Consider the following 265,311-nt stretch of genomic DNA (forward strand, 5'->3'; position numbering starts at 1 on the left):
GATTTACCATGGGAAATAGAGGTCTGAGGGCATATCGGACACATTAAGCAAATGCTTATGTTATGACCATAAAATGACAATACTTTTCAATTATTCTTGTTTAGTTTTCCTGTTTGATGTTAGCAGGATGTGCTGCATTCATTCTGGATAACAAAAATCATATCAAATGTTCGAAAAACGAGATAAAATTTGGGTCAAGACTGATCGAATGGTATCTGACAAAATGAACACTTACGTGAAATTTAGTTAATACAATATTATTAATAAGTGTCAATCGTTCTGATATGTAAAAGGATCTCTCCCCAATCAAACCAACAAAAAAACAATTTGATTGATTCGTTACTTTGCTTAAAAATATTTTTTATCCATTGCTATACTTATATACTAATCTTTAAATCAAATGTTAAAGGACAATTGAAGCAAAAAATAATGTTTTTCGCCATCAAACTAATCATATTCAGTACATATTTCATACTGTGTAACGGGTGTTCAATAAAAATGTGTTTTTTTTTCAGTAATATAGTTGGAATTTTTTTCACCAATTCAGTATTTTTTTTATTAAAAACATAATGTTTATTTTTCAAGAAAAAAAAGTCAATTAATATTGGAGAAAGGGGCAGTGATCAGCCGTATGACGCAACTTAGTCGCGATGCTCTCACAGAGCGCTGGACGTCACTGAAGCCCATCTTCCGCAAATAATTCCAGATCCTCGTGGTCAACTGCTTCGTATCCTTGGCCTGCCAATTATTTTTGTACAGTAGGGCACTGAGGAAGCCTAAAAAATCCTCAATCTGGACAAATATTTGAAAAGGGCCCAAGAGGTCTTGAGCCTTTTTTAAGAAACGTTGTTGTTGAGCCCTTTTTAGCCCGCCCACGCAAACAAACACCACTAGCAGAAAGATTGATGTTAGCTCTTTCTGATAGTGGTGTTGGTGAGCGTGATCGAGTTGAATTGGGCTCAACAGCAGCTTGCAAAGCCAATGTTTACCAATGTCGATGTGCCCTTTTGAAATGTTTGTCCAGAAATGGGACGGCACTGGGGCAAGTTATTCGAGTTCGACGAATTCCATCCAGAATGAGTCGAAAAAAAAGAAATCGAGCTCGATAGTCTTCGATTTGGATTTAATTTTGCACATGTTTTTGGTATGGTAGAATAGTTTTCCATAGAAAAATTGATAATTTTGACTCAAGTGTAACTTTTGAAAATGGCCTATAAATTATTGCATGCAACTTATTTAAAAAATTCTAACTCCGAAACTGTTGATTTTAGAGAAAAATGTTCTATGAAGAAGTTGTAGTGAACTGTTTGGACTATAAGAAGAAAATATACACTGAAAAAATATTTAATTTATTTTCATAGAAAAATCAAATACTAAACTTAAATTTTAAATTACACAAAAACCCCATTTTTAATTTTTATAAATTTTGACCATAAAATCTTGACAGTTAAAAGATATTTAGGACAAAGTTTCATGATGGAGAAATTTTTAATAAAAAAGTTTTTCTAAGAACAACTTTTGGTCGATTTTCAAAATTATGATTTTTTGGCAAAATAAATACGTTCCGATAATGCAGTAAGCATTTTCAAATGATTCTAAGCCATAATGATTATATGGATAATTTCTCTAGAAGTAATTATTTTCGAATTATATCGAGTTTAATGCAAAAAATATTGTTTAAATATTAAAATAAGCCATTTTCATAAGTTATTCGCGTTTCTCCATTAATAATAATACGTTTTCGAGAGTAAAGACCACATTTCTTTCCACTTACTTGTTTTCCTTTATGGAGAATCACGAATCACCAATGAAAATGGCCTATTTTAATATTTAAACAATATTTTTTTTTTTGCATTAAACTCGATATAATTCGAAAATGGCTACTTCTAGAGAAATTATCCATATAATCATTATGGCATAGAATCATTTCAAGATGCTTACTGTATCATCAGAACGTACTTATTTTGCCAAAAAATCAAAATTTCGAAAATCGACCAAAAGTTGTTCTTAGAAAAACTTTTTAATTAAACATTTCTCCATCATGAAACTTTTTCCGAAACATCTTTTTACTATCAAGATTCTTTGGTGAAAATATATAAATATTAAAAATGTGTTTTTTGTTTAATTTAAAATTTACTTTTATGTCTGATTTTTTACGAAAATAAATAAAATATTTTTTCAGTGTATATTTTCTTCTTATTGTCCAAACGGTTCACTACAATTTCTCCATAGAACATTTTTCTCTAAAATCAACAGTTTCGGAGTTAGAATTTTTCAAATAAGTTGCATGCAATCATTTATAGGCCATTTTCAAAAGTTACACTTGAGTTAAAATGATCAATTTTTCTATGAAAAATACTTAATCTATCATGCCAAAAATATATGCAAAATTTAATCCAAATCGAAGATGGTCGAGTTCTGTGACTGACCGATTTGACATGGAATCCGTCGTTCGTTTCTTCCGGCATATATGTACGGCGTTTCGTAAAACCGTACAACACGCTCACGGAGTGCTTGCTGTTTCGACGCTGTCTTCGATTGAACTGACAGCACTCGAGCGAAAAGAAACATGCCACCCATTTTGAGGAAGTCCAGAGAGCAATTCTCTTGAAGAGAAAAACATTTACGATCTTTACTCAAATTATCATTCATTCTCATTTTTTTACTTCTCATTTTTTTACTTTTTTACACCCGTTATACAATTTTGACGAAAAATGCATATTCTGAGAGAATAAGGGGGTGTCTTCTTACTTGGCTTAGGGACAAAAAGTCGAAAGATAAAACTTCCAATGTAAAAACGCCGAACGCCAAAACGTTGAATCTAAAAACGTCGAAAAGGACAAACCTTGGAAAGCAGTAAAATTTCAATAGCGATTCGGAATTGTTTTCTTTTACATCGTGCATGATAAAATGTACGTTTGGCGCATAGTGAATTTTGTAATCTTTTCGAAGAAAATCACTTTTTCAAGAATTTTTCGTTTTCTTCTTATTATTTTCTCTTTTCGACGTTTTGTCCCGTCGACGCACAGTGCTGCGTCCCTTGGACAAAAGTGAAAAAATCAACTATTTTGTTTCACAAAATCAAGTATGCTACTTTGTTTGCATATATTTGATATGTGTTGAATGAGTAGCAAAACATCGTGAACACAATTATTTATGAGACCAGATCAACCCATGTTGTTAAACAGTTTGATTGAATGGCGTAGATTCTGTAAATTTGTGCGAATTACAATTTATCTCTTGTAGCGATTTATGTTGTTCTATGATATTTTTTAAGTGATAATCGAAATGGTAAGCATCAAACTAAATAAGTTCTAAACATAACACAGTAAATAATTGTGATTTTTTTCATACAGGAATTTTGTGAGACCTAAAGCTTTCATATAATTTCTTTTTAATAAAAAACAAAATAACTAACAAAACTTCAAACAGCTAAAACAAAAAATCACCTCAAAACACCTCTCTGATTTTTGCACCAGTTTTTATTTAGGATGCCTTTTAAACACTGAAAATGATTCCAGCTGCTCCCGTCTGCTCTTTCGATTGCAATCTTCGATTTTGTTGTTGATGGTCTTGGGATAAATAACCAGAAGTTTTGAACGCATGTGCAATAGACTGATGCAAATTTTGAAGTTTTTGCTCCCCTATGCTTAACCGATGACAATTATGATGAAAATGATCCTCCCGAAATTTGAAGTGATTCGGAAGAAATTTGGTTGTGCACACGCTATTTGAAGTTTATATGGAAATTACTATGGAAAAGGCAAACCTTTTGTGTTCAGTCCTCTAACGGCTCGTCATAAAAATATATGGGAAAGTGAACACACTCATCTCATGTGAAAACTTCCTAGCTACAACTTTGCCGAAGACCACATTTCGATGGGACGTAAGGATAATTTGTTATTATTGATAACAAAGTCTAAATTATGCTGAGATGATCATTCAATTATTTTCAGAGCAACACTGCTTTTTTGCAGTAGAACATAGTAGCCTGGATTACTTTGATCTATTCCTCCCGCCAGGAGCACCACTGTTGCCTGCCGAACAGTTGGTGAAGCATGCTACATGGTCTTCGGCAAAGTTGTAGCTGGAAGGATTTCACATTAGAAGAATTTGTTCACTTTTCCATAAAATAATATGACGAAGAGATAGAGGGTCGAACACAAAAGATTGGCGTTTTCCATAGTAATCTCCATATAAACTTCAAATTGCGTGTGCACAGTCAAATTTCTTCCGAATCACTTCAAACTTTGGGAGGATGCTATTTACCATAATTGAAATCGTTTAAGCATAGGGGAGCAAACATTTCAAAATTTGCATCACTCTAATGTGCAATGCTGATTTATTGAAACACAATAAAAATCTGCTTAGGAAGCTAATCCAATCTAATCCAATTTGATCAAGGAAGAAAGCACTTTTTATTATAGATGCAGAGAACGTCTTCTTTTTGGCGTTACGTTCCAACTGGAACAGAGCCTGCATTTCATGGGATCAATAAATTGCGAGTAATTTTTGCTAATATAAAATTTAGCCATCTCCAACAATTTTTAGAAGAGATCACATCTTAATGAAACCAAATATACAAAATTGGCGCTTATGTCACTTATGCGATTAGGGGACGGACCTGGTGTAGGGGTTAGAACACACGCCTCTCACGCCGAGGACCTGGGATCGAATCCCATCCCCGAGATAGTCACTAAAAATTTCAGTAGTGACGACTTCCTTCGGAAGGGAAGTAAAGCCGTTGGTCCCGAGATGAACTAGCCCAGGGCTAAAAATCTCGTTAATAAAGATAGAAAAAAAAAAAAAAAACTTATGCGATTATGTTTATCACACAGGTCAATCATGTAAAATATAGCCCGAATGATTCCCGACAACATTCCTATAAACACCATTGATCTAAAACGCCTATAACGGAAGTTATGATTTTTGTCCCGACGTCCTATACATACATGTCATGTCATTTCGACATATCGGCATTCAACGTTTTGGAATTAGACATTTTGTTATCCAACTCCCATACGCATACCTATATGTTTTCGACATTACTAAAAATAACCTAATAGTTCGACATTGTTAATGCTGACGTAGGGCGAAAAATAGTTAAGACCACATTTCTTTCCACTTACTCATTTTCCTTTATGGAGAATCACGAATAACTAATGAAAATGGCCTATTTTAATATTTAAACAATATTTTTTTGCATTAAACTCGATATAATTCGAAAATGGCTACTTCTAGAGAAATTATCCATATAATCATTATGACATAGAATCATTTCAAGATGCTTACTGTATCATCAGAACGTACTTATTTTGCCAAAAAATCAAAATTTCGAAAATCGACCAAAAGTTGTTCTTAGAAAAACTTTTTTATTAAACATTTCTCCATCATGAAACTTTTTCCGAAACATCTTTTTACTATCAAGATTCTATGGTAAAAATATGAAAATATTTAAAATGGGTGTTTTGTTTAATTTAAAATTTATTTTTATGTTTGATTTTTTTATGAAAATAAATAAAATATTTTTTCAGTGTATATTTTCTTCTTATAGTCCAAACGGTTCACTACAACTTCTCCATAGAACATTTTTCTCTAAAATCAACAGTTTCGGAGTTAGAATTTTTCAAATAAGTTGCATGCAATCATTTATAGGCCATTTTCAAAAGTTACACTTGAGTCAAAATGATCAATTTTTCTATGGAAAATACTTAATCTACCATGCCAAAAATATATGCAAAATTTAATCCAAATCGAAGATGGTCGAGTTCTGTGACTGACCGATTTGACATGGAATCCGTCGTTCGTTTCTTCCGGCATATATGTACGGCGTTTCGTAAAACCGTACAACACGCTCACGGAGTGCTTGCTGTATCGACGCTGTCTTCGATTGAACTAACAGCACTCGAGCGAAAAGAAACATGCCACCCATTTTGAGGATGTCCAGAGAGCAATTCTCTTGAAGAGAAAAAAATACAGAAACGACGTTTTGTCCCGTCGACGTTATGTCATTTCGACATATCGGCATTCAACGTTTTGGAATTAGACATTTTGCTATCCAACTCCCATACGCATACCTATATGTTTTCGTCATTACTAAAAATAACCTAATAGTTCGACATTGTGAATGCTGACGTAGGGCGAAAAATAGTTGAAAAACTAACTTTCACTATTTTGTCCTTAAATATTGTTGTATTTTTACACGATAATTGAATAGTTTTTTTTTCAAAATTGATTGAATTTTTAGAGTAATTTAAACCGACGTTGAAACCGACGCAATTGCATTTTTTGCTCCTTTGTAAAATATGAGGGCAAAACCAAATGAAATTTAACATAGTTTTTAAAAGCGAGCACACACTCGCACATATATCACACTAGTCTTAATTTGTTACACTAAAGAATTCCATTTTCGAACCATTCACTAGTGGGCTCAAGAACCGTATAGTTCAAAATACATAAAAAGACGATACGACAATACGTACGATACATAAAAAGTCACCTAAAAATGGAGTAACCATTTGATGATTATAAATAGTTCCAAAAATGCACAATCTGACCTATCAGATTAAAGAAACTTCTTTATAATATGAGAAATCTAGATCAAGAGTTTTTATTCCAACTTGGAGATGAAACACTGTGCACCGACCGAAGCTGGTTACACAGCGTATCAAAAATTACATTTTTGCGTGTCTCAAGAATCAAATTATGTGTCTCTTGTAGATTTGGGATTGCTGAATCTGATGCCATTCTCAGAAATGTTCCAGCACGTCACAAATTTTAGCAACTGGTCGCCAAAGTTGTATAAAAATTAGTTTCATTGATGTTTACAAAATATTTTAAGTGTGATTTATCATACTTTTAAGTGATCTCATCCACCAAGCATGTAAAATAGGACTTAAACTTTCATTTCAGAGATAATCCGGTTGAAATTGTCGTCTTCGTCTCTCTTGTATGGCAAAACACAATACTTTTCTAAACCAACAAAAAACAATTTTTCAGCAACGAAAGTATTATGAACTTTGTTGATAAGTATTGCTATACACATGAAGTTTGAATTAGGTACAAGTTAGCACACTTGCATGCAAGTTGGCTGAAATAGTCACATGTTGCATTTTCATCAGCCAATATCGCAAAAACTAGACCTGCTATGATATTTATGAAAACGGCAATGTATTAAGCAACCCAGAATTAAGTAAATAGAGGTATTTTGGAGCTTGAGACGAAAACGTGTTTCGCAGTGTTATCTTTTCTGACTAATCCACACCCTTCCCTTTGTGGTTGTGGAGATCTAAAGGTATTCAGGGCCTTTAGAAACAACACTCATTACACACAGACATTATTTTCCCATTCCAACTAACTGTAAGGACTTGACCGACGCCGCACAATGGGGCAGATCGACGGCCAAAACCTTTAGTGCAATGCCAAAACCTTTAGAGGTTTGGTGTCTTTGACAAAGTATTTTAGAATAATTTGTACTATGTTTATATTCTTTCGGCTTTTACATAGATGAGTTGTAACTGATCTAGATAGTTATATATTTGTAGAAGCGTCCTAGCGAAAGCAAATTTGTTCGATGAAACATTTTTGACTTATGCTCTATCTCTGACGTAGATGGCGCTGTATGGCACTTTATTAATAATATTCAAAATTATTTAAATTTACATGACTCATCACATTTATGTCAAAATATTGAGGTATTACGGTACTTTTATTGGAAATACGGGTCAGACTCGATTATCCGGAGTTTGTTTTTTGATAATCTTGTTTTTCAGTTTTTATGCATAAATTTGAGATAATTTGGTATTGCAATATAAAATATGAATAATTTTGTATTTTTGGACGTAGGCATGAAAAGAGGGTGTTTGAAAAAGGAGTTTTTTGTGTATGCTGGTCAAAGAAAAATGTTTCTTCTCAAGACTTCTTATGTTCCTAGAAATAATTTCTGGCTACGCCACTGCATCATCTAAATAAAACAACAAAAAAAGATAATATTTAAATATTTGATTCTTTTATCGCAGATTTTAATTTTTCTTTTGGTAATTCGATTATCCAGAGGACTCAATTATCCGGAGTGAAAAAAAAAAACAATCGATACTCCGGATAATCGAGTCCGACCTGTAGTCCAAAAACAGTGTTTTTCAAAATCCTTCATAACTTGTGAAGTGGTAGACGGTGACAGCTAAATATATGGCTACGACATATAAGCTTCATTGCTTATAAGCTTCATTGTCGTGAAGAAAGAAAAGTGGGGCCACGTGGGGCTTTTTTCATAACAGTTATAAGGTCTGAAAAAAAAATTTAGTACGAGAATAAAAATGGGTATTTTATCATTTTATCTATACTTGGATCTAGGAAATAATCAGTTTTATGAAAATAAACATGAGTGTAAGATAAAAATAAGACACATTTTGTTTATTTGCAATGCTTAAAATTATTTCTATTACAATTATACATTTATTAATAAAAATTGAATGGTATAGATCAGTGCTTCCCAAAATGTTTACACTTTCGCCCCCTTGAGGCCAATATATATCTAGAATCGCCCCCTAATATGTGATTCAAATATTTGTCTTCGCGAAAAAAACGTCTTCGACTCGCATATCAATAGAGTCATAATACAATAATTATTATGTATATTTAAAAATATTCGAAGAGAATATTGATAACCCACAATTATTAGTAATGATTTTTTGGACTGTATAATTTATAAGAGCAATAAGTTTTCGTTACAAGTTCGAACCAGTTTCAACTATTTAAATGTATTAAATGCAATGTATGCACAGGCGCCAACTTGTGATTTCAGATTTGTGAAAAATAAATGCTTGACGTTTCTTGGTATGCTTTTTTATCCAATCCAAAAACTCTGAAAAAATGTATGAAAATCCAGAATGTATTTCAACTCATTCTTCAATGCAATATATCAAAAGGGCATTTTTTCAGATTTCTTCGGACGTTCTGAAGGTTCAAGTCTGACGCATCTTTGATATTTATTCAAATATATTTTTAAATAGAGTGTTCTTCGTCTTCAAAATCAAGCGGTTTTATCATTGGATCCCGATTTTCGTTTGTTGAATTTTACAAATTTTGATTTAAATCATAAGAAATTATAAGAATAAGTGCAACCGAAACTTAAAAATAGGTTCTGTAAAAGCCAATAAAAGAAGTATTAGCTTCCTGAACTCAAAGTACCGATATAAAAAAATCTTTACATAAATTAATGAGATTTTGCAAAAAATTCTAAAAAATTTTAGATACATGGTTTGTACTTCCAAAACATGTTATGTGTTTTTACTGTTCTTCATTTTCTTGGCATTAACGACCCCACCGGGGCAGAGCCGCCTACTCAGCGTAGTGTTCTAAGAGCTCTTCCACAGTTGCCTAAACTTCCATTTTTCGCATTCGTATATCGTGTGGCATTAGCTACGATGATACTCTATGCCCAGGGAAGTCAAGCAAATTTTCATTACCGAAAGATCCTGGACCGACCGACAATCGAATCCAGACACCTTCAGCATGGCTTTGCTTTGTAGCCGCGGATGCTAACCACACGGCTAAGGAAGGTCGTTAATTGTTATCTGTGACTAATCAGTCCGATCTTGTGAAAATCTAAAATACCGACTATCATTTTGTGTTTGCAAATCATCAAGTGTGGTCTTTCACAATTATAAAATTACCATAATAAGAGATACAACGATCTAAGGTAAAATAGTCCAGGAATTAGTTGAGTTTAGAATTGATTATCCTTCAGAAGTGTGCCCTCTAAAGGTTATAAATAATTATTTCCAAATGCTCTCGTATTAGCTTTTTCACCCCCCAAATTCCGTTTTACACATTTTCGTCTCTTTGAGCCGTATTCGCCCACTTTGGATATCACTGGTAATGATATACATATGAAAGATATTAGTTGATAATTTGTCAAATTCTAAATGTTTTTGAATATGTCATTAATACAAATTCATAAGACTCCAACCGAATATAAGTATTTTTAAAATATTTTCTTCAAAACTTTTAACTGTACAATAAGAAAGCCCCACTTTGTTTTTTTTTTCACGACAATGAAGCTCATGTTTTTGAAAAGTCGAAGCCAAATATTTGGCTACCAAATATTTAGCTTCATTAGTTTTAAAGGATTTTATTAAGCACTTTTTTTGGACTGTTTTAGCTTAGAGTACCATGCAACCTGCAAATTTTCGAGTAAATCTTCCTAATATACTTTGCTATTGTTGAGCTTTTTTGTACAAAAAAAAATAAGTAGAATCATTTTTTGAGTATTGTAATAAAGTGCCACAAAGCGCCATCTACGTCAGTGATGAAGCATAAGTTCCTTTGGAAGAAATGTTGAATGTTTTCAAAAAAATCATAACTTTTTTGTCCATGATTTCTCCATCTTGACCCACTGTGCAAAAGACTTCATTTTTTGTCTACTTTAACATATAAAACAAAAACAAAAATACAATTTTTGAGAAAATTGATTTGTAAGCTTTATTTTCGATATATAAAAAATTACAACATTTTTTTTACAGTGTATATTTTTTTTCCAGATAGTCCCAACAATAGCCTAAAACTTTGCGGAAGACACCAAACTGATAGGACAAACCGTTTCTAAGTTACATTATAATGACCGAAAATTGAAAATTATATCATAATTTTGTATTAAAATCGCTGTATCTTTAAAACGGTAAAAGTTAGCCTGATTTTTCCGTATACCTTTTTTGTTGTAAATTTTGCGTACTTTCATAAAATCGAGTTGAAAAATATTTAAAAAGTTTATTATGACCATATTCAAAAATTCACCTATTTTCAAAAAAATCATAACTTTTTTGTCCATGATTTCTCCATCTTGACCCACTGTGCAAAAGACTTCATTTTTTGTCTACTTTAACGTATAAAAAAAAAATAAAATCAAAAATACGATTTTTGAGAAAATTGATTTTTAAGCTTCATTTTCGATATATAAAAAATTACAACATTTTTTTTACAGTGTATATTTTTTTTCCAGATAGTCCTAACAATAACCTAAAACTTTGCGGATGGCACCAAACTGATCGGACAAACCGTTTCTAACTTATAATTTTTTGAAAATTATTAAGGGTTTTTTCTTAGGCCCTTCTTAAAAGTAAGGCTAGAGTCAAAATGGCGAGCCGATGATGCAAAAAGGCATTTTTGGGCATAAAGAAAGCATGTGCAAAATTTCATCCAAATCAAAATATACAGAAGTAAACCGACTTTCGAATTCAAATGGAACCGCTCAATTTCATTATAATTTTGTTCCATGAAAACCAAAAAATGGCGAATATGCCCAAAACAGGGTGGCGGCCAAAGGATACAAACTCTAGTGGAATTAAATCGTATAATACTAAATTCGGTTTTTCATTTATTTATAGGTGTTCCACTAATCAGCTCGACGTATTATTGTAGCTATGGGAATTATATTAAAATAAAAATTGGCGTGTAAAAATATATTGCTTTTAGTTAATCGCACAAGAATGAAAAAAAAAATGTTCAGCGGTAAAGCAGAATGGATTAAGTACAAAACTGGATTATTCTGTCATTAGATGCAAAATTACCTTACCACTATTATAATGTGATCAGATTTGATGAATGTCGTAAACTGCGAGTCACATGCAACAAATTTGCTTTGGATGACCAATAAAAATCGATAAAAGTGAAGCTTTTTACCATAACAACGAAAATGATCAGCGCGCTGGAAAATTGAAAGGCATTTCAAGTGATTTCTCAGATTTTTATACATGGAATGATTCTTCTTCTCATTCATTAATATAAATTCACAAATATTACATAACTCGCTACATCAGATTTAGATTTCTGACTATTTACCATATTTAAGGTTGATACAGAGTCCGATAGAAGTTTCTGGTAGCTATATAGTGTCTGTATGGAATATCCTAGAACCCGAGTATTGGACCTGTTAATTTTGGTTGGTACTCAAGATTTTCATTTAATTTTTAATATTTCTGGTATTAAATGCTTTGACCTAACAAAACTTTAGTTTTCAAGCTATCGTAATGTCGCTGATTTCAGAATTGAAGACATGCATTCTTAAAGAGTTTACTATACTGATATCGAAAGATGTTGGTATTCTGTTTATCTTAAAGATATGAACCCAGGTTGCCGGGCATACATTAAATGATTGTTATTTTCCAAGAAATTGTTCCTCATGAGTGAACCAAATCACTGACGGTGTGCTTTGGTTCAGTCAGAGTGGGTCAAGTGCACTTAGTTCATTAAAACTGTTCTGTTAGAGGTTTGGATTATGTTTTTGCATGATTATCACTTCACATTATATTGTTTGTAGGTAACACAAAGATGTGTGAAAATATTGAACCAATATTTTCACAAATAAAATTATTGCAAAGTGCTCGGTTTTAAGCCCATTTTTCTCAAAATATGAAAAATTTCACTTGGTCCACTCTGACTTAATGCCGACCAATTTAAATTCAACTCATACCACAAACAATCAGTGATTCCAATAGACTATTCGCAATGACCCTAAGAAGCGTAACGTTTATCTGATGGAATTTTTTGGCTCATAATTCGCAAAGTGCCTTTTTTTACGCCAAAGTTGCAACAAGGCAGGTGGTAGCTAAACAAGCCACTCAAATGTCTACCTATTCATATCTTAAGAGCACCATCACCTCAGCTCTCGTTTGGTTGGAGGAGGCCACCGCGCTCACGATCCTCTGTTTTATAATACATACTGCGCATATTTGTGGCGCTTACGGTTGCGACGACGATCAGCGAAACGAAAGAGATACATTTACCTACAAACACACTAATCGCTTATGGGTTTGCCAAGACTCCAACTCTGCTGCCACCGGGCCGGGAGCGACTCGAAGAAAACCCAAACAAAAACAAACTGCTCACACGCGGTGAGTACGGAAATGAGACAGAAAGCACGCTTCTTCTATATTTGCCTATATGGGGGTTTAAGTCTGCCAGGCCTCCCTCTACAGCAAGCCACATGACGATCGACTGAGAGCAGCACCGTAAAAAGCGCGGTAGCAACGTTTGAGGCAGAGGTTCGTCGCTTACAAACCACCCACCCAAGTCACCCGCTTCGGACGATGATTGCTGCCGCAGAATGACTCCCAAATAGATATCGCATGTCCGCACGTTTAGCTCCAAGGCATTCCCCTACCAGCAAAAACAAATTTGTTATTTCTTTACGTTAGTTTTCAGTGGTTTGTCACTTAGCTGTTCAAATCTTCCTATGAATAGATTTTATGCACTTCGAACTTTTTTTACGAGCACTTTTTTACGACTGAAATTAAGATAATCAATCAACACAAAGTATTGTTAGATGGTTCTGATGTTGCACAAAGTTGTAGCGAAACTTGAAGACCTTCAAAAGCTGCCATGAGTGATATAATTATTTTCGTTAGAAGACAACACTACATCCATATTCATAATTTAATTAAACCTACTTATATAACACATTAAGATTGCAACCATTTTTGGCTTGAATGCCCTCAAAGTGATTTTTGAAAGTTAAATTTTTATCTAGCATGAGCCCTAGATACTTCATCTGATCATTTGTTTGGAATTTATTGGAACCCTGTCATCGTAACAACATGTCTACTCGAAGATTTCTAATAAAGAACTTGTGTTCTATGTGGAATGTTATTAGTTGAGTTTTGGAAGCATTAGAAGAAATCTTCCATTATTGGAAGTATGAAGAAAACATATCCAAACTTTTTTGCAATCGACTACAGATGACACGCAGGTTTCGTCCTTTGGCGGAGAGGCCTGTGTCATCCGCAAACAAAGATTTTTGACATCCCTGGACAAAGACACCAGCTCTTATAAGAAGTCTTTCAGAACTGGAGTTCTGATAATTAACATGAAGTGTACGATTTGACAGATAACATTGGATTATTCTAACAATGTATGTAGGAAAATTAAAGTTTTTTTTTTAATTTTACAAGCATTCATGCCAAACACTGTTTAATGCTTTTTCTATGTCTAGAAGAGCAAGACCAGTAGAATAGCCATCAGATTTGTTGGAACGAATCAAATTTGTTACACGTAAAGGTTGATGAGTGGTCGAATGTCAATGGCGGAATCCGAACTGTTCATTGGCAAAAATTGAATTGAATGTGGACCATCATTCTGTTTAAAATGACCTTTTCAAAAAGTTTACTGTTGGAGGAAAGCAAATTGATTGGACGATAGCTAAAAGCTTCTGCAGGATTTTTGTCTGGTTTTAAAATTGGAACAACCTTAGCATTTTTCCATTTGTCAGGAAAATATGCTAATAGAAAACATTTGTTAAATATATCAACTTAAAAAGGATGTAGAAAATTCCATCATCGTCAGGAGCTTTCATATTTTTGATTTTTTCAATAATAGTTCTCTTGATTGAGAATATTTTCGAAGTCCTAGGTAACTTGATTTTCAATTGGACTAGGAAGTCCTATATTAAAATTGTGCGCGCTTTCAAACTACATAGCAAATTTTTGAGCTTGTTCGCAATTAGTTGGTAACAATTTTGTTTTCCTTTACCAAAAGCAATCACAAGACTGACTGGTTGCTCTCACTTATACTATTTTCTCTCCCTTCCCTTTTACAGTCACGCGGAAGGGTAAGTCGATTTAATCGATTCTTAACCCTCTCGGAACCATCATGAGCCTTTTCTTTATTAACCCTCTCAAACCCTTAATTCCTTTCACTAATATCCCTTTATTCCCTACATCCTTCCCCACCTCTACTCTTCATAGCAAAACTTCAAAGGTTTTTTTTTTGGGATTTTGCTTATCTTAAAACTAAGAGACTAATCGAACGGCATATGTAGTACACATTTATTTTTGTATGATACATTTTTAATAGTCCGCTTTAGAGTTTTGTGGCCAGCTTTTAAAAATTTTAATTTATTGGAAAATGTTGAACAAGTACATATCGTTTAGTTTTGCAGGTTTACGAATAACTCTTCTTGGTCGGTTTGATTCTGCGGAGGATTTATCTGATGATGTGAAGGCGCATGGTGGATATTCAGTAGTATCTGCAAAGCTATAATTGTTACCAGGATGTGTTACAGCTGACGTTGACTGATTGGAATCACCATTCACAGTTATTTGCTTTTCTTCTTCGTATGTTTCCAAATCAGTTATCACCGGAACTCTTTTCACATCTTGCACATTGCGAGACATCTCAAGTCCATCTTCTCCTCGAATTACCACCTTAGCTCCTTCCCTTGTTAGGACTGTGAACCTCTCTATGGAAAACTTAGGGTCTGTCTTTGTTCGTTGTGTGACAGAAACTACAACCTTATCACCTACCGAAATGTCGCTATCCTTCGCACCTCTATGCCTATCAGCAAATTGTTTGCTCACAAGCTTTGAATTGGCATCGCTCTCTGCGACATCATTCCTAGCTAGCATTTCTGTTTGTTCCCATAAACTGGGAAAAGTTCCTCGATGACGCCAACCAACTAACAACTCGAACGGTGTGATCCCTAAGCGTGAATGATGTTTGCGTGTATTATGAATATATGTGTACTGCTCCAGAGCTTCTCTCCAACTTCTCTGTTCTAATTTCGCTGCCGCCAAAGCCTTAATAACGCCTTGGTTCTGTCGTTCGATGGCGCCGTTCGATTGTGCACTTAAAGGAATCGATTTCTGGACTCGCACTCCTTTTGCCTCCCAATGGTCAACAAATTCAACACTTCTGAATGGCGGACCATTGTCACTTTGTAGGACTAATGGAAGACCCCAAACCGAAAAAAATTTGCAAAGTGCAGCATTCGTATGTCGGGCATCCGTTTTTTTTATTTCGACTGCATGTAAGTACCGTGAATATGTGTCCACACACATCAAGAAATGCCCACAACCGCAGCCTTGGACTGATAGAAAATCAATTTGTAGGATTTCCCAAGGTCCATTAGGAAGTGTACGACTGCATAGCGGAACTGGTGGGTTTTTTTTGAGTAATCACGATACACGTCTCACATTTGGCAACGAAGGCTTCTGCTTCCTTTGCCATGTTAGGCCACCAGAAGAATTCACGCAGTATGTGTTTAGTGGCGCCACATCCTACATGCCCCTGATGAGCAGCTTCTATAGCACGTCTCCTGAGGCTCGACGGTAACACGATTAGATGATTTTTGAACACCAAAGGATCCAAAACCCTTAAGTACTTGGATTGACATTCATAACGTCGAAGTCCACGAGGCCACTTTCCTGATAAAATTCCCAGTCTAACTTCACATAGTTCGTCGTCATTCTCTGAGGCTGACTTTATCTCCGCCCATGAAATACTCATGCTTCCAGCATCGAGAGCATACAACATTTGTTTTTTATTGTCTTCATCGAATGTATCATCAACCTGTGATCTGTCGATAAGGCGCGATAAAGCATCTGCGACATTCTGATGACCCGAAATCCTTTCAATCTGGAAGCTGTATGGAAGAAGTCGCAACGCCCAGACTTCAGCACGTGTAATAGCTCGCCGGCTCGTTCTGTGTTCACCTCCGAATATGAACTCGTTGGCCTCTGAATCCGTTCTTATGGTAAAGTTCTTACTAGTCAGGTAATATCTGAAACGCTCAACACCCCAAACGATCGCTAGAGCTTCCCGTTGCGTTTGCGGGTACCTTTGTTCGGCTATGGTTAGAGCTTTAGACGCACACGCTTTTATTCGTGGATCTCCTGAACAACTAAACTGCACGAGAACGGATCCTATTCCGACCGGTGAGGCATCAACATACAGTTCTGTTTTGTCACGATGATCATAATAACCTAATTTAATGATGGAATTCAACGCTTCAGTTTTCAAAAACATAAACTCCTTCTCTTTCTCGTGGGTCCAATAGAACTTATCTGGTTTAGTTAGAGAACGAAGCTTTTCGGTTTTCTCCGCTCTGTTCACAATGAAGCGCTCAGTAAAATTCATTAGGCCTAGGAAGCTCTTAACTTCCGAAAGTGATTCTGGTCTACGAAAATTTTCGATCGCCTTCCGTTTGTCGTCATCTACACTCCAACCGTCCTGAGATAGGCGGAATCCAATGAACGTTGATTGTTTGGAAAACACGCTTTTTGCAGCGTTTAAGAGGACGTTGTGCTCGCGCAGTCGACGAAGAACTTTTTCCAGGTTTCTGTCGTGCTCCTCTTTAGTGCCACCAAAGACAAGAATGTCATCTAAATAGTTTACTGTACCAGGACAATCTTCAAGCACCACAGTCTGCAATATCTCTTGAAAAATGTCTGGCGAGTTGCACAGACCGAATGGGAGCCGCTTAAACCTGTACGTTGCATCTCCCGCGAAGAAGTTCGTTAAATGCCTACAGTCTTCGTGCAACACCACATGATAGAAAGCACTTGATAAATCTATCGTGGAAAACCACTTCGCTCCATGTAGATCCGAAACGATAGACTCTAGTGAAGGCATTTTAAACGGAGTTCGTACAATAAATTTGTTTGGACCCCGCAGGTCGACAACCAACCGAATATCGCATTTCCCTTTCGGGACAACCAACAGTGAGGAGCAGAAAGACTTATCCATATCGGAAGTAACTTTCTCGATAATATCGGAAGATAGCAATTCTTCCAGTCATCGGCTTGTTTCCTCTTTGAATGCTGGTGGTATGCTAGTGAAAACGTGTCTTGAAGGTGGTAGGCCTTTGTCATAATGCAGCTGCACTGGAGGTATATTAAATTTGGGGAATTCATTTGTCGATGAGACCATATGTATCTCCCCCGGTAGTAATTGTGCTTCGTTTGCAACGATGTCTCGAATCGGAACGTTTAATCCCATCCGTAACAGGCTGTACCTCATTGAAGTACTTCTACCCAACAAGGGTTTCGCATCATGCACAACATACATTTTTTCCAACAAACGTGGTCGATCAGAAGTGATGAATAACTCCGCAACAAAAGTGGCAACTACGGGAATAGCCGTTGGAGTTGCGTAGGCTTTGAGTGGCCTATCCGTCCCATTCTTTAGACTGAATAAGGAACTTTTGAGAGGATCGCTATCCATCAACGCAGTACCTCCATACCGACCGTGTTTACGTCTGCCCCTGAATCTATCATAAATGTGACGTTTATGCCTGCGATCTGGCCTACAACCAAGCTTTCGTCACCTAATTTGTTTGATTGATACAAATGATTAGTTTCGAAATGAACATTTGACACGATTTGATTTCCGATTACTGCGCTGGGATCACATCCCGCATCATCGGAAGAGATCGCGTTTTGAGCTGAGCTATGCTGTCCACATCCACCGTTCTGCGGAATGAAAAATTATATTGGCAGCATGTTACTATAGCTAATTAGAGAAAAAATGATCAATATTGTCTACGAACCATTTCGGGTGACTGATTTTCATTAAACTGTACTGCATTTGATTTTCCGATTCTGTGTCCACCGGTAGATGAGACATGTTCAGAAATAGTCTTGATGGACGGTAGATGGTGCACTTGATTTTCGTGAAGTATCGGATCGACGGCCACTTTTGGTCGAACATCGCAGGTAGGATCAATTACTGTATCCTCAAACGTACTCATATAGGCGTTGCATGATAAGGTCGCAGTCTGTGAATAACAAACATAAATGTTCACTTAGAGGCATACAGTAAATCTCACATTAACGAAGTTCAGGTAACGACCAAATCATTATGAATCCCAAAATAAATGTGTTATTCTAGTCAAACAATATGTATGTGTTATCAAAATCCCGGATGATTAAAGACCAGATCAAAAAACACGCAATCCAGTACACCAGCAACCGCTTATGTCCATATTTCTTATGATTTCAGCCTTATTCTGTAAAATCATCATTTTCAAAACTTTTTTTTTCAGTTATGAGATTTGAATGGATTAATTGTAAATGTTTTTGTTTTTTTGAATGAAAACTGATTGTTCAATGCATATTTTCAGATTTATTTGCTTATTGGTTTGATGGATAGGAAAGGTATAGTAAGAATAATTTGAATTATTCAAATCGAATGTCAGAAAAAAAATGTTCTTGATGCGTTCTATTCAGTTATGCTCACTTACTGGCTTTTTATCGTTATTGTCCGCCTGCTCGATCACGGCTTCGGTAACGTTAGCAATCTTCCGGATTTTCGAATCGGGGAACGATTCGGAGTTTTCAGCTGCATTCCGTTTTGTTGGTGTTGAGGATTCGCTGTGACACACGCGTTCAATGTGGCCTTTAATTTGACATCGTCGACAAACTTTGTCGATTGCGTGGCAGTTGTACGGGCGATGGAAAGTACTGCCACATCTCCAACATGGAATGCGTTGGCTATCGTGTCCTCTGTCGAAACGGTTCAGACCACTTCTCGCACCCTGTGCTCCTCGTAAGCGGGGTATATCCGCTCTTCCTCGATAGTTAGGTGAGTGCCCGGTGTTATGAAGAGGACGTGCACGAAACGGCGTTGTATACGAAACGACGGCTACATCTGCTGGCGCTAGATGATGACTCTTGGCATACAATTCTTCGCTCTGCCGTTCAATCTCCGCGGAGCGCACTTTATCCAACAACTCTGCAATTGTTCCACCTTTCCGCATTACCTTTCTTGCTGCTTCTCGCACTTTCACGTGTCGAGCTTGGGACTGCACGACGTCTGCAACGCTCTCCATCAATTGCTCGGTGCCATAGTCGCATAGCTTGGCTACGGAAGTAATTCGCTTTACAAACATCACATCTCCCTCGGCCAGATCCTGGCGCATTGAACGTAATTTTTGACGTTGTAGAAGAGTGTAGTCTCGTGATCCGTAGAACTCCTTCAGCCGATACATGACGTTAGAATAAGGCAGTGTTTCTTCGTCCGGAGCTTTCGTGCCTGACACCGTAGCTTCCAGCACGTCCATCAGCTTGGACCCTGCTTTCATACGGAACACGCTCATTTTGGTCGACTCTTCAGTGATACCGGAAAACTTCATTGAAGCCTCCAGAATGTCACGCCACTGCTCGAAGGACCGTCTGTCTATTTCGTGTTCACCTTCTGCAGGTTTACATTCTGGGATTTGGAGCGACGCGAATGACATAGATGTGAGTATCGATAATTCGTCCCCAATACCTCTCATGGTCGAGTTTCTCCTTTGGAAAAAACTTCGGTCGTCAATATCCACTGGTTCTACTATCCATCTGTTAGCCGAAGCAGTTCTACTGCGACTTTTCCGTAGTTTGTTCGCATTGTTACTCATACCGAGTTTTCCAATACGGGGGAATCTGTAAAAATAACAAGACATAACACTTAAATAAAGGATTCCAGACAAAACTAATTAGAAAAACAAACGGTACCACGAATGATTTCGAATCACGTTCACTTATTGTAAATACATTTTTTAATGGAGCTAATTGTAGAAAATTTCTTGGCTATTTCTTCCGAAGAATGTGTTTTTTTACTCTTGAGCGAAACAGCATACCTAGCTCAAAAGTTCAGTGTTAGATCAGAGTTAGAAGTAGAAGATTTACCTCTGCAATTTATGACTTCTCAAGACTAGAATCCAAACTCGCTTGCTTTATACGGTAATTTTCTGTATTAAATCGTCGAAAAACGGTAATTATCAGCACTATCACTTCTGCGGGGATGAAATAAACTTCAACTTCCTTTTTTCTGATTGATTATTGCAGATGCTTGCGAACACAACCTATAGGAATTTATAAGTACTGGAACAGGATCCACGTTTTTTTTTTTGCTTCTCTCCCACTCACACACATCCCATGCGTAAAGTCAGCAACACTTGAGAACATACACGCACACATGCGAACTAACGTTCTTCAAATAAAATCGATTAAGTACACTGAAAAACTGGTTGAGCAAAAATGTTAATATTTTCCTGCCCATAAATAATTCTATAGTTGGCCTTAATGGCATGCATCTTGTTAATCGAATATTTGTATTAAGCAATATATTTTAGCATAACTTTGACGCCTCCGCCGAAATATTTTACATGATTCTATTTCAAACAGCTCAATATCGTTATCGGGTATTTTGCAGCTACAGGTTTTTTTTCCGTGTTGAGAAATGGATCGATCAAACTGTGATGTGTGAAAGATTTCTGTTTTTTTTTTATTTCGTACTGGTATTAATGTCATCTTTGAAAACGCTTTGAGTAATACGGTATTCGTGATACCATTCCAAAATCGCCTTTCACGTCTATAAACGTACAAATTTCATAGTATCTTTGTGTTGGTCAATGCACGATATTGAGATTATATCTGAACTAGAATGTTGAAATACGTTTTCGTCGAACGTAAACGAACATCAAACAAGCGGAATCATCATTGGCAAAAATATGCTGGATAATAATATAAAGTATCGATCCCTGAGAAGGAAATTTCTCGATTTTATGTGTAATCAACTATTCAATTACTGCTAAACAAGACTACTTTAAAATTGAGTGTTTTTTTGAACTATCTCGGTAACATTGTGCGTCTCATACATGGTTCAACGTGGACTAGTTTGGAACAAATTGAGCCACCTATTGATCGTGAACGAATTCAAAATTACCCATCGTAATTTGAGTATTATTTACCCACTCTGAATTACTGCATTACCCACTCGGAGGAATTGCCTGAAAATTAACCATTGTAATTTGAGTATTATTTACCCTCTCTGAATTACTGCATTACCCTCTCGAGGGAATTATGGCTTTACCCACTCGAAGGAATTGCCTGTTTTACCCTCTCAGGGGAATTACGGAACGAATTCAAAATTAACCATCGTAATTTGAGTATTATTTACCCTCTCTGAATTACTGCATTACCCTCTCGGTGAAATTATGGCTTTACCCACTCGGAGGAATTGCCTGTTTTACCCTCTCAGGGGAATTACTGCATTACCCTCTCGGGGGAATAACTGCGTTACCCTCTCAGGGGAATTACTACATTACCCTCTCAAGGGAATTAAGGCTCTACCCACTCGGAGGAATTGCCTGTTTTACCCTCTCAGGTGAATTACTACTTAATCGGGAATCGCTTGAATACTGTTTTCAGGTTCTGAATAACCGTACTGCGCCATTGTAGTGTTTTTCGGTTTATATTACTTAAGTACTGTTAAGCATTTTGTCAAGAAAGTTATGTTTGGTGCACGTCCGAACTCACCAACATTTTTCGAAAGCGAGGACCGATCTTAATCTACCAAAAGCAATCACAAGACTGACTGGTTGCTCTCACTTATACTATTTTCTCTCCCTTCCCTTTTACAGTCACGCGGAAGGGTAAGTCGATTTAATCGATTCTTAACCCTCTCGGAACCATCTTGAGCCTTTTCTTTATTAACCCTCTCAAACCCTTAATTCCTTTCACTAATATCCCTTTATTCCCTACAGAGTCAATATATGTTTCATATATATTCAAGTCTGCTCGAAAATAATTGAAAGTGGAGCTGATAGGATTGAGAATCGCTTCATTGGATATGATCAGAATCAAAATCAGCATGAGTAACTAATTGGCTACAAAGATGAGTAGAGTCGGTTAAGACCAAATCAATCGTAGATGGATTTCTAGGAGAGGAAAAACATGTAAAGCTATCAGAGTACCTATTGTATTGAGAAATATCCTGAAGAGCACTCATCAAATAAAATTCTGCCGTTGGAATTACTTTGAGAATTATTCCATGACCGATGTTTGGCATTAAAGTCACCAATGACAAAAAAATTTTACTTATTGCGAGTCGATTTTCGCAAGTCAGTTTATAGCAAATTAACTTGCTGTCCAGAGCATTGAAAAGGCAAATAGGCAGCTATGAAAGTATATTTACCAAGCTGTGTTTCAACAGAAACACCTAAAGTTTCAAAAACTTTAGTTTCAAATGACGAAAACAGTTGATGTTTCATACGCCTATGAATGATGATTGCAACTCCCCCACATGCCCCATCAAGTCGATCATTTCGATAAATAAAAAAGTTAGGATGTTCTTTTAGTTTGGATCCAGGCTTTAAATAGGTTTCAGTAATAACTGCACGTTATTAGCAGTAAGAAACGAGCATTCCAATTTAAAATATTTAAATTATTATTTGGATCCATTAGAAAAACGTAATCCAATAACAGTTTGATTAGTAAATTTTACACCAACTTGGACTGCTTCAGTCATAGTGGTGGCTAAGAACATTGCATCAATCATTAGATTCAAATGTTCAGTTAGAAAAACAAGAGGAGACATATCACTTGAAGTGGGTACATTATCTGATGATTTTCCGTTAGAATTTTCGGTAGACAAAGAGGCGGAGTAGAAGTTGCCTCTAGCGGCAGGGGGTTTTCCATTTGATTTGGAACAATTAGAACGGGTACTCATAGTATGTAAAAGGGAGGAATTCAAATTATCTGTTACGATATCGGCAATGGATTTTCTTTGGGTACATACATTCGAAATTAAAAGATTCGAACGGCTACCCGATGGAATAAAATTAGTTTGTGAATGAGCATGATATGATCTTCATGATGGGTATAATTCCTAATCAAGCGATCGTTCACTGAAAAATGAGCATTGTTCGATACTCTACCAGGGGAATTCCGGAAACGACCGTTATCGTAACGGACATTACCGTTCATCTGCCTGGCACGAGCCTCGACGACTCGCCTACGCAAAGGACAAGCCCAAAGGTTATACTCATGATTGCCCCCGCAATTTGCGCATATGAACTTATCAGTATCTTCTCTCGTTTCGTTTTGTCGTCACAAGTAAAACAATTGTGCTTCTTCTCTTCAAAATGTTTGAGAAGAAGTTCGCGATCTTTAAGAGTTTCCGGCAATACGCGACAGTCTCCTTTCATTGCGATTTGGAAGGAAACCTTGATTCCCCTAATGGAGTTCAAGATCTCCTGCCTAAATCCCCCGAATTCGGAACAACAGATCACGATAGGCGGCACTCTTTGCTTCCTCACTTGAATCAAAGAGCCTGGGCTAGATACTGCTTAGATTTGGTGTTCGAAAAATTTGTCTAGAGCATCAAACTGATTGCTCATTTCGATACAATTATTCATTTCACCCTTGGAAGAAAGTTCGCATTCCGGCGAAACGTCCTTTCTTCAATTCTTGTCATGTTTAGTGACAGTTTTAAATCCCACTTTAGAGATTGAGAGATGCGCAAATATTTAAATTTAGCGTGACATAATTTGTGTACCATCCATAGATAGTCTCAAACACTTCCGAGAGTACAAAGTATTTGTGTACGCATAGCATGAAGGTACAATGCGCACTATGAGTCCGAATAGTTTGAGAGCCACTGCAACGCAGCTCCGCTTCTACCCGAACGGTAAGACCCAGAAGGAGTTTATCTTTTACTCGCTCTTTGCCTTTGCTCTCAACTAAACTACCAGATGGGGTGGTAACGAAGCGCTTAGTTTCCATAGCAGGCGGTGGAATCTTATGAATCGCTCGTCAGAGTACTTATCAGTTTTCAATTTGCGCTTCGCGACGCCGCACATACTTTCGGTACGCGCACACACGACACGGTTTGCTGCGAGATTTGTTCCTTCGCGCCTGTTTCTGATTCAGTGAAAATTAGGCGGAAAATCGTGACACGTGATTAGTGAGCATCAAAGTTGGCCGAGGGTCTCTCCACTGCTGGTTGCCGTTAAAATAGTGATTCTGTGCATTCACGTAAAATGTAAGTAGTGACCGGGGGAGGAAACTTAAGTGATATGTGATTAAAAGTGACGATGCGTAAATCGATCAACTGCCAGTCGACTGGTCTAATTAGCGATCAATTTGTGCGAACTAGCTGCCGGAATGCCGCCGACTATTAGTGGTGAGATTGATACCTGTGATGAAGGCGAAAGAAAGCAAAAAAACTTAATAGTGCATGCATAGTTTAGAGCGAAGCAGAAGTCATACATAACTGCAGCATGCAACGCAATTGTGAAGTAGTGAAGACTGGTGTTGGATGTTGGATGATGATGGTATAACCACTCTTGGGCAGCGGCAAAAATGAAAGGAGGAAAGAAAGAAACAAATTCGCATGGCATTTGTGCAATCTCAGTGCAGTTGTTAGGTAGTAAGTAAGTTGGTGATTAGGGTGTCCTGGAAGCCATCAATGTTCGAAATTCATGGTGCTCAACCCTAGAGTGAAAGATATGTTTATTTATGGCAAATTTTGTAGAACAACTTTCCCAAAAATCGTTCAGAGCTTCCACCAGATCAATTCATGAAAATGAACATTTTTGACGAAACTTCTCGTATTTTGATGTTATGTTCACAAGTTTTCAAAGCCCAATATGTTTTATATATTTTATATGTATTTCTTTGAATACGCGTATCTGTCAAAGGACGCAAACTCTAGTGGAATTAAATGGTATAGTACTGAATTTGGTTTTTATTTCCTTGAAGGTATTGTCGGTATCTCAATATAGAGTTAGAGAACCATAGTAAAAATTGCCTCGAAATGCATTTATACTGGTCTTGTGCTCTATAGTTTGATAGCGCTTGACACATAAATTACAGCTTAAACGTCATTTTTTTTTATCAAAATTTGCCTTTTTTCTTAATCGATCTGGCGGAATCTACAAACATTTCTTTTTAAGAAAGTTGATTTGTTCTACAAAACTTTTATAAATTATCGCTAGAGCACCATGACTTAACAAGCATTGATTTTTTTGGAACACTCTTTTGTTCATACGACTGGGAATTGCTGGATGCGACTCAGCAACGCCGCCAGTAGCTGTAGCTCACGAGTAGAGGCTGTGACGTGAGATTCTGTTTTTTTCTTCCTTCTCTAAATCCGAGCTAAAAAAGATCTTCGTAATAATAAACAATCCGTTTGCCATGATTATCTGACATTAATGAAGTGGTTGTGTTTCATTTCTTCGGCGGTTCCACATTGTTGGCTCCGGCTTCATTTTGCGGAATTGGCTTTTGATTGATCTATGACTGTTGGGGTTGGATGGAAAAAATGAGCTTCATTGGATTGACTATTTTTTCCTTTATCTCGATAACTCACAATCAGTGGCACTAGAGCTCTGATTTCACGGATTACATGTATTTTCATCTAAGTGGTTTAACGGAATTGTTATTGATTTGACTGAGGAACGCTTCATAGCATTGAAAGTGAAATGTATAATATTTGTTGGCATATGTTTAATCACTTTATACCACACACGGTACTTAATGTACAGGATATCCACAGTTCGTTCAACCTCCAGTAAACAGAGAACAGGTTGCTAGTCCTGTAGTGACTCTTTCAGGTGAAAACTGGGGAAGTGGTTTTACAAAACTAATGGAAATTGAAAAGCAGGTTCTATTTTTGAGAATCATAGGAAAGGGCTGGCTTCTAACCTAGACTTGATCCTACCCTATTCCTCGGAATGTAAAACAGGAATCTAACAGTTATTTATAGACGATGTCAGAGTAGGAAATTCAAAATATGATATATCAAATAATACTTCAGAAGCAATACGTTTAAAACAACTCAATTCGGTAAATCTTGATTGAATGGATAGCAGTATTTTTGTGATTTTGTGAAAACATTCTAAGGATTACACAGCGCAACAAAAATTACATTTTTGCGTGTCTCAAGGTTCAAATTATGTGTCTCTAGTAGATTTGGGGTAGCTGAATCTGATGCCGTTCTCAGAAATTTCCCAGCACGTCACAATTTTTAGCTACAGGTCGCCAAAGTTGTATAAAACATTGATTTTATTGATGTTCACCTAAAATTTGAAGTATATTTTATCAAACTTTTTTGTGATCTTTTCCACCTAGCATGCAAAAGAGGACTTTAACTTTCATTTCAGATGTATTTTGATTGAAATTTCACGATTAAATTTAGATTAAACTGATTTTTTTCAATATGCTTGCAGTCTCCATACAAAATTCTTCGTTTCTCTTATATGGCAAAATACAATACTTTTCGAAACCATCAAAAAATAACTTTTCCGCGTCAAAGTATTACAAACTTTCATGATAAGTGTTGTTATACACATAAAGTTTGAATTCTGTGGCAAATTAAGCAAATAAATTGCCTTACAAGCTGGCAAACTTGCATGCAAGTTGGCTGAAATAGTCAATTTTCGCATTTTCAACAACCAATACCTCAAAAACTAGACGTGCTATGACATTTCTGTAAACGGCAATGGATTTAGCAACCCTTAATTAAGTAAATAGAGGTATTTTGATGCTGGAGACAAAAACGTGTTCCGCAGTGTTATATAAGGTGAAGATGCATCGAAGCCAAACCTCGAATTTTCAAGAGCATAAATTTAGAGAACCTGACAACCATTCACGCTGAAAATTTGATCGATTGGTCATCACCTGAGAGAGACTCGCGAAGAGGAAAATATCAACATCATATGTAGCCCAGATTCCGCTGTCAAGAAACGTCAAATGCAGTCGTTTTTATGACTGAAAAACTAAAAAGTATTATATTCAAAATCAACTGTTCTTAAAATTTTCAGTCAGTGGAGCAGTTTTTCTTCAGCGGCTGATAAATCTAAACACAAGACTATTTATTTCTAATGTCTGCTACGATTACTGGCATGAAATTTCACTCAAAAGGGTTTATGCTTCGGTGTGATGAAAATGCGATAATTTTTCGCTGAGATGTTTAAGTAAGGGTTTGAACGGCTTGTGCTCGATTGATGTAAACACAGATTGGTTTAAGAATTTTACCAAATGCAAGTAATTGAATGTGAGAAAAGAATCTGATCTCCCATACTCTACACGGAAAAAATGAAGTACTCAAAAGTGAACTCATTCCACTCAATTCCGGGGGATCGTGCGTTAACCTAATTTTTAGTTGATGGGATAGAAGTTGTTTTCATTTGCAACCATGGGAAAAAAAATACCTACTGGCTAAGTTCTTTTCACTCAACCGGCAGATCAAATAATTCAACTTGCAGTACTATGCCACTTACTCAAATTTGAGGCAACGCACAAAGGTTCGGTTTTTGGGTTGTTTTGCTCTTCGCTCTCTGACAACAATAGAAGGAGCAAATGAAATGGGGGGAGAAAAATAACTCAAAAATAAGTTCAAAAATACTCAAATATGGATTTTCCGTTTTGTCCATGTATATATTGTATCTCGATATCGAGTTAGGTGTCGGTAAGGGTAGACGCGTCACGCGAAGGAAAGCGAAAATCCTTTGGAGTTCAACATTTCATTAAAGGTAAGTGATAGCTTCGGAACCCTGAGGGTATTTTCGGCAACACTAGCTTATCGTCCTTGTTAAAATTTATCTACGGAACAAGAGTTACCTTCAATGTACTCAATATATTCCTTGAACAATAATCTTCCATGTAAACCTCATCTTTCACAAGAATATTATATAACATGGGTTTTATCATGGAATGAAATAAATGCTTTCGAAATTATCGTCATTCGTGAACTGCCGAATAAAACAACACAAGAACAGCATGAGAAAAACTCACCATTTTGAAAGGTCCTATTCTCCGCTCAAATGTCACAAAAGCTACGCACCGAGCACTATTAAACTTTTGATTTGTCTATAAAGCACTCCAAAATACTGAATTTTTATGCTTAAAATCACAAATTGAAATTAATGCACTTTGCTTTCCTCGGCAATCACTTTTTATTACGGGAATAGGTTGCCAGAAAACCATATCCAATTGCGGTGTATTTTTTAATCACAATGTAAATTCATTGAAAAAATCGAACACAACTAATTAATTCATCGGAATTAGGCAACAAAGCATGCATTGGTAATAATTGAGCCTTTCAATACTTTCCTTATCTGAAGATTGTAGCGCATAAACTTCAATATTTACGTCTTTCAATAGGTTACCTATTTTGGCAACACTCCTGTTGGTCTACAGGCGATTAGAGGATGATGCTTTTGTGGCAAGTCATAAGTGCATTGATTTGTAAAGGGCCTATTCTGGTTTTCTCATACATTGAGAACAATACGAACGTAAAAAAATATGTAAATATAGCCTGTAGAATTTTCAATTTCGCGTTATTATACCTTTTGGGGATTTTTTGCGCATAGACACTAGGGTGCGGTTTATTTTCCAAAAGTTCTCAAAACCAAAAATTCGTGTGCTCTTATGAATTCAAATCATATAAGAAGAGAAACCTCAAAGTTTGAGCCAAAAATATTAAGACTTAGGGGTGGCGCAAGAGTCATTAAGGTGAATTTTCAAGTTATAAAAAATGGCCTTCAGCGAAGTCACCATAACTTCGGTTATTTCTAACCAATTTTGAAACTTTTAGCATCATTATTTTTAGAACTAAATTTATGAAAACTTTGTAGAACATCAAATTTGTCTAAAATCGAAATTTAGTCTTTGTTAAAAGTAGTTTTCTCGAAATTTTTCTTCATTTTACTGAAAAATTCATATTTGTTGGGCCATAACTTCATAAATACTCAACCTATTTCATATATTTGTACAGTCGAAGCTTGTTATAATTTCTTCTTCTTCTTCTTTCTGGCGTTACGTCCCCACTGGGACAGAGCCTGCTTCTCAGCTTAGTGTTCTTATGAGCACTTCCACAGTTATTAACCGAGAGCTTACTATGCCAATGACCATTTTTGCATGCGTATATCGTGTGGCAGATACGATGATACTTTATGCCCTGGGAAGTCGAGAAAATTTCCAACCCGAAAAGATCCTCAGCTTGGTCTTGCTGAATAGCTGCGCGTTTACCGTTACGGCTATCTGGGCCCCCATAAGCTTGTTATAACCTGGGTGCTGAAAACTAAACCCCTTTATATTTTCAAGCAAATCTTGAAACATGTTTCTTATGAAGAATTGGGTTTGTCGTATTTGTCCCTCAAACGTCACTTTAAATTCTCTGTTTACTAAATTTCGCTCTCTGATCTCTCTCTCTGGAGAGCTTGTATGCGTTCTAGCTCACATGACTTTCTCAAAGTGTGTTTATAAATATCTCGAAATTGGCTAATAGCCGGTCTGCGAGAAGTGCGTGGATATATACCATTTTTTTGTTATTGTATCTGTGAATTACAATGCGGTGTTCGTTCGTGATGTATGAACTCGATTCCTAACATCATACCGAATAACATCGAAACCAAAGATTCTGGTGGCATCAGCATCTCGAACGCTCTTACTTAATTCTTTGCTCACATTTTTTGATAACATACGCAGATTTTAAAGATAAAGCCTCTGATGTGGAAGATCATATATTGAAAACAAATATATTTTTTATCACTGAGATAACAATACCTTCTCGTGAGATTACAATACATTCTCAAGAGAAACCTAACCACAATCTCTAATGTTTGGCTCCGGCAATCACACTCCCGCTTGACAAGCATTTTGAGTTAGTTCGCAGCACCCAGGTTATAACGACAGGGCAAGGGACCGTTTAATAACGAGTTGAATAGTGCATTTATTTTTTTAACATGAGCAAAAATATTATTGTTTCAAAATTATTTAAAAATTGTTGACAAGACCTTTTCAAAGGTTTAACAAATATGGAAAACCAGTTCCAGCTTTAAAAATATTGTTTAACTAACAAAAAATATAAAAAAACTGGCGTTTTTCGTTAAAAAATCATGGTTTTGTGCAGTTTTTGTTGAATAATTTGGTAAAATCATTTTTTTAGTGAAATGTGGCGTGTGAAAAGTATGAAAACAATTAAGTAAACTTCTAAACCATGCACGGTTGAGTATTCATGAAGTTATGGTCAAACAAAGATATTATTTTAGTAAAATGATGAAACATTTGGAGTAAACTACTTTTTATTGAAACTAGTTTTGATTTTACACAAATTTGACCTTCTACAAAGTTTTCATAAATTTAGTTTTTAAGATAATGGTGCTGAAAGTTTCAAAATGGGTTAGAAATTACCGAAGTTATGGTGACTTCACTGAAAGCCATTTTTAAAAACTTGAAAATTTACTTTCAAGACGCTTGCGCTCCCTCTAAGGGCCCATTCACAAATTTCATAACGCTGAAGGGGATGGGTGGGCATCCTTGAGATGCTACAGCTCATACATAATTTGAAAAATATTCATACAAAATGCATTACGAGAGGGTGGGTGGGTGTCGAAAATGGTAACTTTTGGCGTTATGAAATTTGTGAACAAACCCTAAATCTTGATATTTTTGTCTCAAACTTTGAGGTTTCTCTTCTAATATGTTTGGAATTCCTAAGAGTACAAGATTTTTTGGTTTTGAGAACTTTTGAAAAATAAGCCGCACTTTAATAAACAGTAGTGTAAGTAGCGAATAGCCCAAGTAACCATAAGCACTAATAATTAGCCCTAAATCAGCATCATAGATGCTGCATTATAATAGCAACACAAATGCTTAAACACCTTATAACAGCACTTCCGCTGCATAGAAACCCTATTACAGCATCATTAATGCTTCTAAGCCTGATGCATACAGGCATTAAATAAGCACTATATTGGCTTTATATTCGAATACAGGGCATGTTTAAATGCCATCCAGTGTTTTGACAGATATACCACGTGCTTTGTGTTTGGTAAGAGGGAGTCAAACATAAATCATCTCACAACTACAATTGCAGGTTTTATGACGGGGAAAAGTAATGGTTTAAATTGGTCACTTTTCTTTCCAATACTATTCATCTTATGTGGAGCAAAGGAGCAAAGGAGCAGGACAACAACTCAACAATACGGGTGTAGCAGGTTCGAAACGCAAAATAAGGAATTTCATCATCATAAAAGGAGGATCAAAATGTGGCAATTGCAAGTCCTCAAAAGGATGGAAACTACCAAAACAAATGTGTCTGATACGGAGAAGTACTATCTGTATGATTTTATTACATTTTTTTGCATACTATTGGAGGTTTCCGATTTCATTCATTCATTTATTTACCTCGTGTACCAGTTGCTTGGCCGCATACGCGAAAGCTCTCTGGCTGCGTACGCGAAAGCACAAAATATTCGCCCTAAAAACCTGGCGAAAACAACTGACCTTTCTCACGTGGTCTTATATCAGCATTAGTGGTGCAGAGAAGCACGGTTATATCTTGGCACTATAATGGCACGCTATTTCGCCTTTTCTGGCATTATAACAGCATTATATGCGTATATAAAACTGACATACATCAAATGATTACTCTATATGCGCATATAATGCTGTTACCGTGCCGCATTATCGTGCTTACTGGTTACTTGGGAGGGGCATGCATATAACCCATCCAAACGCAACTCTGAAATTCAAGTTATCCGATAATCGTGTTCCGTGGATTTTTCTTGCAGAGCACAATATTATGAATCAATTAACCATGACGTCACGCTGCAACTTCTAGGCTGAATTCGCACTTGCTGCAAGACCATGACATGGCAAATTTTACAGCCGAAATAGTGAGATTGAATACAAAAAATATTCGATAAAATAAATGAAAACGAAATTAGGCAGCGTCCTTTTACGACATAACGTTGAATGTACAATTTTTGACCATTCCCCCCTCCGCAACGGTCTTTGCATGAAAAAAAAAAAAATTTTGTGTTTGAGCCGCAGCTTTAGAATGAAACATTAGACAAAAACGGTCTTCTACAAAGTTGTTTGTATTAGTTAAGCCCTTTGTTTGGTGTTATTGAAAATTAGGGTGGACCACATTTTCATAGAAATTGTGTAACTAACTTTCTTATTTATAGAAATTATATTATACATGCTTCAGCAAAGTTGTAGACCATTCAATTTCAAGCAACTTTGCCAAAAAAAAGTTTTTTTTGTATCTCTTAAATTGACCGATTTAGAGCTTTTTTCCTGCAGTGACATAGGGTGGTCCGAACAAAACTGGTTTTCTGGCTCTAGAGTTTTCAATTCAAATTTCTCATCAAAGTAGTCAATGAAACACTTTTAGAGCTATGAAAAATGCGCAATTTGGTGAGTGACGAAACTCGCTATCTCCTTTCGTTTATGAGTTATTGTTGTTTTTTCTCAAAAACATTCCTACTTTGATTGTGAATATCTCTGATTGGGGCAAACATAAAAAATATCTTTTGACGGCGTTCAAAAGACAAAATGAAATTGTATATTATATCAAAAAAATTCAAATGTGTTATTTTTGTAACTCTAATAAAACGTCTTGAAATTCAAATATTTTTTATCACAAAAACTTTAATAGCTTTTGAATTAAAATAGATATCAACAATCTTTTTGTATGAAAATTTGCGTTTTGTTAAGTTCTAAAAGTCGTTCATAGACGAATTTGACGAGAAAATAATATTAAAAAAACTAGAGTTGAAAAACTTATTTTTGTTGGACCACCCTGCTATGATTAGGAAAAAATGCTCTAGATTGGTCAAATTTTGAGCTACAGAAAAACTTTTTTTGGCAAAGTTGATCAAAATTTCAAGTTCTACCGCTTTGCCTAAGAGCATATACCAGTATTTTTGCAAAAAAAAAAGAAATTGATTATATGATATGTGTGATATTGTGGACCACCCTAGTTTCAAATGACACAGTATAAAAGCTTACATTTTTAGAAATACTTTTGTAGAATATCATTTTTGTCTAAAATTTCATTTTCAGGCTCAAAATGCAAAATAATAATAAAATACATACTATGAAAATCTTCAAAATAGTTTTAGAGCCCTATCTTTCTTATTTCAGATTACTCGTCAAAACGGTCTATGAACGACTTTAAGAACTTGACAAAACGCAAATTTTCATGCAAAAATATTGATGATATCTATTTTAGTTCAAAAATTATTAAAGTTTTTCGGCTTAAAATCCTTTGTTTTCCAAGGCATTTTATTACAACACATCTGATTTTTTTTATATAATATACAATTTCATTTTGTCTTTCGAATGCCGTCAAAAGATATTTTTTATGTTTGCCCCAATCAGAGATATTCACAATCAAAGTAGGCATGTTTTGAGAGAAAAACAACAATAACTCCTAAACGGAAGGAGATAGCGAGTTTCTTCACTCACCAAATTACGCATTTTTTATAGCTCTAAAAGTGTCTCATAGACTACTTTGATGAGAAATTTGAATTGAAAACTCTAGAGCCAGAAAACCAGTTTTGTTCGGACTACCCTATGTTACTGCAGGAATAAAGCTCTAAATCGGTCAATTTAAGAGATACAAAAAAACTTTTTTTGGCAAAGTAGCTTGAAATTGAATGGTTTAAAACTTTGCTCAAGCATGTATAATATAATTTCTACAAATAAGAAAGTTAGTTACACAATTTCTATGAAAATGTGGTCCACCCTAAATTTCAATAACACCAAACGAAGGGCTTAACTAATACAAACAACTTTGTAGAAGACCGTTTTTGTCTAATGTTTCATTCTAAAGCTCAAAATGCATCTTTCCGCGTAAAACTGATTCCTGGACCACTGTGCACTGCACGCTGACATGAAATTCAAAATTACAAAGGGATCATTCAAATATTACGTAACGCAACAGGGGGAGGGAGAAGGTATTCCGTAGTGTTACTGTCCATACAAAAATTTGCAATTTTTCATACAAAAGCTGTTACGTGGGGGAGGGAGGGGGTCTAAAATAGGCAAATTTTGCGTTATGTAATATTCGAATCATCCCAAAGAAAAAAAATCCTATGTTGATTATCAACGCGCGCAGGACAATAATTTGTTACTGGTGGCTTTTCGTACCCATGCTGCGTGCACTAGAGCAGCGAGCTCGATTTTGCGCACGGGATCATATACGCCTAATACCTTCAGGGCCGTTGGAGTACCACTTAGCGTCCACGTATGGACTTCATATTGTTACCTGAGTCTTGGTAAGAAGACGAGCACTTTACAATAACAAACTTATATCATTTCGCATTTTCGAAAAATAAGGGACGGCCTAGTGAACATCTTTTAAACTTCGGGGAATCAAACAGAGCATCAGTTTGCGCTGTTTTCTATAAAGAGTTGAAACTGTTGGTTTCAATTCTTTTGAACACATTAACATGCATCAGAATATTGTATCCTAAGCGCAATTTCTTAATCTTATAAGTTTTTGGCTTCAACGTATAAAAAAAAGACAATTTACACCGTCTCCAGCCATAGGCAGTGCACAGACTGAACATAACTAACATTATAGACAACGTACACACGGAACAACCAGTGAACCAGTGAAGAATTTTTCGTTTGACGAAAAGTTTTCTACGACTGGGGCGGGAATCGAACCCACACTCCGTAGCACAATACGCCTAAACGACTAACGCCGCTAACCGCACGGCTACGAAGCCCACCATAGCTCTCATCTTTATGAGCCCCGTTTGGCATAAGGTCGTTTGGCATAAATCCGTTTTGCATAAAGTAATTTGGTATAATGGTCGTTTGGCATAATGGTCGTTTGGCATAATGGCCGTTTGGCATGATGGTCATTTGGCATAATGGCCGTTTGGCATAATAATTGACTTAGAATGAATATCGGCATTTTTGAATCTTTTACCAAGATCAACACCACCGAGCCCATAGCAAAATGTTTTGGAAGGTTCTCAACAAACGTGGTGTACATTAAGAGATTTTCCAAGCAATGAATGTCAAAAATTGTTGTGACACTAGAGAGCATAATTAAATACAACTCGTGACGGGCCTGGTGGAAGATCTTTTTGGAATAATAATTTTTTCTACATCCCATAACATAGAGTTTCCTTGAACTTGTTGCGATATACATATTTGAAAATAACAAACTGGCGAAAAACAGTTCACAGTTATTAATTAAGGGAACGCTCATAGAATATTTCGCTGCAGATCAAGCTCTGTTCCAGTTTGGACGTTACACTTGATAAAAGAAGTAAAGCATATTAGCCAAATATTAAAAGCTCAAATTTAAAGATCTATTATTGCAGCATAATGCAAAAATAGCCTATATACGAGAATAGACTATTTTTCGTTTAAATGCCTAAGGCTCTAACGTAAAAAAATCTTCTCCCAGCATAACTTATATGAACAACACATTTAAAAAAATATATAAATTTGTGGCAAAACTTTTGAACGATTTAACGTAAATTTTAATTATGGAAGTGTACATGAAAACCACCGACTGTTATCAAAAAAAAGGGAAAATTTGTGATTGAAATAATATTTTTCCAGCATATCTCTAAAGAATATGTTGAATATTGGCAGGTTCAAAAGTAATTATCATTCTAAGAGCATATCCTGCAAGAATTGATAAAATAGTAAAATATAAAAATGGTTAACATTTCTTCTTCTTCTTCTTGGCATTAACGTCCTCACTGGGACAGAGCCTGCTTCTCAGCTTAGTGTTCTCATGAGCACTTCCACAGTTATTAGCTGAGAGCTTTCATTGCCAAAATTGCCATTTCCGCATTCGTGTATCGTGTGGCGGGTACGATTATACTCTATGCCCAGGGAAGTCAAGGAAATTTCCATTACGAAAAGAACCTGGACCGACCGGGAATCGAACCCAGACACCTTCAGCATGGCTTTGCTATGTAGCCGCGGACTCTAACCACTCGGCTAAGGAAGGCCCCAACATTTAGGTTAACATTTAGGTTTACTAAATAATAAAATTTAAAACAATATAAATATAAAGAACAGCCTATTTTTAAAAGAAGGCAAAATTTATGATTGATCCAATAGAAGATTGAACGCCAAAAAATATTGCATAATAATAATACGAAAAGACATAAAAAATTGTGTTCAGAATCATCGAACTGATTGTGCTACTTTTCCCCGAATTTCGTTTCTCCGAATGTCGATTCCCCGAATGCCAGTTCTCTGAATGACCCTTTTCCTCGAATGCAAATTCCCCGAATGACCGGTTTCCCCGAAAAGTCGTGCAGTTTCAATAGGTGCTATAATACTCTTCAGTGGCTGTATAGTGAACGAGAAAGAACGAAAAGCAATCAAAAGAAGGAGATATTCTGTCATTCTCGGCTATACATATATTGACAAAAAATCTGAGGACGGTAAAACTCAAAAGAACCGCCAACTAAATAAAGAAGGGTGCATATTAGAGGGCCAGTTCGTTAACCACCCTGAAATGTATAAAGTTACGACAATTATGAGTACCAAAAAGTTTTCGCGAAAGTGGGCTAATCAGGGAACGATATATTCGGGGAACTGACATTTGGGGAATCAACATTCGGGGAACCCATCGAAGTAACTGCAGTAATCGTTTTCTCTTTTCGCTGATAACTTGAGCAGATCAATGTTTTCGATTGCCGCCCTTTTGTCAGTTGGAAACAATAAATATCTAAAGAATAAAGCTCCAAAGAACAGCCTATGTATGAAGAAAGGTAAAATTTATTTAAATTTTTAGTCAACACTTCTCATAGCTGTAATTAAGGTAACATCATATTTAGAAAAATATATAGAATGTTTGAAAAAAGGGTTAATTTGTGCTAAGTATATCAAACTCTTCAGTGCAAAAATTTATTCCAATAGTGAAACTAAAAAAAATATTTGAAAGAAATGTTATTTCTGGATAAATAATGGCAGTGTTGTAAGCAATCACGGTAGTCGACACGTTTTCGCTGATATTCGGCAGCGCTTCGCTTAAACATTCACAACACGAGCGATCAAACGAATGTCGAAAAGAAAAATGTCAATTGAATGCCACTGACCACGATAGCTATGTTAGGAAGCGTTATGGTGTTGTTTGTTTCTGTTCTGCTTTCACTGTATGTGTGTCACATTCGACATAACAGACAAAATCAAATTATCCATGTTTTTTATGTTCCGATGTCTGAATTCTATGCAAAACTTATGATTTATAAAATTTTCTCATATCAGACGACACTCAATTGACACTTTTTTGTGTTTGTCGACGTTCATTCTACCGCTCTTGCTGTGATTGCTGACCATGGCAACGAAACGAACGTCGCTCAAAGTGTCGAATGTTTACAGCACTGAATAATGGTTTTCATGGCTCACTTGATGGTCCCTTGGATCGCAGTTGCATTGGTTTTGTGTTCTGTAACTCGATACCTCCCTAACTCGATGGTCCCTTCAATGTCGAGTAAGGAAGAGTTAACTGTAGTTGATATTTTCACGAATTTTAGTTGTAGAGAACTCAAATCGTTGATGAATTTATCATCCTGTGAAGAAAATTGAGCGGTTTTCGAAACAAAAACTCTATAAAACTCGCAATTTGAGACAAAACGGTATATTCCTTCTAAAGCCTGGTTTATTGTTGAAAAGAAAAATAATCGCCTAGCTCGATGTGTCAGACACCACTTGCCAGAAATGCTCACGAAACTCAGTTTTCTTTGATCGCAGTACGCATTTAAAAAGAAATGTTATTTGAAATGGACAATTGGGTCAAGAAACTTTCTACTTTTCTTGAGCGAAAAAGCATATTTAGCTTAAATTTAGTTTTATTTAACAAATTTGACAAAAACAGACCAAGCTACTAGCCTTTTGATGAAGTTGTTCTAATCAGGGTTGTAAAAGTTAATCAACGATAAACGCCGTTAACGTTGATTGTGCTCTAGATCAACGTCAACGTCGTTGCGTTAATTTTCATGGTTGTTAGCGTCAACGTTAAAGCGAAGTAGGCCGTCATTGAAATTTGTATGCATCGCTGATGATTGTTGCTAATTCATCTCACGATTTCGAATCAAAGAAAATCAGTTGGTTTGGCACTGACACAGCTCAAAAAGTATCAGCATACTTTATGCATGTTAGCGCGTACAGTGATACTTCTTCAAGTCTATATAATCTATCAAGACTGAGTGTTATCACTTTGAAATGCAAACTGAAAAGTAATCATTGTTGCCAAAACGAATGACAGGCTACTTAGCCTTAACGTGTTTGCGTTGAATCAACGACAACGATCATCGCTAACTCAAGCGTTGATTTTATGTTTCGAAAAGGTTCTCCGAGAATGTTTCGAATCATCAATAAACAACACGTTTCTATGCTGATACCCCGTATCCATGGAAAATTGGTTGAAAAAAATCTAAGTTCACAGTGCAGACACCCAAAAGTCAGCTTCTTTGAACGTCAGTTTGTGATTGCTTGGGAGACCTCTTACAAATTGTAAAGATGTTCCTAGTAATATTGCATCCGTCCTATGACCTCGCTGTTCCAGCAACCCACAACAATGGGCTGAAACCGTTACCAGAGAGCGGCTTCCTTTGCCTCCAGCCAGCACACGACGTCCTGTTTTACCCATCCAACAACCAAATGTTTCTGAGTGACCGCCCCCAGGATGACCCGACTTCTCATTGCCATACATACAAGTTGCCATAAAACCCTAACATACCATAGCAGACAAAAGTATTCATTGCAATCGAAAGTGGCAATAATCGTAGAGCAGATTTTCCCACTTCCGATATTATTGAGCTCTCATATAACCAGCATTCCCACCAAATCCGAAGAAGAAATATTCAGTTAACATTGCATAAAACCTGCAATGAGATCAAGCTTTTTTTCTTTTAAATAATCGTTTCTGAACATGGTATGTTTCAGTGTCCAAGTTGAAACCATTGAAACTGTCCACACAATTCGTAATTATCTGGTTCTTTTTTTGCCATGGCATTCATGTCTGCCATCTGGTTCTGGTTCTAATGTCAGTAACATTTAAAATGTTCACTCGTCATTTATTATTTTGTAAACTGAATTATTTTCTGGGCTTCTGCATTTACTTATTTATAAATCAATCGAATATGACCATCAGTAATATTTTTATGAAAGCGTTAACGCTAGAAACAACGAAGTCGTTGACGTTGAATCAACGCTGTACGTTAACGTTATCGTTAATTTGTTTTTCAACGCAATCAACGCTTGCTTCGTTAACCGTTACAGGTTAACGTCAACGGATTAACGAAACGGCGTTAATCGTTGATTAACGTTAACAACCCTGGTTCTTATTGCCTCATATATTTGTAGATAACTAATGGATGACCAGGAAAATTTATGTGAATTTGGGGAGTTTTGTACCGAAATGACCAAGTACCGAATTGACCAAAAGTTTCATCGCGCAGAAACACTTTCAAATATTTTGCAGGATTTTCTTCAACAATTCAGCAACAAAATTCTTCAACAGCTCTGCAAGAAAATCTTCTTTATTCGCTGTATGATTGATTCCATAAAATATCAGTTGGAATTTGATCAATTCATTTTTTGGGAACTGATTTAGGTTGTTCCAGAAATTCCTACGGCAATTCCGAAACAGTCAAGAACCTCTAGAAAGTGTGCTGTGGGAGTTCTTCAGGAGTTGCTCTGAAAATCTCAAGAGATTCAGTAATACCTCGATAGGTTCGACTAATTACTTAGAAAGTGAGCTGCATGGTATGCTCTTCATGATTTTTCGATGGGCTGTTAAAGTCCATACATGCTATTTTGTCAGTATTATCAATTGTTTGGGACTATTGAGTAGCATTTTAGGGCTAATACTCGAAAAGATTTTTATTATGTTCGCAATGTAGCTTCACTTTAAATTTTTTCCCTGTGGTCTGCTCTCCATATCGGTTTGTATGGTAAACGTACCGTCAGTATTTTTTTTATTGTAGACAAATTTACTACCGCTCCTCAAAGGTCAGCCGAAGACCCAGCGGTTAAACGGGTGATAATTAAAAGAAAGGAAATAAACCTGCCCCGAGAAGTTACAACGATCGCGACTAGAATTATGTAAATTGTTAATTACTCCTTTCATTCCCACACTCCACAGACGACGAAGGCGTTTTCAACGCCATTTGAACACCGCCACGCCACGGTCCAGTAACAAGCGCGCTATTACTTTGGTTAGCAATGATTTTCGACCCGCTAAGTAAGTTCGCTTGTTGGAAACGCTTGGATGACGCATTAATATGTACGGGCATTCAGCAGACCTGTCTCTACGAGAGATCACTGAGTGTGACCACGACAGGGCAAACACAAGTAGCTAAAATTTGCGGTTCGCTATATTTTATGCGACATGCTCGGTTATGGATTTCTGCTACTTGCATCGTTACAGACTCACTTTAGATATGTACACTTCCGTGTAAAAATATGGGGTTATTTCGTAGTTACTGCGATTATGTTTTTTTTTTGTTAACATAATTATTACTAAAACTTTTGACATTTTACAAAATTTACAAAAGCATGACTTATTTCTCAGCATTGGATCGACCAAAATGTTTGATCAATGTGGATCCTTTAATCCTAAAAGTATGGCGGAGTAAGTAAGTCAACAAAACAAATATTCAATGACAATAAATCTTCGAGTTTTTAGTCGAATAAAACCGAGTTTAGTAATATACCATTAAATTACACTGAAGTTTGTATCCTTCGACAGATACGCGTATTTCGATCTCAACTGTAAGGCCGTTTTCAATATCGAGTACTAGACTGCAAACTTTTGCTCAGAAATGTAGGTTATCTTAAGTGCTTCACCCGATGACGTCGCCCGTCAGTCATCCTCAATCAGTGACATGAGGAAAACTGCAACACCATGACAATTTCGCTCATGACGATGGCTCAAAGCGCGCCTCGCCGATCGGAAGCGACAGAAAGGGAAGTCGAAAGCGCCGCAAGCGACCGCAAGAGCCAGACAAACTTATTTACATTTCGCGCCTCGTCATTAGTGCCATAAAGGTGTAAAACTGCCATCGTTTAAAGGTTCAGGCCGTTGAGGACATAATAATAACTACCGGGGAAGGTCGGGGGCAACAAAGAAAAAGTTCAAACTCGCTATCATGAGTGATTTATGAACAAGAATGGTGCTCGGACAGGTCTTTTTTTGGATTCTCCGGAGCTTTCCGCAAAACAATTTCTGGTGCGTGGCCCAAGTAACATTTTATGTTTTCTTTTGTTTACTGCAAGGTCTTGTTACCACCATATCGTTGAAACTCATTTTAAAACTTATTAGTCTTAACAACTTTATTAAACCTTTGATAAAACATCGATCAACCCAAAAAGTCCACACTACTGGAGTTTGTTAAGACGATACCTTAAGTATTCTCTGCGTTAAGGGGGCAGGATCCGTCATTGATTTCGGAATTTTCAAAAGCAGTTTTTTCGTTCAAAATCAAGAAAATTAACAGGAAAATGTGTTCAATGTATTCTAATCTCCAACCGAAACACAGTGAACACATTTTCATCGAATAATGTTTAGTTTTGAATAGAAAAACTGCTTTTGAAGTTTCGATGATGACGATGATTACGATGACGGAGCGTTGAACGTTAAAGCATGGCGATAGGATTGATCACAGCAATCGATTTTCCGACCTGTAGGAGAAGATTGTGCGGTAAAAACTACCATTTTAGGGGGTTAACTTAAGCGCTCACACCGGCAATTTTCAGCAGACCAGAAATGCGCTTGATTTTACCATGTCTGTAGTTGGAATCAGATTGTTGTAAATTATTTCTGTCAAATGTACCAGTAATGCGGTGGGGTGTACCGTAAACATAGTAATTTGGTCTGAATTTCCATGGTAGTTTTAAGAATGGGCGTAGTCAGCTAAAATAGTAATTCTTACCACAGAATTTTTTCATGTGTACAGAGATATAACAAAGTTTTACTAGAAACTTGTAATGTAGCACAGCAGTATACACCAAATTTTATGACCGAATCAAATATTGTTTCAGAAAGGCAGTGTATTCGAAGTAAAATACAAATTTTTAAGAAATATTCAATTCTAAAAACATTTTAAAGTAAGTAGATGAAAAAAACGAATTTAGTACTATACCATTTAATTCCACTAGAACTCTAGTGGAATTAAATGGTATACAGTTAACTCTCCCTTACTCGATATTCTGTATCTCGATATCGAGTTAGAGAACCATAGTAAAAGTTGGTTCTCATGGCTAACTCGATGGTCCCTTGGATCGCAGTTGCACTGGTTTTGTGTTCTGTAACTCGATACCTTCCTAATGCACCCCACAGACGCTCAGACGGTTTGACCAACATTGACTCCGCCCCCCAGGTTGATGCTCATGTTGGTGCTATGTTTGACCGTGTGTGATGCTGTTTGACGAACCAATTTGACAGTTTGTGAAACCAATTTGACGGTTGACGAATCGGTCGGCCAAAATCAAACGAGTTTGATTTTGCTCAAACCACCGGTGGGCGGAGCCAAATGTTCGACGAACCGATCGTACCGTCTGTAGGGATGTTGCACGAACACCGACGTCATCATGTAAAATTGAAGCTTCGACGTATCAGGAACTGCCGATGCAGATGGGTGGAAAGTTAAAATGCGTGAATTTACGCAGCGTCGGTGCCATAGTGATCTATCAAATGCACGTTCTTGAGTAGTTTCTATATATAACCGTTTTCTTTAGCAAATTCACCAAGGATTAATTATTCCTCAACCAATTTCTCCAGAAATATCTTCAATTAATCCATCGGCAGTTTCACCTGTGATTCAAAAAATCAAACCATGAATTGTACCTGGATTTGAACTACAGGGATTCCATCAGGAATTTTACCAGGAATTTCTCCAGGTAATCCTCTTGTAATATCTTTAGGAGTTCTTCCAAAACTGCTTCATGATTCCACAAGGTGTTCTTCCAGAAATTTAATCAACATTTTGTCCAGTGCAGTGATTTAACAACAAATTCCTGTAAGAATTACCTTATAAATTCCTTCCGAAAGTTCACCTGGAATTCCTCATGGGATTCTATCAGGAGTTCCTACAGGGATTCCATCAGTGATTCCTCTGAGAATCAGGAGTTCTTCTTCTTCTTGGCGTTACGTCCTCACTGGGACAGAGCCTTCTTTTCAGCTTAGAGTTCAATGTGCATTTCCACAGTTTTTAACTGAGAGCTTTCTTTGCCAAAGGTGCCATTTTCGCATTCAGGTGGCAGGTACGATGATACTCTATGCCCAGGGAAGTCAAGGAAATTTCCATTACGAGAAGAACCTGGACCGAAAATTTAAACCAGAAACCTTCAGCAAGGTTTTGCTTTGTAGCCGCGGACTCTGATCACTCGGCTAAGGAAGGCCTCTAGAATCAGGAGTTATTCTAGGGAATTAAACACGATTTCATCCAGACATTCCATCAGGAGAACTTCTAAAGATTCAGTCATAAATTTCACGAAGGTTTCATTCAGCAGTTCCTTCAGGGTTTTTATCAGGACTAGCTCTAGGGATTCCATCGGAAGTTCCTTTAGGAATTCCATCAAGAATCCTTCTGTGGGTTTCATCAGATGTTCGTCTAGGGATTCCATCAGGAATTCTTCAGGGATTCCATCTAAAATTCCTCCAGAGATTCAATCAGGTGTTCTTCCAGGGATTGCACCTGGAACTCAACTAGGGATTTCATCAGAAGTTTCTCCTGGGATTCTATCAGGAGATATTTCAGAGATTCCACCTGGAATTCCTCTATGGACTCTGTCCGTCGTTGCTCTAGGGATTCCATCAGGAGTTCTTCTCGGGATTTTAACAGAAATTCCTTCAATGATTCCATCCAGAGTTCCTTCAAGAATATCTCTACAAATTCTTCCAAGGATTCCTTCAGGAGTTTCCCCAGGGATTTCATCAGGAGCTCCTGTAGTGATTCTGTCGGGAGTACCTTTAGGGCTTCTGGAGATTTCATTAGGAGTGGAAAGTCAAAATGCGTTTTGATCCTCCAGGGATTCCATCAAAAGTTCCTTCTGAAATTTCAATCGGAATTCTTCAAGAGATTAAATCAGATATTCCTCGACGAATCCCATCAATGTTTTTTTCTAGAAATATCAGGAGTTCCTCTAGGGATTCTATCAGGAGTTCTATCCGGAAACTTATCAGGAATTCTTCCAGGGATTTTATCAGGAGTCCCTTCAATGATTAGGAGTTCCTTCAAGAATATCTATAGATAGAAGTTCTTCCAAGGATTCCATCAGGAGTTCATATAGGGATACTATCTGGAATACCTTAGGGCTTCCATTAGAGTTCTTCTGGGGATTGCATCAGGAGTTCCTCCAGAGTTCTTTCAGATATTCCACCTGGATTGCCTCCAAAGATTCAATCAGCAATTCCTCCAGAGATCTTAACAGGAATTCCTTGAGGAATTTTATCAGGACTCCTTCTAGGGATATCATAAGGAATTATTTTAGGGATTCTTACAGGAGTTCCATCAAAAATTCTTCCAGGGATTCTGGACTGGAACTTCTCCAGAGATTCCATCAGGAATACCTCTAGCAATTCCATTAGAAGTTTCTCCAGCGATTCCACCAGCAGTTCCTTCAGAGTTTCTACCTGGAATTCCTTCCAGAGATTCTATCAAGGGTTTCTCTAGAGATTCCATCACTTGTTATTGTATGAATTTCTTTAGAAAGTCCTCCATTGATTCCATCAGGAACTCCTTCAACAATATATTTAGGATTTCCTCCAAGGATTTCATCAGGATTTCCTATAGTGATTCCATAGGGAATTCTTCAAGGGATTTCATCAGGAGTTCCTCCAATGATTTCATCTGGAGTTCCTGCAAGAATATCTTTAGGAATTCGTACAAGGGTTTCATCAGAAATTCCTCCGGATTCCGTCAGAAATTCTTTCAGGAATCATCATTAAATTCTTCAGAAATTTTAACAAGAGTTCCCTTAGAGATTCCATCAAGAGTTCCTCTAGAGATTGTATCAGAAGTTTCTTCAGAAATTTCACCTGGATCCTCGAGGAATTACATCAGAAGTTTCTTCTAGGGATAACATCAGGATCACTTCTGGGAATTGCATCAAGAGTTCTTCTGGAGATTTCAAGAAGAGTTCCTTTAGGGGTTTCATAAGCATTTTCTTTAGACATTCCACCTGGGATTCCTTCTGGGATTCTATCAAGAGTTTCTGGGATTCTATTCAGGAGTTCCCCTGAGACTTTGAATAGGAGTTCCCAAGGATTTCCATCAGGAGTTCTTCTAAGGATTTTATCAGTTCCAATAGGGATTCAATTAGGAATTCCTACAGGGCAAAACAACAGAAGTCGTTTTTGGCATTTCATCACGAGTTCCCAAGGGATTCCATAAGGAGTTTTTCTAAGGACTTTATCAGGAGTTCCTCTAGGGTTTTCATTAGGAGTTCGTTCAGAGATTTCACCTGGAATTTCTACAGGAATTCTATCAAGAGTTTCTCTAATGATTCTATCTAGAACTACGACAGGGATTACATCACAAGTTTTTTCAAGGATTCCATCTGAAGGAGTTCTTCAATAGATTTTATTGGAAATTTCTGCAGGGACTTCTAAGACTTTATTATAAATCCTTCTGGGATTCCATCAGAAGTTCTGTCATGGAATCAATCGGGAATTCTTCTAAAGGTTCCTTCAGGAATCCCTCTAGGGTTATTCTGGGTTAATTTATTATGAATTCTTTTCGAAATTTATTAGGAGATACTGCCCGAACTTCTAGAGAATAAGAATAGAATAATTCCTTCAGCAAAATCTCCAACGATTTTCGAAGATTATCAGGATTTCCTCCAGAGATTTTATCAGAAATTTCTTATAAGTTTTCTTTTACCGGCATTACTCAAGAGATTCCTTCCGGAATTTCTCAAAGGATTCCTCACAGAATTCATCATGGGGCTCCTCCCGGATTTCCTTAAAGAATCAATCCTGGAAATCCTCAAGGGATTTCTCCGGATTTTTTAAGGAACTTCTCGTGGAATAACTCCAGGGATTCTTGGGGGTTTTCAGGAACCCTCCAGCGATATTACCAGAAATTTATTATAATAGTTTTACCTTTAATTTGGGAATCTACCAATATATCATCCAGTGACTCCATCAGGAATTCCTCCTGGGATTCAAATTTCTTCAGGAATTCCTCTGGGAGGTTCCTTCGTGGATGCCACCAAGATAAACTCCAACTATCCAATATCGAATTTCCTATGCGATTTGATCACAATTTCATATAAAGATTCCACTAGTAATTCCCTCAGGTACTTCAACAGTATTTTCCCTAATTATATCACCTGTAATTTTTCACGAGAGAAGTTTTTTAAGGAATTTCACAAGGAGATCTTCTAGCGTTAACACTGGGAATATCCCAGAGTTTCGCTAGAATTACCACCAGAAAAATCTACCAGAGTTTCACCAGAAGTTCAACCATAAAATACTTCAAAGGTGTTATTAGGATTGTGCTTCAGGATTATCATAAATTCCTCCAGGGAGTTAACTGATATATACTCAGAGTTTCAAACAACACATTTCTCTAAATGCCTCAGGATGAATCCCTAAAGTAGTTCTAAAAGTTTTTTTTTCATTTCTGAAAAAAAAATCCATGGAGATATATCTCTAGAAATTCTTGGTATCACCAAAGAAATCTATAGATCAATTCCTAGAGAGTTTCCTGGAGAGATTCCTTAGTATATTTCTGGAAGAACTTTTAAAGCAATCCCTGAAGGAGTTTCTGAAGAATTCTCTCAGGTAATTCTTGGAAGATTCCTTGGAAAAAAATCCTTCAAGAAATACTGGATATGGATAAATTCCTTTAGGAATCCTCGGAGAAATTTATATTATATTATTGAAGTAATTCCTGCAGAAATCCCAGGACGAATGTCTCGTAGGGTCCCTTCAAAGATACAAGGAAGAATCTCTGGAGGAAACACTGGAGGAGTTTATTAAAGGAATTTATTGAAGATTCTCTCTAGAGGAATACCGAAAGATAACCTGGGGGATCCTCTCAAAAAAATACAAGTGGAATCTCTAAAGGAATTCCTGCTGATCAAGTTTTGATGATTTTTTTTTTGCAGTATTTCTCTTGAAATCTTTGAAGGCTTTCTGATGGAATTCTTGGAGGAATTGTTGGTGGAATCCCTGGAGGAACTTGATGAATCCTTGGATAAATTGTGGGTGGTATCTATATAGAAATCCTCGACGTTTCGCTGGAAGAATTCTTAAATGAATCTTTGGAGAATTTTTTGGTGGAATTCTTCAAGGAAGCATTGGATGAACCACTGGAGAAATCCCTTGGGAAGTATTTGTATAGATCCCTGGAGAAATCTGTTGAAAAATTGCTAGAAAGAATCGCTGAAGAAATTCCTGGTGGATTTTCTGATGTAACTCCTTGAGGAATTTGAGGAGATGCCCTGGTGAAATCCTCGGGAGAATTTCTGGTGATGAATTTTATTTTTTTTTAGAAATCCCATGAGAAGTATCTGATAGAATTCGTGATGCGATTCCTGGGTTACGCGTGATAGAATCCTTGGAACTAACTTTTAGAGAAATTTCTGAAAAAATCTTTGAAAACATTGTTATAATAATCTGGAGGAATTCTAGGAGGCAGCCTTGAAGTAAGCCCTGAAGAAATTCCTTGGGAATTTTTTGGACATATCTTTGAAGGAATCAGTGATTGAAATCCACAATAATTTGTAGAGGAACCTCTAAGGGAATCCTTGAAAAAATTCCACCTGAAGGTATGCCTGAAGAATGTTCCCCGGAGAAATTTCTGGTTGAATCTGTGGATAAATTTCTAAAGGAATTATTGATAAAATTCGTGGTAGAATCCCAGGAAGAGCTTTTGGTGGAATCCTTAGTATAGCTTATTTATTCCTGGGAAAACTTCAAAGCAGAATAACTAGAGGGAACGACTTAAAAATTCTGGATAGAATGTTTTAAAAAAAAATCCTTCGGCCATTCCATAGCAATGACTGCTCAGAATACTTCCCGAAAGAGACCCGTCATGATTTCTGAATTTTGCTGGAATATTTCGTACGAATTATAACTGGAATTCCTCTTAAATATTTATTTCTTCCGGTACTTAAATGTTGAATATTCTTCTCTTCCTTTCTGCGATTGTTGCCAGAAAATCTCGAAAAGATTCTCCCTCACAGCCACAGCATTCGAAAAAAATATAATTACATATTGACAAGTCTAAAAACATGCGAAGAAATATCGTGTTGCTGCAACCAACCTTGACAGTCAGTTGTATCAACATAAGTCGGTTTGACCAACTTGGGGGCGGAGTCAATGTTGGTCAAACCGTCTGAGCGTCTGTGGGCTGCATAACTCGATGGTCCCTTCAATATCGAGTTAGGGAGAGTTGACTGTAGTACTAAATTCGGTTTTTTCATCTACTTATAGGTATTCTACTAAACAGCTCGAAGATTTATTAACATTTTGAAGTGTTTTTTTTTTGCTTAAAATACTGTTTAATTCTATATTAAATCTGTTAAGATTTAATGCATCTCTAATAAAATCTCAACAAATAACATCTAAGAACAGTAAGCAGTGAAATTGTAGCCTGCTGAAGATGTTATCTAATCATTTTGATTATGTGATTGATGAACATTACAATATTAAGGACATTCTTGAAGCAATCAGCCTACGTTCTGTCGAAATTCACAAGATCATTTAAATTTTTCATATGATCTAAAAATCCTTCCATCGACCAACCACACACGGCTACGTGATGCCATTCAAAGTCTCCATCCACTCAATGTCGCTCTAATGATGACGATACACCACATTCAAAAATCATTAACTAAACCCTCGTTCACGTCAGAAGTACCCCTGAAATCGGCAGAATCCGTCTTCGTTTCGATTTCCTCGCGACGATTGACCAAACGCATGATGCGTACACAATAGCCGCGACTAATCGCAATTCGACGCGGTGGCTCTTCATTCGACATTCCTACTACGTGCTTCAGATGACCAATAATCCTCAAAACAAACTACGGTGTCGCATGCAGTTCGGGCAACGACCGGCGCCACGCTGCACGCCCATGACGGTATAGATGACCCATCCATGGGGAAGGCCACGGCTGATGTGTGTCGAACGATCTGCATTTTGTCACACAATGCCAAACGTCGCCTACTATGGAGCAACGCTACTTTTGACAACAGATACCGAATGCGATTTATGTAGGGTTGTTCAAAATATCGTTTTTTGCTCTACACCACTCAATCGATTCAAGGTCAGATTCTCAGTATCATCCCGAAAAAAGCTCAGTTGGATGAAAACTGCACAAGTCCTTCAATTTTTCGTTCAGATAGAAGTGAAGAACTAATTACGGAAATGTACGATTAGAAAACGATCTATGACAAAATTATAGTTGATAAATGTATCTAACGGTATCAGCATAGTACTAACTAGGAAAGATTTATGCATTATTTTGGGAGACCACTCAGAATTTACCCTTGAATCAAATGAGCGGATTGGAGCGCAAACTGTTATTTTAAACCACACTAGTAGAAGGTATTAGTCTTCTTCATCGTGGCGTGCGGTAGCATATCGTCATGAAATATTATTATTTCATTCAATCACGGAACTGCGCTAAGCCGCATTCGCGAGCGGGCGCACCAAATTATGCAATCGCGTCTCATGGCTCCAGCAACCAACGGCTGACGACTGCTCGATCAATGCTGATGATGACGCTCACCCGGTTCTTTGACTTAGGCAAATCTTCGAACTACGTGCAGTAGATATATTATACAAAGTGCCGCACAGCGTACGTCGCAATGCAGGGTGGTAGGCAAATACAAAAGCCTTCTAGTTGAATAGTGTTTCTCAAAGCATGGATAGTGTCTTCTATGGCCCATGGAAAATAAGGACTGTTCATTTTATAAAGTGGACACTTTGTTTATGCTATATCTTTTTTTTATTGATAAAATCGAAATCGGTTTTCTATACATCGTTCAACTATTATTCTACAGTGCAATGAATATTTAAGATCTTAGAAAATGATTTTGGTTGAAAAGCTAAATAGTTTTTCCAAAAGCTCCTAAGAAAAGCTGTTCTTCAAAGTTTAACATTATTTTTCGCAGAACAAAAACCCTATTTTTTATGAACAAATTGTATGTTTGTATTCTTTACTATTCTACTAGAGATATAGCTTTAAAAAAATTAATTACATTCCACCATTATCTGACATTAGGTAACTTTAGTGATTTACCCATTTATGGCCAAATTTGCTGATACACCATCCTTTCACTCCCAGCAAAAGAGAAAAGTTAAAAGCATGTCAGTTTGGCTTACTAAAGAAACTATATTTGTACAAACGAGAGCTAAATCGTGCGTTTAAACCATAGTCTTAAGTACAAATTTTACTGTTTATGGTAGTTTTACTAAAAACTCTCATACTTTTAAAATCGTGTACGCATATTTATCGATCTACAGCATATTGTAAATGGTTTTCTTCAAATATTTCAATTGGTAATCTTAGAATAACATATTATGAAAATAATATGTGGGAAATTAAATCGATTTTTTTACAGCAGTGTTGCCAATTTTGATGATTGCCAATGTTCTTTGAAAGGTCTTCTAAGAATAAAGCAATTGTGTTTCTATTGTGCTTAAATATGACGTGGGGACTAAATAAGCAACTTTATGAAGGCGTAAGTTATTTTTCATATCAATACTATATTAGGACTTCCGTCAGGACATACTTTTAACCAAAACAAAATCTACTCATATCAGTTCCCTTCAAATTTTAAATAGTTTTCTCTGAAAAAAAATGTTGTTGAGCTTAATTTTTTTCCATCAGGCTTTTTTGAAAATAAAAAATATAAATTGTCGAATTTTCCAGCCAATTTCTAACAATCATTGATTTTGATAACCTCCAAAAATCGACCGTTCTAATCATTGTTCCATATTCATGTGAAATTTTATTATTTTGGAGAATTTTTATTATCACAACGAACGACGTGCAGAAAACCGATTGAAATTTCATTGATAAATTAAAAAGATACAGCATGCACAAGGTGTCCACTTTATAAAAAAAACAGTCCTTACTGCTGTTCTGTAGCAGGGGAAGCTTCTTTATCATCACTAACTTCTCGGCTTATTTGATTTTGTACAGCATCTAAACTATTAGAAATAGGAATTATTTCGGTTCCTGATTTTGCTAGGGAGTGTTTTGGGAAGGCCCAAGCCTAAAAGCCGTTTTTCCGCGTTATCGGAGTGTTTTTTGTATCCCTGCTTTTGCCGACATTGTAACTTCAGTCGAGGATGGATTAACAACTGGTGTGCTCGTTTCAAGCATGTGATAACACAAATTTATATTGTAGCAATGTTACATTTATTAAATCGTTTGGGAAGTTTACCTTCTTTAAATTATTGACAGTTCCTTGTAGTAACATTTATAATATGATTATTTGCATTACACTTGCTTAAATTTTTATAAAAGATTTTTGCTTCTTTTGCGCATAGGCTGTTCTTTCAGGAGTGAAGTGTTTTTCATAGTTATTGGAATTGAGGCTTTTAGTACGTTCATAATGTGTCCTATTAGAAATAATAATTTAGCACGGGTGTTAAATTAGGTGAGATGTCATTCTCGTCCAAGATTAAGATAGCAACGTGTGAACTGAACTCTGCACTATTGCTTGCACATAGCAACTCGGAGAACACTTACGTAAAAAAGCTCACTCTTTCTCCGTTGTGAAAAGAAGAAGCCAAAACTTGTGGTCGCTAGAACTATGAAATAATTCATTTAGTATGATTCGAAGGAACTAAACAACCTGATCCAGAAAAAGTACGAAAAAGTCATAATCGGTTTTAGTTACTGTCAAAAGTTGACTACAAATGCGATGCAAAAACCTCTGCTGGCAGAGATGTTAATAATTGCTTACAATTAAGATGTTCTTCTTTCAGCAGTAAGCGTTTCACTAAAGAGCTAATTATTTGAATATCAACAATCATTTATCCATATTTAAAAATAAGATGAACCAGTGCTTTGAAATTTATCACAAATGCATGCTGACTGTAGTTCACTATTGTTTTCAATTTCGGCCAAACGGGATTCGGCAGATTTAGCTTCAAAATTGGGGCTTCTCCTAAATTTATAACAGTAACTAATAACAATTGGAAAAAATCCTATTTCTATGGAAATTCTAAGGAGAGTTCATAATTATGAAAAATCTGAGGGGATCATCAAATGATCATGATTCAATTCATAGACATTCGGAGTTGTTACCGGTATAAATTTTGAACAGGTCCCAAAACGTGTACCGTTTTGATTCATATTCCAAACACTTAGGGCCAACAGTGACTTCAAATGCATCTGATTGGTATAAATTGGCTGATATTTGTGTAAATTTTTATTTCTTCGCAAAGTCTAACTGTTAGCTGTTGGGTGTACCGATAAAAAAGGTGATTTAATTAGTTTTAGTTGGGGACGGACCTGGTGTAGTGGTTAGAACACACGCCTCTCACGCCGAGGACCTGGGATCGAATCCCATCCCCGAGATAGTCACTGACAAAAAAGTTGTAGTGACGACTTCCTTCGGAAGGGAAGTAAAGCCGTTGGTCCCGAGATGAACTAGCCTAGGGCTAAAAATCTCGTTAATAAAGACAGAAATTAGTTTTAGTATTGTTTTTACGAAAAAGTATGGAACAACATTTCGATTCAAATGCCGAACACTGTGTTTATTCTGTCTCATATTCGGAACACCTTGATTCAAATTCTGAACAGCACGAATAAATCGTATTCAAATGAATAATTTCGCAAATAAATTAAATTGAGCTTATTTTACTAATCTCAAACAAGAGAATTATCACTAGTCCCGCGGTATGTATTATATTGGAGGCGTTAAAACTGAATTGCAATTGACTGCCATTTTCTTGTTTTTCGGTGACATATTTCAGCGAAACATTTCAACCAAATCGCCATACAAAAATCGAGTGTTCGGAATATGAGTCTGTTCGGCATTTGAGACAAAACGGTACTATGAAGAATGGACAGTCGTCATGAAAGAAAATGAAATTAGGAGTTCCAGTTTAGTGGATTGCCGTCTGAAAGAAATACGTTTCAACGCTGCTGTTGCTTTCAAAGAAGCAACACAAGATGGTTCATTTTGTGGGCTTTAACTTCAAGAAATGTTTGAAGTACAATAAAAATTCTAGAGGGATTAAACCAGACACAAAGGCAGCACTGGTGAAAGTTATTTCACCCGTAATATCGAACGAGAAGAAACCGTGCTGGGAGCAGTTGCCAGTAAAAGCAGTTGAAATTAATAAATTTTCATTTTCTTCAAATAAACAGTGAACTTATGGAAATCAAACATTTGTTTAAAAAACTTTTCACCCAAGACTCACTTCCGTATGCTCTAATCTACATAATAAACCAAAACATCGTAAAATATGAGCTATTTTGTATATTGAAACTTGTAGTGCTACTTCTGTCTTTCAATCACCTAACATTCATCCGTCCAGATGACTCCATCTTTATCCAAACACATGAAATACCATGAAAAATATTTGACTCATTCTTACCCGCAATGACTTTAGAAAGTTTGAATGTAGGTAATGAAGGGGTAGATGAAAAGTACTAATGTATGCCAGTGGATATAGCACATTAGAATTTTTACAAATGTTGTCGAATTTTGTATCCACGTAGAAGCTTAACGTTTTCTGAGCAGAACAGTGTTTTTTCTCAGATATTTTGCACATCTGAATCTAAAATTGAAATAATCTCAAAACTCCTAAAAATAACAATTGGGTTCAAGATTGCGGCAATCGACAAATATAAACATTAGGGAAAACTAGAAAAATCCTCTACAGTTGCAATTGAATAAAGTGGAAATCGTGGAAAAGTTCTTAGACAAATTTTTAGACGAGTTTTTGGAAAACCCCTAGAGGAATCAATAGAAAACTATGGAAAGAAGGCTTATTTGTACTAGTCAGAAACGGCCTATACTGCATTGGAATAACAAATACTTACTATTCGAAGACATCGTGATAAGCAGCGGGCTCAAAAAATTATGAATTTTACTGTTAATCTGTTGAAAACTATATCCACTTATGTTAACAAATCGCTAAGAAGGCAAACAAACCACACAGCACAATGCAAGCGATCACGTTTTAATTTTTATAATTTTCAAATCATGGCCTACTTATATTCAGTTGGCATTACCAGCAACTCATAGCTTATTGTGATTAGATGTGCCCATTTCATACTGAGTATGAAATAAATGCCAAAATAATGTCCCTCACGGTATTCGTAATACAGTTAAACTACCATGAGTCGATGTTCGATGACTCGATATCGACTCATGGAACCGTACTAGAAACCAAATTTCATGGTTGCTATGATGGTCCCTTGAAACAGCTTTCCAAAGGATTTCTGTTCTATGACTCGATAAAGCTGAGCATTTTGTATTAAAATCGGCTTTTACTACTATTATTCTGAACACAACTGTAAGTAATTTTTGCAAGGCGAGGCAAGACGAGCACTTTTGAAGCATATAACAAACTTATAAAGAAATAATTTAAATACGCTTAACACGCACAATGTCCATTCAAAATCTGTTTTCCTATTCCGGGATTTTTCCCGGATGATTAAAAATTTGAAAACGGTCAAAAATGGACCTGTATGTAGAATGTTTTTCAAAATATTTGGTTCCTTTTTCCAATAGGGTCAGACGGGGCAAGATGAGCACAATTATAGCATATTTAAACATTTTTATTTTGGTAAAATTTGTTATCATCCTTATATTTGAAACTATCTGTTTAATTTACAACCATCGAAAGTTTTGATAAATGAAAAGTAGTTTAAAAAAGTAGCTGTTTTATTTTCGGTCAAAACTACAGAAATTTGTAATACGACGACATTATCTTGAACTTCTGATGGTATACATATTCAACAAATTTAACTATTATTAGAAGGTTTGTTGTCTGTATGAAAAAAAAATATTTACATGAGTCGATGGTCCCTTCAATATCGACTCATGGAGGTTTCACTGTACATTTTAAAAAATGACCATCAGTTGGTCCTTTACAGTGGACAGACAGTATTTAATTCCATCTTGAACTTTGCCGAACAATCAACAGTTTACAAATGTGTAGAGATATTGAGTTTTGTTTGAACGTATGAAGGCAGTGCTGCCAGCTTACAAAACAGTTTTGTATCCAAGATAAACCCAGATACTATTGGTACTTTTTCCAAAATTTCTTCGCAATGATGAAAGTTGCTTTCTTGATGTAGATTTGTGATGTTTGGCTCATATTTTTCCAATGATTAATTTCTGTTTTTTTTTTATAAAAAAAGGTACCAACATGTTAAATGCTTCCTGTTAACGATTTGTTCCTCTAAGGAAGCACCACATTAGAACCTGGGAGGGAGAAACCGATACGAAATTTATGTACGTCAAGGTGAGCCGAGATTCTGCTGTCACGAACTGTCACTGTGAGCCCAGATCTAAAACAATGGACAAACATGATAAAAGCGCGTAATCGATTAAAATATATTTTCGCATTTTATCAAATGTGACAAAAAATCGATTGAAAAGCTAGTCATGCATATTCAAAAGTAATGTCACAATAGCACCTTTCATTATGATTGAATATAAAGTATTCAAATACGCATCATTTTACTTTTTCCAATAAAAACTAAAATGAAATGCGTAGAAAACTTAAGCCCTTTTTCCATGTTTGTCCAGAACGATCAAAGGAACACAATAAAAGAAAACTAGCGATTTTCATCAAGTCTGCCTTGGTTGTCGTTGGCAAGCTGGAGTTTTCTTGCAGTTCGAAATAACTTTGTGTCATATTTCGTGTGTAGTATCGCTGCCTCCCTCCCAGATTAGAACCATGCAACCCCCAGCGGCACATTCGGATAACGCTCCACATGAAAAGTTTTCTGGACTTATCACGATGCGCCTAAATGCCTGACGACACTAATCACACGGCCACGAAGGTCACATTTTATAAGGCAGTGTTGCCAGCTTTTTCTTCTTCTTCATGGCTTTATGTTTCAACTGGGACAGAACCTGCTTCTCAGCTTAGCGATCTTATGAGCACTACCACAGTTATCATCTGAGAACTTTCTTTGCCGATTGATCATTTCTGGATGTGTATATCGTGTGGCAGATACAAAGATACTCTATGCTCTGTGAATCACTGGGATTCGAACCCACGGCTCGCTTTCCGCTACTGCTATCTGGGCTCCAGCTACCGTAATTCGGGGTGTAGTTGATCAGTGAGGAGAAGTTGATCATTCACGTACCCACATCTGTAAACTGTCAAGAGAGCTATGATTCGATTTCAATTAGCACGATTTATGTGGCGTCTTATTACCTGATGGTTGCTCTTGATGATCCTAAATTCTGTTTGACAATCAAGATAATTATACCATGGAAAAACAGACATTTTAGGAAATGTTTGATGAACTGTTGAAGGGTTCTTCTCTAAACAATCGATTATTGACAAGGCTATACAAAGACGCCATTTAAATAAACTATTTCATACATTCCAGATATGAGCTGTGCATCCAGTTTTGAATTTGCATTGTGGATAAACAATAATTTTCTGAGTAAAAAATGTATTTTTTGTGCGTGAATTGCTAATTTCAAAGAAAATTGCATACCTTTAGGCGTTTAATTTGGTGTATTCTGTAAATTACAACATAAAAATTTAAAATTGACCGTTATATCATTAAGCTGTAAAATTTTTGAGACTTGATCCAGATTCAGTGATCTCAAATTTAGTGAATAGCATATCTCTTTATCTCAGGAAACTTATCGCAATAATTGATCAACTTCCCCCCGGAATCAAAATCTCCACTTTTTGATTTTTTAAAAATGTTTTTGTTATGAAGAGAACATTTCGTCTAAACTAGTTTTGTAGAATTCGATAGATATCCAACCAGTACGTGTTTTAAAAATATTTGGATGATAACACGTGCATTCTATTAGGAGTTACAGAACAGAATCGCTCTAAAGTGATCAAATTCACCCCATTTCACGGTATTTGACAAATTTTATACTGTTAACTTAACGTCTATTCGAAATAACATGAAGATTCGAAGGGGTAATCTGAATCATAATCGAGATATTCAACTTTACCTGTTTGGTTTTTCAGTCAACTCCCCATAACACGATATTGGAAGGTCCGTCGAGTAAGAGAGGTATCGAGTTATAGAGCACATAATCAGTGCAACTGCGATCCAAGGGACCATCGAGGCAGCTATGAACGCATAGTAAAGGTTCTCTAACTCGATATCGAGATACGGAATATCGAGTTTGTGAGAGTTGACTGTATTTCAACAGTAGATGGCAACACTGATATGCATCACTTTCCGGTAAATACAGTTTTGAATCTCCCTCACCATGAAAACAATGAAAAACATGGAATTATTAAGAATAGACCACCAATTAACCTATACATGAGATGGATGGATATGGGTTATAAAATGGATCTGCGTGATCTGTGGGGATTTAAATTCGAAATTTGTAACCATCTAAGTTATTGGATCACCAAGTGGTAGCTTAGTTGGTAAAGCGATCGTCGAATCCCAGCCAAGCACGTGGATTTTTTCATAATTCCACCCATGATTTGTCCATCTTTACCATTACGAATTAATTTATTCAATAACCATGCGGATTGGATTACTGAAAAGCTCAATATATGTGTTAATAAAAATTAACCTGATATTCATCATCCAGCAACAGGGTTGAGAACCACTGCCAGAAGGAAAAGGCCACGATCGAAACACCGTCAGGGTGTGTTATGCTTCGCGGGTGATTAAGCGGTGGTCGTCGCCCGTCAATTGCACCAGGCAACAATGCAACCATCGCGGCAAGGTCCACAGTAGTCGTCTGTCGCAAGAATGCTTTTGTTTGAAAAATGACAGTAGCATTACTGCTTGATCGAGCTCCTACAATACCCGAAGCGATTTTCAAGCTGGCCAAGACGGGTGTAATGCTCTCTATCCTAAAACCGATGATGAGTGGAGTTGTCTTATTTTTTTTCTGCTGTTCAAAGGATGGCAATAGAAGTCAGACGCGGGTGAATAGGAGTCTTTAGCTGTACGACATTTCTCATGGTTTGCCGCAGAAGCCCTACCATTTCATTAAAACCTCACTCTAAGCTATCGCATTTTTATTTCAACTTTTATTCGAGACATTACCCAAAGCGAAATCATTTCCCGTTGCATTGCGCGCAGTCGTAAGAGCTGGAGTCTTACGACGATGCACAGTGACGACAGTGCGGATAAAAGTCGAGAACTATTTTTTTCACAAATATATTTTGTATTTTTATAGGTATTCGAATAGCCTTTTTGTATTCGGGTGTTAAAACAGAGGCGTATTTATTTTTATATTATTTCATAAGGCACTAACAGTTTACTAGCTGGGCTCAAGGGCCATGTAGCTTGACAAAGCCACTATCACAGAAAGTTATCATACAACTCTGATATATTAAGAAGTTACCAAAAGTGCGTCATCCATGCAATGATGATTCCAAGTACCAAAAGAGCCTTTATCTAGTCAATCAGAGCGAGCAAACTTCATAGGAATATGAGAAATTTATTTCAAGACTGTTTTTGTATGTAGATGAATCACTGTGCCATGGGACCCTTTGGGGCAAGTGAGGCTTTGCCGCGGTTGTGAGAAATAGAAGAACTGGTCTGATATGTGCGCCTTACCATTGCTCAGCCGGTAAGGTGCAGTTTAGGCTTATCGCCAATTTCGACGAATAAAAATGAATGAGATATTGAAACGGCTCCTCCTTCGGCGTTGTGCTTCAATGGTTTCTGGTATAGCAGAAAGCGAAGCAAGGTATGAGCAGCGCTTATGGGCTAAACATGTAAATCGAATCCAATTAATTGATCTATCCGAAGAGTGTTTTCTTGGTTTGAGTTTGTTTTCACAATGTGATTCAAGGGTGCTTGAGAGCTAAGATGCATCTGAATGTTTTTCTGTTGAGGCGATGTTAATGTCTTTGCAGGGGAATGGAAAAACACTTTGATAAGTTTGGTTGCTTTGGACATTTGTGAAATTAACAAAACGGGTATCGGTACTGCTTCAAACATTAAATTTTTGCATTGCAATGAGCTTCTTTTTCGAAAAATTTGGTTCAAAAATTGTCTTTGGAATGTTTTAGAATCCGAAGAGGAATCTGCCAAGAATTTCGTTATTAAAATATAAAATGTATTTTAACACATTTATATCATTTACATTTTGATTGCACTGCACCAGAAAGATATCCTATTGTCTCACAATACTTCCTACAGCCATTCTTTCGGGAATTTGATCATGAATTCATCCACGCATTACTAATGAGAAAAATCCAAAAGTTCCTCCAAAGACTCTTCCAGATATTGTTCAAGGAACTGCTCCGATGGGATCTTAAAGTTCTCTTAGGATGCTGGCTCATATTCTTGTCACTTTTAATTTACTTCGACAGTGTTTTTTATTTCTTATTCGGCCAAAATTTGCGTCGTACTGAAGGACAATTTATTGCATCATTCCAAACAGTACGGCCGAAAAAAATAGCCATGCCAAAGTTAATCATGAAGGTTCTCAACTAATTATTTACTCTATGAATTCCTTCAATAAGAGAGACTGATATGAAATCTCCCAAAATATTTTCAAAAATACTTTAAGTATTTTACTAAGTAGACTTGAGTGATAGCTATAGTAAATACGCCCTCCCCAGCAACACACATGTTATAATTGTGTATTATCAACTGATATATGACCAAAATTAGTCATATATTAGTTGATAATACACAATTATAACATGTGTGTTGCTCGGGCTGTAAAGGATTTCCCGGAAGAATTACTAGTAGAATAACTAAATATTACCCTGAAAAATATCCTACAGGAATTCCTGGATAAATTACAGTAGTAATTGTTGGAAAAAAATCTACAAACGTCTGGAATGAAATGATGGAGATCTGGATGTGTACTAGATGAATAGTTTAAATACCTTCGAAAGTGTCGTCTTATTAGGGATTACCCATTAATTACGTAAGACAGTTTTCGGAGGTTTTCAACCCCCCTTCTCCCATGGTAAGATTTTTTGTATGAACATTTAAAATAAACCTTACGTAATCAATGAACACCCCCTATAGGTTCACGTTATCATTAGAGACTTATAGATGACTTTTTGAACTAAAGTTGAACGAAAAGTATCAGAGTTGTGTTTGACCCTTCGACCTTGACGCTTGCTCCTGTGGGGCGGGTTATGAGGACAGGATCAAACATGTCGCGCGTCGATCGAGTAGTGAATTGAAAAAAACAATACGATTATTGAATTATATGGCGAATTCGATTAGGCGTGATTATATATGTACGGTTGTGGCCCGGATTTGTTTGTCCTTTTGGTTGATGCTGGTTCCGATGACCTTGTCCTTAGGCCAGCAGTTGCGAGGTAGCTTCGGATCGACGATCACAACGACGTCGCCAATGGTGATTGGCTTCGTATCGGTGTACCATTTTGTTCTTCGCGTGATCTCCGGCAAGTACTCAGTAAGCCAACGTTTCCAGAACAGGTTGGCTAGTTGTTGAGACATCTTCCAGGACCGCCGTAGAGTCATTCCGGTGTCATCTAGGGTACATAATGGTTTCGTACCGTCGGATGTTCCCAGGAGAAAATGATTAGGTGTGAGAGCGGGTGCGGATTCGTCGTCGACCGGGACGTGAGTTAGGGGCCTTGAATTAACGGTTCTTTCGATCTCCATTAGAAGGTTTCGTAGTACCTCATCGTTAGGCTTATGCGGAGGTCGAATTGCCATTAAGTTACGCTTCACGATACCGATCAAGCGTTCCCAACTGCCACCCATGTGTGGTGACGCTGGAGGGTTGAACTTCCATGTAGTCTCAGTACCGAATTCTCTCATTATATGCTCCTGGTTAATCGTTGTTGCCGCATCTCTCAATTCACGACTCGTTCCGATGAAGCAAGTGCCGCGATCACTGTAGATCGTTTTGGGTGTGCCTCGACGTGCTGCAAAGTTGCGAAGACCCATGATGCACGAATCAGTACTCAAAGTGTACACCACTTCGATATGGATTGCACGCGTAGTCAGGCATGTAACCAGCATGCCCCATCGTTTCTGAACGCGGCGTCCTACAACAACTTCGAGGGGGCCGAAATAGTCGACGCCAATATGGGTGAAGGGACGGGCGAATGCGTCGAGTCGCTCTGAAGGAAGGTCGGCCATTATAGGTGGCTGCGGTGCGGCGCGGTGGTTTTTGCAGTGTTGGCAATTGTACCGTACCTTGGCGTAGGCCACTCGTAGTCGCGGTATGCAGTATCTTTGGCGGAGCTCATTTATAGCGGTTTGGTGGTATGGTGGTCTCGTGGAAGGATAATTGGGTTCTTAGCGTCTTCGGTGGCTTGACAACAGGCGTCGATTCTTCCTCGCATCCGCATCAATCCGTCGTTATCCATCCAAGGAGATAGTTCAAAAAAAGAAATTGGTTTTGGGAATGGGTTTCGACGGCTTCTGCAGAATTGCTATTTCGTCTGGGTAGGCTTCTCGTTGAGCTTGACGAATCACGTAGCGTTCGGCGATCTGCTTTTCTTCCGTGGAAGGAGGCCCATGAATGGTGGACTTCTTCTGGACCTTCAGATGACAGTTCGTAACGAAACGGTGTACGAGTGCGGCTACCTTTATCATCTGCTTCCAGCTGGAGACGTTGATTGGTGGATCTGGTGCGGAGAAGTGAGTTAGCAGTGAAGGACAGAGTTCTGTTGATGTCTTGCTACCTTTCGTTGATTGGCACGGCCATAATTCTTCCGAATGCTGTAAAAACTCTGGCCCGATGAACCACCTGGACTCTGGTGTCATGTCCGGAAATTTCTACCACTTCGTGCCTTCGTCAGCTACGTTAAGCTAAGTCGGGACCCACCGCCATTGTTTCTGGTCCGTAGCTTCCAGAATCTCGCCAACACGGCTAGCAACGAAAGGTGTATAACGACGATGGTCCGAGTTTATCCAGCAGATCACATCCCTGGAGTCCGAGTGAAAGAACTGCTTACTTGGAGTGATTGACAGATGGTGATCGTTTGAGAGAGTCGTGTACCGATGGCAGCTGCCATTAGCTCAAGCCGCGGGATAGAGTGGTATCTCAAGGGTGCAACTCTTGTTTTGGCGGCAACTCAATGAATCCATTCCGCTCGAATCGTAGGTAGCATGTGGCAGCCATGGCGTTCTCGCTAGCATCTACGAATGTGTGTAGCTGCACGTCGTCCTACTCCGGGGAGGCTTGAGAGCAGAAGCATCGAGTTATCTGGACATGTTCGACTTGAGGCAGCACTCGCAGCTGTAGTAGGCTGTTATTATGAGAATTCACCAAGTAGGCCAAGCTAGGATTGAGTATAATAAACGTCACTCTTGTGAAAGTATAAATCTGAATCAGAACTGTTTTATTCGCTACGCTACATTGGCGACGAGTTTTGAAATGAACCCACGGCTGTTTAAACGTAAAGGAAGAGTTGAGACAGTGTTGTGTTTGGATGAAGTGAGCAATCGGCTTAATGGACGGTTGCCAGTGGACAATTTAGTGCTAGAAAAATGTCAAGAAACGGAAATGGAAAGAAGTAAAATTTGCAAATCTTCTGAAGAAATTTAATTTGTGGAAGTCAGGTGGTATTCTAAATGATGCTTTTTCTGTGATTATATACAACTGATTGTGCTGTAAAAATGAATAATCTGCTCATATGAAAAAAGCACCAGAGATGGCTTGCAAAGAACCTCAACGAAAATAGTGTGCTTTATTGGAACTGAAAAAACAGCAACGCTTAATATGCATATGGCATATTAAATTTTGATTTATAGGGAGCCTTGCTAACCCGAGTTAGAGTCCACGGCTATAAAGCTTAGCCATGCTGAAGGTGTCTAGATTAGATTTCCGGGTGGTCCAGGATCTTTTCGTAATGGAAATTTCCTTGACTTCCCTGTGCAAAGAGTATCGTCGTTCTTGCCACACGATATACGTATGCGTAAATGGTAAGTTTGGCAAAGAAAGCTCTCAGTTAATAACTGTGGAAGTGCTCATAAGAACACTAAGCTGAGATGCAGGCTCTGTCCCAGTGAGGACGTAATGCTAAGAAGAAAAAAATTCGGTCTATAGAAATGTAGATCACTGAAAATTTTAATGGTAGTTAAAAAAAATGGTTTTACAATTCCTTTGGCATTTATGTCTTGAAACATATAGACATATTTCTTGTATTAAAAGCTGCGTATTGAGAAAAATGTGGATTTGGCTATTAAGTTTTGAGTTGAATGATGAGTAAAACAAATCTAAGTAATGCATTTGAAACCACCTAGATAAGTTATTTTAATTTGTTATGGAGACACAAATCTTGTTTTATCAATAAAGTCAAACGAGGGATTTAATCAGTTTGACTTATTAAATATTAAAAAAAAAAACATATAGTCTAGAATTCAGTTCTTTGTATTCTCAAAATTGAAACAAATGAGAAAAACAGTCAGCTCTCTTCTACTCGATATTGAAGGGACCATCGAGTGAGAGAAATTAACTAAAACAGATCATATTGAGTTTTAGAGATATCGATTCATAGAAAATTCTAAGCATACTAGATTGAAAATACCACGCATTCCATCGAGTTAGGGAAATATCGAGCAAGGAAGAGTTGGCTATACGAACAATTTTGACTTGTTCAATTATACTTGTTACAAATGATTAAACTTACAGCTAAATAATTTTATTCAAAAACAATGGATGTTGCCATCTCTTGGTTTCTCGTGGATTTTAACCGCTTGCATGTTATTTCATTAGAGTAGAATATTAAAGTTCATAAGGTCTATACATTATTATTCTTATTATTAGTTTGTTTGTGACATTTTACCACTAGCGTGGCATTCGTGCAAGAAGTTCTATACAGAATCCAGCAAGTGTGACAAGTATTCAATGCAATAATTTGTCATAACTAAACTGGAGCTTGCTGAAATATTGAATTCAAACAAATTAATTGGTACGAATGTTAGAGTTTATTGCAAATGCTCAATACAAAATCAAGTAAGGAACTCAAATTAAACAAATAAAAAAAAAGATCAATCAATCTTTTCAAGGTATATTACATGTTTAACTCAATTTTCCTTTTTTTTAGTTAGCCAATACTTGATCCGTCAGATTTCTACAAATTTGATTACTTCAATTCTAAAATTTGAAATCGATATAAGAGTGTCATGTCATCGAAGCGAGTAAAAAAAAAAAAAAAAAAAAAAAAAAAAAAAAAAAAAAAAAAAAAAAAAAAAAAAAAAAAATGCAATTTTTTGTGACATTCAATGCGTACAATTTGAGCGTGGCATAAACTTCAATTACACAGCGTAACAAAAATGACATGTTTGCGTGTCTCAAGAACCAAATTATGTGTCTCTAGTAGATTTGGGGCTGCTGAATCTGATGCCGTTCTCAGAAATGTTCCAGCACGTCACAATTTTTAGCTACAGGTCGCCAAAGTTGTACAAAATACTGCTTTTATTAATGTTTACATGAAATTTAAAGTACAATTTATCATACTTTTTTGTAATCTAATCCACCAAACATGCAAAATAGAACTTGAACTTTCATTTCATACATAATTTGATTGAAATTGCGCGATTAAATTTCGATTAAACCGATTTTTTCAACATGCTTGCAGTCTCCATACAAAATTCTTCGTTTCTTCTATATGGCAAAATACAACAATTCTCTAAACCATCAAAAAAATAACTTTTCCGTATCGAAAATAATACAAACTTTGATGATAAGTATTGTTATACACATAAAATTTGAATTCAGTGGCAAATTAAGCCAATATATTACCTTACAAGCTGGGAAACTTGCATGCAAGTTGGATGAAATAGTCATTTTTTGCATTTTCAACACTCAATATCTCAAAAACTGGACGTGCTATGATATTTCTGAAAACGGCAATGGATTCAGCAACCCTTAATTGAGTGAATAGCGGTATTTTGGTGCTGGAGACAAAAACGTGTTCCGCAGTGTTATATCTCAGGATATATAGCAGGATTCTGTGAGATTACGTAACATATAATACATTTTTACATGATTTCAGATTTAACTTTTCACGACTTCATGTTCACACCACATAGATTAAGTTTACATGACGTGATGAAAATTATTTTTAACAGAGTATGGTTCTTACAAACATTAATTGAAACATTGAGCTAATATTCAATAATGGGTACTATATCTGCGGATGTTTGATAAGACTGATTTAGAGTAAAGAGAATACGTCGAGTTATTCCGGTTTACATCTTAATAAGAAACGAAGAGGATTGAGTATCCTGGTCCGATTCTGTATAAATAAGTTCAGAGATCGAGAAAGTTCGATTTATTTAGAGAATTAAGCGACAGAAATGCAAAACCGTCGCTGGAATAAAATATGCAGAATGAAAAGCAATCATCAAGTTACATCAGTCTACAAAGATACTGGGATCCTGACCCGTTTTAACAAACGGAAGGCAGGCAGATATAAAATTCGGTCCACTTCTAAAGTGAAGTGTAGGAATTTTAGTTCATTTATGATCAGTAGAGAGTAAAGGGGATACTTTAAGTAATTCCGGTCTACTTCTCCATAAGAAACGAAGAGGTTAGACAACCTGGTCCGTTTCTGTAGAAAGAACGTAGGGAGATTGTGAAAATTCGGCCCATTTCTAAGAAGAAATGAAGGAATAACACAAATCGTCCGGTCCGCTCTTAGTCAAAGATAGAGAGTAAAGAGAACATCATGAATGATTCTGGTCTACTTCTCCATAAGAAATGAAGAGGATGAAACAATCCTGGTCCATTTCTGGAAAAAGAACGAAGGGAGATTGTGGAAATTCGGTCATGTTAAAAAGAGAGCATTAGGAATAACACATATCATCCAGTCCGCTTCTTGGAAAAAAAGTGTTGGAAACTTATCCATATGAAACGAAGAGAATAAAGCGTCCAAGTCGATTCTCAGAAACGTAGGGTATCTGCGAGATACCAGTCCGTTGAAAGACCAAATGAAGAAGTGTAATCTTAGTCCATTTGGCATAATGTCCAGTCTACCAAGAGATGAAGGAAGCTTAGAAAGTTTCGGCCCATCTTAGTTAATGGTAAAGGGATAAGCAAACGGCAAACTCATTGTTTCAGCTGAAAAAAATAAATAATGAAGAATTTTCTTAGTCCATTTGACAATCCAGTCTACCATTAGATGTAGGAAGTACACCTTCAGACCATCTAGCTTAATGGTAAAGGGATATGTATGGTTGTTGCAATCTAAAAGTCTAGTCTACCATGACAAAAATGTTTACGGTGAAGGGACAGCAATAATAATATTACATTTAATTTCAGACAATCAATATTGAAAAATAAAAATGTGATGAGGAAGAACAATTTATACAATCGAGTAAAAAAAAAAAGGGTTTTAACAGAAGTATACAATAAAGGAGCTTTAGATTACACTATTCATATTTCTGTACACTTCGAATTAAAAGGAAAGGTAAGAATATCAATTTAATGATGACAAGGACAGGAAATCTCTGATTGAAGGCTAAGTTGAATAAAATAATATATACACTCTTATAAAAATTCATGTAAATTTAAGTCATATAGGATGCACATAAAAGAAGCGAACCGTTTGACATAAACTTACATCCGTTCTTAAAATTACACGAATATCACAAGCCAAAAAAAAATACACGCCATGACGTAAAAGTAAGTCATAAGATTTACTTTTACGCCATGACGTGTATTAAATTTGTATCAAGCACATTCACTGTTGGATCTGATAATATTAGAAAGCGATGATCATGGCGATAATCTTTACGCAATTGAACAAACTGATTTGAAGCTCTTTACGAAGAAAACACTTACCATCTAATAGTGGAACTGCTCATCCTCATGTTGCTTGTGTTCTGAATACTAAGGCAATTGTGTACCTTCTTGCAAAACAAACTCCAGATTTAACATAAATTCAACATTTCAGATCATATCAATTATTTATCCGGCACAATTTCACTGGCACAATAAGCATATTTCAGTAAAAATTCACTAGGAACACAGCACACGCACTTTAATCCACTTTCCGTCAACATTTTGTGCTTTTAAAATTGGCTTGGTCGACGACCGCGTACCAGCTGAGTTAGAATAAATTTATCTGTCTTCAGAGTCCTCTCGGTAATTTGGATTGCAGGAACGGCACTTGCAAAATATTCGCGCACTTCTAGAACAAATCATCGCTCGACACAAGAAAGATCACGTACCGGTTTATTTTGTAATGAAGGAAAGTTAACGAGAGCAAATTGCATTTAATTACAAACAGTATTTTGCCAAAATTTTTCATCTGCACTCGCTTTGATTGACACGATGCACACGATTGAAAACAGACTCAAACGTTTGCCATGGCGTTGTCGTGGGCATCAAAGATCATGTAAATTTACACTTTGAAAAACTTAAAAGTAAGTTATGTGTTGAACTTTCATAGCTTAAGATATCTAAATTTAAAGTCGCCCAATAAATTTCAAATGTTATTGTAAAAATAGGTTATCGAACAACTAGATTTTATGATACATCAAAAGAAACCCAAAATTGAGTCACATTTCTGTTTGAGTCGATGATTAATTAAGTTTTACAAGGATTACATCACATGTAAAAATCATTATTTTTAAGAGTGTAGAAATGGATCGAAAAATTATGTTTGCTCTTTAATTATGCAGGTGATCGTAGCTGAGGAACACAACATGCAAAACAAGAAGTATGGATACCTCGGATGTACACGCAGGATTATCAACCTGTTTGAAGAACCAAAGCATCAAGAAACCACCTCGAAAAAAAATGGCTTGATTAAAACAGATTCAGATGACTTGGAAATATAGGGTTATCACTAGTTAAAACAAATGCAAGTATAGGCTGGTTTATAAATATCATCTTCATTATAATCTTGACACATGTAAAAGAAAATCTTGTCATATTGGAAAAAGGGAAAGATGTAGTAGGCTGTTATTATGAGAATTCACCAAGTAGGCCAAGCTAGGATTGAGTATAATAAACGTCACTCTTGTGAAAGTATAAATCTGAATCAGAACTGTTTTATTCGCTACGCTACAGCAGCCAGCTGCACCATTTGGCAAAGGCGTTGTCATCAATCTTGTCGTCCCAGTGAATTCCACTGCGCCAGATTTCTTGAAGTAGAATCTTGAGGAACATGAGAAATGGCGCGATGAGCCCAAGGGAGTCGAAGATCGTCATCAGAACCCGTAGAACCTCTCTTTTCGTGGGCTGGCGACGACCTTTCCACAGATCACTATCATACCGATTCCAACCGACTTTGTAGGTGAACACGTCTGAAGCTGTGCACCAGCACATCCCAAGCACCTTTTCCGTTCCTAATTCTGGCGAAAGATCAAGATTCTTCTCTTCTGTGTTACTTCCACGTAGGGCCTCCAGGACGCGTTGAGAGTTGCTGGTCCAATTACGTATTTCGAGCCCACCCTGTGAGTGGACGTACCTCACTTCTTTGGCAAGTTCAACAGCCTCCTTCTCTGTGTCGACGCTTACCAGCATATCGTCGACGTAATGCCGTTTCTCGATAACCTCCACCGCTGCAGGGTATTTCTGGACGAAGCGCTGAGCATTTAGGTTCATCGCATACTGGGCACTACTGGGAGAACAACAGGCGCCGAATGTCATGACGTACATTACGTAGACCGCTACGTTTCCGTCATCGTCCCTCCAGTAAAAGCGTTGGCACTGCTGGTCTTCTGGCCGGATCCGAACCTGGTGGAACATTTCCCGTATGTCACCAGTCAGGGCTATGGGACGTTCGCGGAAACGGATCAATACAGTGAACAACGACGAAAGATGATCGGGACCTTTCAGCAAGGCAGAATTCAGCGATACTCCGAATGCTTTGGCCGCAGCGTCCCATACGATCCTTACTTTCCCTGGTTTATTTGGATTTGTCACTGGGAATACTGGAAGGTACCAAACGCGCTGGGATGGCTGCCGCAATTCTTCGTCGGATAATCTTCGTATGTAGCCTTTCTTCAGGTAGTCGGTCATTTTCTCCTTTAACGTTCTAGCCAAAGTTTCCTCCTTCATCATGCGCTTTTCAAGGCACTGGAAACGTCGCTGGGCCATCGCTCGACTGTCTGGCAGGCGAGCGGCGTCGTATCGCCAGAGTAGACCGGTTTCATAGCGTTCTCCTGTGAACTTAGTTAGCGACTGGAGAAGGGACTGCGCTCGTTGATCCTCGACGGAGAGAGGTGCTTCAGAAGGCTTCATGATCCCCAAGCTATCCAACGCAAAGTAGTCTTTGATAACTTGGTGTAGATCCTCGTCCGCTAGGCACTGATCCTCGCATAAATGTGATAAACAGAGTGCACTGGGCTGGTTACATCTGTGGATCTTCCTCCACAAACTGTCCATCCTAGACGGGTCTTGATAGCGACGGGATCGTTTGGTTTACCTTCGCGGCACTTGAGCGCAAGGCTGAGATGCTGGTTCTTAAGGCCAATTAGGATACGTGGCCGAACGCTGTGGTATGATTCGATCGGAAGACCCATTAGGTGAGGGTAGAGTGATGCGAGTTCTTCGGTGTCCATCGTCTGGTGCGGAAGCATAAGTTTGTGCACAGTACGTGCGCCGTTGATGGTGAAACTCTTAGCCCTCTTGTATACACCAGCTATCTCGAGTTCGACGATCCGGGACCTTTTCTCTTGGCGTTGCGCGCCTCCGGTCCAGTGAAGACAAAGCGACCGCACTTTTCCATCTAGCTCTAGTTCATCGGCTAATTCTTCGTCGAGTAGCGTGAGATCCGAACCGTCGTCGAGGAAAGCGTATGTACGGATCGATCTATGCTTGCCGTGTAGCACAACCGGAAGATAACGAAACAGTATGTCGCTCGATTTAGTCTGATGTGCGTGGCAACTATGCGTCGAAGGACCGGCTCCAGTCTTAGGAGGCTCCGTATCGCCCGTCGTTGATGGGACTGATGCAGGAGATGACTGCGTTGTTGATGAAGCGGGTGATTGTTGCTTTTGGTCTTTGTGCAGCAGCGCGTGGTGCTTGAACTGGCAACCATCCCTTCCGCAAAGTTTGGCTTGACACTCGCCGTTATGTCGGCTGAGACAACGACGACAGAGTCCGAAATCTCGTACTGTGGACCAGCGCGAATCGCGGGAAAACTCTAGAAACCGCTTGCACTTGTCGACCGTTTTGTAGGCTCCTTTGCAAACGAGACATTCTCCGTTTGCGTTCGAGCGCTTCCCAATCGAAAGATTTGGAGAATGAGATTCTGAAGAGGCGTTTTCGGAATGAGCGTTCACGAAGGCATTTCCCTTCTTTGATGTGCGACTCTCACTCCGAATTGGTCTGGAGTTTACTATGTTGGGATTGTAACTGCACTAGCAGCTTCAGCGAGGGAATATATCCAAGTGCTAAACGACGCTAAATTGACTCCCGGAAGTGCGATCCTGTACTGCGCCCAATTCAGCTTGATAGTTGGTGGTAGCTTGCTAACTAGCTGATGCAGGAGAGTAGAGTTGTACAGGTATTCATCCAAGCCGCAGGCATCCACTGTCGCGCAGAAGTTCTCGATACTGACAGCGAAATCCACCAGAGTTTCCAGTCTGTCTTCTCTAATGGCCGGCAAAGCGTGGATTTTTTCGATCAGCGTATGAACAATGGCTTCTGGCTGCCCGAACATCATCTTCAAAGTCTTCAGCACGCCGGGAACGTTGGCAGGATGAACTAATCGGCTCTTCACTGTTTCGAAAGCACGTCCTTTCAGACTTTTCTGCAATCGGAAGATGTTCTCGTCGTTTGTGAAGCCGCACATGACCGTCGTGTTGTTGAATGTCGCTATGAATAGAGGCCAATCCTCGGGGTTGCCGGAAAACAGGGGCAGATCCTTGGAAATGGCCTATCGCGCCGCTAGCTGCTTCTTGGTTAACGGACAGCGATCTTCATCATACTCCGGCAGGCGACTAGCATGCTGCGGAACTTCTCGGACGCCACTGCGGTGTTCGTCTTCGAAGGCTTGATTGGCAGCAGGCTGATACTGCGGTAATTCACGCTGCGCGCTACGGAGCGCTTCTTCACCTGCTCTGGTTCGAAGGTTGACGACGGAATTGGCAGCGAGGTGGACGGGTTCAGGAACAAACGACCGCTGACTCGATTCTGCTCTAGGGAGCCATCTGCTTACGACGTTTGACTGGCTGTGCACATCTGATCCGCTTTCACTAGCCATCTGTTCCAGAAGTCTATATTTCTCCTCCAAGTAGAGGCGTTCTTGCTCCAACTTCTTCGAATTAAGAATTCGTTCTTCCTCCAACTTCTGCAGCTTCAGCTTGGCAATAGATTGCGACGATCTACTGGACGCATGACTCGACGTATGAGATGACACAGAATTAGCCTTTCGAACCGGTGGCTCAACGATCTTCGACGGATACTTGCTGCTATAATACTGTTGCTCACCGACTTCCAGCGCTGGCTCAATCTTCTTTGACGGAAACTTGTAGCTGTCCATCTGGGAATGCCCGTCCTTCGGAGGTACCGACTCCAACATCGGAGACTTATCCTTAGGGAGCTTCTTGGTGGTCTTCTTCGGCTTCGTTTGGCTTGGTTTGATCGTGTTTGAGGTTTTTGGAGTTACCTGGACGCTTGGCTGAAGATGCGTTGAAGCGTTATTGTCCTCTGCAACGATTGATTTCTTCTTGGTACCTCGGTGAGAAGCAGCAACGCCGGCTGGATTCAACTGCAAATATGCATTTTGTGTTGAGCTCTCGCAGCCAGCATAGCTCCACGGAACGTCTTCGATGGCTTGGGTGACTCCCACGCAGATAAAGTGAAACCACTTGAGACACTTATCACACCTCACCATTTGTTCGTTGTCCTCTCGACGGTTAACTCTACATGATTGACCAGGAAATTATGCTTCCGGTTCCACGGTTTCGTCGGTGACCACCACCCTTAAACCACCAGTTGCACTACCTTCAGTTTTGCCACCAATCGCACCATTAGTTGCACCACCAATCGCACCACCATTCGCATCACTATCACCCCCACCGGCATTACTGCCTTTATTTGACCGACCGCGGCTCGACATGACCGAATTGACCGATTCGTTAATATAAACGAATATAATAAGATGTTGGGATTTGTCAACTAATTGCACGGGATAATTTCCAAAATAATAATACCGGTAGGAACAACCGGGACAATGGGTATTACGTTCGTAATTGGAGTATTATTATATTCCTGGAATGGCATTTTACTTAAATTAGTCTACAATTTTATATGGCGATGTTACCATCAAAGATCAAACGGAGTTGAACAATTTTTTACCATAACTTCTTACGTTTAGTCCCACTGTGCAGGGTCCACGGTAAGTTTGTACATAGGGTCAATGATAAGGTCGATGCTTGGCGCTGTCTATGCTATCTTCTGTGATCGTACATACATCTGTACCGGAACAATATCGTGTAAATACTCAATTGGAACTACTTTAACTATTTATAATTACCTTGCATGTATGTTTAGAGTAGCGTAGCTTTAAGTTAGAATGAATTCATTTAGTTTTAAGCCGGCACTACTGTAGAGAAATGGTTTTTCAATAACTTCAATTAAGCACTAATTCAATAATAGTTTACCTATAAGTTGCCACGTTACAAATCAACGTAAATATACAATAAAGTTATGTTTAGATTTAGTTAATTTCTTGGTTTGCACAACATCTAATTCAACGTGGGGTTGTCTTCTGTTCGCTCTATTGTTCCTACAATAACATATTGCCTATGACGTTCGGCCAACGTTCTAGAGAAAAGAGGGACTATACTATACCTGGTTGGGCTGGTATGAGTGGGCCAGATTGTTGGATGGAAGATGCGCAGCTACGCCAGGGGCGTACTCAACAAGTAACAACGGTTGTCTAACTAACATTTGACAGTGAGTTTGAATTTCAAATATGGAGAGAGGATGTGCTCAGATATTAATGGATAACAAAAGGAAAATGATGAAAGTAAGTGAATGGAACATAAATTTTATAAAAGCATTTCCTAATTTCAATTTCTTTCACGGATTTCAGCATATCACTGGATTCAATGTACAGTATGGCCCATAAAAATGCGAAAATCGTCATATCATGTTTAATGGTAGTTTTTACATAGAAAATGTGAATGAAACATAAATTTTATTCATTTCTTGTATTGTTTAATCTATTAAGACTCAGTTTTTTGCTTCGTACATGATTTTAATCTGTTACTTTCACTTCTGCAGAGAGGAATTGAAAGCATACCTTCAAATTTTATCATGCGGACGTCGAATTTAATATCTGTGTGATGAAGGCTTCTAAAACATCAACGATGGTGTGAGATTCTTTACAGGCCTTGTCTCCAGCATACGCCTATATCAAATGATAGAATTGGTTCATACCTGGGTCATTGGAGACTTAAACATATTTTCGAAAAAACGTCTCATTTTGGAGAGCTTCGATTGAACCTTCATATAAGTGTGATAAGCGGCTCCGTTTTGCTCAAAACCTATGAGCTAGTATTGATATAAGTTGTCTCTTACCAAAGGAACAAATTTCATCCTCAAAAATCTGTTATAAGCCTCAGTATTTATTTTTTATTCAACTTTAACAAAAAATAAAGGCATATCAAACCTATAAGACGCAAATGCCCTCAAAACTATGACCCTGGCAAAATAGTTTATTGTGACCATAAAAGACACGTTCTCTAAGAACTCCTCTATCCTCTGATACCAAACAAACTAAAGCTTACAACAATAAAGTGTGATTTTTAAAGGTGGAAAGTTTATCACCAGAGTATACGACAATCAGACGCTGTTTCTAGCTTTGTGCGGAAAAAAACCTTTGAACTTCTTTGCTTTATTACATTATTTGGGACAGTAAGAAAAATATGACAAAAATTATCCTGTATAGCGAAGTTATGTCAGAATATACTACAATAATCAGAAATTACATTTACAAGCAAAAACAATGAAAATGACGCTTGTGGATGCTATATTCACGTTCAAACAATTTTCGCATTTTTTATTGGCCATACTGTACGTTCTACTCAAAGCTGCATGTTATTCCGGAAATTTAATAGAAATACTGGAAAAAATAAAGACCACTCCTTAGACTTAGACCTTCCCGCAGGTCATTCGAAACGAAAGCATTGTTTTAATTTTGATTTTTATATGTCGTTTGTTCATGCAAGATGGATCAAAGCCATAGCACTAATAAACAGGATTTTTCGGCGAGTTGGGTAAGGTGATTTGAGTCGAAAAAGGTGACAAATATCTACTAACTTCTATTTGATTAAAACTAAATTTCAACGACTAGCAAAGTACGCTTGAAAATGTAACTAATAATGCAAAAATGCAACATTTGCTGATAGCTCAAGTATGCATAAGTAAATTGAAAAAACCGAATTAAGTACTATACCATTTACTTCTACTAGAGTTTGTATCCTTTGACAGATACGCGTATTTCGACCTCAACGGCAAGGCCGTCTTCAGTGTCGTGTACTAGACTCGACTCTAGTACACGACACTGAAGACGGCCTTACAGTTGAGGTCGAAATACGCGTATCTGACAAAGGATACAAACTCTAGTGGAATTAAATGGTATAGTACTAAATTCGTTTTTTTCATTTACTTATAGGTATTCTACTAAACAGCTCTAAGATTTATTATCTAGTTTGCATGTTAATTAGACTGGCCCTTAAACAAAAAAGTTGTAAAACTCAACGGGGCACCCCCTAGATATGAGCCTTAGGGTAAGAAAAACACTCTCTCAAAATTTCAACTCAATTGGTTGCTTCACCAGCTGGCGCACTCGATTTGAAGTTTGTATGGGATATTCGTCTCAAATATATTGAAAATTGATCCTATGTCACTGTTTCGTTCCGTATACTAATTGTTCGCATTCAAATAAGCCCAGAATGACAAATACACTAGTTGATACCCTAATGAACATAATTGCAGAAGGTTGTATCTGGATTTAATCTCATTTTCATTACTCTTTCAGTTGTTGAAAGTTAGGCTTAGATCAGCACTCCCGTACAGTCACTTATATGCATGCGACATGTGCATCAGCTCGCCCAGCGTCATAGGTGGCTATGATGCGCTTAGTGGCTACCTCCAAGCTATGTTGAAGAAATACAAGCAGTATTGCATTATATACTTCAGATTGTTAAAACACCAACTTTATTAGTTTTGATCATGGTACAATCTTCTACAATATTTTTCGCTATTACATCAAGTAGTGTTTTTGACATTCTGGGTCCGATTGAACGCGATCATCATTTTTCCTGAAACAAACAGTAGATGATGTGCTGTTGCTCATATGTTTGAGCTGAAAATCCCATATTAACTTCAATTCAATTGCGCCAGCTCATGGAACGACCAAATGAGCTGAATTTTTCAGAAAGGCTTCGTCTAACCCCAAGAAATAATCCTGGAGGGTGCCCCGTGGAATCATACAACTTTATTTTTCTCCCATACTGAGCTGGGCCAGTCTAATGTTAATATACAGGCAAGTTAGACAAGGTAATATTGAAATAAACGCATTGTGGATAACTATTTCAATCATTCTTTACAAATTTACCTACTAACTGAGCTTATTTTATATGTGCTGGGGAATTTTTACTGGAACCTCAGTAGATGAACAGTATGGGAAACTAATAACCGTAGATCCGGAACCCCACGAAATAGAAATCTTCATTTGATCTGTTTTTAGGAAGCCTAGTAAAAGCGAAAAGCGTACATTTCAATAAAAAGTTGCTGTGCCAGTGCGATCATAGGGATATTATTGCAGTTAAGCAGTATTTCAGTTTTTTTGACCTTTTTCTTAGCTTTGAAATTTTTCAGCATTCACAAAGCATTATTTTGTCTACGGCAAAGTTAGTAAGAAAAGATCTACTTACGTCAAATTACGTCACTGAGCAATGACGCATAAGCAAATAAATTTTCATAGCTAAGAGCTATCAAGATGATCTCGAGATTGATAAAATTGAAAGATCGAATCATTCCAATGCGCTCTTGGATTGAGAATAATATCATTCCACTATATGAAGATCTCTTTGATCAGATGAGATTGTAATGCCTGCTTATATCCTATTATTACGATCGTGTGTTCACTGGGAAGCGACACTACCGAAGAATCATTCACTTCTCAATAATTAAACCAAAACTATTAGGATCATTAATTTTTCATTTAAAAACTAGTGGTCCCAGCAAACTTTGGCTTGCCATCAAGTAGGCTGATGAAAAATGCAACTTTCCCATTCAATATCCCGTGTTATTTATGAACGTAACGTCTAAAAACTTAAGCAATATAACTATAGAAGTCTTTTCAAAGTTCAATAACCCGTTCTCAAGCCATTTTGTAACATACAAATTCCATTCACATTTTTATTTATATAAATTCAAATCCAATTTTTATGTGAATTTTGCCTGCTGAACAACCTGTTTTTTATTATTAAATTTAAATTTATAAAGCATTTCATCATAATTTCGAGTAGTTTAGAATTAATAGTTTATATATTGCAATTTGGAGGAAAACTCTCCGTTTCATGGTTCAATGAAAAGCTACCGCAGCTGTCAGAACTTATTTTCACTGGTAAGTCATCAGTAGGATTCAATGATACCTTGGATACCGTTTGGATGATTCTATACAGATACGCGTATTTCGACTACCACTTGCAGTCTTCTTCAGTGTCAGTTACTCGTATCCACTGAAGAAATCGTCGCATCCTCCACCTCAAATACTAGCACCAGATAAATACAAACACAATTAATCTACCTAGGAAAGTTTCGACAGGGGTATACCTGCCATGTCGTGGTCAAAAAATTATTTACGTGACCATGGGAACGAGTGAACTTGGCACCGCTCAAACGTCAGATTAGTAAATTCTTGCATCGGTCCATTGCTTGCTTCAATGATAGAATGATTTCGAAGCCTGCGGTAGAACTTTGACGGCTGCGGTAAAACTCTGCGGCTATCGGTAACCGTAAACTTTTCTGAACAACCGTAATAATATTGATATTTTATTTTTCAAATTCCCCAGAAATCATTGTTGAATTTTTTTTATTGTTTGATATAACTTAAATAGCAGTTTTTTTACTTACTTTTTGGTGAAACTGACAAATATTAAAATTTTCTAATTTCCGTATGATATTAATATATTTCTGCTACTTATGTTAAATTAATTGACATTATAATTAAATGGTTTAAAACTATATTTATTGGTAACATAATATGAAAAAAATGAATGAAACTACTAATCATCACTATCATTTTTAAGTGAAGACATATTTTTTCAGTCGAGAGTGGTCGACAAGTCGAGTCTAGTACACGACACTGAAGACGGCCTTACAGTTGAGGTCGAAATACGCGTATCTGTCAAAGGATACAAACTCTAGTGGAATTAAATGGTATAGTACTAAATTCGGTTTTTTTCATCTACTTATAGGTATTCTACTAAACAGCTCGAAGATTTATTATTATAATTTAACGAAAACCCAAAATTGAAGAAGAACCCATCTTGTCTAGTCTAGTCTAGTGGAGTCAGTGCTCAAAAGAATCCTGGAGAATTATAAAATCAGTAACTTCTATCATTTTTCTTGTCAATTTTAATATTTACAGCATATCCGGAATATACACAAATATCAAAATGACGAGGCCTACTGTGTTGAATTATGTTTTTGAGATGATTCAAAAATCTACGTTGATCAAATGATTCATTGTCCATACTCGCCATACAGTACCATTAGGAAAACTATCATGTCAAAATGAACGCGCCCAAACACACTTGATTTTTTTTTTGTTTCGCCGCTGTTGGTAGTAGTGAATTCTGGTAGCGTTACCACAGCACAGTGGGACGGATTGAGGTTTTAGAAGGAAAGATGGAACTCACGCCTTCAATTGTGATGATACGTAAATATAATGTTCTACAAAGTTGTTTCTAATATAAAAACATTTTTTTGGTCGGAACGAAAATTAGGGTGGCCCTATGTTAAAAAAGATAACCATCAAAACTTTTTTAATTTACGGAACATTGATATAGTTTGTTCTACAAAGTTGAAGATCGAAAAATTTCAAGCTGATTTGATAAAAAAAAGTTTTTTCCTAGCTCCAAAATAGACCGTTTTAGAGCATTTTAATTCGAAAAATATTGATTTTATGGGCTCGTGATACCAATTTATGATAAATATTATCATTTTTCTAGTGTACAAAAATAAATTTGAAAATTTAAATATGAATTTTGACACTGCATTTTGATGATGAATTTTAGTACCAAATTGATCGATCTCGAAAGGTGGCACCCAATACCGGACACGATCTGGAAATGCCTCGAATTCTGTAAATTCGAACATCATTGAATGTGTACACTATAGGTATAGTTTATAATTATAAATTCAATGCATTTGCAACATTTACAAGAATAATTTGAGTTTTTCTTAGTTTGTAAGATGCTTATAAAAAACCTCTTTCATATATGATGAAAAATAATACATTTTACGATGTTGTTCTGAATGTTCAATCTTCTTAATTTTATTGCATGTTTGTTACCATGATCGACGGAACCCATGAAAAATGAAAGTATTCTGAGACACTGATGCAACAATTACAAAGATATCATGTAACAAATCAAGCTGTCCGAAACTGAGGGACAGGAGGTGCTTAACAAAAATTGTAATTTGTCCATATATAGTTCAATTATGATACAAAATACATTCATACTATCAAATTAGGATTATGTTCGATCATGCTTGCGGGATCCAAAGTATTTTTTCATATTCAAAATATTTACTAAAAAGGCTCAAAATTAAGTGGATACGTCAATTTTTTTTAAAGATTTTCAAACTTTTCTACTTTTTTAAAAAGGCATGCATATTTCAAGGATGTGTTATTCTACGCAAACATTAGTCTACATAATAGCTTTCTTTTCTACTAATACACCATCTTGATTGGACCATGATTTCTCAATGTTTCGACTTTGTCCGGTATTGGGTGCTGTCCGGCACTGGGGGATCTCCCCCTATATTTTTTTTATTTTTAGATATCTCATCAAAGTAGTCATTCCTTCATCTTTAGACGATTGAGACGCATATTTTAAGGCCTATACAATTTTGTCGGTGAATAGTTATAAACATTTTTCATGAAAAACAAACGATTTTTTACATGTAAATGTAGTTGGGGCAAAAAAAGATTTTTTTTTGCATAACAATTATCGGATTATCGCTTTAAATCGGAATAAAAAACTAACTTATTTTATATTCTTATATAGGTACGTACTTCCGAAAAGAGTCAAAGGAGCTCAGCAATATAAATAAGGAGAAATGTTTTTTGAAAATATCTTCTAAATTTACCTCACGGTTGAATTTCCTGACATGACTCATCCCAAACTTCCGAATACTTCTGTTCTGGGATTTGCCGGGCTCTTTGGGAAACATTCTGATTGGAAGTAACGAATGCTCAATTACTAGTAATTTGTCCACCGACAATTTTTTTCGTAATTTGTTCACCGTAGGAGATATATCGTATCTGGAACGGAATATTACTAGAGGACGATTTCTGATTATGACGCTGACTTTCAAGGCTAGATTAAGAAGAATAACTACATGCATTATTTGATCATGTTTAGATGTTTTGATTAATTAATTAATTAATTAGAGATAGCCATGCCTGAAAATTCAACATTATAGTAAATTTGGGAGTTCCTTCAAAAATCTGTTAGTAACGGTTATTAATATATGAACCAGTCATATCATTAGCAAACAGATCCGCCGAAGTATAATACGATTATTCACATTTTTAAGCTGACAAACAATATCGTCATGTCAATACAATTCACTTTGTTTTACCAACTATACAAACATATAAACATGTTATTTTGGTTATCAAAAAGTCTTTAACTTTTCATCAGAAAAAAATTGTATCAATATTCTTTTTTTGCATCGCGTCCCTACTGGAACAGATCATACTTCTCAGGTTATTGTTGTTAGGAGCACTTCCACAGTTATTAACTGAGAGCTTTCTTTGCCATATTAATTCATTTCATGTATTAGTATCGATGATACTTTATGTCCAAGGAAGTAAATTAATTTTTCATTACGAAAAGACTCTTGTATCTACTTGTTTCCATTAGCTATATCTTTTATGTTTGCGTTTCAATTAGGCTAGGAAGACAATTTTACTAAGAAACTTGAAATAATAAAATTTAAACACAAAAAAAAAACAATTTTTGATGGGCTACCCTACATCAATAGCAAAAAATGCTCTAAAACGGTCAATTTTTGAGCTAGGAAAAAACTTTTTTTATCAAATCAGCTTAAAATTCCCCGATCTTCAACTTTGTAGAACAAGCTATGTCAATATTCCTTAAAATAAAAAAGTTTTAATGGTTATCTTGTTTTACATAGGGCCACCCTTATTTTTGGTTCGACCAAAAAAATTGTTTTTATATTAGAAACAACTTTGTAGAATATCATTTTTACGTAAAATCGTGAGTTCCATCTTTCCTCCTAAAACCTCAATCCGTCCCACTGTGCACAGTACATGTTTTTGAATCGATTCGATTTTCAAGCTAATATAAAAATCTACAAATCTGTTTACGTGATACGCCAAGTTTTACGATAAAACGGTGTCAGAGTATATTTTTGTTCCTTAGGGTGTCACGATTTAGCCACATACAAACAGACATAACACTCTAATTATTTGTATCGCACAGCAGAATAGCACCCAATTCTAATTATTGGTAGTTGTCCAACGGGCCACTCGTGGCGCTCGCATCAGTTTTGATCGAGTTTGACGTTTGCTCACTACCGCCACCTAGTTCGCGGTTGGCCTAATGAAGTATTTTTAGCATTGGGCGTAAATGTTTACGTGACTATGGACCTATGCACGTGTTCACTAATTTGACGTTTGAGCGGTGCCGAATTCACTCGTTGCCATGGTCGCGTAAATAACACGGCACCGCTCAAAAGTCAAATAGTGAACTCGTGAATCGGTCCATGTTTCAAATCGATAACTATTTTAGCTGTTACATCTGTTTGTCTTTGACTTAGCGTTACTACCGAAAGATTAATGCTTCTTTCTATCGGTATGTCCCTAGCGACCTTATTATGGTAGACTTTTTGGACCCTTTCAGTATCAAATGCAAGCATACTGGTCTAGATAGCACCCCGTAACACGGAAATTCAAACACGTCCAAGAAATTACCAAACAGGCATTCCTCGCCAGATACTTGCTGAGAGAGGTGAGAAGAGCCAAGCATTCCCCAGCAGAAGTTGCCAGCATAAATATGTCCAAATTAAGCGAAAACATGTTCAACCGTCCAAACTATGTGAGCGAGCAGCTGTCATGCAATACTTGCACAGGAGGGAGCATTTCCCTCCCACTTCTCACCCACATAGACTGGCGCATCGTTACCAAGCAATCCAGCTTTATAACTAATCAAAGTAGTACGTGACTGCATCGCGGGTTCCACAGCGGCGGCGTCTGGATGCTTATCCAACACTCATCCTCACAGCCAACTTTGATAAATCACGTGGAAAACCTACCACACGACAGTCCAAGCAAGCAGTTTGTCAGCTGGTTTATCGGCTAGCCTCTTGGTCTTGGCTGGTTGGTATGAAAATTTGTAAGTGCTCACATAATTTGTGAAAGAATGCTCCCCGTCGCCAGCACGGACTGTTAGCGTCATATAGATGGCTTCACTGGATTTATGTCCATGAGCGTAGTGACACCCCCCCTATTGACTAGATATTTCAAAAATTCCAATTGGAAATGTGGGGGAAAGGGGTAAAGATTGATGAAAAGTCCACGCTTTCTGATGAAAAACCTAGCATCGCCCATGTTTATGTCTCTGGGGTACGGGCACATAACCTCCAACGAGGAAATGCTGTGTTTACGTGATCGTGTCACGCGTTTTCGAATGATGTCCCCGCGATATGAGGAGCCGGTGCGTGGATTGCGCAATATAAATAACGGCCTACTGCGACGAGCGTCGATGAACATGCCTCTTCTGATTGTGTGACAAGGATTAGCCAAACGAGTTGGTAACGGGTATAGCATTGAACCTGTACATGAACTGGCGGCGGTCGAAATCACTTTGTACTTACAGCGTCACGTTGGATAATTGCTCACTATCCAAATCAGTGCTTAGAGCTCAACTATACGCAAAACAATCATCAAGAAAGAAGATCCATACGATACACAAAGCGATTCACTTATTTCTCGAAGGCCATTAGCCCTTCGTCTTCTGTGAGGCATTCACTCATAAGCAGATGCCCTTCTCTAAGGAGCCTCGATTCCTGCGAGAATGTTCCGAGTGTAGGAAGATAAAATTTATTGCCTTTAAAAAAAAAGCCGGAGGTAAAAATGGCAAGTCGTGTACGCCGAGTTCATGACCCGAGCGGGCGATCTTCCTCTCAGAACAAGAAGACCTTCTCGCTAACTCATTTGCTTACCGATATGCATGAGATACACCAACCAGAACCAATTGTCGGCGTTGCGTTCGCCCCACTATGGGTCGAAAGTCGAAATTCCGCTATGAAATTCTAAGCGCTTTCATGACGAACAAAAATTATTCTAGTAGTTATACAAACTACTTAAATAGTCATGCAAAAATAATATTTGAGACGACTAAGATGCAAAAATTAATAAAATAATTTTCCAACACAGATTGTTAATATAATCGAGAGTTATATGTCGAACCATACACTTCAGTTAATTATCAGAACTCGTAAGAGTTGGTGTTCCTCAATGCAGCATTGTGGGACCAATATTATACAATATGTTCACATCTGACTTACCTGAGTTACCTCAGGGATGTCAAAAATCTTTGTTTGCGGATGACACAGGCTTCTCCGCCAAAGGACGAAGCCTGCGTGTCATCTGCAGTAGAATTTTGGATATATTTTCTTCATACTTGAAAAATGGAAGATTTCTCCTAATGCTTCCAAAACTCAACAAATAATATTCGTAACGCGATTCGGGTAGTGAGAAAATTTTCAAGATCTACGGATTGGATTTGGTGTTTTGCCAGTGTGGTGCGGTAAGACGATTCTCTGTGTGGTGCGGTAGGAGTTATTAGAGGGCGGTTTGCAAGCTTGAAGCCATTTTGAAGCTTTGCCCGTTAGTTTGGCCTCCTCTTTGTCGGAGGATACAATTCCTAGGAAGGAGAATAGAATTTCCTGTGTGGCGCGGAAGGAGTATATCAAGAGGACGTTATTCACTTTGAATCATTGAAAATTGAAACCACTTTGGTTGCAGTTTGGTTCAGCTGAAGTTTGTTGAGTATTTTTTTTATTTTATTATTATTTTATTTTTTTTATTTTTCTATTCTTTTAAATTATAATAATACTAATTGTTGAGTTTCCATCATGGAAACTGATGATGGAGAGGGGTCTAAAGAAAACGTTCTACCTAATGATCCCTCTTCATCGAATAAATCCTTTCGAGTAAAAGTTTATCCGTCTAGTTTTCCTGGACCTTTTGTAGTATACTTTCGTAAGAAAGAGAAACCTATCAATGTTTTATTGATCTCTTCTGAGATATACAAATTGTACACGTCCGTTAAAGAAATTCAAAAAATTTCTCTGGACAAATTGCGCGTAATTTTTGGATCAAGAGATGATGCTAACGCTCTTCTTGAATCCAAATTATTTTTTGATTCCTATCGCGTTTATGCTCCTTCTAATGCATGCGAAATTAATGGAATTATATACGATGAATCTTTGGATTGTGAAGATATCAAAATTCATGGTTCAGGCGGTTTTAAGAACAAATCCATTTCTCCTGTTAAGGTTTTGGATTGTGTTCGTTTATCGAAATTATACTTTACTGGTAATGATTCAAAATACATGCATTCAAATTGTATAAAAATAACGTTCTCCGGTTCAGTTCTTCCGGATTACGTTATGATTGATAATGTAAAATTTCGCGTGAGGCTTTATTTTCCAAAGCTCATGCATTGTGTTAAATGTGTTCTTTTTGGACACACTTCAAAGTTTTGTTCAAACAAACAGAAGTGTTCTAAATGTGGAGAAGCTCATCAATCCTCCGAATGTAATAAAATCTCTGATCTATGTTTTTATTGTAAACAAAAACACAACTCTCTAAAAGAATGTGTTGTTTATATTGATCACCAATCTAAATTCAATCAAAAAATCTATATAAATAAAAATGGAGTGGTGTTTGTATGTCACGAAATGGCTTTCGAACGGGTCAACCGATTTGAATGATTATTTTTCCGTTTTGTTCGTCAAGTGTTCCGACGTGTTTGTGTGTATAACTTCCCAGGATATTCACCGGGAAAGTCGGAAAAACGAGCGTGAACGGAACTGTCATTTTGTATGGGACGATCCATAGCGTTTTCCAACAGCCTACTTGATGGCAAGACGAAGTATGCCGGGCCCACTAGTTAGGAATAAAAATTTATTGTCCTACGCTGAAATAACAAAATCCAATAATAATTTTTCATCTCCCAATTCATTTGATATTTTGCATGATGATGTTGAGAATGAACCATCACAAATTTTGAATAATTATGTTTACAAACCTCCTAGTAAAAGGAAAAGAATTTCTAATAAATCTTTAAACAACCATAATTTGTTTTTTGAACCTCAATCATCTACTTCTTTTGATACGAATTTCCCTCCCCTTAGTGCATCCATTCCCTTCAATAATATTCCTGGATTTCAAAGAATTGATTCTTCCCATTCAATTAACAAAAATGATCAAAATTCGAACAATATTTCCAGTGACAAAAGCAATGATAACTCTAATCAATCAATTTTGAATATTTTGGAAGAAATTGTAGATTTTTTGGGATTGAGTGATTTTTGGAAAAAAAATAATTAAATCGATTTTACCATTATTGGCCTCTCTTTTAGATAAATTGAATTCATTTGTTCCCCTTATTTCTTCTCAATTTTCATCCTAATGGCTTCAATCAATTCCAAGAAATTACACATTTTACAATGGAATTGTCGTAGTATTGTCGCACCGCCACCAAACCGGATCGCGCCAGTGAGACTCGCGACGCGCCTCAACTCGCGCGAGTTTGAAATCAGTTTTTTAGTTTGGCGCTGTATTCTTACGATTTTTATGAACACAGTGCACTATTCACATATTAGCTGCGACGCACGGGGCCCGAGAAAACAATAATTATAAATAAATGTTGGTCTTGATTTCTACCGGATACATAATATTATTCCTAAAATTGATAGATTAAAAGTTTTATTGAGTAATTTTGATGTAGATGTGTTTTGTTTAAAAGAAACGTGGTTAGGTACAACTAGATCTTTCCGTATCCCTAATTATAATATTATTCGAAAAGATAGAGATACTTCATTTGGTGGAGTTTTAATTGGAATTCGCGATAAAATTGAATTTAAATATTTAAATATATCCTTCCAAACACAAATAGAATATGTGGCTGTTACGATTAGAAATGAAAAAAATGAGTTTTCAATTATATGTTTTACATCCCTCCAAATTGAAGTTTTAGTTTGTCAGAAATTAAAAGTATCTTAAATGAAATCCCATCACCATTTTATATATTAGGAGATTTCAATGCACATAATTTCGCCTGGGGTAGGGAAAAAACTGATGATAGAGGTTCATAAATCATGGATTTGATTGATGATTTGAATTTGAATATTCTTAATGATGGATCGATTACTAGGATTGCTGTGCCTCCTAATAATCATTCCTGTGTTGATTTATCTTTATGTTCAAATAATTTATCAATGCAATCATCTTGGAAAACTATTCATGATCAAAATGGTAGTGATCATTTACCAATTTTAATTAATATGCAAACTTCTGAAGACAATGAAGTGTTTTATGAAACTATTACTCCTGTTAATTGGAGTAATTTTTCTGATCTTGTTTCCATTTCATTGGTCAATATTGTTAATTCAGATACTCCAATTGATAGTTACAATACTTTTTCAAAATTGTTAATATATTGCTTGCAAAAATCTCAACATAATAAACCATCTTTGATAAAAAAATAAAAAAATCGTCCTTCGTTTTGGTGGGATAATGAGTGTTCCATTTCTTTAAGAAATTAATCTAAAGCCTTCAAATTATTTCGCAGATCAGGCTCCAGAAATGATTATTTTCTATATTGCAAAGCTGAAGCACAGTTTACTAGTTTCACTAAATTTAAAAAGAGAAACTATTGGAAAAAAATTGTTGAAAATTTGGACAGAGAAACTTCTTTATCAACTTTGTGGTCCGTAGCACGTAATTTAAGAAATTATAATTCTTCTCCACCTACTATTGTAGAATATTCAGAAAAATGGATGGATGATTTTTCTTCGAAAATTTGTCCTGATTTTGTTCCTCCGTCCATTGGTTACAAAACTAATTCAATTAATTACTTTCCTGATCTTTGTAATCCATTTTCAATAGCTGAATTTGACATGGCTTTATCAATAACCAAAAATACTGCTCCAGGTATTGACAACATTGAATTTATTGTACTTAATAATTTACCATATGAAGGAAAACTTCATTTACTTTCGATATATAATGCTTTATTTTGTCAAAATATTATTCCTTTTGAATGGCGTTTCATTAAAGTTATAAATATTGTCAAACCTGGTAGAGATCCAGCATTTGCTGATAGTAGAAGACCTATCAGTTTATTGTCATGTTTACGGAAGTTACTAGAACGTATGATTTTAAATCGCCTTGAATTATGGACTGAGGACAATAATATTTTTCATCTTCTCAATTTGGATTTAGAAGAGGTCGAGGTACTCGTGATTGTATTGCACTTTTAGCTTCACAAATTCAGCTTTCATTCAATAAAAAGCAGGATGTTGTGTCAACATTCCTGGATGTTTCTGGAGCTTATGATTCTGTGTTAATTGATTTATTATACAATAAAATGCATAATTTGAAAATTTCAAATTTAATTGCAAATTTTGTATGCAATTTATTTTCTTTCAAAATCATGAATTTTTATCATAATGGTAAATCGAAAATGATTCGTTATAGTTATTTCGGTTTACCACAGGGATCTTGTTTAAGTCCTTTTTTGTATAATTTGTTCACAAGTGACATTGCTTCAATTATTCCTAATGGATGTTATTTATTACAGTTTGCTGATGATAATGTCATTTCTATCAGAGGCAAAAATAGAAAAACTATAAGTCATTTTATGGAATGTGCCCTGAACAATATTGATATGTGGGCTCATGAAAACGGTTTATCTTTTTCTGTTCAAAAAACAAGATATATAATATTTTCGAGAAAATATTCGACTTCTTTAATTCATTATTAATAAAATGGTATTGAAATTGAACAAGTTGATGCATATAAATATCTTGGTATTTGGTTTGATTTTAAACTGAACTGGAATGTTCATATTAAATATATTGAAAAGGTTTGTTCAAAAAGAATAAACTTTCTTCGTACAATTACAGGGACTTGGTGGGGTGCAAATCCTTCTGATTTAATTACACTTTACAAAACTACTATTCGTTCAGTAATGGAATATGGTTGTTTTACATTTGGGAGCGCTGCACGTACATATTTTGTCAAACTTGAAAAAATACAGTTTCGTTGCTTGAGAATTTGTTTGAAACTTATGAATTCAACACATACTCAATCAATAGAAGTTCTTGCTGGTATATTACCATTGAAGATTCGTTTTCAAGAATTGAATTGCAGATTTGTGATGAATTGTTTTTCGAATAATCATCCTCTCATTGATTTTTTGAAATCTTTATTTGATATTAATCCTACGAGCAAAATGTTAGATTCCTTCATTCATTGCTCAACGGTAAATATTGAACCAATTCCTTCTTATGCCTTTTATAATTCAAAAATTTCCATTCGTTCATACAAACCATTAATTGATTTGTCTCTATTCTATGAAATGAAACAAATTCCAAAATTTCACCATTCTTATTTTGCTAACATTCTATTTGAACGCAAATTCAATGAAATTACTCCCGCACAATTTTTTTATACTGATGGTTCATTGATTGACGGCATCGCAGGTTTTGGTGTCTATAATTTATTTTCTGGTCATTTTTTTAAATTGCAATCTCCTTGTTCTGTTTTTTCAGCAGAATTGATTGCTCTTTACTTTGCGTGTAACTTAATTAAAGATTGTACACCAAATATTTATATTGTTTGTTCGGATAGTTTGAGTTGTCTCCAGGCTTTAAATACAATTAGTTTCAACTTCAAAATTCATCATATTATATTAATTATGAAAAAAAATATTGTTTCAACTTAGTTCTCGAGGATTTATCATTAAATTTGTTTGGATTCCTGCTCATTGTAAAATTTATGGGAATGAACAGGCAGATACGTTAGCTAAATTTGGTGTTCATCGTGGAATAATTTACAATCGTAACATATTTACTTCTGTATTTTATCCAAAATTGAAAGCAAAATCTCTTTTGGATTGGCAAACGTGTTGGGATTCGAGCGACAAAGGACGTTGGTGTCATTCTATTTGTCCTAAAGTCAATTATTTTCCATGGTTCAAAAATATGCCAGCAAGTAGAAATTTAATTTGCTCTTTTTAGAGATTGATGGCGAACCATTATATTTGTAACAGACATTTGTATCGCATCAACATAAAAAAATCCAATTTATGCGATTGTGGGGAGTTTTATGAAGATATCGATCATATAGTATTTCAGTGTGACAAATTCATTACTCAAAGAAATAAATTCATCAACAATCTATTAAATTTTTGTCAACCTATTCCTGTATCTGCACAGTTAAAAATAATGAAGATTACACGTCATGTAAACTTCATTTATGCGATGTAAACATGACGTCATGTAAATTTCAGTTTGAAATCATGTAAAAATGTGTTATATGTCATGTAATCACTCAGGATCCTGCTAGATTACATGACATATAATTGAAGTTTACATGACATATCATGTAAATATCCATGATATTCCACGCTCCAATTATGTGCATTATATGTCTCAGAAATTTACACGTTTCGTTCGAACTGTGTGTACGTGATATACTTGGTACAAAATGGTATCCTGTGATGAAACTTTTGTTTCAGTTTCTAAATGAGATCTCATATTTGGTTTGATACTCTTTGTGTTTTTTTTTACGTTTATTTTCAGATGTCCGGTTGGATTCGTTTTTGGTTCTCCCCTCTCACTGGCTTTCGATGTCAATCCTTAGTCAACGCTGATTGTGATGTTTCAAGATTACGGCTCTGTTATGGTTTACTACCGTGTGAGCCTTTAGTTTTAAGTTTGATTTATAACGTTTTTTTTTTGAAAAGATAAAGAGGTATTGTGCCTCTTTGAGAAAGATTTCCAATGGAAATCACTCAAAAGGGTTTTTCCCTCTTTCAAAATTTTAGTAACAAATAAATAAATAAATAAATAACTAATAATATTCCCACTTAAACCAAAAGCTCTTTATTAAAAAACTTCAAGTAGACATGTTGTCACGATGAGAGGGGTTTCAATAAATTGGTCAGATGCACTCAAGTATCTGAGACTCATGCTAGATAAAAATTTAACTTTCAAAAATCACATTGAGGGCATTCAAGCCAAATGTAACAAATATATTAAATGTCTCTATTCACTTATTAATATAAAATTGAAAGGTTATTTTGGACTTTCGTCACTAAATTTAGATTTCCGGCCCATAGTATGCTGGCGGGCGGAAAATCACGCTGCGGCACGAGCAGTTTAATTACTTCATCAGCCAGCCAGCTCTCCGACCATGTGTGTGATGTGAACGTCAGTGCCGGATGATCGATGATGTCTTGTCGCATCTTCTGGCGACGAACCTGCTCGCCGTGATAAATCGAAGTTGCCATCAGCTCAGCCAGCGGATCGAGACAATCATCAAGGCGCCGGCGAACATCATTCACATAGTAGGCATGTCATTATTTTTTGTTGTGGTCTTCGATGGGAACAAAAAAAAACTGCTGTGACGAAGTTTCGACATAATGCACTTGGGTAAACACCCGATTAGCTACGACAATAAACCGATCAAGTGATGCCGGAGACGTATAATGTCAGTAATGGGAGGACATTTATTCGAGAAACGCATAATCATGTGATGAAGTGTGATAGCTTCTGTTTTTGATCCACGTATTACGATACTATGGTAAATAATGCATTCAGTATAACACCGTCTTGATTCGAATTGCCTTAACGCTTCGAATTCTGGATACCGGTCTGAATTCACCCTAAAATTATGATTTCCTCAACTTTTTTGTGAAGCACTTTTGTGCAGCACAGGCAGAGCCGTAGCGTGGTATCGTAGCGCCCTTGGCGAACTCCCATTTGAGCGCCCCTAAGCCAAAGCTCAGCTGTCTGGTTCTTCAGATTTGTGCTCCAGAAATTTTGGCTTCGACATCTTCACTTTAAACAAATAGTTATAAAATTACTATTTATGGTCAGAGTTGAATTCTCAGATCCTACTGGATTTATTGAGTTAAACATTCAATCTCAGTAAAATTCATATTATTTATTAAATGAACTTTTGCAAATATTGCTAAACCATGTTTGCATAGATTTTTTAATTCGAGTCAACGAAGGTACAATGTCGCCATCTGGGAAAAGTTTGCTCGATGCGTGAAACGTCGAACATTTTACCCGGCGAGGTATCCAGCTTTTTACGCTAGTATGCCATAAATTTTGAATCACCCCTTTCTGACATTTCTTGCCCACACTATATTTTTTTTTATAGTTGGATCGTAGCAACCTCTGCACCGAAACAAATTTTTGATGTTGTCGATGTTGACAAACGTGTTTCCAGGAGACCAAAACCAAAAAACTTGCCATGAAGTTTAATTTAGTACATTCTTGTTATAATTTCATTTGGGTTTTTATTTATTTTAGGTACATTAAACAGGATTACTACTAATCGAATAAGGAAACTGAACTATGAAACCTGGAGTTCTTTCAAGGACTTTCAAGGAGAACTTCATAGAATTGTTTCAGAGAAGTTTCAACAACAATTTCTGAAAATATCTCTAGATACATCCTTTGATAAGTTCTTTGAGAACTGTCAAATTTATTGAAGAATTTTCGAAAGAATTCCTACAATTTTAGGAGGAATCTCCGGAGTAATTTCTGAATGTATTCATTGAGTACTCAATTATCCACGGATTTATATTTATCGCTCCCACACGCTCTCTTAATACACAAGACCATCTAAGCCTGAATGTAGGACGATATTTATCATTGATTGCCACAAAAACTAATTTCAATTGTCTATGGCTAGCAGTCTATTCTGTTAATGTTAATGGAAATTAACGGCAGGTTTTCTTTTTTGTTATTTGAAACTTCGTGCAGGAATTGGTGGCTCCATCGTCAATAATAGTGCCCAAACGCAACATTTGTAAGAATAGAAAAAAAGAACAACGTTAAATTGAACTCTGGGAGGGCTTTCTTTGCCAAACCTTTCACAAATGTGTGGAAGTTGGCGCTTTGTGTTTAGGTCGTCTGATAACGTAGACTAAGGTCGTAAGCATATAGACAACCGCTTCCCATGAAAAACGAAAATCGGCGGACAATTTGGTTGCCAGCTTAGAGTACATTACTTCCACAGAAAAGCGCTCAATATCCACATTCACCAATTAACACGATTATCCAAAAATTGTCTGGAAATTCGTCCACACCAGATGAGTTGCGATAGATCCTGATCATTGATTTCCTAAAATCATACAAAATTGTTTAAGATTAGAAGAAAATGGAATATGAGCCTCTGTACGTGCCATAAATTCTTTTGTTCTTTTGACCTTTACTGTGCGCCTTGTGTTGGTGCTGTCTCGCTTTCTCTCACAGGCAACTTGAAAACAGGGCGCACAGAAAAAGTCAAACGTTTTATAGCATGCATAGGCTCATGTTAATATAAAAAGTTGAATACGAAATGTGTAGCTGCAAAACAAATCAAGCGAAAAATTTTGACAGTTCCTTCAACAGAATAAAATCATTGCCTGCTGAGACTTTACTATAAAATCTGTACGCAAGACATGTCAAAATTGAATCACCCCTTGTTGATTTATAGCTAGCGTAAAAAGCTGGATGAGAAGAAAAATTTCAAATGCTTATATAAAATTAACTATAATAGTTATTTTAAATCCTTTCAGTATATGTTGATAGATTTTTGGTGGGCTACATTATAGGCATATATTTTTACGTTTTATATTTTTTCTCAATGTGCTGCTGGTTTTATAGCTTATCAATGGTCTAACCCCGTACACTTAACATAATTTAAGGTACACCGGGGCAAGTTGAAACGGGTGGGGCAAGATGAAATGTAAAGTTTTCAACTGGATGCCAATAAAAGTTAGCAGATACTTTTTCCCTAAAAGTTTGTTTCATCTATTTATTTAAAGTTTCTGTAATCGATTTTCTCATAGTTATAAATTTTCACTATGATACCTTGCCATTTCATCTTACCCTAGCCGTTTCAGCTTGCCCCGGTGTACCTTAATTGAAATGTGTTTTGATTTTTTTAGAAGCATTTGAATATTGACTTCCTATGCTATGCCATGTAAAAATCGGAGCTTCATGCATAGGGACAACTGTGGTAATTACCTTCGTAGACGCGAATACATTTAGTTAATATTGCAAACGAATTTTCCAAGAAATCTCTAAGCTATTAGCTACATATTGTTGACCTTATCAAAAAGTTTCCTTGCGTAGTGGGCCACGGTGAATTGTTTTAATTAATTTCTCAAGCAACTCTTTCAATAAACAAAAATTGTTTGAATACTTTTGTCCCCCAAAAACTTTCTTCAAGAATTTTGTGCTAAGCTTAAGAAAGATTGTGTAAAAAATAGAAGAAGTTTTATACATTAGGAAATACTCAAATAGATCAAGAAATAATTCTGCCCTGAAGAATTTTTTCCTAGATATCCTCTAAAACACTGTATCCTAACATAACCATGGGGAAACAGCTCGCTGAATGGTGGTCTTTTCAAGAAGATTTTCATACGAACAAGGATCCATGAATCATGGCACTAGTTGCATTGGAAATTGCTACATGGAATCAAATAGAAAATGCTGTCACTAATCAAGAATACCTTTCTTGAAATGTTAAAAAGTTCTAAACGGATTTTTCAAGCGTTCTTGTTTTATTTTATTTTTTTTTTTTTGAGAAAGAAAAAAGTATTGTTATTGTTAGAAATAAAACGCTATTTAATTGTCTAATTTCAATTTTCTGAGATTTTCTTTTGCTAATAATTTTGTGGTTTCCACTGTAAAGCCTTAAATTTTCAGAGTATAAACATTCGTTTGGTGGCTATTTTCAAGATGTTTATGGATTTTCTGCCGCAACTGATTCACAAATTATTGTGATGAAGACTTATTTTAAAACGTCTTTGATAAATATAAAAAATATATTGAAAAATTATCTAAATAATTTACAATTAACGAGTATTTCAACATCTTGTGGAATGCTTTCAAGATATTTTACTTGATTCGATTCAGAAACCGTATCAACTGTTAATGTTTTATCAAAGATTTTTTTAGAAATGTTGACTTACGAGGTTCCCTTACTAAACATGCATCTCTAAAAATTTGGCCAAATGCGTAACGCATTTTGGCGCCCCCTGATGGCTTGCGCCCTTAGCGCTCGCCAACCTGGCCAACCGCACGCTACGGCACTGAGCACAGGTTCAATGCTTTACAGCAGTCCGACATTCTTGCAACATGCCCTGCCCATCATACCCTCTCAGCTTTGGCTATCCTTTGGATACTGGTATCGCCATAGAATTGGTTCATCCTTCGCCGCCACACACCGTCAAAGATCGTCCTAAGCACCCGTCGTTCGAAGATTCCAAGTGCTTGCAAGTCCTCTTTGAGCATCGTTCATGTTTCATGCCCATAGAGGACTACCGGCCTTATGAGCGTTATGTACATGATACATTTGGTGCAGGTGTGAATCTTTTTTGACCGCGGCTTCTTGTGGAGGCCATAGTAGGCCCGACTTCCGCTGATGATGCGCTTCCGTATTTCACGGCTAACGTTATTGTCAGCTGTCAGCAAGGATCTAAGGTAGACGATGTTAGCACCACGATAGGTCATGACGTCGATAATGTCGGAGAAGTGCCGTCCATCAATCAGAACTGTGTGGTACTGAATGAACATTGTCATAGATCTTGTCTTCCAACCCTGTCATGATGGTTGACAATCTAAAGCCTGTTGAAAGAACTTCGAGAATGTAGCATCGGATCGGACATCGAACGATCTAGTAGGCATGGCACAACTTCGACGCCTCACTTCGATCGTAATGTCAGAATGGAATGCAACGTTCTTCGTGGTGCTCCCGATTGCCAACAACGATTCTGAGCTTCACAAGAACGTGGTCGATTTGTGATTCTGTCTGCTGTGGTGATCTCCAGGTGTATCGATACGGGAGACTGTACTGGAAATAGGTGCTACAAATGGCCATATTCTTGGAGGCGACGAAATCAATTAGTCATAAGCCGTTTTCGTTCGTCAGCCGATGGGCGCTGAACTTTCCAATAGTCGGTCTGAATTCCTTTTCCTGGTTAACCCGAGCGTTTAGATCTCCTATGATGATTTTGACGTCGTGGATTGGGCAGCTGTCGTCCTCGCGTTTTAGCTGCGCGTAAAAAGCGTCTTTATCATCATCAGAGCTTCCGGAGTGGTTACCCGATCTTCCCTAAGGTTACTTGTACCCCGGCCAGTACCGCGATGGGGTTGGGATAGCAGTTGCTGAGCAGGAGGCTAAGGATCGTACAGAGGGGTTTATTTTATTCCTTTAGGTAAGCGAGGTTCCAATGGTACGATGCCCAGCCATTTACCAACCATAATGCAAAAAAGCAAACCAAAAACCAAAAACTTTTATAGAATGGCTTACATTCACCAACAAGGGCATTTTCAGGAATGCAAAAAAGATTTTCACAAATGTTGGTAAAATGAACATTTCATTCAATTTTTGGAGGCGATAAAATAAGTAGAAATTTAGCTATCTTAGTTTGAATTCGTATCGCTGCTTCAGATAACATCTCTGTTTTAAGGGGACACGGGAGACCGTGTTATTTTCCCTATCTTTCGTCTCACTCTAACAATAATCATCAAAACTTTGTGGAAGCAAATCTCGAGTTTTAGTGAACCGATGAAGCTGAAAATTTATCGGGTTGTGCACTACATATACAGAATCATAGTGATACATTTTCGCATCGATATATGGAGTGGTTCTTGGGATTTGCTTCTTGAAATGGATAGGGTGATTATGATGACGTCCCGTGCGGCCTTAAGGCAAAGTAGGCCGTCATTGAAATTTGTACGCGTCGTTGATGATTGCTGCCTATTCATCTCACGATTCTAAATCAAAGAAAATCAGTTTGTTTTGCACTGAAATAGCTGGAAAAGTATCAGCATACTTTATACATGTAAGCGCGTACAGTCATACTTTTTCGAGTCATTATAAACTTTCAAGACCGAGTTTTATCATTTTGAAATTGCAAGCTTCGAAGTCATCATCGCTGCCAAAACGAATAACGGGCTACTTAGCCTTAAATGTAGTGCGATAGAACTACACAAATTCATCGTTTTCCATTTTATCCTACAATCATGATCCACAACACATCATGAGAGTCTGTATATCGTATACTGCTATAGCTCTGATTATATCAGGGGGATAACAGTGCATGATAAACCCATCTAAACAAGCTCCAAACCTGGGGGCACTATTTCTATAGGATGTCCGGGGATTGTTTATGATGTCAGTAAAGTAATACACCCACCCCCAGTGGTAAATAAGCGAAAAAAATGGGTTTTATAAAAGTTCTCTCTTTGGGGCTTTCCTTCGCTGCTGCTATTAGGGCTCATTTATACATTTCATAACGCTAAAGGGGGTGGGTGGTTGTCCTCAATATATTACGGCTCGTAGAAAAATTGTAGAGTATTCATACTAAAAGTGTTACGAGGGGGTGAGTGGGTGTCAAAAATGATCATTTTTGGCGTTATGAAATATGTGAATAAACCCTTATAACTTGCGAAACATTGTCGATCAAGGATTTATAAAGATGCGATATTTTTTTGCTTGCTTTGTTCGTGCTTCGAAATCAATTGAGAACGAATTCTGCAATGCCTAGCGATAGTAACTTTCACATGGTCTGAAGAAATTTGATTGAGAAGAATTTAAACTCTATTTCTTAATCTACTTTAAACTTGGCTTGTTAACTTTCTATCATATTTCTTCGGATTTACGCGAAGAAACAGTTGTGCATGTCTTGAAAGGTCACCGTAGACAGAGTATCATAAACCAAATTAAGATGCGTTTCGCGTAATTTAGCAATTTCCTAAAATTGTTGTGTATAACACACGACTAAAACGAGTTGCATAATGAAAATGCGTTGTGTAATGAGTCACTATGCAACTCAAATTAGTTGTAATGACACTGAATAAAGGCTCCCCCAAATCAAAGCGATTATTTACGGCGACAGCGACAAAAAATCGCCACGATATCGATAAGCAGTTCGATGAGCGTGTCTATGTCACAACGACGCGATTTCACAGCGATCGGTGCGAGAGTCTTATGCGAAGACTTAAGTCAGTGCAAGAAAATAGGCCCTTTCATGACAGATTGTCGTGATAAAAATCAGCCAAATAGTATTTTAAGTAAATATGAATTCTCAGTTGTGTAGCCAACAGGGTGATCCTAGAGGTGATCCGCTACCCAGGTAACCACGTGGTTCAAGCGCCACTATACTAGGGAGACCAGATGAGACTTCTCTGAGGGCGAGTCCATTTAGCGGTCTATATTGTAAATCGAGCCGATTTACGTGACTAATTTGTAGTCACTGTCGTTCAAAGTAAGCATGCATATTTCAGATGTCACCCGCCGACTTCCTTGATCGACTCGACTTATAAAATAGGGCCCTTGTTTTCCTAGAAAGAACTCTCACTTGAGAGCAGCTCTCATCATCGGCAAACTCTCTCAACTCACCACTGGTCATTTCACCAACCCAACGTACTTTAATACACATGTACTGGTTTCTCGAAAATTGGCTCACCGTTATTAATGAAATATTTTTATTTTCATTTCGATAGTACGATGCTTAGTTTTTCAGTTTTATATTCTTTCGTTTGGAATTAGTTTCAAGCAAAAACCAGCTCACGTGAAATTAATTTCAAAATTCTTTTTTTTCAGTTTCATGGTGTGGATGTCGAAGAAAATAATGTAATTATACTATAACTGTGCACAACTACATGTTTAAAGTCCAAATTCTATGAAAATTGATCGAAGAAGTGTTACTCCCATACATTTGGAAGCAAAATTCATTACATTTTTTGCTTTTTTTTTCTTTTCTCAGTAATGCATGCTCATTTGGGGGAATCCGGTACCTGTGTATTAAGGTTCTTTGTCACCGGCTGGAAAAGATTCATAACCCACCCAAACAAACTCGATCATCATTAAAATAATCAATACGGTCGCTATGAGGTTTAAGCACCGTTTTTCACCTTGAGCTTATCAAATTCTAGGATCGCACCCACAATTCTTGACGAACACTTTTTAGCTTAATACTGCATGAGCATGAGCATGATTGACCGCCCGCCGATGCTACTCCGTTATTGCAGGAACAGCTGTACTTACACAGGAAACCAACAGACGCTACTCGGGATCAGTAGCATCCTCAATGTGTAAGTACTGGTGCTCTCATTATTATAACAAACAATAACGGCGCCGGCTGCGTCCGAATGCAGGACAATTTTGGGAAAATGTTGACGTGTTACTTGCTTTATGGAAGCCGAGGAGTCCTCTGCACTTCCACAAGTAGACACTGGGAGTTTGGATATGGGAAAGGTTTGGGTAAAGGTTTCGTTTTGTTAACGATAAATATATAATTTGAAATGAATGCGCCTAACCGGATTCGCGATATTACCCGATAAAAGCATTGAACGCCGAACAAGTGTTCGTCGCTCGCCCCACAAGAGCAAGCGACAAGATCAAAGGATCAAACACTACTAACGCGATCCGCGATGCTATTCCACCGTGGTACGCGAACGACGCATGACATGTTTGATCCTGCCCCGTCGCCCGCTCCCGCAAGAGCAAGCAACCAGATCGAAGGATCAAACAGTACTCCGAACACTTTTTAGCTTAATACTAGAACGAAACATTGGGGGTCTATTTTATAAGCCGAGTCGATCAGAATGACTCACTGGAGTCATCGTCGAAAAAAAAAACTCTCGACACGACTCTGTCATTCAGGTTTTTTGACAATTCTCGCGTTGAGTATCATAAAGCCAAAACCGCAATGATCGATTGTCTCTTTGGCTAAATACTTGACCGGGTGAATGTTTTCGATATTAATTTTGATTCAATAGAAAGTACTCATCTTTTTTCATCAATCTTCGTAAAATGTTCCGAAAATAGATTCAGTTTCGTATACTTTTCCAAAGAGAAAGTTTATGAAGAGAAATCGATCCCTGCAGATACGCCTATATGATACTAAACGCAAGAATTGTCACTCTATGTGACTGGACTACTGGGGATTTTTTTTATTATCGTACAAATTGGGCCGAAGGGTCTCAGATTTTCATGAAACTTTTTCCACAGGCAGGGCTCATGGATATATGAATAAAAAAAATTGAGAAAAATTCAGGGTCGCCTGTTTTTCCGGAAAACTCAGGTGGAAATTTGTTGTTTTCCCTTGACACTACTTACTTTGAAAAATCATAACTCAAGAACGAAGCATCGTAGAAACAAAGTTTTTATATGAAAAATTAAGCAAATTTTCTTAAAAATCAAAAAAAAAATATGAACTGTAAAAAGTTTTCCACAAAATTTTCCACCGTTGGGAAAATTCGTAAAGAAAAGCCGGAAAAACTATGCCCGAACTCGTGGAAAATTTTCAAAAAAATATTTTTGAGAAGGTAATTTTATAAGCTTTAATCACTGAAATTTTTGGAATGCACTTTTTTTTTGTTTTTGAGTTATGGCCAATTTTGTGAAAAATGTCCAGATGTGCCATTTAAGACTTTTCTTTGAAAAATCATAACTCAAGAACGAAACATTGTAGAAACAAAGTTTTTATATGAAAATTTAAGCAAATTTTCTCAGAAATCCAATAAAAAATATGAACTGGAAAAAGTTTTCCACAAAATTTTCCACCGTTAGGGAAATTCATAAAGAAAAGCTGGAAAATCTATGCCCGAACTCGCGGAAAATTTTTATTAAAATATTTTTGAGAAGGAAACCTTATAAACTTCAATTGTTCTTTTTGTTCCTGAGTTATGGTCAATTTTGTGAAAAATGACCATATTAGCCTTTGAAAACCCATATTTCAATCGAAGCATCAGAAAAACAAGGATTTTTTTTATCAAAGCAATTGCAAATTTTTTAAAAGATCTGAAAGAAACGATATGGGATTGGTTTTAATGAAGTATAAGTCGGATTGGATTATATTTTTCATGAAACATTACACCGTTAAGCAAAGCTGAAAAAACTGTTTCTTTTCCATTCCAAGGGATTCTTTCTTTTCTATGGAACAAATAAGATTTTTTTTATTTTTCTTTAATTTTATTTATTCAATTATTCAGTACATAACTTACATTTTATCTTAAAACTATCTATTTTTTCAACCGGAAAGATTGCCTTTGGTTGCTACCACCAGAAGATTTTCGTTTCTTTGTAGTATTAAGAACAAAGCATGCTGTATTTTCTTGGTTTTCATGTGCATCTGAGAATTCACTAGCAAAAATGCTTCGTTCGTCTTTTGAAATAAATGAATGATATTTTTTTGTTCCAGGAATTGGAAGTAATTTTTCAGCCTCTGAATAGTCATTTTCAGTTGCATAGATGAATTCCCAATCTTTTTTAAATTGGTCTTTCACCTTTTGCGACACAGCCCAGTCAAAAAATTGTTTGGCGTTATTAATTTCCACTGATTCTAGCATCTCTAGCCATTTGCTTAATATTGCCACCGATACCATCACATGGACCTTTCCCATGTGAGGTTGGAAAAAAGTGCCATTGTGCTCTAGTTTTAAAATCATTTTAATGGTTGCATACATTTTTGAAATTTGATTTATTTTTGTACTGCTCTCCGCAACCATCAGAAAGATAAATGATTTTTTCAAGCTCAGGAAATTTATTTTTCAATCTTGAAATTAGTTTTGTTTGAAAAGCATAGACTGATGTCGTGTTATGCTTTTTTATGTCAGCAATCACAACAAAATTTAAGACTTTGATCGAAGATTTGTCTTTGTAATAAATTACAAATGGATGTATTGTTACTTGAGGTCGTACAAAGTAATGGCTTTGAATGGAATCTTGTATCACGCACGAATAATTTTCCGCGAAATCCATCTGGCACATTATTTCTTTGTTTTCAACTAGTGATTCCTTTTTAGCTCTTATAAATTTATTTTGTTTATCTACTTTGAATTGATGCACAAGAAACTTCTCTGTGAGATTTTTCAAGTTTTCTATAAAATCATTTACATTTTCCTCTTTGTTGATAATTTCACAACGAGGAGAAATAATCCAAAAACAATACTTAACTTCTTCAACGTTGTTTTCATCTAAGCGATTGGCAACAAAATCTAATTTATTTAATTTACAATCCTCACAGGACCTCAAGTAACAATCATCTGTACTATCTGGACATATCATTTGACACGTCAAAAAGGTGTTAAGTTTTTTTCTGTATTATGAACTTCAAAGCAATTAGTTTTTTTCAATACATCAATCATGAATTTCATATTCTCATGTATCATGCAAACACAAACATTCATGGCCGATGAATCCTTTGTATAAACACATTGTTTTGGTTTAACTTTCCAGAACGATGTGAATGACACAGATTCCTGTTCACTCTTACAGGTTTCCAAATATTGTTTATATAAAGTATCCAAAGGGTCAAGCAAAAGGCGTTTTTGAACATTGTGGCGCACTCCATTGGGTAACTTAATAGATATGGTATCTTTCAAGCCAGGAAATGTCCGACTGATATCATCCCTTAGGTAAAAATTTGAAACTATGTCTTGGACATCTGATCCATGCGAGGGTCGTCCTACTTTTGAAAGTGGCTGAATCCCTAAATTGTATTATTTTGATTCAGTTATAACGTGTTGAGACACGTCAAAATGAGCTCTAACTTTGGCATATGACCAATTCCTAGGAAGTAATTTTAGAAGTTCAATTTGCTTGTCAGGTTCGGTTTTTGTAACAGCTGAGTTCAAATTTAATAAAACGGAATTAAAATCCTCTGTAACATCGACAATATTAGGCGGAAACCAAGTCTTTATTTTACTCAAAATTTGATTGAACATTTCGTCCATAGAAGCATTGCGATAGTTACTACTAGAAGCATCCAAACGTGAAGATTTTACTTGAAAAGAAATTTCCAAGAACTTAGCGAGCTCTTGTATTTTTGTACATTATTTATAGAACCAACTGACTCACCCGAGGAAGGAATTTCCTTTGGCGACGCCAACGAAGATAGTGGTGAAACTTGTTCCTCAAACGCCATTGCTTCTGGAAGATCCGTTACGAGAGCCTTCTGGTCACCGGTAATGGAGCACTTCACGCTAATTTTCATCTTTTCCGTAATCCACCGAACTCCATTCGAATGAAGCTTACTGATGAGGCCTTGGCTGATCGATCGTAGATTTGTCCTTACTGATTTGTGGCCGTCCAGTCCGAAGGGGTTACAGCATAAAGAATTGTATTCGTAATATTGAACTTTGTCCCTTTCAACAGCTTCGGGAAAACTTTTTTCACTTTACAAAAATTAATAACGAGGAATATACAGCTGATAGACAACACTTGCACTTTCTCACTGCTCTTTGTTAGTTTTTGGTAAACTTATGATTCTCAAGCCATTTCAACGCTTTAAACTTGAATTGGTAAATACCTATTTGTCATATTGTCTACCCATTTATTTAACTGTCAATTTTGTAGTTTCCTAACAGGAAAAAATTGCCTACATTCTGATTGTAGAAAACTTTGTTTCTATGTAGTTTCGTTCTTAAGAAATTTTGTTTATGAACTTATAAATTTGTGAATATATGGTTCAAACAGCTCATCCTAGCAATATTTGATCATGTTTTAGGAACGAAAAATGAGCGTATTGAAAAATATTGTAGGATTGGATCTTATTGATCGCTCTTTTCAAATATACTTTGTTTGAAAGCTGGAATAGCTAATCGGGTTTTCATTATTTGTTTCCATAAACAGTGAAAAATGTCCTGTGAAGCTGATCCCATTTCAAAAATTTCATATTTTTGAGATAATTTGAATCCGGTTCGACAAGTCATGATGAGTCTTGAGTCATGATTTTTAAACGAAAAGGCATGTATGGCAAATCTTTGCATTTTTTACAAAATTGACCATAGATCAGGAACTTAAGAAAAGTACATCCTAAAAGTTACCAAAATTGAAGTTTATAAAGTTTCTTTCTTAAAAATATTTTATTAAAAAATTTCCGCGAGTTCGGGCATGAATTTTCCAGCTTTTCTTTATCAATTTCCCTTACGGTGGAAAATTTTGTGGAAAACTTTTTCCAGTTCATATTTTTTTTTGGATTTTTGAGAAAATTTGCTTAAATTTTCATATAAAAACTTTGTTTCTACGATGCTTCGTTCTTGAGTTACGATTTTTCAAAGTAAGTAGTGTCAAGGGAAAACAAAAAAATTCCACCTGAGTTTTCCGGAAAAATAGGCGACCCTGAATTTTTCTCAATTTTTTTTATTCATATATCCATGAGCCCTGCCTGTGGGAAAAGTTTCATGAAAATCTGAGACCCTTTGGCCCAAACCCGTACGGTAATAATAAAAAATTCCCCAGAAGACAAAATAATCTATGAATACAGCAAAATACTTCATTTTTCCAACAGCCTGGGCCAAAGCTAATGATAAAACGTGGTATAACGTATGTATGAATAGCGTTTTCCACCTAAGATTTTGGGTTGTGCGTCAGAGTACATTAGGGATTATCGATGTGGTATTTATTTTATGGATTTTCAAAGCACCATACTCTTTCCCCCTTGTTTAACATCTTAAAGTTTGTATGGGTCGTGGCCTTGGCTAGACCTCCCTGCCTCCCCATATGGTTTATGGACGGACCCTAAAATGAGTTGTCTCGTTCCATAAATGCCATATAAGGCTTCCAAAATAAATTCTAAATGTTCTTCAAGGACAGATATAAAATACAAATGCGATTCTTAAAGCATTTCAAGAAAAAGAAAAGTCTATGTTGGGTGAATTAAGGCCGGGAAGCCTCTTGCAAATCATTTTTAAAGAAAATTGAACAGAAAAACTGAACGAAACCAAATTTATTTTATTTTCTTGTATCTTGAAAATGAATATAAACGATTCTGGGGGATGTCCTATTCTGGGGAATATCCCATTCTGGGGAGTAGAATTCTGGGGTTTGACTTTCTGGGAAATGCCCTACAACCAAAATGACGACTAAACAATGGTAAAGGCGTTATCAATTTTCTCGAAAACATTTCTTTTATGAATTGAGCAGAATTTGCTGTGCGCTGCCTGCAGTAGCGCGTAGTAGGGTAAATGATGGCTTCGGCACCCTGAGGGTATTTTCGGCAACACTAACTTATCGTCCTTGTTAGAATTTATCTACGGAATCATGTTCATCTACTCAACATGTTCCTTGAACTATAATCTTCCATATAAATCACATTCTTGACAAAAATATTTTATAACATGGGTTTTATTATTAAATGAAATAAATGCTTACGAAATCATCATCATTCGTGAGCTGCCGAACAGAACAACATAAGAACAGCTTAGGAAAAACTCACCACTTCGAAAGGTCCAATTCTCCACTCCAATGCCATTTTTTTCACAAAATCTACGCACCGATCACTTATGCACAATTACACTTTTGATTGGTCTATAAAGCACTCGAAAATACTTAATTTTTATGCTTCAAATCACAAATAAAAATTAATGAACTTTGTTTTCCTCGGCAATCACTTTTTATTACTGCACCAGGTTGCCAGAAAACCATATTCAATTGCGGTGTAATTATTATTCACGATTTAAATTCACAGAAAAGATCAAACACAACTAATCAATTTATTGGAATTATGCAACAAAGCATGCATGGGTAATAATTGAGTCTTTCAATGCCTTCATTATTTGAAGATTGTAGCGCATAAACTTCAAAATACTGAGAAACATATAAAATATACGTCTTTTAATAGGTTAACTATTTTGGCAACACTCCTGTTGTTCTACGGGCAATCAGTGGATGATGTAATTGTGTCAAATCAAAAGTGAGTAGATTTGAAAAGGGTCTATTCTGATTTTCTCATACACTGAAAAGAATATGAACCTCAAAAATTACTGGCAAGGTTTAGATTTTAATCCGAATTAGCTGATCGAACCATATTCGGAGAGTGATATTCGAAAACAAAAAAAAATAAATCCTGAGACATCACAATCGGATATTTTTTAATACACCCCAACCTCTTTTTACGACCGTTATCGGGGGGTCGTAAAAAAAATCTGGGTAATTATTATGTTTTTGAAAAATGCAACGTCTATATGCGGAGATACTGATTCGAAATATTCGGCAATGTTGAAGCATTGGTTGAGAACTTTCCAAAATGGCCGTTCAAGTTTTCATATTTTGGTAATAGATGGCAACACTGCTCGATTGTTATCAAAAGAGCCAATTTTATGGGTGTGTGATATGCAAATACCAAAAAATTTCAAAGATGACGGTACCGAATGTTCACCAAAGTTGAAGGAAGTGTTGCGTGCTATACAGTCGGCCGAATCACAAATGTTCATGTGGCTGGCAGCACTGTTCAAGAAGAATAAAGAAAAGATCAAAACCATAAAACTTGAGCGGAACAGAAAAATAGAATGCTTAGCAACATAGCAATACTCTTCAACTATAATCCAGTTTTTCATGAAGGGTTCAAAATTTTGTCGTAGCTGGCAACACTGCTTAAGTGAAATTGCGTCACCGGCAGTACAAGTGTGCATGCAACTTTTGTTTTGCGGATATCTCAGGATCCTGACCACTTAGAAAGATGGCGTCTTTGGCAAAGTTGTTCATTAGCTCAAGTGCTATCATTATAAAAGCTATGCGATTCAAAATTTTGCCAACGGCTATCATTATTTTTGTCATAAGATATAAGGTTTTTCCCACCAGGCAGCGCTAGTAAGCACGATATTTTTTGTTTTGCGGATGTCTCAGGATTCTGGCCACTTAGAAAGATGGCGCCTTCGGCAAAGTTTTTCAGAAGCTCAAGCGCTATCAACAAAAATTCTACGCTCACTAGCGCCGCCTGGTGGCAAAAATTTGAATTATGATAGTCCTTGAGCTACTGAATAACTTTGCAGAAGGCGCCATATTTCTAAGTGGCCAGGATCCTAAGATAACCGCAAAACAAATGTTTCATGCTCACTAGCATCACCTAGTGGTAGAATTCCGCAATAGACCATTTCCGTCAGATCTAACCCCCAGTTTTTGTATTTTTTTTTCGAAAGACAATCATTTTTAATGAATATTAACGCTCTCAGATTTTGTTTATATGCATTCCTGATTTTCTTACAAATTTTTGAAAACATGGATACTCACCACATTTTGAAAAATAATTCGAGATGCGGCACAGTTTGTTCAACCCTATGGGTATCAGCGTGGTGATTTTGTAACAGTTTTTCGATTCCACCCCTGCATTGGGATGCTTGTTTACATTTGCAAACGTCAAATCAGGTGCGCGCTCAAACTGACCGTGATTCCGGTCAGGGCGCCCCTAACAGGAGCACCACCGAAACTACTCAAACAAACGTTTTTAAACCAGGTTGGAACTGGCGCAACCCGCTCTGATCACAGTTCCAACTCCAACCCGATTCAAGTCTTCCTTAAGGAAAATATATTTTCCTCCACAGATTCAAAATTCAAAACCATCCCCTAACAACAAATCTCTCACCCACCCAGCAGTTACGGTACCGCTAGTTCTATTAGAGGCTATTTTTTACTATTCATGCCGACAAATGCCTTAATCTGTCTGTTGGCTGTTGATCCGGAAAATTTCCGCCTTGAGGCAGCAACAGCCGCGCAAGGAAATTTTGAGCGGCTGTTGCTGCCTCTAGGCTGGAATCTTCCGGCATATTCAATCCCTTCAATCCTCCTCGGCACAATGCAGAGAGTTCAGGCATCTATCGACTACAATCCCTGCGTTACAGAACCGTGTAGTGTTCGCCGGGTGCGGTCATAACCGTGATTACGGAGACTTCAGGAGCCGTGAAGGAAGGAGGGAGCGAAACCGCAACGGAGCCCATTATGATGAATGAAAACATAAACAAAAATCATCTGGTCATGCCAGCTGATCGTAAATTCACCACAACGTGGGGGCAAAGCCATAGGGGAAAAAGGGGTCTGCTTTTTTCAAGGTGAAACAAATTGTAGGGGACCGAGGGGTGAACTAACGTGCCGCAAGTTTTTCATTGTTTTCTAACAGTTAAAGGCTCCAAAACATATCGGTTCCTTAGGAAAGTTTGTTCAGTAAATTGACAGAAAGCATATAAGCCAATAAATTTTTTTCACGGAAATGGTCTATTCAGTGATGGTGGTGCTAGCCCTTGAAGTACTGAACAATTTTGCTAAACATCATGATCCTCTTTTTTGAATACTTTGTAAGATATTGGTCATTTATAAAAACGGTCGTTAATCTGAATTTCGGTCGTTAAAAAGTGGTCGTAAAACGAACCGTCGGTAAAAAAAACGGTCGTAAAAAGAGGTTGGACTGTAATACCATTCATTCTCTCGGTAATAACTTGGTGATAGAGCGTTCAAGAGCAGCAACCTTTACAGACCAAAACCATATCGAGCCATTCAGCTTGTCAGTGAATAGTTCAATTAACGGTGAAATTCTTGACATTAAAAAAAATGAAAACAACTATGCAAGTACCATCGTTGGGGGTGAGATTTGGCCAAAAATGCGTAAGTTCTCATTAATTTTAAATAACTTTCGAAATTTGAGTTGATATGTTCAATTAAATATGAGAATACGTTGCAAATGCTGAACAAATAATTGAAATCTGATTATTTTCCTTTAAATAGGAATCATTTGAAAATTGGCCCAAACTCACCCCTTCGAGAAGGTGACATTGGGACAAACAAACTACACTCAGGAAAACGAACTATCGATAAACATAGGAATCCCATATGAAAATTCGTCACAAGAAATTGGATTGAAATTCATAAATTTACGTCATGGAACCGAAATTTGAAAACAAAAATAGTTTTCGCGGCAACCTGGAATCGAACCAAGGACCTTGCTTAGTTTTGTAACATAAACTACCCAAAAACATGATTTTTTATAGAAAAAATAGAAAAAATCGAATTTCTTTGGATTATTTAAGTTTTTTTTGCCGAATATTACATGTTTCATATAAATCTTTTGTTTCTAAAGCATTTTGTTTGAATTACAAGTTGAATAGTATATTTTTTTAACATGTGCAAATATATCATTGTTTCAAAATTATTTAAAAAATGTTGCCAAGTCCTTTTCAAAGGTTTAACAAATAAGGAAAACCAGTTTCAGCTTTAAGAATATTATTTAACTGATAAAAATTAAAATGTTAAATAACCTGATCAAAACAGTAAAATGCAGTGTATGAAAAGTTTGAACACAATTAAATAAGCTTCAAAACCATGCAAAAAGATCGAATCGGTTGAGTATTCATGAAGTTATGGTCAAACAAAGATATTTTTCAGTAAAATAATAAAAATTGGAGTAAACTACTTTTTATTGAAATTAGTTTTGATTTTACACAAATTTGATGTTCTACAAAGTTTTCAAAAAAAAAATATTTTTTAAGGTAATGGTGCTGAAATTACCGAAGTTATGGTGACTTCATTGAAGGCCATTTTTTATAACTTGATAATTCACCTCCAAGACGCTTGCACCTCTAAATTTTAATATTTTTGGCTCAAACTTCGAGGTTTTTCTACTAATATGATTCGAATTCAGAAGAGTACACGAATTTTTGGTTTTGAGAACTTTTGAAAAATAAGCCGCACCCTAATAGACTGTAGCGCATGTGCGAGTAGCAAATAGGAGCATGCATGTAACTCATTCAAACGCAACTCTGAAATTCAAGTAATCCGATAATCGCGTTCCGTGGATTTTTCTTGCATAGCACAATATTATGAATCAATTAACCATGACGTCACGCTGCAACTTCAAGGTTGGATTCGCACATGCTGCAAGTTTATTACCATGACATGGCAATTTTTAAAGCCGAAGTGCTGCCATAGTGAGATTGAATACAAAATTTATTCGATAAAATAAATGAAAATGAAATTAGGCAGTGTCCATTTATGACATAACGCTAAAATGTACAATTTTCGTCCATTCCCCCTCCGCAACGGTCTTTACATGAAAAAAAAAATTGTGTTTGAACCTACTTCCCCTCCCCCTAGAGCTTTACGTAATATGTGGACGGCGCCTTAGCCTGCATAAATTTAGTGGCGTTGTGTATTCAATTTGAATCTCCGCTATTTTATTTCTAACTGCAATTCTTTTCTCAGTGTAGTCTGTATTTTTCTGCATTGGCCCTTTAAACGAGTAGAACATACTGAGTGACGTTTAATTTCAGGAATTGTCAACAAATACGAAATGTTACAAATACATAAACTAGTTTTTGCGCAGTTTTGCATTGCCGAAGTGAACATTTTTGTTGCCGACAATAGTAATTGCATTGCCGATAAAATAACAAGTGCCTCGTGACTTTGGTGAGGAAAAATAGAAGATTAAGAGAACAAAATAGTGTTTTATGTATAACAATCAATAAACGAAGAGTGGTCAAGTGTAGTTCAGGTGTCTCCTGCTAATTGTTGTGCTCTATTGTTGCGTAACATTGCCTTCTTAAAAGTTCAGCTGCTTAGGCTGCCGACAATACGTAAGTTCCCCTATATAACTGCTTGGAAACAACATCTTTCATTGTATTGATAAGCTGAAATTTTGCGAACAATGACTTTTATTAAATTTAGCGAACAATGACTTTTTTTTAAGCCTTACAACTGCTCACATTTGACAGCTGCCGTCCACCCTTGGATTACTATGGCAATCGACAGTAACTACAGACGAGTCACATGAATCTGTTCGATTTACAAAATAGACCCCTTATTTCACTAGGTACTTAACTATACTTAACGGCACTTTCTAACAGCTACTAGGGATACCAAGTCAATTTTTCAAAAATCTACACAAACTATATACATAAATATTTACAAATTTCCTGACTGCTACAGTTGGTTATGCTAGGATACAGATTTCCCATTGTAATAAGCTGTTTTTCGTCACGTTGATTCCTGCACTGTATAATGCAGTTTCGTAATAGTCATTATGCAATCGAATTTAATTCGGTAATGTATATTTCGCAACACTATTCCATAATGCAACCGTTTTGAGTTGCGTAATGAATAATTTACACAAAAAATATTGGACGAATTCACAAAACTGAAAAGCAACATAACAAACGCACTCTAGTTCGATTTTGGATTAGATGAGTATTGTGTATTTCTTTCACCATAGGATAAATTATAAAACAGTACCACGGATATTTCAGAGCCATACCTTATTTTTCGTAGTATGGATGCTATTGACATAATATAGGTACATTCCATTTCTATCCTTTTAACTGCCAATAAATCTCAAAACACCAAGCATAACATTCCACTCATTTCAAAAAAAAATCGGCCCTTTACTCTTCTCTCACAAAGCAATTAAAACCACTTTTCGGTTTGTTTCGGGTGAGAGAGCCCATATTAACAAATGGAGTCCATTTCCGTCATCCGCACTAAAGTCGCCCACTAAACGCAAAAAAGCACTTACAAAGCACACCGTCTTCTGTGGACAATCTAAATCAAGCACGCATGTATGCTTCATAAAGGCGCACTTATATCCATCTCGTAAGTGGATCTTCCTAAACTACCGCATTTCTTTCGGTTATTGCCCGCACGTTTATTAATTTCCATTGTAATTCCAGTCATCGTTACCGCATGGTCATGACGACCACCCGAGTCTCCATCTGTTTCTATCCGATCGCCGTTGATATGAACCAGCAACTTTACCATTCCCTCAGTTTTTACTTGCGCAGAGACCAAGCAGATCGCCTTTGATCGCCGCGAAGATACGGTTGTACAAAAAAAAAGAAGTTCAAAAGATCTTCACTCTGTTTAAGGTCAACTTGTCTGTGTGGTTAACAAGAAGGTGCGCAGACCTTTACCAGACATTCATGCCCCATACGTTGTTTTGTTGGCACGCGACTCGCGATCTCTGGTGGCGTCGCAAAACAAGTGGCGCTTGTCACTGTGATGAAGCAGCGATCGCAGCATGATTTTTGTTTACGGATATTCCACGTTTGCTGTAGGATGTTTTTTGCACACAAGAAATCCATCATGTCTTTTTAGGTTTTTTTTTCTCAAGTAGTTTACTTAAGCGTATGTCGCTGATGATGATTTAATTGTTTATTTGCTCAAGTTGAAATCTAATGAAACTTGTTGTCTACATTTCTTAATTGCTTTTGTAGGCACTAAACACACTTTGATAATCATGTTGTATGGACTTCAAAATCTGTAGTTTCAGTTGGAACAATAAGACGGAGGGAAGGTTAAAAGATTTATTTCTAGACACAAACGTTCAATCGATCATCATCGATTTCGACCAAATTTTTGGCGAATAATCATATGCTTTAAATATGCAATAAGCTCAGTTTATATTCCTATCGGATCATCCTTCGGTCCGTAAGACCACCAGGTAAATTTTTTTACAAAAACTCATATATTTTATAACTTTTTTAAATTTATATTTTTGAAACTACTAGACATAGAGACGCATGACACATCTATGAATCAAATCGTCTGAGGAGTAGCGATCACCTATATCTCAAGCACTGACTGGGAACTGATCCCATCCGAAGAGAACTACGAAATAAGTGGACCATTTAGTTGGTAATTGCAGGTTATCAAACCTAACGTGATTGTGGTCGAGAAGAGCTGCCACATTAAATTCGTAGCTTCTGAACTAACAAAACAACTCGTAATTAGAGGTAGTTTAGTATATCTGTTCGGATTACGTTCGCAATGCACTGAAATTGAGAATTTCGTAATTCGCATCGTTGGCTGATTATCGGAAGTCCAGTTCTACCAGAATTATAATTAAAGCTTCTCTCAATCGGAGCTAATCTCATGTCGGTCAATCAATTCCATCATTATAACTATCCTACTAGTGTACCTTTGATGCAGCATTTCCCTGCCAAATGTTTGATTTATGGCAGTAATAGATTTCCCATTAGATCGTGATTAAACCAATCGAAAAACGTGTATGATGGACAGCGGCATCTCAGGTTTCAAGCCTTTATGTCTCTCCTCGAAGATCAACGCAACGTATAATTTTCCAGCCCATTAGTCATTATTATTTATGCACAGAAGTTTTGTAATTGATACACTGATCTGTGCGCGGCTGGTTACCATCAGAAGCGAAGCCGAGATCTTACTCTGCACTGCTCTCTGGGGATGAAGTGATGTGTGCTTGTTTGATCAGCACATGTGGGTACCAATCTATGCACGGGTTGTGGCGGCATAACCTAACGGAAGCACTGTCAAAGCCAACTAAGGTGCTAAATGTGCCTGAAGCGAGTTGGCAGAAGAAGGATCGCGATGTAAAGGTCCAGCAGTTAGGGCTTTGAGCCGATCGGTGTAGGCTTGTTGTTGATCAAAAATCTCGGTATGTAAACTTTGACCAAGCATAACTTTTATTGGATTTATCTTATCTTGCTGTTTTATAACAACAAGAAATCAATACATAGTATTGGACAAATTACACGTCACATTACAGGCTCTATCTTGCAATCTTCTTCGTGACTCTGAATTCTATGTGGGATGTATGTACAGGAAAACTTTGAGCAACGTTGCAAAAATTACAAATTCTCATATTTAATGATTGAAATTTTTAACTCTTGATTTAAAAGCTAGTACTTCTACAGTTTTTTCAAGCAAATTGGAAATTTTCTTGAATTTCCTGGGTATAGGCTATCATCGCACCTGCCACACGACATACGAATGCGAAAATAGTAACTTTGGCAAAGAAAGCTCTCAGTTAACAACTATGGAAGTGCTCATTGAACACTAAGCTTATGCTTGGTAATGCCTAGAAGAAGAAGAAGAAGAAACAAAGAAGCTGCTTTTAAAAAATAAAAACAGCTCTTGTTACGAACATATTAACAAAATTTGTTACTAACAAAACCGAACCGTTTTCTGGCAGCTCCATCGTGATCAGCTGCATTCATTTGACTTTTTTTTTGTACGTTCGATTGTTCATTCGTTTTGTAAATGTTAAAGGCAAAAGTTATCGAATGTCAACAAAAACGTGTCAACTATCGTGATTGATTAATTTTTTAATTAATTCTTGAGCAGTAAGAATTCCTAGACCACAATTCTATGAAATTCCAAAGAGTTTTGGTTTTAAAAGAACATTAGCAAATATTTTTTTATAGGTTTACACTTAGTAGGAAATGGTGGGGAGCTGATCACCGTAGATAGTTGATGACGACTTCAATATTTATAAACCCAATTGCGAAATAGCTGGTAATTCATGTTTAACGCTACTTATGATAAAGCTCACTTTGCCTATGATATTTGTCTCAAGCTCACGTGTACCTAGTGTTCTGATACAAGCTTTAAAAAGTGTTAACCTGTTTTCTTTTCATTCTAGAGGTTACAACTCAACAAAAAAATTAAAATATTGATTTTTTATACTTCCTTTGAATTTTTATTCCCAACATAAAGATAGAACATTTAAAATCTTTTTGCTAGTTGTTCAATTTCTTTTCTCCCAACCAATTGATCCAGTATGTACTATTTGCCTAACAAAATATATCAAAATAATTAATATACTTCTAACCCCATAAAATCTTAGAATAACTGAGATATGTACAAAAAGTTTAGCATTCTCGCAAGGAATTGTAATTCGATTTCGATCTGGTCGATTTGCCTGGTCAGTGCTTGCACAGCCAATATTGAAATGCATCCTGGAAATACCGAAATTTATCTCAGTATTTTCTTGTCAGCATCAATATTTGCAGTATATCCGTGATGTGGTACAAATATTAAATTGGCCAGGCCTACTGTGCAGACTTGAGTTTGAAGATAATTTTAATACATTATTGCTATCAAATTATCCACGTAAGAATAAATTGATTAACGCAAAAATTTCATTTTTTTAGTAAAAGAAACGGGGACAACCGTTTCATTTCAGGGAGATAGATAAAATCATTGTGAGTGGTGTTGCTAAGAATATTAATGCATTGCATATTAATGCAATGTTGATTCTCCTCTTCCTTTTCTTGGGATGGGACACAGGTCTCCCTTGTGCCCTGGCTTAAGGCCCAAGTAAAAATTGTGCAAAAGTCAAAACTGAAAAAGCAGTTTTCTCTTTTTAAATAGACAAATCGAAGAAAATAAAAACACACAGCTCTTTTATTTGCCATATATAAAGGCTGTGTGTTTTTATTTTCATCAATTTGTTGTTTTCAAAGGAGAAAACTGCTTTTTCAGTTCTGACTTTTGTGCCATTTTCTCTTGCGCCTTAAAAGCCTTGGCTTAAGCTCCTTTTCTCGCTCTCTGGAAAGTCATAAAGACCCACCCAAAACGCAATAGTTTTAAATAAACAAGGAAAAAATAATCGATTACAGCTCTCAAAAAATACCTTCAAAGACAATTTTGCTATCCAAAGGGGTGACTAGTTTCTACTTTTCTTCTCTAGTGGCGCCATTTGAATAGAAATAGGATAACACAACTTTTCTTTTATGAATGAACGCAGAGCTCGTTTAATTAAAACGTGTGGTTTATTCAGAGGTTAGTTTTAGAATGATAAAAAGTACAAGATTTCAAAGAAGCCAAGGTTACTGTGTTCAGATAAACGATTGGTCCAAACTAGCAGGTTGCTTCGATGTCATTTTCTTTGCTTCTTCTAGAACTATTATTCGACTAATATTCACTTTTGACGCAATTATGATTCGAATTCATCCCGGGCAGCACCACACAATTTTCCACTTGAATTTAAGTACTAATTTGAATTTCCTTCCACCAGCCGAAACGATATTTCGACGAGTTTCACGATCGATTAGTTATAATTGTAAAAATATTAGTCAAATACATTGAAAATTTGTTCTTGCACCAGCCGAACTGCAAACTCGTCAGCCGAATTGAAATTATACGCAGAGAGAAGAAAAATAGTGACAGTTGATTTGAAACATGTCTGTTCGCACGCGCGGCTAGCTGCGATCTCTTTTCATTCAAGAGTTATACTATTGTAAAATGCTCTAATTAAGGTGAAGATGAATCGAATCCAGAACTAAAATATTCAAGAGCACAAATCTAAAGAACTAGACGATCGACCATTCGATCAAATTAAGAGCCGTTGGCAAATATTTGGTGCATAGTGTTGCCAATAAAAATTTTAACCCTGGGCTGGAAACTGAAAGTTACTGTATTTAAGGGACTCAAACGCAAGTGGGTCTAAATGACATTTTAATCGGTTTTTAGTTGAGTTTAGTTAAGGAAATTCTACTGTTCCTAAGCATTATAACGATTTTTTCAATTCATTTTTCCGCTCAACAGCAAAAAAAACATCATTCTTAGAAGACTGATTTGTTTTTTGTTTTGGCTCTCATACAATTTATATGGAATGAAACATTACTGAAAAAACTTCAAAATCTACACTTTTGGTATGAATAAAAAACCTATCGAACATGTAGTAGGGTCAGGCGGGGCAAGATGAGCATCCTAAGGATTAGCTCGATTTAAGCCTACTTAAACGTTCTTATTTTGGTAAAATTGGATACCATCCTTATCTTTTACATTATTACTTTGACCTCCAACCAGTAAAAGTTTTAAAAAGTGATAAATAGTTTTCCAAATAATACGTTAAAAAATAGCTTTTTTATCATCGGTCAAAAAAACTGCGGGGCAAGATGGGCACATAGTCTTTGGAAACTTGCAATCAGAAGACACAGTGTGTTTGTTTGACAAATTGAGACATGAATTTGCGAAAAAATACGCGTTCTAGTGAGACTCGAACTCACGACTCCGTGTACGCTAGACCGGCGCTTTAACCAACTAAGCTACAGAACACCTTATGATTCTGCGGAATAGAAAGCCAAACTGAATCCGAGTACTAACTATAAACACATCTCTTTTCGTAAATCCATGTCTCTTTCGGACTTAGATGCCAAACCCCCAACACGCTCACGTTTGTATCTCCCGATCACAAGTGAGAGCGAATTGTTTATGGATACTGAGTTCTTACGCTCTACAGCCGCATACCTATAAGCCGAATGCTTGCCGGCACGAAATTCAGTATGCGTTGAGCTCTCAGTGCGGTCGCACGCTCTACGACCAACTGCGCCAGGAGGACGCAACTCGGGATACATTAATGAATGTTTGCCCTTTACTGCTTTACCTCGTGCCGGCAAGCATTCGGCTTATAGGTATGCGGCTGTAGAGCGTAAGAACTCAGTATCCATAAACAATTCGCTCTCACTTGCGATCGGGAGTTACAAACGTGAGCGTGTTGGGGGTTTGGCATCTAAGTCCGAAAGAGACATGGATTTACGAAAAGAGATGTGTTTATAGTTAGTACTCGGATTCAGTTTGGCTTTCTATTCCGCAGAATCATAAGGTGTTCTGTAGCTTAGTTGGTTAAAGCGCCGGTCTAGCGTACACGGAGTCGTGAGTTCGAGTCTCACTAGAACGCGTATTTTTTCGCAAATTCATGTCTCAATTTGTCAAACAAACACACTGTGTCTTCTGATTGCAAGTTTCCAAAGACTATGTTTCAGACATACCAGCAAATCTGGTTTATGCCAGTAAAGGGCAAACATTCATTAATGCAAGATGGGCACCCCCATAAAAAGATGCAATTTACTAAAGAAAACTATTATTTTTCAATGCTTGCAATATCCCAAGATATTATCTTTAATATCTGATAGTATTTATCTTCAACTAGCATAGTTTTTAAAACTTTTATCAAAAAATAAATAACTTTTCATAGATTGCTGAGATTTTACTTAAAAATCGATTAAATTTGTTGTTTGTTTATATTTTTTTTAGAAAAAATGTTTGTGCAAAGAGGATACCGCAAGTCAAGCCCACAGCTAAATGTGGTTCTATAATTTCACAATTTTGCTTAATTTTGAACATGGTGCTCATCTTGACCCAAGGGTGTAAATTTATTAATATAATCAAAACAATTGAAATATTTTTTAAATTTGATAAAATTTTTGCTCCTGATTATCTACACAAGATTATTCTATAAGTATACGGCCAAAAACGTATGAATTTAATTATTTACGCAACAAAAATATCGTTTGTAAAGGCTCCCCAGACAACCAAAATGTACGTATAACGAAATCTCCTGGAGGCTTTATATGTGCAAAATTTCACTTATAAGATGTCGCGAAAAGACCTTCTACGTACAAAAGTGGAAGCGATATGCGTGCATATATTATGTGATGAATAATAACATACAATGCGAGTGTATAAATATTCTACCGAACTAACCTGTGATCTTCTGCGACTTAACTTATGATAACAAATGTTGATTTGACAGCTGCTACGGATTGATTCGACTTACTTTGTACGAGTGTACGAGACGAAACGAAATGTACAAATGAACTCAGAAAAGAAGTGTTTTATGCGAGGAAACTAATCAATCTGACGAGTTTATCCACTGTGTTTAGCGGGTTTGATAATAAACGAGTTATAACGTGAACTTTCATGCGATTTCTGGTTATCTGGGTGTAGTAAACTCAACTTTACTACATTTTATTCATTCCGCCCAATGTCTAAGACATAGCGGAATACGGGGTAAGACGGAACACCTTCAGTTTGGTATGAAAATGGCGGTTTGCTTGATAGTTTACCAAGTACTATTAATAAACGCAAGATTTTTGACATTCCGAATTATTTAACGTGATATTTTCATTAAATTTTTCATAAAAACATATCAAAAGCAAAGTTTCTACTCGTCGATCTTCAGTTTGATCTAAATTTAACAGATGCTGTCTTAAGGATTTCGGAAGATAAGGCATCTCTTTTCTAAGCAGCAAGAAATTAATATTTTTTTTTACAAATACAATACCTGTGATATTTTTTGATAAAGCCTAAGACTTCCAAAAACGATGTGCTGCGTCGAAAAAAGATTTATTGATTCTTGATTTTGACATATGAATTAATTTGCATAGGCGAGCGATCTTACTTCGTCTTCCCCTATTACTTAAAATATCTTCTCATTTCTACCTTGCCTATATAAGCTCGCTCAACCTGATAAACGACGTGCTACAGAAACTCCGAAAACGTCCGAAAGGTCCCAACACTTGGAATTTGGCATCCAGGAGTTACCCAAGGAAAACACTAACGGATTGCTCCGTTCTTCCTATGGAGTGTTTTCTTCCATTTTGGTATATATTTCCAAACATCTTTTCTTGATTTTTTTCAAAGATAGTTTCTGGTGTTCTCTTTTGAATTCCTTTGAAATTATACCGCTGGGATTTCTGCAGAGAAACTTCCAGAGCTTAAAGATAAAACCTCATATGTATTACAAACATCTAATCCAAAAACATGCACTTACGAAGCCTTTGAAAAGGAATTACAATTTACAGAGGTATTCGATACCAGGTTCACTATTTATCAGGCTGCGTTCTTACAATTAAACCTGGTAAGTACAGAGAAACTTGCAACAAAATCAAACTCTTTGAAAACATCGGAACAAATAATTGAAAATTGAAAGGAACACAACATAATTTTCGAATAATGTTGTATATTTTACCACCTAAATGTTGAAAGAAAGAGCGATGCTTCAATGAATAATTCTCTTAAATATTTTGATGATTTCTAAAACATACATTTGATATATCTTCCTTAGGCCCTTTTTAAGCATTTTGCGAGACATTGAGTCTTATATATACGAAGATATTCAATTATTGTAATACGTCTTGCTCATTAAGATACAGGTTAAGGTGGTTCAAAAAATCGTTTTTACTCCACACCGTTCATTCGATTCTAAAGAGTAGTGTTTGAATTTTCGACCTTGACGCTTGCTCCAGTGGGGCGGGCGATGAGGGCAGGATCAAACATGTCGTGCGTCGGACAAGTAAAGTGAAAAAGTGCTGTGTTCGATTAGTTCTGTTTGATCCTTCGACCTTGACGCTTGCTCCTGGGCAGTACGTCAAGAAAGCCCGAGAAGTCGTCAGCTGTTTTCCCTCTCGGGTCGCACGCCTATTTTCTCTGAGTGCTTTTATATAGCCGAGCAAACGAGTGAAGCTGAAAGTGGATTGTTGCTGCTCAGTCAAGAATGACGGATCAATTGGTGAGGTCGTTTCATGCTACTATTTTTAATCTATAAAATATGTATGACTGCACATTTAATCGTTACAACGATGGGACGTAAACATGATTTTTCAACAAACTATGAATGGTTCGTCACTATGAGTGTCGACATAAACTCTGATGCATGAATTATTTATGTTTAACATTTTATTTTTTCTTCAAAACACCCCATTCTTTTTACCTTTATTTTTGTAATAAAAAAACATTGAATGGTTCGACACTACAAGTGTAGACTTGCGAAAGGTTCACTTTATTCAACAAACTTTGGATGGTTCGCCGCTGTAAGTGTCGGAATAAGAATAAGAGAGTTAGGAATGTTACATTTAAATATTTGTTCATCAAACTTTGAATGGTTCGTGTTGGTGTAATTTTCATCTACATGGAAATTGTTCATATCAAATGAAAATATTATATTTACATATAAGCATGTTTACATCTCACAAATAATTTTTTATCATGATCTAATCGCTTATCAAAGTGAATCCTGTGACCCAACGATCCTCCTCATTAATAAACATCCCTCCCAGTAACCTTTGTGGAGATGCAGATTCAAACACGGTCTCCAAAAAGCAAAGGTTACACACTAACATTCCTTCCCCCAATCCCACCTGACTGCAAGGACGTGGCCGGCGCCGTTATTGACCCTGTATAAATGAAGGCACTGAATCATGCACATTGAAGAAGATTACGGCCAATCCCAGCGAACTTCTAGTTGATTCTTTGTGCATTTCACTGACTTCGGTCAATCACGGATTAGCAACCAATGATATGTGTAGTCAGTCTAAGCTAAGCTCATCAGATTCTAAATCAAATTCTAAGTGTCTTCCCAAAGTTTGAGCTCATCTGGATGAAAACTGAGACTGCAAAAGCCCTTCAAAGTTTGTATGGCAATTACTATGGGAAAAGCAAGAAATTCATTCAAACGGTCATAGTGTTTGCCCACGTGCTCTTGAGGGTTAGAGCAACACTGATAGTGTTAGATACTTTGTTTACGACTGATTAAATATTGATTTTTGTATGAGTTGAAAATCTTTGGCTACAAAAATTGAGCTACTCTTCAGGCATCACTGGCAGTCTCAGTTTTCATCCAAATGAGCTCAAATTCTAGGAGGACATTCAGAATTTGATCAAGAATCGAATTAGCAGTGTGGTGCAAAAACGAGTTTTTGAACCACCTAATACAGGTGTTCTAAATGTTATAGTGTTCTTTATCAGGCATTGCAGAATTCGCTCTCATTTGAGTATGAAAGCACGATCAAAACATCCCATCTGTTGCGGTCTACGATCGTCAATGTATCGTAAGTTGTAACAAGTCTGATAAATCGAAGCAGCGCACGAGAGCCCCAAAGAGAGAGCGATGAAAAAACAATTTTTCTCGCTTTTTTACCGTTGGGAGTAGGTGATTTTCTTTACAGACACGATAAACAATCTACGAACTTCTAATAACAATAGTGTCCCCCAGATTTCGAGCATGTTTAAAGGGGTTTTATCATGCACTACTATCTCCCCAATCTGATCAAAGTTGTAGCAGTGTACGATTTTTTTTCTGCTTCTGTTCAGGATGAACCACTGCGACCAGTTTTCTTTGATCTTTTGTGGTATACCCGTGTCCTTTGCTTAGTGCATGTCGTTCTTTTCCATTACTATTGAGAAATAATGGAGTAGTAGTTTTTTATACAATTATCATTCTTTACTATTTTGCATAGAGCCTCTTTAGAAAAAGATACCACTATTTATACCTTTTGGAGAAAACAGTTTGTCACCATTAAACCAGGTCCGTCTTACTCGAGCTCAGATTGCGTACCACTTCTAGTACTGCATTTGGTCCCTTGGTTCTGCAAAAGGTACCCAAGTTTGACAGATCGCAGTACACTTTTCACGGCATTCTAGATTACCTCACGAGCCATAAAATTTTGGGTAACTGCAAGGGTCATGGAGGACTTTATTTTGTCTTTGATTAAACTCTCAAAAGCGCGCCCCTTAATCAGGTTCGGCCACTAAGCTGGTTGAATGATACTGATTTTGACCATGCATCGGTACTCTAGCGTATCAAACTATTGCTTCTACTTGTTAGTTTCAAAATTGTTTTTTGTAACTGTGATCAGGTTTCATCGCATTAGACATTAAGATTCCTTGAAACAAGAAGTTTATTTTAGAAGGTTGGAGGCCTGCTACTCCACTGATTCGGAATCGTTTACCTCCTAGAAATCGAAATATAAGGACTTGAACTCGGGAAGAACTTGTCTCATGAATTGAATCCAGCCTCAGATACTTCGACCTCCTCATCATCTGGGATAAATAGGTAGGTCTTAGTGGCTTGTTATTTTTTTATATACTCTTCCGACCGTATCTTATAAGTATTAACAAGAACAGCTACAACAAGAGTACAATATGGTAAATCTTACCTCGTAACGCACCTCGAAAAGGTGATCTACCCGCGTTACGGGAAAGCAGTATACGATAAACAGTCTCTCAAAATGTGCTGCATATTATGATAGTTACAGAGAGCGATACGTAAAAGATTCTCTCAAATTTCTCAGGATTCAATCCCTGTTCTTTATATATCGTGGTGTTATTTGGTGCGCAAACAGTAATTGAAATCCTCAGGAAAGTTTTAGAGTCGCTGATGTTGACAATATTATCATGATAGTAATCGACATGGATAACTTGCTAAGTATTTGCCGATGCTGAGGTCTATCTTAATGCCCACCTGGAGTAAAAAAAACGTATGCATGATCGACACTCGCCATCACATGTATCTCTTTCGTCGGTAACATAAGACGAGGAAGCGCACCAAAAGTCGCTGGCCAGTCTCAAAGGCATGATGGCATGAAGCGGTCCAAACTGCGCTTGGAAAGACAGTGGCTCTCTCAACCGACCGAACGAACGTTTTTCACCTAAGCTTTGCAGATTAGGTTGATTAATTGAGGAAAATTGTAGACACGAGCACTAGTGTGGGATTAATAATACAATTTATCGATTATAATTTTTATAATCAATTATAGGTTGTTCACAACTAATTATATATTATTTAGATCGCAATTAATTACGTATTGGCTGGACTTCATTTTGTTCTTTCTTTTATGTGATTAAAAGCGGCGCCTTCAATGATGTAACCGTAGGACTATCTAATCTAATCTAATCTAATCTAATCTAAGCGCTTGCACAGCCAATATTGAAAAGCATCCTGGAAATACCTTAATTATTTAAGATATTTTCTTGTCAGTATTAATATTTGCAGAATATCGGCGATATGATACAAATATTAAAATGGCCAGGCCCACTGTGCAGACTTTTGGGTTGAAGGCAATTGAAAAAATCATGACGATTAGGTTATTCACGCATGAATAAACTGATAGACAAAAAAATTTCAATTCATGAAAGAAGAAACGGGGACAACCGTACCAACCGTTTCAATTCAGGGTCAGAGGTAAAATCGTTGGGAGTGGCGGTGCTAAGAAAGTTAATGCACACTCCATTGTTGTTCTCCTGGGATGGGACATAGGCATTTCTTCCTTATGTCCTGGCTCTAGAGCCTTGGTTGAAGCGCCTTTGCTCGCTCTCTGAAACGAGAAGAAAATTTATTTTGCCCCAAACCCGCTATATAGGAACCCGCTTTACAGGAACTGTTTCCCATGAATTCATTATTTGAGCAAAAACTATAATATTGAGTATTTAAAACGATCTCACCAGATATAATGTACCAACGTTTGCTGTTTTTATACTCCCGGATTTGCATTCCGCTGTTTCCAGCAATGCTTGCATGTTGCATTTTCACAATCAACGGTAGCTTCTCAGTGGTCAGCAAATACAGCATTTTTCGTTTCTTGTAGACTTGTGTGTTGCATGTATGCGGACGCTAAGACCGACACTTCTTGTCCTTAAGCCATAGTCACTTCGTCCGACTGAACTCGGGCTCACACATTGAACGGCACACACGAAAGTTTACCGTTTTTGGAAAAAGTAGCAACATTGCTTGAAAAATCTTCTCAGTGTCAATACTACTACCGGATGCAAACACTTTATAACGTAATGAATGCAGCAATCACTAAATATAAAATAACTGTAAATTGAAAATAACTTGAATTTGACGGATGACATTTTTTTACGTCCATCGTTCGAATATGTAAGCAGACAATAATCTTACAAGAACTACGCACTGTCTTCTTTTTCTTCTTTCTGGCGTTACGTCCCAACTGGGACAAAGCATGCTTCTCAGATTAGTGTTCTTATGAGCACTTCCACAATTATTAACTGAGAGCTTTCTTTGCCGATTGACCATGTTTGCATGTGTATATCGTGTGGCAGGTACGAAGATACTCTATGCCCTGGGAATCGAGAAAATTTCCTTTACGGAAAGATCCTCGTCCAGTGGGATTCGAACCCACGACACTCAGCATGGTCATGCTGAATAGCTGCGCGTTTACCGCTACGGCTATCTGGGCCCCCCGCACTGTCTACTGCCTAACAATAAACCGATCGGAACGCGAAAACGGAACAAAAATTTTAATTACCGAAAACTCGCGAAAAAATAAAAAGCCTGAGAAAACCGACAACCTGTTCCGCGACAACTAACATGTTGAAATGCGTTATCGAACAAACCTGTCTAAAAAAATCCGATTCTAGAAGTTTCGAAGCATTGCAAATTACTTCACATCTGCATTCATGCCGGAACGCGAAAATCAAACTAATTCTATAATTCTACGCTTAACAATAATGGAACAAACTCACCGGATTGATTAATTGTAATCATGTCTATCCCCTCCGGACAGGAACATATGTTTCGTTTAAGATCCCACGGCAGCCAAATCCAGCTGAATCAACAGCGGAAACGCAAGTCATATCACTCACTTCACTTTCACCTATATTATTTATATATTTCTTCTACAAACTAGTTAAATTTAAACAATGATCAAATATATAAATAATCAAAATCATAAAGTTTTTGACGGCAGAGAAAGTTTTCGCGTCCGATTTATATCAAAGCACACTTCGATCCTCAATGATGTAACCGTAGGACTATCGAACAAAATAGCTAAACGAATTCAACCACTAACTGATAACGAAATTCGGGGCAAGTGTGCCATTTTAAGTAGCAGAACTCCAAACGTTTGGGAAAACAAAAAAGTAGACTGGAGTACTCTTTAATTCCGCCCTAATTGCTTATCTTTGACAGATACGCGTATTTCGACTATCACTTGCATTCTTCTTCAATGTCGGTTGCTCGTATCCACAAACGGCAGGCAAACGTTGCTTTCTGAAATAGCTTGCTTTTCAACTAATACAGCATTTTGATTGTACCACAATATTATTGTGTATTGGGTGCTGTCCGGCACTGGGGGAGCTCTCCCTACAGCAAAATCGTTTCAATTACTGATCACATTTCACTTTCCCATTCATCTCTCCCCCAGGTGGCTAAAACTGTTCTGTCTGCTGCAGTGCGTTCTGCTGGCGCTAAGCATCTCCCACTATGCCCATCCCGCCGTACTGGAAAACGAAGCCCAGGAAGCACTCCTGCCGGACTATCTGCGCAATCCCTTCTACCGAACTCCCCGGGTGGCAAACGCCCTGGCCCGCTTCAGCTGGATTGGCCCCGGCGAGGAACTGGTGCGGGAACGACATGCCGAGAAAATCTCCCGAGCCGACATCTACAGCGTGCTGACCCATGCCGGATTCGTTCCGCGGAGATTGCATGGGTTCAATCGTTGAGAGAAAACGAGGGCACAGTTCAAATCTTTTCGAAGAGTGCAATCAATTTTGATACGAGACGTCCAACGGTAGCAACCGCCAAAAATTGATTTTTTTTCTGATTCGCTGTGGAGAATGTACATATAGACAGAGCATTTGCAATGGTAGTTAACAGCCTCGAGCTTAGCGTATCAAGTTAGCAGACTAGACTTTAGATTTAGTGTAAGATAGGTACTCATGACACTCATCATCATCTTGTGATTGATTGATTCACGATGTTCATTTTCACAAGACTTGTTTCAAGTCATCTCGAAGTTTTCTACTCTTAATCATCCAGTGATTGTTGTCTAAATATGTAGTTGAAATAAAAATCAAGTAGATTTCAATAAAAATAACAGTAGCTGTGTATGAATGACTCCGAAATTTCTTTCTTACTTGCTTACACAATTATAACTGAAAGCTTCCTTTTTCACATTAGTATATTATGTGTCCCAGATAGCACTGCGGAACACGTTTTTGTCTCCAGCACCAAAATACCGCTATTCACTTAATTAAGGGTTGCTGAATCGTTTTCAGAAATATCATAGCACGTCTAGTTTTTGAGATATTGGCTGTTGAAAATGCAAAAAATGACTATTTCAGCCAACTTGCATGCAAGTTTTCCAGCTTGTAAGGTAATATATTGGCTTAATATGCCACAGAATTCAAAATTTATGTGTATAACAATACTTATGACTTATCATCAAAGTTTACAATACTTTCGAAGCGGAAAAGTTATTTTTTGAGGGTTGAGGGAATTATTGTATTTTGTCATATAAGAGAAACGAAGAATATTGTATGGAGACTGAAAGTATGTTGACAAAATCGGTTCAATCGAAATTTTAACGTGCAATTTGAATCAAATTATATCTGAAATGAAAGTTTAAGTCCTATTTTGCATGCTTGGTAGATTAGATTACAAAACAGTTGGATGAATTGTACTTTAAATTTCATGTAAACATCATTAAAATCAGTTTTATACAACTTTGGCGACCTGTGGCTAAAAATTGTGACGTGCTGGAACATTTCTGAGAATGGCATCAGATTCAGCAACCCCAAATCTACTAGAGACACATAACTTGATCCTTGAGACACGCAAAACTGTCATTTTTGTTACGCTGTGTAGCCGTAGTGCTAAACATGTAGCAGGACAAAACCATGCCAAAAGTCGCGGGTTCCACTCCCGTCGGTCCATCATAAAATGATAGACAAAAAGACAGATTAGGATTAATTCAAACTGACCCTGACATGTTCGACTAATGTAAGCAAGGAAAAAAAAACAACACATCAAGAAATTTTTTTTTTTTCAAATTCACTTTGCTAATATATGTTAATGGAACTTGATTTACTTGCCCCATCCCATTTAAAAAATGCGGAAAAGTGTATCACGTCTATTACTTTTGTATTTATTTGTAGGAGTGGTTTTTTATCTCTGTGGTTCATTCAATTGTAATTGAAATGATTACTATAAGTTGTAAAAATAATGAAATTTCATTAAGTACAGATATTTGAAGGATAGAAAACAATTTTGAAATCAATTGATTTTTCCAGTTTATAGTTTGATTATGCGTTTGAACTTCTTCCTTAAGTTTTTATGAATTGTTTGAAAAATTCACAGTAAAAATTATCCAGAGGGTTCCTCGTAATATTCCACAAAAATTTCATGAGCAATTAAACAGAATTCAATTGGAAAAATGTTATTCATGATTTTTCAAATAGTTCTATCTGAATTTATTCACAGATAATTATTTTTTAAGATTACTTTAAAATCAAGGAGCAACATCCCCCATTCTTTCAAAACCCTCTCGATTTTTTTTTTCAAAAATGCTTAACTAAGAAATGTTAAAGACGTCTAACATTCTAATAAAGTTTCTAGCGGAATACTTTCAACTGTTCTTTCAAAAACTCTTCAAAGATAATACACAAAGATTTCCCGAGTAATTTGTTTAGGGATTTCTTAGAAAGTTATAGAATTGTTTGTCTGAGATTCTCTGGCAAGAATTACCAGATATTCATCTAAGTATTTGTAACCAGTGGTGTGTCTGTCTGTCCGAGGTTTTTGAGATTTTCGCGTTTTGGTGTGATTCGTGTATTGCTATGTTTTAAAAACCAAGAAGGTGCTTGACTATTTAGAAGCATCACCACCCATCGCCCACAGGACAGCATGCAGCCACATCAAAACGAGTTCCGCTACTCACCACCAGGCATCGCTGGACGAGCAGAATGGGCGGCCATTGGGGGTGGTGTAGAAGGAGCCATGGTGGGGCGAATTTATGAAACTGCGGGAAACTCTAGGTCGAGGGCTCTGAAATGGATATCCACCATTGCTCTGGATCATTATCGAGCCATAAGATAAGCGAGATAGACGTCTGTGGAAGAAGTTTTGTGAATGTTCGAATCCAACCTGAGAAGGAAGTTTAAGGAGTTAGACCAGGGCTGCCCAACGTACGGTCCGCGGGCCGGATGCGTTTGTGCGGACCTCATTTTGTGCGGCCCGCGGAGGGTTCGAAGATTCCTCTCATATTTGGCCCGTTGACTATTCTACCAACTCAAAGTTACAACATACAAAGTTACAACTATGTAGTTTTCAATTGAGTTTCAACCTAAAATCTTAGCTAGGTTATTATTTTAATTGTTTTGTTTGATTTTTTTTTATCTTCTTATATATTTAATTTCATGCATGATTCAAATTCTAAATCTCAAATTCTGGGAATGTTTTCACCATGATTTTCTTTGACATAAAAAATATGTAGCCTGAACAAAACTTATGGGCAAAAGGCTAAATTTCCATACATAATTTCACTGAATCATAGGCTAATATTCTCGCAGAATCCTCGAAATTATTATAAATAATACGGGATTTTTACTAAACCTTGAACAGGATTTTAATTAGAATTCTAGATCCGATTATGATGGAAAACATCGGCAAGATTCTCACAGAATTTCCACCAGGATTACAAGCACATCTAACCAGGATTTTCTACATAATTTTCTTTAAATTCTGGGCTAGATTACAAAAACATAAGCAAATTTGTAATACAATTTTGAGCAGGTTTCTTTTGAATTACTTTTTACCACTCTCAAAGATTTCAAGCTTTCGAAATGATTATTGAGTAAGATTCTGAAGGAATAGGAGATTTTCGTTATAGCTTGTAGCATATTCTGGATCATGCTTTTAATACTAGGGGCCTGTTCACAAATTTCATAACGTTTAAGGGGGTGTTGGATGTCCTCAAAATGTTACAGCTCATACAAAATGTGTAGAATATTCAGACAAAAAGAGTTACAAGAGGGTGGGTGGGTGTCAAAATTAGTAATTTTCGGCGTTATGAAATTTGCGAATGAACCCTAGATCGGATTCTGATAGAATTAAAAGTATGATTTTTATAAAATCCTGGGCATTTCCTACAAGATCCAAAATTCTAGATTCTTCAAAATATTCTGAACTGGATTATTATATAATTTTGAAAGTAACGATCATAATATTCTGCAGAATGCTTAGCATCAATTATCTGTTTTTCGATTACTTAAAATAAATTTTACTTTATTCACAGATTTTATGAATTTCATTTGCTGACTTTTGTCAGACTTCATGCGAATATTTGTGCGTTTAAAAATGTGGCCCGCGACATAAAATTGTTTCTGTGATTTGGCCCGCGGTTCAAAAAGGTTGGGCAGGCCTGAGTTAGACAGTGGTGAATATAAGAATGCCCGATCATCCAGGTAATAGAACCTCGACCAGAACCAGTTCGCACCCATCATTATAACACCCCCATTTGTTCTCCAAATACCTGCAGGACCCTTGGTTTTACCCATAGTGTTACCTTTAGTGACCTTGGAGTGACCTTGGACGATGCCTTGCCGTAGATCGTAGGCCGGAGTGCGCGTAGTATACCCAAAGACCTGGAGTGGTCCTACCGCCTCGAAGTACGCTACAGTGCTCCTACGTTACCCTCGAGACTGCTGAGCGGTATTGTGCGTCTGTAAACGCAATTTTGCCAGTTGCAACGCAAAATTGTGAAGCCAAGGCCTAGAAAGGTGAAAACGGGAGGAAGGAAGTAAGGAGAGGAGTCGCGGTCGCAGTCCAACCGAGGAGAAGAGTGAACCGGCGGCGCGAAGCAAGGACGAAGGTGTGGTAGCGGAACGGAGAAGGGGCCCCGCCACCAGAAGAAGAGAAGAAGACGAAGTGGAAGATAGGAGATAGGCTGTAAGGAAGTGGGAAGTAATGAAGGTACCGTGTTGTCTCAAATTCCGAACAGACTCATATTCCGAACACTCGGTTTTTGTATGGCGGTTTGGTTGAAATGTTTCACTGAAATATGTCAACAAATTACAAGGAAACAGCAGTCGATTGCAATTCAATTTTAACGGCTTCCAATCGATTTTATACATCGGGAGTAGTTATGATTCTCTAGTTGTAGACCAGCAGAACCAGCTCAGATAAATTTATCTGCGAAATTTTTCTTTTGAATACGATTTATTCGTGCTGTTCGGAATTTGAGTCAAGGTGTTCGGAATATGAGACAGAATAAACACAGTGTTCGGCATTTGAATCAAAATGTTGTTCCATACTTTTACGTAAAAGCAATACTAAAACTAATTAAATCAACATTATTATTGGTACACCCAACAGCTAACAGTTAGGCCTTGCGAATAAATTAAAATTTACAGGAAAATCAGTTAATGTATGCCAATCAGATGCATTTGAAGTCACTGTTGGCCTTAAGTGTTCGGAATATGAGTCAAAACGGTACCTGTGTGCATTTTCCGATATCAAATCTTCAAGTTGAGTCACGACTAACTTTTCAAAAGGGTATATGTGAAAATGGTTCAAAAATATTCAAAAAGCTGCACAGCAAAAACGGTTCGTTCGATTGTTAGACAACTAAAGAAACAAAGTTAGACAACTAAATAAAGATTCCAAAAAAAATACACACAGTAAAAAATTTTTTTTTTGCATTAAAAAACATCAGTTTTGTCACAAAAACTCAAATATCTCAAAACCCTATCGGAATACCAACGTAATTTTTTGAGGGAAAACAGTCCATTATATTAGCTATCTACCATAAAAACAAAAAAGTTATGACATTTCAAATATTTCACAAATTTGACACTTAGTGAAAAAAAAATTTTTTTTTCATTGTTAATTTTTTTTAGGACCGCAGTTTGTTGCTGAATTTTTTGTTAAGGGTACCACATGAGGTTAACAAGTTGTTTTCATGATATTTTATTTAATTATTCATAACTATTATAGCATCTATTAGAAAGTTAGACGCGATCCAGTGTTGTGATCTAAAGTCTTGATAGTGTCATATTTTTTATTGTACGTAACTGAAGAAAAATTCTCTCAATAGTGTTGAAACCTTTTGATAAAAGAAACCTATAAGAAATCTAATATTGAAGACAAAAGCTACAAAAAAAGTTTTCTATACAGGTATACGACTAGTTTACCTGCAAAAAGTTTACCTCGTAGAGAACAAGGCGGGTCTATACCCAGGTGATCTAGTATACGTAAAGCAGGGCGGTTTTCTAGGCGCTGGTTTTCTCCACAAAGTTAAAATCTGATTACACCTGGGTATAGACCCGCCTTGGTAGAGAATAGACTTTGTTAATCATATTTGGGAGAAAGCGAGTAACTTCAACAACATCAAAAACATAATAGGTACATACCATGAACATACTCACGAAAAAGCTAAAAATATACTACCACTATGGTTATAAAAGATTTAATTGTAAAATTTTTCTTCAGTCAAGCAAATGACACCAAACTAGTCAGTAAAAACTTAAAAGTGATTTTGTTTATTAAAATCTAACGAGCAACATGAGTAGTCGCTTTCTCAACTGTTGCAGGCCGTTTGCAGGAAAAAAGTGTTCGAAAGAGCTACGAAATCTCACCGAAAGCACCATAGATAAACTGAAAGCGGCTGGTTATGCTCCAATGTCTACATTGAATACAAATTTACGCATTTGTACGTCCTGCTGTTTAAACGTTGACAAACGGGCAATCTGTACATTATCGGTGGATCAGGTTGCAGGAAGTTCGAAAATTTTTGATCTTTATTAACGATATTCTTAGCCCTGGGCTAGTTCATCTTGGAACCAACGGCTTTACTTCCCTTCCGAAGGAAGTCCACACCATTACCTGTCCTTTTTGTCATAAGTGACTATCTCAGGGTTGGTACTCGATCCCAGGTCCTCGGCGTGAGAGGCATGTGTTCTAACCACTACACCAGGTCCGTCTTCATCGAAAGTTTTAAGTTTACGCAATGAATTTGTGTAAAATTTTGATACTTTATTCTCAGAAATTACTCAAAAATACTAGAAAAGATTTTTAAGAAAATACAGTCGCCTCTCCACATCTCGATATCGTAGGGACCATCGAGATAGGGAGAGATCGAGAAAAAGAACAAATTTGTATTGGATACTAAATTGAAAAACACTCCGTTACCAAGAAAATAATAAACAATCAGACGTTATGGCACTTTTCTTATTTACTTTGATCTCAAACAACCTTCGCTATTGGTCATATCGACATACAGAGAGAAAATTGTGAACGAACGATAAACAGGATCACATCGAGATATGGAGATATCGAGATAAGGAGGATATCGAGATGTGGAGAGAGAAATTGTATGCAGAATGAAGGGACCTACTAAATCATCGACATAGGGAGAGATATCGAGATATAGAATATCGACTGTATTACCAAGATTTGACTAAAACTTGCAAAAGAAAACTAATGAAATGAATGTCCCGAAAAGTTCTGTACAAATTCTAACATTTATCAGCCAGTTCGGAGAAAAAAAAAAGTATTTAGTAGCAAAAATAAACAACAAACCTACCCTATACCATTTTTTTTCACGGGTCTAGGGGATTTGGCATAAAACCGTGTATCATAAGGTCATTAGGCATAACGCCATTCGGCATAAAGGACATTTGGTTTCTAAGATAATTTTGCTCAGAATTAAATCAAAATTGTCTTTAAGGTTCTATGCAAATCTGGCTTGAGGGTTAAAATCCTGCCTAAAACACGCCTAGTATTACTTAATGATATTGGTTTTTATTGGGAGTTATTAGGAGTCCTTATCCCAGGAATTCTCTATTGGCGAATCATCCAGATGATTCCAATTTTTTTGTTAAAGTCGTTTAAATCTACCATATTTATGAATAGAGCCCAACATTTTTAAATAGGAATGATGGAACTGTGTTTTTGACGCAACATTTGCCCTCTATCGCTATTTGTTGATATCTATGATCGTTTTTCTAGACACTGTGACTCCAGAAACGCCATTACTAAATATGTACATATCTCAAAAAAAATAATCTAAAATGCGTAACGCTTTTTGGCGCCCCCTGAAGCCTGGCGCCCTTGGCGGGTGCCAACCTGGCCAACCGCACGCTACGGCACTGATCATGACCTCCTTGTTCCTTGTATTTGCCCAAAATTTTATGTCATATAAGGTAAAAGAGCGAAATCTAGAATGCGATGAAAAATGTACTGCGATCTGTCCAACTTGTGTAGGTTTTGCTGAATAGATGCGTGTTGACCGCTACGGTCATCTGGGCCCTTCAATTGTTCATGGTTTGCTAAAACTCCCCCCCATAATTTTAATGAGTTCTTACAAACTTCTCCCACAATATTTCCATAAATTCCTCTAGGGAATTTCCAATCAGGTCTTTCGTTGATTCCTCCAAAGACTACTCTAGGAAGTTTAACCAAAAAACGCATTATTTCTTGCACGAATTCCGTCGTATGCATTATTTGCCTCAAGAATTCCAAATGGAACCCCATCAGGAATAACAACCTTTCCAGCGATTCATTTGATAATTTCTCAAAGGACTCCTCCAAAAAATCGTCTACACGAATACCTTCAGATATTTCATCAGATTTTTTAAAGCTTTTTCCAGGACCTTATTTAGGAGATTTTATAGGGATTCATACAAAATCTTCTTCTAAGATTCCTTGGAAAAATCTTCTAGGGAATTTTTGAAAGAATTCCTTGTGAAAACTCTGATGGGATTTCTTAGGAAATCTTCATTTAAAGTTTCTAGTCGAATTCATTGAAAACACCTGCTGCAACACCTGGATAATATCAGAAGGATCTTTCGGAAGAATTTCTGACAGAATCCTTGAAGAAATGTTTACAAGAATCCCTACAAGAAAACTCTTCAATTTCGGTGTTTTCTGGAAGAATACATACAGTTATCCACGAAAGAATTAAAGGAATAATTCTGAGAAGAATCCGTATTATGAGTAATAACTTGAGTTACCCCAGAAGAATTCCTGGACAAATCAATTGATGAGTCATTAAAAGAATTCATTGACAAATCCGAATAGGACGAAATCATTTGGTATATCCAGGAAGAATTCCTTCATTAATTTCGGGAAGAAATCTTGGAGGATTAAAAGGTAATAACGGAAAAAAATTCTGGTAGAATCATTTAAGCAGTCTGTGGCAGAAATCCTAGTGTAATATCTGGAGAAATTTTCGGAGGGATGGCCTAAGAAATCCCTGGAGGTATTCTTGAAAATCAAAAGAACTTTGGGGGAGTTTTAACTATGTATATTTGTGTGGATAGCTCATAAGGATTGTGATATTTTATATCAAAGATCACTGATCATAATTTAAATTTTATTATTTCTTATGCTCCATATCTTATGTAAATTTTAGCATTAACATTCAATCGAATAAATAGTTAGACGCACTTTTTAGGTGCACAGATCAGAAATACAACCAATATTTCAACAGTAATAATACAGCAAGAAGAATACAACCAGAAAACACTCACGTAACTGATCACCTAAAAGATGTAACATTTGTCTTAAAGTAGTTTATCGAAAGTTCAAAATTCCAAGCACACATAGAACAATCAATGATTTTATAATGAACATAAAGATTTTAGAAGACATCAGTTTACCCATTTCCAAAATTGTTCAAATCACATTTCGAACACCCTCTTTTCTGCAAACTACCTAGTTGAAACTGCAAGCATCTCGCGAATATATTAAAATCTGTCGTTCTGTAAACTACTGATTCGGCTACAATTTTTCAAAATAATGTTATTTCTGTTGTTCTGTGTTAAAATTTTCGTCGCTACGGAAAGGCCGCTTCTTCGTGAGATTCCCGTTTCTCTACTTTCTAGAGATCTCACCATCTACTATGTATTCTTTGGCGAATATAATTATGTAATGGCAAAACTTTGCGTCAGGACTAGGAATGTAACTTTCAAAATTATTTGGGGGGGTAGTTTGACCCATCCTAACATTCCTCCCCTATCATTGCCAATGAGCTTATTTGAATCTTATAACTACAAATTCAATCAAAATTAAATGCTTCGTAAAAATGCTACTGCTGACTAATTTGTTAAGATTTTTGCTTTGGTATCGTCCATTTTATTGCACTTTTGGAACTATGCTCTCAGATCTACCCTTAACTAATACTTTTCGGTGAAATGATTGCTTGTCTATTTAGTTTCATGATTTTCTTTCTTGCTAGCAGATGCAGTTCAACAATGGTAATGTTTACCGCTCAAATTGACATTGAAGAGAATGCAACGGCTACTCCGTTAATTGAATTTAATCGGTCTTATGAACTACAATCCACATTTGGTATCACATGTAACAGTTTACAGCTTCATATACTCTTTTTGATTCGTTTTCGAATATTATTGTAAAATCACACGTATCTGGTTTTCGGTTTCTTGGAGCAACAACGATTGTTATCGAGTGGGGGAACGAAAAGTAGAAAGACATCCACAAAACGATCAGACTGCTCTATAAAAGATTATTCAAATGTTCGCCCGAATGCGACTTCACTTAGAGCCATCAGTCGGTCCACTCCTCAACCGTGTCCTCTTCGTCGAAGAATTCGCTTTCCGAACTCTCGGACTGTCGTCAGCTGTGGCCTGCGATGCGCGACGGAATGATGGATCCTTTCGGGGGTCTGGGCACACGGATGGTAGTCCTGGTTCCGGAGACGCTGGCTATTAAGGTCTGCGTAGACGGAGGACGTTCAAGGCAAAGACAGCACCACGTATCGCACCGGATAAATAGGAAGAGGCCTAAATATTGATTGGAATGCTTGTTAACAATGTTTTTAAACATACACTTACAATAAAAATTTACTCTATTTTTTTGTCTCAAGCACCAAAATACCACTATTCACTGCATTTAAGGTTGCTGAATCCATTACCGTTTTTTTTTTATTTCATAGCACGTCGAAATTTTGAGATATTGGCTGTTAAACATGCAATATTTGAAGATTTCAATGAATGTCCTATTCTGGGAAATGTACCATTCTGGGGAATGGATTTTAATTCTAGGGAATGGAAACCTTTTGGAATGTCGTTCTGGGGAATGTCGTTCTGAAGTTTGAATTCCTGGGAAATGTCCTACAACCGAAAGTTGAAGCCTTATTCTGCATGCTTGGTGATTAGAGCACTGAAAAATTTGATAACAACAACATTGATAAAACCAGTGTTTTATACAATTTTAGCGACCGGTTGCTCAAAATTGTCACATGCTGAAACATTTCTGAGAGCGGCATCAGATTTAGCAACCCCCAAATTTACTAAAGACACCTGATCTGATTCTTCAAACACGAAAAATGATATGTGTTATTCTTACCTGCAACAAACCACAACAGTAAAGCAGGCCATGATTGGAGAAAAGACGCAGAATACAGGATGGTCGATCCCAACAGCGTGATCGTACAGGTGAGCGTTGACGGCGTCGTCGAAGTAGTCTGGTCGTATTTTGGAAACAGCATCAAAATGGCGGACGGAATGAAGACCACTGGAATCAAAAAATATGATTTATAAATTTTCAATTCATGTTCAGAATTATAAAACTTACGATTAACTCCAACAATAATGGTATTCGTCTCCCACATCATCAGCCCTGTGGACGTTAGCACACTCCCCGTCACGATTAACCCTATAAACACCAGTGTCAACTTCCAGCTGGCCGCCGAAGGAAGCCTCAGTGTGTTGTTATCCAACGGACCAGCCGCCGAAACTTTTACCTTCTGCCGGTACTCGTCCACAATGGCATCGATGTCGGTGCTACTTTCCTCGTCGCTATCCGTGTTCTCTGGCTTGGCCAGAGCGATGCACTCAATATCCGAAACCTGATCCGACAGAATGGTCGATTCTACGTTATTGGCTGGACTGTCCGGTACCTTTGGGGACGGGGGTTCTCCCAGAAGCAACCATTCGCGTTCGTGTTCTTCGCGAGGGACATTTTTGTTGGTTCGGTTGCCGGAGAGCACGTGGTTGGTGCTGGAAGCTACCGAAGGCTTCCGGAAGAACCAAACAGCCTTCTTCGATTTGATCGAAGTCGACTGCGTTGGGACGGGTTTGGGTGTGCTGTTCAGCCTGCTGTATGCCAATGAGGAATCATCTGCGTGGTATCAAAGAAAAATTGAAACTGTGCTTAGAATAGTTGAAAGTACGCCAACCTTATTGATTACTGTATGATACAGTGCACATGTTTGATAGTCGTAATTTCCGAATTAGTAGGCGGTACAACCTACTCTCTATTTAAACGATGTAAGGTCGTCACGCTCCCGAAAATATATCTTGTCGACCAAAACTTCCGGTTGCTTCGTTTATTACTGGAGCTGGTGGTAGTAGTCCGTCACCAGACTTTTCAAGACAAGTTTACCCTTTATTGCGTCTGCTGTGAAAGCGAAAGTCGGTTGTTGGCCTGATTCGCTACTCACCACATAGTAACGCACATGCGCTAGCGTCTCACAGTGGGAACAAACTAAAAATTGACGGTCAAAACCTGTTAGAGGCGTTTTGGCTTAGGGATGGTACATAAATTATGTTACGCTAAATTTCAACTTTTTCGACCACCTCCCCCCCCTTTTGTCACACTTTTTGTATGAGTCCTGCGAAAATTTTGTAAGGCTTGTCACGCTTGGCTCGACCCCATCCCCCCCCTTGGAGCGTGACGTAATTTGTGCATGATCCCTTATAGGTGTCTTCGGGACATTGTTTTGAATTAGCGTCTCGAGTAATAATAACAAATTATTTTTAAATTAGACTGAATAGGCCACCCGAGCAAAAAAAATGATAATGATCATAACTTCAGCAAAATTTTAGATCTTATTTATTTTTAACAACTTTGCTGAACACAAGGAGCCGGATCCTATTCTTGGCACTTTTGATTCACTTCGGCAGTAGGGTTTCTTGAAAGCTACTAAGCTCATAATATAAAGAGCTCATAATATGCGTCGTACTGAAGCGCTTATTATTGGAAAGTTTCAGACAATTCGGCCGAGTAAAACCCACCATGCCATAGAGAATCATGGAAGTGCCCAAGTGGTACTGCACCGTACTTGGTATTTTTGACTTCGTTTTCACAGTAAAATTTTAAAAATAACATATTTTATCATAAATATCAGTTTTTTCACCATTTCTATGCTCAATATGCAGTTTATGAACATGACATGTTCTACAACATTTTATATATTAAAAAAATATACAGCTTTGCCGAATATACCAAAGCTGTGGAATTATCATATCGAAAGATATAATGAGTTAATGGTAAAATGTGTATAATTTTTTAGCATTTCCTCATGCAAGTTTCTCCTGAATCGGCACTTTTCGGCAGTCATCCTTAGTATACTTTGATGCTTCATTATATAAACTGAAACTCCATGTATAAGAAATCATGGGGTCTCAAAGGGCACATTGAATTTAACCATTTTGACAAGCATGGAATTTTAATTTTACATCAAATAGTTTTCTGACCCTTTGTTTGCTCACAGTGCGATCAATAAACTTGTGATATTCTGTATTTTTTTATATCACAATACTCAACAACTATGTCAAAGACATCTGTATATTCTGAAAAACTCCAAAAGTATTGCATCGAACAATAAAATGTTTTTATTAAAATTAATAGGATGCAGAACCACTTGGGCACTTCCATGATTCACTTTGGCATGGGGGTTTTTTATCGACCGAATTGTCTGAAACTTTGCCGTAAGAAACGCATCAGTACGACGCATATTGTGGCCAAATATGAGCTCTGTAGCTTTCAAAAAACCCCACTGCCGAAATTAATCAAAAGTGCCAAGTATAGGATCCGGCTCCCTACTATTTATGAGAATTTACTTGGTCGGTTTCTCATGTATTTGCAATTTCGGGCATAAGTTCACCTTTGCTTGAAACATGAGTGGAATCAGGATTAACAGGTGAAACAGTGAGCATACAAAAGGTAAAAAAATATTAAAGATCGAATTTCCAAGCTTTTCAAAAAATAGTTGAAATCAATATGCCCTGTAAGACCCGACAAAATGGCCATGGGGCTTTAGCTGTTATAGTGAGGCATCAAAGAATACTAAGTATGGCTGCCGAAAAGTGCCGATTCAGGAGAAACTTGCCTAGAAAAATAATCGCAAATTTTATAAATTTTACCATACATTCATTACATCTTTCGATGTTCTGATTTCACAGCTTTTATATTCGGCAAAGTTGTGTATTTTTGTAATATATTAAATGTTGTAGAACATTTCATGTTCATGAATGGCACATTGAGAATAGAAATGGTAAAAATACTGATATTTTTGATAAAATAGGCTAAATTTTAAAATTTTACTGTGATGTCAAAAATATCAAGTTTATTTAGCAAAGTTGTTGAAAATAAAACTTTGCTGAAGTAATGAATACCCTGAAAAAATTCAAAAATATATTTTTTTGCTCGAGTCAGTCTAATTTGAAAATTATTTTTATTATTACTCAAAATATGGTATGCATAAGTTATTGGCGAGTTATTCTTTCCTCCTCGGGTGGCTACCACGATTGCAATGCACGTACTAGCGTATCACAGGATTGTTATTTTTCATGAAATTTGAACTAGAATTGCACTCCGTACACCTTTAAAACACGTTAAAAGTGGTATATAGCAAGTTTTCGCAAAATAATTTGTATCCTACTTGAAAGCTCATGTTTTTAGCTCTCGAATGAACTTTGTTGACGATCAAGGTATCTGCCCTGAACGAACGCAGCCAAGCAAGGGAATCTGTCGGACAAGGCGAGATCCGTATTGGTCACTCAAGCGGTCACTCAGATTACCAATACCCATATGAGCATTGGACTGGACAGAACGTAGCGGAGAGATCGAGAGAAGTCAGTTGTCCACTGCAATAGCTCGCGATCGGTCACCGGAGGGCGAACCTCCGCACGATAGTCGTCTGTGTGTTTACTTAGATTATAAGAATAAATGTAGTTAAGTTAAATAAAGTGTTTGTTGTAAGTTTTGTTTGAGTAAAGTGTGTGTTGTGTGTTACTGACGAGAAGAAACAGTACCAAGAAGAATTGCTACCCGGAATGACCCTTGCATGCGCAAAACTACTCTGGCCAAGGTTGACCACTATCCATCTCAAGAAGGTCATCTGAAGGGCAACCAAACCAGACGAGAGGACGAATTTTGAAGGTATCCCAACATAAACTGGTCCTTCGAGCCGGATTCTATCGACCGGTGAATCGTTGGTTGGGACCTGGAAGCTAATTCCGCCATCGCGCAAGGCCCGAGGAAGCTTTTACAAGCTGAAAGAGTGCGCGCCATCATCAAAGCCCATTATTTCCACCTGAAAGGATCTTCGCCATCATAGAACATCTTATGCAACATAAAGGATATGCGCCATCGGCTGATTCAACTGCAAGACATTGCCCCATTGGTCTGCCGTGCCATTCAGAGCTTCTGGAGGACAACCGATTAGGATCGATAGGCTGGTGGTGTTGCTAGTCTCAAGCAAACCTTCGTCGAATTTGGACGCCTTTCGAGGATTTCGAGGATCTTCAGGACTACGTAGACGGCCTTAGCGCTGTTCTACCACCGGTCAGGTAGGTTAGAACAAGTATATGTCTGGCCGAAGCCCACTTTCAGTTTTCTAACACCACCATTTCGATCTGGTTTCTATTCCCCCTTGGACGAACTTCAAACAACCGCCGGTGTGCTAATCGATGTGCGAGCGAACTGATCGATCGATGTGGACTTATGGTGAATGTGGCCACGATCTGGTGAACGACCGCTAAACGGGATCGAAGGAAGCTAGAGGACATCGACGACACCATTCGAGCTTGGGCAACGCTGCATAGTCCTGTCTGTCAGGTAAACTTACTTTAGATATATGCCCAGCCGAAGCTGGTTTATGTTGATGCTCCACAACAATAAATTTTACCCTTTTCGACGGAATTTGGCTTAAATTTCTTACGGACGCAAGCCCTATACTCAAATGCTTCACTGGCCGAAGCTTTGAGATACTTTTGGCGCCATCTTTAGTTCTCCAGGTGAGACTAAGAGTTTATGTCCTGCCGTGGCAGGCCCCCCCTTTGATACTACATTGGTTTTTTCTCCTCTGATGCACTGGATTGCTTGATCGAGACGAATTTAAATGTGCTGCTGTAATCGAATGCGAATGTGACGTGCGAATCTGGCTGTTGGCGTAATCTGTAATTCTCTAGGTGAGCTTTACAGTCGAAGTTGACATTTTTTGCATACTACATCCGCCCTTTTCTGCCTTTTTTTTTGTTGTCACTGGATCGATTTGGAGTTTGGCGTTACTACATTACGCATACACGTGAAAGCCTATCGCTGGTTTCAAAATTGGACTTGATCGGCTTCAGGAGTGATACTGCTTTCTCTCACAGGTGAGGTGAACAGTATATGTTCAGCCGAAGCAAGACATTTTTTGAAACTACATCCACGTATCCTTTCGCTTTTTGGAATCCAACTTCTGCGAGACTCCACGATGGCATCCAAGGACTTGAAAACTTTGAAGGCAAGATTAAGAGGACTTCGCGCCACGTTCAGCAATATTCGACGATTTGTGAGTGAGATGAAGCAAGATGTAACGGTCAGTCAGATCAATGTTCGAATTTCACGTCTCGATGAGTTGTGGCAGTCTATCAACGAGACTTGTTGGGATATTCAAGCACAAGAGGAATTTGAGGAGGGCGATAGTTTCCTAAAGGAGCAATCTGACTTCGAAGCTAGTTTTAACGATGTGAAATCGTTCTTATTGGACAAGGTGAACGAGTTAAGCGGTGTTAATCCTCAAATTCCAACCAATCGAGGAGATGAAAGTTTTCTACATGGTGCGGTGGACCATGTTCGTCTGCCGCAAATAAAACTACAGTGTTTCGATGGGAACATTGATGAGTGGCTGAGCTTCAGGGATATTTACACTTCCCTGATTCACCACAAGGCAGATTTACCACCTGTTGAGAAATTTCACTACCTTAAGGGTTGTCTTGAAGGAGAGGCCAAGGCACTACTAGATCCTCTAAAGATCACAGCGGCCAATTACCAAATTGCCTGGGATACGTTGCTTAAACGATACAATAATAGCAAACTTTTGAGAAAAAGGCAAGTGCAGGCGTTGCTAAAACTACCCTCTCTGGACAAGGAATCTGTTGGTGAGCTACAACGATTAGTGGAAGGATTCGATAGAGCTGTCCAAAACTTGGATCAAGTAGTTGAGGCGGTTGAATATAAGGATTTATTGTTGGTGGAACTTCTCAGTTGTAGATAGGATCCTACAACTCGACGTGGTTGGGAGGAATATGCGTCTGCTAAAGACAAGGACACTGTCTTCTTGACTTTCTTCAACGACGAATTCAAATTCTGGAATCATTGCCTATGAAAACAGAAACGAGAAATGACTCAACGTCACAGAATAAGCGTAAACCTTTCTTTCAAAGAGCTAGTCACAATGCGATACAGTCCAATAGTTCAAAATGTCCGTCCTGTTCTGAAGTCCACGGATTACACATCTGCCCTACCTTTCTGAAGTTGCCGATGTCCAACAGGGAATCTTTTCTGCGAAGCCATTCTCTTTACCGCAACTGTTTGAAAGGAGGTCACATCGCAAGGGAGTGTTCGTCGAAATACAATTGTCGGAAGTGCAAGGCTAGGCATAATACCGTAATGTGCTTCAAATCCGAGGAACGCAGTTCACACCACAGTTCAAATGAAGCTGGAATTTCGACTGAAGGAGCTGCGCAATTCTCATCAGTTTCAAATCTACAGACTTCATCGGGAACAATGTCATCTAATATGGCCAACATGTCGTCTTCTCAGATTCTCCTTGCAACTGCAATTGTTCTTGTGGAAGACAATCAAGGATCACGCTATCCCGCTCGTGCCCTACTAGACTCTGGTTCGGAATGTAATTTTATTTCGGAAGGTCTTAGTAGGTTGATGAAGGTTTCTGGAAAGAAGGTCGACATTTCAATCCAAGGAGTTGGGCAAACAAATACGAGAGTTACTCGAAAGATTGAAGCTACAGTCAAGTCTCGAACATCGGAGTATTCAAGGTCCATGGAATTTCTAATCCTGCCGAATGTTACAGCATGTTTGCCTACTGCTACGGTGAAGATCAACGGGTGGAATCTACCACAAGAAGTTGAACTAGCGGATTCAGAGTTCTTCCGTTCCAGAAAGGTGGACATTGTTCTGGGAATTCAAGCGTTCTTCAGTTGCTTCCAGTCGGGGAAGGAAATATCGCTGGGTGAAGGCCTGCCCACACTCACAGATTCAGTTTTTGGATGGATTGTATCCGGTGAAATCTACCCACCGGTGGACGGTACAGTTCAAGGTCGATTCTCATGCAACATTTCAATTTCGGATAACTTGGTGGAATTATTGTCACGGTTTTGGGCCTGCGAGGAAGTGGGAGCCGTCAATAGCTATTCGCCGGAAGAAACGCGCTGTGAGGAGCAGTTTGGGCGTACAGTTCGAAGGGAAGCAGATGGTCGCTACACCGTTACTCTTCCCAAGGATGAGCAAATCTTGCAGCAGCTCGGAGAATCAAGGGAAATTGCAGAGAAACGACTCCTAAGCGTGGAACGGAGATTATCAAGAAACCCGGATCTTCAAGTGCAGTACTACGATTTTATGGCCGAATATTTGGAACTAGGCCATATGCAAAGGGTGGTGAGCAGCGATGAAACAGTCAAACGAATTTATCTGCCGCATCACCCTGTTATAAAGGAGTCAAGCACCACAACTAAGGTCAGGGTGGTGTTTGATGCGTCCTGCAAGACGTCTACAGGCATCTCACTAAACGATGCGCTGTTTGCTGGACCTATAGTACAACAGGATTTAAGGTCGATCATTTTTCGGAGCCGGTTCAGACAGGTTATGGTGGTTTCCGATGTAGAAAAGATATTTCGACAGATCTGGGTCAACGAACACGACACACCTCTACAGTGTATTCTTTGGTTTGGACCGGATAAGGATATTGCAACCTATGAACTTAGCACGGTTATCTATGGTACGAAGTCAGCTCCATTCCTAGCTACTCGTACTCTCAAACAATTGGCTGAAGATGAAAGGGGAAGATTTCCATTGGCCGCGAAGGCCATTGACGAGGATGTCTACATGGACGATGTAATTTCCGGAGTAGACGACGTGGAGTCTGCTATCGATCTACGTTGCCAATTCAACGATTTGCTGCTAAGCGGAGGATTTCGACTGAGGAAGTGGGCGTCTAATCGTCCAGAAGTGCTGAAAGACATTCCTGAGGAGGATTTGGCACTACCTACTGTTGACGGAATCGATTGGGACCGAGATGCAGAAGTCAAAACTTTGGGACTAACATGGCTTCCCAATGCAGATTGCTTAAAATTTCAATTCAATATTTCACCATTTGTTGAGGGACAGCATTTCACGAAACGAAACGTGTTGAGTATCGTCGCCAGACTCTTCGATCCACTAGGGCTGCTAGGTGCAACGATCACGACAGCGAAGGTCTTTATGCAGCGCCTCTGGACACTGGGAAATGAGAAGGATCGCAAACTAGACTGGGATGAACGATTGCCGCAAACGGTGGGTGAGGAGTGGAGGCATTATCATGAAAAACTTCATTTTTTGAATACGATTCAAGTTTCACGTTGTGTTATTCCACCCAAGGCACGTTCAGTAGAATTTCACTGTTTCTCTGATGCGTCGATGGTAGCTTACGGTGCCACGGTTTACGTGCGAAGCGAAGAACAAGATGGCACGGTTACCGTTCATCTACTTACCTCGAAATCGAAAATTGTTCCTCTAAAGGTTCAATCCCTACCACGATTAGAGTTGTGTGGAGCACTCCTGTCTGCACAGCTTTGGGAAAAGGTGTCAAACGCTATGAAAATGGATGTTAACATTCACTTCTGGACAGATTCAACATGTGTGCTGCAGTGGATCAAGTCTGCTCCTGGAACCTGGACTACTTTCGTGGCAAATAGAGTTGCCAAGATTCAGGCTATAACAGAAGGCCATAGCTGGGGTCACGTGTCGGGTAAAACTAACCCGGCAGATCTAATCTCTCGTGGAATCCTCCCAAACGAAATTTTGAAAAATGAACTTTGGTGGAACGGACCCAAATGGCTGAAAACACCCAAGGAACAATGGAAATCAGACCCAATCCCAAACCAAATACCCCAGGAGATGCGGAAAACTTCCGCTTCGTGTACAGCAAAAGAGACTTCATTCGTTTCGGATTTCGTTGAAAGGTTTTTGGACTATGATAGGCTGATACGATCTACTGCATACTGGCTACGATTAATCGCAAGGCTCAAACACGATGATAAGTGCAAGAAAGGTTTTTTAACCACTGTAGAACTGCAACAGGCGGAAATAGTACTAGTACGTAAAGTCCAGCAGGATCATTTTTCCAAGGAAGTTAAGGCGTTGAATCAAGGCCACTCTGTTGCACGAAACTCGCCGTTGCGTTGGTTCTACCCGCGAATCACTGAAGACGGTGTTCTGCGTGTTGGTGGGCGGTTGAGTCACTCGAATAGTCCGGAGTCAGCGAAACACCCAATGATATTACCAGCGAAACACCATCTAACCGAGTTGATCTTCCGACACTATCATCTAAGGATGCTGCATGCCGGACCTCAACTTCTTCTTGCTACCGGACGACAACGTTATTGGCCGCTCGGTGGTAGAAACGGCGCCAGAAAGATTGTTCATCGTTGTCAACGTTGCTTTCGGGCAAAACCTTCCCGCATCGAACAGCAAATGGGCGAACTCCCGTCTGCTAGAGTAACCGTCGCACGACCTTTCTCAAAAACCGGCATCGATTATTTCGGTCCGATTTATATCAAGGCAGGGAGACGTCAAGCAGCAATTAAGTCATATGTCGCCGTGTTTGTCTGTATGGCTACAAAGGCTGTACACTTGGAACATGTCTCGGATTTGTCAACCGAATGTTTTCTCCAAGCCCTGCGACGTTTCTTCGCGCGACGTGGGAGGTGCACCGATATTTATTCGGACAATGGCACGAACTTCGTTGGAGCTAAAAATAGAATGTTGGAATTATGCAAACTGCTACAAAATCAGGATCATCGCGAGATTGTTACCAACGAATGCTGTAGTGAAGGCGTACAGTGGCATTTCATACCACCTGGTGCTCCCCACTTTGGCGGCTTGTGGGAGTCTGCTGTGCGGTCAACGAAATACCATCTACTTCGTGTTCTAGGCGAAAATCCGGTGTCTGCAGAAGATTTCCGTACTCTGCTTGCTCAAGTCGAAGGATGCCTCAATTCGCGACCTTTAACTCCCATCACCGATGACCCAACAGATCTAGAACCACTGACTCCAGCGCATTTTCTCACTGGTGGATCCTTACAAACATTACCGGATCCAGACCTTAGTTCGGTTCAGTTGAATCGACTGGATCGTTGGCAGCTAGTACAACGTCAACTGCAAGATTTCTGGAGACGATGGAGAACAGAATACTTGTCGCAATTACAAGCCCGAAACAAAAATTGGAAACCTGCTGTTGACATAGTTGAAGGTAGTCTTTGCGTAATCGTTGACAGTTTACAACCACCGATGAAATGGAAGATGGGGCGAATTATCCAACTTCATCCAGGAGCTGATGGTATGACTAGGGTAGTTACCCTTAAGATCGCCAACGGAACCATGAAGAGAGCGATCAACAAAATTTGTCTTTTACCAGCTCAACATTGATGACCATAACGGAGCGTTGCAGTAGAATGTCTTCCGAGGATATCCAGTGCGTCGAAAGGGGTGTTTCTTGTATATTTTCAGAAGTTCCCGAGACACTTCAGGGTGGGTGAGGATGTTGACGAACAAGGTATCTGCCCTGAACGAACGCAGCCAAGCAAGGGAATCTGTCGGACAAGGCGAGATCCGTATTGGTCACTCAAGCGGTCACTCAGATTACCAATACCCATATGAGCATTGGACTGGACAGAACGTAGCGGAGAGATCGAGAGAAGTCAGTTGTCCACTGCAATAGCTCGCGATCGGTCACCGGAGGGCGAACCTCCGCACGATAGTCGTCTGTGTGTTTACTTAGATTATAAGAATAAATGTAGTTAAGTTAAATAAAGTGTTTGTTGTAAGTTTTGTTTGAGTAAAGTGTGTGTTGTGTGTTACTGACGAGAAGAAACAGTACCAAGAAGAATTGCTACCCGGAATGACCCTTGCATGCGCAAAACTACTCTGGCCAAGGTTGACCACTATCCATCTCAAGAAGGTCATCTGAAGGGCAACCAAACCAGACGAGAGGACGAATTTTGAAGGTATCCCAACAAACTTATTCTTATGGCGGGCATTCACGGGCTACTAATGTCTTAGGGTACTTTTATAAAAAATAATATGTTTTTTGGAGATTTTTTGTCGAAATTTACTTTGTATAAATTGAATGAAAAATTTTATTCAATTTAGTTGTACTTCATATATCTACTATCAACTTCTCTGAAGATACCATGGCAGTTTAAGCGCTATTTAAACTCATAAATAGCTGGTGAGTTATGGAACGCAATTATTAATTTTCTTGAAAAATCATGTCCACGGTCCACCCAAAGAGTTGTAAAATTCAAAACTCAATTATTCTGCTTCAAACTTTGGATTTAAAACACCAATAGGTTAAGGGAGTCGGGAAAAATATTACCGTTCGGAGAAAACAACTTTGATTTTTAGGTTTTGACCGCCTTCGAACCATAGTGCATCGCACAGTCATAGGGTCAAAACAGATATTCCAGTCAGCGTGCAAGAGTTTCGGGTCACCTACGATGCACGACTGTTACAATTTCTACCATGTTTAGTCTAATTTCATAATACCATGGTTTATTTAAACATTAATAATAGGAGGTGTTTCATTGTCATGAGATTCTACTGAATTTCCGTTTACTAAGAACATTGAAGTGACCCTAAACTTTTGCATACACCACACTGAGGGGTTACCTCAAACTTTTGCGCGATGATTTACATGACTGTTTCATTGGTTTTAAATAGTGTTCTGATTTTCCGCCCAATGTTCACAAGAAATCTTAAAAGAAGATAAGAATGCAATGCTGAGAACGTTGGCCAAGTTTTTTTAGTGTCATTTTTTAAAATGTTTAACTTAAACTAAAACTTAGTTAAAAAATATATTAAACACCTACAAAGTAAAATTATTTAATTGTAATTAGACGTCTAGTCACAGTATGCTTTTAAAATCGTGATCCCAAACTTTTGCACGGGAGTTTAGTAGTAAATTTAAATGAAAAAAGTCTTCTCAGTTTGATTCCAAATCAATGGAATTTAGTTAGCAAATCTGGGGACGGACCTGGTGTACTCGCCTCTCACGCCGAGGACCTGGGATCGAATCCCATCCCCGACATAGCCACTTATGACATGAAAAGTTATAGTGACGACTTCCTTCGGAAGGTAAGTAAAGCCGTTGGTCACGAGATGAACTAGCCCAGGGCTAAAAATCTCGTTAATAAAGATAGAAAAAAAAAGTTAGCCGATCACATATTATTGATCAATAACTGCGCAGTAGACCGTCCCTTATTTTTCGAAAATGCGAAATGCTAAAAGTTCGTAGTAAAGTGCTCGTTTTGGTAAGAAAAATATCAAGTATAAATTTGAAGTCCGAGACGGAGCCATCAAATAAACAGCTGGAAGTATTTTTTGCCTGATTCCCAAGAAAACACCTATCACTGAGAGTTTATCGTAGAGATTTGAGGAGCATTCAGACAAAAAATCTGATAGGACTGCTGGACCAATTCTAGAAGAAATTTTAGGAAGAATTTAAAACAAAAATGGCTAGAGGGACAAATAGAGGAATTATTTTAAAATTATTTTGGAATCCGTGAGGGAATACTTGCAAAAAACCTTGCATTCGTCTTAGTATAATTAGTTAGATTGACTTCAAATAAGATCTTTGGCATGCTTATTTATCGGACTTCAAGAAATCTCAAAGCATCATGATATAAAATTATATGAAAAAATCCAAGATGAGATTAATTTCGAAAGCAAAGCAATAGATTAAAAATATTTTTTTTCCATTAGCCAGATCGAAAGCAATACCTCTTTGTTGATATCAGCATTTGAATGAAACTTGTAATAAACAGTCAATGGAGATAGAAATAGCTCATCATCATCTTCTTCTTCTTCTCTTCTTACTGGGACAGAGCCTGCTTCTCAGCTTAGTGTTCTTATGAGCACTTCCACAGTTATTAACTGAGAGCTTTCTTTGCCAAAGTTGCCATTTTCGCATTCGTATATCGTGTGCAGGTACGATGATACTCTTGCCCAGGGAAGTCAAGGAAATTTCCATTGCGAAAATATCCTGGACCGATCGGGAATCGAACCCAGACAACTTCAGCAAGGCTTTGCTTGGTAGCCGCGGACTCTAACCACTCGGCTAAGGAAGGCCCCATGTCATATGAAAATCTAATAACCTAATGGACTTACTTTGCTGTTCCATGTACTGAGGTCTGAGTGGGATGTACAACAAGTAGAATGCCCTTAGAATCACCGCCATCAAATGACTCGCCGCCAGAATGTACACCAAGTTCTCCATCGGACAAGCGAAGGCCAGCATTGCGCACAAACTGCCTCCAGTGAACACCGCCAGAATCGGACTTCCGCTGTCCCTATTCTCATACCCGATCTGCTTGGCCAGAATCTTCCAATCGGACGTGGTCAACTGCACTATCTGGTAGAACATTTCCGGAAACAGTTCAAGCAGCGCACCGGAACAGGTCAGCACCAGAAGGCAGGCCACCGCCGGAATCGCTTTGTGGAAGTCCTTGTTCTCCAAGATGGCCAACACCGGGACTGCTTCATACTCATGTGAGGTGCTGTGAAAGTCAATGCAAAGACAATATCAATTAAACTTCATTTGATTCGGTTCCACAGGGCATTACCTGAACTTTATCACCGCAGTTAAGCACGCACCAATTAGCTCGTTTGATAGCAACACAGCAAAGATAACAGCTACTCCCAACAGTCGTTTGCAGTAATTACCGTTTAGAACGTCATTCGAGAAGCCGAAGCACGACAATGCCGAGCCAGAAAGAAGCTGCCAAAAGAACGAAGAGAAATACCTTGAGTTTTGATCTATATTAAAAGACTCACACCTCCAAACTTACCCCAACGACTCCCTTCGGAAGAATTGCCTCGCTGGCAAACAGCTCAAAGTTTCCGCGTAAACCGGCGACGACACTAATTACCGTGACGAACACCACCACTCCGGACACCATGAGGAAGCTGAAAATTTTCGTGTTTTCCAGTCCCAGCATGAACATTCCGGTGAGGAGGAAAATCACCACCACCCCAATCACGTCGGGCCACGGTTCGTTCGCCGGGGAATTGCGACCTGCGATGAGATTAATTACATCAGAATTCACATCCCCATGGGAACTTTTGATTCATGAACCCTACCCAATATGTACATCCTCGCAAGGCCACCGGTCATGGCATCGAGCGATGAGCTCAGGGTCCTTACGAGCACAGCACACGCCGAGAATAGCGCCAAAATGTCCATCCACTTGGCGAGGAATAAACAGAAGAAATCTGTTCGGTGCGTGGTTCGAATGTAGTACATTTGAAGCGACTTGACACTCGCCTTACATACGCCTATAATAGACAGGAAAAGTATTAAAATTATCTAAATCTACTGGTTAAGTATACGCACCGGAGAAAATGGCAAATATCGCAGCGATGACCATGCTTATCATCATCCCGGGGCCACCCGTTTCGTTGTAGGCTATCAGGTTCGTCAGGATGAGGACTCCCAGAGCCCAGCGACCACCGGTCCCTCCGGTAATGGCACTGCTGACGGACCATGACGGCAGGACCCTGAAACGGAATATTTGATTGAATATATTGAGACTTACAGCATCTAGATAATACAATAGATAGATCAAAAAAGAGGTGAAGTTGATCACGTTTGGACGATTATGATTAGATGACTAGGGTAAGGGATCTAATTTTCGACCCAGTGCTAATTTTCGACCCATTGATAGAACAAATGTTATTTCAACTACTATGTGAAATTTTCAAACATTTTTAAATCACTGGAATATGCCATTGCTGTTATACTTGTCATAATCCATTAAAAATTGCATTTATATAACGGAGTTTTAATCCTAAATAGATAATTCCTGATATCCCTGTGTCTGAATCAGTCCTTTTTTCTTCCATCGATGAAAAATCGCCATATATTGAAAAGGCTTAAATCAGTATAAAAACTGATCAAAGTGATGCCTAATCGATAAAGTTTGATGAAGACAGATAAAATTTAAGCATATTGTATTCAATTTTGTGCATCTATAAGCGAAAATAAAGTTTATTACGCGTTTGAAATTGTTCGAAAATTGAAACACCAGGTTTCAATTTTCGACCGGTCGAAAAAGCATGCCATGATTTCAGCAGGTGATGTGTTTCAGTTTTCGGACCCTTCATCAAAAATAAACATCGATCATAATGGTGATTGTTCTTTTGTGGAGTTGAATTTCTTGCTTCAACGGTTTTTAACTAAAACGGTAAGAAATATACTCATCTTGCTTCGATTTAATCAAAATTATATGAATTAACATATTATAGCACCCAGAAAAGTGCAGACAAGTACTTTCAGAAAAGTGCAGACTACATTTCATACTGGGGCAATACATTTGCACATACATTGAATAATTTGTATGATAAAGTGATTTTGCAAAAGTGAAGTGTTAAAGTTCTAATAGTGGTTTCTTGAATAATAACCAATATGTATATTTGGTAATTTCAATGGTACAAATAAAAACAACTCCCGTAACATTTATCAACTCTGCAAGTTTCTAAAAAAATAATAATAATTGGTTGTTCTATAAAAATAATAGTAATTGGTTGTATATTTTTCGTTTCAATTGATCGATTTTTTTATGTTGAAACAATATGAAATCCGAATGCAAGGGATTTGGTCTTATTTTGAGCATTTGTTCTTGTAAATTTGCTACGAGTGGGAAAATCGAATAGATTTAAAAAAAAATCGATACAAGAGATTCGATTTAATCAACGAATCAGTTCGACGTATCGAATTTGAATCGATTCAGTATTATCGATATGTTGGTCAAATTTGGCCAATAGCGCACATGATTGTTTTCTTTTCTATTTGCGTCAGTACATTGTGTGTCCAGTAATGTTTACCGAACAAATTAAGTATAAAGCATACTGAATCGCTGATTTTTTTGTGAATTTTGCGTCGATAACCGGTGAGACCCAAACTATTCAAAACTTATTGCTTAATTCATTATTATTTCTAAATAAATGCCATGTTAAAAATATAAATAAACATGTTTGAAAACAGATAAATGTCCTTAACGGGACTAGTGTGTAAATGTCCTTAGCACGACTGGTGGTCGAAATAAAAAAAAATGTCCTTAACGCGACAGGTGGTTGCTATGAATATGTGCTTAACGCGACTGGTGGTCGTAAACTTGTTCCTAGAAAATGTTATTGATATTGTTAGCGCGACTGGTGGTCGTATATTTGTTCTAAGCAATGGTGGTGTACACTTGCTACCGCGACTGGTGGTCGCATACTAGTTCTTAGTAACTGCTATTTATGTTTTTAGCGCGAGTGGTGGTCGCAAATTGATTCATAATAAAAATGATGCTCACATGCATGTGCGACTGGTGGTCAAAAATGTATCTAAAGAATAAGAGATGTAAGCCCAATGATGTGTGGTAACTTACATTTACATTCAAACAACACGATGAAAGTCAAACGCTGATGCTACTTTGTTTAACACTATATGGCAGTTTTATCCACGGTATTTTGCGGGTTTTATGTAATTAGTTTGATTAAACGAATTAAAACGTGAACTTTTTTGCGATTTCTGGTTGTCTGTGTAAACAATGAATCCATCAGTCTAATGAAATTATCAGGTTGTTGGTCTATTTAAAACGAGCAATTCTCGCTGAAACCAGGCCGCCATCGGCACACATCGTTTGAATTTCAATTTTATATAACTGATCGCTAGTATGTGCTCAATGGACTGATGCAAATTTTGAAGTTTTTGCTCCCCTATGCTTGAACGATGTCAATTATGATAAAAATCACTCTCCCAAAATTTGAAGTGATTCGGAAGAAATTTGACTGTGCACACGCCATTTTAAGTTTATATGGAGATTACTATTGAAAAGGCAAACCTTTTGTGTTCAGTCCTCTAACTACTCGTAATAATAATCTATGAAAAAGTGAACATACTCTTCTCAAGTGAATTCTTCCCAGCTACAACTTTGCCGAAGACCACATTTTGACTGGACGTAAGGATAATTTGTTATCATTGATAACAAAGTGTAAATCATACTGAGATAATCATTCAATTACTTTCAAAGCAACACTGTTTTTTTGCTGTAGAACATAGTAGTCTGGATTATTTTGATCTATTCTACCCTCCAGGAGCACCACTGTTGCCTGACGAGCAGTTGGTTAAGCATGCAAAATGCAAACCCACTTTATGATTATGAATAGCAATTTATCCTAACGTCCAATCGAAATGGTCTTCGGCAAAAATGTAGTTGAAAGCATTTCACATGAGTAGAGTTTTTTCACGTTTTTCATCAAATATTATGACGACGAGAGAGAGAGGGGTGAGTACAAAAAGTTGGCGTTTTTCATAGTTATCTCCATATAAACTTTAAATGGCATGTGCACAGTCAAATTTCTTCCGAATCACTTCAAACTTTGGAAGGATGCTATTTACCATAATAAAAATCGTTTAAGCATAGGGGAGCAATAATTTCAAAATTTGCATCACTCTAATGCTCAAACTAAAGTGGTCCTTTTGATTTTCTCAAATTGGTGAACCCCTCGTACGGAAGCTGGCTGGTCAGTTTTCGGAAAATCCCATTTTTTTATAAATAAAAGGTATTTCTTCGCGTGATATGTCTTATATTTTCCTTGGAACACATAGCAAACTTAGTGCCATCGTATAGAGGAAGAATATGGCTTTCATTTCAAGCTAAAAATATTGGCGGCCATTTTGAATTTGACCGCCATTTTTATTTTTGTCACAAAAAAAAACGTTTTATCACCATTAGCGCACCCCTCGTTCTGAATTCTGAGAACACCATCAGAGAGCTGAGAAAAAACTGAGTAAGATAGGCTACAACTATTAGAGAAATGGTATTTACCGTATGAAATCAATGATTCTATAAACCTATTTCGACGTACACACTTGGAAAAAATCATGTAATTTTGCGTCACAAAAGCCCGACATATTAAAGCGAGCAAAATGACACAAAATTACGTCTTCTGCTATTTCTGCGTCAGGTCTTATGAGCCAGAATTGTAATTTTACTAGTAAACAATCCGCATGTTGTAATTTTGAAATATGACGTAACTATGTATTAACATAACCTCAACCATTGGAAGCAATACTTCTCACATTCCTTTCTTATTATCTTTAGCAGCTATAAGAATAAATAACATCATAGTACATGTATTTGACATAAATATTTTTTATTCACATGTTTAAACTAGAACACAATTCAAATTTCATACAACATACATCAGACCACTTTCCCGTTCTACATCACAACGCACTATAGATCCGATGCGATGTGGTGAACGATTGCACTGCACATAGCTACACGCTTCCGAAGATGGCGAATCAGTCTAAAAACTCCCCGTGTTCTTCAGATTATCTCAGCAGCTGAAGATGTGAAGGAACGTTGAAATACCAAACAATTATTATTCGAAAACAACACTGCTAGCTTTCTTTCGATGGCGTTTGACGTTTCTCCAACGTGCACGTCATGACTCTCTTCAATTGAGTTACCATTCGTGTAATTTTCAGTTACGTATAACTTCAGGTCAGATGACGGAATGTTGAAAGTCATTTCTCAGAGAAATTTTTAAATTACTGGTTTTCGTGTTTATGTCATCGATGATTTACAAATCAATCACATTTTGATTTACGACACGAATAATTACGGCAACTTCAACGTTTATGTCAACTTGAAAAATGATATTTTTTTAGTGTGTATATGACTAGTGCAATCAATACAAACATCATTTTTTGCACATCAAAAAACAAGTTTTCTACGAGTCGAGTGAAGAATAAAAGTATTAATTTAAGTGAAAAAAATCTGGCGGCCCTCTTGGATTTTGAAGCCATCTTTAAATAGTAGAAAGATTAGGATAATGGTGTAAGGACTCGGCCGGTGCCGTTATTGATCAATAATATGAGAACTACTAATATTCCACTTCGAGAGTAAGCGGAAAATCCCATCCTTTATAAGATCTGATCATCCATGAAGTAGCAACCATGTCGTACAGTCAGTCTATGCTATGCTTGATTCTTAACCCGTATAGGCCTGAGTGAAAGAAAAAATACTGAAATCCTCACCGCTCAGAGAATTTTTAACGGATTCAAATGATTTTTTGTTAGTTTACTGGCCCACATATGTAGTTTCTGGAAGTGGCCAGAGGAACTTGGAAATATTCCTGTGGCCGGAGTTATTCCGGTGGGTCACTGGGTCAGGTCGGGTAAAAAAGGGCTGTTTTTTGGGTCATGCCAAATAACTTTTTTTTATTTTCAATGACAACCATTTTAATTTGCATAAACCATTAGGATCTAATATTCAACACTTTAAATGAAGAGTTTTGCACCGTTCAAAATATACCTGATGTGGTCATTCGGAACAACCCGGAAGAACCGGTTGTAGATTCGTTGGATACTAAACCGTTTCATCTCTCGAAGAGTAGAAATCAAACATTATTCTGCATTAAAATGCGTTCCCATAACCTTGGCACAGATGTTCTAATACAAATTGGTCACTTTATCGTAAGTTTGAGGAGTCCCGGGACCCGAAAATGGTCATTTGTAGGATTATTCAAATGCAAAACTCATAGTTATCCAATTCAATCGTTTCTCAAAAGGTTTACACTGATGCAACGTTCTTTAAATTCCGTCATGTAATGGCCACATTATAGCCGATTCCGGAAATTATCTGTTACTTGAAATTTGCCTACCTTCAGGGGCACAAACGCATAGTACCCGACCTGACCCAGTGATCCACCGAAATAACTCCAGCCACAGGAATATTTCTGAGTTCCTCTGGCCACTTCCAGAAACTAGATATGTGGGCCAGTAAACTGACAAAAAATCATTTGAATACTTTAAGAATTCGCTGAGCGGTGAGGGTTTTAGAATTTTTTCTTTCACTCAGGCTTATACGGGTTAACTATCATTTTATGGTGTCTAACCACTCTATTGTGGTTGACCCACATAAAAATATTGAAATATCGATGACTTTTTTGTTTTTTCTATATTTGCATATATTTCTATATTTTTCTCAATTGAGGACTTGAGGCAACTCTTCTATTTTTAAGAATCTGTATCAATCTTGATCATTGGTTTTGAAGATATTCAGATGTTCCTTGGGGGCCCAAGATTCCTCATATGAATTTTTTTTGACCTCTGTTATGTTTTTAGTCAATTTATCAAAAAACAAAAATGTGGGGTATGCAATCTCAGGTTGGAAGGAGCTTCTCTGAAAAAATCGTACAAAACGGTTAAGTTGTTTACAAAAAATCTAAAAATTCCAAAATAATGTTTTTTGAAGTTTTTAAGATCTTCATACGGCCAGATTGACATCAGAAACAAAAATGGGTGGTAGGTCATTTGGTATAAAGTCGTTTGGCATAAAGCCGTTTGACATAAAGCCGTTTGGCATAAACTCGTATGACATAATGGTCATTTGGCATAAAGTCGTTTGGCAATTATTGTCGTTTGGCATAATGAGTCTGAAATGAAGAATTTCTTAAGATGGCATTCGTTTTTACTTTTCTTTTGAATCTTTCTGATGATAACAAGCTTGTTGTTGAGTCAATTAATAAAAAAAAAATACTTTATTCAACAATCATATGCTCTTGAATAAACTATACCATATTAAGAAAGCTATTGCCAATAGTATGTTATTATTGATCCAAAAAATACCCTTCTTTCATATATTAATTCTTCTTTTGAGTTCCGCTATTGAAATAAATTTTTGCACTGAAGATTTCAATATATTTAGTACAAATTTACCCTTATTTCAAGCATCTATGTTCTATTCCTATGTTTTTTTTTTTTTCTAAATATGATGTAACCATAATTAGAGGTATACAACTGTTTATTGGTAAATTTAAATGAATTTCACCTTCTTTTATACGTGGGCTGTTCTATGGAGCTATATTTTTTTAGATTTTTTTTTTGTTTCCAACTGACAAAAGGGTGGCAATCGATAGAATTGCTCAAGTTATCAGCGAAAAGAGATTGTTTCCGAGATACGACCGCTAAGTTGACCTTGGATATCGTTAGCTTCTTTTATTTTCTGGTTTGAGACCGTCACAAACTTATGAAAGATTTTTACTGCTAAAAATCTTACCAATTTTCACAGTATTGGCTCATCATCGGAGTTCGGTGACATACTCTAGTGTAGCGTGCTGCCTTTGCCTCTTTGCGAGGGAACGGAAAATAAACTTCCATCGAAAAAGAATGCTGTCAGAACTCCCCGAGGACTGCCCTTTACCTTCTGCTTAGGCTTTAACGAAGTACTACACAGCAGAACGCGTGCAGAATAAACCGATCTATTTCCGCTAGAAACACTTTTTTTTTATCAAAAACTGCATCAGCTGAATCTAATAATTTGCGGAGACGAAAAAACATGATGGAACAATTTTCAACACATCCGTTCGCGCGCGCTGGTTATGGTTTATTACAATGAAAATAAACAATATTCAAAAAATGTCAAAAAGATTTATCAACTTCGGACTCATTCACAAATTTTATAATGCTGAAAGGGGTGGGTGGGTGTCTAACAGCTGCTATAGCTAATTTTGTAAAATATTCATACAAAGAGTGCGTGGGTTCCGTCATTTTTGCCGTTATGAAATTTGTGAATCAATTGTTTTGAATTGAGGTAGCACGAATCGCATCACTTACAAATGTGAATCCTGATCATGCAGCTTTGATCCCTTCCTACTAACAAAACTGTTTTCTATGACAACCCTGTAGACTGAATAATTAAAAAGTAATTCTCATCATATCAGAAGCAACAACCACTCATCGCAATCAACGTCAAGACAGGTGGCTGTTACTTACATTGTGATCGTTTGCCCGGCGTGATGTAATAGATTCTCAGAATGAAAATGTTCCCTCACACATAGCTACCTACACCAACTCTCTAGCTATAGAAAGTGCAATACTTACATGTTCAGGCGCTGTTAGGCTGGGCGACCTTCGACGAATACCGAAACCCAATGCCTACTTAGAAGGCACCGAATCTACTCGTTTTCCACTTTGCAAAAGCTTTTCCTCGGTTACTCGTTCGCTGTTGGTCCTAGCAGCCCGGGCTTGAGCTGATTTATAATTAATTACAATTTAGCCTGCTATTCCGTTTTCGGGGGGGATCTATTTCTTCGCACGCGAGCACTTTTCCACGAACACTCCTTGGGCACCACCGTTCATTTTCGGTTGGGGTTTTTCGTTATGCTTTCCTCAGGTTACACTAGCACAGAAAACGGTGGTGCACATTTTCGGAAGAAAACTGTTGGAAACGGTCTCTGCCACAGAACACGAAAGAAAAATAAAATTTGTTTTTATTGTGACGAGAAATCAATTGGTGGGCAGACAGGCACTGTGTAGCTCGAGCACGGTCGTTCGACGTCTGCGATGCGATAAATTGCCATTCGCGGCTTTAGTCAGGGGGCGAGGGTGAATTTCTGTTGACAGAAAACAGAGCAACAATAAAGGAAATAAGCCCCCAACGACCTCCTCGAGGAAATCGAAGCTCAAACAAAAATCAAGGCCAATGCGAAAGGATGCTTCCGTCTCACGTTTCACTCATCGCTTGTTTATCACCAAGACTTGCTTGCAACCTCACACTACGGGACGTAGGGGAGAGTAGTGCAATACGCACCGATTAATATTTTCCTGTCATTTTTACAGTGCAACAATAATGACTATCGTTTGAACAGAACGCACAGCTTCGTGTTTCAAATCCATGCATGTCCATGAAATAGTTCTCTAAAGTATTGTTGAAGCAAATTTATTGTAACTTATTTTTGAAAATTTAGCATTAATAAACGTTATTATTTAGCATAAACAAATTTTCTTACTTCTTACATGATAGTTTAATGATGAATAAAATGCAAAATTAATAAATGAAAATTTTCCACGTTGGGCCAGTGCCGAATGGGGCGTTTGTCTACTGGACTATTCTGTGTGCTTTGTGAAAGAGAAATTTTCCAAATGCTTTAATCCATTCACATTTATGAGAGAGGTGGGAAAAAAGAATCGAAAGATAAAACAGGCGATAGCATTATTTTTCACACTACGCTTCAGTAAAGCGAACACAGCTCCTCGCGAATATTTTTCAACATTTGGTGGTGTAATCTATCGCGTACGGTTTCATGCGAGTTGTCATAGGAACCCCACTGCTGCTATAAACATTTAGCATCAATTAGCATGCTTGGATTGGATACTCTCGCGATGCTTTCGTGGGATTGCATTTAACTGCTATGCATCTACGCTGCCCATATCTGCATATATGTAAAATTCGACAAAACTAGGCATTGAGTAAATGGAATTCCAAGTGTGCATTCTCTTTGGCAGTATGGGAGGATACTAAAATTTCTAAAAATCACCAAGAACTGAAATTTTGTACAACCCATATTGACTGTTTAACGATAAACTTGCGACGATCGACGCGCCACCATATTTCATACAACGGAGGCTATTAGAACTAACTTGGAGGTGATGATTTGGAGGTTATTTGGCAAGTTGGAGGTTAAAATCACCTCCAAACACTAGCGATTTTGCGGTGGGATGTTGACGTTTGATCACGAATCACATACTGGGTGAACAGTCAGGAAATATTTCTGATAGAAATTTCATTGCTACTTCATTATGAGGCTCATTTATAATCTCAATGTGACTGTTATGCGGTTACAATTAGCAATGTGACAAAACAACTTGGTATTTTTTTTTTTTTTGAATTTTCTAGAACAATCTCACAGATTTCAGTAAGTTGATCGGAAGTATTTGTCATTTGATGACTCTTCATGGTATTAGCTTGAAATTGTCAAAAATGTCGAATGTGACAAAAATGCAGCAGTCGAAATAATTCCTGTAAAATAATTTAAGTGTGTATTCGTTCGAATCCACGGCCCACTTGATTTTGCTGGCGAAAGCGAGAATGAAAAACGGTTTTCGATCGAAAGAGCGTTCGAACGCCTACAGCAATAAGGGTGAAAGTGTTGGAAATTACTTAATGCAACATTCTTTAGTGTGTAAGCAAAATATTGATTACTTTTCAAAATAAGCTAAAGTTCTACAGCCAGATAATTTTTACGCGCTCCATAGGAAAAATCATAAAGTCTTATTTATTCCATAATTTGTCGATTTGCTTTCTATCACATTTTTGGATATTTTCGTGTATGACTTCATCTAGTTTCGCAATCTTGATAAAATACAGTCAAACCTCCACGAGTTGATATTCAAGGAACCACCGACTCATGGAAATAACGAGTTTTGGAACAGATATTATTTAGAAAGCAAATAATAAATCTCCGAGCTGTTTAGTGGAATACCTATAAATGAATGAAAACCGAATTTAGTACTAAAGTTTCAATTGTACTATAGTTCGTTTCCCTTGACATATACGCGTGTTTCGACTTCAACTGTAAGGCCGCCAGTCAAACAGGCATCAAAATTATCAGATAGACGATGATACTATCATCTATCTGAGAGACAACTGATACTATCAGTTCAGCCAGATGATACTATCACTTCTTGTCTATCTCTGATAGTATCACTGAGAGAACGGTTTCTATCAGAGATAGTGGATAGAGAGATAGTATCCCTATCCCAAAAATTTCTCATCATGATACTATCAGTACAACATCTCTCAATTAATAATGATAGAGGTTCTATCTCTATCAATTGATAATATTATAGAATAAAAATTGTTGGACTATGGGCAAATAAAATTACCTAAATTCCATATTTAGCGGCTTCAGGAGTGTAAGAATAGACCATTTCCGTCAGAACTTACTCCCAATTTTTATATTTTTCTTCGAAAGACGGTAATTTTTAATGATTATTGACGCTTTTCGATTTTATTTATATGCAGTCCTGATTTTCTTACAATTTTTTAAAAACTTGAGAATTCACCACATTTTGAGCTGAAAATCGTCGTGCGGCACAGTTGTTTCAACCCTATGGGTATACAAAGTGGAGATTTTTCCACAATGTCCAAAAACACCCCTGCATTGAATGTTTGTAGACATAATGAAATGTCAAATCCCAGCTCACAACAAAACTGGCTCGCTCGCACATTTAAAAAAATGATCAACAATTTTCGTTTGTTTTATAAAACTGCTAGGTATTTATAGCCTCAAACTCCGTGCTCAAACCCTCACCGGAATCATCAAATCAAAGGCTTCTCGCCCTGGCCAGGTTGTATCTCGGAGCCCCAGGCAGAGCTCCGCCGTATTACCGTCAAGAAAAACATTCCCGTTTGATGCACTTTCTTCTTTGTTTCCAACAACTATGCATGGATCGAGGAAACACAAAGCCATACCAGGAGTTCAAAGAGAAGCTGCTCTCGTCGTGCAAGTCGGCCGGCTTCAAGGAGGCCGTCCAGCAAATCGAAGAGTTCATCGCCTCGCCGGAAAACTTCCAGCATCTGTTCGCCTCGGAGTAAGACAACCGCCCCGATCCGGACGTCGAGTTCAACAAACTGCGCGAAGGTGGCACCGAAAGCGGCGAGGAAACGACCGTCAACAACACGTCCACCCCGGCAACGCTGGAATCGGTCGAAACGAAACCCGTAACGGCTAAGAAATCCGCCGCCAAAAAGAAAGCTGCTTCCACAACCAAAGCCCGCGCGATAGGCAACAAAGCGAAAGCTGCAGCGGCCCTGAACGACACTTCATCGCCCAAGCTCAAACGGAAAATCCTCAACGATACCCTCGGCGATGTGTCCTCACTTGATCTCGACACTTTCTCCTCGGTGCGTCGCAATGTACCTGTATCACATCTGTTGAACCGACCAACAGTAGCCCGCCCGGCCACGCCGGAAATCGATATGACCAGCGCACAGTGGCCCATAGCTGGCCAAAAGTCAAAAAAATGAAGTTTGAAAATTTCTTCTCGAATATTATTTCTTGATTTCTTCAGTATTGAATGACGATTCCCCAAAATTTCAGATCAATCGGTGTATATTTCGATTTTTTACAGCATGTAACTTGGAGAGATGTCAGCTAAAAATGACCCTTTTGAATTTTTCAAATTTCGTGGAGGTTGTTCTATAGAAATTGCAGTTTCTGTACTAAATCATGACCAAATCTTTCTCAACCGGTCTCATTCGCAAGAATATACCTTGGGCTTTGTTTTGAAGATATTTTTAACCATATTTGACATTTTTACCATTTGAGAATGTCAAGAAGTGTATAACATAGAGCTCCTTCAAAAATAAGACATTTTTTCAAAGGTAGTGCAAGATATTTGGGAAACGCTCTGAAATGATCATTTACCACTCAATGTGTGGCAAATATTCCATAGTATTCGATGTACTATGGCTTCACTTGCGTTTTTTTTGTGCCAAGATAAGAAAAAAATATTTTTAGTTACACTGCGAATCAGTCTGTAAGACCATCATACTTGTTATAAATATCGCATTTTTCTACCATTTTAAGCTCCCGAATAGATTCAAAAACCACCTCGAGCTTGCCCACGATATTGAACTTTAAATTGGCATCGGAATAATGACGTTTCATTCGATTTTGATTTGGATACGGATTTAATTGATTGAATTACAAATATGTGCTATTTTGAACTAATTCTGTCAAATGTACCGGAAATATAGATTTCTTGTTTCAACGACTACAGTGAAACCTCCATGAGTCGATATTGAAGGGACCATCGACTCACGGAAACATCGAGTCATGGAACAGCAATGCTTTGGAAAGCTGCTTTTAGGGACCATCATAGTAACCATGAAATTTTGCTTTTAGTATGGTTCCATGAGTCGATATCGAGTCATGGAACATCGACTCATGGAGGTATCACTGTATTTCTATCAAATAACCTCTAAAAATCATGTTTTGTTAAATAATTAGCTTTTTTGAACATTTTGAGTGAAAATTGAACTTTTGGCCAGCATTTGTATTGGATGCGGAATCATGGGCTGCGACATGGTCAAGAATCTACTCAATTCCGGCCACTCGATTGTGGTTTGGAACCGGACGGCCACCAAGTGTCGGAAGTTCCAGGAAGCGGGCGACGAAGTCGCTGACACCCCGTCGGACGTGATCGAAATGACCGATGTGACGTCCTCGTGCGTTGCCGATCCCCAGGTTGCTAAGGAGTTGGTATTCGGAAATTGTGGCGTCATGTCGGCCAATCTGGTCGGCAAAGGCTACGTTGAGATGACCGGCGTCGATCCCGAAACGTCACATGACATTGCAGAGCAAATTATCGCCAAAGGAGGACATAATCTGAAGCACAAATTCAGGGACCCAAGAAGAATCTATGACAAAAGGTCGAAGGACAAAAGGTCGAATGACAAAAGGTCGAATGACAGAAGGTCGAATGGACAAAAGGTCGAAGGGACAAAAGGTCGAATGGACAAAAGGTCGAATGGACAAAAGGTCGAATGACAAAAAAGGTCGAATGGACGAAAGGTCGAATGGACAAAAGGTCGAATGACGAAAAAGGTCGAATGGACAACAATTTAGGAAGAACAAAAGGCTATACTCTTTAGATAAAAAAGCAAGTTATCACAAGCGCTACAGCTAAAATAGACGCGAAAAAAAGGCGCATATTTTCAGAAAGATCATGCTGAGGGAGGTTCAATTTCAGCTGGTCAACGATCTTTTCGGGGTGAAATTTTGTTAGACTTTTCAGGTCGTAGTGCATCCAGAGTTACTGTGTACGTGCTGTAGCCTTATGTGCAAGAGCCACATTCCTTCCATGCTCACCCGTGCACTGTACATTTTGAGACCTATGTTGGTGTTCCTTGCTTTTTTAGGGTAATTTCTCAATGCATCTCATGCGCTTCGTCACATACGTTGTTCAAAAACAGCACAATAATTGATACAAAGACAAAATTTTAAAACGAGAATCGAAATTGTAGCTTCCAGATCGCACGTCTTCGAGCGTACCATGTAGACCATCTAGACACCTGTATAATAAGGTAAAAATAGCTGTAGAGACTCTTCGTTACTGAGCAGTTGTTTTACAACTTGGATACCGATGGCGAGCGTAGCACCGAGCAGCGCATGTGTTGAATCTACCCTAGCGCGCGCTTTCAGAATTTTTGTGAACCTAGCGCAGCACACTACGATTCTGATGCGTTGAAAGGCGGTTTGGTTGGAGACTCGTTAGTTCATTTATGTTCTCCTGGTAATTATGTAACTCTAAGTGCATCGAAGTGCATGGCACTCGATGTGTGCTATGTGTTGGGATGCCGAGTGCTGGAATGAAGTAACTGCGGCTGTCATTCAGATTATACTGGAATTAAAGCACCTATGGCGTGCCACCATGAGTTGACTGCAGAGCAGAGAATTCGCTCTGCGGAGGCTGGTTCCCTGTTACAATGTTCAAGACGGCTAGGAGAGCTTGCCTTGGCTTTCTTCTGCATATATGATAAAGTGTTGCATCGGTTGCAGATCATCTCCTAATAAAAAGCATGATGCACAAATGCAAAAATGATCAAATTATCAGAAAAGCTCTCAGTAAATGCTAGTGTAGCTGAGAAGCAGACTTCACCCTAGTTGGGACCTAATTCCAGAAAGAGGATGATTATTTTTCCCTGATGCTAATTTAAATCAGTCGAAACCAACAATCAGATAAAACTCTAATGCATAGCCCTAAAACAGCAAAACTTCCAAAGGAGGAAAATCTTTTGTTAGAAATGCAATTGAAATGCTCATATACTCTGTAAAGCATGAAGAACAGCCAGTATTTAAAAAAAATACAAAATACAAAAGTGAAATCTATGAAGAACGGTCGATTATAAAAGAAGAAATAACCGTCGATACAAGTGTCTACAACAGTATAAAACCACTATCATGTATAACTCCAAAAGAACAGCCAATGTTTCAAAGAAGGACAAATCTCTATTGAAAATATATCGAATAAAAAGCTAATAATCATTACTTTATGCTTTGGAGTATCAAAATAATAACAACCGACATTCAGAAAATGAATCTTTTGTTTGGCAAATAATAGCATTAATACAAATTATTGCTCCAAACGATAGTTCTGAAGAACAGCTATCATCTAAAAGAAGGAAAAACTTCAGATGAGAAGGGATGAATTTGTGATTAAAATGTTAGCAACTGAATGTACGATAATCCTTTCAACGGTACAATTTGGACCTTTCGTCCATTCGACCTTTTGTCCATTCGACCTTTTGTCTATTCGACCTTTTGTCCATTCGACCTTTTGTCCATTCGACCTTTTTTTTCCATTCGACCTTTTGTCCATTCGACCTTTTGTCCATTCGACCTTTTGTCCCTTCGACCTTTTGTCCCTTCGACCTTCTGTCCATTCGACCTTTTGTCCTTCGACCTTTTGTCATTCGACCTTCTGTCCTTCGACCTTTTGTCCTACAACCACCCAAGAACCAAGCGGAGGAAGGAACGTTAATAATTCTGGCCGCCGGCGAACGGTTGCTGTTCGAGGAATGCCAGACCTGCTTCGAGGCCATCTCGCGCAACTCGTTCTACATGGGCGACGTGGGCAATGCCACCAAGATGAATCTGGTCCTGCAGATGATCTCCAGCGTGATGCTGGCCGGTATTGCCGAGGGGCTGGCGCTGGCCGATCGAGAGGGTCTTCAACAGAAGGATGTCCTGGAAGTGCTGGAACTGACAAGCATGTCGTCAGAGCTGGTCATGCAGAAGGGAAATGCAATCATCAAGGGCGAATTCCCGCCCCAGCAGGAACTGAAGCACATGCAGAAGGACCTCAAGCTGGAACTGAACATGACCGAAGATCTGGAGCACCTCCTGCCCATCACGGCCGCCTCCAACGAGGTGTACAAGCACGCGAAACGCCTCAGCTACGGTTCCCACGATTCCAGCGCAGTTAACGTGCGGGCAAGGTTTTAACAGCGACTCGGTCTATCGCTGAAAGGAGGAGATGTGAGCTTGAAGAATTGAACGGCGACGACGAAGAAGGAATGCATATAAAAGCGCGGGGATGGACCAAGATGGACTGAATAACGCATCCCTGCTGGGCACCCCCGAAATGTTGGGGTGGGCAGGGACGGCGTGGACGTTTGGAAAAAGGTTGAAGGATTATTTTTAGTAGCTATTTTTTGTTTTTTTTTTAGTAGCAAAATACAAATAATGTCAACGAGTCCTGCAGTGGAGGTCAACTCCATATAAAAATGAAAACAATTCCTGCACGAAATGTCAGAGAGCAGGACCGTCAATTGAATATGATGAGAGAGCAACAGAGATAGCAAATTCTCCGTCACCAGGCAACAAAGTGGAGACGGCGGAGGAACAGCTGATCAATATTCACCACAACGTGGAGATAAATTCATAGGAGAAAAAGGGGTTCCCAAAACCTTCGGAGAGATATAAATTGTAGGGGACCGTGGGGTGAACTGGTGTGCCGCCATTTTTTCGTTGTTTTTCAATAGTTAGAGGCTTGAAAACATATGGGTTCCTTGGGAAAGTTTGTTCAGTAAATTAAAAGAAAGCTTATGAGCAATTAAAAAAATTTCACGGAAATGGTCTATTGTTGGAAACCCATGCAATATGGGTATTTTCGGAACGGACACGACGAGGCGATGACGAAAATCGATCTCCGACGCCATTTTGAAATCCAAGATGGCGGCCTCCGGATAAGTAAAATCATTGGAAATCCATGCAACATGGGTATTTTTGGAACGAGCACGATGAGGGGATGACGAAAATCGTCGTCCGACGCCATTTTCAAATCCAAGATGGCGGCCTTTGTGCAAGTAAAATCACGACAATTTGTTCCAGAATATATAAGGTGCAGAACCACTTGGGCCCTTTCATGATTCACTTTGGCATGCGGTGTTTTTCTCGAGTGAATAGTCTGAACCATTGTAATAAGAAGCGCTTCAGTACGGCGCATATTGTAGCTAAATATAAGCATTGTAGCTTAAAAAAAACACTGCCGAAATGAATCAAAAGTACCGAGAATAGGAACCGACTCCCTACAAGGTTGTCCATTGATATTTTTAAGAAACCATCCATTGATTAATTCAGAAATGCCATAGACAATTACTCCATTTGTTTTACCAAAAGTTAAAGAAGCACTTGTAGTGTAGATTCCCAGGATTTTCACTATAGATATTCTCAATCGTTCTTCTCACGAGCCAGAACTTTTGGCTAAGAGTAAGTACGATGTTGCAACGCATTGATCGAGTTTGAAATTGAAAAGATGATAAATAATTTATTTTGTTTTCGAAACATTCTGTTGATCTTTGATGTTTTTTTTTGTTAAATCATGGGTAGGACAATCCTTTGAGTGTCCTCGCCTGGTGTTATTGTACGTAGTACATGTCCTACCTGTCCTACCCTTTTCCCACTCCACTGGTTAGATGATTGTCGGCCGGTTTTAAGTCTGAGGAAATCTATAAGGGCCCATTCAAAAATATTCATAACGCTGAAGGGGGTGGGTGGGCGTCTAAAAAATGTTACAGCTCATACAAAAATCATAGGATATTCATACAAAAAGCGTTACGAGGGGTTGGGTGGATGACAAAAATGGTCAGTTTTGGCGTTACTAAACCCCAACTATCTTGCAGAATATCAATATTTGGTGCATCACTAATAATAATCAATTTTTTATTTGTTCGGGTTGTTTTTTTTTTCCTTTTTCTTTTAGTTCTATTAAAGAGACCATTTGGTTTTCATTTTTAAATTTATTATCCTTCCCAAAGTTCATAAAAGTTTGAACAAAAAATATTGCTGTAGACTCCCCGACAGATTATTTTCGTTTTAGTTGCAAATGAGAGGGGACAGACAATCTTGCCTTTCTGGTGTCAAAATTTCAGACACGTCATTTTTTTTCTGTTTCGAGATTATTCTACGCAACCCACCATGTAGGCACTCGTGCGTTTGAGACAAATTTCATTGGCAAAGTGACCTGTTGAAGCATACGTGGTGTTTGACATGAAATACAGTTTATTTATCAATAGCAATTTTAAAAAAATATTGAAGAAGAAAACTATTCGACTCAATGATAATAAATAGCTACACTGAAAAAATTATACAAGTTCGATCATCTTGTTACACATGTGAATTTTCACTAATTGTAAAACACATCAATCGATGGTGTAAAACCAGTCACTATCAACAATCCAAAAACACGTTGAATTTCAAATTTTCGAAAATTTTGCTGATAGATTTATCAATCATTGCGTGATTTTCTGATTCCAGGCACCCATTAAAGGCTGTGATGCCATATACACAGATTTATCTGTAATTACACAGATTTTTTCCTGTTCTTGCATACAGATATCTGTGATCACAGATCACAGATTTTTTAGTTAAAAAAGATTTTAGGATATATTACGAGTTTAGGAAACGACTTAGCAACACAGCTAAAAATATGTTGTAAATTTGAATTTATTTTCAACCACATATTTGGAGCATCAAAATAAACGTAAATTTCAACGACGAATCTATTATATTTCAATAGAGTTTTTATATTTTGGAAACTATTATGCACCTTTAACTTACTTCTAGAAGAATAAGCTCAGACTAAAAATTGTTGACATGCCAAAAACAGTCATAATACGTTTGCAAGAACTCTTTTTGATCTAAAACATAAAAAGTATGCTTGTTTTTAATTATGAATCGTGGTTTTACGGCTAACCAGCCGAGTGGAAATTTAACAACTACCGAAAAGCTAAACATTACAAATAATTTGCTATTGGATTAGATGGACAAATTGATGTGAAGATTTGCGAAAAAGTTACACGTCTTCTCAGTGACAATCGAACTCACGACTCCCCGATCTCTAGTTGGGGCGCGTTACCTCTACGCCATGAGAGGACTCATGAACGCAGAAGTTAACCTGAATTCGATTTCAGCTCAATAATCACGTGGTCCTTTTTCGCAAAGTGCACCTCTTTCAATTTGTCCATCTAATCCAATTGCAAATTATATGTAATGTTTTTATAATGTAATGACCAACTTCAAAAATTCAACGCAGAATGGTGTTTTATACATATATATATATTCAATTAGGGGGGCGATTCTGAAATTTGTTGGCCTTAAGGGGGCGAAAGTCAAAAAAAGTTTGGGAAATACGGCTCTAGTCGGACTTCTGTTTGCTAGATAAGCCGAGACATAAACCTCCTCTCCCCACAACTTATAAGGCATTCCACCTTCTTGTAGAACAGTTCCTGCCTTTTCCATCACACTGAGGCAAAAATACTTAGGTTTTCCATAAATCAAAACTTATGAACCAGCCAAATTATGGTTTCATTGCACGCTTAAACATTTCGAAAATGGGATCATAGGTTTCATAAGTGAGAGCTTTGAATTTTTTAACAAGAATTACTTGAAATAATTATCATAGCAATCGCTAAAAGAACTACTCCGCTTTCGATGTTGGCTCCAAGTTAATCGAAAATAGATCACATGTTATCGAAACATGTCAATTTTTGAGCACGCCTGAATTAAAAGGTGAATAATATTAGCGATTGATAATTCGAATTAAGTTATTATCATTACGTTTAGTTCCGAATTTCATTGATAGACTTATGAAATTTATTACTGAAATTCTTCACCAAAATCATAAGTAAAACTTAAAAATTTCAATAATAATCGTTGTTGCGCCAAATCATAATTATTCCTTAAGAAATTATTAAGTTTTTTTGCCTCAGTGCAGGGTGCGGTTCATACGCTCGCTCACCCCATTCTGTTGAGGGGTATATGGTGCGGTAGGTATCATCTGGATTCCTTTGTCAGCGCAAAAGGCCATGAATTCTTTACCGTAATACTCGCCACCATTATCCGACCTCAACTTTGAAATTCGCAAATTGAATTGAGCAGTAACCAACGCTTCATACTCTACAAACTTTTGGAACACATCACTCTTATTTCTGATCAAGTAAACAATCACGAAATGAGTGAAATCATTATTGAAGGAGACATAATATCTGTACCCGTCGTAAGTTTCTTCAGTCATCTGTCCGCACACATCGGTGTGAATCAACTCTAGTGGCCTCTTTGAGCGAATCTTTCCTCCCTTATATTAAACGCTTCACGTGATTGCTTACCTATTATGCAACCTTTGCATACGATAGGGTCAAGCTCCTCACTTTCAAGTTTAATATCGAGTCCATCCACCATATGATGCTGAAGCAACCGTTTCATATTTGTTTCTCCTAGGTGAGCAAACTGTTTATGCCAGATATTAACATTACTTGAAATCTTTCCCAAATTTGCATAATCACAGTTACCACTTGAAGTGTCATCAAGGCTCACATCCAGGGCATAAAGTCCATTGACTTTCCTGCCTGTTGCTATCACTTGCCCCAATTCATCCTCGATTTCAACTTTCCCTTTGCAGAAAATAACCTTCTTACCAGTTTCCTCGATTTTTGATACCGATATTAAGTTACAGTGTAGTTCAGGAATGAAATAGGAGTTGTAAAGGTTCAAACGGAAACGTTTATTGTTAACATTGCTTCTCAACACCGCATTACCCATTCGCATACATTTCAGCTTATCACCGTTGGCCATAGAAATGGATTGTTCATCACCTACCATGTCCCACAAGTGGCTGAAATACCGCTGTTACGAAGACGGTCACGTTTCGGACTCTTAACAGCAAACTCGTTCTTTGCTTGAGCCTACTCAGCTGTAATTTAGTTTTATTTAGTTTCATGTCGCATGTTTTAATTTATGTTACTTACATTTGTTGTCTTCTTCGTTAACTGTCCGTCTACTTGTAACAAATGTGTACTTATTTGTTCTGTATGTCCCTTCAGAGTTAAGTTTTACAATAAGGATCAAATTCGTTTCAAAGAGATTAACAAATACTTACTTATAAATTTAGGAACAAATATTAGGTTAACAGCTTTTAGAATAATCAATTTTAGGATATCAAATTCAGAGAAATTAATTTGGCTCAATCGAGTCTTAGTGTGGATACTATTATACGTCTTCAACAATAGGTGTCTCAATTTTCTCCCAATCATTCCCCATGACGTTTCGGGCTGCAGTTGTCAGTTGATTGTCGGATCGGTTGAACCGATATCGGTAGCCGATAACGAGGGGTCTTGTACCGTTGCGCACATACCCCGCCCCGTATTGCTTGAAGTTCTGCCTTCAGCCATACCAGGTTGATCGAGCACGTCCAAGACCGCCAGTTTGGTTACCGGCCGAAGAAGCACACCTCCTTTGGTCCTAACTTCTGCGCTGCGTATACGGCCATCCTTTCCAGGATGCACTTTCAGGATAACGCCACGCTCCCAACTATTTCGTCTTGCCTCGTTCACCACAATAACCAAATCTCCAACTCGTACTGGTTTCGTTTCTCCGAACCACTTAGCCTGCCGAGTGATGACCGGTAGGTATTCTTTAACCCATCTGGTCCAGAAACGGTCCAACATCACTTGCACGTGACCCCAGTTGGCAAGAAGTGCCGACTTGGCATCTACAGGACTTACTGCTGGCTGGCACACACCATTCGAGCTAAGTAGCAAAAAATGGTTAGGCGTGAGTGCTTCGCTCTCAGCTGAGTCCAGTGGTAGGTAGGTGAGTGGACGTGTATTCACGATGGATTCAGCTTCTGCTAATGCGGTTAAGAAGGTCTCTTCGTCTGGGTTTCTGTAGGTCTCCATGGCGGCTAAAGCATTTTTGACAGACCGCACTAGTCTTTCCCATATACCGCCCATATGGGGGGCATACGGCGGATTCAGCTTCCACTCTGTCGCTGCGTTTGTGAAGGTTGATGCCAGCTCCTGGTTCATCTTCCGGACGGCTTCCTGTAACTCCTTTCGCGCCCCTTGGAAGTTAAATCCTTGATCGGAGTATATCTCCAGAGGCGCACCACGGCGGGCGATGAATCGTCGCACAGCTAGTTTACACGACTCCGTACTCAGAGTAAAGGCCACCTCTAGGTGCACCGCCCTAGTAGTGAGGCACGTGAATAATGCCGCCCAGCGTTTCACATTTTTGCGCCCAATCCGCACATTTACGGGTCCAAAATAGTCTAGACCGGTGAACGTGAATGCCCTGATGTATGGAGTCAAGCGCGCTTCAGGAAGTGGGCCCATGCGAGGTGGTTGAGGAGTCGCTCTACGCACCTTACAGTAGCCGCAGTTTCCCGCTACTTTCTTTACAGCAACTCTGAGCTTAGGTATGTGAAACCGTTGTCTGAGCTCATTTACAATCGTCTCGTTGTTAGCGTGCGCAAATCTCCGATGGTATTCATTGATGATCAGTCCGGTGACGTAGTGCTCCTTCGGAAGTATCACTGGAAACTTTGCGTCTTCCGAAACGATAGCAGCTGCACCAATTCGGCCATCTTTGCGAATCAGTCCATCGTCTTTTATGCAAGGATTCATCTTGTAGATTGGGCTGGTTTTCTCAACTTGTTTCGGCGGATGTGAAGGTTCTTCTTGCATCGACTTCAACGTAGCATACTCTTGTGGAAATGCTTCAAACTGAACCAGCTTCAACACAGTTTGTTCTGCCAACTGCAACTCCTTGCTGGTGAGCTGTACTGTTTCCGGATACGGCAACTGGTCCTTCTTCTTTCGGCAGTTACTCTGGAACCGCCACACATATCCGACTGCTCGCACAAGCCGTTCCCATCTGGAAAATCGCTCAAACTGTACAGTTCCACTGACGTTGACACGATGAACGGCCACTGTGGCCCGCACCTCTTCATTAGTACTGCATTCTTCTTCCTGTGTAGGCCATTCAGATTCATCTCGGTAGAGAAATTCCGGCCCACGAAGCCATCTTGAACTCTCCGAAGCATTCGGACCACTGCCCCATTTAGTGGCCTCGTCTGATACGTTCCATTTTGATGGAACCTTCCTCCAGTCGGTAATGTCGGTGGACTCAAGGATTTCTCCGATCCTAAAAGCCACAAATTGGTGAAATCTTCGCTGATCAGCTCTGAGCCAGGCTAACACGGTGTTCGAATCGCTCCATAGAAATTTCCTACCGATGGGAAGGGTGTGACTTGAAACAACCGTTTTCATCAACCTAGTTCCAAGGACGGCGGCTTGTAACTCCAACCTGGGTACGGAGAGCTGCTTCAGAGGCGCTACCTTTGTTTTTGATGAAACGAGACTGCAGCGTACCGTGTCACGCTGGACAACTCTGAAGTAGGCCGCCGCAGCGTAGGCATTCAAGCTGGCATCCACGAAAACGTGCAATTCCAGACTGTTCAACGTCTCTGCGTCGTAACCTGGGAAATAACACCGATAGATTTGTACTTGAGCTAAACTGTGCAGTGCTAGGACCCATCGATGCCATGATGCGGACAATTCCTGAGGTATTCGGTCATCCCAGCCGATACCAGACCTCCACACCTCTTGTACGAGGATTTTGCCGTGAACTACGAAGTTTGCCACCAACCCGAGCGGATCAAAGATGCTCATGACCAGGCTTAGGAGCTCTCTCTTCGTGGGGAACGCATTTCCGTCGAGCAATCGCTTCAGATCTTCTCGAAACTGTATTGCGAAAGTAAAAACGTCCTCCTTTGGCAACCATATCATCCCCAGCACACGTTCAGCGCCGCTGTCCTTCCCCATCACGAAGTTTTTCGCTGTGACAGAGGATTTTTCGCCGATCTGTTCCAAGACATCAGTTTTGTTGGACAACCAGTGCCGCAGTTCAAACCCAGCGCGTTCGTGTAGTGACTTCACTTCCGTTGCAAGATCCACCGCTTCGTCGACTGTATCAACGCTATCCAGGTAGTCGTCGACGTAGTGGTTTTCCAGAACTGCGGTTGAGGCTTTCGGAAACTCCCTGGAAAATTCTTGGGCGTTTCGATTTTTCGCAAACTGTGCAGAACTTGGTGAACATGTAGATCCAAATATGGCGACGTCCATCACGAACACCTCCACCGGTAGCGATGGATTATTTCGCCACAGAAATCGCTGAGCCTGTCGATCTTCCGGTCTAATGAGAACTTGGTGGAACATCTCCTTGATGTCAGCGTTAATGGCCACCTCTCTCTGCCGAAAGCGACAAAGTACCATCGGTAGTGACTGCAGCAGATCAGGTCCTTTTAGTAGAACGGAATTGAGCGAAACTCCTTTAACAGTGGCGGCTGCATCCCACACCACTCGGACTTTCTCCGGTTTTTTCGGGTTGGTTACGACCCCCAGTGGCAGATACCAGGTTTGGCTTGGGTCGGTCTTTATTAGCTCCTGCATCGTCGCTTTGTGGGCGTAGCCTTTGGAGAGGTAATCAGCAATTTGCTGTCGCACTTTCTCATACAAGGCTGGATCTTTCGAAAGCCGCTTTTCGAGGCATTGAAGCCTCCTCTCCGCCATAGGTTTGCTGTCCGGAAACTTTACTAGGTCGTACCTCCATAACAGACCTGTTTGAAATTTTCCGGACTCCGTGCGAACTGTGGTAGCTTCCATTATTTCGCGAGCCCGCTTTTCACTAGTGGATTCGACAAGTTCGTTCGACCCAACACCAGCGCCTTCGATGGTGAAAAACGATTTAACTAAGTCGTGCAGATCTTCATTTGAGGGTGTATTGCACAGGTGCAATACTCGTCGCAACAGAGTGGGGTCTGACTCTCCAGATCTTCCGTATAGCATCCAGCCCAGACGTGTTTTCGCCGCAACTGGTTGATCTCCGCTACCCTCGCGCAGTTTCAGGGTGGTTTTCAGCATAGTATTGTCCAAACCAATCAATATTCCTGGGACAGCGTCTTCATAACTTGTCACAGGAAGCCCCTTCAGATACGGAAATTTTCCTTGCAGCTCACCGAAATTGATGGTCTGATGCGGCAAATCTAAGCTGGACACGGTATGCACTCCAGAAATCGTGAAACGCTTACCGCTGGTCCCAGAAATCTCTAGCTGTACACGCCTCGAATCTTCTTCTGTCCGTCTAACACCATTCGTCCACTGCATACAGAGAGGTGAGACTGCTCCGGTGACCCCAAGTTTCCTGGCGATAGAACTTTCTAACAGCGTTGAGTCAGAGCCTCCATCCAAAAAGGCGAACGTATTCACTGATTTGCCGTTAGCGTGAAGGCAAACTGGCAAGATCCGAAACAGAATTCTCTGATGCAGATGCTGATGAACAGTAACTACACCAGAAGTCGAAGCTGGTGCAGAATTTCCTTGGTTGTTTCCAGCTTGGGGATTACCAGGGTGGAGAAACTTGTGATGATTCTCCTGGCAACCATCGGAACCACAAACAGGTGCCTTACACGGCCACTTGCCGTGAGGATATAAACAGCGCTTACACAAATGTGCTTCTTGTACTGCTTTCCAGCGTTCACCGAGAGATTTCGTCTTGAAAACAGAGCAATCCTTCGGCTTATGGCCATGAACTTGGCAGACTGCACACGGCCGCACCTTGGGAGCTGTAGATGCCTTCGATTCCACGAACTCTTTTCCGCTACTGCTGCTTTTCTCCGTTCGCTGATTGCTCTTACTGTTGTTCTCCAAACGGACGGAGTTCACGAAGGCTTTACCCTTCTGCCGCTCTGCTTTTGTAACCTCGGTAATACCGCTAGATACACTGCTCGCTGCGTTGATGATCACATTCATATACTCAGCAAACGTTCGAAGATCTGCCACTGCTACTGACTGTTTGTGCATAGCCCATCCCAGTTTCACATTGGCCGGCAGCTTATCCACCAGCTCCTGAAGAAGGATCGGGTTGGCCAAGTGCATCTCTTGGCCTGCGGACACTAAATGTGCACAAAGGTTGCGCACCACCAATCCAAAATTCACCAGGGTTTCCAATTTTTCCGGTTTGGGTGTTGGAGTGCTTCTGACATCGTTTAGCAAGGTGTTTATGATAGCCTCCGGGCGCCCATATAGCGTGCGCAAGGTTGACATAATGTCGTCCACGTTTGCCGGGTGCAACAGGAAACTATTCACCGCTTTTCTCGCTTCGCCCTTCAAGCAGCGCTGCAGACGAAGAAGATTCTCAGCTCCCGTGTAACCACACATCTGCGTTGAAGTAGTGTAGCTACTCCAGAACATTGGCCACTCCGCAGGATTCCCATCAAAAATTGGAAGCTCTCTTGACACCACATGACGAGCTGCGAGCTGCTGAGTGTTTGGTGCGTAATCCAGTGGAGCCGAAGGAAAACCACTAATATTCGGCTCTTGTAACATCGGAACATTTGACCCCACACCGTGCAGTGAAGCCCTTTGGGGACCCCCAGGAACAAATTGAGACGAAAGGACTGGGTTTTGATTTATTTGTATACCCTGAGAGCCTGACTGACTTGTGTTCCCCCCCAAATGTAATGCTGGCCTAGCTACGCTTGCTATATTTTCTTGCTGTGGCAATATTTGCAATGGAGCATTGTTTGCTCCCGGGAACCAATAATTTGGTAAATAATTTTGGTACGAACTTTGCATGCCATGTAACCCATAGGTATTACTTACCACTGCTGTAGGTTGTGCATACTGACCTACAGAGCTACCATTCTCACCAAGACCTGGATGCATACTGATTCGACTGACCGGGACTGATGCAGAGTTGTGCTGATCTCCCTGAGAACGAACTAGCTGTGTATTGTACAGATGTTGCTCTCCTACTGGACGTCTCTCCGAAGCCACAGTCGTTGGTGTTGAATGGTGGGTTGGTGGTAGCATACTAACGTACGTCGATTGTTGCCACACTGATGGAATTCCTGCTGATGGTAAACACGACGCCACAGCAGTGTGTGATGTACCTATCCGATACAACGATGATGATGGCACAGATGGAATTGCTTGCAGTTGTGGTGGTTGAGATGAGAACGACGCCGGTACGAAAGAGTGCCTGTAGGGGGGTACAGAGCTAGCGGGTAACGTGGGCAGTGGCGGCAACGAGAGCGATGCCGTAGACACAATAGTTGGTGATATCACAAACATATTGCTGGTGTCGATTGATGTGGATGGGAAATTTTGTTGCACACTCGCAACTGGGTTTTGCATTGCTGCCTGCGTGATCGATGCGTTCGAATAGCATGGCAGGGGAGTCGAATCACTCGTAGTCGTACTCGGCGCGGTCGGTGGTACTTTGGGTATGAAACCGGGAGCTGGGTGAACACGATTCGCATTAGTGATCGCTGATGCCGATGTTTGCTGCATAGAGTGTGTGATTGGTTCCAGTTGCGATGTGAGTCCAGTGGGAATAGTCCCAGTGTTGGCACTCATGGTCACAGCCGGATTACTGGTAATCCAATCCACAACCCTTTCTGATCTTGGTTGGTAACGGCTACGAACACTTACTGCGTCCCCGTCGTCATCCAACTGCGTATGTAGGAGGTCATATTTCCTCTGGAGATAATCTTTCTCCAGGGCGAACTTTTCCTTCATCGCCTTGTCCCTCCGCTCTCGTTCGAGACGCAAAGTCATCTCTAGCAGATCTCGCTCCTGCTTCTCCCTTTCCGCGTGCATCTTTTCCTGAAGCCTTTTTTCGTCCGCCAGTCGCTGTACTTCTAGCTGGATCCGGGCTTCACGGACACTCGCTGATGTCGATACCGTTGAACCCGGAGGATCGGGAACAGTACATGCCGCACATTTGAAGCTTCTTTCCGGATCTTCGATGCTGTCGTTCACACCGACGCATCTGAAGTGGAACCAGTGATCGCATCCATCACACTGGACCATTTTACGATCGGCATGGTTCGGTTGATTGCAGATAATGCATTGACTTTGCTGATCTGCATCACGCTGCTCGCGTGAATCGGCAACGGGATCACCACTAGACATGGTTATGTAATCCACGCCGATAACGATACCGAACAAATCTTAAAGATTTTGTTACGAAGACGGTCACGTTTCGGACTCTTAACAGCAAACTCGTTCTTTGCTTGAGTAGGCTTAAAGCTGTAATTTAGTTTTATTTAGTTTCATGTCGCATGTTTTAATTTATGTTACTTACATTTGTTGTCTTCTTCGTTAACTGTCCGTCTACTTGTAACAAATGTGTACTTATTTGTTCTGTATGTCCCTTCAGAGTTAAGTTTTACAATAAGGATCAAATTCGTTTCAAAGAGATTAACAAATACTTACTTATAAATTTAGGAACAAATATTAGGTTAACAGCTTTTAGAATAATCAATTTTAGGATATCAAATTCAGAGAAATTAATTTGGCTCAATCGAGTCTTAGTGTGGATACTATTATACGTCTTCAACAATAGGTGTCTCAATTTTCTCCCAATCATTCCCCATGACGTTTCGGGCTGCAGTTGTCAGTTGATTGTCGGATCGGTTGAACCGATATCGGTAGCCGATAACGAGGGGTCTTGTACCGTTGCGCACAACCGCATCTCACGAAGCATATGTGCACTGGCACCCGAGTCGAATTCAGGTTAACTTCTGCGTTCATGAGTCCTCTCATGGCGTAGAGGTAACGCGCCCCAACTAGAGATCGGGGAGTCGTGAGTTCGATTGTCACTGAGAAGACGTGTAACTTTTTCGCAAATCTTCACATCAATTTGTCCATCTAATCCAATAGCAAATTATTTGTAATGTTTAGCTTTTCGGTAGTTGTTAAATTTCCACTCGGCTGGTTAGCCGTAAAACCACGATTCATAATTAAAAACAAGCATACTTTTTATGTTTTAGATCAAAAAGAGTTCTTGCAAACGTATTATGACTGTTTTTGGCATGTCAACAATTTTTAATTTGAACTTATTCTTCTAAAAGTAAGTTATATGGGCAAGGTAACGGGCATCTCGTGCAGCGCCATCTCACGAACCTTGATGTCACGCTGCTTATCGTTCTCAATGATTTTGTTCACGCGCACCATGTTGATTCGTTCCAAGGGAATCCTCACCTTGAAACCGTTCTGACGATCGACCTCGACTAATACTGCATCTACACCATCACCTTCCGGCGGGGAAGGCAGGAAGCAGTCTTCTTGCACCGGGGGTGCGAAGATCTCGGGAGCATTGGGCTGTGCCAACAAAGCCACATTCGAAACGGCCGCCGCTAGATCTTTGGTTGAATTCTGCTGCTCTTGACGTATCTTCCTCTTCAGCTGGAAACAATTATGACGCTTGTGGCCAGTCTTGCCACTTTCAAAGCACATCATCTGTTTCCTGTTGCTATGTGATGCTGAGTGTTGCGGCTGTGTGTGGTTTTTCCGCTCTGCTACCATGTGGTTTTTCCGAGTTTTCTGACCAATAAACGCTGTCTGCCGCGGTAGCGCAACCTGCTTTGGCATGGCTTCATCAGCATCCAAGAATATGCGCTTGATTTGTTCCAGTGTCATCAGCTGCAGTTCCTGTTTGCGAACCACTGACAGTGCGCTCAGCAGATGTTTAAACTGCTCTGGGATAGCGACCAGGAGTGTATGGATTTGCTCCATGTGCTCCACCGCCTCTCCCATGGTCTCGAGCTGCCGCACAATGTCATGGTGAGCAGCAAACAGGTCCTTTAGACTTTGGAATCGACGGTTGCTGAGTAGATATAATTTGGACCGTAGTCCGACCATAGCGATTTCCCCTTTTGGCTGATAAATCTGCTGCAGCTTTTCCATTACCTCCTTCACCGATTTGCAGTTAATCACGTGGCTCATCGTCTCGTCATTCAATGCGTTCCAGAATTCGTTTAGCGCGAAATTTTCTTGCTTGATTCGATTCTGGAGCTGCTTCTTGCGTGCTGTTTCGTCCGCCGCAGTAGCGTTTGCAACCGGCTGGAAGAAAGTTTCCTCCTCAACCGTGTTTACCAGTGTATGTAGCAAATCGTCCTGCTTAAGATGTTGCTCCATGCGCACCTTCCAGAACGAAAACGATTTTTCTTCTCCGCTAAACAGCGGTGCCAGCGATCGTTGAGTGCAATTCTCCATGCTTCAGCGGAATCTGGGCCCATAACCAATTGAAGTATTTCGTGAAACAGTCAAGAGGAATCCCTCTCTGACTCACACCCACACTTACCAGAAAGACAGCGGAAAATCGACCTCGGAACAATTACCAACAAAAGTGAATAGTACCCTGTGAATTTCTCACACGAGTACACACCAGGGGTGCCATTATGCCAGATTAATCTGGCACTGCCAGACTTTTGATGAGCAAAAAGACGAAAAGACAAACTATGGATTTCGCCAGATTTTCTTATATTTCGAAAGATTTCCTAACACACTTGGTTTTAAATATACAATATGTGACGCATATGTTTTTTTCCGTGTCTCATACACGTTTTTTCTTCAGTGGACACTTCTATGAACCTTGACACAATTCGTGCTATAATATTTTTTTTTATTCTGAACCTTGATTTTTCCGCACGAACTTTGCTATGGACCAATGCACGAGTTCACTAATTTGACGCTTGAGCGGTGCCTTATTCACTCGTTGCCATGGCCACATAAATAACACGGCACCTGCTCAAACGTCATATAGTGAATGCGTGCATTGGTCCATTCTTTCGTTCAGTTGACATCGATTGTCGTCCGGTTAGAAACTAACTGTGAATTACTCCAAACAAATTGGCGGTGTGCGATTTGCTGTCGATATATTTTTTATTTCTGTTCCGTTAAAATGTCTCGTTCTCGTCAACAAAACACTATCCGCAGCTATTTCGAGCGTAAAGGTAAGTTCTTGTACAGGTTGTTTGACATATGCAATATGTTTATTGCCTGTTTCATTCTTTTCAGACACCAATATCAGCAATGCAGATAAATTTTGCGAAAAAAAGAGTGAAAGCCCTAACAGTACTGCTGGCATTGCTCGTATCCTCTCTGCTATCATAAACCAAGATGTTGTTGCTCACTCGTCTAGTTGTGCTGCTGTTGTTGTTACTGCTGCTGCTGTTCAGGAATTTCCACAGGACAAAATTAGCCTGCGCCTAGCTGATGGCACACGTACAAGGTGTACTCCTACCGAAGACCATGACCTTAATCAAGGTAACACTAAAATGTCGAGCCACCTATCGTCAAATGATGACCCTATTGAAGGTATTTTATCACAGTTGTTCAATCCTGCACTTGTATTCACTTTAAGTGATTTTGTTTATTTCAGCCGCTGCTGTCGCTGACTGTCCTTCAGCGAAAAAAATAAAGAGGAGTTCGCAAAGATACCTTAAAGATTGGGAAACGAAGCACCCATGGTTATCAGCCAATGATGACAAAAGCTCTGGATTTTGTAGTGTGTGTATTGCGGTGGTTCTTAGGTGGCATAGCAGATCTTAATAAGCACGCTGCTAGGCAAAAGCACATACTAAGGGAGAACGCATTAGCTGTGCAATTCGCCTCAAAGTCTATCGATCAATACCTCTTCGGACACAAAGAAAAAATTAGACTTGCTGAATTACAGTTATGTGCGTGGGCTGCAGAGCACAATAAGTCAGCTGTGGAAATCGAGCAAGAGGCGACTTGTGTGAAGGCACTCTGCATAGATTTTGAAATCGCTCAAGGAATCAAAATTGGTCGAACAAAAGCAACGGCTATAATAACCAACGTGATTGGAGCTGGACACCATCAGGATTTAATCCAAGCATTGGCAAGTACACCGTTCACACTAATTGCAGATGAGTCAACTGACATTTCTAGCAAGAAGACTCTAGCGTTGATGGCGAAAAAAATGGGATGAAAAGGACAAACTGATTGTCAAAGATCTTTTTTATGATCTGATGATGGAAGTAGTTCACACAGACTCCAGAACATTATATGATACAGTGGTTGAACGGTTCAACAAAGATGGCATTCCATATAAAGAAAATTTGATTGGATATGCATCCGATGGCGCCAATAATATGTCAGGTGCTGATAAATCATTGGGGGCATTCTTGAAAAATGACTGTCCCTTTTTGTTTACTTTAAAATGCACGTGCTACAGTATACCGCTGTGTGCTTCTTACGCTAGTCAGAATATTAAGTCGCTAGTCAGTTAAGTGCGACACGATGGCTCTCGCTGCAAAGTGTAGTCGACCGAATTTTGGACATATACGAGACATTGAAAATCTACTTTGGGTTTGTCGTGAACACGGATCGCGTTAAAAAGCCCAAAGTAATTTCAATTTATGGAGCACTGAACAACCCAATGACACCATTATATCTAAATTTCTTATCATACATTCTTAATTTCGTAAATAAGTTAAACAAACTGTTTCAGAGCGAAACCCCAGAAATACATACATTATATAGATCTCTATCGCGGCTTTATCGAACAGTTCTTGAAAACTTTATGAAAGCCTAGTACTTATGTCACTTAAAAGATTTGTATTCGGTCAAATTTCAAAATGAGAATTTTGAAGATCTTAAGAACATTTTTGTTGGAAGCATAGCCGAAATGCTAATTAGGGAACTTTTAAACTGTTCTAAAATATCAATTGATGATGTTAATGCGTTCAAAGTAAATGTGCTTTATGTTACAATGCCGCGGCAAATTTTAAAAGGGTGATGAGGTTTTGAAATATCTTTCGATTATTGATCTTTCGAACATTGTTCAGCTCAAATACGCTTCAATAGTCCCACTACTAATGAGCTACCCAAACATAATTAGTCCACAAGCAGTTTCAGAGGCAGACAATGAATTTCGCAAGATTCGGAATGTGGATTTTAGCTCGTTTTCAAAAGATGTATTATTACCGTGTATGTTAATTCTACCACATTCGTCAGCTAGTGTCGAAAGACTTTTTTTTCAGAAAATTACGTTTACCTTCGGTTTAGGTGGGCTATAGCCCCACTAACGGGAGCACAATTAAAACGTAGCCCACTTAAAGATAGTGCAACGAAGGAAAATCGAGTGTATATGAATAAAAAACAATTAATTAATGCAGTTTCTAGAGTAACTATAAAAAGCTCATTTTTGTTTTATTTAGGTTGACTTTTTTTTACTTATTTTTGCAGTTCATTAATCTTTTGTGTATTGCCAGATTTTGCCAGACTTTTTATTTTTGGTTTGCAAGACATTCTCAAAAAAGTAATGGCAACCCTGGTACACACACACAACCTGCGTGATATTATTATTAACAAATACTACTTGTTTATATTCCAAAATGTATTACTTATACTTATTGTAACGGTACAAGTTTGAACTTAAAGCTAAAAGGTATCTCATATGCTACCACCCTACTGGTGCACCGGTTACTCTATCGATTGATTAGTTGCTGTCACTTAGTTAGTTACTGTCGCTAGGATAATGAGAGAGAGTAGAGAGAGAAAAAGAGTATGCATCTAACACTGTAACAAAACCTTCAATGGGAATTGTCTAATATAATTTCAACATATCAAAGGATACAAACTTTAGTGGATTTATATAGTGTAGTATCGAATTCGGTTTTCATTCACTTATAAGTTAACCACTAAACAACTCGAAGATTTGTTATACTCATGACGCAAAAATGTAACATGTTACTAAGACACAAAAATAAGTAGGACCTAAGAAACACAGTGCATGTGTGTTTCACTACTGTGAACCATAAAAACGACAAACTTGGTACATTTGTATTTCCTTTTTCTGTCTTAAAAAAGTAAAAGAAGAATATGCCAAAAATTGTTACAGCCTTTGTTTTCAAATATCTTTTATTACTGGTGTGTGAGGAAAACACCGAATAGCGCCAGATAATACGAATCAAATTTAGATCGCGTCAAAAGATTAGTGCGACCTGAATATAAACGATTTGCAAATTCCTAAATATAAATTGCATCCAGGGAATTATTGATTAGATTGCACTTATTTTTTGATATATTGCACTACCGCCTGCCTGATACAGAAGCTTATCGTATTCGTTCGACTCGGAACGTTATCAGCCTGGATAGCCAGCCGGAGAGCATATAAAAGAAATAAGCTCAGACCAAGCGAACGGATTCAGTGTAGATATAACTCCAAATAATATGATTCGTTTAAGTCTTCTCTTTGTGCTTCTCGGCGCCGCAGCCGTCTTCGGAGGCAGTAAGTTCTGACAAAGTTTCTTCCGTTAGAATCGGACAGATTTTGAGGTATCCACCTTCATCCACTTTCAGCTCTTTCGCCGGAGTTCCTTGAGTGGGAAGGCCGTATTGTCGGTGGTTCAAATGCTGCTTCCGGACAATTCCCGTACCAGGTTTCTCTGCGCTCATCGGCCAATGCTCACTTCTGTGGTGCTTCGATCATCAACAACCGTTGGGTTCTGTCGGCCGCTCACTGCACTGTTGGACGTACCCTGGCCAATACCCGAGTCGTTGTAGGAACTCATTTGCTGAACAGTGGTGGCTTCTCCCACGCCTCGTCCAGAATCGTCAACCACGGATCGTACAATTCCAACACCTTGGCCAACGATGTTTCGCTGGTGCAGACTGCTTCAGTCATCGGCTTCAACACTCTTGCTCAGCCAATTGGTCTGGGATCTGTCAACATTGCCACTGCAACCGGAGCCCTGGCTTCCGGATGGGGTCGACTTGGGGCCAATGCCGGTATCCCGAATAACCTGCAGTGGCTGAGAACCAACATCATTACCCTGGCAGATTGCCGTAATCGTCACTCGGTTGCCAACAGGGCCAGTGTCTTCGATAACACCATCTGTACGCTGAGTCCAACTGGCCAGGGCATGTGCATGGGAGATTCCGGTGGTCCATTGGTGCACAGTAACCTCCAGCAGGGAATCGTCTCGTGGGGCATTCCATGCGGCTTGGGAGCTCCTGATGTGTTTGCTCGCGTATCTTCGCACCGCAACTGGATTCTGAACAACGCCAACTAACGATCTGGAAGCAATGACTACCCATTGAATATAAACCGATATTTTAATGCTAATAATCATGAACTGCTTAATCCGAAAATTCAGTTATGTACCGGCATTAGTTTAAAATCATTTAGGGAAAGATAATCAGCGCACATTGTTCCTGGACGTAGAACATCATACCAGCCACAAAAAAAGCAAAAATGGAAACTTTGACAAAAAAAACTCACAGTTAGAGTAAGGTGGGGCAAAAGTTCGACCTTAGTGGTATAATCAAAGTTTCCAGGAAAACAATAGCAGTTATAACAAAACAAATACCATACAGTGAACTAGTGTGGGGCAAAAGTTCGCTGTCTAAAACACAAAATATCGATCCTTTTATGACAGGCACACTTTACACCAGCCGTAAATTTAAGTTTGCCCAAAAATACACACTAAATTTTCATCAAAAAATTGCCCAAAACCGGGTTAATCGTAACATACTCAAAAATAACAGTTTTTCGCAAAACTAAGTGGATATGTAAAATTTTGATGACAGTTTTCACACGATCAGACATATTTAACTAAATTTCAAGATAATATGTGGATTTTAGGCAATTTGCAAAATTTTCCGTGGGTTTATACATGGGTCGAACTTTTGCCCCGCTGATTCGAACTTTTGCCCCACTATGGGCCAAAAATTGTTTTCAAGCATTTATGCAAAAACTAATACACCTCAAAGCAACCTTATGATAGGCCTAGAAACGCCCCTACATAAAATATTGAAAAAGATTTTATCTTCAATTGGCTCCATGCAATGAAAGTTTGACCGAAAATTACAATATTCACATCGAAAAACAACAAATAGCCATAACTTTTCCAAACCTCATTCGATTTTTATGATATTTGGAGTGAGAGTCTCTTACTTGAATAGCATTCGAACCACCATGACATTAATAAGATTTGTTTCGAATTGAGCTAGAAATCTTAAAAAGAAACTCTTACCCCACTCGAACTTTTGCCCCACTTTACTCTATGAAATGGAATTGTGGAAGTGCTAATTGAACACTAAGCTGCGAAGCAGGCCCTGTCTCAGTGGGACGTATTTCCAAGAATAAGAAGATATCTTCGCTAAAGTTTTTCCTTTCTCATCTTTTCATTAGATCAGAATTATACTAACGCCAAGTTTGATACTCACTGTAGATGATGAAAAACAAGAATGATTTGGAATAATTATAATTACTGAGGTCACAATTTTTTATTTGTTTATGCGAAATGGATGTAATGTATGAACAATTTCCGTGGGTAACATACAGTAACTGATTTCCACATATATTTTGGATTGTGAGGGATCAGCAAAAAGTATATAAATAATGGTTATCATGAACTGTTGCAAAGAAATTTTGGTACTCCCTAACTGCAGTGCAGTTTTGGGACACCCTTATGCCTTGTCATATTTATTAGTCGTAAGAATCATGGATTTCAAGTTTCTCAAATATCTATCGAAATTTTTCATTTCATTGTAAAGGAACCACCATTTTTGTATTTAAAAAAAGACTCATTTAATAATCTCTCTTGAATTAAGATTACTCTTATAAGCCCTTATCTACAATTTCAAGCGTCCTTGATTAATAAAAATGCAAGAAAACGTGTAAGAGTCATAATTTCTTTTCATTCTTCTGTTCCTCTGTACAAAAGTCTAACACTCATCTTTCACACTTGTAAAGTGGAACTTACTTCAGCAGACGCGTAGTCTATTGTTGAAGTAATTGCTCCTTTTATCGCCTCCGGTGGCTTCCACGAAGGCAAAATGAACAAGATGATTCTCGGAAAACGAGCTAAGGCAGCGTCCATTTATTACGTAACGCTAAAATTGGAAATTTTCGACCCCCTTCCCCCCCTCCGTAACGCTTTTTTTATGAAAATTTTTAAATTTTTGTATGCGCCGTAACGCATGAGCCTACTCCCCCCCTCCCCCTAGAGCGTTACGTAATTTGTGGATGCCGCCTAAGAAACTCGTTAACCGAGTCAAATTCCTTGACTTTTGGGTATCCAATCCGTCTCGCAAAAAATTTGTATGTTTGACAATCCAAAGTCAATTAGACAAAGAAAAACTCTACTCGAACCCACATTCTTCCGTCGAGCCAGAAGCGCCATTTCTAACCAAACCATCATGGACACCACCTTCAACGACGACGTGAATTCATTAAGCTCGCTTTAACGAATCCCACCCCCACCCAACCAATGGTTTCATGTTTTCCCACGGGGCACGACCGAGGTTTTTGTTTTGCTACACGCTTCCTTTCCACCCTATTGCTCATATTTTAAGAGCCCCGAGGGAGGAAAAGAGCATCCGGCGTGAACTTTGCCGGTGGGTGGAAGCAGTTGGGTCGCAATCGTTTTTTCGTCTCCCACACATTTTGCGCCTGGATGTATAGCCGAAGTGCGCGACGGTGCTGCCCGTCATGAACCGTCGCTTGCTGTGATGGGATAGCTTTTTTCCTACCGACATCAAAGATGGCAACGACGGAGCGGAACATTTTATTACACATCGGTACGACTTGAATCATGACATAATGGACATCATTGGCATTGGACGGACATTCCTTTAAGCTCCAGTTGTCCAGAATTTTTCCATGATGTTATACATGAAAATGAAAAACAAAAATGTACTAGTTTATTGATACAGTTGATGGGTTGTAAACCTTCATAACACTATCAATATAATCATTTTATTTTAATGGATCATTGAAGGTAGTTTTTGCCAGTGCTCATCGCATCAAAACAAAGGCGCCACTGTATATGGGATTTAACATTGTGACAGCATTGCTGTTCTGTCAAACACACAAGGCTACGGTGGTTAAAAAGTTGTAATACACATAAAATTTTCCCACCTCGCCATTAGAGGGACGGCGTACAAAGACTGCGGTCCATACAATTTTAATAAAATGAACTATAGACAAAGGGAAGGGGGAGTCTGAAATCTATAAAAAAATGTCCATGTGGTTTATGGATAACCCCATCTAAAAAAATAAGTTCATTCATACCATAGCATAGCATAGACTGACTGTACATGTCAATGGTTGCTACTCCGTGATTGATCGGAACTGCCCAAGTAACCAGTAAGCACGATAATGCGGCACGGTAACAGCATTATATGCGCATATAGGGTAATCATTTGATGCATGTCAGTTTTATATACGCATATAATGCTATTATAATACCGGATTAGGCGAAATAGCGTGCCATTATAGTGCCAAGATATAACCGTGCTTCTCTGCACCACTAATGCTGATATAAGACCACGTGAGAAACGTCAGTTGTTTTCGCCAGGTTTTTAGGGCGAATATTTTGTGCTTCGCGTACGCAGCCAGAGAGCTTTCGCGTATGCGGCAAAGCAACTGGTACATGAGGTAAATAAATGAATGAATGAAAACGGAAACCTCTAATAGTATGCAAAAAATGTAATAAAATGATACAGATAGTACTTCTCGGTATCAGACATATTGGTTTTGGTAGTTTTCATCCTTCTGAGGGCTTGCAATTGCCACATTTTTATTCTCGTTTTATGATGGAAATTCCTCATTTTGCGTCTCGAACCTGCGACACCCGTATTGTTGAGTTGTTGTCCTGCTCCTTTGCTCCTACGGCCACATAAGATGAATAGTATTGGAAAGAAAAATGACCAATTTAAACCATCACTTTTCCCCGTCATAAAACCTGCAATTGTAGTAGTGAGAAGATTTATGTTTGACTCCCTCTTACCACTATATGCAAACACAAAGCACGTGGTATATCTGTCAAAACACTGGATGGCATTTAAACATGCCCTGTATTCGAATATAAAGCCAATATAGTGCTTATATAATGCCTGTAGGCATCAGGCTTAGAAGCATTAATGTTGTTGTAATAAGGTCTGTAAGCATTTGTGGTGCTATTATAATGCATGTACGCATCTATGATGCTGATTAAGGGCTTATTATTAGTGCTTATGGTTACTTGGGTGGTAAGAATTGCACTACGACCCAAAAGAATAAGGGAGTTTCCGCTTATTCTCGAAGTACAATTTTGGCAGATCTAATATTATTGATCAATAACGGCGCCGCACACTGTAGCCGTCGCTGAAAAACGTGATCGAAATTGTTTTGACCTTGAAAACATGATTTAAGTACTATAGTGTCTTCAGGAAAGTTTTACCATAAAATAATCGCTATTTTATGAAAGTGTCAATTTGGTGATTAATCCACCTAAAAGTGAGAACGAAACTTTATTTTTCGTATTTATGAATTCAAAAATAAACTTTATTCGGGAAAGTTGTAGGTAATATTAGAAGAAACAACTTCGCTCAAGACACCGTATGCATATTTTTTGATTTTCATGTACATTTGTGGAGTTTTTTGTGGAACACCCCCAAAAATCACTTTTTTCATCATAACTTGGTTGGATGATTTTGTACAATTTTCAATTGTTCTAGTGTTATTTGTTACTTGCAAAAACGCATAACTTTCTCCATAAGAGCATATTTTTATCTCTCATACTTTTCAAGTTATTGAAGGTTTTATATAAAATTTCGCACCTTTTTGACACTAAAAATCATTAGATCGCGCACATTTCCGCAGTCTGAAACATGCTCATCCAATGATTTGAAACTAATACACCCCAACCTCTTTTTACGACCGTTATCGGGGGGTCGTAAAAAAATCGGTCGTAAAAAAAATCAGGGTTATGATTATGTTATTGAAAAATGCAACGTCTAAATGCGGAAATACTGATTCGAGATCTTCGGCAAAGTTGAAGCATGGGTTGAGAACTTTCCAAAATGGCCGTTCAAGTTTTCATATTTTGGTAAAAGATGGCAACACTGCTCGATTGTTATCAAAAGAGCCAATTTAATGGGGGTGTGATTTGCCGATACCAAAAAAATTTAAAGATAACGATACCGAATGTTCACCAAAGTCGAAGGAAGTGTTGCGTGCCATACAATCGGCCGAATCACAAATGTTCATGTGGCTGGCAACACTGTTTAAGAAGAATAAAGTAAAGATCAAAACCATCAAACTTGAGCGGAACAGAAAAATATAATGCTTAGCAAAATAGCAATACTCTTCAACTGCAATCCAGTTTTTCATGAAGGGTTCAAATTTTTTTCGTAGCTTTCAACACTGCTTAAGTGAAATTGCGCCACCTGGCAGTACAAGTGTGCATGCAACTATTGTTTTGCGGATATCTCAGGATCCTGACCATTTAGAAAGATGGCGTCTTCGGCAAAGTTGTTCAGTAGCTCAAGGACTACCATCACGAACGCTATGAGGTTCAAAATTTTGCCACCAGGCGGCGCTAGTGAGCATGAAACTTTTGTTTTGCGGATATCTCAGGATCCTGGCCATTTAGAAAGATGGCGTCTTCGGCAAAGTTGTTCAGTAGCTCAAGGACTATCATTATAAACGCTATGAGGTTCAAAATTTTGCCACAAGGCGGCGCTAGTGAGCATGAAACTTTTGTTTTGCGGATATTGCAGGATCCTGGCCATTTATAAAGATGGCGTCTTCGGCAAAGTTGTTCAGTAGCTCAAGAACTATCATAATTCTAGCCAAGAGATTCGAGATTTTGCCACCAGGCGGCGCTAGTGAGCATATAATATTTGTTTTACGGATAGCTCAGGATCCTGACCACTTAGAAAGATGGCATCTTCGGCAAAGTTGTTCAGTAGCTCAAGAACTATCATCATGAACGCTATGAGGTTCAAAATTTTGCCACCAGGCGGCGCTAGTGAGCATGAATTTTTTGTTTTGCGGATATCTCAGGATCCTGGTAATTTAGAAAGATGGCGTCTTCGGCAAAGTTGTTCAGTAGCTCAAGGACTTCCATTATTCTAGCCAAGAGATTCGAAATTTTGCCACCAGGCGGCGCTAGCGAGCATATAATTATTGTTTTCCGGATAGCTCAGGATCCTGACCTCTTAGAAAGATGGCGTCTTCGGCAAAGTTGTTCAGTAGCTCAAGGACTATCATCATGAACGCTATGAGGTTCAAAATTTTGCCACCAGGCGGCGCTAGTGAGCATGATTTTTTTGTTTTGTGGATATCTCAGGATCCAGGCCATTTAGAAAGATGGCGTCTTCGGCAAAGTTGTTCAGTAGCTCAAGGACTATCATCATGAACGCTATGAGGTTCAAAATTTTGCCACCAGGCGGCGCTAGTGAGCATGAATTTTTTGTTTTGCGGATTACTCAGGATCCTGGCCATTTAGAAAGATGGCGTCTTCGGCAAAGTTGTTCAGTAGCTCAAGGACTATCATAATTCTAGCCAAGAGATTCGAGATTTTGCCACCAGGCGGCGCTAGTGAGCATATAATATTTGTTTTCCGTATAGCTCAGGATCCTGACCATTTAGAAAGATGGCGTCTTCGGCAAAGTTGTTCAGTAGCTCAAGGACTATCATCATGAACGCTAGAGGTTCAAAATTTTGCCACCGGCGGCGCTAGTGAGCATGAATTTTTTACTTGTTTTTAATTATGAATCGTGGTACGGCTAACCAGCCGAGTGGAAGTTTAACAACTACCGAAAGCTAAACATGACACATATTTTGCAATTGGATTAAATGGACAAATTGATATGAAGTTTTGCGAAAAAGTTACACGTCTTCTCATTGAGAATCGAACTCACGACTCCCTGATCTCTAGTTAGGGCGCGTTACCACCATGCCATGAGAGGACCCATGAACGCAGAAGTTAACCTGAATTCGATTTCAGCTCAATAATCACGTGGTCCTCTTTCGCAAAGTGCATCTCTTTCGGAAGAATTAGATGCCCATCCAAACACAACGCTTTCTATATATATCCAATGCCTAGCCCGAGAGCGCATTGTTTTTTATGTATGGAAATAGCACACTACACTAGCCAGCAACTGCGCTGGCTGAAGTTTCTATTGTGTGGGCTTCCAATGGGTCGCGACGTTCTCAAACGACCGGTTAAGGAATAATAATTAAAAACAAGTATTTATCGAGCAATGGACTCATGTTCCGTGCCTGGAATAAGAAAATCTAGCAATAAAATTTGGAAATGATTCTGAAGCTCCCTCCCTGGTATAGTACCAATGGGTACATAGAAAATCCAATGTTGAAACATTGGAACAAATGTCAAATAAAATAATTAATAATTTCAGGCAAAAATCGTTACAATCTTCTATTGCCACGATTAATGCGTTATATGTTTAGGTTAAGTTAGGTTATGTATATTCAAAGCGTTTTTTTCTCGAACTTGAATAATAACATAATTGAATAAAAAAAAAAAGAATGACGAAATTGTTCAAAGTGAATTCTGTCACAGGGTCCCGATAGCCAAATTATTGGATTGAATTTCACTTCTGCATTTGCCTCCGTCAAAAATTTTTGAACATGTTTTTGGATCTAAAAAAATAACTACATAATTAAAACGATTGTACGACATTTCCCAGAATGACGTTCCCCAGAACGACATTCCCCAGAACGCCATTCCCCAGAATTGGACATTCCCCAGAAATCCATTCCCCAGAATGGGACATTCCCCAGAAAAAAATAACAAGAGATCTTTGAGGTGTTCAAATCCAGGAAAATGGTAAATAGTAAATAGTGAATGCATCTAACTGGAAAATTCGAGCAAAACCATAATTTTCATAGGTAAAACATTTTCGTATTGTTTTTTTTTTTTAATTTTTAACGGTAGGACTTTCGGTTTGTTGCAGTCTTTCATTTATTGAACGGAGAATCTGTAAATCAAAAATTCTTTAAAATTAACCACCTATGGTCGGAAATGTAATTCGAACCATATTTTTGACGATTTTCTCGTCGAAAAAGTTAAATTTAGCGTGACATAATATGTGTACCATCCCTAATTATTTAGACAATAAACCTAGGAAGAACAGCATATGTTCAAAAGAAAGGAGAATATGCCATGAAAGCCGAAAAACAAATTCCATTAATTTACTTTGTGACATATTACACTGCACCAATCTCCTTTGAAAGTACATTTAGAAAGAACAGCCAATTTTAAAAGAAGGAAGAATAACTATGAAAACGAAAAAACAATAGCTTGGATCAAGTTTGATCATAAAACACAGTAGAGTAAAGTGGGGCAAAAGTTCGAGTGGTGTAAAAGTTTCTTTTTAAAATTTCTAGCTCAATTCGAAACAAATCTTATAAATGTCATGGTGGTTCGAATGCTATTTAAGTAAGAGACTTTCACTCCAAATATCATAAAAATCGATTGAGATTTGGAAAAGTTATGGCTATTTGTTGTTTTTTGACGTGAATATTGTAATTTTTGGTCAAACTTTCGTTGCATTGAACCAATTGAAGATAAAATCTTTTTCAATATTTTATGTAAGGACTTATCTAGGCCTATCATAAGTTTGCTTTGAGGTGTATTAGTTTTTGCATAAATGCTTGAAAACAATTTTTGGCCCATAGTGGGGCAAAAGTTCGAATCAGCGGGGCAAAAGTTCGACCCATGTATAAACTCACGGAAAAATTTTCAAATTGCCTAAAATCCACATATTATCTTCAAATTTAGTTAAATTTGTCTGATCGTGTGAAAATTGTCACAAAAATTTTACAATTCCACTTAGTTTTGCGAAAAACTGCTATTTTTGAGTGTATTACAATTAACCCGGTTTTGGGCAATTTTTCGATGAAAATTTAGTGTGTATTTTTCGTCAAACTTAAGTTTACGGCTGGTGTAAAGTATGCCTGTCATAAAAGGATCAATATTTTGTGTTTTAGCCAGCGAACTTTTGCCCCACACTAGATTCGAACTCTTGCCCCACCGGTGGGGCAAAAGTTCGAATAAGACAATCAATTTTGATACTGTTATAACTAAAAATGGGTAAATATTTTGACACAAGTTTGTTCAGCAAAATTATAGCCAATATGTTGAAGGTTCACTGTATGGTATTTGTTTTGTTTTAACTGCTATTGGTTTCCTGGAAACTTTGATTATACCACTAAGGTCGAACTTTTGCCCCACCTTACTCTATGGCATATGTAGGAACAGCTTATGGTAAACGGTTGAGCTACTTTTCCTCGAATGTCGGTTTCCCAAATGTCGTTTCCCCGAACGCCAGTTCCCAGAATGCCAGTGCCCCGAACAACCCGTTTCCCCGAATAGCCTAGTTTCCGAAAAGTTTTTAGCTCTTATAATTATTATAACTTTTGTGTTTCGAGGTGGTAACGAACCGGTCATCTAATATGCACCCTTTTTCACTTGATTGGCGATTCTTTCGAGTTTCACCATCATTAGCATTTTTGGCAAGATATATTTAGTCGAGGATGACGTTCAAATCTATATTATCTTCTTCTTGTAATTGCTAATCATTCATTCTAGTTCAGCACCCAGTCCTAAAAGACTATTCTTGCACCTGTTTGAACTGCATCACTATTCGGGAAAACGGGTCATTCGGAGGGGTGGCTTCAGGGAAATGATATTGAGAGAAACGACAGTAGCACAATTATGAAATTAATTAAGACACAATTAAGAAAATTTTAAAACAGCATTTTCCTCCTAAGATTATGGTTGGGTCTGCCGATGAACCACTTAGCCACAAAACCACCTCTTTCCACCATCGTGATTTTTTGACCGTACAAACTTTTTGAAATTTGTATGCCACACCCCCCCTTCCATAGAAGACCAAGTGATTTATGGACGGCAGCTGAGATGGTTTGCCTGAGAAAAAGGTAGCAAACACTCGCCGTTCAATAGATTTTTTAACTCAATTCCGATTTTATTCGCTTGAGATCCTAAATAGTGAATTTGACAAAATAATATTTTGGGTGAATTGACGTCTGTGTCCGGAATTCGAAGCTTCTGGGAATTCGAATCAATTCAGTAGGTACATTTCTTAACGACAAAAAACCTAAACTACCAATTTTTTTCCACTCTTTACAAACGTATAAAACCCATTCTGGGGAATGTCCTATTCTGGGGAATATCCTATTCTGGGGAATGGTTTTCTGGGGAACGTCATTCTGGGGAATGTCGTTCTGGGGTTTGACTTTCTGGGAAATGTCCTACAACCATTAAAACATCATTTTTTAAATAATCAATCATTTACCTTTGGCTTCAACACAAATTATCTACCTCTATTGTATTTGATTTGCATCTTCCAGTTATTGACCAGGAATTTGACCTTGAAAATTTTGAACCTCATAGAGTTTATAATAATAGTCCTTGAGCTACTGAACAACTTTGTCGAAGACGCCAGCTCTCTAAGCGGTCAGGATCCTGAGCTATCCACAAAACAAAAGTTCTATGCTCACTAGCGCCGCCTGGTGGCGGAATTTTGAATCTCATAGCTTTCATAGTGATAGCGTTTAAGCTACTGAACAACTTTGCCGAAGACGCCATCTCTCTAAGCGGTCAGGATCCTGAGCTATTCGCAAAACCAAAATTCTATGCTCACTAGCGCCGCCTGGTGCCAAAATTTTGAACCTCGTAGCGTTTATGATGATAGTCCTTGAGCTACAGAACAACTTTGTTGAAGACGCCATCTCTCCAAGCGGTGAGGATCCTGAGCTATCCACAAAACAAAAATTCTATGCTCACTAGCGCCGCCTGGTGGCAAAATTTTGAACCTCATAGCGTTTATAATGGTAATCCTTGAGCTACTGAACAACTTTGCCGAAGACGCCATTTTTCTAAATGGCCAGGATCCTGAGATATCCGCAAAACAAAATTTTCATGCTCACTAGCGCTGCCTGGTGGCAAAATTTTGAACCTCATATCATTTATAATGATAGTCCTTGAGCTACTGAACAACTTTGTCGAAGACGCCATCTTTCTAAGTGGTCAGGATCCTGATCTATCCACAAAACAAAAATTTCCATGCTCACTAGCGCTGCCTGGTGGCAAAATTTTGAACCTCATAGCGTTTATAATGGTAGTCCTTGAGCTACTGAACAACTTTGTCGAAGACGCCATCTTTCTAAGCGGTCAGGATCCTGAGCTATCCACAAAACAAAAATTCTATGCTCACTAGCGCCGCCTGGTGGCAAAATTTTGAACCTTATAGCGTTTATAATTATAATCCTTGAGCTACTGAATAACTTTGCCGAAGACGCCATCTTTCTAAATGGCCAGGATCCTGAGATATCCGCAAAACAAAATTTTCATGCTTACTAGCGCTGGGGGGGGGGGGTACATTCCCAAATCCTGGCGTGATATTTCTGTAAAGTTTATCCCAAAAGGAGGACGTGCGTCGTATGAGGAAGCGAAGAGTTTTAGACCAATCAGTCTGACCTCTTTTCTTCTGAAATGTCTGGAACGCATTATCGATCATCACATCCGTGATGTTTATTTGACAAACATGCCTCTTCATGTGAATCAACATGCTTACCAATCTGGAAAGTCCACTGTGACTCTTTTACACAAAGTTGTATACGATATCGAGAAAGCATTCGCTCAGAAGCAATCGTGCTTGGGTGTTTTCTTGGATATTGAGGGTGCCTTTGATAACGTGTCTTTCGATGCCATATTGGAAGCCGCACGAAACCATGGGCTACCTACAATGATTACCAATTGGATTCATCAAATGCTCAAAAACCGACATCTCTTCTCGACATTGCGTCAAGCAGCGATTCGAAAATTGGGTGTTTGCGGATGCCCCCAAGGGGGAGTCTTGTCACCACTTTTGTGGAATCTCGTAGCAGATACGCTATTGAGGCAACTCAATAATTGCGGTTTTCCAACTTATGGATTTGCCGACGACTATCTAGCTCTGATAGTTGGTATGTGCATAAGCACCCTATTCGACCTGATGCAAAGTGCTCTTCAGGTAGTCGAGACTTGGTGTCGCCAATATGGCCTTTCGGTTAACCCGAATAAAACATCTATTGTTCTTTTTACGGAAAGACGAAACCGCGATGGAATTCGACCTTTACGTCTTTTTGGCACTGAGATTAATGTGACTGATCAAGTAAAGTATGTCGGAGTCATTCTAGATTCCAAACTTTTATGGACAGCTCACATTGATTTCAGAGTCAAAAAAGCTTGTATGGCCTTCGGTCAATGCCGGCGAACCTTTGGTAAAACTTGGAGCCTCAAACCCAAATATATCAAAAGGATTTACACAACAGTTGTTCGACCAATATTGGCATATGGATGTCTTGTGTGGTGGCAAAAGGGCGAAGTGAGAACAATCCAATCAAAATTGGGCCATCTCCAAAGGATGTGCTTGATGGCGATGTCTGGTGCGTTCTCTACAACTCCCACAGCAGCGCTCGAGGCCCTTTTCGACGTTGCGCCACTACACATATATCTTAAACAAGAAGCACTTTCTTGCTCTTACCGTTTATGGGTACTGGATCTACTGGAGAAAAATCCAGTGAATCGTAGATCTACACACACTTCGTTGTTTCCACTTTTGGTGAATTGGGACAAAATTGTCCTTGCTCCAAGTGATCTCACAATTGCTTGTAACTTTCCTTACAGGACATTTACCACACAATTCCCTTCACGGGAAGAGTGGACGTCTGGCTATTTGGAAAAAAGCATATCAAACAATATAGTATGTTACACTGATGGCTCCCTTCTTGAAGGTAGAGCTGGTGCAGGAGTATATTCTCGTGAGCTAAGGCTGAATCAGTTTTACTCACTTGGTAGAAACTGCACCGTTTTTCAGGCGGAAATATTTGCTCTTATGTGTGGAGTGCAATCAGCACTTCAACAGCGCGTAATGAGTAAAGTCATATACTTCTGTTCAGATAGTCAGGCTGCTATAAAAGCTCTCGCTCCGGCCAACTCAAGGTCAAAGCTTGTTATCGCATGTCGAACTCAAATTGAGGAACTGAATTCAGTCAACTCTGTAAACCTTGTATGGGTACCTGGCCATTCTTCCATCGCTGGAAATGAATTGGCTGATGAGCTAGCTCGCGATGGAGCATCGCATGACTTCATTGGCCCTGAGCCGGCTATTCCAATTTCGAAGTGCTGGGTGAAGCTTCAGATAAATTCTTGGGCGGCAACTCAGCACAAGCAATATTGGAATAGTTTGGAGTCGTGTCGTCAAACAAAATTGTATATTACTGAGCCATCTCCAAAGGTGGCGAAGTATATAACAAATCTGTCAAAGCAGAATTGCAGTCTCTTGGTAAGAGCGTTGACAGGCCACTGCCGACTCAACTATCACATGGCAAATATTCAGCGTGCTGACTCATTTGTGTGTGATAGTTGTGACTCCGATTATGGAACTTCGTATCACCTGATATGTAACTGTCCAGTTTTTGCGCAAATGCGATTCCAATTACTTGGTAAACACTTATTAAGTGAAACTGAATACAGAAGCCTGAATCTTCAGGACATTCTGTTATTCTTAACCCGCTGTGGTAATGAGCTATAGGCTCTCTTTACGCTCATGCGTTTTGCAGTGCCCTTTTTAGGGCGCTGTTCGAACCCATTGTGGTATGGAGCTACATGCTCTCATTTCGCTTATGCGATCTTCCCTCTTCAAGGGACCCCACTCCTATTTCCTCCCATCTTTCCCTTCCCTTTCCTCTCCCATCGGGTAGATGATGAAATAGGCTCAAATATGGCGATGGCACAAATCTCCCAACTGGTGGGGAACGTGCCTTTGGAGCCGGCCTACTGATACCTGATACCTGAAATGGCCAGGATCCTGAGATATCCGCAAAACAAAATTTTCATGCTTACTAGCGCTGCCTGGTGGCAAAATTTTGAACCTCATAGCGTTTATAATGGTAGTCCTTGAGCTACTGAACAACTTTGTCGAAGACGCCATCTTTCTAAGCGGTCAGGATCCTGAGCTATCCACAAAACAAAAATTCTATGCTCACTAGCGCCGCCTGGTGGCAAAATTTTGAACCTTATAGCGTTTATAATTATAATCCTTGAGCTACTGAACAACTTTGCCGAAGATGCCATCTTTATAAATTGCCAGGATCCTGAGATATCCGCAAAACAAATGTTTCATGCTCACTAGCGCCGCCTGGTGGCAAAATTTTGAACCTTATAGCGTTTATAATGATAGTCCTTGAGCTACTGAACAACTTTGTCGAAGACGCCATCTTTCTAAGCGGTCAGGATCCTGAGCTATCCACAAAACAAAAATTTCCATGCTCACTAGCGCTGCCTGGTGGCAACATTTTGAACCTCATAGCGTTTATAATGGTAGTCCTTGAGCTACTGAACAACTTTGCCGAAGGCGCCATCTTTCTAAATGGCCAGGATCCTGAGATATCCGCAAAACAAAAAAATCATTCTCACTAGCGCCGCCTGGTGGCAAAATTTTGAACTTCATAGCGTTTATAATGATTGTCCTTGAGCTACTGAACAACTTTGCCGAAGACGCCATCTTTCTAAGTGGTCAGGATCCTGAGATATCCGCAAAACAAAAGTTTCATGCTCACTAGCGCCGCCTAGTGGCAGAATTCCGCAATTCAATGACCACCATATGTTAGCCCTTGAACTACTGAACAATTTTGCTGAACATCATGATCCTCTATTTTGAATACTTTTTAAGATAATGATCATTGATAGAAACGGTCGTTAATCTGAATTTCGGTCGTAAAAAAGTGGTCGGAAAAAGAACCGTCGGTAAAAAAACGGTCGTAAAAAGAGGTTGGAGTGTACTATGAAATGCAAAGAAAGCCACTTTTAGCCTGCTTTAGCCAGACGGTCAAAAGAAAGTCTGAAAAAATGTTTACTTACATGCAGATATAATTTACACTTATTCACTACACCCTAATTGGCTTAACTTGAAATATCTGGCATCACTGTATCAAATTTTATGCAATCAAATCAACAATGACATCAATCAACAACAGATCGGAATAATCTGTTCAGACAGGTTTACCACAGACAAACAGACTAAATATCATACACTCTTTTCATCGTTCACTTTTCTAACCTTAGTTCCATATATGAAGTAGGTGGTCAATTAGGGATTCCGGCTCCGACTACTTTTGCTGAATACCGATTCAGCGGTACTACATCGATCAGTATCGGTAGGGTTTATGGACATAGGTCGAAAGACAAAACGTCGAAAGGACAAAAGGCCGAAAGACAAAAAGTCGAAAGGACAAAAGGTCAAAAATGATTTGCTTTGTGGGAAATTTTTCCATATTTGAAAAATGATTTTTGACCTTTTGTCCCTTCTTATTTGTTCTTCGACCTTTTGTCCTTTCGACCTTTTGTCTTTCGACCTTTTGTCATAGATTCATCGGTAGTACTAGTAAAATACCGATAATGAATTTTTTTCCCACTAAACCAATAAAAAATGTTATAGTTATCATGTTGTTCATAAGAAATCCCTATATTTTAGTTTTGTTCACAATTATAACATATATGCATTTTACAATAAATAGCATCATACAAAATAAAACAGTGGAATTACTGAAATCTTAAGATGATCATATTAAAGATCATGTAACAAAATTTGTTCATACATTTTTCTATGATAACATTTTGTTGAGTTTGTTCATTTGTGGTGATCGAACCCATGTATAAAAGGGACCATTCATAAATTACAACCTGCTTACACTGCTCATCTACACTTACTTGTCCCATTTTCTATGTAAACCTTATAAGCTGCGAGCCAAATATGCGTAGAACGGCAGTACACGAAGGCGATTGTGGATTGTGTAAATATGTTTTAATGCGAGAAAATCGGTAAGTATGCATTTCAAACTGTTTAATTGCTTTTTGGTTTATATGAGTGGCACCCAATATCAGCATCCGTACTAGCTTTGGCTGAGTTTAAATTGATATTTCGAATATTTAAGTTGTCATTACGATTAATCGATATTTTGAATCGATGTTTGGAGCATCTAGAATCGAATGAATTGATTTTCTTAATTCGAGTTTTCGATTAGATTCATTTTGTAGAAATCGATAAATATTTCTTAATGAATTGATGGGAGAGAAACCAAATTTTTAATTAGTGAATCTGTTGTATCGAATATGAAAACTGATTTTATTGAAAGATGTTGGTGTCGACTGCTAATTCATTTGATCCCATCCCAAACTTCATAAATTTCCATTCAAATATATAGATGCAAAGGATTCGATTAAATCAATAAAAAGATTCGACAGTTCAAATGTGAATCGATTCAGTAACATCGATGCTATGGATAAATTTGCTCAACGCTTTGTACACTGAATCCTTATACGAGAAAGTGAGGTAATTTATTTCTTGGTCTCTATTGGACAGTTGACCGAAGAGGCTCAAGAGGATGTAACAAGCAGGGTTGGAAAAAATTTTAAACTCACTCTACAGTAGCCAAACAAAGCCAATCACAGTCAGCGAAGCCAGTGAAACTCACGTCCATCGCTGCTGTAGGCAAAATGCCTTGAAAATTGCAAAACACCCGTTGCTAAGGGCAACCCGAAATTACTGTAGAAAAATGTTCTATTTCCCGCTGCATTTCCCGCATTTAGAGCCTTCAATGACACTCATGATTTAGAAAATTCATGCACCCAACAGAGGCTACTTGATGAGATTCACGTTTTTGAACTACTGTACTGGGAGAGCCACGTGATTTTCGCGAAAAGTCAAGCCTACTACTATTACCATTCCCAGCACTGGTAACAAGGATATTAAGAATTGCAGGGAGGATCTCCAGAATTGATATTGACTAAGAATTATTACACTGTTTGTTGGCGACATCAAATCCTGTGATTACATCTATTAGAGCATTCCCGAGAAAAAAGTGTTTCCTTATCAGGATGGAAAAATCTTTTGGTTAAAATAGATAACGAACAAACCAGTGATAGCGAAGCTAAAAATAATGATGATAATCTTAAACATTAATATTTACTAATTTATGGATTGCATATGAATTTTAAAGGAAAAAATAAATGTTTCATAGTTATATTATACATTTTATTTTTTGCTTTGATCTCCGAAAAATTCTCAAGAAAGGACTGAGACTTCCTGCAGAAAAAATAGCAATAAGTGTTTGTGTTTTTCTGCAGAAAATAAACAGCTAACGTTGGAAAGGTGAACGACGAAAAGTGTGTTGGATATGTTGTCTGTTTGTCTGTGATAAACTTGTCTGAACAGATTATTCCAACCTTTTGTTGATTGATTATATTGTTGACTTTATTGCATAAAATTCGATACAGTGATGCTAGATATTCAAGTTAAGCCAATTTAGGGTGTAGTGAATAAGTGTAAATTATATCTGCATGTAAGTAAACATTTTTTCAGACTTTTTTTTGACCGTCAGGCTAAAGCAGGCTAAAAGCGGCTTTCTCTGCATTTCATAGTATTAGTTTCAAACCATTGGATGAGCAAGTTTCAGACTGCGGAAATGTGCGCGACCTAATAATTTTAGTGTCGAAAAGGTGCGAAATTTTAAATAAAACCTTCAATTACTCGAAAAGTATGAGAGATAAAAATATGCTCTTATGGAGAAAGTTATGCGTTTTTGCAAGTAACAAATAACACTAGAACAATTGAAAATTGTACAAAATTATCCAACCAAGTTATGGTGAAAAAAGTGATTATTAGGGGCGTTCCACAAAAACTCCACATATGTACATGAAAATAAAAAAATATGCATACGGTGTCTTCAGCAAAGTTGTTTCTTCTAATATTTCCTACGACTTTCCCGAATAAAGTTTATTTTTGAATTCATAAATACGAAAAATAAAATTTCGTTCTCACTTTTAGGTGGATTAATCACCAAATTGACACTTTCATAAAATAGCGATTATTTTATGGAAAAACTTTCCCGAAGACTAGTAGTACTAGTTAGTACTAAAATCATGTTTTCAAGGTCAAAACAATTTCGATCACGTTTTTCAGCGACGGATACAGTGTGTGGCTGTGCAAATCTCGGTTAAAATTAGCCGAGATTCGGAATGCTGTGTATAGATTGCTTAAATAATCATTCATGCAATTTCTGCCTCTATCCTTCGTAGGAACTGGTTTTGGCTATAGGCTCAATTATACCCATAATGGCACCGTTTTACACTGAAAACTAGCATGGAACATTTCGTGGGTAGTTCATTACACTCACATGAGAGAGCTACATTTATTTATTCGTTCAAATTCATTTGAGGAATAGCAGACAAATATATTTTTCCTAATGGTTTTAACTTTTATAGTCAATCAAGGCCAATTTAGGAACCGAAGTTAAGAATGTGGCTGAAACTGGTTCTGGTGGCCTATATTAACCAACACGATTTTCATTGCAAAAATAAACTTTATGCTCAGTTTTAATATTTTCTATACAGAATATGTATTGAAACCTTTATTTGGCGTATTGGCAGTACATGTAGGACTGTCCATGTATTTTTTTAAAATATTTCTCTTTAGGCTGACCAAAATTAGTGTTTTTACCTTAGTTCAATTTAAAAAAAATCTTCAAACAAATTGCAAGAACAATGCAGGAAATACTCTTCATGTAATCACTGGAGAAAAGTTCTTATTTTTCTTAGCATTGCTTCCTCATTGGGACAGAGCCCGCTTCTCAGCTCAGTGTTCTATGGGCACTTCCGCAGTTATCAACTGAGAGATTTCTATGTCAAAGTTGCCATTTTTGCATTCGTATACATATCATGTGACAGGTACGATGATACTCTATATGCTCAGGGAAGTTAAGGAAGGTCCCAAGAGCCTACTCCTAAAGGGTATTCCTGGTAAATTATGTGGATAAATACCAATTGAAAGTTACTATCATTGCTTTGTACCGTGAAAGTTGCAAAAAGTACAATTGCTTAAAAGGTAATAAGCTATCTACGAAATTCACGAAACCAAGGTCCCTGCAGAATAAATCCAAGCTATGGCAATGATGGACATACACGAAGTGAATAGTTTCCCTTCACGATGAACGCCAAATCGGATCCTATGATGACCAGGCGTTTATCGAAGCACAAGCCCATGATTACGGGCGACAAACAGGTCCGCTCTCATTCCCTAGGAGCTGTCGAAAATCGATAGGGATTAGCATGAGCTCACATTTCTTTCACTACCTATTAGCTAGTTTCCCTGCTGTTTCTTACTCTTTTGATGAACTATTTGCTCCGTTTCGAAAGCAGTAGCAAACCTTCAGAATTCTGGTACTGCAGACCGTAATTGCATTAATGTTTCCCAACACGAACATCCGCCGGGATACACGTACCTTAAATAGGAACCCCCATCGGTGTAGTTTGTTTCGCAACTTTAAGCTAGGCAAATGGAAAACTTTTTTTTTTCAAACTACTCCCTATTTCCCACTGTTTCAACAGTGCAGAGGCTTGCAACTGATAAATTGTGTATGCAGAAAATCGATCCAACAGTGTTCTCCTCAATTCCGCAGACACGTTTCTTTCGAGCATATCTTCACTGTCGTCACGATAGACGATTTTCCACACATTATTCAAATCACTTTAACACCTCTTCAATCAAAGCAGGCCCACAAATCGATGGGGAATGGCCAACTCTTGTTCTCACGGTGAAGGATAGGGTGCTCCAATCACCCCCTCCCCAACACTGATAAGAGAGCTTTCGCGTTCAATTTTCCAACCACGCTATCTCAAATTATACCACCGCGAGACACGAGCATCGTACATCAAAAGCTAGGATCGTTGACCGTGGAAAAATCCTGTCTTTAATCGCTCAACACATCACCGCCCCCTAAAACACCCTTGACCCAACGTGACCACCCTTAGAATCCGTCACCTCCTTATCCGTATGCGATTCGTTCTTGCACAATCAGTCTCGAATGGTATTTAAAACAAGAAGGCAGTTTGCGAAACGATTCTCGCGGAAAAACTTCGACCGCACCGGTGAAAGCCACGACGAGGACTAACGAGCCAGTTCTCGTGTTTTGAAAGAAAATGAACTTTGTTTTCCTTCCGAGCGGTGAACGAACGGGTTGGGTCTGGTCCTGCGCATGGGGCAATTATAGTACTGGAAATGAAAGAATGGTCAGGACAAGTGCAAGTGTCCTCCCGAACAAAGTAGTCTCATGGCTAATTCAATTTAGATTTATATTTTAGCTTTAGCTTTGAGTTTTAGCTCCGAACTTTATCAATGATCTTTAGTCTCGAACTTAAGCCTTAAGCTTCGAGATTAATATTGAGCTTCGAGCCTTAGCTTTGAGTTTTAAATTCCAGTTTTATCTTCGATATTAAACCTGGAGCACTGGATTAGCACGCAAAATGAATTTAACCAAGTGATTAAATGTTACTTGGGAGCTTTAAGATTTCACTTGGCTAGCTTCCAGCTAGAGCTTAAAATTTAATCTTCAAACTTTAGCTACGATTATTAGCCTTAGCTTGCAGTTTTAGCTTCAGATTTTAGCGTCAAACTAGAGCTTCGAGCTTTAGTTTTAAGATTTGGCTTAAAGCTTGAGCTTCAAGTTTTAGCTTCAAGCTTTAACTTCGAAATTCAACTAAGATTTCTAGCATTAAGCATAAGCTTCAAACTTTAACTTCGAGTTTTTGGTTCGAGGTTCATTTTCGAGTTTTAGCTTTGAGCATAATTTCTAACTATCCAGCTTTTTACGCTTGCCATAAAACGATGAGGGGTGATTTGATTTTGACATTGCTTGCCGACAGATTTTATAGTTAAATCTTAGTAGACTGAAATTTAGGATTGTTGATTGAACTGTCAAAAATTTTCACTACGTTTGTTTTGCAGCAATTATTGGCTAGAGCAGTTGTTCCTCAGATTTATTAATTGTATTTTTATTCATTTAATTCATATCTTTTAGGAACCAGAAGATCAATACGACAATACTGACAAGAATCGAATTGCGAAATTATATCGTTTAATGGACATCATTATTTGTTAGCTATATCCCTACCAAATACTCAGGCCACACACTAGGCAAAGGATCCTGTGAGATTTTCCTGTTTTTTTTTTCTTACATAGGTATTGGAATACATACTGGAAAAGCTAACCAGAACGATACTCAACCTCGGAAGTGGTGCATTTGATTCTAATTCTATTGATTTTGGTTAGAGTTTCGATCCGATTGGTTTGATTAATGCTTGATTCAAATACGTCGAGGTCAGGGTCGGGTTCGAAAATTTGATTTTGTTTTTCATTTGCAGGTTCGGCTCGAGTTTGTAGGCTACAAAACTATGGGGGGTTGGGTTTTGGGCTTGAAAAAAGTCGTGTTGAGTCGGGTTTAGGTCGGGTTGGGTGAGAATTGTGAACAGATTAACATCCTGAAGGGAAGCTTTAGATGCATCAGAAACGATGAATTTGTCATCTTTTCAAACTCGGGTTTTATTCGGGTTTTCTTACAATTCGTTTCGGGTCGGGTCCGGATTTGCTTTTCAATGTTTGTCCGGGTTAGAAGATATAAAATAAGTCGGGTACGGGTAGGGTTCGGGTTTGAAAAATGTGAAACCTGACCATCTTTAGTATAGATATGTTTCGTCCCACGAAACGACTTCGTAATAAAGTCATAATAAAACACAACCAAGCGGTCTCTGGACTGGTTAGCCGAACTATCTACTAAAAACAATTTTCCAACTCTTTTTACAAACCAGTTAAAGAGATCTTGCCCACTTATTTGAAGTCATTGGATGCTTGGTGAAACTAGATTCTAGCTCAGTTGAAGGCCACGTGTATAACTTCTTCAAAATGGATTAGTTTCATAGCCAGAAGCTTCCTGCTTGTCAATCTAAAATATGAAACCGATTAGAATAAAAAGGGGAATTTAAAATAAGATCAATTTTCATTTCCAAAACACAAGACTTGAGTGTTTGCAAGAAATGTCAGAAGAGGGTGATTCAAAATTTATGGCATGCTAGCGTAAAAAGCTGGATAGCTTCCAGGTTTAGCTTCGTGATAAAGCTTCGAGATTTAAGCTTCAGTTCTGACAGGTCCGTCCGACTCGGGCTCAGATTGGGTACCACTTCTAGTACTGCATTTGGTCCCTCGGTAGTGCAAAAGGTACCCAAGTTTGACAGATCGCAGTACACTTTTCACGGCATTCTAGATTACCTTATGAGCCATAAAATTCTGGGCATCTGCAAGGGACATGGAGGTCTTTGATGTGTCTTTGGTTCTGAGCTTTAAGGATTAACTTTGAGCATTAGCTTCGAGCCACAGCTTTATGCTTTAACACTGAGCTTAAGCTTTGAGAATTATTTATTTAATTATTTTACTAACTCAGTTAGAATCAATTGAGAATTTGCTGAGAAACCAAATTTAGTGCATGGTATAGTAATTAATATAGGTATTCCACTAAACAGCTCGAAGATTTATTGTCATTTAGCTTTTAGTTTTTACTTCAAGCTTAACCCATATCCGCCCAGCGTCCTAAAAATAGGACAGATACCCCGAACGCCCAGCGTCCTATAAATAGGACAGTACTTGTAGTGCAAATATCTTGAAAATAAAGAGGTTTAGGAGAAAACTGTCTTCTGCAAAGTTGATCACAGGACTGCTGACTTCCACTTGGTAACTAATTTAATTCAGAATTAACTTACTAGGTGGCGCACAGACGCCAACAAATGTCGCATGTATAAGCAACATATTAAACAACTTTCCAGCGTTCAAATATTTGCTTCGTTTATATCTCAGTCCAGCGATGAGATACAAAATTGGTGTCTTCGACTAAGTTGAACAGCTAAATAATACCTATTCGCATAGAACCTTATAAATTCGGAAAACACTCCCAAGATGGCGCTAGTGAGCCAAAACTTTATTTGCTTATATCTTAGCCCAGTTATGAGATACAAAATTGGTGTCTTCGACAAAGTTGAATAACTAAATAATACCTATTCGCATAGAACCTTACAAATTCGGAAAACACTCCCAAGATGGCGCTACCCAAGTAACACAGAAAACATCTTCTCGGTCAGCTCTCTGAAAACTATGTTATATTCAGGTGTTAAAAATAAAATCCAATACATCTTCTGCTATAATGCCGTTCTGATGATGTTTTATGGAAACATATCTTTTAGGCAAGCACAGAAATCACAGTTACGTTATATTTCTGTTCGATTCTTGTATATATAACTTAGCTAAAATACTACCCATGACTAAAATTCAGCTGATGTAACTTAGTTATAAAGCTGCATACGAAAACATATTGCATACATCTCTGTTTTGATTGTTGTGATTATGATGTTATAATAATGCTTTTTTCTGTCAATTGAAAAACAAATTTAGCATCTCAGTTTCTCTTCGAAGATTGATGCAGAGATTTATATTTTGAAGCAAAACAAAATATGCAAAGATACGTTATGCAAATTGGTGATCAACGCAAGCGGAAAGAGGAAAATGAATGAAGATGGATGTTTTATTTAATAGTGTACAAAATGAAAAACTTGTCAGATGTTGTGATTTTTTCCGATGAAAAAGATTATTTTGTCTCAATGACGATGCTCACATTTACCATGAGTAAAAGATCATGTTTGTTTTTTTTTTATTTCTGTTGTTTTGAACACGTATTTGATACCTATTTAAAACATTCCAGTACCTGTTTTTTCTATGGCTACAATCAAAACAAGGCCATGTAACAGCACCGCTCAGAAAAATGAAGACAAATGAATTTGCGATTTTAAGCACGGCAAGTCAAGAATAAGTTCGACCCAGTCACTGTTTAATGTTTGTAGTACCACATCCTCAAAATATACAAATCAATGAAATTATCATCGATTCATAAACAAATAACCACTACAAAACTTTTTGACCCGCACTGTGCGCTGGTGGTCAACTACACCATGTTCCTTGATTGTTCGATCTGACGAAAATTTGACACAACCGTATAGCTTTCACGAAAAAATAAGTAGCAACTGTACATGTATAAGCGGCGCGTGAATAATCAATAAGTACAGCTCTTCGTTTCACCAGAAATCCGAAACCGCATATAAAAAACACATACCCTTTATGCACAAAGCTCACCTTATATTTTCCAATTCTGAACATAATAAAAAAATCCCAACTAAATTTTATGCACCAAGACATTCCTTTTTGATCACGGTACTTGCACTTGAATACATTACGAATCTTCTCCATTTGTTTATTTTTTTACAGCTGTCAAAACATTTCAAGCAATACACAATGTGCGCTTGTACTTTTACATGCCAGATTACATCTTGATAACTTGATTATAACTTAATGGTTATAATGATGTATGATAAAACTTCGACATAACAAATTCGAATGCTATGAGAAGTATGAAGCAGGTATTGTAAAACATCCAGGTGAACTAAGAAGATGTTTTAAAAGCCTTCCGTTCTTGCGCTTTTTTGGTTGTAAAGGCGTATGATATTCAGTATTGTACATTTGAACCAAAACAGTGATGATGTATGAAAGGTGTATTTTGTGCTTATTTATGACCAATTGTGTTACTTGGGTAGTGAGCCAAAACTTCATTTGCTTATATCTTAGTCCAGTTATGAGATACAAAATTGGTGGCTTCTATAAAGTTGATTAACTAAATGAGAACTATTCGTCTTAAACCTTATTTGTTCAGAAAACACTCAAAAGATGGCGCTAATGGTCGAACATTTTATATCTCAGTTCAGTGATGATATACAACGTTGGTGTCTTCAACAAATGTGTTTAACTGAATGAGATCTAGTCACCCGAAAACTTATTAGTTGGGAAAACACTCACTAGATGGCGCTAGTGAGCAGAGATTTTATTTGCTTGTATCTCAGTCCATTTATTAGATACAAAATTGATGTCTTTGACAAAGTTGATCAACTAAATGAGACCTATTCACCTAAAACCTTTTTAGTTCGGAATACACTCAAAAGAAGGCGCTAGCGATCGAATATTTTGATTGTTTATATCTCAGTTCAGTGATGAGATACAACATTGGTGTCTTCGACAAATGTGTTCAACTGAATGAGATCTATTCGCCCGAAAACTTATTAGTTCGGAAAACATTCACTAGATTGCGCTAGTGGGCAAATATTGTATTTGCTTGCATCTCAGTTCTGTTGTGAGATACAAAATTGTTGTCTTCGACAATGTTGAACAACTAAATGATATTTAGTCACATAAAACCTTATAACACTCACAAGATGGCGCTAGTGGGCAAAGATTTTATTTGCTGATATCTCAGTCCAATGTTGCTGAACAACGATCGGAAACGCGAGGCATGATGAATTTTCGTAGGCATCAAAACATAATCTGCGAATAAACACAAACAACCGTTCGGGCGCTTCATTCTTTCGTGTTTCATTTTCGGATCGCTGTTTCTCCCGACGCTATCATCGGGTGATTTTCCATCGCTCGATAATGTGAACGGTACGATCCACGCTGCCTGCTCTTCGCGAAGAACAGGAAAATATTCATTTCGATTATCTTCATGCGGGCTTGCAACAATCACGCTAAACTTGCTCCGCTCAAAAATGAGTGCCGAGCGCACAAAATTGGTCTCTTTTCGTGCAGCACAGATTCTGTGCAAAGGGGCTGTACACAGTTTTGTGCAAACGGTGGTAAACAAAGCTGAATGAGTGAATTGCGCACAGAGGAGGAACGCTTGGAATGCGGAATTTGTTTCCATTTTTGTTTTGCTTCTGAAAACATAAAAAAAAACATTCCAATTTTAAAGATTTTCAGAGATTTTTTCATTTGAATAGCCGAAGCGAAAGCAAATGGGGAAAAAAATTCGCATTTGCGACCATCTTCCGGCTTTTCGCTAGAAAACATCTCAGAAAATTCCCCATCTTACCAACGGCCAACTGTTTGCTGCCACGCGGGATATCATTGACAGTTCCGTTTCCATCGATCCCGGACAACCGAAGGCCAAAACGTCGGCAACTCACAGAATGAGTGCGACCTACTCAGAATTTTCACTCAGTCAGCCAGTTCTGCATTGGTTGCCTCATTCTGTGTAGTTTTAACACATGCGCTGCGTGGAGCTGGCTTAGCGTGGAGTGTTTGCTTGACTTAACGAGAAGAAGCAACCTTGCAATGAATCACGAGAATGAACAGCGCGTGGATAAATGAATCCTACGAGTGGAAAGGCTTCGCGAACCACTTATCGGGTTGTTCATTTTGCTTCTTCGGCGTTGCATCCGTTCGCTTTTTGCGATGCTCTTCGTGATGCAAAAATGAAAAATGAATTTTGGCGAATGTTGGATCGCGAAGATGCGTCGATCATTGTTCACGAAGAAGATCCATCGCAACCCTGTCTCATGGACAATGTTGAACAACTAAATGAATCCTATTCGCCTAAAACCATATTAGTTCGGAAAACACTCACAAGATGGCGCTAGTGGTCAAATATTTTTTTTTTATATCAGTCCAGCGATGAGACTGAAAAAAATCGAACTCTTGAAATTGGTATCTTCGACAAAAGTGTTTAACTAAATGGGATCTATTCGCCCAGAAACAAAGTTGTTTGGAAAATTTTCCCAAGATGGCGCTAGTAGACAAATGTATTATTTACTTTTATCTCATTGGATACAAAGTTAGTGTTTTTGACAAAATTAGAGAACTGAATGAGACCTATTCGCCTGGAAACTTATTACTTCGGAAATCACCTAAATGGCACTACTGGGCACACATTTTATTCGCTTATATATCAGTCCACTGATTAAATCCAAAGAAAGCTATTCGCCTAAAACCTTCTTAGTTTGGAAGTCATTCTCATGATGGCGCTAGTCGACAAATGATTTATTCGCCTATATTGAAGTGATGAAAAATTTGGTATCTTCGAAAACGATGATCAACTAAAGGAGATATTTTCGCAAAAAAAAAACGTATTAGCTGGTGTAGTATCCAAAGGGAGCACATAATAGTAATGAATGATACCATCACTTAATCTATTTTTTTAACCGTTGCACTTCTCACACTTTTACGACAAACCGTTCGAATTTTCAAAAGTAATAATCCATGATTTTTAACACTATTATAAACTGAGACTTTATTACAAATTATAAATAAATTTATTAACACAGCCAATCGCGTCAAAACGTGTTTTTTTTTTTCTCTCAGAATCACTTCGCACTACCGCCGTACACACCAACAATTCGTGCAGAAAATCGCCAATAAACTGACTTGGCTCAACGGAATCATGTTCGTCGAACCTCGTCTTCGAAGTTGTTTTCTATCTCCTTTTTGTCTTCATTCCTCATCTCTTTCTCTCCAATTCGTAGCCGCGCTGAATAGGCATACCATCATCCCGGCACAGCGTGAGCATGCTTCCCGAGCATCGATGAACATCTTCGTGTTCGTTTGTTTCAAGGTTTCTCTCGATCGGCTCTCGATAGATCTGTGCGAAGAAAGAACACACTGGAAAAATAATTGAATAATTTTGTTCGGATATATTGCATTCTATTCAACTTATCTGATATGCTTTATTCATTATACTACATTCGCCTTCTTCTCTACTCATGGAACCAAACTATTTATTACAAACAATTATCTTGTTATCCAAACTCGTATAATTCAAACACATACTGAAGGTCTACAATTACTTGTTTTCTCATTAAAAGCTTTAAACTGTTCTGCTACATCAAACTTCTAATTCTTTGTTCGCTACTTATTCTTAATCAACATTCGAATTATGTACTCCATTTGCATTTTATTTTTACTCATGTTTGATTTTTTTATCTCCTTAGAATCCTGTCTAGATAATATCTAGTAGATATAAGTACGTTCTTGTGTATTATTCCTAGCTTGACTACCCGTTATTTTATACAACTATGACTACTGTGTTTTTCCTACACTCCATGCAGTTATGTTAGAGGCGTATAAAAATGACGGTACGGATAAAGTCGTAAGTTGTTTACATATCCTCAAAGGGATGGGTTGATATAAGTTAAATCCGCCAGACAATCTTAATCCTCATTTCCAAGGTACAGCTCTTCCTACTAATTTGAACCAAGCTTAATTATATTGAAATGTAATCTTCTTGAGGCAACTCAATTACGAATATTTTAAATTCAATCTATTTTATCCAAGTTAACTTCAATACATACTAGCTACATACTAGCTACGCTAGAACAATTTTCAATACTATTCATAATTCAATTTTAGTTGATTAATTGTTAAAGCTAGCCTGAAATTGTTTAACAGTTTGCTACAAAACGCTTTTGGCTTTTCATAACGCATATAATTTCAAAATTCAGTTTAACTCTTATAAACTATTCAAAACAAGTCATTCAATTTTGATCAACAGGTGTCTTTTGAAGCTCATCCAATACACCAACAAAAAAACTAGCAAGCAAAAAAACTGCATAAGCATATTAATCAATTTCCTGAAACAGCAAAGTTTGTATATTCTTCAATGAACAACAATGTTTTCCTTTCATATTAATAGGGAAGCAGTTAGATGTTGGCAAATAAATCGACCACTTTCCAAATTTACATATTATTTGTCTCAAAACAATAATTGGATTTGATCACTTCTTATGGATCAGAGCTGGCCAGGCTCCAGAAATGTTCATCAAGTATTACCCCTCCCTTCGACATCCTGTATTTATAGTACAGACATATCGTAGGTAGAAACATGTAAAAGGTACCAAATTCATTATCTAGAATAATGAATACATAACAAACCATTGTTGTGAAAAACTCAATTTCTCATAACTCACGCTTCAAATTTTTCATGCGTGAGTTGTCAATCACGCAACTCTGCAGTCAAAAGAATCATGGATGAGTTGGCTCACCTTTTTGACTCATTGTCTCGCATTTCCACAGTTTACTCACATATGACAATTGTAGGGAAGTAGTATCGCACCCCCAAGCCCTTTCGAACTACATCACTGGATAAGACAAACCAACTGCGAACATCAGCCTGAACCACACAATAGCTGCAGATCAGCCAGGAAGGCTATAGATAGCAGTGGAAAGAGACCAGACAAGCTGATGGTAAACAACCATTCGTGGCTACCTGCCTTGCTGGATGACCACTGCCATAGCTTGCGAGATAGCTGATGATAGCATGTGAGATCGTTGGAGAGCTGTCCATTTGATATCGCAGTGGTGGATATGCTTCAGGAGATGCCTCTCTCATGTTACGACTCTCATCTCCGAATTCGATCATTTGAGATCCCTACAGCAGGTTTAGGAATGACCTTTTGGTGTCGTAGAAATCAGTTTTAGATTGAACCTTCCCTCCGATAGCAGGCGCGCCGGTTAGAGGCCTACGCACGGCCGTATCTGAATGTTACGTGTTTAAGTTTAAGAAATCGATGTTAGAATAAGTCCAATAAATGTAGTCCGTTGTAGTTTTGTGCGTTTTTTAGAACAAATATAGTGTTTTTATTGTACCGCGAGTTCTTTATTGCCAAGGAAGAAGAATGCTCAGTGTTCGCTTAAAGGAAGCCTTCTACCGCAAAGGATAATTGTTGCCCACCCAATCCAACCACATACACTGGTCGAGTGCTGAGGAGCCATCCCACCCAGTCGAAGGAGGTGATTCCCCGGTTCCCCAACATTTATGGTCCTTCGAACCGGATGTGGTCAGGACCCCGGAAGGACAGGAACTAGCTTCTGGATCGCTAGTAGCCGAAACCCGCGTAGCATCGCGCCATCATTGCTGGACGAGCTCAAGACAACCGCCATTCCCCAGGCGAACAATTGTCAACCCGCCATCACACTCGCGGACAATCAGATTGGGCCCTTTAGAAGCTACACAATTGGATTGCGCGCTTCATCCCACTGGCTTGGCTTCGGTTTTGGACATCCGTCGATGGAACTGTTCCTGCTGGTGAGTGGAACCCATTTATATGTCCTGCCGAAGCTTGGACGAAATACTCGTTACTAACAAGTGGTTTTTTCAAATTCCTGCGTGTGAAATTGCCTGTGAGTGATGGTGATTTATTGTCACTGAACCTGAGGAGTGCGTTTTTTGGATCTACCGAGCATCCACAACGGTGTTTGATGCTGGATGGGAAATATTCCGACCTGGAATTCTTCGTGAACCCTATGTACATGCCTTAAACTAGAAATCATCCCGGAATTGCCTGCATCGATACCTCATCGCCCTTTGGATGTGCCTGCTTCCCGAACAGCTGAACCAGTGACGTGGTTTTTCTCTCAGGAGCGACACCTACTACCGGCAAGGCTACCTGGTGATTGCCTCGGATCGGATCGGTAATTGGTACTGGTCCTACCCACCTGTTCTACCGTTTAATGGATTTCGAGGATCCTGCGTGCAAACCCCGACGTAACGATTGAATGCCCGTTACTACGATCGATTTGGACTACCACCTGTACGAATCATCGCTGGCTACGTGTGCATACGTGTGAGGACGAATGATAGAAGAGGTCGCGCCATCAGTTACCTGTCCAGGTGAGTCACAAAGAACGTATATGTCACCGAAGCGGGACGACTGAAAATACACGTTTTTAATTAATTTGAAATCCTCTTCGACAATTCATTGCGACGATTCCCTGAGTGCACATTTTGTGCCATTTTACAATTTTGGAACCAAATCTGGGGGGAACTGCGATAGACTTGGACATTTGCGCTGCTGTTTGGTTTCCCAGGTAAGCCATTACAGTATATGTCCAGCCGAAGCAAACAATTTTGGATATTACACCCTCGTTTCTCCTCTTCCTGCTACCACGCACTATCATTGATTGACGTTGAGCCTTGCTGCTGATTACCTGCAAGCTGGAACTTTGGATTACGATTTTACAACTTCGAATTGGGTATTGCTAATAGTTTGTGAAGGTAAACACTATAGTATATGGCCTGCCGTGGCTAGGTCTGTTGGATACTACATAAGTGCCCTCTCCCCTTCTTCCATATACACTGGTGGATCGTGAGCCTTGCTGTATTACGATTCTCGTGACGTCATCGATCATTCGTTAGAGACTACGTGTTTCTGTTTAACTTTTCGTTCGATTTGGTGCTGCATTTCACTGTGCCAGGTAAATATACACAGTATATGCCAGCCGAAGCGAGGAATCACGTGGATCACTACACCTTCTACCCCACCTTACTTTCGTTTCCTGCCTGAGTGACGTCTACCAACATGGCACCGAAGAAGTCACCGCTGAAGATCCTCACCGTCAAGCTACAGGAGATCCAAATCGAGTTGGACGATATTTGGAGATTCGCCCAAAATTACCCCGGAGATGTCACAGCTACCGACGTCTACATGCGCTTGTCTAGGGTGGACGAGCTCTGGACGAAGTATAGCGAGACGTTAATAGAACTTAAATGCCACGAAGACTACGATTCTGACGACGAAACCTTCAGTAGCCAACGTGTGGTCTACAGTGACCGCTACTACCGATCGAAGTCATCCCTCACGGACAAGGCGAAGGCATTGCAGCTTACACCAGACCTGGATCGTTCAACAAACCGTGCTAATGAGTCTGTGCTGAATGGTGTCCTCGAACATGTGCGGCTACCACAGATCAATTTGCAGAAATTTGACGGCAACATCGACGAGTGGATTAGTTTTCGGGATTTGTTCACCTCTCTGATCCACTGGAGAGCCGATCTACCAGAGGTGGAGAAATTACATTATTTAAAAGGGTGTCTTCAGGGGGAACCAAAGGCTCTAATCGATCCGTTGAAGATTACGCAGGCTAATTATCAAATCGCGTGGGATACTCTTACTAAGCGTTATAATAACAGCAAGCAGCTTAAAAAGAGGCAGGTTCAGTCGTTGTTTAGTTTACCTTCGCTTTCCAAGGAGTCGATCGTCGATTTGCACCTTCTAGTCGACGGGTTCGAGAGAATTGTACAAACACTCGATCAAATAGTCCAACCAGGGGATTACAAGGACCTGCTACTAGTGAATATTCTCACCAATCGTTTGGACCCGGTCACCCGCAGAGGATGGGAAGAGTTTTCGTCCACAAAGGAACAGGATACCTTGAAGGATCTAACGGAATTCCTGCAACGAAGGATTCGTATTCTCGAGTCTCTTCCACCGAAAGTTGCTGAGTCAAAGGGAGCTCAACAGTCGCAGCCACACTTCCAAAAGCAGAAGCAATCATCGGTGAAGGTCAGCTACAACACTACGCAATCATCATCAACGAAGCGATGCGTAGCTTGTAAGGAAGATCACTTTCTCTACCAATGTGCAACATTCCAACGGATGTCTATAGCTGACAGGGATGCAGTGCTGAAAACCCATGCGCTGTGCAGAAACTGCTTCAAAACGGGTCACATCTCCAGGGAATGCCAGTCCAAGTTCAACTGCCGGAACTGCAAGGGTCGTCACCACACTCTGGTGTGTTTCAAGTCGGAGAAGGATAGTTCGGCAAGGGTCGCAGCGGCTGCTGGGAACAACCATCCTTCACATCAAAGGAAGTCCTCCGAAGTCGGCGAAACTTCGGGAACTAGTTCATCTCAAGTGGTCAACATGGTGGCCACGGACATCTCGGTTTCCAGTGCGGCTCAACAGTATTCGTCGCAAGTCTTATTAGCAACTGCAGTCGTCGTCGTGGAAGACGATGAAGGAATACGATTCCCTGCACGGGCTCTCTTAGACTCGGGTTCAGAGAGCAACTTCATCACGGAGTGGCTAAGTCAACGATTGAAGACTCAAAAACAGAAGGTGGACATAGCGGTGCGTGGAATCGGTCAAGCAGGGACCAAGGTCAGGCACAAAATCGAAGCGGTGGTGCGCTCGCGAGTTTCTCCATTCTCGCAATCGATGAGTTTCCTCGTTCTCCCCAAGGTAACCGTGAATCTTCCAACTGCTACAATCAACACGGATGGTTGGTCGATACCTCCAGGGATCAAACTGGCTGATCCCGCTTTCTTCGAGTCCAGACGAGTAGACATGGTGCTTGGAATAGAGTCGTTCTTCGACTTTTTCGAAACTGGGAAAAGGATGACGTTAGGCAACCAACTGCCAACGTTGAACGAATCGGTTTTTGGATGGGTGGTGTGTGGAGGCTTATCTAACACAAGTCAGGATTTGCGCATCACTTGCAACGTTTCAGCAACGGAGAAACTGGAGTCTCTGGTTGCACGGTTCTGGTCCAGTGAAGAGGTTGGATCGCTTCGAGTACTCTCACCGGAGGAAAAACGGTGTGAGGACCTTTTCCAAAATACAGTCCAAAGGAATCCTGATGGTAGATATACTGTTACACTCCCTAAAGAAGAAAGCGCTGTCACACGGTTGGGCGAGTCCAAGGAAATCGCAACCCGGCGTCTTCAAGGAACCGAACGAAGATTGGCTCGAAACGCAAACCTCCACAAGAGTTACCACGATTTCATGAAGGAATACGAGTCAATGGGACATATGGAAAGGATCGATGTGACGGATGTAGATGCGAAACGGCGGTGTTTTCTACCTCATCATCCTGTTTTCAAAGAGGACAGCACTACCACGAAGGTCAGGGTGGTGTTTGACGCTTCCTGCGCTACGTCATCCGGCGTGTCACTTAACGATATGTTACTGACTGGGCCAGTAATACAGGAGGATTTAAGGTCGATCATTTTGCGGAGTCGTACCAAGCAGATCATGCTCGTCTCAGACGTCGAAAAGATGTTCCGGCAAATATGGGTGCATCCGGACGACAGACACCTACAGTGCATCTTGTGGCGCTCCAATCCCCAGGAAGATGTCAGCGTATATGAGCTCAAGACCGTTACGTACGGAACCAAGCCGGCACCATATCTAGCCACAAGAACCCTCAAACAGTTGGCGATAGACGAAGCAACAACTTTTCCCCTAGGAGCACAGGCGGCAAGTGAAGATACCTACATGGATGATGTCATCACGGGTGCGAATTCTGTGGACGAAGCTTGCGAACTACGGCAGCAACTAAGCAAAATGACAAACAGAGGTGGATTCTGGCTCAGAAAGTGGGCCTCAAACTGCTCCAAGGTTTTGGAAGGGCTTACTGAGGACAACCTGGCAATTAGAGCGGCAGACGGAATCAATTTGGATCCTGACCCGTCTGTGAAGACCCTCGGACTAACATGGATGCCGAAGAGTGATCAGTTGAAGTTCAAGTTCGACGTTCCAGCGGTGCTACCAAACCAGCAATTCACCAAAAGGGAAATGCTATCCATCATAGCCACTCTCTTCGATCCTTTAGGGCTGCTCGGAGCAGCAGTAGTCACTGGGAAAATCGTGATGCAACTTCTATGGAAATATCGCGATATCGACGATCGTCCGCTGGGTTGGGACGACCCGATACCTTCGACGGTGGGTGAGGATTGGAGAAAGTACCTTCAACAACTTCCTCTGCTAAACGAGATCAGGATTGATCGCTGCGTCATCATACCCAACGCAGTTTCCATGGAAATCCACTGTTTTTCGGATGCCTCGGAGAAGGCGTATGGCTGTTGTATTTACGTGAGGAGTGTAGATGCAGCAGGGGGAATCAAGGTTCGGCTTCTTTCGTCGAAATCACGAGTGGCACCCTTGAATTGCCAAACAATTCCTCGATTGGAGCTATGCGGAGCTGTTCTATCGGCGGAACTCTTCGAAAAGGTTCAAGAATCCCTCAAAATTCCCTTGCAGAGGTACTTCTGGACAGACTCTACTTGCGTTCTTCGTTGGATCCAAGCTTCACCAACGAACTGGACCACTTACGTGGCCAATCGAGTCTCCAAGATCCACACACTAACCAATCCGGAAAGGTGGAGACATGTTCCTGGCGTGGAGAATCCGGCCGATCTTATTTCAAGGGGCGTCTTGCCGGAGGACATCATCCACAATGATTTCTGGTGGAATGGACCACGATGGCTCGCGGAAAATCCGGAAAGGTGGCCAAAACTACCGGAATCATGGAATGAAGAGGACGTTGAGAAGGTCGATAAAGAAAGGCGACGTACAGCGGTCGCTTGCACCAGTTCTCCAGAGGCGGAGTTCAACAGCTGGTATCTAGGACGAACTTCATCGTATACCAAACTCGTACGAATCACGGCGTACTGCTTACGGTACCTGAAACAACTACGTACTCCTCGAGATCAGCGAAATCCATCGAAGTTCCTGACGTCTGTGGAGTTAAGAGAAGCGGAGATCACCCTGGTTCGGAATGTTCAACAGGAGTTCTTCGTTGAGGAGTGGATGGTGCTAGCTGAAGGGAAACCTATTCCAAGGAAGTCGCCATTGCGGTGGTATAATCCATTTATATCCAAAGACCTAGTTATTCGAGTAGGAGGAAGACTGCGACATTCGCAAGAAGCTGAGGACACCAAACACCCGATGGTTTTGCCAGCTCGTCATGAGCTTACCAAGATGATCCTTCGATATTACCACGAAAAACTGCTGCACGCTGGGCCGCAGTTACTGCTAGCTAACGTTCGCTTACATTTCTGGCCGTTGGGGGGAAGAAGTGTAGCGCGGAATATAGTACACCGGTGCATGAAATGCTTTCGGTCTAAACCATCGTCCATTGAGCAGTTTATGGGAGAGCTGCCAGCGCCACGAGTCACCTTGTCGCGACCTTTTTCGCAAACCGGAGTGGATTATTGTGGACCGTTTTATGTTCGACCAGCACCCCGGCGACCAGTCGTCAAGATGTACGTTGCGCTATTCATCTGCCTGTGTACAAAGGCGGTACACCTCGAGATCGTGTCCGATCTGACTACCGATCGATTCATCCAAGCCCTACGTAGATTCACTGCTAGGAGAGGAAGACCGAAGGACATGTACTCGGACAATGGTACCAACTTCGTTGGAGCGCGAAACGTGTTACGGGAACTCTACAATTTGGTGGATTCAAAGAATCACCAAGAAAGCGTTACAAATTGCTGCCTAGAAGAGAGGATTCAATGGCACTTCAATCCGCCTAGCGCCCCGCACTTTGGAGGCCTATGGGAGGCCGCGGTTCGGTCTGCGAAATCCCACCTTCTGAAGGCTATAGGAGAAACACCACTCTCGCCGGAGGATTTGAACACGCTGCTCGTACAGGTGGAGGCCTGTTTAAATTCCCGACCGTTGACGCCCATGTCGGACGATCCAAATGATTTGGCGCATTTCTTGATTAACTCAAGCCTTCAGTCCCTACCGGATACAGAATTGGAAGACGTGCCAATGAATCGCCTCGACCGTTTTCAACTGACCCAGAAGATTGCCCAAGATTTTTGGAAGAGATGGCGGCGAGAATACTTGTGCCAACTTCAAGGGAGAAGCAAACGCTGGAAGCCATCGGTCGCAATCGAAATTGGCAAGCTGGTCATCATTCGGGACGAGAATCAACCCCCCATGCGGTGGAAACTAGGTCGTATAAGCGAGGTGCACCCAGGCACCGATGGTATCGTGAGGGTAGTTACGTTAAAAACAGCTTCAGGCAACTTCAAACGTCCTGTGGAGAAACTTTGTCTTTTGCCATTTCCGGAGTCAACGTCTACTCATCAATATCAATGAGCGAAACCCTACCCTTTCCTTTCCTGTCGAAGAGGAGATTTCATTTTTTCTTTTCAGAAATTGAAGCAATTCCTGGGTGGGTGAGGATGTAGGGAAGTAGTATCGCACCCCCAAGCCCTTTCGAACTACATCACTGGATAAGACAAACCAACTGCGAACATCAGCCTGAACCACACAATAGCTGCAGATCAGCCAGGAAGGCTATAGATAGCAGTGGAAAGAGACCAGACAAGCTGATGGTAAACAACCATTCGTGGCTACCTGCCTTGCTGGATGACCACTGCCATAGCTTGCGAGATAGCTGATGATAGCATGTGAGATCGTTGGAGAGCTGTCCATTTGATATCGCAGTGGTGGATATGCTTCAGGAGATGCCTCTCTCATGTTACGACTCTCATCTCCGAATTCGATCATTTGAGATCCCTACAGCAGGTTTAGGAATGACCTTTTGGTGTCGTAGAAATCAGTTTTAGATTGAACCTTCCCTCCGATAGCAGGCGCGCCGGTTAGAGGCCTACGCACGGCCGTATCTGAATGTTACGTGTTTAAGTTTAAGAAATCGATGTTAGAATAAGTCCAATAAATGTAGTCCGTTGTAGTTTTGTGCGTTTTTTAGAACAAATATAGTGTTTTTATTGTACCGCGAGTTCTTTATTGCCAAGGAAGAAGAATGCTCAGTGTTCGCTTAAAGGAAGCCTTCTACCGCAAAGGATAATTGTTGCCCACCCAATCCAACCACATACACTGGTCGAGTGCTGAGGAGCCATCCCACCCAGTCGAAGGAGGTGATTCCCCGGTTCCCCAACAACAATAATTTATTGTTACTCCGGTAAAATTATCGTAGCCTTTGTAACGTAACCAACAATATTCGGGTTTCAGAAGTTTTTGACGGGTTTTGCGACTGAATAATTTTTTACGGTTTGAGTTGATTGAGTGATTTTGCATCAAAATCTCAAGCGTGAGAATTGCGAAGCAGATCTCTAATGAGTTTGCTCTCACGGGAGAGCGTATTGATTGAGATTTGAGTGTTAGTCTTTCAACACTGTAACAAACACTAGTAAAACTTACACAATAAACAAACTCTGTACGTACTTCCGTTTAATATTGATCTCTATTATAAATTTACATGTTCATCCTTACATAATATTAATTGATTTTATTTTCCTTTACTATACTACTTCTTTACTTTATTCACTGATATCACATTATTCCATTAACAAATAAATTTACACATTGATAAGCAACAATTACTTATTCTTGGTAATTTTTTTATAGACCTCACTAATCATCACCCTTGAATCGATTTTACCAGTCTTCAGAAATATCATTTACCCACCAGAACCACAAATTTGTTTTTTTTAATCTAATTTATTAACTTACAATTCCCGAAAACAATAGCTTAGCATTGAGCTTGTCAAGCTTCAAAAGATAGGTTGAGAATAAAATCCAATAAAAACTATAAATTTCTAAAACTAAAGAATTTGTCATGTACCTTCACTTACTTTCACTGATTTTGATCATCTCTAGAAAATGATACATTCTTCTCTATTTTATTGTTCAACTTGACACAGCTTTCTAGGCTGTGTTAAAAAAATATAAAACTTTCAATCGAATGTGCATTTTTTCTTTCAAAACTATTGCCTATTATGATCATTGTATGCTCCTCATCTTAAAACACTTAATTTTGTATGGATGGATCTTATCAGGCCCTGAAAAAATCACAATCAATTTCCTGAACAGAAAAAATTTACATATTTTCGAGTAACACAACCAAAACATTTCAGTGGACTTCCTAAACTAACAAAACCTGTTGCCCTATTCATTTTCCAATTTTTTTTTTTTGTTAATTTTGATCACTTCTAAAAGTTACAACTTCTTTTTCTCATAACATTCATTGATTTATTGATGCAGGCTCACAAAAAGATCAATCAAGTAACAAAACCAGTAAATTTCAGTGCATTTCCAAAACTAACAAAATTGTCTTGTTCCTCTACGCAAAAAATCCGCTGATTTTAATCATTCTCCTGATAATGTTGGCCGACGAACGCAAATTGCACGTACTTCCTTCCGATGTTGATCATTTTAAAAATTACAAGTTCTTGTTATTGATTTTGTTCTTTCTTCTCTGATTTTTGTCCCATTGCATCGATCAAAACTTACCAGGCTTCAAACGAACAGTCGAGTAAAAAACTCAGAAAATTTCAGTAATTTTCCCAAATTGATGGGATTGTCCTATTCTTCCATTCATGAAATTCACTGATTTTGATCACCTCTGATATTATATGTTCCTACTCATCACATTCTTCCTTAAACACATTCTGATCATTATGTGCGTACACTTCATCGCAAAACAATTTTTGATTCGTTCACTTTGTATTGATAAAACAGGTCAGGCTCTAAAAGATTCGTAAGGTAACAACTCCAAGAAAATTATAATTAATTTTCTGAATGGAACTCAATCAGTTTTTTTTTTCGAGTAACGTAACCAAAAAATTACAGTGGACTTCATAAACTAACGAAATCGACCGGTTCTTTCTCACAAAATACTCACTGATTTTGATCACTTCTCCAATTTACATGTTCTTCGTCTCAAAATATTTGTGGACTTGATCACTTCTCATAGATGAAGCTTACTATACTATACTATACCAGCTTACTTACTATACTATACCAGATAATTTTAATTTACTTCCTGAACTAACAACAACAATTTTACGAAACGACAACCATATTGATATTGCTGCTGTTTTCACGCGTTATGACCTCGCCTTCTGTAAAAACGTTATTTATAAAATAAGAAATCAGTTGTTCTTAAACTACTCGTAACATGGACTGCATTAAAAGCACGATTATCTCAAATGTAATCAATGAACTTGACACATATAATTCATGTATCATTTTCATCGAATGTATTTATGATGCACATCACTTGAATGAGTGATTTGCCGCATAGATCAGAGATATTCTGAATAAAATCATAACAAACCTCCACACTTTTATCAATAACACAACCAACTTCCACATTTTTACCAATACACGTGTACTATTGCACGTGTATTCCAGAGGGCTGTTTACTTGAGTGTACATTAAAATTATATTTTCGTTTATTAAAATTTATACTTTCGTCCTGAAACTCAATACAATTGAACAATTTGAACAATTTTTATGGATGGAGTTTGTCCGGTTTTAAAGATTCGCCGAAAACCCAAACTAGAAAATTTCAATTCTTCAACTCAAAGCATTCGTTAAAATTGATCATTTCTCATTATCTGTTCTGATATTGATCACTTCATATGAATGGAGCTTACCAGTCTCCAAAATTTTACCACTACCAACAAAGTAAGACAATTCATAATAAATTTCTCGAACGAGAGAAATTTATGCATTCAAAACGAGTGCTGACTTTGATCACATTTCATATTGGTATGTTTTTCATGTTAGAACAATCGTTGAATTAATCAACCTTCAGTTGCTCATGCGTCAAAGAGATTCGTCGAGTTAATCAGAAGAATTCTAACTTCACACTAAAGAAAATTATCTGTTTTTTTCTCGTAAAACACTCGCTGATTTCTATCACTTCTTAACGTGACTTGTTCTTCCTCTCTAATGTTTGCTGATATTGATCATTTGGAGCTTACCAGGTTCCAATAATCCACCTTGTATTAAAACCTGAAAATTTCAGTTGACTTCTAAACTAACAAAGGTGCTTTGTTCTTACATTGTTTACATCTCATATTTTGATGTTCTTCCACTTATTATAATCACTGGTTTTGATCACTTCTCAAGGTAAGCGCTTGCTTGGCTTAAAAAAATCAGTTGACTAACTCATACAAAAAACTCAACAAATTTCCGAAACCAACGAGACTTCCGATACCATAATCTGACGAGTGACAAGTCTAGAAAAAAATGAGTTTCCAATATAAACAGTATTTTTATGTTCTTTCTTTCAATGATCAGCAATTCTTTTAAGCACTTCCCTGTAGAAATAGAATTTTAAAACAAATAATCAATTGACATGTTCTCTTGTTTTTAAATAACCGCTGATTTCATTATATCAAACGCTCTCTTTATTTGTAGCATAACAATTTGTGTACATTTAGGCTCTTCTGTGTAGTTCATGTATTTATATAAAAAAACACAATGTACCTTCATTAACCATTTTGGAATACATCTATAAGCTAATCATATGAAGCCTAGCATGAGCTTCATTTTCGTGTGTCATGCTGTATTTTCAATTTCCAGTACCCTCATTTCGATAAAGTTCAGTTCAATTGGGTATAATAGATCATTGAAAGTAGTTTTTGTTAGTACTCATCGCATCAAAACAATATTCTCATTCATAAATAATATAATACTCAATTTTAATATTAGCCCAGAATAACCTACCAACCGCGTCATGTAGTATCCAAAGGGAGCACATAATAGTAATGAATGATACCATCACTTAATCTATTTTTTTAACCGTTGCACTTCTCACACTTTTACGACAAACCGTTCGAATTTTCAAAAGTAATAATCCATGATTTTTAACACTATTATAAACTGAGACTTTATTACAAATTATAAATAAATTTATTAACACAGCCAATCGCGTCAAAACGTGTTTTTTTTTTCTCTCAGAATCACTTCGCACTACCGCCGTACACACCAACAATTCGTGCAGAAAATCGCCAATAAACTGACTTGGCTCAACGGAATCATGTTCGTCGAACCTCGTCTTCGAAGTTGTTTTCTATCTCCTTTTTGTCTTCATTCCTCATCTCTTTCTCTCCAATTCGTAGCCGCGCTGAATAGGCATACCATCATCCCGGCACAGCGTGAGCATGCTTCCCGAGCATCGATGAACATCTTCGTGTTCGTTTGTTTCAAGGTTTCTCTCGATCGGCTCTCGATAGATCTGTGCGAAGAAAGAACACACTGGAAAAATAATTGAATAATTTTGTTCGGATATATTGCATTCTATTCAACTTATCTGATATGCTTTATTCATTATACTACAGCTGGGAATTGCTTTTATGTGCGAAACATCAAGGAAACAACCAATAAGAAATTGGTCTGACTAGATCAACACAATGGATACTTACTATCGATTTGAGCAACAATCGCTTATTTTGGATGCAATGCTCCTTACATTTTTAGATGAAACTTGACACCATTTAGATCTTTTGATTTTTTGAAGGGAGTGAAGAACGAAAAAACGACAAATTGACTTATCCATCCATGAACTGAACTCCAAGGGTGAAGGGCGGCTGTCAAATGAGAGTAAAATTGAATAGCCACCAACCTGAGTCCAGAACCAACAGTGGCCGAATTGGGTCATATAAAACCTTTCACGCTACGAGGGATCATGTTTCCTTCAAATCGTGGAAAAAACTTTTCCAGAATTTTCCCTCGTTTTTCCAGCTTACTTCGGCGAAACAAGCAAAGTCGGGAAAATTTTACCACCAATTAGGTATTTGAGTGATTTTCAGGAAATTTAAAGCGGTGACATACACTTTTTTTTACTCAGAAAGGTTTAAATGATCTCAAACATTGTCACTGAGGTATTTTCCGGAAAATCAGTTCTCGATTTTCCCGGAAAATTTGATACTTTAGTACCGTGGAAATATGCCTAAATATGGAACGACTGGGCTGGATATAAATTTACAAAATATTTTCAATTACTAAATAAAGGATAACTAACTGGATTCAGGTGATAAATTGAAAATATGAACGTTTTTCCCAAGGGTTTTCCCCAATTTTCCACAAATTGGTTCAAAAAATTGAACGCGTAACGCGTGCGTATACGGATCAGTGTATTGAAATGAATGATTTTTTCACCCTCTCATTCTAAGCTTATAAACCAAAAATATACCCATATTTTTGTATATCCTGCACCCTCATATTCTCCTGCAGGTCATAGGCATAGTCGGGGGCCCTAATTTGAGCATTGTTGCACCAAATTTTTGAAAAATTTGGCGTGACCCCACTTAGCAGCGACATATTTTTCCAGCCAGCTGCCGTGCGGATGGAGAAACGTCATTTGAGAAGTAACGCTGCCACACACGCCTGAAACAGGCAGGGCCGAATCATGTAGAATGCAGGATGCTATCGTCAGATCGTCACCAAAATGACGCACAACCAAATCGCGACGCGGCTCGACTCGTAGCAATATACATAGAATCATGTTTGAAACATTACGCATCTATCAGATAATTTGTGAATACGCAGCGCGCTGTTATTTGTAGATTAGTCGCGGTACAAGGGACTGAAAGCAATATTTTTCATATGAAATGCCTGTCTTGTTTATGTAACATTGAATAGTCCAATTTACAAGTCGTTTCGAATCTGATGATCGTTCATTTTATGAATGAAAATTTGATAAGAAGCAGTCAAAGACAAATTAAAGACCTCCATGTCCCTTACAGTTGCCCAAAATTTTATGGCTCATAAGGTAATCTAGAATGCCGTGAAAAGTGTACTGCGATCTGTCTAACTTGGGTACCTTTTGTACTGCCGAGGGACGAAATGCAGTACTAGAAGTGGTACTCAATCTGAGTCCGAGTGTGACGGACCTGAAGCAGTCGCATATCGCGTGAAAGTAACAGCAATATCAGCAACGTTGAAGTTTTGTCAAATCAATCATTGATTTAGATGCTTGATATAAACTTTGTTCAATACAATAATGTTTTGTTTGCTTGCATGATGTTGAGTAAACATAAACATCACTGTTATTCCAAAAGCAATATGCAGCTATGTGTCGACAAATATCAGAGAACCACGTTTATTTATCGTTTTATTCATATATGGTCTGCAAAAACAGCTACAAATTATTCCCAATATCTTTCATCAGATGTTTTTTTTGACAAAAAAAAAGTTATAAAAATTCGTATTCCTAAATCTTGAATATTTATAAGAAACATTTAAAGAATTAATTATTTATAAGAAAGATATTTTAGAAGAATGAGCTGAGAAACAAGTACAACATATTCCGAAATTCATTCGCTAGATTTATTTTTTGGGCTGCAAGAAATTTTTTTTTTTAAATTCCGGTCGAATAAGGAGATCATGTGCTAAGAAAATAGAAACGGCATCTGAGCCTGTTTCAATATTATAAAATTGAATAATATTTTAGAATTACATATTTGCAAAATTCATATTTTCAAACCCTCAATATTTTAAAGCAAAAATTCTTCCCAGGGCTTATGAGATTTCATCAATTTGGGGTGTAGCACATTATTATCTTCAGCGAAGTTTCAGCACTCAGTACGATTTACATTGAGGAGATGAGGATCATCCTTTTAGTTGAGAACTAACTAGTCCAGCAGAGGCGCTTATTCCTATTCGCCCTATATGAACCAGGCGGCGCTAGTGAGCACTGAATTTTTGTTTTGCGGATAGCTCAATGGCCTAACCACTTAGAAAGATGGCGTCTTCGGCGAAGTTGTTCAGTAGCACAAGGGCTATCATTATTTGAGCCAAGAGATTCAATATTTTCTCACCAGGTGGCACTAGTGGGCATTGAATTTTTGTTTTGCGGATAGCCCAGTAGCCTGACCTCTTAGAAAGATGGCGTCTTCGGCAAAATTGTTCAGTAGTACAAGGGCTAACATTATTTGAGCCCAGAGATTCAATATTTTCTCACCAGGTGGCACTAGTGGGAATTGAATTTTTGTTTTGCGAATAGCTCAGTGGCCTGACCACTTAGGAAGATGGCGTCTTCAACAAAGTTGTTCAGTAGCACAAGGGCTATCATTATTTGAGTCAAAAGATTCGATATTTTCTCACCAGGTGGCTCTAGTGAACATTGAATTTTTGTTTTGCAGATGGCTCAATGGCCTGACCACTTAGGAAGATGGCGTCTTCGTCAAAGTTGTTCAGTAGTACAAGGGCTAACATTATTTGAGTCAAGAGATTCAATACCCAAGCAACCAATAGTTCGGATAAAAGGGCATGTTTTGGCTTAATCAGCTCCCTTTTTAAGTAGTTAACCGAACTTTACAGTTTACATAAAGTTCGTTTAAGTTTGATTGTTACCTTCAAGTACAAAAGAAGTTCAGTTCAAACTTGTTCTGAACTTTCAAGTTGTTGATGAGTTCATAAGTTACTTCTCTGAGAATGAAGTTCATTTAATATCCATGGCGTTCTCTTAATCAGCGAAAAAGTTTCACTGAAACTAGATTTGTACCAAAAGTGAACTCTGGAGTTCACTGCTTAAGTACAATCCGAACTATTGGTTGCTTGGGTATTTTCTTACCAGGTGGCTCTAGTGAACATTGAATTTTTGTTTTGCAGATGGCTCAATGGTCTGACCACTTAGAAAGATGGCGTCTTCGGCAAAGTTTTTCAGTAGTACAAGGGCTAACATTATTCGAGTCAAGAGATTCGATATTTTCTCACCAGGTAGCGCTAGTGAGCACTGATTTTTTGTTTTGCAGATGGCTCAATGGCCTGACCACTTAGGAAGATGGCGTCTTCAACAAAGTTTTTCAGTAGCACAAGGGCTATGATTATTTGAGTCAAGAGATTTCATATTTTCTCACCAGGTTGCGCTAGTGAGCATTGAATTTTTGTTTTGCGGATAGCCCAGTAGCCTGATCTCTTAGAAAGATTGCGTCTTCGGCAAAATTGTTCAGTAGTACAAGGGCTAACATTATTTGAGTCAAGAGATTCAATATTTTCTCACCAGGTGGCACTAGTGGGAATTGAATTTTTGTTTTGCGAATAGCTCAGTGGCCTGACCACTTAGGAAGATGGCGTCTTCAACAAAGTTTTTCAGTAGCACAAGGGCTATCATTATTTGAGTCAAGAGATTTCATATTTTCTCACCAGGTAGCGCTAGTGAGCACTGAATTTTTGTTTTGCGGAAAACTCAATGGCCTGACCACTTAGAAAGCTGGCGTCTTTGGCAAAGTTGTTCAGTAGTACAAGGGCTAACATTATTTGAACCAAGAGATTCAATATTTTCTCACCAGGTGGCACTAGTGGGCATTGAATTTTTGTTTTGCGAATAGCTCAGTGGCCTGACCACTTAGGAAGATGGCGTCTTCAACAAAGTTTTTCAGTAGCACAAGGGCTATGATTATTTGAGTCAAGAGATTTCATATTTTCTCACCAGGTTGCGCTAGTGAGCATTGAATTTTTGTTTTGCGGATAGCCCAGTAGCCTGATCTCTTAGAAAGATTGCGTCTTCGGCAAAATTGTTCAGTAGTACAAGGGCTATCATTATTTGAGTCAAGAGATTTCATATTTTCTCACCAGGTAGCGCTAGTGAGCACTGAATTTTTGTTTTGCGGAAAACTCAATGGCCTGACCACTTAGAAAGCTGGCGTCTTTGGCAAAGTTGTTCAGTAGTACAAGGGCTAACATTATTTGAACCAAGAGATTCAATATTTTCTCACCAGGTGGCACTAGTGGGCATTGAATTTTTGTTTTGCGAATAGCTCAGTGGCCTGACCACTTAGGAAGATGGCGTCTTCAACAAAGTTTTTCAGTAGCACAAGGGCTATGATTATTTGAGTCAAGAGATTTCATATTTTCTCACCAGGTTGCGCTAGTGAGCATTGAATTTTTGTTTTGCGGATAGCCCAGTAGCCTGATCTCTTAGAAAGATTGCGTCTTCGGCAAAATTGTTCAGTAGTACAAGGGCTAACATTATTTGAGTCAAGAGATTCAATATTTTCTCACCAGGTGGCACTAGTGGGAATTGAATTTTTGTTTTGCGAATAGCTCAGTGGCCTGACCACTTAGGAAGATGGCGTCTTCAACAAAGTTTTTCAGTAGCACAAGGGCTATGATTATTTGAGTCAAGAGATTTCATATTTTCTCACCAGGTTGCGCTAGTGAGCATTGAATTTTTGTTTTGCGGATAGCCCAGTAGCCTGATCTCTTAGAAAGATTGCGTCTTCGGCAAAATTGTTCAGTAGTACAAGGGCTAACATTATTTGAGTCAAGAGATTCAATATTTTCTCACCAGGTGGCACTAGTGGGAATTGAATTTTTGTTTTGCGAATAGCTCAGTGGCCTGACCACTTAGGAAGATGGCGTCTTCAACAAAGTTTTTCAGTAGCACAAGGGCTATCATTATTTGAGTCAAGAGATTTCATATTTTCTCACCAGGTAGCGCTAGTGAGCACTGAATTTTTGTTTTGCGGAAAACTCAATGGCCTGACCACTTAGAAAGCTGGCGTCTTTGGCAAAGTTGTTCAGTAGTACAAGGGCTAACATTATTTGAACCAAGAGATTCAATATTTTCTCACCAGGTGGCACTAGTGGGCATTGAATTTTTGTTTTGCGAATAGCTCAGTGGCCTGACCACTTAGGAAGATGGCGTCTTCAACAAAGTTTTTCAGTAGCACAAGGGCTATGATTATTTGAGTCAAGAGATTTCATATTTTCTCACCAGGTTGCGCTAGTGAGCATTGAATTTTTGTTTTGCGGATAGCCCAGTAGCCTGATCTCTTAGAAAGATTGCGTCTTCGGCAAAATTGTTCAGTAGTACAAGGGCTAACATTATTTGAGTCAAGAGATTCAATATTTTCTCACCAGGTGGCACTAGTGGGAATTGAATTTTTGTTTTGCGAATAGCTCAGTGGCCTGACCACTTAGGAAGATGGCGTCTTCAACAAAGTTTTTCAGTAGCACAAGGGCTATCATTATTTGAGTCAAGAGATTTGATATTTTCTCACCAGGTAGCGCTAGTGAGCACTGAATTTTTGTTTTGCGGAAAACTCAATGGCCTGACCACTTAGGGTCTGTCCCAATTGCGTTGTTAAAACGAGTCCGAACTTAAATTTGACAGTTCGGAAATTATTTCCCCTCTGATTTCGATCTGTCAAAAATAAGTCTGCTCCAGAGGAGACTTATTTTTGACAGATCGAGAATTATTTCGCTAGTTCGTGTTAGCTGTTTGGATGTCGTTTTATTTTTTGGTCCTGCTTCGGTGGATTACCTATATGGACATCGGAATGATCGTCCAGCGGCCTCCGGACGGCACATCAAGTGGGATGATAAATTGCTGCTCAGTGAATGGGTAAGTTTTTCCCCCGGTAGGCTGGCTAAACAGTGTATGTATGCCAATGGAACGCTCTGGTATCCAGTGGTCTACCGATTGCTGTCACTGCAGTACATCACAGATCGGTTCCAAGGAACTATAAAGCTCCCGTGTATGGTGGGGTAGGTTCATTCAATCCGGATAGTCACACAGAAATGTGTTGTCCAAAATTACAGTTGCAGTGCTGGTAGCGAATCACTTTTTAGTGACTTCTTCGCTATTTTCAACCTGGTAACCAAAAAGTCACTATTTGTCTAGTTCCTCAAACTAGAACTGCAAACAATAATGTTTCACAGTTTTAAAAACATCAACTTTGTTGAATTTGAAATAATGGAAAGGTAGGGACAAAGACAAATTAAAGACCTCCATGTCCCTTGCAGTTGGGTCCTAAAATTTGTAATAAAATCTTGTTTTTATTTAATAACACGAAAAAGCATGTTACTGTAATTACTTTAGCAATTTTTCCCGCTCAAATAATGGCTATATCATGTTTAAACTTTAATTTAAAAATTTGGTCCATAAATGAACCTTGACACTTTTGATCATGTTTGACGTTCGCTTAGTCGACAAAAACACCACAGGGGTTTTAGTTCGATCACTGGGATTGTTCCTATCTGACATTTCGTAAGGGACACGGAAAACAAAATACACCCAAAATTTGAGTTCAAGCCAAAGGATGCGACAAAATCTAATAAAAAATTTTTTGGGCTTAAACCAACGGAAAACATTAAAAAATTGAGTAAACATGTGTATTTGGCCTAAACTTAAGCGTTTGGCACTAAAATTGGGGCAAGGCTTTAGGACCCAGTTGCCCAAAATTTTATGGCTCATAAGGTAATCTAGAATGCCGAGAAAAGTGTACTGCGATCTTTCAAACTTGGGTACCTTTTGCACTACCGAGGGACCAAATGCAGTACTAGAAGTGGTACCCAATCTGAGCCCGAGTGGGACGGACCTGGTAGGGATCTCTGGCTCTTCCTGGAAAGTTTCAGGTGAATATTTCTCAGAGATTTCTTACGAATAGTTTGAATGTTTAGTTGCGCTCTTTGAGGAATTTTTGGAGATAATCCGGACAAATTTTAGAAACCATTCTTAGCTGATCGTTCTGGCCGAGATTTTCTTTAACGAGAACCAGGACGAATTTTTGATTGATGTTCAGAATTAATAGCTAGAGAAGTTTATAGAATTACATTCCGTTGTAAATCAAAAGAAATCTCCAACCAGCCTTTTGAACAAACTTTTGAAAACAACTTAGGAATGTAAGGCAAACCCTCAAACCAAACAATATTAAAATAACTTTTCATAAACTTTTCCGTTTCATAAACTTTTGCATTGATTATTTCAGATATTCGCTGACTAAGTTACAATTCTCTCTTTCTCACGAGTTTGATCGAATTGTTGAATTAGTTTAATATTACCGGAATTTTGCTACAAGTTTTACAATAGATTCCGTTTTTTTTTATTTTGCAATAAATTCCGCCATTTAGAAGATAAAATGTATCCACAAACATTGAAAGAAATCCGTCCACAATCACCATTGAATATTTACCCTCCAACACCTCCATTAATATATTCAAGAATGCCCTAAGTAATTCGTTTTGCAACTCTACATTATTTGAAAAATCACCTATAAACTTTTGCCGAAGAATTTGTCAGAAACGAAAAATTCGCCAAAAAAGGTGATCTGATTAATTAAAAACAATTGTTGACTCTCAACTTTTATTCCTGTTGAATAGACATATTTCAAATTACTATAGCAAGTGTTTACTGTTATCTTCAATTTTAACATCCACTTCTATTTCTAGGCATTTTTTGGATAAATACTTGTAGTTCTGAAGTCACTTATTAGTCTCTATTTTGATCATTTTAGTCACTTAACTCAACATTAAGTTGCTGTCTAACCACTACCTGAACTGCAAGGCTAGTTGTTCGCTAGAACAGCTAGACCTCAGCAGGGTTGCTACATATACAGATTTATCTTTATTTTACAGAATTGTTCGTATATTTTGTGATCAAGAATCTGTACATACAGTTCATTTTTTTTTAAATACTGCTATACCGATTCTGTAAACAGAATTCTTCCAAAATTGTACAGATTTATACAGATTTTTGAGCAACGATAAAAATATATATTTTTTGAAACCTTAGAATTTAAATTGAGATGTGACAATTTCGCTTTGTGATTACAAATGATTAATATCTCTTTAAATATGTTGTGTAAACCTCAAGTTTATCTTCATTCTTAGGGATACAAATCTAAAATGCTGATATTTTGCTACATGATAAACACAGAAAGAGAAAGTGATATATGGGGGTCCCAAGTGTTGGGCTTTCAATACCATGCATTTCTTGCCCTATCTTAAAATTTATGAATCTTCGTGGAAATGTGCAGTTATGATCATGGATTCAAATTTCTGTCCAAAAAGTGTTTCATGAGAAACGAATAGTGCAGTATCTTATACCAATAGGACATAAACACCTACAAAAGCACTAACTAGAATCGTTGATGTGTTCGGAGAGGAGATAATATTTGCCCTCTCAAGAATTTTGCGCTCACGCTGACTACGCAATAATGCAGCATAAAATGTAGAAAACCTCAATTCGTGGTCTCTTCTTTGGTTTCTCACTAATGGCACTATGGAATATCAGTACGGATCGAATACGTGCAGATTTTGTTTTATGCTGACGTGACATTCATGGCATATTTGCCCATTACGCATCATGTAAATCAGTAATAACTATAACCCAACAGTAGAGGAACAGCAGCTATAAACTTTTAGAGCAGAATATAAAAACAAGTAAATGCAAGAGTTAGAAATTAATCCTCAAATAACATTTTGATGGTATGTTGTGTTAACTTGCTTGCGCTGGGGTTAAAATTTCCTGAATCGACAACGTTTTCGAATTGGACCAGACAAAAATCAAATTTGACAGTTCATTGATTAATTGGAGGAAAAATAATTTACGAACTGTCAAATTTAAGTTCGGACTAATTTTAATATCGCAATTGAGACAGACCCTTAGAAAGCTGGCGTCTTTGGCAAAGTTGTTCAGTAGTACAAGGGCTAACATTATTTGAACCAAGAGATTCAATATTTTCTCACCAGGTGGCACTAGTGGGCATTAATTTTTTGTTTTGCGAATAGCTCAGTGGCCTGACCACTTAGGAAGATGGCGTCTTCAACAAAGTTTTTCAGTAGCACAAGGGCTATGATTATTTGAGTCAAGAGATTTCATATTTTCTCACCAGGTTGCGCTAGTGAGCATTGAATTTTTGTTTTGCGGATAGCCCAGTAGCCTGATCTCTTAGAAAGATTGCGTCTTCGGCAAAATTGTTCAGTAGTACAAGGGCTAACATTATTTGAGTCAAGAGATTCAATATTTTCTCACCAGGTGGCACTAGTGGGAATTGAATTTTTGTTTTGCGAATAGCTCAGTGGCCTGACCACTTAGGAAGATGGCGTCTTCAACAAAGTTTTTCAGTAGCACAAGGGCTATCATTATTTGAGTCAAGAGATTTCATATTTTCTCACCAGGTAGCGCTAGTGAGCACTGAATTTTTGTTTTGCGGAAAACTCAATGGCCTGACCACTTAGAAAGCTGGCGTCTTTGGCAAAGTTGTTCAGTAGTACAAGGGCTAACATTATTTGAACCAAGAGATTCAATATTTTCTCACCAGGTGGCACTAGTGGGCATTGAATTTTTGTTTTGCGAATAGCTCAGTGGCCTGACCACTTAGGAAGATGGCGTCTTCAACAAAGTTTTTCAGTAGCACAAGGGCTATGATTATTTGAGTCAAGAGATTTCATATTTTCTCACCAGGTTGCGCTAGTGAGCATTGAATTTTTGTTTTGCGGATAGCCCAGTAGCCTGATCTCTTAGAAAGATTGCGTCTTCGGCAAAATTGTTCAGTAGTACAAGGGCTAACATTATTTGAGTCAAGAGATTCAATATTTTCTCACCAGGTGGCACTAGTGGGAATTGAATTTTTGTTTTGCGAATAGCTCAGTGGCCTGACCACTTAGGAAGATGGCGTCTTCAACAAAGTTTTTCAGTAGCACAAGGGCTATGATTATTTGAGTCAAGAGATTTCATATTTTCTCACCAGGTTGCGCTAGTGAGCATTGAATTTTTGTTTTGCGGATAGCCCAGTAGCCTGATCTCTTAGAAAGATTGCGTCTTCGGCAAAATTGTTCAGTAGTACAAGGGCTAACATTATTTGAGTCAAGAGATTCAATATTTTCTCACCAGGTGGCACTAGTGGGAATTGAATTTTTGTTTTGCGAATAGCTCAGTGGCCTGACCACTTAGGAAGATGGCGTCTTCAACAAAGTTTTTCAGTAGCACAAGGGCTATCATTATTTGAGTCAAGAGATTTCATATTTTCTCACCAGGTAGCGCTAGTGAGCACTGAATTTTTGTTTTGCGGAAAACTCAATGGCCTGACCACTTAGAAAGCTGGCGTCTTTGGCAAAGTTGTTCAGTAGTACAAGGGCTAACATTATTTGAACCAAGAGATTCAATATTTTCTCACCAGGTGGCACTAGTGGGCATTGAATTTTTGTTTTGCGAATAGCTCAGTGGCCTGACCACTTAGGAAGATGGCGTCTTCAACAAAGTTTTTCAGTAGCACAAGGGCTATGATTATTTGAGTCAAGAGATTTCATATTTTCTCACCAGGTTGCGCTAGTGAGCATTGAATTTTTGTTTTGCGGATAGCCCAGTAGCCTGATCTCTTAGAAAGATTGCGTCTTCGGCAAAATTGTTCAGTAGTACAAGGGCTAACATTATTTGAGTCAAGAGATTCAATATTTTCTCACCAGGTGGCACTAGTGGGAATTGAATTTTTGTTTTGCGAATAGCTCAGTGGCCTGACCACTTAGGAAGATGGCGTCTTCAACAAAGTTTTTCAGTAGCACAAGGGCTATGATTATTTGAGTCAAGAGATTTCATATTTTCTCACCAGGTTGCGCTAGTGAGCATTGAATTTTTGTTTTGCGGATAGCCCAGTAGCCTGATCTCTTAGAAAGATTGCGTCTTCGGCAAAATTGTTCAGTAGTACAAGGGCTAACATTATTTGAGTCAAGAGATTCAATATTTTCTCACCAGGTGGCACTAGTGGGAATTGAATTTTTGTTTTGCGAATAGCTCAGTGGCCTGACCACTTAGGAAGATGGCGTCTTCAACAAAGTTTTTCAGTAGCACAAGGGCTATGATTATTTGAGTCAAGAGATTTCATATTTTCTCACCAGGTTGCGCTAGTGAGCATTGAATTTTTGTTTTGCGGATAGCCCAGTAGCCTGATCTCTTAGAAAGATTGCGTCTTCGGCAAAATTGTTCAGTAGTACAAGGGCTAACATTATTTGAGTCAAGAGATTCAATATTTTCTCACCAGGTGGCACTAGTGGGAATTGAATTTTTGTTTTGCGAATAGCTCAGTGGCCTGACCACTTAGGAAGATGGCGTCTTCAACAAAGTTTTTCAGTAGCACAAGGGCTATGATTATTTGAGTCAAGAGATTTCATATTTTCTCACCAGGTTGCGCTAGTGAGCATTGAATTTTTGTTTTGCGGATAGCCCAGTAGCCTGATCTCTTAGAAAGATTGCGTCTTCGGCAAAATTGTTCAGTAGTACAAGGGCTAACATTATTTGAGTCAAGAGATTCAATATTTTCTCACCAGGTGGCACTAGTGGGAATTGAATTTTTGTTTTGCGAATAGCTCAGTGGCCTGACCACTTAGGAAGATGGCGTCTTCAACAAAGTTTTTCAGTAGCACAAGGGCTATCATTATTTGAGTCAAGAGATTTCATATTTTCTCACCAGGTAGCGCTAGTGAGCACTGAATTTTTGTTTTGCGGAAAACTCAATGGCCTGACCACTTAGAAAGCTGGCGTCTTTGGCAAAGTTGTTCAGTAGTACAAGGGCTAACATTATTTGAACCAAGAGATTCAATATTTTCTCACCAGGTGGCACTAGTGGGCATTGAATTTTTGTTTTGCGAATAGCTCAGTGGCCTGACCACTTAGGAAGATGGCGTCTTCAACAAAGTTTTTCAGTAGCACAAGGGCTATGATTATTTGAGTCAAGAGATTTCATATTTTCTCACCAGGTTGCGCTAGTGAGCATTGAATTTTTGTTTTGCGGATAGCCCAGTAGCCTGATCTCTTAGAAAGATTGCGTCTTCGGCAAAATTGTTCAGTAGTACAAGGGCTAACATTATTTGAGTCAAGAGATTCAATATTTTCTCACCAGGTGGCACTAGTGGGAATTGAATTTTTGTTTTGCGAATAGCTCAGTGGCCTGACCACTTAGGAAGATGGCGTCTTCAACAAAGTTTTTCAGTAGCACAAGGGCTATCATTATTTGAGTCAAGAGATTTCATATTTTCTCACCAGGTAGCGCTAGTGAGCACTGAATTTTTGTTTTGCGGAAAACTCAATGGCCTGACCACTTAGAAAGCTGGCGTCTTTGGCAAAGTTGTTCAGTAGTACAAGGGCTAACATTATTTGAACCAAGAGATTCAATATTTTCTCACCAGGTGGCACTAGTGGGCATTGAATTTTTGTTTTGCGAATAGCTCAGTGGCCTGACCACTTAGGAAGATGGCGTCTTCAACAAAGTTTTTCAGTAGCACAAGGGCTATGATTATTTGAGTCAAGAGATTTCATATTTTCTCACCAGGTTGCGCTAGTGAGCATTGAATTTTTGTTTTGCGGATAGCCCAGTAGCCTGATCTCTTAGAAAGATTGCGTCTTCGGCAAAATTGTTCAGTAGTACAAGGGCTAACATTATTTGAGTCAAGAGATTCAATATTTTCTCACCAGGTGGCACTAGTGGGAATTGAATTTTTGTTTTGCGAATAGCTCAGTGGCCTGACCACTTAGGAAGATGGCGTCTTCAACAAAGTTTTTCAGTAGCACAAGGGCTATCATTATTTGAGTCAAGAGATTTCATATTTTCTCACCAGGTAGCGCTAGTGAGCACTGAATTTTTGTTTTGCGGAAAACTCAATGGCCTGACCACTTAGAAAGCTGGCGTCTTTGGCAAAGTTGTTCAGTAGTACAAGGGCTAACATTATTTGAACCAAGAGATTCAATATTTTCTCACCAGGTGGCACTAGTGGGCATTGAATTTTTGTTTTGCGAATAGCTCAGTGGCCTGACCACTTAGGAAGATGGCGTCTTCAACAAAGTTTTTCAGTAGCACAAGGGCTATGATTATTTGAGTCAAGAGATTTCATATTTTCTCACCAGGTTGCGCTAGTGAGCATTGAATTTTTGTTTTGCGGATAGCCCAGTAGCCTGATCTCTTAGAAAGATTGCGTCTTCGGCAAAATTGTTCAGTAGTACAAGGGCTAACATTATTTGAGTCAAGAGATTCAATATTTTCTCACCAGGTGGCACTAGTGGGAATTGAATTTTTGTTTTGCGAATAGCTCAGTGGCCTGACCACTTAGGAAGATGGCGTCTTCAACAAAGTTTTTCAGTAGCACAAGGGCTATGATTATTTGAGTCAAGAGATTTCATATTTTCTCACCAGGTTGCGCTAGTGAGCATTGAATTTTTGTTTTGCGGATAGCCCAGTAGCCTGATCTCTTAGAAAGATTGCGTCTTCGGCAAAATTGTTCAGTAGTACAAGGGCTAACATTATTTGAACCAAGAGATTCAATATTTTCTCACCAGGTGGCACTAGTGGGCATTGAATTTTTGTTTTGCGAATAGCTCAGTGGCCTGACCACTTAGGAAGATGGCGTCTTCAACAAAGTTTTTCAGTAGCACAAGGGCTATGATTATTTGAGTCAAGAGATTTCATATTTTCTCACCAGGTTGCGCTAGTGAGCATTGAATTTTTGTTTTGCGGATAGCCCAGTAGCCTGATCTCTTAGAAAGATTGCGTCTTCGGCAAAATTGTTCAGTAGTACAAGGGCTAACATTATTTGAGTCAAGAGATTCAATATTTTCTCACCAGGTGGCACTAGTGGGAATTGAATTTTTGTTTTGCGAATAGCTCAGTGGCCTGACCACTTAGGAAGATGGCGTCTTCAACAAAGTTTTTCAGTAGCACAAGGGCTATCATTATTTGAGTCAAGAGATTTCATATTTTCTCACCAGGTAGCGCTAGTGAGCACTGAATTTTTGTTTTGCGGAAAACTCAATGGCCTGACCACTTAGAAAGCTGGCGTCTTTGGCAAAGTTGTTCAGTAGTACAAGGGCTAACATTATTTGAACCAAGAGATTCAATATTTTCTCACCAGGTGGCACTAGTGGGCATTGAAGTTTTGTATTGCGAATAGCTCAGTGGCCTGACCACTTTTAGAAAGATGGCGTCTTCGGCAAAGTTTTTCAGTAGTACAAGGGCTAACATTATTTGAGTCAAGAGATTCAATATTTTCTTACCAGGTGGCTCTAGTGAACATTGAATTTTTGTTTTGCAGATGGCTCAATGGTCTGACCCTGGGAGGGAGGCACCGATACTACACACGAAATATGACACAAAGTTGCAGTCGAATTGCAAGAAAACTCCAGCTTGCCAACGACAATCAAGGCAGACTTGATGAAAATCGCTAGTTTTCTTTTGTTGTGTTCCTTCGATCGTTCTGGACAAACATGGAAAAAGGGCCAAAGTTTTCTGTGCATTTAATTTTCGTTATTATTGGAAAAAGTAAAATAATGTGTAAAGTGTTCAATTTATATTCAATCAGGATAAAAGGTGCTATTGTGACATTACTTTTGAATAAGCATGAATAGCTTTTCAATCGACTTTTTGTCACATTTGATAAAATGCAAAAATACGCTTTAATCAATTACGCGCTTTTATCATGTTTGTCCATTGTTTTAGATCTGGGCTCACAGTGACAGTTCGTGACAGCAGAATCTCGGCTCACTTTGACGTACATAAATTTCGTATTGGTTTCTCCCTCCCAGGTCTGACCACTTAGAAAGATGTCGTCTTCGGCAAAGTTTTTCAGTAGTACAAGGGCTAACATTATTCGAGTCAAGAGATTCGATATTTTCTCACCAGGTAGCGCTAGTGAGCACTGATTTTTTGTTTTGCAGATGGCTCAATGGCCTGACCACTTAGGAAGATGGGGTCTTCAACAAAGTTGTTCAGTAGCACAAGGGCTATCATTATTTGAGTCAAGAGATTCGATATTTTCTCACCAGGTGGCTCTAGTGAACATTGAATTTTTGTTTTGCAGATGGCTCAATGGCCTAACCACTGGAAGATGGCGTCTTCGGCAAAGTTGTTCAGTAGTACAAGGGCTAACATTATTCGAGTCAAGAGATTCGAACGTGGAAAAGTAAAAATTATTATTCGCAAAATTACAGGTAATAAATGCGCTTGAAAGATATTGTTTGCAAGCAGTTATTTACTACGCGCTACTGCAGTGCGTTGTTGCCAATTTAATCAGAAAATTCTACTTAATTCCCAAAATGATTTTTTCGAGAAAATTGATTACGCCTTCGCTATTGTTTGGTCGTAGTTTTGTATGGCTGTTTACTTTTTACAACCAGCGACGCGTTGAGGTAGCAGTAAAGAGCCTTCCTTGCTGAACTCACTCGGTCCAAGAATTGTGACATTTGAGCGGGCACGCTTCAGTATACTCCCCAGGTATTCTGGCCAGCTCTAGTGTCAAAAATATTGGACCGCGTGGATTCGGTTCTATCGGTGAATAAGACTATATGCATCAGTGATGCAGTTACTTCAACGATATAGTCGAATAATGTTGGCTTCAAATATTCACATCTGTAAAGCATGTAATAGCTGGAGTCCAATATTTGACTGTCATTGGACTGAAGGACTAACTTTTGATCAGCACTAACGAAATTCTGATATTGCCAAATATGTATTTCGATCACTGTCAGATCCGAGTCACATCCCAGACAACCAGAAATCGCATGAAAGTTCACGTTATAACTCGTTTATTCATACTAATTACATCAAACTCGCAAAACACCGTGGATAAACTCGTCAGATTGATGAGTTTCCTCGTTTAAAACACTTTTTTTCTGAGTTCATTTGTTCATTTTGCTTCGTCCCGTATACTCGTACAAAGTAAGCCGAATCAATCCGTAGCAGCTGTCAAATCAACATTTATTACACTGTTCGACAAAAAATTTTTTTTGGATGGATCAGGGACGCGTTTATATGGGTCTTGAAGTGTAAGAAAAGTATAGAAAGAGGCCGTTTTCAAATGATTTGCAGCACCCCTGGATTATTTTTTGATAAAGCTTGAAAATTTGGCATTTTTAATCACAAAAAGTGTAATAAGCAAAATATCAATATCTTTTTAAATTCAATTATACAATCATTGAATTTGTCAAATCAATATTTTTTAGCACTGGATGACTTCAGGGAAACGTGCACCATTTCAGAAGAATATTGGCATCTATTTTGTATATGAGTTTGGAATGTTAACGATTATTAAGCAAGTACGTAAGGATGAACACCATATAAATACTACTTTTTTCTCTTTCACACATCTGGTTCATTATGTAATAATTATTATAGGTTCAAGAAGAAGCTTGATTAGGATTTTATTCTTTGCTCCATTAGATAAAGCAATTAGCAATAGAATCCAGTAACATTTGATTTCAACAAGGATACGACGACTACGGAAAATTTATGTGTCTGTTATATTTATATGGGCTGGTTGGCCTAATAAACTCTCAGCAGAAATACAAAATTCATATAGGTTGGACACTGACATGTAAGTGGTCTTACATGCGCTAGCTGGTTTATCAGGAGACGATGTCTGTAAAAAAATGTGATAACATTGTTATTTGCGATTTCTAAATATTTCTATAGGTTCTCATTAAAAATAGTTTACTTGTCGTGAGATTAATTTTCATCAGAATATCCCTACAAAAATTACAGAATAACAGAAAATAGCAATAAATAATTTAGTAATCAACATTGTCACATTTTTTTTTGCGAAAGCCGCTCAAGCAGGCATGACCTCTTTATGATTCAGTTTGTGCACAATGCTGATCATTTGTGAAAACTGATTTATTGGTAACACGCCTGCTTCTTACTTGTAAGATGAAACAATTTCTGGTTAAACCAATTCCGATTTTTTTTATTTTTATATTCTGCATTTCAAATATTTTTCGGCAACTTTAATCAAACTTTCAGTTTCGAGATTTAGAATAAATTTCACAAAAAATTGTAATATAATCTAAATGAGTAAAACATATTTATATGTCTTTACATTTATGTCTTCCTGTTTAAAGAAAGAAAAACAGACATTACGTGAAGTTTCGCAAAATTGTTTATCATAACCGTATTGATAAATTGTTTCTTCACTTAATCGAAAAGCACTTTTACTCATTTAGAGGATATGGGAATGGGGGTTCATAAATGGACACGTTTGGCTTCATAAGGGAAACGAGTTTAAAATTAATTTTAATGGTCGACTTCTTTATGTTTCCAATATGCTTACTACTAAACCCATTTGAAGAAAACATCCCATTGAACAAGAAATTAACGCTCTATTTGAAAGTTTGATTAAAATTGCCGAAAAAATGTAAAATGTAGAACCAAAAAAAAAAAAGATTTGTAAATGGTTTAACCAGAATTTTTTTCATCTTACAAGTAAGAAGCAGGCATGTTACCACTTAACTAGTTTTCACAAATGATTAGTATTGTGCACGAACTGAATCAAAAGAGCTCATGTTCACAAACTGAATCAAAAAGAGCTGAGTGGCTGTCGAGTGGTGTCACAACAAAGGTGAAATTGTTGATTACTGAATTGTTGGTTGCTATTTTACGTTAGTCTGTAAATTCTAGGGATATTCTGATAACAAATGGACCTTACGATAGGTAATCTATTTTTAATGAGTACGTATCAAAATCTTTGGAAATCGCATATAACAATATTGTCACATTTATCATAGGTTTCACCATCGATTCCTGATAAACCGACTAGCTCATGTAAGACCACTTACATGCTAGTGTCTAACCTAATTTTGTATTACTGCTAAGAGTTTATTATACCAACCAGCCCATATAAATATAACAGACACATAAATTTTCCGTAGTCGTCGTATTCTTGTTGAAATCAAAAGTTACTGGATTGCATTGCTCATTGCTTTATCTAATGGAGCAAAGAATAAAATCCTAATCAAGCTTCTTCTTGAACCTATAATAATTATTATATAATGAACCAGATGTGTGAAATAGAAAAAAAAAAAAAAGTAGTTTTTATATGGTGCACATCCTCACGTACTTGCTTAATGATCATTAACATTCCAAATTCATATACAAAATAGATGCCAATATTCTTCTGAAATGGTGCACGTTTCCCTGAAGTCATCCAGTGCTAAAAAATATTGATTTGAAAAATTCAATGATTGTATAATTGAATTTAAAAAGATATTGATATTTTGCTTGTTACACTTTTTGTGATTAAAAATGCCAAATTTTCAAGCTTTATCAAAAAATAATCCAGGGGTGCTGCAAATCATTTGAAAACGGCCTCTTTCTATACTTTTCCTGCACATCAAGACCCATATAAACGCGTCCCTGATCCATCTAAAAAAATTTTTTTGTCGAACAGTGTTATCATATGCTAAGTCGCATAAGATCACGGGTTAGTTCGGTAGAATATGTATACACTCGCAATGTATGTTATTATTCATCACATAATAAATGCACGCATATCGCCTCCACTTTTGTACGTAGAAGGCCTTTTCGCGACATCCTATAAGTGAAATTTTGCACATACAAAGCCTCCAGGTGATTTCGTTATACGTACATTTTGGTTGTCTGGGATTGTATACTAATAACTTGACCCAGAAAAAAATATTTTGATAGTTATGTTTCCATTATCAGCTGGCAAGTTTTATATAATCTTTTTGAAGACTATTCTGAAACATCTGTAAGTTTCTTTTTGTAAATCAAAATATTTTATGTTAGATTTTATTTTGTTTTTTGGAATAAATGGTTGAAAATTGAATTGAAGTCACTAAATGATTTAGTTCTGGCATGCACCTTTTGCCTCTGAAATTTTTATTCTTTATGTTGCAATTTCTTTATCAGGGTACGTTCATAAATTACGTCACGCAAAGTTTTGCCATATTCATTTTCCTCAATTTTCCTCTGCATCACACTTTTTGTAAGGATTCCAATTTTTATATTGGTAGCCACGTTTCATTGTAACCCCCTCCTTCCTCTTCTGTACGTGACGTAATTTATGAATTACCCCTCACCAGCATTTTTTCCAACTTTTTCACATTGTAATGGGTCGAACTGCATGAAAATATATTTGATTAATCTCGAAAATAAACTTATAGAACAGCTAGATATGGACGACACACTTTCAAGAATTTTTTTGGATCCCCACCATAGACTTGAAATTTTTTGGTGAAATAAGGTTTAATTTATGGGAATACGACAATGAATAACGAAAACGGAGCTGAATTCCAATTGTGAGATACCTTGGGCGTTAACGGGTTAAGCCTTAGCTTTAAGATTGAGTGGGAGGTATAGATTCATGCTTGAGCTTTGAGATCTAACTTCGGGCTATTGCTGCGAATCAAAGCCTCGAGTTTTAGCTTTGAGATTCAGTTTCAAACTTTAGCTTCAAGTTTTGAATTTGTTTACCGGCATATCGGTCTATTTTGCTCAAAGTAAGAGGGAGCATGGAGAAGAAAGCAATGAATACTAGATGGATAGGTACCGTAAGGGAACGGCGAGAGAAATTGGATTAGATGTTGAAGAGGGCATATTGAGCATTTTGCACCTTATTAGACTACTGTGCAGAAAATTTTTGCACAGTGAACATTTGCACACCTCGCACATACACTCACATTACCGCTTGACAACGTGCTTGGATAATAACTTTTCTATTTTTGTTTTGATTTTGCGCGAACGATTAGCATTTTATAATTGACACCGATTAACTAAATTCACTCCGTCCAGGAATGCAACCCGAACATTGCCAGAAACGCCATGGGAAGAATGCTCCAGTTCTAAATTACAGTTAACAACGAAAGTTTCAGTTCGTCCCTCAACGTGGAGTAGGGTAACGGTCGTATTTTGGACCCCCTAAGGAAGTGATTTTAGTTTTTTTGTCCCAAATAATTAATTGCACAGCGTAACCAAGTCAAAGAACATGCCAAAATATAGAGAAAAACTTCCTCTACAAGATAAAAATGCTTAAACGGTCATGTAGGATCCAGAAAACGTCGAAATGAATTGAATTGTGATGAACTGCTTTTTATTATTTTGGACACACTAATACATTTTGGACCTTCTAAGTATATATTTTGGAGCCCCGATGTTTTTTATCGTTTGGCAACAAAGTTCACTACACTGGTTGTATAATATGCTTGCCCATAGTCTAATCAATCGAATGACAATGTAAAACCGAAGAAATTCTACGCTTTTAGTTCAGAAATTTGATAAAAGTTTTTGTTTACATTTGAAAAATTTCTGGCGGCTTCAATTTCTGTGTGTAACGTGTTGTAACGGATGCATGGATGAATCGATTAAATTAAATTAATATCAGATAATATAAACACATTTTCTATGTACTAACGGTTGATGCAAGTACGGAATAGTCCTATCTTTCCAAATAGCATGCGAATAGAGTTGGTCTTTCGATTTAAACAGGGAAATTTGCAGGAAAATGGACCAGGGGGCCAAAATAGAGATCGTTCAAATATTACGTAACGCAACAGGGGGAGGGAGGGGGTCTAGCATAGTGTTACGGTCCATACAAAAATTTAAAATTTTCCATACAAAAGCTGTTACGTGGGGGAGGGAGGGGGTCTAAAATTGGCAAATTTTGCGTTACGTAATATTTGAATGAACCCATATATAGGGGTCCAAAATTTATTGGTTACCCTACTCGGGTGAACCGATAGATAGTGACTAAGGTGAAGTTAATGCAAGGGTTTTTCATAAACTTCATTAAAAATTTGGCGAATTCAAAAAAATAGTTGTTACGACAAAGACGTGAACCTTTTTCGCAAATTTCACATCAATTTGTCCATCCAACTGCGAAGTGTATGTAATTCTTAGTTGCTTGCATTCAGCTGGATAGCCGTAAAACCGATAAAGGATAATCAAAAAAATGAGTTGGATTCATAAAGTAAAAAAAGAAATGTTGTAAACTTTAATTAAATTATGTTGCGTTTTAAAAAGACAAATTTGCTCTAACTCGAATTCCGAACCATAGTCTCGAACAGTAGGGGCCCAGATAGCCGTAGCGGTAAACGCGCAGCTATTCAGTATGACCATGCTGAGGGTCGTGGGTTCGAATCCCACTGGTCGAGGATCTTTTCGTAAAGGAAATTTTCTCGATTCCCAGGGCATAGAGTATCTTCGTACCTGCCACACGATATACACATGCAAAAATGGTCAATCGGCAAAGAAAGCTCTCAGTTAATAACTGTGGAAGTACTCATAAGAACACTAATCTGAGAAGCAGGCTTTGTCCCAGTTGGGACGTAACGCCAGAAAGAAGAAGAAGAAGTCTTGAACATTCTCCGAATTCCATTATCAAGGAAAAATGTACATTCGAGGTGATGGAATTTGAGGACTAATGGGGAAGAATCATAATTTTGAGGGTGGAGGTACACTTCGTTAACTTTGAAGAAACTTGAAATAGAATTTCTCGACGATTGTCCTAAACTGGCATTAAAACAAAGAATTGCACAAACTGCAAATAATTATTTTATTGAATCATATTCTTTAGAACGTAAGATGTTTATAGAGTGGTCAGATATGTTTTTTTTTTTGTTAGATTGTGTATTCTCCTGATTATTGTTCATTTATTTGCGTTATACTATTTATCTTAATGTATTTGACTAACACTACAGCAATGACGATATCATATTTAACTATTCCAATTGCTTACTTTCGCTACTACCTTGTAGACTACTAATGTATGCTTTATCCTTGTGCGCATATCTTCCATTTAGCAGAACAAAACCCGAGGTTCTACCGGTCATATGTCCACTCCAATCGGAGCCTTCCGCTGCATTGTGGAACAGTTCGATCCTCCAGACGGCTTGTACGGTGGCGGCTTCGGGCGAAGATATGAATTCCCAATCCGGGGGCTGCCATCACGGTAGTAGCTCTCCGAAGGGCTATAAATGAGGAAAAAATGAATAAATTTCTTAAGAAGGGTTCTTAAATTAAATTTCACCTCGTAGATCGCAGACTGAGATTTTCCTCATGCGGAGGGGCATCCTTCAAGCTCTTGAGTGTCCCAGTCGGTGGAACAGGTTGAGAGTATTGAACCATTTGTACCGGTTGAGCAGGACGATATTCATGTCTGTAAGATTTTTTCAATCTATCAACGAAAATAGTAATCATAGAAGTTTCTGGGAAATGTTCAACTACTTCAAAAGAAACATCTCAGAACACAAGAAATCACCTGAAGAAATCTGTACAAATGTTAAAGAGAAAATCGAAATAATATTCAGAATCGTCGTCACGCCTACAAATCAACACAAGAAAATGAAAGAACATATAAGAAAGAAACATCAACTGTGTGAAGAACAACATGAAACGACAAATGAAATGTTAGCCTTACAACTTCTCGTGCTGAAAGCAAAGGATCACCGTCAGCACCGACAGCAGAACGGCAAAGATCATCCCGGGAATGGCGAACGAAACGGCGAACTCATCGCTGTAGTTTCGATCCGGCACTTCGGACTTCATTGGCGCATCCCACTTGTCCGAACGGCGCAACGTACTCAGCTCGGAACCTTTGGCCGGTTTGTGGCTTTCGTGGGGATGATGTGGCATCGCGGTTATATCGTCATCTGCGGCATGCTGTAATTTAAATTCTGGTTAAGAAGGTAACTGCATGTCATAAATTTATGGGCGTAGCCAGAGGTAGCAGCAAGGGGTGGGAATTGCCGGCTACGCCAATCATGAATTCATTATGTTTACCAGTTTAAAAGCGCACCAATCCAGCTTGAATCCAGAGCTCTCAAACGTTGTCTGAACCGACGTCCTCTTATAGTTGCACGATGCAATCTTGTACAGTGGCTTGACCTCTTCCTGCAACTCCAGCAACCTCCCGGAGAAATCAGCCCTGCTTCCCAGATGGACGACCACTCCCTCCCGCTGTTGCGGCCTCAGAGGCAATCTTGCGCCCAATTTGATGGCCGAGTCCATGAAAATGATGTGTAAATCCTGACGGCTCTCCTGCCACAGATCGTTCCGGAAGATGTTCTTTAAATTCTCGATCCTTCCCGGGTCCATCATGTGCACCCAGTTCAAATTGTCGATCTTCATCTGGATCACGTTTCTTGGTGGTGGCTTGCGATGCACCGACAGAATCAGCACAATCCTTTTCGTTTCGTACGTTGCCTTATTCAGTGCAATTATCTCGATTGGGACCTTCCTATCGGCGACCCGTTCCGGAGGAGTTCCGTACAGAAATCCGGAATGATACTCGCTGCTGTACATGTACCGCACCCAAGAGGGAAGATCCGGATACCCCTCTAGGGAAGGGCGATACTGAAACTGCTCGGTCAGCCCCTGGAAGGTCCAGTTGAACATTCGAGGTTCCACTCGAAGCGAAAACAGCTCTGAGACATAGACATCATCCGATAGGTAAGTGGCCGTCACGGAACCACCCAGGGCAAAGCACCAGACCATCCCGAGAAGAAGTATCGATTTTGCCAACATTGTTTTGACTGGATGTTGTGTTGTTGGTTTTAGTGGAATTTACTAGGTCAATCGAAAAACCAATTCGAATTGACTGTGCTTAGGCCCCTGAGGGACAATTCCAACGCACTAATTAATCCCGAGCGCTACCCGATGAGGACGACACAGTTTCACTTCCAAATCAGTCGGAATTCCACAAATTTTCTCGATTGAAAATACATTGCATTTTCCCAGGGCGGGAAATGGATGGAAAACTAGCATTTGACAAGTGGGAAAATTATTGGGAATCCAATCTTGGGGGCGCATGCGCACGTGGTCCAATGTATTGCTACGCCTGGAGCACGTGCAGTCGTTATACCGTTATACTGATGAATCGTTTTGAGCTTGGTTCAGTGATAGCTTCAATCCTCTTTATCGCATATCGTAATTTGTGGCACATAATCTTGCACATAATAGTATTTTACGCAACTGGGATCGCAGCAAACCGTGCACGCGGGCGGCTGCATTTTGAATTTTCTGTCACGTTTACCTCGGTTCCGCGTTTTCGGATAGTGAAAAATAGATTCGGCTTTTTTCGTGCTCTCGTTGTTCACAATTCCGCCGATATTAGCAGGTGCAATGTAATTCGGGTTGTAGTGCTTTGTGCAACGCTAAATAGCTGCAATATATTGCGCTGTTCCCCCTTGGGGTCTGTCCCATTTGGGGAATTAAATTGAAATCGAACTTAAGTTTGACAGTTCGAAAATTATTTCCCCTCCGATTTCGATGTGTCAAAAATAAGTCTGCTCTGGAGTAGACTTATTTTTGACAGATTGGTGATTATTCTCTCGATCCTAATGGACTTATCCACGGTCTTCTTTTATGGCCTTTTGGTGCGTCATCACAAAATGGCTTCTTCTAAAATCATAACCATATTGTTATGATAGTATTGGTATTTGCAACATCGATTAAATATAACTGCTTATCACCTGATTTAATGGATAATTTATGCGAAGAAAATTGCTTCAGGTGCTATTTCAATATTTAATCAACAGTTTCAGATACAGCATTATCAATTTAGCGACAATATACATGAGATTTATATTCCCAAAAAAAAATTCCGATTTTATGCCGCATTTCATTGCCTCACACAACTACACTTGTAAATAGAAGGTGCTTACCTTTTCCATAGTAATTCTGCGGCAAGCATTTGTGTTTTGGATATCATATTGCGTTCACTACACTTCCACTAAACAAATCTTTCATTAACTTTCCTTAAAGAAACACATTTCAAACGGGAATCAAATATTTATAAACTTTTATCAACCGCAACACTCAAAACTATTATGGCGATGGTTTTCACTTGCTGCGAATCGACGCCGCCACCGCACACTGAGACATGTCTGTGTTTATAGTCTAAAATATCAAACTTTTTTTTTCTGTTGTATTAATTTTCAGTGCGGAAAGGTTGGGCAAAGCAAAGAAAATTGAAACTCATACGTTGTTTGTTTTTCGATTCTCTCAAATTACAGAAACCATCTCTACGAAGCATAAAATCATACCAAGAGTTTATCAATTTGGACCACCCAAAATAATTGAAAAGCTCCACAGTGCGATGCGTCGGGATGCGTCGGGACGCGTCTATCGTGTATGCACAATCATCGCGATCGTTGAGCGCAGTGATGTCAGAGTTGCTATCTGTAAAATCATAGCATTTAATGTGAATTGATCACAAAAATCATTAAAATTTTATTAAATCAGTGATCTTGTGATGGAAAACTATTTGCAATATGATAAGTTTTAATAATATGCAGCAAATGTTCGAAAACAAGCATATAACAATTAATAGAAAAATCTGTCACCAACCACATGGCAACACCGTCATCTCTTGCAAACATAAAGCGTACCGGTGCATAACAAAAATATGCGATAAATCCAATATAAAACAGCGAAAATCCGTTGCCGTTCATTGAATTATAATGTTTTCTTTTGATATTGTCGCGCTTATTTTAAATTCTCGTCCAACTACGGTGGAAACGCGCCACTCAAGATCGCGAAAGACTGCGGAATGATGAAACGTCATTTTCTGTTGTTGTTTATCGAGAGACATTTTTTGTTTGTTTTTTCATCGCCAACCGAATCAGAATGCAAGTGGTATATCCTCTGATTTTAAATAATATAGGATATTAATTTTTAAGTTTTAGCCTAGTGCCAAGCAAAGGAATGCAATTTACTACCAAAACTGAAGTTTAAAACTGGTTCCGGAACAAATAATTGTTTTTGTTTACGAGCAAACAAAATGGAACGAAGTGAGGCGACGAGGCCGACGAGACGATGTAATGGAGTCACTAAATTATGTGACAGTGATGATGAGTAAATCTTGGTCATTTTTATTATGTTTTTTTTTTTATATGGGATTTTGACTCTTTCTGGCCATGTTAACAAATTTTATGTAATAGTAACAGACAGAGGAATAATTTTGTGCAGTGCCCCTTTGATTAGTACAGACTGTATGAGTTTAGTGATTCCATATTAAACTTGCGCATTGCTTTCGCTATCTGGTGAGTCTATTCCGATAAGATTGCAATCTGAGTGATTATGAAGGGATGTACAATATGTACGATTGAAGATTCCCCGCATAGTAAAATACAATTCGCCTTATTTTCCAAACAATAAATTTCCTTTACCTATTAATGTTAGTGTATGACAAGTGGTTGCTTTTTTGTTGAACAATATAGAATCCTAAATTTAAAACAATTAAAGGCTATTTGCGCAATGCATGCCAAATGGTAACAATTCACTATGCTGTTCAGATGTTGTAAAACTGTTTGGGAATGCTAGCTCGTTATATTGTGGTTATATGAAATTACATTTTCTCGATCGGTTTATGCTTAAATTGGAGCGTCATAATCACACACACATGTATGCTACCATATGAAACAAAAATTTAACAATTTGCCAAACTGTATAACACATTAGTATTTGTAAGCTATATGTATTATACACACTACAAAAAAAATCACGAAATATGTCAGTTTCCAAGCATTACATTCTGTTTTTTTCTTTTCACAGCTCGATATATTTGTTTAAAAATAGACTTTTTTTTATATATTTTCAAAAACGATCCCCATTTATCGACCAAAAATGGAAGTAAGATAGATAATCATTTATAAGAAATGTAAAATTGACACCGAACCTACCAAAAAATTTTCTACTGTGTACTTTTTCGCGGTCGTTGTGCTACTGTCAGAAATCAGATCAAAACAAGAAAAAAATGTTTCGGACAAAATCCAAACGAAATGATCAGAAAAGTTCTCTTTCGATTCAAATTTCTTTATTCAAAAGTGTCTAGCTTGTTCCTAGTGCCCAGCCGGATGATACCTGCGCCATTAGGGTGAGTTATAATCAACAAACTCAAACGATTTTTCTCCTCAAACATCTCCGGTATTGTCACCGTCAGGAGGATGTTGGTGGCTACAGAATTAACTGAAATGGCCACTGGCAGTTGTTTACGGTGATTCCAAGTTTCGGACCATCGGAGAGCAGGCACCCGAAGTGCCACTTGTTGACGAAATCGTCTTCCCTCTACCGCATACAAAAGTAATACAATGTTTTCACTAATTTGAATTACTCAATGAATCATCCTGCAATTCTCTCATGTTTCAGCCTGAACTTCAGCCCACATCAAAGAAGCACGCACCGTATGACATAATCCATCCCCGAGAACGTCCTTATTCAGGCTCACCCTCAACCATACCGCTCGGAAAAAAAAGTGACAAGCCAATGCCGATGCAACCGGAAAAGATTGAGCATGACAATAATTTTTAGGGCCGGGAAATTGTGATATGTACAGTAATTTAGTGTACGGAGGAATGTATATTTCCGCGCTGTTAATTATTAGAGTATTTAAAAACATAGAGGAATTTACCTACAAAACAAATATGTGTACACACCTATAGGTGTTAAAATTTATTATATTTTAAACGAAATGCGAATATATAACAAAAAATAGATATTTTCGAGGAATAAAACGTAATAATTTGTAATTTTTTTTTTTTTTTTTCAAATTAGCCGATGAAACAAGTGATACGTGTGGTATAGATTAACTTCAGAATTCAGTCCTTTAGTGTAGATATTTAATTTCATTAGTTTCGTAATTGCATGAGCAACTAAATTGACTGTTTGTATTGAAATAAGATATGTTCACACGCATTTATTTGTTTCATTGTTTCTTATTAAAAGTGATAAGTCGTCAAATATTCTCTTATGGCTCAACAGCAACAGCACAGTATGGTAGAAGGTTAAAATACCATTACGCACCATAAATCTACAATTACACGTACATTAATTGCTTTTGTTCTAACTTAATAGTTCAACCGTTCTTTAACTGTTCGCGTTACAGTAAATTCAGCAAAACATGGATAGTATTTCAACAATTTAACAAATTGTAAACGAAAAATATTGTTCGGAAAAATCAGCGTTTTTAAATGGTTACATAACTTAACCGCCCATTCCCCACATTGTGATTTTACCAATTACAATTTTTCAAACTGTAAAAACCGTTCGTGGTACGGTACACTTATTGTTATTTTGGATTCATTGGGGAATTGTTCAAATATTGTCGCGAATGGTTGTGGGTGGTTTTGGAAACTGTACGAATATTGTTCATATTTATCCGGGTCGATTTGGATTTCCAATACTCGTCAATCTACTAAATTTCCCATGTGTTTACATAAAAATATGCTTAACACAAATGTTACATTTTTTGTTTGATTGTTTTGAAAATATACATGGAAAGGCGACACTACTACTATTAGTTACCAACATCGTACCGTATCAGCACCAGCATCCATCAATTAGCCTCATTAGGATCAGCATACCTCAACACCGTATGACAATCATAAAACGTTCAAACAAGATTAGATTGTGACCTGACAGGATGAGGTACAATTATCGAACACACCGCCCCCGACGACGATGTTCACCATTCATACACACCGTCTCCGACCACGATGTTTTCTTAGGACCGTTCAGCTCAGATAGGAAATCCCGGGACAGGACGTCCAGGCAGCGCTCACACCGATAGCGAAGGTACCTGCACCTTAGAGCAACCGTAACGGTGCGCGACTAAACTAAATTACATAGCGCAGTATCATTACGCTGATCCGTACCGGACGCTGCTAACCGGGGTAGCAAAATGACAGCGCTGCTTTCGGAAAGCATCGGGTGAGCAAATTTAGCAGCGCGATAGTTGCGCTGCTATTCGATTTGAATTCAAGCATACGGTGTGGGATATGAAATTCTGGTTAGAGTTTTGGAAATCTGATGCATGATGCGCATGAAGTAGAAATTTCAAAATTTTAAGAATTCGGGTAAAACTTCAAGATTTTGATAAGAATACTAAAAATCTGATGCAATTATTGGAAATCCGATAGCGTTTATGAAGCATTCGAAAATCTTCGTAAGAATCCTCGTATCGATTTCGGAGAATTATGGGATTTTGGGATTCCAACCGGAATCTTTGGGATTCCGATTGGAATCCTTAGAGTTCCGACTGGAATCCTTGGAATTCAGACTGGAATCCTCGTGATTTCGGCTGGAATCCTCGGGATTCAGACTGGAGTCCTCGGGATTCTGACTGGAATTGGAAAGAGATTTTGATAAGAACACCGACTGGAATCCTTGGGATTCCGGCTGGAATCCTTGGAATTTCGGCTGGAATCCTTGGGATTCAGAATCCTCCGAATTCCGACTGAAATCCTCCGAATTCCGACTGGAATCCTCCGAATTCCGACTGGAATCCTCCGAATTCCGACTGGAATCCTCCGAATTCCGACTGGAATCCTCCGAATTCCGACTGGAATCCTCCGAATTCCGACTGGAATCCTCCGAATTCCGACTGGAATCCTCAGGATTCCGGCAGGAATCCTTGGGATATCGTCTGGAATCCTCGGGATTTTGGCTGGGATCTTAGGGATTTCGACTGGAATCCTCGGGATTCAGACTAGAGTCCTCGGGATTCTGACTGGAATTCCAGTTGAAATCTCAAGGATTCCAGTCGGAATCCCAAGGATTCCAGTCGGAATCCCAAGGATTCCAGTCGGAATCCCAAGGATTCCAGTCGGAATCCCAAGGATTCCAGTCGGAATCCCAAGGATTCCAGTCGGAATCCCAAGGATTCCAGTCGGAATCCCAAGGATTCCAGTCGGAATCCCAAGGATTCCAGTCGGAATCCCAAGGATTCCAGTCGGAATCCAAAGGATTCCAGTCAGAATCCCAAGGATTCCAGTCGGAATACCAAGGATTCCAGTCGGAATACCAAGGATTCCAGTCAGATTCCCAAGGATTCCAGTCGGAATCCCAAGGATTCCAGTCGGAATCCCAAGGATTCCAGTCGGAATCCCAAGGATTCCAGTCGGAATCCCAAGGATTCCAGTCGGAATCCCAAGGATTCCAGTCGGATTCACAATAATTACGGTCAAATTTGCAATATTTCTTGTAGGATTTACAAGGATTCCGGTAGAATTGGCAAGGGTTCCAATCAAATTAGCAACCAGTCGGATTCATAAACAATCTCAAAAATTTCCGATGGAATTCTAATAATTCCGCACCAGAATATATGAATAGATATTCCAGCAGAGTTACAAAAATTCCCAACCTGAATTGATCATCATTATTTTCACAACTCATATGTTAACCCAAAAAGCAACGACCGGTACGGAAACGAGTTACTAAATATGGTAGCCACCGGTGTGAGAATGAGTGACTAAACTAAAATGACAACTCTGGAGGTGATCATTTTAATCACCCAAATAGTCGCCCCCGTTAAAGATGCTCTTAGCAAAGGATAGCATTGAGCTCTCGCCGAGCGGTGTCACGAACACATGCGCACATTTGCTGGTTGAAAATACTGCCATTTGATTTTGCTGGGAACAGCTGATCTTTGTTTATATTTTCCACCAGCAATTTTTAAGTAGTGTTGGTGACATGTGCCGTGTATGTACACGAACGCAGAAACCACTATGTAAGAAGTGTTAGGTGATAAGCAAAAGTGTTAGCGTGTAAGGATTCATTCTTGTTCTATCGTTCAAACGTATCGGAATAAAAATCAATTACTTATTACATCAATGATGATTCTAATTATTCTTTGAGTTACACGCCGCTTCACCTTATCCTCGACTTTCTTTTTCTTTTCTGCTCTAAATGCGGGCAATAAGCCATTTTATGAGACGTTTCGAATCATATGGTTTTCGTTTGTTTACCAGCTTTGAAAGTTTCTGGCGGGCCGATTTATTTACGTTTCTTCTAGCGCTACATTTGGAAGGAGCTTATTCAACAATGGCGCTGGTGGCAATGCAACAAAGTTTTCAATTTTCGCATATAAAATTGAAATCAGCGGGCAGGGAAGATATTTTTCATCTACAGGTAACATAATACATGTAAACCGGGTAGAAACATGCTCTGAAAGAGACGGGGACGTCATCGCCAACAAAAATGTGACCAGCACCATTCAGATATTTTGCTAGTTTTTTGAACAACAACAATGAGCAGCCCGCCAGAAAATGTCATTCGAACGTCTCGTAAAATGGCTTATGTTCACATAAAATGACATCCGGACCAACATCCGGACGACGAATGTTCACCGGATGAACATGAAGTGGATGAATGCACAACGAAACCGTTCATTTTTTGTAAACACGGCCCGCAGTAAAAGGTGTTCTCCCCGATGGAAGAAGCAGCGTGACGTCATTGTAAATTAGTCCATCGATTGTATACTGTTTTGAGTCCACTGAGGTAATTTACACGACAGCCATCGGGAGTAGGGTTACCAGACGTACTCTTTTTAGAGTACATGTACTCTTTTTTGTCTTGAAAATTTGTGTACTATTCTTTTCGCTAAATTGGCTCAATTGTACTCTTTTCTAGTTATTACTGACGATTGCCGAACAAATCAAAAAATATTTTAAAGAAACCAGATATTTCCCATGAAAACAGGGATCCAACGTTGTTCGTTAAATTATTGGTGATTCGAATTGGTACGGTTAGCTCAATAATTATCAGCAAGTATTCATAAGCTCACATAGCTCACTAAATATAGATTTAAGTGACCTAACCGTAAAACTGTTGTTAAATAATTAGCTAACTATTGATTTTTAGTTTATAGTTCATTGTTGATTATTGATTTAGTTTTGAACTATTGGGAACAACTTTTTCTCAGGCACTTTTATTATAACGTCGTTTTCCACAGCTGTGAGAATGAAAGGATTTAACTTTAAAATACAGTGCCTAAAAGGCGAAAACCAACTATTAAACTAATCAAGCTTGCGTCTTCTATATTGCTTCAAAAATTCCCTGAAAAAACTTAATTTAATGACAATACTCGAGATTCTTTTCAGATCCAAGGTTTGAAAAAGCTATTCTCAGTTCTAGTTTCCTGTACAAACCAATATTGTTCTACAATTAGTATAGAACATTCTTGATAAGTACTAAAAAAATAAATTATAGACTATAATACTGCCAAAATTTGCACGGCTTTCTTTATGACATGCGTCATTATAAAAAAAAAACGACTGAACGAATCTATTCACTTAGAATTAATGTTATTGAAGTTAATGTGGGCAACTACTCGAGATTACAAAATAATACAAAAATGATCAAAACAAGAAAATTCAGATAAACACGTTATTAAAAAAAACATTTTCAAAATTTTAAGCTATTAGGCTTTTATAGAGTTCGAAAAAAGGGTACTCTTTCCGGTGAGAGCAAATATGGTAACCCTAATCGGGAGGATCTTCCGGCTGCCTAAACAGAATAACATCAGTTCGAAAATCAACACATGTGAGTAAAACGACAGAAAAATTGTTCGGCCAGAACTATTTTTGCCATTTTTTCCACTCAGTGACTGCAAGCAAGTGAATAACAGATTGCTGGGTGAAATGCAACATTCTTTTTACCAGATAGTATTATAAAGAGGAGGATTCGTGGTAAATCAATTTACTTCCTCCCGTAGGCTCCGCTTTTGGCTGCAGTTTATACAAAAGGACAAGCAGGCTAGAGTGGTTCCCTCATGGAACTCATATAGGCAAATTTAATGCGCCACCATCATAGAGGTCGCTAGGAAAGAAGGAGAGAAATGTCATTGAAAATGTTTGTTTACGTCCAAAATGAAATTTTTCGACCCAAAAATTAGCTAATAATCAATTAATTATTAAACTATATTCCATTGGCATAACCATTTTGACCCTTTATTCTTGCAATAAGCGTGATTTCACAACAAATTTAACCACAAACAAAGAATCCGGAAGTTTATAACCTATGTAGCCAAACACCAATTTTCCAATTTTATTCCACTAATCGTACATGAGCACTGACCGGATCTGTACATTTTCGAAGGAAAAAAAGTTTATCATGTTTTTCAATGCTCTCTGATCGTCTACAAAATAACTATTCCGAGAAAAAGTGTAAATTGTGTGCTTCTTCCTATGCTGCACACGGTGCGTTCTCAACGCAACCTCTTTTTTTACGGTTCTCCTACTAGCCACCAGATGTCGAAGTGATCGTTTAGCTTTGAAAATATTAGCCTATGGTATGCATAAGTCATCCGAATTGGCCTTGGCCAAAAATCTTAAATGAGTTTCCGGCCAGCGACAAATCACAATACCTTAGGAGATAAGCTGTAAACATAACTCAAAATGGATAGAAACATTGGCTGATCCACCCAGCTGGGATTATCGGATGATTTTGAGAAATTAGTGGCGAAAAGGATATCACGGAGAACAAAATATAGTGTTCGTAATCATTTTTCTGGTCAATTTAACTATATTTTAAGGTTAATTTGGAGATAACTAAAAATATAGTTGAATTGACAGTATATTGTTAAACATAACTATACCATATAGTTGTTGACAACTATATTTTTGATTGAATTTACAAACGTCAAACGTCAATATTTAACTATATTTTAGTTGACTCAAAGTGATTTTTATTGAGTTTACAATATTTTGCAATGTTTACTCAGCATTTTGTTCTGCTGTATCAACATATCTGAAATGATTCGGTGCTGTTTTATCGATCTAAAAAAACATTGCAAAAATGAAAACAAAGGGCGAGTCGACAAACTTGATATGTGGTCTCCTGCGTGAGAGGTGGTCATCTTAGCACCTACACTATTCCTTGCAAGTTAGAAGTAAGTAGATTTGTGAGCATGACTTCTAGGGAGGTGAATGTTTCCGAATAGTGATAATTATCAAAATTATAATTGTTATAAGTACAAGTGGATAGCTCAATCAAATAAGTATGTGTATTTTATTTGACGTTAATTTAGTGTTGGCGTAAGTTAATTTTATTTCGAAACAACTATTTGTGCGTAAGTAAAAGTAATTGACAGGATTGTAATCTTAACATACATAAATTCTTCTGCGTGATAGCACAACTTTAGGATGACGACGAGCTTACCTACGACCTCGATTCGGTTGAAACTGGTCATGCTTTACCGTATCAACAAAATGCAGGCCTCTAAAAAGTCTCTATTTTTTACTGGAAGTTCTCTAAAGTCATCAAATGCTAATTTCTTTTTTCCACGTGAATTAATCACTATTGCACAGGTTCTTCATGTATTTCTTTACGGATTTCTCAAGTAAATACTTCAATAATTCGTCATTTCTCCAGAGGTTTCCTATAGAAAACTATCAGGAACTCCTCTAGGGTTCTCTCCACACACTAAGCTCATTTTATCTGAACCAGCGAATTTAATCGTAATCTGGACAGCTACCCAAGTAACCATCCCAAGTAACCATAAGCACTAATAATAAGCCCTTAATCAGCACCATAGATGCGTACATGCATTATGATAGCACTACAAATGCTTACACACCTTATGACAGCACTTCCGCTGCTTAGAAACCCTATTACTGCATCATTAATGCTTCTAAGCCTGATGCATATAGGCATTAAATAAGCACTATATTGGCTTTATATTCGCATACAGGGCATGTTTAAATGCCATCCAGTGTTTTGACAGATATACCACGTGCTTTGTGTTTGCATATAGTGGTAAGAGGGAGTCAAACATAAATCTTCTCACTACTACAATTGCAGGTTTTATGACGGGGAAAAGTGATGGTTTAAATTGGTCATTTTTCTTTCCAATACTATTCATCTTATGTGGCCGTAGGAGCAAAGGAGCAGGACAACAACTCAACAATACGGGTGTCGCAGGTTCGAGACGCAAAATGAGGAATTTCATCATCATAAAACGAGGATCAAAATGTGGCAATTGCAAGTCCTCAAAAGGATGAAAACTACCAAAACGAATATGTCTGATACGGAGAAGTACTATCTGTATCATTTTATTACATTTTTTGCATACTGTTAGAGGTTTCCGTTTTCATTTATTCATTTATTTACCTCGTGTGCCAGTTGCTTGGCCACATACGTTAAAGCTCTCTGGCTACGTACGCGAAAGCACAAAATATTCGCCCTAAAAACCTGGCGAAAACAACTGACGTTTCTCACGTGGTCTTATACCAGCATAAGTGGTGCAGAGAAGCACGATTATATCTTTGCACTATAATGGCACGCTTTTTCGCCTTTTCTGACATTATAATAGCATTATATGCGTATATAAAACTTACATGCATCAAATGACTACCCTATATGCGCATATAATGCTGTTGCCGTGCCGCATTATCGTGCTTACTGGTTTCTTGGGATCGATCCGTGACACCCACCGTACAACACAGTGTGGTTAAAAGTATGATGCTAAACTTCTCAAATCAAGAATAATTCTAGTCAAAAATACTACAACTCTGGTTAAATCAACAGAAGAAATTGTCTTGTGTAGTGATGTTGACTACCCAAGTAACCACGAAGCTGTATATGAATACTTTATGTTTGCTCTATAGTGTGCTATCAGATTTTGTTTTAAAGTGACAAAACCTTTAAGAGCTTTATAAAGCATAATTAAAGTGGGAAAGGGCCCCACAACAACCAAATTAATGCAATACTTGGTAAAGCAGTTTTAATGCACAAGCCCTACTAAAGCATTTATGTTTGTATATTTAGGGTTCATGATGTATATTAGCTTAAAATAATGTATGTTTAGGGCTTGCGCTAAAAATAAACAAAACAATGAATCCATTGGCTATCTTTGGATTTCTTTACCATATCAGCGATTTTTTTTTGTTGGAATCAGGATTCGAATCCACAACTAGGATGATGGTGTACTGGATGCCTGGCGCGTTGGTGTCCTGTGCTAAAGCTGCTGATGTGATAAGGTAAGATAAAAGTTCCTTATTAACGAAGCCACTGTGTGTGTTAACATTACTATTCGCCCAGTTATTACGAATAGAAAGAATTCTCTTCGGCGATTGATTTCCTTTCCTCACCAAATGAAACATCAATAGAAAGAATTTGATCACCATTCTTTCTCGTAGAGGAAATAACAGAACTTAACCCACAAAACAAAGCCCAAGCGCATTAAACAGATTTCAGGGGAGAGAAATTGATCGACATTTCCTCTCGCTCCTTATGAATAAAAGAGTCACATAGATAAAATACAACAATATTGAATGAATACATATATCCTTAGATCATGAAATGGGGGTTCGAGATGAAAGAAAGTCATTTCATTATTCTTCCATATCCCACAAAACGTAATGAGCGAGTGCAAACGTGCTCGTTCGTCTTACTTATTTATTACAGATTCGAGTGCGTTTAATGAGGTTATGTAATCTTGTATAACAGCATAACTGTATATTCACTCTAAACGCTTAGCATAATGCTATATAAAAATAATGCTAGAAAGCATTTACAATGTTGATCAAATGCATCATTGCTTGACAGTTATTGAATAAATGCATGATAACATTATTAATGCAAAAAATGTTGACTTTCGACCAAATTAATGCAATGGTATAATGCTTGTGGTTACTTGGGTATGCTTTGGTATAGTTAACAGATTAATGTAGTCGGTTGAAAATCGTTGGTGCAGTTCTTAATTTTACCATGGATTCAGTAGTTTTTACAATAAAATTCATTTCAGTGTAGAGACATTCCGGAAATAATTCCTGGAAAAACTCTGGGGTAATTACTGAAGGTATTCTTAAATACATTCCTGGCTAAAATCTTAACGAAGTCTTAATCGAAAATATTGTTAGAATTTCTAAGAAGTTTGTGGAGCCATCTTTGTTACTGGAAAAAAAATTAAAACTCGATTAATTTTTCAAATCGACGTGAGTAACTTTCATTCGATTTTGAGAAAATTAATTCAGAAGAATCACAACCTGTCTTCTAAAACTGTTTCAAAATGAATCAATTTTGTAACATTTTTTTGCCGTATACATTGCTTAAATTTTGCATAAAATAATTAAAAATTTTATTAAATGATAAGCCGTTTTATACAGTTACATTCGACGTGTACCAGTGTAAAATCGACTCGAATAGTGTTTTGTTTTGATTCGTCGTTAAGTCACTTTGTCCCTCCATAAAGCGCAGCAGCGAAAGTAGTGGTTAGGTTGGGAAAGTTGAAAATCTTACTTTCGTCGTTTTGTTAATCCGGAAATTAAATGTAAAATCGATTTGGTTCAGAGCGAAACGTGTAGAACTTCGTCTGCGAAACACGTAGAATCGATAAAGTAAGTTTGCATACTTTTTTGACTTGAGTCTGTTTGAATAAGTTTTCGAGAAATAAATAAAAAAAATCTGATAGGAAATCCAGCTTTTTAAAAGCACTAATGACTGCCGCAAACAGGCTCGCTTTTTAGTAGGGACCGGTCAATTTGACGTTTATCTTAGGTCGTTTTATATTGAGCGGACCCAAGCCAAATGTCAAATCGTCCGATCCCTACCAGAAAGTGAGCCTATCGGCGGCAGCCATTAGCGCTCGTAAAAAGCTGGATTCTAGGAAAACCAAGAGACTGCCCAAGTAACCACGAAGCTGTATATGAATACTTTATGTTTGCTCTATAGTGTGCTATCAGATTTTGTTTTAAAGTGACAAAACCTTTAAGAGCTTTATAAAGCATACACGCTAAGAAAATATTATACTAAATGGCTTAAATACCATTCTAAAACCATATTCGGTCTATTCACTCATTGCTATGAATTTTAGCTTATTAAGCTTGGCTAGTATAAACAGGTTTTATATTGATAAATGATTATTCGGGAAATAAACATATAACGTATAAAGTTCTAAAATCATGTGCTATGAATAAAATTAGCCATTTTTCTTTATTTACGGTAAACAAAGGCTAGAAAAACTTAAGAATGTGAACTTTGTATATTGCGCATTTATTTTCATATCCTTGGTCCAAATTTCCCGCATTTTCATATAAAATTGGTGTTATTCTGCCCTTGCTGCAGATGAATTTCCACATACTCATCTCAACGGATGTTTGGAGGCGTACATCTGTTTTTCAAAGTCACTTCAAACGGTGCGGAGAAATCCGTTGTAGGTTGAAGATCCTTACCGGAAGTTGCGCTTGATAAATGGGGGATCATCCACGAAGTCGTACAGATTCCATCGGTGGTGTTCCTGGATCAGTTTTTTGCATTTGAAGATGGACGAATCATATTCTGGGGAAAAGTTGCAATATTTAGAATATTTACATAGTTCCACAGCCGGGATGTACTGTTTGGGGAATAAACTTACCAAGTGTGATTTGTTTTCTATTATTTTGATACAATAAACAGCAAAATAGTGAAACGATAACACTAGACCCGTGCAAGAAAGAAACTTTTTACAATGCAGCTGGAAAACGACTGAAAGCGAGCAACTTGCAAATTTTACAAAGTCCTCAGAGCAATATCGGACGATCAATATGTTTAGCTAATGATATTTCTAAATTATGCATAGGAAAGCTTAAAATGAATCTGTTTTCTAAGCTTTGCAATGAATAAAATGTACAAATGAGTTCAATCGCATATAAAATATATTAACTAGAATTTTCCATTCTCTCCGTGTAATTAAAGTGGGAAAGGGCCCCACAACAACCAAATTAATGCAATACTTGGTAAAGCAGTTTTAATGCACAAGCCCTACTAAAGCATTTATGTTTGTATATTTAGGGTTCATGATGTATATTAGCTTAAAATAATGTATGTTTAGGGCTTGCGCTAAAAATAAACAAAACAATGAATCCATTGGCTATCTTTGGATTTCTTTACCATATCAGCGATTTTTTTTTGTTGGAATCAGGATTCGAATCCACAACTAGGATGATGGTGTACTGGATGCCTGGCGCGTTGGTGTCCTGTGCTAAAGCTGCTGATGTGATAAGGTAAGATAAAAGTTCCTTATTAACGAAGCCACTGTGTGTGTTAACATTACTATTCGCCCAGTTATTACGAATAGAAAGAATTCTCTTCGGCGATTGATTTCCTTTCCTCACCAAATGAAACATCAATAGAAAGAATTTGATCACCATTCTTTCTCGTAGAGGAAATAACAGAACTTAACCCACAAAACAAAGCCCAAGCGCATTAAACAGATTTCAGGGGAGAGAAATTGATCGACATTTCCTCTCGCTCCTTATGAATAAAAGAGTCACATAGATAAAATACAACAATATTGAATGAATACATATATCCTTAGATCATGAAATGGGGGTTCGAGATGAAAGAAAGTCATTTCATTATTCTTCCATATCCCACAAAACGTAATGAGCGAGTGCAAACGTGCTCGTTCGTCTTACTTATTTATTACAGATTCGAGTGCGTTTAATGAGGTTATGTAATCTTGTATAACAGCATAACTGTATATTCACTCTAAACGCTTAGCATAATGCTATATAAAAATAATGCTAGAAAGCATTTACAATGTTGATCAAATGCATCATTGCTTGACAGTTATTGAATAAATGCATGATAACATTATTAATGCAAAAAATGTTGACTTTCGACCAAATTAATGCAATGGTATAATGCTTGTGGTTACTTGGGTGGTCAATGGATAATTTCCTTAGGATGTAACTTGAGAAATTTTTTAACAAATCTTTTCTGAATTAATTCCTAATAGAAGAGAATTTTAGGAAGTTTCTAGAAAAAAAAATAAATATTAAACTATTGTAGGTACCTTAAACGAAATCCATGTATTTCGTTTAAGATACCTACAATTTATTAATTGCCTCTTTATTATGGGGAAATTCAGCCCGAGGCTGGTTTATCTCCGATACCTACAATGATTCAATATTGATTTTACTCGAGAAACATCCAAAAACTCTCTTCCATCAGGAATTTTTTCAAGGAAGTCATAAAAATCGCTATTTGAACTCCTGAAAAATTCTGATGAAATTACTGAAGAAAATAATAATTAAAATACTGCAGTAGTACAATGATTATTTTTTCACTAAGAATTCCCAGAAACTGTTAGAAATATCATTATAACATTAAAGAAATTTCTGGTCGGATCATTTGAAAAACCTCATGAAAACTCTGATGTCTTGCTTTTTATTTTTTTGATTCCTGTTTGGTTGCTTTTAGTTTGGTCTATACAAATATCTGTAGAAATCATTTCTCTGCATTGCAAGGACAAAATGCAGTGCAATGAGAATTTTTCACATTTTTTATTTTGAACGAAAAAAATTGTTTCTCTAAATTTGTGAATCGATGGCGGCTAATTTTCCTTAAACGAAATATAGAAAATCAGACTTGAAGCAGAAAAAATCGTATGCTTTTGGCGAAAATTATGCAAAAAATAAGACGTCTCTCTTATAATTAAAAGGGAGCCTGATCGGTTTCCTAAAAGCTATAGGACTCATATTTGGCCACAATATGTGACATACAGAAAAGCTTCTTATTACAGAGCTTCATACAATTTGGCATGAACAACGCACATGTACCAAAGTTAATCATAGGAGGTTCCCAAATAGATCTTTACCCGACCTGCAAATTTTAAAATGAATCATTTGATATTTTTGGCTTCGATTCA

General features: G+C 38.2%; 4 protein-coding genes, 2 long non-coding RNA genes and 1 pseudogene across 10 annotated transcripts; 4 read left to right on the forward strand and 3 right to left on the reverse strand.

The window, feature by feature from the left end:
* The first annotated feature begins 24,300 nt into the window (after nucleotides 1-24,300).
* On the forward strand, nucleotides 24,301-124,815 carry LOC5568180. Its single transcript, XM_021848213.1, has 2 exons — nucleotides 24,301-24,576; nucleotides 124,156-124,815. Coding segments are annotated over exons 1-2 (300 nt in total). The 5' UTR covers nucleotides 24,301-24,574; the 3' UTR covers nucleotides 124,454-124,815.
* Nucleotides 72,927-73,269, reverse strand: LOC110677213. The gene is made up of 3 exons (XR_002501027.1): nucleotides 73,186-73,269; nucleotides 72,996-73,120; nucleotides 72,927-72,937 (listed from the first exon to the last, which is right to left on the reverse strand). It is a non-coding gene; the product is annotated as an uncharacterized LOC110677213 (long non-coding RNA).
* An 8,331-nt stretch (nucleotides 124,816-133,146) lies between the features above and the next one.
* LOC5568181 (probable cationic amino acid transporter) lies at nucleotides 133,147-203,318 on the reverse strand. 3 transcript variants are annotated; one of them, XM_021848214.1, is made up of 10 exons: nucleotides 203,198-203,318; nucleotides 156,958-157,310; nucleotides 149,413-149,576; nucleotides 149,160-149,354; nucleotides 148,868-149,094; nucleotides 148,643-148,797; nucleotides 148,188-148,576; nucleotides 135,327-135,872; nucleotides 135,099-135,266; nucleotides 133,147-134,533 (listed from the first exon to the last, which is right to left on the reverse strand). In XM_021848214.1, coding segments are annotated over exons 2-10 (2,013 nt in total). In that variant the 5' UTR covers nucleotides 156,960-157,310; nucleotides 203,198-203,318; the 3' UTR covers nucleotides 133,147-134,366. The 3 variants fall into 3 exon arrangements, with proteins under 3 accessions (XP_021703906.1, XP_021703908.1, XP_021703907.1); XM_021848216.1 differs by lacking the exon at nucleotides 203,198-203,318 and adding an exon at nucleotides 202,659-203,061; XM_021848215.1 differs by lacking the exon at nucleotides 203,198-203,318 and having other exon boundaries at nucleotides 156,958-157,781.
* LOC110675250 lies at nucleotides 159,999-165,093 on the forward strand (annotated as a pseudogene).
* Nucleotides 182,682-183,641, forward strand: LOC5568182 (chymotrypsin-2). The gene is made up of 2 exons (XM_001652071.2): nucleotides 182,682-182,804; nucleotides 182,876-183,641. Exons 1-2 carry the CDS (start codon nucleotides 182,747-182,749, stop codon nucleotides 183,586-183,588), a joined length of 771 nt encoding a protein of 256 aa, XP_001652121.2. The 5' UTR covers nucleotides 182,682-182,746; the 3' UTR covers nucleotides 183,589-183,641.
* A 43,152-nt stretch (nucleotides 203,319-246,470) lies between the features above and the next one.
* LOC5568183 (epsilon-sarcoglycan) lies at nucleotides 246,471-248,685 on the reverse strand. 3 transcript variants are annotated; one of them, XM_021848218.1, is made up of 5 exons: nucleotides 247,683-248,685; nucleotides 247,321-247,562; nucleotides 247,162-247,224; nucleotides 246,931-247,059; nucleotides 246,471-246,871 (listed from the first exon to the last, which is right to left on the reverse strand). In XM_021848218.1, exons 1-5 carry the CDS (start codon nucleotides 248,424-248,426, stop codon nucleotides 246,730-246,732), a joined length of 1,320 nt encoding a protein of 439 aa, XP_021703910.1. In that variant the 5' UTR covers nucleotides 248,427-248,685; the 3' UTR covers nucleotides 246,471-246,729. The 3 variants fall into 3 exon arrangements, with proteins under 3 accessions (XP_021703910.1, XP_021703909.1, XP_021703911.1); XM_021848217.1 differs by having other exon boundaries at nucleotides 246,931-247,077; nucleotides 247,683-248,684; XM_021848219.1 differs by lacking the exon at nucleotides 247,162-247,224 and having other exon boundaries at nucleotides 247,683-248,682.
* Nucleotides 248,686-251,580: 2,895 nt separating this feature from the next.
* LOC110676112 lies at nucleotides 251,581-252,362 on the forward strand. The gene is made up of 2 exons (XR_002500079.1): nucleotides 251,581-251,984; nucleotides 252,051-252,362. It is a non-coding gene; the product is annotated as an uncharacterized LOC110676112 (long non-coding RNA).
* The last annotated feature ends 12,949 nt before the right edge of the window (nucleotides 252,363-265,311 follow it).

Source organism: Aedes aegypti, chromosome 2, assembly GCF_002204515.2.
Source record: "Aedes aegypti strain LVP_AGWG chromosome 2, AaegL5.0 Primary Assembly, whole genome shotgun sequence".
In the NCBI taxonomy this organism is placed as follows: Eukaryota; Metazoa; Arthropoda; class Insecta; order Diptera; family Culicidae; genus Aedes; species Aedes aegypti.

Excerpts from the sequence above, each read along its gene's own strand:
- LOC5568181 (XM_021848214.1), bottom strand. Across the intron at positions 148,577-148,642 it reads ACTGCGGTGATAAAGTTCAG|CACCTCACATGAGTATGAAG; the intron begins GTAATGCCCTGT and ends TGACTTTCACAG. Across the intron at positions 135,267-135,326 it reads CATTATTGTTGGAGTTAATC|TGGTCTTCATTCCGTCCGCC; the intron begins GTAAGTTTTATA and ends TTTTGATTCCAG.
- LOC5568182 (XM_001652071.2), top strand. The coding sequence starts at position 182,747 with ATGATTCGTTTAAGTCTTCTCTTTGTGCTTCTCGGCGCCGCAGCCGTC. Across the intron at positions 182,805-182,875 it reads CGCAGCCGTCTTCGGAGGCA|CTCTTTCGCCGGAGTTCCTT; the intron begins GTAAGTTCTGAC and ends ATCCACTTTCAG.
- LOC5568183 (XM_021848217.1), bottom strand. The coding sequence starts at position 248,426 with ATGTTGGCAAAATCGATACTTCTTCTCGGGATGGTCTGGTGCTTTGCC. Across the intron at positions 247,563-247,682 it reads ATTGGTGCGCTTTTAAACTG|CATGCCGCAGATGACGATAT; the intron begins GTAAACATAATG and ends TTTAAATTACAG. Across the intron at positions 246,872-246,930 it reads CTCAGTCTGCGATCTACGAG|CCCTTCGGAGAGCTACTACC; the intron begins GTGAAATTTAAT and ends CCTCATTTATAG.